The sequence below is a fragment of the Tamandua tetradactyla genome, chromosome 12 (assembly GCF_023851605.1).
Source record: "Tamandua tetradactyla isolate mTamTet1 chromosome 12, mTamTet1.pri, whole genome shotgun sequence".
Lineage (NCBI taxonomy): Eukaryota > Metazoa > Chordata > Mammalia > Pilosa > Myrmecophagidae > Tamandua > Tamandua tetradactyla.
The window spans coordinates 37,151,045-37,439,402 of NC_135338.1; the positions used below are offsets into that span (position 1 = coordinate 37,151,045).

At 41.9% G+C, this 288,358-nt stretch overlaps 1 protein-coding gene and 1 pseudogene across 8 annotated transcripts; one reads left to right on the forward strand and one right to left on the reverse strand.

Annotated features, from left to right (window-relative positions):
- Positions 1-27,385: 27,385 nt before the first annotated feature.
- On the forward strand, positions 27,386-207,016 carry ADCK1 (aarF domain containing kinase 1). Of its 8 annotated transcripts, none has more exons than XM_077123210.1 (11): positions 27,386-27,465; positions 34,032-34,177; positions 36,455-36,538; positions 82,074-82,277; positions 107,974-108,132; positions 120,251-120,409; positions 127,275-127,391; positions 141,040-141,189; positions 142,430-142,627; positions 157,559-157,752; positions 206,366-207,016. In XM_077123210.1, the coding sequence occupies exons 2-11, from the start codon at positions 34,043-34,045 to the stop codon at positions 206,376-206,378; spliced, it is 1,413 nt and encodes a 470-aa protein (XP_076979325.1). In that variant the 5' UTR covers positions 27,386-27,465; positions 34,032-34,042; the 3' UTR covers positions 206,379-207,016. The 8 variants fall into 8 exon arrangements, with proteins under 8 accessions (XP_076979325.1, XP_076979322.1, XP_076979324.1 ...); XM_077123207.1 differs by lacking the exon at positions 206,366-207,016 and adding an exon at positions 159,170-163,392; XM_077123209.1 differs by lacking the exons at positions 141,040-141,189; positions 206,366-207,016 and adding an exon at positions 159,170-163,392.
- Positions 73,416-73,753, reverse strand: LOC143652660 (cyclin-dependent kinase 2-associated protein 1 pseudogene; annotated as a pseudogene).
- Positions 207,017-288,358: the final 81,342 nt, after the last annotated feature.

Sequence of the window (288,358 nt, forward strand, 5' to 3'; positions counted from 1 at the left end):
TGCGTCCCATAGGTTTTGATATGTTGTGTTTTCGCTTTCATTCGCCTCGAGATATTTACTAATTTCTCTTGCAATTTCTTCCTTGACCCACTCGTTGTTTAAGAGTGTGTTGTTGAGCCTCCACGTATTTGTGAATTTTCTGGCACTCCGCCTGTTATTGATTTCCAACTTCATTCCTTTATGATCCGAGAAAGTGTTGTGTATCATTTCAATCTTTTTTAATTTGTTAAGACATGCTTTGTGACCCAGCATATGGTCTATCTTTGAGAATGATCCATGAGCACTTGAGAAAAAGGTGTATCCTGTTGTTGTGGGATGTAATGTCCTATAAATGTCTGTTAAGTCTAGCTCCTTTATAGTAATATTCAGATTCTCTATTTCTTTATTGATCCTCTGTCTAGATGTTCTGTCCATTGATGAGAGTGGGGAATTGAAGTCTCCAACTATTATGGTATACATGTCTATTTCCCTTTTCAGTGTTTGCAGTGTATTCCTCACGTATTTTGGGGCATTCTGGTTTGGTGCATAAATATTTATGACTGTTATGTCTTCTTGTTTAATTGTTCCTTTTATTAGTAGATAGTGTCCTTTTTTGTCTCTTTTAACTGTTTTACATTTGAAGTCTAATTTGTTGGATATTAGTATAGCCACTCCTGCTCTTTTCTGGTTGTTGTTTGCATGAAATATCTTTTCCCAACCTTTCACTTTCAACCTATGTTTATCTTTGGGTCTAAGATGTGTTTCCTGTAGACAGCATATAGAAGGATCCTGTTTTTTAACCCATTTGCCAGTCTATGTCTTTTGATTGGGGAATTCAGTCCATTAACATTTAGTGTTATTACTGTTTGGATACTATTTTCCTCTACCATTTTGCCTTTTGTATTATATATATCATATCTGATTTTCCTTCTTTCTACACTCTTCTCCATACCTCTCTCTTCTGTCTTTTTGTATCTGACTCTAGTGCTCCCTTTAGTATTTCTTGCAGAGCTGGTCTCTTGGTCACAAATTCTCTCAGTGACTTTTTGCCTGAAAATGTTTTAATTTCTCCCTCATTTTTGAAGGACAATTTTGCTGGATATAGAAGTCTTGGTTGGCAGTTTTTCTCTTCTAGTAATTTAAATATATCATCCCACTGTCTTCTAGCTTCCATGGTTTCTGCTGAGAAATCTACACATAGTCTTATTGGGTTTCCCTTGTATGTGATGGATTGTTTTTCTCTTGCTGCTTTCAAGATTCTCTCTTTCTCTTTGACCTCTGACATTCTAACTAGTAAGTGTCTTGGAGAATGCCCATTTGGGTCTATTCTCTTCGGGGTGCGCTGCACTTCTTGAATCTGCAAATTTAGGTCTTTCATAAGAGTTGGGAAATTTTCAGTGATAATTTCTTCCATTAGTTTTTCTCCTCCTTTTCCCTTCTCTTCTCCTTCTGGGACACCCACAACACGTATATTTGTGCGGTTCATATTGTCTTTGAGTTTCCTGATCCCCTGTTCAAATTTTTCCATTCTTTTCCCTATTGTTTCTGTTTCTTTTTGGAATTCAGATGTTCCACCCTCCAGTTCACTAATTCTATCTTCTGTCTCTTTAAATCTACCATTGTAGGTATCCATTGTTTTTTCCATCTTTTCTACTTTGTCCTTCAATCCCATAAGTTCTGTGATTTGTTTTTTCAGACTTTCTATTTCTTCTTTTTGTTCAGCCCATGTCTTCTTCATGTCCTCCCTCAATTTATTGATTTGGTTTTTGAAGAGTTTTTCCATTTCTGTTCGTATATTCAGCATTAGTTGTCTCAGCTCCTGTATCTCATTTGAACTATTGGTTTTTTCCTTTGACTGGGCCATATCTTCAATTTTCCTAGCATGATCCATTATTTTCTGCTGGCGTCTGGGCATTTAATCAGATTTCCCTGGGTGTGGGACACAGCAGGTTGAAAGATTTTCCTGTGAAATCTCTGGGCTCTGTTTTTCATATCCTGCCCTGTATGTGGCACTCATGGCGCTCGTCTGTCCATGGGTCCCACCAGTAAAAGATGCTGTGGCTCCTTTAACTTTGGAAAACTCTCGCTGTGGGGGAGGGTCGCCAGCCGAAGCGGCTTGGGGGAGTTCCGCTTCAAATCTCCCAGCCGGCCTGTGAATCCGCGCATGGGGGGGCGCCGGCCTCCCCAGCTTGGGGGACCTCCTATCCAATTCTCCCAGCCGGCCGAGAGGCCGCGCGTGGGGGGGGGGCGCTGGTCGCCGCGGCTTGAGGGGACCGCCTGTCCAATTCTCCCAGCCGACCTGGGAAGGAGGGAGGGAGGGACTCTGGCCGCCAGCTGCCCAGGCCCGGGGAAGCATGTGTCCCTCGGGTATCTCACCGCAGTGGATTCTCCCTGCCGGTTCAGCTGTTCCAGAATGGGGTACGCTGTCTTTTTGGTCTCTGTCGTGGCTCCGGGAGCTGTTCTGTACCATTTCTATTTCTTTAGTAGCTGTTCTGGAGGAGGAACTAAGACCCGCGCGTCTTACTAAGCCGCCATCTTCTCTGGAAGTTTGCCAATAGCCTTTTTGAAAGGGTCTGGTAATGGTAGGGGGCTGGCGCAGTGATCTCGCCTTTGCTCTTCAAACTTTCTTTAAGAGCAGTCTCTTCCAGTCTTGTGGCTTCAACTAGCCTCCTTAAATCCAATGAATTACAATTTGTATCACGTGTGTCTGACCCTGACTCCTTGCTAGCCTCGTGTGGTGTCTCAGAGTGAGTCAGATATCCCCTTTTTAGTTTATAGTGTACTAGAGTGGTTAGAGGGAAGTACCTGAAATGTAGAGCAGTGTTCCAGTAGCCATGTTTCTTGAAGATGATTGTATAATGATATAGCTTTCTCAATGTGACTGTGATGGTGAAAACCTTGTGTCTGAGGCTCCTTTTATCTACGGTATATACAGATGAGTAAAAAATATGGATAAAAAACAGACAAATAAAAAAATAAACAAATAATAGGGGAACAAAAGTTAAAATAAAATGAGTAGATTGAAATACTAGTGATCAATGAGAGGGAGGGGTATGGGTATGGCACGTATGAGTATTTTTTCTTTTTTCTTTCTTTTGCTGGAGAGATGCAAATGTTCAAAAAAATGGTCATGGTGATTAATAAAGAACTATATGGTGATATTGTGAGTCATTGATTGTAACCATGTCAAGAATGTTTGTATGTTTGTTGTTTACAATAAAATATTTTTAAAAGGCTAACAGGAGAATAGGTTTTTGGAAAATAGGAGCTCTGTTTCATAAGTGGTAGGACCATAAATTGATGTAAACTTTCTGGAGAGTAGTTTAGCAGTATGTATTAAATACCTGAAAATGTTTATATTCTTTGAACTGGTACTTTAAACTTTTAAAGTCAGTGGTGTTCCAAAATAAAGATACTCAAGGATGTTCATATCAGCAAAAATTTTTAGTAGCAAAAATAGAGGAATGTTTAAATAAATGTTAGAAATTAAAATTCCACTGCAACTAATAAGAATGATATATTAGAATTTTTAATGATGAGGGAAAATACAAAACCTTAACAACAAAAAGCAGATTATAAAACAATATTCAAAGGAGGATTTCTTAAATCTATATTATGTGTGGGTGCTGGTTTGAATCTGTTGTGTACCCCATAAAAGCCATGTCCTCATTCAATATTGCTGGGTGGTATCTTTTTTGTTGTTTCCATGGAGATGTGACTCACCCACTCAAGACAGGTGGTAACTTTTTTTTGGTTTTATTTATTTATTTCATTAATTTTTAAATTAAAAAAATATATAACAACAAACAAACTCAAACATCCTTAACATATGATCATTTCATTCTACATATATAATCAGTAATTCACAATATCATCACATAGTTGCATATTCATCATCATGATCATTTCTTAGAACATTTGCATCAATTCAGAAAAAGAAATAAAAAGACAACAGAAAAAAAATTCATACATACCATACCCCTTACCCCTCCCTTTCATTGATCACTAGCATTTCAATCTACTAAATTTATTTTAACACTTGTTCTCCCTATTATTTATTTTTATGCCGTAGGTTTTACTCATCTGTTGATAAGGTAGATAAAAGGAGCATCAGACACAAGGTTTTCACAATCACCCAGTCACAGTGTGACAGCTATATCTTTATACAATCATCTTCAAGAAACATGGCTACTGGAACACAGCTCTACATTTTCAGGCAGTTCCCTCCAGCCTCTCCATTATGTCTTGACTAACAAGGTGATATTTATTTAATGCGTAAGAATAACCTCCAGGATAACCTCTCAACTCTGGAATCTCTCAGCCATTGACACTATTTTGTCTCATTTCGCTCTCCGATGGGGGGTAACTTTTGATTAGGTGGTTTCCATGGAGTTATGTCTCTGAAGCCCTTTAGGAGGGAACCACTTTGGATGAAGCTTTAAAGCCATGAGAGCCACCAGAACCAACAGAGCCCACGCAACCAGAGACCTTTGGAGCAGAAGGAAAATGCCCCTGGGGAGGCTTCATGAAACAAGAAACCAGGAGAGAAAGCTAGCAGACCCTGCTATGTACCCTCTCAGCCGAGAGAGAAACCTGAACCTCATCGACCTTTCTTGAGGCCAGGTAACCTCTTGCTGGTACCTTAACTTGGATATTTTCATGGCCTTAGAACTGTAAACTTGCAACTTAATAAATTCCCCCCTTTTTAAAAATCACTCTGTTTCTGGTATATCGCATTCTGGCAACTTTCAAACCAGAACAGATTTTGGTACCGAGAGTGGGTGTTGCTGCAGTTTGCAAATACCAAATATGTTGGAACGGCTTGTTAAATGGATAAGGGGAAGCGCAGATGGAGTTGTGAGAAGCTTGATAGAGAAGGCCTAGAATGCTTTGAAGAGACCGTTGGTAGAAATGTGGGCTCTAAAGATACCTCTGATGAGGATTTAGACGGAAATGATGAACGTATTGCTCCAAACAGAAAGAAACGCATTCTTTGTAGATGGAAGGCAGAATTTGAGAGTGATGAACTTGGATATTTAGCACAAGAAATTTCCAGACTAAATATGGAAAATGCAGTCTGGCTGCTCCTTGAAGCTTATAGTAAAATGCTAGAGGAAAGAAATGAGTTGAGAACTGAACTCTTGGGTACAAAGAAACCAAAACTTGATGGTCTGGAAAATTCTGGGATCCCAGAAAGGGAAAGCTCCGAGAATAGTGCTCCATGTGAGGATTTAACCAAACATGGAACCAGTCAGCCATTTAAGAAAAAGCTAGGATTGGAGATGCGTTGTCCAGGAGGATTTGTGAAAAGTCCGTTTGTCTGATGGGTATGTATCTGAGCATATTGCATAGACAGCCAACAAGATTGTGTGGGATCTGTATAAATGGAACCACTGTCAGTCTGGACTAAGAAAGGCAGAAAAGGGACACTTTGGAGGAAATTTAACTTCACAGGCAGAACTATGGAAGCTAAGGTCTGAAATCAAGAAACTTCGGGCCAGCAGAGCAGACCCACCCAAGACATGGAGAGGGTGAGTTTGCCCTGAAGGCAGAGAATGGGTCTTCCACCTCATTGCAGTGGGAAAGTTGTGCCACCTCAGGCCTTGGAGAGGGCGGAGCACATTCCTTGGGGATTGGGGAGAGTCTGACTGCCACCACATTTTTCTGGAGGAGTTGAGCATTGTGTCCCAGAGATGGCAGAGAGCCCAGGTGCAGGCCCGATGCTTCGAGGGAGTGGAGCCAATAAAAAGGTGGTCTCCCCATTGTTCCCCAAAGTTACATTTGGAGAGAGCTGGGCCTCTGTGGAGGCCCTTGGAAAGGGTGGGACTGCTGCTTTATAAAGCCCTAAGGATAAATGACTCTCAGACTTTGAAATCTAATGGAGTTTGCCCTGCAGGTTTTCAGAATTGTTTGGGTGCAGTGACCCCTGGTTTCCTTTCAATTTCTCCCTATGGAAATGGAAATATATATCCTATGACTGTCCCTCCTTTGTATATTGGCAGCAGATAACTTGTTCTGAGTTTTATAGGTCCAGAGTCAGAGGAGAGTTTTGCCTTAATACAGATCATGCCTTAAACTGAACTTGATGTGATTTTGTACTGTTTCTGACTTTGTATTGTATTTGTAGTGTTACTGAAATGGTTTAAGCTTTTCTGATATTGTTATGGGATGAACATTTTTTGTATATGGAAAGAATATGTCTTTTGGGGTCCAAAGGGTGGAATGTGCCAGTTTGAATCTGTTATGTACCCCATAAAAGCCACGTCCTTTAATCCTCATTCAATATTGCTGGGTGGTATCTTTTTTATTGTTTTCATGGAGATGTGACCTACACAATTGTGGGAGACAACTTTTGATTAGATGGTTTCCATGGAGATGTGTCTCTGTCCATTCAAGGTGGGGTTGCTTACTGGAGCCCTTTAAGAAGGAACCATTTTGGAAAAAGCTTTAGAGCCATGAGAGCCCCCAGAACCGTCAGAGCTCACACAGCCAGACACTGCTGGAGCAGAAGGAAAACACCCCTGGGGGAGCTTCATGAAACAAGAAGCCAGGAGAGAAAGCTAGCAGACATGGCCCTGTGCCCTCCTAGCTCAGAGAGAAACCCTGAACTTCAGTGGCCTTTCTTCAGTGAAGTTAACCTCTTGTTGGTGACTTAATTTGGACAGTTTCACAGACTTAGAGCAGTAAACTTAAAACATAATAAATTTTAGCACATGGCTGGCATCTGTTGGTCCCTTGTTCTTGGGCTCTGTTGCTTTCAGCCTCTGCTTCTGTGGAGGCTCCTCACTTTACTTCTCCAGGGCTGGCTTTCATCTCTTGGCTTCCCTTGGCTCTCTCCAGGTTGTTTGTTTAACATCTCATGTTAACATCTGCTGGGCTCTAAGCATCTTTAAACATCTGTGTCTCTCTTCTCCATGTGTTCACATCTGTGTCAGCTCTGCTGTGAAGTTTCTGTCGGCTTTGAGGCTTCTGTCATTTTCATCGGCTCTGTCATTTCTGACTCTCTCCAAAATGTTTCCTCTTTTAATATACTCCAATGATCAAGACACACCCATAATGAGGAGAGTCTCATCTCCCTCTAATCAAAGGTCACACCCACAATTAGGCAAGTCACATCTCTATGGAGATAATCTAATCAAAAGCTTCTACTTACAGTTTTGAATTAGAATTAAAAGAAACAATTGCTCCCACAAGATTGGATCAGGATTAAAACATGGCTTTTCTGGGGTACATAATACTTTCAAACTGGCACATTATGTTAAAAGCTAGAAAGAAATAAAATGATAGTAGTGATTATCTCTGCAGGATAGGATTATGGATCATTTAAATTTTCTTTTTTCTTTTTATGAATTTTTCAAGTTTCAACGCTGAACTTGTAGAACATTTTATTTATGAAAATTTTCAAATATATTCAAAAGTAGAGAGAATAAAAATAGATGTACTTAATACAAGCTTCAACAATGTTCACACAGGGTCAGTTTTGTTCATCACATCACCTTCCACTCCCTCCACCAGGTTATGTTGAAGCAAACATCAGTCATCGTATTTGGTTTGTCAATACTTCACTATGGGTCTCTAATGGTAAGATCGCCTTTGAAACAAACAAACAAACAAAATTACCTTGCCATTATCACACCTAAATTTTAAAACATTTATTACTTAATATCACCAAATATCCAGTCAGTATTCACATTTACCTGATTGTTTAAAATTTTTTTATGAGTGGATTTTCTTGTTTTGTTTTTTTTTTATATAGTTTGCTGGCTTGAATGGAGATCCAAATAGTTTATCCGTTGTGATTAGTTGATATGGCTTACATATCTTTTATCTATAGGCTCTCCCTCCATCTCTTATGTGTATGTATGTATGTATGTATGTGTTTATTCATTCATTTTTTCATGTACTATGTTATTGATGAAAGTGGGTCATTTGCCTTGTAGAGTTTCCCAAAGCCTCAGTTTTACTATCATATCTTTGTCTTGTTTGGCATGTTCCTCCCTTTATCCCTTGTGTCTCCTTTAAATTATTCATTAAATGTAGAAACTTGATTAGATTCAGGAATTTGGGGGGGCAGGAGTTGTGGAGGGGCAAAGAGGGTGGTGGTTATTTCTATCAGGAGGACCCAACGTCTTGTCTTATCTTGTGCAGCCATTTAGGATCGTTGCCACACCTATAAATCATTAAACAAAATGAAGATGTTATGATTCTCTCATTTCTTTTTCGCTTATTAGCTGGAATACTTCTGTAAAAGAGAGTTTCCCTCCATCATCTGTTTGATTACACTTTGGAATGGATCATATAGGAAAGGAAGAATGGATGCCTAATTATTTTCCATTAATCACTAGCTTTTAAAATAGTGAGGTGGTTTCCTAGTATTATTCAGAAGTGGCTGATAAAATTTTTTTGAGTACCATTATAAATTCATTATAAAATTTTTTTGAGTTATAGATATCTGAAGTGCTTTACTCCATTGACATTTTTAGCTTTATTGATGCTCAAATTGTCCCACCTTTAGAGAGCGGGGAGGTGTTTCGGTTTGTTAAAGCTGCCAGAATGCAATATACTGGAAATGGATTGGTTTTTTAAATGGGGTCTTAATAGGTTCCAAATTTACAATTCTGGGGCCATGAAAATGTCTGAATTAAGGCATCAAGAGGAAGATACCTTCTCTGAGGAAAGGCTGTGGCATCCGGGGTTCCTCTGTCACATGGGAAGTTAACATGGCGACATCTGCTGGTCCTTCACTCTTGGTTCTGGTTTCAGTGGCTGTCTCCAAATGTCTCTGGGTGTTTCTTGTTCAGATCTTCTGAGCTTTCTGAGTTTCGTCTTTTATCCTCTCTAAAGAAATCCAGCAAGGTGTTTAAGACACACCTTAATTGGGCTGGGTCACACCTCCATGGAAACAACCTAAGCAAAGGTCTCACTCACAATAGATCTGCCCCACAAGAGTGGATTAAAGGAACAGAGTCTTTTCTGGGGTACGTAACAGATTCAAACCAGCATAGGAGATCTTCATGTTGGCTTCTGAGTCCTCAGATACATACTCTGCAGCCTTTGACAGTTCCTTACTTTCTGCCATGACAAGAGATTCCAGGCTCTTCTCATATACTTCCAAGTCCACACCTAGAATGAATCATTTCTCTAAGGAGCCCTGGTTTCTTTTAGTGGGACCTGGTATTTTAGAGACCACAGTCTGCATGTCAGGAGGTGGTGAATAAATGATCTTTTTTTTTTTTATTTATTTATTTTTTTTTTAAAGACAGAGAGAAGGAAGGAAGGATAGAAGGAAGGAAGGAAGGAAGAAAGGGAAACATTTCCAAACATTTTCTTGTATTTTGTTTCTCCGTTTTTTGTTACATGGGCTGGGGCCGGGAATCGAACCGAGGTCCTCCGGCATAGCAGGCAAGCACTTTGCCCGCTGAGCCACCGCGGCCCACCCAATATAAATGATCTTTTAAAAGTGAGAAATAGCAGACTCTGACTGGTGAATAATAATAAAAAATTGATAGAACTATAAAACTGTTGCAGCCCGGGATCCCTTAGTGAGGGGAAAATAATACCACACAATTCAACAGTGACAGCATCTGAATACCATACCCATCTCATAGAAGTGGCCCATTTACCAAGAACATTTTCAACTCTGTTGAGGAAACATATTTTACAGGGATGTGTAAAACACTTTTAAATAGTTTAATATATATATATATATAAAACTGTTCTAGTTTGCTAGCTACCAGAATGCAACATACCAGAAACAAAATGGCTTTTAAAAGGGGGAAATAAGTTGCAAGTTTACAGTTCTAAGGCCATGAAAATGTCCCAATTAAAGCAAGTCTATAAAAATGCCCAAATTAAGTTACCAACAAGAGGTTACCTTCACTCAAGAAAGGCTGATGAAGTTCAGGGTTTCTTTCTCAACTGGAAAGACACACGGCAGACATAATGTTGTCTGCTAGCTTTCTCTCCAGGCTTCCTGTTTCATGAAGCTACCCGGTGGCGTATTCATTCTTCATTTCCAAAGGTCTCTGGCTGCGTGGGCTCTCGTGGCTCTCATGGCTCTGTTGTTCTCTCCACAACGCTTTCTATTTTAAAGGATTCTGGTAAGCTGATCAAGGCCCACCTGGAATGGGTAGTGTCACATCTCCCACTAATCAAAAGTTAATACCCAGTGGGGTGCGAGGGGAGTTCAGTGGTAGAATTCTTGCCTGCCATGTGGGAGACCCACGTTTGATTCCTGGCCCAGGCACTTCCCCCCAAAATAAACAGACGAGCAAACAAACAAACAAACAGCCAACCAAGCAAAAAAAAAAAAATTTAACAAATGGTACTGCAATGATGGCATACTCACATGGAAAAAGAATGAAATGTGACCCCGCCATACAGCATACAAAAAAAAAAAGTTAATACCCGCAAAAATGGGCATGTCACATCTCCCTGGAGATAATCGATCAAGTTTCCAACCTACAGTACTGAATAGGAATTAAACCAAATGGCTGCCTCCACAAGATGGATCAGGATTAAAACATGTGCTTTTCTAGGGTACATAATCCTTTCAAACTAGCACAATAATTTAGTTACCTATACTTCAGATTAGCCTTAGCTGTCTGGAAAACTGCTGTAAATAGAATGCTCCGTTCACTATAGCAGTGGTTCTCAGGCTTAGAGTGCAGAAGAAGCATCCAGGGAGCTTATTAAAATACAGGTGTCTGGACTCTATTCCAGACCTTCTAAATCTGATAGTCCGGCCCAGAGTTTGTGTTTTCATAAGGTTTCAAAGTTATTTTGAAGTAGGTGTCCTAAAAACTAGCCTTTGAGGAATATTACCATATAGGTATGTAGATGGATTGGTAGATAGGGAGGGAGGAAGAAAAAAGAGGATATGCCTTAAATTAGTGTTATGTGGAGAATATTTCTGAGAAATATACCACTTTTTTTTTTTGCATGGGCAGGCACCAAGAATCGAACCCCGTCTCTGGCATGGCAGGCAAGAACTCTGTCTGCTGAGCCGCTGTGGCCAGCCCTATACCACATTTTTTAAATGTAGATTTTTAATTGTGAAAAATAGCAAATATACAAAAAAGCAATACATTTCAAAGCATACACAATTGGTTGTAGAACAAATTTCAGAGTTTGGTATGGGTTACAATTCCACAGTTTCAGGTTTTATATACAAAAAAACAATACATTTCAAAGCACACATAATTGGTTGTACAAGAGATATCAGAGTTTGGTATGGATTACAATTCCACAATTTTAGGCTTTTACATATATGTGCTCCAAGATACTGGAGACTAAAAGAAATATCAATATAATGACTCAGCAGTCATATTCACTTGTTAAATCCTATCTTCTCTGTTATAACTTCTCCTTCCTCTTTGCTCTTTCTCCCAATCTTTAGGGGTTTTTGGGTTATGCCCATTCTAACTTCTTCATGTTGGAAAGGGTGTTGATAATATGGGATAGGGGGATGGAACTAATTAATATTCTGGAGACGCTGGTCCCTCTGGGTCTCAGGACTTATTTGGCCTAGGAACCAACTAGAGGTTGTATGTTTCTGGAAAGTAATCATAGTGCATGGAACTTTTGCAGAATCTCAGATAAAACCCTAAGTGTTCTTTAGGGGTGGCAGGAGTGAATGTGTTTGGGGTTTGGCAAACCATGATAAGTTGCAATGTCTATCTAAAGCTTGAACAAGAGTCACCTCTAAAATAGTCTCAACTCCATTTGAACTCTTTCAGCCACTGATAACTTATTTGTTACAATTCTTTTCCTTCTTTTGGTCAGGAAGGCATTGTCGATCCCACAGTGCGAAGGCCAGGCACATGCTGGGAACCATATCCCACGTTGCCAAGGAGTTAAGTGTAATTTAAAAACGTAATGGTTCTTTTCCCAGGATGAGCCTGGACCTGGAATCAAGGGATTGAGAGAAACTTCTTGGCCAAAAAGGGGAAGAGAGAAATAAAACAAAATAAAGTTTCAGTGACTGAGAGATTTCAAACAGATCTGAGAAATTATCTTAGAGGTTATTCTTATGCATTATATAGATATCCCTTTTTAGTTTATGGTGTATTGGAGTGGCTGGAGGAAAGCACCTGAGACTGTTGAGTTGTGTTCTAGTAGCCTTGATTCTTTAAGATGATTGTATAAAGATATAAATTTTACAATGTGACTGTGTGATTGTGAAAACTTTGTGTCTGATGCTCCTTTTATCCAGGGTATGGACAGATGAGTAAAAAAATATGGATAGAAAATAAATAAATAATAGGAGGGATAAGGGGTAAAATAGATTGGGTAGATTGCAATACTAGTTGTCAATGAAGGAGGAGTAAGGGATATGGTAGGTATGAGATTTTTGTGTTTTGTTTTTATTTCTTTTTCTGGAGCGATGCAAGTGTTCAAAAAATTTTCATGGTGATGAATACACAATATGTGATGATATTGTGAGCCATTGATTGTACACCATTTATGGAATGTATGCGTGTGAAGATTTGTCTACAAAAATATTTTTTAAAATGTAGTGGCTCTCTTTTCCCAATTTCAAAAGGATTTTGTTCTTTGTAGAAATTACAAAATAGAAAAGCAAACAAAGCAAAAATAAACATATGCTATCCTATTACCTAGATATAATGTCCATTAAGTTGGTATACATCCTTCAAGACACTACACTATAAGGCATTTCCATTGCTTCTACTTGCCAGCAGATGCAACCAGTGACTTTCCTGGAATCTCTCAGCTAGCAAGTGGTTGAATCCGCATTGCAACCCAGTTGCTGAATTCTGCATTTTATTCTGCTCCATTCCATTTGAACTATGGAGAGTCCCTCTTCTTCCTCCAGTGTTATGAATGCATATGTCTATCTAGCACTTGTTGATTGTAAAATTTAAAAAATAATAATCTATATCTACCATTGGACCATGGGCTTCTTGGCTGGACAGGAACATCATCTTAATTATACCTGTATTCTTAAAACAAGGGCTGTTCCTTAACAGTCACTCAGTATCTGGAATATAGTAGACACCTAGTCAACGTTCCTTTCCACAGGGGCTCGGGAAGAAAACAGCTCGTCTTCCTTGCCTCGCAAGGTACCAAATTGCAGCTGTCCTTGATTCTCCAGTAATGACTTGGTTCTCTCCTTAAGAAATAGATGGTAGCAACTCAGTTGTCCAAGAAACAGAAATCTTCTCAGTAGCATGATGTGGGAGTGTGCAGGATAAAGCAAATCCTCTTAGCTCCACCCCTGCTCCCCATATCTAAGCGATGGGGTCCCTGACAAATTAGGTTGACCTGTCTCTAGGTATGGAGTAGAAAGCTAGCTTATTCTGCTGCAATAAAACTCACCAGGTTTGGAAACAAAAGTCTGGCTATCTCTTTTCTTCTCCTATCTTCATAAATAGCTCCTTCGTGGATTCTGAATGGTAGAAATAAAAGCATGGGGAACGAACAAAGGTGTATTTAATTGATATTCTTTTGGAATGAAAATACTGATTCAAAATGAAGAAATATGTTTTCCAGCTTCAATGTAATCACTTTGGCTTATAGCAGTAAAAAGTCTGTGAGATACGTACTTGGAAAAAATGAAACCCTCATAAGGGAGTAGATCTGCGCAGACAGAATATTTGAGAAATTCCCAATTCTTACCATTTTCTTGGGTAACATTTTATTGGATGTGTTCATTATATATGCATGCATGCATTTCCTCAGATACTTTCCTGGGAATAACTTCATGTGTGAGTAGCACTGTGCTTGACCCAAATGGAGGACCTACATAATAAAGGAAAGCAAAGGTTGCTGACATTTAGGGCAGTGATTTTTACTCTTGCTCATAGATCCCTTCAAAAATACACTAAATGCTGTGAGTTCTAGGCTTAGAGAGATGCACAAGTCTGTTCAAATACATATAATTTTAAGGGGTTCATGGTCTCTAGGAAGCCCTCCAGGAGTCAATAAACCAGAACCCTTCTTTAAGAATTTACAATCTAGTTAGGTTGACACTGTATCTGTAACAGCTAATAAAGCAGGGATGAAATAATGATTAAATCATAAAATGAAGGATTTTGATTTGAACAAGATCAGCATATGATGGAATAGCTTGAGGAAAGTTTTGGGGAGAAAGACATGGAATTGACCTTAAAGAAACAACGGGCCGGGAGAAATAGCATGAGAACAGGGTTGGGGTTAGGAATAAGCATGAAGTGTTCAGAACAGTGAGAGGAGCATGGGGGTAGGAGGGGCACAAGAGCAGGGAGGTAGGTAATCTTGGACAGATGGTGCGGGCCAGGTAGAAGACAGTCTTGCTCATGCTAAGTGTGGAGTTTGGACTTTACCCTATAGAAAACGGAAGTCAAATAGACCAGGGTTTCTCCGCAGAAGCACTATTGGTATTCTTTGCTCTGGGGGGGCTGTTCTGTGCATTGCAGAATGTTTAGCAGCACCCCTGGCATCTACTCACTAGATGCTAGAGGCTCCATTCAAGTAATGACATCAAAAATGTCTCTAGACATTGCCAAATATCCCCTGGGGGACAAAATTGCATTGATTGAGCACCACTGCCATAAACCATCTGAGTTCAGCAATGTATGTCCAACTTCAATCATTTGAGCACCACCTCCATGATCTTTGCCAGATCCTGTATCTTTTTGCACTTCTATTTTGTATCCACCAAGAAATAACAAACTAAAGTATAAAGCAAAAAAAAAAAAGCACATTTATTTGGGGAGCACAGATTCAGGTAGCAACTGAAATTGTAGTCCGAAGTTGTGGCTGTCAGGCAAGGATCTTAGTAGGTTTTGGGTTTAAAAGGAAAAAGAGGTGGAAAAAATGGAAAAGCTGGCTAGGACAAGGGTCTTAGGAGTAGGTTTTGGGTTTTCAGAAAGGGAATGATTTTATTGGCTGCCTACATTTCCCTTATAATAGCCAGTTTCATGGTGGCAAAAGTGCCTTTCTGTATGCATAACTCCTGACTGTAATGGTTCCCTTTTTTTTTTTTTTTTACATGGGCAGGTACTGCGAATTGAACCCGGGTCCTCTGGCATGGCAGGCAAGCATTCTTGCCTGCTGAGCCACCATGGCCCGCCCTAGGGGTTCCCTTTTAAAATTCTCTAGTAAGAAATCCCACCTTGAATGGTCAGAGACACATCTAATCAAAAGTTACCACCCACAATTGGGTAGATCACATCTCCATGGAAACAATAAAAAAGATCCCACCCAACAATATTGAATGAGGATTAAAGAACATGGCTTTTCTGGGGTACATGACAGTTTCAAACCAGCCATTCCACCCCCTAGACCCCAAAAGACATGTTCTCTCCATATATAAAATAAATTCATTTCATAACAATATCAGAAACCCTTAAACCATTCAGGAACAATACAAAAACAATGCAAAGTCAGAGACAGTACAAAATCACGTCAAGTTCAGTTAAAGGCATGGTCTGCCCTAAGGCAAAACTATCCTCTGGCTCTGGACCTGTAAAACTGAGAAAAAGTTATCTGCTGCCAATATAGAAAGGAGGGCAGTCATAGGATACATATTTTCATTTCTATAGGGAGACATTGAAAGGAACACAGGGGTCACTGGACCCAAACAGTTCTGAAAACTTGCAGGGCAAACTCCATTAGATTTCAAAGTCTGAGAGTCATTTATCCTCAGGGCTTTATAAAACAGCAGTCCCACCCTTTCCAAGGGCTTATGCAACAGTCCAGCTCTCAACAAATGCTGGTGTGAGAACTGCAACTTTGCAGGACACCGGGGAGACCTCCTTTTTCTTGGCTCCACCCTCTCCAAGCATCGGAATAATACCTGAGCTCTCTGTCATCTCTGGGGCACATGCTCAACTCCCTCAGAACAATATGGTGGCAGCAAGGCTCTCTCCATTCTGAAAAGAATGTGCTTCACCCTGTCCAAGGCCTGGGGAAACTCACCCTCTCCATGTGCCTGGGTGGGTCCACTCTCCTGGCCTGAGGTTCTTGGCTTTAGACTTTAGCTTCCATGGTTCTGCCTTTGAAGTTATTTTTCCTTCAATTGTCCCTTTTCTGTCCCTTTTAGGCCAGACTGGCAGTGGTTCCATTTACACAGATCCCACAACACTCTTGTTGGTAGTAGGCAGGGATCATAGCCATCAGACAATAGGACTTTCCACAAATCCTTTCTGGATAACTTCATCTCCAGTTCTAGCTTTTTCTGAAATGGCTGACTAGATCCTTGTTTGAGTAAATCCTCATGTGGGCACTATTCTCTGGAGTCTCCTTTTCTGGAAGGCCAAAATTTACCAGGCTATAAATTTCTGGTTTCTTTGTACTCAAGAGTTCATGTCTTAGCTTATCTCTTTCCTGTCACATTTCACTATAAGCTGCAAAGAGAAACCAGGCAGCACTTTCCACATTTAATTTGGAAATCTCTTCTGCTAAATGTCCCAGCTCGTGACTTTTAAAATCTGCCTTCCATCCAAAACCAGTAGTGAATTTTGCCTGATTCTTTGCCACTTTAAAACAAGTACCACCTTCTTTCCAGTTTGCAATAACACATGCATCCTTTCTGTCTAAGGCCTTATCAGATACATCTTTAGAGTTCACATTTCTACCAAAAGTCTCTTCAAAGCATTCTGAGCATTCTCTATCAAACTCCTCATAAGTCTTCCAGAATCTTTCCTTTATCCATTTAAAAGCTGTTCTAACATGTTTGGTATTTGCAAATCACAGCAGCACCCCACCTCTCTGGCACCAAAACCTCTTTTAGTTTGTTAAAATTGCCTGAATGCAATTCACTAGTAGTAGAATGGCTTTTAGAGAGGGATTTTACCGTGGCAAGTTTATAGTACTAAGGCCATGAAAATGTCCAAATTAAACCACCAAAAGGTTACCTCCACTCAAGAAAGGCTGATGCCATCTGGAACACCTCTGTAAGCTGGGAAGGCACATGGTGACATCTGCTAGCTTTCTCTCCTCATTTCATAAGTCTTCCCTGGGGGTGTTTTCCTTCTGCATCTCCAAAAATCTCTGCTGTTTGGGCTCTGTTGGCACTAAAGCTTTTTCCAAAATGATTTCCCCTTAAAAGATTCCAGTAAATCCACTTCGAATGGGTGGAGACACATCTCCATGAAAACCTATCTAACCAAAAGTTACCACTCACAATTGGGTGGGTCGCATCTCCGTGGAAACAATCAGAAAGGTCCCACTCAGCAATATTGAATGAGGATTAAAGAACATGGCTTTTCTGGGTACACGACAGTTTCAAAGTGGTGCAACCCTCTTATTAAGAATAGGCTGATAATTTAAGAAAACGTTATTATTTTAATAGAGAGAAAACGAAAATTTAGTTTTGCATCAGTATATTATTTGATACTAAGGCTCTTTAAAGTCTTGTAGAAAGACCCATTCACTCTTACTCAATTTGACCCCAAGAAATAAAATTCCTTTTCTACAAATCTTTTACAACTTTCTGCATCTATTTAGGTTTTGTACATTTTGTTTTTCTTATTCTGTAATAATCAGTTATTTTATTTTAGGATAAAACTATTCACTTCTCCTTAATAAAAACATATTCTGTATACCTGACATATTTAAGTTACCAAAATGATTTTGGAAACTGTCTTTTTAGCTGACATTTTACAAAACACAATTACAGTCAAAGTAACATTTGTCAGAATAATGACTTCATTTGCTTATATATAGCCGATCTGATCAGTAAACCTGTGTGTATTAAGGAAGAACATATCTAAAAATGCATGCTTTTTTTAAAAAAAGGATAATTTCTTTTCTTTTTTGGGATGGTGGGGTAGTGTGATGTCTGGGCCAGGAATCAAATTCAGGTCTCCTGCATTGCGGGTGAGCATTCTAGATGATTTCATTTTTAATATCCCTGTTGCTTGAAATATAGAGAGCAATTGTCCTTCAGATTTTTTCCCTTTTGAGGGAAAAACAATCTATTTTTGTATTGATTTTTATTAAAAGTGGCAGTTGGGAACTCTTTTATGATTCTTCATTCCACTGTTTTGGAGTTGCTGTAATTTAAAGCTACTTCATTTTGTTTTATTTCCTATCACACGTGAAGTGCTTTGTTTAAAACCAACTCATTTCTTGCCTTTTTATTAAGGTAAATGTAATTTTACCCTAAGAAATATACCTTTGATATCATGGATAGGATGTGCTAATTATAATTTTTCTAATACTTATTAGAATACCTAACTGCCAAAAAAAAAATCTATTTACACCTGTTTTAGAAGCAGAGACTGAAACAGAGGATTCTTGTTCAAGTGATGTATTGAGCTCTCAGGAGAAAAGCTTATAAGGAAGTGGGGTAACAGGAAGGGAAGGGAAGGGGCCAAGCAAAGACAGGGTTCAGCTGAACCTGATCCCATGGGGAGCTCTGGAGCATGAAGCACACCACAAAGTTACCCCACCTCCAGTCAAGAGGACTTGCCTGCTGTTGTCCTGTGTCTGTCAGTCACTGGCTGTGGGAGGGGCCAGGGAGGGAGGGTGTAAACTCCCTGGCATTTCCTGGTGAGGCAGCTCCCTTCAGCTGGAACACTTCTCTGTGATAGGGTGACAGTTCTCTGGTGCAGTGGTCGCTGGGCAGGATACCACCTAAAATTATCTACTGTACCACCAGGGGGACACAGGTTTAGAAAACCCTGGAGTAGAGAATGACATCCTGAAAGCAGTACTTTAAGAACCGAGTTTGGTTGTGTCTTGGGAATGTCTTTGAGAGAGAGGAGTCTGGAGAAATAGGACCAGATAGAAGTCTAGCCATGGGATGCATGGAGCGCTTGACACATGCTTGTGGTGATGGAAATGGGGAGGAAGGCAACGATGGATGGGTATATAGAAGGAAGTGGGCCATATTAGGGATAAAGGATTGAGGGAGTGAAGAGGAAAGGATGGCCCAGGGTTGGAACCTGGGGGCCTGGAAAGATAAAATGGCAGGGCAGGAAGAGGGATTCTGGGAAAGGAAGGTAGCTTGGTCATGCTGTCAAAATTGAGAAAGCAATTCTCTAGCACTAATATTTGTGGGCATGTCCTCTCCTTTGCTTTTCTCTGGAATATCCATTTGTAAAAATAGGACTTGCTGCTTCTCAGATTTTAGCAAAAGGGGAAAAAAATGCTCAACCCTATCCCCTGCCTCTTCATACATAAAGGCTAACCCACCTACCTCTCCATCAGTTCGTACTGCCTGTGTGTCTGTAAGACCCTTTCCTCTCTCAGGATCAAACTTACACTTGGCATGAATCATATTTCCAATTGCCTTTCTTTTCTGATGAGAGGGTCCTTGCTGCCTCTTCTGCTTTCCATTCTTGGCATCCAAAGGGTGGTGTTCAATTTAATTTCTCAAGAAAACTAAAAAAGACACCAACATCTCCAGTCTCCATTTCACATGAGCTAAGATCTTCCAGGCTGCAGAGGGTCAGTTCAGACAAAGGCGCACTGATCACTTGCGATGGTTTCTTCTCTAATTATAGAGAGTATTTAGCTATTGTTCCCTAATTGCCTACTGCAGTTGGGTTTGAGCACTTTTTTTTTTTTTTTTTAAGGCTTCTTTCTGATGAGTTGTTCTTTTCTTTTCTTTTTTCCCCTGCCTTGGTCCATTGCCATACCAGCCTCTGGTCCTTCTACTGGAGAACTGAAGGTGGTGGTATGGTATTTCTGGAGAAGCCAGGGCTCCTCCCACTGGTCTTCCATCTAATTGTCCTCAAGGCTTCTCAACCCCTCTCTCCCATTGTCCAATAGGATGGGAATTAACATTTACTGAGCAGCTCTGTATGAGCCCATTGTTGTTTGAAGCCTTCACATTGGTTGTCTTAATCCTTAAAGCAAGGCTATGAAGCAGGTATTACCCTCAATTTACAGACGAGGACTCTAAGGTACTGACAATTTCGCATCTAGTAAGGAGCTGAGCTAGGCTACAAACTCAGAGGATTTGAACCAGGATTAAAACCCAGCTCGGCCTAATTTCATGCCTCTCTCAAAAGAGCCTGATAGTTTTTATAGACTTTTGGCTAGTAGAACATTGGTGTTAGAGTGCTCCTGCCACTATGGAAGAAGTGGGGAATCCTGTTGCCCGACCCTGAAAGTGCTTATTTCTAGGTCTCCTGCTAGTGGTAGGGCTTGATGGGGATGCTGGAGGACTCTGAAAGGAGATCTGGAATTCTTGGCTTGGTTCATGACAAGTGGAGAGATTTCCAGTGTCATGACAGCAATGACATGGAAAAAGCCCACCCACCCCAAACTGGAGGCCGTGGGGGCTGCAGCAGTCAGGGTCTTGTGGGAAAAAGATGACACACTTGATGCATTCAAATGCAGAGAATTTAATGGATGGACTGCTTTAGAAGAGGTATGGGCAGTTGAGGGAATCAACAAGGGGTCTAGCAATAGCTGGAAGTCATTGCCCCCTCCAGGTATAAAGGGGCACTGGGAGGGAATGGTGTTCCTGAGTCCAGTGAGAGTTGGGGATGTGGCAAAAGGGTCCCGGAGAGGAGCTGTGGCAGTACGGGAACCCAGACACTGCCAGATTGCAGATAGTAAGGGAGGAAGCAGCTGTTGTGTGTGTGAATAGACATCCAGGCCTTTCTCCTGCCTTCCTATCGCCTATTTGCCATTGGTGGGACCCAACCAGAAGATAGAGGGCAGAGGAGCCCCAGGATGCCCTTGGGGTGGTCAGCCTCCTGGGGCACAAGGCCAGGTGGAGAGAAGATCTTGGGGAGGATGTGGAGAATATTTAGCAGAGGCTTACTCAACACTGCCTTCTGTGTCAGTGGGAGCTTGGAAATTCATATCCATATCCATTTCTTTATTCAAAAATTTTTTTTGTAGGTAGAGACATAATCTATAGAAAGTAGGACATTGTTTACAGACTCAATGAATCATGGAATGTGGGAATATGACAGACCTTAAAGTTTTTTTTTTTTGAAATTTTAAAATATTAAGTACCATCTATTTTCAGCACACTGCAGTAATGACATTCTTTTGTTCTTCCTCATGCAAAAACATTTTTTAAATTTGTACATTTAGTCACTAACTTTATACACTCTAGACATTCCTAGATTACACCCTCTCAATCTTTATCGTCTATCTTTCTTTGTGATTTCATTTATGCCCCAGCCCTCCTCCCTCTATCATTCTCATATGCAGCTTCATTCAGTGTTTTAACATAATTGTATTACAGTTAGGTAATATTGTGCTGTCCATTTCTGAGTTTTTATATTTAGTCCTGTTGCACAATCTGGATCCCTTCAGCTCCAATTACCCAATATCTTACCCTATTTCTCTCCCCTGATGGTCTCTGTTACCAAGGAAATATTCCAAGTTTATTCACTAATGTCAGTTCATATCAGTGAGACCATACAGTATTTGTCCTTTTGTTTCTGGCTAATCACACTCAGCATAATGTCCTTAAGGTTCATTCATGTTGTTACATACTTCATAACTTTATTCTGTCTTATACAGCTGCATAATATTCCATTTTATAGACCTTAAAGTTTTGACTGGAAAATCCTTTTACTTTACAAAAGAGGTTTCTGAGGCTCAGAGAAGTAAAATGACTGGTGCAGGGCCCAGGGTCAGCTGCACAAATTTACTGTTAAAGCAATAGTAGGGGATTGATAAATTATATCACACATATGTATATGTAATATTATTTGTATCTCTATATAAAGTATGTTTTTATTAAAATGTTACATATGATATATGTGTGTATATAAAAATGTGTATGCGTATATGTGTGTGTATATGTCCTGCCCCAAGACATCTGGCTTTTTTCCTTACTGAGATACATCTGTTGTTTTTCACAAAGAATTTTATGGCAGGCAAGAAAACTGAGGGGCCTGGTTGATATGTTTTTTTGGGGAATTCTTCACGTAATCAGAAGCAGATAAGAAATCCTTGTTCTTCATGTCACTCAACAAACCTCCCTTTCCCCACCCAAATCAATTTCCAGTTTGGAAATTAACTCTGGGTTACTCACCTGATTTGCTTCCTCCCAGGTGTTGAAAAAAGTCCCTTTAGCCTTCATCAAGTTCAGGCCAGTCTGAGCAGTCCTGTGGGGGCAGGCCAAACAGGTTTCCATGACAAAGTCACTGTGCCCAGAATCAGCATTTGCTCAGCTCTTCTCCAAACGTTGATGTGCCTGCTGATCCCCAACAAATGCTAAATTGCCCTCTGGGGTAGTGGAATCCTGACCTTCTAGCCCTGGGTCTGGGCTGCCTGCCTTTGTCCCATCTGGGCTTTCCTGCCTTGGGCAGGGCTAATTCAAGCCTCCCTGGGCTCCGGCTCCTGCTTCCCTCTGCTGCTTCTTGCTGCAACCCATGCAGGGATTGCTCATCTTTGGGATGCCACTGGGAACCTAAGCATTCCTGCTTCCTCCACCATGGGCCTGCAGGCTTCTCATCCTACAGTTGAGCACAGTTCCCTCATTACTTCATCTGCTGTGATCTTTCCTCCTCGCCTTAAGGAGGAACCTGGCGCTTTGGTCTTTCTTGCTTTTCCTCTCATTGGCTGCCGTGTGATGCTTTGTTCTAGATGGCCCATTTCCAGAACAAGGTACAGTGGCAGATTCTGGGACAGTCTGCCAGAATCTGACTCTGGCAGATTCTGAAATAAGGGAGTTGTTTCTCTTAATGGCTTTGGCTGCTCAGTTGTATTTTCTATTTAGCTTCTCTGGCCATCTCCCCTCCTGGCTTGTGCTTCAATGGCATCTTGTTCACTTAGACTAAAATCCAAACTGATGAGACCTCCAAGGCCTGGTGTGGTCCCCATCCTGGCTGCCTCTCCCACCTCCTCCCACACTATTCTCTCTGCTTTGACCACACTGAATTCCTTTCTGTTCTTCCACAGGCCAAGCTTGTTCTCACCCCTGGTCCTTTGCACTTGCTGTTCCCTCTATGTGGAATACTCTTCCCCGAATTGTTACGTGACTGACTCCCTCATCTATCAGGTTGCAGCTTAAATGTCCCTTCCTCAGAGAGACCTTTCGCTACCATTCTATCTAAAAACACTATCTTTGGCTTCAGCCCAGTTTCTCTTTATCACATCCCTTTGCTCCTTCCTTTACGGGGAAGGACTACCCTGTTATTTGTTTACTCATTTATTGTACATTCCCTCTCCACCACCTCAGCCAAATGTGGCTCTGAGAGGGCAGGGACTGTGGCTGTTTTGTTCCCCATTATATCCTTGGCACCTGGTCCTATGTGCCAGGCACTCTTCTAGGCACTGTGGGTCCTAAACCACTGCTCTCACGGGGTGTATCCTCTAGTGGAAGAGGAAGACAAAAGCTTGTAAATAAATGAATGATACAATTTCAAGTATAGATAAGAGCTATAAAAAATAGAGCAGCATAAGGGGATAGAGCATGTCTTAGGAGATACAGGAGGCGGGTTAATGGGGTGATCACAATGGCCTTTCAGGAGGGTGACATTGGAGCAGAAAACAGATTGCCAGGAAGGAGCAGATAATTGAAAACCTAGGGGGAGAGCAAGTACAAGGGCCTCAAGGTAGCAGCCAGCTTGGCGGGTTGAGGAATGGAGTAAGCCAGGGGAGAGAGTGTAGCAAAAGAGTACGGAGAGAGAGGGTGGTGGGGGTGGGGCCAGGCCTTGGAATGTGAGTCTGGGGTGGGGAGGGGGGATGGTGTGGACAAACAGCCTTTCCTCCCGAAGCAGGCCTGCTTCCTACCCTCTGAATCAAAACAGTGATAGGTAACGCTGACTCAGCACTTGAGCGGTGGGTACTAAACGATGCCAAAAGTGAATCACCCCATTTCAGTTCCTTACTGAACAAGGAAAACAAAACAAAAACAAATCTGGTGGATCAGGTAAAGAGTTTTGATGCGAACACATCAGTAAGCAATATTCAGTTTCCCAAGTGCTCATGCCATTTCACTTGATCCTCACAAGAACTTTTGAGGGAGGTAGGACAGATAAGAGCATTAATTTCATTTTATAAAGAGGGAAATTAAAGCTCTGCCAAATTAGAAAGCTTGCTGTAAGTCACACAGTTCAAACAAGAGTTCCTTGGACTCTAAATCAGTAGTTTTAACACTGGCTGAGATTTGAAATGCCGTGGGGGAGTTCAACAAAATACCTGTGTCTGGATTCCACCACCAGAGGTTGGATTTAAGAGATCCGGGCTGTGGCCTGGATGATTATTGCAGCTCCCCAGCTGATTCTAACGTGAAGCCCTGCTCTCAGTCCACTGGATTTTTCCCTCCACTGTGCTGCCTTTTGACGGGGCCTTTCCACTAAACTGCCCATTAAAATCATCCAGGGAGCTCTTAAAAATTACAGGTAGACTTAAAAACTGGAATTTCAAGCATGTGGCTCAGGAGCTGGTTTGTTTTCAAAGCTCCTGCTTTGGAGTTTCCAACATTGATTTTTTTGACTTTTCTTATCTGCGATTGTCTCCTCTCTCGTTCTTTTTTTGGTTTTATGCCTTTTCAATTCCTTTCCTGTAATTTGCATGAGGTTTCAGGAAGGAGTGGACTTAATGGTTCTAGTTAATGTACTGTGTTTAACAGAAAGCATTCTAAAATTTTCAAAATTTAAATTAATTTTTAATTATAAGGGTTCTACACATCCATTCTAAAAATTCAAGAACCACAAGAGTGTAAACTGATGGTCCTCTGAACGCTGCTCCCCTCCACTCCTGCTGCAGTTCCCATCCCCCAGGGTTAACTGCTAGTCTGCTTGTAATAATTTAATAGCTAAACTTAATATTCAAGTATTGCGACCATAGTAAGTTTCAAATATATTTACTCTCTCTTCTTTTTCTGCGGTTTTTGATTTTCAATTTTTAATCAAGTGGTTTTATAGCTTTTACTGTATTCTGTGGTATCTTCATGTCGCTGTATGTGGCTTCCTCTGCCTTGGCTGCTCCCCAGCACCTTTCTCCTGGGGTACCCCCTATTCAACCTCTAATTTCTAGCCTACAGGTCCGTTCTTAGCCCAGGCAAAATTAATGTTCCCTTTTTTGTATTCCTATACTCCTTTGTTCAGACCTCTACCCAACAGTCCTCACATCATTCGGAAATTATTCATCTTCTTATCTTAATGCCTATAAATTGCAAGCCTGAGATGGTGGGGTTATATTATTCAATGCTATATCAGTGCTATCTCTGTGCTGCAATTATCTTCTTCCAGTTGTGGCTTGTCTTTTATTTATTTATTTTTTTTGTGATGTCTTCTGGTTAAGAGTTCTTACATTTGATGTAGTCCAAATTTCTTAAGCTTTTCTTTTAGAGTTTGTGCTTATGTTATTTAATAAGCCATTTGTTTTGGTTTACTAATGCTGCTGGAATGCAATATATCAGAAATGGATTGGTTTTTACCCAGGTGTGCTGGTTTGAAATGATGTATGTACCCTAGAAAAGCCATATTTTAATCCTAATCCCATTTTATAAAGGCAGCCGTTTCTTCTAATCCCTATTCAGTATTGTATGTTTAAAACTGTAATTAGATCATCTCCCTGGAGATGTGATTTAATAGAGAGTGGTTGTTAGGCTGGATTAGGTGACATGTCTTCACCCATTTGGGTGGGACTTGATTAGTTTCTGAAGTCCTATATAAGAGGAAACATTTTGGAGAATGAAAGAGATTCAGAGAGAGCAGAGAAGAACGACACGGCCACGAGAAGCAGAGAGCCCACAAGCCAGAGACCTTTGGAGATGAAGAAGGGAAACGCCTCCTGGGGAGCTTCATGAAACAGGAAGCCAGAAGAGAAAGCTAGCAGATGATGTCTTGCTTGCCATGTACCCTTCCAGCTGAGAGAGAAACTGTGACTGTGCTCACCATGTGCCTTCTCACTTGAGAGATTAACCCTGAACTTCATCAGCCCTCTTGAACCAAGGTATCTTTTCCTGGATGCCTTTGATTGGACATTTCTATAGACTTGTTTTATTGGGACATTTTCTTGGCCTTAGAACTGTAAACTAGCAACTTATTAAATCCCCCTTTTTAAAAGCCATTTTGTTTCTGGTATATTGCATTCTAGCAGCTAGCAAACTAGAACACCATGGGATTTATTAGGTAACAAATTTACAATTCTAAGGCCATGGAAATGTCCAAATTAAGGAATCAAGAGGATACCTTGACTCAATCATGAAAGGTTGATCATGTCTGGGCTTCCTCTGTCACATGGCAAGGCACATGGTGATGTCTGCTGGCCCTTTGATCTAGGGTTTTATCGCCTTCAGCTCCTTGTTCCACTGGCCTCCTCTCTAAGTTTCTGTCTGTCTCCAAGTATCTCCAAACGTCTGTCACTTTGTTTCATCTCTCTGCTCTGTGTCAGCCCTGAGTTCTCTCTCATAAAAGGCTCCAGGAAAAGATTAAGACCCACCTTGAACGGGTGGGGTCACAGTTCCACAGAAACAACCTAATCAAGAAGTCCCATCCAGCAATAGGTCTGCTTCCACTAGATCGAATTAAAAGAACATGGTTTTTCTGGGGTATGCAACTGCTTCAAACTAGCACACCTTATCCTGTGATCATGATGTTTTTCTTTAAAAGTTTAATTTTACCTTTCTCATTTAAAGTCTCTAATCCACCTGGAAATAATTTTTGTGTCTGGGGTAAGTTAAGGGATGCAGCAGACAACTTGTCGTCTCAGCCCCATATACTGAATAGTCCATCTTTTCCCATTGATGGATAATGCCAGCCTGCCATTTATTAAGAACCCATTTATGCCCGAATTTGTTTCTGGGCTCTCTAGGCTATTTCATTGATTCCCTTCTGCCTCTACTGTATTAACACCACAGGGTCTTAATTTTTTATAGGTCTACAGTAAAGGTTGATGTATGGAAAGCAAGTCCTGAAAGATGTTATTTGCCAAGTGTGTTTTGGCTATGCTTTGACCTTTTTTTTCTATACCAATTTTAGATTAGCTTGGGAAGGTCCAGAGAAAATCCAGTTGGAAATTTGATTGGATTTGCATTCAATTGCTAGAAGAATCCCCACTTCATAGTGCAACAGATGTTTGCAGAATGAATGAATTTCTGATGAATGTCTCCAAAGTACATCTTATAAACATTTGACAAATAGAGGCCAATGACAAATGAATGAGGACCAAAGATAACTAAGATTAACCAGCATATCTTAACTAATCAACAACTGTTCGGCGAATTTCTTCCTTGCCAACTTCTTCTAATACCATACTCAAAATATGAAAGCCTACAAGTCTATCGTCCATTAAACACCAATGTGTGATCTATTTGGGATGCCTCTGGGGAAAAGTTTTCAGCAGGATTCCGCGTCTGAGGCCCAGGCAAAGAAACAAGGCCACCTGACTGATAAAGCGTAACCTTTGGCTTCCACTTATAGAGCAGTCCAGTTGGACTGCGGTAGTCCTTTGGCCCTTGTCCCCGTGGATTAGGGAACCCGGAAGAACTACAAGTCCCGGCAGGCCGCGCGGCGCCTCGGTTTAACTAAACGCAATCGGGGTGTGGCGTAGAGAGAGACCTTCCTTGCGAAATCCCCGCTACTGGGTTGCGGCGGCCCGGCTTTCGTCCGGGTGAGTAGAAGTACCCCGCTGGAGGTCAGCCCAGAGCCAGGGCAGACCCGGCCGCTAGGGCAGTGCCACGCGAGGAACGTGGGAGGAGCCTGCGTGGCCTCGCTGGGCTCCTACCCTAACTTTGGCCGCTGCCACCGCCCCCGGAGCCGGTAGGAAACCCCGGCTCTGTGACTTTGTCACCTGGGACGCGGCGCGCGGTCACGTGGCCCGGGTGACTGGCGGTGCTCCGCCCCCTCGGCGGAGACTCTCCATCCTGGCGCACGCCAGGGCCAGTGGGGCCACAGTGTGGACTGTTCCTTCGGTGGCACCGTCTTGCGTGCGTCCAAAGTGGTGGGCTGGAGGAGGGCCGCAGGTGGCTCAGCCAGACGCTCTCATCTCCAGGTGGCCTCGTGAGCTCCGGAGCAAGGCAGCAGGCGCGTGGTCTGAATAAGACCTCTTCCTGGGCGTGGGACACACGCCTGGACGCTCCTCATCTCTAACGCGTTGCAGAGCTCTGCGCTTCCAGCGCGCGCTATACCTGCGTGTTTCTTATGGCCGGTGTGTGAATAGCCTTTGGAAGACGCCTAGTACGGCCCATTCCTTGGGTTAAGTGGCCTTACTTTCTATTAACTAGAAAGTCATAAAGTTCAGCCAGTAATTGATTGATCACTTCCATGGTTCCTGTCACTTGGTGGGTGCTCAGGAAATATTTGCCTAGTTGAGAAATTACACTTTGTGCCTTCACACATTTTCCTCAAACACTTTCTTGTTGCAGAGATTCTCAAACTTTAGCTTGCATCAGAATCACCCAGAGGGCTTGTTAACAATAAAGAATACTTGATCTCCTCCCCAAAGTCCTTGATTCACGGACCACGAATTGGCATTTCTAACAAGCTCCCAGAAGATGCTGCTCCTGCCACTGTTTTACAGGAAACATTCCAGTGAAGTGGATGCACCAGCTCTTTACATCTGATTATGGGTCTTTTTTATTTTAGTTTTTGTTTTTTGTTTTTTTTCACATGGGCAGGCACCGGGAAGCAAACCCAGGTCTCCAGCATGGCAGGCGAGAATTCTGCCACTGAGCCCCCATCGCCCTGCCCTGATTATGGGTCTTTTTGATCCTTGTTGGTCAGTTTTGTACTATAACTGCAAAAGTAGTTATAGTAAATGTGCTTATTACTTTGTACTCTGTTTGTTCCTTCCAGGCCTACATTACTTAAAATTAGTTTTTCATGTCGTCTACACTTGTGCCATTTTTCCAGGTGACATCATGATCTATCTATTTATCGTTTGCTTGGCCATTTGTCAACAGCCCTCATGGATTTGACATTTGCCCTCTGCTGGGAAAGCTTGTAGCTTATTCTTCTCTGATATACACTAATTTTCTTGTCAGACAAGGAGCATATAAGGGAAGAATAGGGTCCAGATCTCTGGGTTTAAATTTCTATGTTGGACAGACACCAGTGGCTCACCTCTGGGCCCAACAAGAATGGCCCTGTTGGTTCTCCATCCCTTTGCTCTCTTGGTTGGAACACACATACTGGAACCATGTTCTGGGTACATTACTTATTAGTTTCCTGGCCTTGTTTCTTAACTTTTCTAAAATCCAACTTCCTTCTCTTTAGAATGAGGCTGTTATAGAATGTAGTTCTGCAAGTTAAATGAGATCTTTAAGTATTTAACTCTCTTATTGACCCTTATGCCATTTTCTTCTCTTACCTGCTGCTCACTCTTTGCCCTTGGCTGCCCACTCTTTTCCTTGAGTCTCATTTTTCCCAGGATACACTTAATGAAGAATTTTTATTCCTTGCCTGGGAGAAAAAAAGAAATTTTCTTCTCCCGTCTACTCTGGGACCTTGGCATCAATCGGGCTTCTTTACCTAATCAAATATTTATTTGAGTACCTTGTTGATATTGGACATCAGGAATGAGAGTGTGATTAAAATGTAGTTCCTCCATTGGGGTGCATCACAATCTGATGGCCAGGGCAGGCAGCGTGCCTTTTCAGGCCACCTAGATGGGCCCTGGGCGCTGACAGTCTTTTCAGACTTGAGCTATCTTGTATCTACCTTTTTTTGCTTTTTGTCCATATCAGTGACCAGGTTACCCTGAAGCCCTGATCACTCTCTCTGAGAGTATTTTGGGTATGTTTCTGGTCTTGAGAGGACAGAAAAGAAGGAATCTTCTTCTATCTAGTGGTCTCTCTAGGACCTGGAGGAGGCTATGGCTACCTTTAAGGGATTAGTGCAATTAGAGCCCTAGGTGCCTTTCCTCTGAGGCCATTCTCACCTAAGCACTAAGCAGGGAGAGGTGATTCCAGGCTTCTGTTCTGGAGTGTGGCATGGGGAGGGGGCTGCAGAAAGAGTATACTACTGTGAGGATGTACCTCTGTTGGACCCAGTCCAGCCTTAGATGGGTGATAATTGAAAAAGCCTAGCTGCTTACTGACCTCCTTGAATGTCAAGTAAATGATTGGTTTCCCATTTAGTTCTGACCAGGGGAAGGGCATTATTTTGTTGTTGTTGATATGAACTTCCCTTTTGTAGGACATCCCAGTTTTACCACCCACCAGGGTGTTTCCTGTGGTCCAGTGTGATGGATGCCATTCTGATCATTATTTGGCAGTAGAACAGCTGTGTAAACTTTGCAGTTCTCCTGAATGTTTCCTAGGCTGAAATGAGCTGTTTCTGGAGAGGAGCGCTGGTTGATTTTGTGATGTGCTATTTCCAGTGCTTCAGCCGGCTCCTTCCACCTGCCTGGCACTGCTTGAGGGTAGTAGAGGGTCAGAAATCATAGTCTCTGCCCAAGGTGGCTGATGCAGTAACTCATGAGTGCTGGTGCAAACCTTGGTGAACGGTGTCCAGGTGTCCCTGTCAAGGAGCTCATGTGTCATAAAGAGAAAGGCTGAGTGTTTGGAGTGGGAAGGCCCCATTCAAGCCCTTACTCTACTGATAATTTCCTGACTGAGCCCCCTGGAGCAGATCACTCACCTTCTCTGTTCCTTGGTTTTCTCATTTGTACCTGGGGATGGTAATCATATTTGTCTTGTCTCAGTGGGTTGTGTGGAATATCTAATGAGATAATGAGTGTGAAAGGGCTTTGTAAAGGTTAGTTACTGCTAATATTATTAGCTAATGGTTACATTTAGAATATTGGTGGTCTCAGACGCCTGTAAATTGTGTGTACTGTGAGAGGTAGCTCTGGTGAAAGTCAAAAAGGCAAGTAAACAGAATGGGGCAGGTGATTCATTAGCAAAGCGTTTAATAATGAAAGGTGTTTTCATCGACAGACATATTTCACAGCTGATAAGGTGTTTTAAAGTACCCAGAGGGAAGTAACTCATTTGCATTGTAAAGACTTAACTGACACTTTATGAAGAGTTCCACCTCCAGTCAGTTCAGAGACAGTTCGGCTCCTGTATCTGTTTCATCTATTTCAATTTCTATCTCTTTTATTATTGAGGACATCTGCATGAAAACCAGGTCTTGGAAGTTGGGTCTGCTTTGCTGTGGTTTCCATGCCCAGAGGTACTTTCAAGGCCAGGTGTGGCCTCTGCCCTGGGTATGTGATTCTAACTTGGGCCCATGTACCTGGCTCTGCACAGGCCTCATGTGGTGTGGTTTTGCCATTCATTATCATTCATTCAGTAAGTACATTTGGAGTACCTACTATGTACTAGGCTGAGGTTTGGCACACCACAACCCAAGGATCAAATCTGGTCAGACCCATTATTTTACATAGTTCAGCGGCCTCTTTTGCTCTGCCGCTCAGAGTTGAGTAGTTGTGAGAGAAGTGTCAAGGTCTGCAAAGCTTAAAATATTTACTATATGGCCTTTTATAGAAAAAGTTTGCCAGTCCCCCTGTTCTAGGCAGAAAGAATAGCAAGCACAGGCCAGAATGTACCTGGCATGTTAAGAAATAGCCTGGAGGCCAATGTGGTTGGAATGGACTGAGCAAAAGGGAAAGTAGAAGGGGCTGAAACCTAGAGAAAAAAGGCAAGTCATATCATGTAGGGCCTTGTAGACCATGTGAGGGTATTTGGCTCTTCATCTGAGTGGGGCAGGAACCACTGGAGACTTTAGAGCAGAGGAATACATGATCAGACCTTAGTTTCCGTATTAAGAATAGACTGGGGAAAAATTTACTTGGTCACTTATTCAGGCATTCATTAAATCACTTATTTTTCAGCAGACTTATTTAATTTTTGATTTATTTGTTAACCAATTCTACCCTTTGCATCAGGTGGAGGAGGTAGATATAGGGCCCTTATAAAGGATTTATAGGATTCAAAATATAAATTTTGAGTTGTAGTCTCAGAAGCAGTACATAATGAAACTGGAAAGAGAAGAGTGATTAATTCTGAGAGATCAGCTCACAGAAGGCTTCATGGAGGAATAAGGAAGTATTGAATGTGGAGGGACATTTTAGGAGATGAATCTGGAAAGGTGGGCTGGGATGAGAATGTGGTGGCCCTTGAATGCTAGAGAATTTGGACTTTGGGGTAGGTGGAGGGGAGATAGGAGTGCTGTGAATGGACTATGGATTAGGAGGAGGATGGTAACTTGAGTAGCAGTGTGAAGGTTAGCTGGGAGGCAGTGAACTGGGTTTGGAAAGGGAAATGGTTGAGCAGTTCAGGCTAAATATGATGGCCCCCTTTATAATTGTGCCATATCCTGGTCATTGAGATACTAGGAGTTCTACATAAGAAAGGAGAGGAAAGGGAGCGCAACAGGGAGGACAAATAGAAAGCATAAAATAAGACGGTATATTATAGTCAATGCAAATACCCAAGTCAAAGTGATCAAACCATGCTCCTTTTATCTACCTTATCAACAGACGAGTAAAACATATGGAATAAAAATAAATGATAGGGAGAACAAATGTTAAAGTACATTTAGATTGAAACGTTAGTGATCGATGAAAGGGAGGGGTAAGGGGTATGGTATGTATGAATTTTTTTCTGCTGTCTTTTTATTTCTTTTTCTGCATTAATGCAAATGCTCTAAGAAATGATCATGATGATGAATATGCAACTATGTGATGATATTGTGAATTACTGATTATATGTGTAGAACGGAATGATCATAAGTTAAGAATGTTTGTGTTAGTTTGTTGTTATATTTTTTAAAAAATTTAAGAAATAATAAAGAAAGAAAAAAATTGAAAAAAAAAAAACTGATCAAGGTAAAGCCCAAAGGGCATCCAGGTAAGCCTGGCTAAGCTTATGGGTTTCATAGTCGGTCAGACTTGGTTTCAAATCCTGGCTGTGCCACTATGTATTATCTTAAATGCAAACAGAAAAAAAGCAACTAAATGCTGTTTAGAGAAACAGTATAAAATGTAAAGTCAAAGTAAAAGGATGGAAAAAGATATACCTTAGGAATACTTTAAAAAATATCAGCATGGCTATGCTATGAGACATAGACAAAATAGACTTTAAAGGAAACGAAGACAAGGCTATTTCCAGCAACAGTCTTCATATAAAGGGGAAACAGAGGCACAGAGCAGAAAGGTTATGGCCACAAGACAAAGTGCTAAGCAGAAGCAGACAGAATGATTACTGAACCCTCCTGCTATGTCTGGGCAGGGCTTGCAGGCCTAGTCCAACTCGCGGGTTGCCTGGTGGTGCACTTCTTCTACGTGGAACTGCTTCCCTGGCTGCTGTGGGGTGATGATGGATTTTAATTTGATAGAGAATTCTCAGAAATTGAAGGGGAATCAGCCCATTTGATACAATGGCTTCAAAAAGTGACTTTGCAGCCATCTGGTGGGCTGAGCGGGTGGAAGCAGGTGGGCAGGAGGCATCAGAGGGGCGGGGAGCCACTTGGCGCCACTGGTCAGGAGAGAGACCCTGTGGAAGCATGCGTTTGTTTAAACGGATCAAATCAGTAGGTGGACCCTGAGCCCCTGACCGTCAAGCATTGTGTGGGCCTGTGCGGAACGAAGCAGTGACAGCCATGGTATTTGCCCTCAACTCATTTCTACTGTAACTGAGATAAATATTTTGAAAATCAGCCAATTGTGGAGAGCTTATCTGGCTGCTTTGACCAGTTGCTTTTTTGAGTTTGGCCTGAGCACTTTTGACCTAGGCCTAGGATGCCTGTGTATACAGGGTGGTATATTGATAGTTACACGTAATAATGGTTAATAGCTCTGTGCTTTCCCTAAGACAGCTTCCTTTTGTCATTCTGTATCCCCTTGTCCTCTTTGTTTTTGTTCAGTACCTGATACCTCCTGATATTCTGATATATATCTATTGCTTCTTATTTGTCACATCCTCCAGGTTCTGACTTCCACGGGGCAAGAACTTTGTTTTATTTACTCTCTCCCTGGTGTCTAGAAAAGGGCCTTATACTGACTTTGAGTTGACTCGTACCAGGTTATATATATATATATATATATATCATTTTATTCTAACCACCTTTAGGGTAGGTATTGTCCCTGTGCTACAAATGAGGAAACTGAGGATCAGTAAGGAAATGACCCAAGGTCAGGCACCCTGTTAAGTGGCATAGCTGGGATTTGAACTCAGAGCTGACTATGAAATCCTTAACCATTGCTCTCTCTCTCCTTTCTACCTTCTGCAGGGTCAGATGCTATGGCCAGAAGGGCACTAAAATTTGTCTCATGGACCAGCATGGCTCTTGCTGCCTCTGGCTTCTACCTTTACAGTGACAAGTACTTGGATCCTAATGATTTTGGTGCCGTCCGGGTGGGCAGAGCAGTTGCTACGGTAGGTTTTTCCCATGGAGGGTGGCCGAGGATCTGCAGTGTCACTTACATGTGTTGATACATATAGCGGATGAACATGCTGGGTCCACATCTGTGGCGATGCATGTTTTCCCTTACCTGTGCCGGAGCTCCCTGTACACAAACATATGCATGGATATGCATATTCATGAATTCCTGTGCTCACCACCTCTGCCATCCTGAAGAAGTAGAATTGGGTTGCACAGCATCTCTGTTCTGAAAACTTTCCCTTTTGAATTCTGTGTCTGATTTAGTGACAGGCTCAGAAGGGTTATGCTTCTCAGCAAACATGCGTGGAAAGAGGTCTTTGTGGCTTTGATTAAATTCCATCAGAGAATGTGAACTTTCTCAAATGAGTTGATATGAATGGTTCCTGAGTCAGAACTCACAGAGTGTCTTAGGTCAGAGAGAACTTTGTTCCTCTCTGATCCCTAAACTCACAGAGAATCTGAGTTGAATATTTGACCTTTAGAGTTTTCCCCAGTGGCTCAGTAAGAACATCATCCTGGTGTGATCATGTCCCCTTAACTCTGCTGAAAGTGGCTCTCTCAGACTTTCCTGTATAATTGCTCCATTGGTGAGAGCTTGCCACATGCATCATGCTCTCTTCCCTCCATAATGTGCTGCAGGATGAGTGCATCCTTTTTTCTCCTTGATGTAGGTCCATTCAATTTTGGTTGTTGTCTAAACATTTCCTTAATACTCAGTGTTGTCCAAATGTTCTCCTGAGCCTTGCTGAGAGAGGAGGCCACCTCATGTGGTGCCTACCTTCTAGATAAGCTGTTTTATTTTAGAGTCACAGACTTAAGATGGACAAATAGACTTTGGATAAACAGGGTATGGAGTATGAAATAATTCCCAAGTATTTTCCCCTTTTTAGGCCCAGCCTCATATTATACACTTTGTGGTGTAGAAATGAGCTGTCTCACCCAGTGCCAGCCCTCAAGGGGCTCCTGGGTGAGGAATGTACACATGATTGGGTTAGAAACAATCTAAAGTTCATTGTGCCGAGAGGAGTGACTTAGATGGCCACTGTTCTGGGACCTCCTCTAAAGGAGTGAGCACTGAGGGCTGAGAGTCAGAATGAGTATTCTAGAGGAACCGGGGTTTGAACAAAACCATATGGATTTAAATAGTTGGAAAAGAGGGAAGAAGCTATTAAACAGAACTTTATAAACCAGTTTCTAGGCTTTAAATTCGTTAAAGTCTAGGATTCTTGTCTTTTTTTTCCAATGTGTCTCCCACATATATGTATTTCTATTGCTGTATATACAGACACACAGAGGCAGAATTGTGATATGTATACTATAGGGAATTTTGTTCACAACGTTTTTGTTTGTTTGTTTGTTTATTCTTTTTGGGTTGGGGTGGGGGGTGTAGGGAATCGAACCCTGTTCTCCTGCATGGCAGGCGAGAATTCTACCACTGAACTACTTGTGCACCCCTTAGGACTCTTGTCTTGATTGTCTTTGTGTATTGGTCAGTGACCATATCTTTCTTTCTTGTTTGGTGCATAACAACTATATGTCAAGTGGATTAAAGCATTGGGGTTCCACACAAAGGAAAACACTCCTCTCGATATCGATCCTGTCAACCCCTTAACTTCTAGGGTCCACTGTTGCTTAATTCTAAAAAATGTTTTGAGTTATATAACCCCCAGGGCTCCTCTATGCCTGAGCTTGTAATTTTCTGATTCACCAAGAATAAGGGGACTTCTTGAGTTTTGGGCAGGGTGCCCAGAATCAAAACTTATGCTATTAGAGCAAATCAGTACATACATATGAAATAAGGCTTACTTGTGATGCAGAGAGGTAGTGGGGTAAGTTTATCTAGTAGCATTCATTCAACTTGTATTTGTTGAGCATTTACCTGTGTACCTGGCACTGTAAGAGGCACAGCATGTATACTGGTGAACAGCAAGGACAGGCCCCGGCCTTAATAGATTTACACACTAGTGAGGGGAAAACAGTCCAGAAACAAGGAAGCAAATGAGCCAGCTCCATTTACATGATGCTTTGTATTAAGTAATTGAGAGTTCCTGGTGGGTGGGGGCTTACTTTGTATTGGGCTTCTGTGCAGAGGTGGCATTTGCTCAGAGCCCAGAATGACCGGAAGATGCCAGCCATGCTAAGATCTGGGGGCAGAGCATCTTAGGGGTGAGACATACCAGCCTGTGTCTGGGGCCTGCAGCTGCTGGACTTGGGCAGAGGAATAAGATTTGATGTCTGGGTGCTAAGCCTTCCCCTCCCTTGGTTCACAGACAGTGGTCATCAGTTATGACTACCTTACTTCCCTGAGGAATGTCCCCTATGGCTCGGAGGAGTACTTGCAGCTCCGATCTAAGGTAAGAGATCACGGGGACCCATCTGAGCCAGAGCAGGACTGGGTATGTCCTGAATCAGCTGCCAGGCCAGCAGGCTTCCTGTGAGTGGCTGGAGGTGGGCAGGGCCAGGTGGGATTGAGGCTGGGGTCACTGGCAATTGAAGGTTAGGGAGGAAGGAGGGCAGGACAGACTGTCTCCTCATCCCCTTGGAGGCATTTCAGTGGTGGTGGGCTGGGATGCCAGGCCAACGTCAAGCTGGCTTCCATGGTGCTGAGATGATTAATCTGCAGGAAGGCTGCTGGGGAGGGTGATGTGTGTTTTTGGGGAGTGCAAGTGTCTGGGATGACTCAGGAGGGAAGTAGGCTTTCCCTGAGATAAGGCTTCCAAACTGCTTTGTCAGGCAAAACCCAATTGCAAGAGGTTAATTGCTTTCCTATCTTCTGAAACTGCTGGGGCCTCTCGTGGGTCTGACTAGAGCTGTCCCTATGTGAAGCAGGGTAGTTGATTTTGATGTAGCGTCTAGATATCCCTGGGAGGGGAGTTCTGGGAATTAAGCAAGAGGGCATTTTTGTGGGATGTAGGTTGGGTTTGGGGTCAAGTGTAGATACCATTGGCCCCTCCAGAAGGTAGTTTGTGATGGGTAGTCCTGTTGTGTCTTTGCTTAGGCCATCCCTCGGCCTGGAATGCCCTTTGCCTTTAGAGAATTCGTAGTCATCTTTCCTGACTCAGCTCAAACCCCTCCTTCTGTGAAGCTTTCCTTCCCAACCATCCTGTGTGGAGGATATAATTAATTTTTAAATTTTTATTTAAACTTTTCATTATAGAAATTCGTAACCATCCACAAGAGTTGAGAGAATAGTATAATGAACCCTAATGGAACTGTCATCCAGCTTCAGAAGTTATCAACATTTTGCCAATCTTATTTCATCTACTCCTTTATTTAGTTGTTTGTTTGTTTTTGCTGAAACATGTAAAAGTAACTCTCAGACATCATATTATTTCACCTGTAAATACTTCAGTATGTATCTCTAGCAGATAAGCATCTTTAAAAGAACATAACCACAGTGCCATTATCATACCTAATGATGTTATTCGTTAATGTCTTCTGATAGCTGGTCCATATTCAAATTTCCCTTGTTGTCCTCCTAAGGTCTTTTTTGTTTTATTTTTTTTAACTTTTTTTATTGTGAAATATAACGTATATATAAAAAAGCAGTATGTTTCCAAGCACATTTTAACAAGTAGTTATAGAACAGATTTTTAAAATTAATTTTTAATTAAAAAAACAACAACAAACGCAAACATACTTAACTTTTGATCATTCCGTTCTACATATATAATCAGTAATTCACAGTGTCATCACATAGTTGCGTATTCATCATCATGATCATTTCTTAGAACATTTGCATCTATTCAGAGAAAGAGATAAAAAGAAAACAGAAAACAATTCATACATACCATACCCTTTACCCCTCCCTTTCATCGATCACTAGCATTTCAATCTAAATTTATTTTAACATTTATTCCCTCTATTATTTATTTTTATTCCATGTGTTTTACTCGTCGGTTGACAAGGTAGATAAAAGGAGCATCAGACACAAGGTTTTCACAATCACACAGTCACATTGTGAAAGCTATATCATAATACAATCATCTTCAAGAAACATGGCTACTGGAACACAGCTCTACATTTTCAGGCAGTTCCCTCCAGCCTCTCCATTACATCTTGACTAACAAGGTGTTATCTACTTAATGCGTAAGAATAACCTCCAGGATAACCTCTCGACTGTGTTTGGAATCTCTCAGCCATTGACACTCTACTTTGTCTCATTTCGCTCTTCCCCCTTTTGAAAGGTTTTTATGGAACAGATTTTAAAGTTTGGTGTGGGTTTCAGTTCCACGATTTTTTGTTTTTTCTTGTAGCTGCTCTAAGACACTGGAGACCAGCGGAAATATCAATATAATGATTCAACAGTCATACTCATTTTTTAAATCCTATCTTCTCTGTTACACTCCTTCTCTTTAAATAACATATATACATAAAAGCAATAAATTTCAAAGTACATTGCAACAATTAATTGTAGAACAGATTTCAGAGTTTGGTATGGTTTGGAATTCCACAATTTTAGTTTTTACTTCTAGCTGCTCTAAGGTACTGAAGCTAAAAGAAATATCAGTATAATGATTTACATGCATACTCATTTGTTAAGCTTCACCCATATTTTATACAATTGGATGCTGGAGACTCACAAAAGGGGAGTAATTAGCCCAAGTTTACATAATTAGCAAGGGGCAGAGACCCAAGCCAAGGCCTCCTGTCTTCCAGGTTTGTGGTCTTTGTATAATAGCATGACTTCTTTGTGAGGAATGTATGGTTTTCAGGGCAGAGATTGTGTCCCGTCTTACTGCATCCTCAGCACTTAGTGCAGCTCCTGTCAGGAGCTGGCTCTCAGTAAATAGCCACCCATGGGTGAGTGGACAAGTGAATGGTGGCTAAACGAGCCTTGTTACCCAGTAAACCAAGGCAGAAGCCTGCATTGCAGGGAATCTGAGAGAAGCCTGACTGAGGAGGCATTTGGTAACTGCCTGGCATGTGGTTGGTAAGTGCTGAGCGTTGGACCCTCTTCTCTTCTCTGTGGGTCAGTCCCTTCCCTCAAGGAACTTAGAAATGAATTTGGAAGATAAGACCTATATTATGCAGGTGAAATGGTTAAATAAGGAGGAAAGCATAGGATTAAGGCTCAAATGACCTGAAAAGGGTATGGAGAGAGAGGGAAAGAGGCTGTCGTGGCCTGGAGGCAAAAATTTCATGTAGGATGACTTCCCGATGTCTTTTTGTTTGGGGGGGGGGGGCGGTGGCGTTGGTGCATGGTCCGGGAATCAAACCCAGGTCTCCTGCATGAAAGCTGAGCATTCTACCACCGAACCACCCGTGCACCCTCCCAATGTCATTTGTTTGTTCAAATCTGGATCCAAACAACATTGCATTTGGTTGACATTTCCTAAATCTTTTTTTTTTTTGCATGGACAGGCATTGGGAATTGAACCCAGGTCTCCGGCATGGCAGGCAAGAACTCTGCCTGCTGAGCCACCGGGCCCACCCCTTCCTAAATCTTTTAAAAACTGTAATGATTCACTTCGCTCTTTCCTTTTTTTTGAGCCATTTGAAAAAAAGAAACCAGATCATTTATCCTGTAGAATTTCCTATATTTAGGATTTGGTTGATTACATCCTCAAAGTGTCATTTAATGGGAAAGACATTCACATGGTATGTAATTCAAAATATATAATATTTGAAACCCAAAATCACCCTCCTAATGCTGTTTCTCAGGTACCCAGTTTTCCTGCCTGGAGATAATCATTTCTTGTGTAACCTTCCAGAGTTATCTTCCTATTTGGATTTAATCATATTATCCTCTTTATTCCCACCACAGATGATAGTTGGTTACATTTCTTTCTCTCTCTTTAGATAATGGGTCTCTTGTGCCTTGGTTTTGAGTAGGTCATTTAACCATTTGGAGCTTCCCTTTTCCTTGTCTGTAAACTAGAGATGGTTCTATCACTTACTGAGGATTTTGTAGATAATATGTGAGACACTGCCTTGTGGGATGTGAAGCAGGTCTCGAAAATAATTCAGATGTCTACTGGAAGGTATGCTTCAAGAAGACAGGAACTGGGTCTGTTAAGCATCTCTGTGTCCCTATCCCCTAGAATGGTATGGGGATGTAATAGCACTGAATAAAGTTTGTTGAATGAATACATGAATGATATGTTACTTTTTTATTGGATGATCTCAGAGCACCTGCTTTTGAGACTTAATGGCCTCTGCTTTTCTCCATCTAACCAGTGCTACTGGCCTTGGAACCAAACAGAGTAATGCTCTACAGAGCTATAAGCTAGGGCATAGGACAAGACCTCTGCCTTGGGGAATCTGCAGAACAGGTTATGGGCAAGGGATGTCATGAGGACAACTGCCTTTTTTTGACAACTGCCTTTTATGTGTAAGTCATCTGAAGGGCAGTGGTACCGCAGCTCCCAGAGAAGTTGACAGCTTTGGGTGATGTGATCAGGCAAGTGCAGGCTAGTATATAAAAAGAGGGCAGCATGTGCTGGTTGACACCAGATAAATGGGTGATTTCAAACCCAGGGTGTAGGGAGGGCAGGCTGGCAATAAAGAGCATGAGTAAATACTGCAGGAGTGTTTTCTTCCATTTGAGTGCTTATCCATTCTCATGATCATGGCTGATAAAGAAATGAGTGAAGGGTAAAACATAATTATCTCACCTGTCAAGCCAGCATCTCCAATTCCCGGAGCACATCAGAACTAGGAGACTAGCTCAGCAGGCGATGACTTAGAAAAACACTTCCAAAGTTGAAGCTGGCGGACCAGGAGCTCAGTGACTCAGCTCTGTTGATATGAATAAATGTTATCCTCTTTATTCCCACCACAGATGGGAATAAAGGGGCATAATCTCACTTTGCTAGGCAGCTGAGGGGCTGGGGCAGGGTCCAAATACTTTGGAGAATCAGACTCTTGGTGCCCAAGATGAATGAATGAATGCATGCATACGTGGTAAACTGACCTGTCCATAAAGCTGAAAGAAGTCAGTATTGACCTAAAAACCTCTAGATAATGGGCTTCATGGGAGCAGGATTAAGTTAATTGTGACCAAGGGTTGCTATGTGATAGATATTTGTTAGTTTTGTACCCCAAGAGTCGTTTTGGGTATTAGCTCCCAGTCATTCCTTTGGGGAATCACTGTGTTTTAATTTCCTTGGCTACTCAAGCAAATACCATGCAGTGGTTCAGCTTGCACAATAGGAATTTATTTGCTCATGATTTTGAGGCTAAAAGAAAAGCCAAATCAAGGCTTTATCAAGGCAGTGCTTCCTCCCCAAAGACTGGGTATTTTGGGGTTGGCTGCTGGTGATCATTGGTTCTTTGCTTGGCACATGGCTGCATCTCTTGTTCTCTCCTTTCTCTTCCAGGTTCTGTTGATGTTCAGCTTCTGGATACTTCCTCTATAGCTTTTCCCCTCTCTGTCTGGATTGCATTCTACTTGTAAAAGACTCCCCAGTAATAGGATTAAGACCTATCTTGATGGAGGTGGACCAGACCTTAGCTGAAGTAACCTTATCAAAACGTCCTACTTACAATGGGTTCATACCAATGGGAATGGATTAAATTTAAGGACATATATTTCTGGGGTACATAGAGTTCAAAACCATCACACACCCCTATCTCATGTATACTCAGTGAGGTTTGGGTGGCACTCATCCTATCCTTGATGTCGAAAGTTGGGTATGTAACCTTAGCCAGGTAATCAGTGGAGTCCATTCTTCTAGCCTTAGAGATTGACTCAGGAATGGGCACCTGCATCAGTTCTGGCTAGTAAGCATCAGGTCCAGAATTTTTTGGGAATAGCAATTCTCTCTTTTCTGCTGGTATAGCTAAGAATATAGGATGTTGGCTTAGAGCTTCTGGCAGCCATCATATCATGAGGAAAGAGCCTGTTTGTGAATGAAGCGAGCATTGAGAAGAGATGTGTCAATTGAGCCTCTAGTGCTAGTTGAGCCTGATGCTAGATGACCACTGAACTTTTCATTTATGTATTCTAGGAAATTCTCCTTTAGTTTAAGGTGATTCGAGTTCAGTCTTTTGCTACTTGGAACCAAATGGGTCCTGATATGCTGTGGAATCCTGGGGAAGCATGTTGAGTCTTAAAGCATAACTAGGATAGGCCACAGAGGGACTGGAAATTCAAGGAAAAAACCTGAAATCCAGGAATTCCAGGACCTGAAGAAGGTGAGAAGAAATTTGGAAGGTCCTAGGTAGAACACAAGCCATTTTGGACATGGAGTTTGGGCCTTAGGCTCCCAGTACACCACAGAGCACCTCTGCTTCCCTGTTTGTAAGGTGGTGGCAGTGACCTTGGCTCAAACTGAGTTTGTAAGAATGGAGATGAAAAGCTTTACTTAATTAAACATTGTGGATTATTTAGTCCAGTCAGAAGAGACAGCCAGAAGCACAAGGTTTGCCTTGATGGCTCTTTATAATTTTTAATGAACATTTATAAGTTGAAATTCTTCTATAAGAAAGAGCTGTCCCCTGTTTATTCATTTAATTATTTTTATTAGTATGGGCTCATGGATAATGATTGTTTTACTCTATGGGTGAAAATCCAGCACAGTCATTATTTGGTTTCTCAAGTTCCAGCTTTGGCCATTGGGAACTCCTTCAGGTTTACTCCTGGGTCCTCTCAACATGCCCCTGTCTTTTCTTGAGCTTATTTTCTGGAGTCACGAGATGCTCCAGGCTCAATTTGTATTTTTCTTGCTGTATTCCTTGACTCAATATCTTCTCCAAGGAGCATTGGTTCATTTTTTTTCTTTTTCTAAATTATTTTATTCTCTAGTACAACATATACAAAGCAAAGAAATAAAAAAGCAGTAATTTTCAAAGCACTTTTCAACAAGTAGTTACAGGACAGATCCCAGAGTTTGTCATGGGCTACCATACAATCCCCTCTGATTTTTCCTTCTAGCTACTCCAGAATAGAGGAGATGAGAAGGCTTAAATATTTTTTTATTACTATAGTCGACTTTTTTTCCTTCTTTTTTTTTTGTGAAAAATGACATATATATATAAAAGCTATAAATTTCAAAGCATAGCACCACAATTAGTTGCAGACCATATTTCAGAGTTTGGCATGGGTTGCAGTTCTACAATTTGAGGTTTTTACTTCTAGCTGCTCTAAAATACTGGAGACTAAAAGAGATACCAATTTAATGATTCAGCATTCATATTCATTTGTTAAATCCTATCTTCTCTGTATAACTCCACCATCATCTTTGATCTTTCCATCCCTCTCTTTAGGGGTGTTTGGGCTATGACCATTTTTTCTTATTGGAAAGGTCTGTCATTAATATGGGGTAGGGAGAGGGACTTATCTGATGTTCTGGAGAGGCTGGGCTAGGTTTCAGGATTTATCTGGACCAGGGATCCATTTGGAGGTTGTAGGTTTCCAGAAAGTTATTCTAGTGCATGGAACCCTTGTGGAATCTTATATATTGCCCTAGGTGTTTTTTTAATTGGCTGGAATGGTCTTGGTTGGGGATTGGTAGGTTATGATAGGTAGCAAGGTCTAACTGAAACTTGTGTAACAGCAACCTCCAGAGTAGCCTCTTGACTCTATTTGAACTCTCTCCGCTACTGATACTTTATTAGTTACACTTCTTTTCCCCCTTTTGGTCAGGATGGAATTGTTGATTCCACGGTGCCAGGTCCGGATTCATCCCTGGGAGTCCTCTCCCACATCACCAGGGAGATTTTCACCCCTGGATGACATGTCCCACGTAGGGGGGAGGGCAATGATTTCACTTGCAGAGTTGGGCTTAGAGAGAGAGTAAGGCCGCATCTGAGCAACAAAAGAGGTCGTCCAGAAGTAACTCTTAGGCATGCCTATAGGTAGCCTAAGCTTCTCTGCTACCTACATAAACTTCACAAGAATAAGTCTCATGATTGAGGGCTTGGCCTATTGATTTGGGTGTCCCTAAAGGTTGACACAGTATCAGGGGATTCCCTGATGGTAAGGTTTAATAGTTCTATATTCTTTCTCCCATCCCTCAGGGGACTTTGTCAATACTTTTTGATTATCTGCTGAATATAGTCTAGGATGTATCCAGGCATTACAATATTCTAGACAGGATTAAAGGACCTCTTTCTTATTCTGTGCTCCCTGTGTTTCACTTGTTCGAATGAGCTATACAGATAGGTTGAGTTAGATTATGCCTTACAGAAAATTTTGGTTCCAGACCAAATAAACCCTTCTTCCATTGGTCTCAAAGATTATGTGTGGTTCTAAAATGTAGACACTGTCTTCCTTACCCCTATATTCTGAATTACTTTAACCCCAACCTGTTCGGCGTCATTCTTATCTCTAAATATCAGGTTATATATAAAAAAGAGCCTCTCAATATCTAGAAATAATAATCAGCACTCTGGACTTAATGTGTCTGCTCTAAAAACTTACAGTCTAGGCCCCTGTCTTCCTTTAAGCATTTTCTAAAGGTGACCATACCATTCTTGTTCTTTTGTTTCTGGCTTATTTTGTCTCACCAGATGTCCCACATGTTCATTCACATCGTTGCATGCCTCATGACTTTGTTCCTTTTTGTGGCAGCACAACCTTTGTTTATAAGTATTCACCATCATTTGCCAATCTACTTCTCCATCAGTGCATCCTTCAGCCACCTGCATTCATTGGGCAACATGTGTAGGGCTCAAAGTCCACAGTGCGTCAACATTCTCAATTTTAGATAATTTCATTGTTCCCAGGAGAAAGAAAACCAATAAACACATCCTTGCCAAATAGGAAATTTAAACCTCCTCTTAACTCTTGTCTCTCTCCCCATTATTTACCTCTGCTATTGCTGTGGTAGTACTGATGGTTTCTTTTTGAACATAGCTCATAGCATGCAATAGCAGTTTTCCCCCGTACCCTGGATTAAACACTCTTTCTACAAGTAACATATCTTTGAAGAAATTCTTATGAGAACTAATTCATATTTCTATTGTTAATCAGTGGGACACATAGGTCTATACCACCCCTTTCACTCTTATTCGTCTTCATTATGGTAATTTTACTGATAGACCTGCTAGAGAACCACCTTCCCTCCTATCTACTCCTTACATTGGAGTTCAACCTCATTAGCTAATGGTTCACCCATCTCTAGTTTCTATGTATCTCTAAGTCCCGTATATTCTGTATTATAAGCCTCTGATTATGCCTTAATGCTGGTCATAAAAGTGGAATCATACAGTATCTATCCTTTTATGTCTGGCTAATTTCACTCAGCATTATGTCCTCAAGGCTTATCCATCTTGTCATGTGTTTCAGGATGTCATTTGGTTTTACTGCTGAATAATATTCCAACGTTTGTATATACCATATTTTGTTGATCCACTCATCTGTTGATGGACATTTGTTTTGTTTCTATCTTTTGGTGATAATGAATAATGCTGACATGAACATTGGTGTACAGATGTCTGTTTGTGTCACTGCTTTCAGCTCTTCAGGGTATATACTAAGTAGTGCTATTGCTGGATCATAGGGCACCTCGATATTTAGTTTCCTAAGGGACCCCAAATAGTCTTCCATAGTGGCTACACCATTGTACATTTCCACCAGCAGTGTATAAGTGTCCTAGTTTCTCCACGTCCTCTCCAACATTTATAGTTTCCTGTTTGTTTACAGTAGTTATTCTTATAGGTGTGAGGTGGTATCTCATTGTAGTCTTGATCTGCATTTCCCTTATAGCCAGTGAAAATGAACATCTCTTTATGTGCTTTTGAGTCATCTGTATTTGCTCATCAGAAAAATGCCTATTCATATCTTTAGCCCATTTTATAAGTGGGTTGTTCTTTTGTTGTTGAGTTGCATGATTTCTTTGTATATATAGGAAATCAAACCTTTGTCTGATATGTGATTTCCAAATATTTTTTCCCATTGAGTTGGCTGCCTCTTCACCTTTTTGAAAAAGTTTTTTGAGGTGCAGAAGCATTTGATTTTGAGGAATTCCCATCTATCTATTTTTTCTTTTATTGCTTGTGCTTTGAGTGTAAAGTTTAGGAAGCTACCTTCTATTACTATGTTTTAAAGATGTTTCCCTACATTTTCTTCTAGAAGCTTTATGGTGCTAGTTCTTATACGTGGATGTTTAATCCACTTTGAGTTAATTTTTGTGTAGAGTGTAAGATAGGGGTCCTCTTTCATTTTTTTGTCTATTGATATCCAGTTCTTCCATGCCCAATTATTGAAAAGGCTATTTTGTCACAGTTCAGGTGATTTGGGGGCCTTTTAAAACATCAGTTGACCATAGATTTGGTGGTCTATTTCTGCATTCTTGATTCGATTCCACTGGTCAGTTCTTCTATCTTTGTGCCAATACCATGCTCTTTTGACCACTGTGGCTTTATAATAGGTTTTAAAGTCAAAGAGTGTTAATCCTCCCACTTCGTACTTCATTTTTAGTATACTTTTAGCTATTCAGGGTCTCTTTCCCTTCCAGATGAATTTGCTAGTTACCTTTTCTAAATCTTCAAAGTAGGTTGTTGGAATTTTAATTGGTACTGTGTTGAATCTGTAGATCAGTTTGGGGAGAGTTGACATCTTAACTATATTCTGCCTTCCTATCCATGAGCAGGGAATGTTTTCACCTATTTAGATCTCCTTTGATTTCTTTTACCAATGTTATATAGTTTTCTGTGTACAAGTAATTTACATCCCTAGTTAAGTTCATTCCTAAGTACTTGATTCTTTTGTGCTATTTTGAATGGAATTTTTCCCTTAACTGACTCCTCAGCTAGGTCACTGCTTGTATGTAGAAATGTTACTGATTTTTGTACATTAATTTTATATCCCACCACCTTGCTGCATTTATTAGCTCAAGTAACTTTACTGTAGATTTCTCAGGATCTTCCAAGTATAATATCATATCATCTGCAAATGATGAGAGTTTTATTTCTTCCTTTCCAATTTGGATGCCTTTTGTTTCTTTGTCCTGCCTGATTGCTCTAGCTAGAACTTCTAGCACAATGTTGAATAATAGAGGTCGCAGTGGATTTAGGGGGAAGGCTTTCAGTCTCTCTCCATTGAATACAATGTTGGCTATCAGTTTTTTATATATTCCCTTTATTGTATTGAGGTAGTTACCTTTTATTCCTATCTTTTGGAGTGTTTTTATCAGAAAAGGATGCTGAATTCTGTTGAATGCCTTTTCAGCAGCAATTGAGATGATCATGTGATTTTTCCCTTTGGATTTGTTAATGTGCTATATTACATTAATTGATTTTCTTGTGTTGAACCATCCTTGCATTTCTGGTATAAACCCCACTTGGTCATGGGGTATAATTCTTTTAATGTGTTGTTGAATTTGATTTGCTAATATTTCATTGAGAATTTTTGCATCTATGTTCATTAGGGAGATTGGCCTGTAGTTTTCCTTTCTTATAGCATCTTTACCCGGTTTTGGTATTAAAATGATATTAACTTCATAAAACGTGTTAAGTAGGGTTCCTTTTTCCTTACTTTTTTGGAAAGTTTGAGCAGGATTGGTGTTAGTTCTTTTTGGAATGTTTGATAAAATTCCCCTGTGAAGCCATCTCTGACCCTGGGCTTTTCTTTGTAGGAAGATTTTTGATGACTGATTGAATCTCTTTACTTATGATTGGTTTGTTGAGATCTTCTACTTCTTCCTGAATCAGTGTAGCTTGTTTGTGTGTTTCCAGAAATTTGTCCATTTCAGCTAAGTTGTCTAGTTTGTTGGTGTATAGTTGTTCAAAGTATCCTCTTATGATTTCTTTTATTTCTTCAGGGTCTGTGGTAACACACCCCTTCTCATTTCTGATTTTGTTTATTTGCATCCTCTCTCTCTTTTTCTTTGTCAGTCTTGCTAGTGGACCTTCAATTTTATTGATTTTCTCAAAGAACCAACTTTTGGTTTTATTGATTCTTTCTATTGTTCTTTTGTTCTCCCATTCATTTATCTCTATTTTAATCTATGTTATTTCTCTGGACCCATGGTTCCTTTTATTGGGGAATGATGTTTAGAAATCAAAATGTGGGTGCTAGGTGTGCTCATTGCTACTTGGGTGTCTCTGCTTCTAGGAGCCAGAGCTGGAAATAGATGTGTGTATGCTAATTCACACATACACAGCTTGAATTATGAGGGAGCAGAGAGAGCAAGTGGGAGAGTGGCCTAAGAGGGATGACATTGAATAAACTAAGGTGTATTTGGACTGGGTAGGATTGGGACATGTAGCATTGGGGACAAGGTGATTTGGGCTGAGGTTAATGGATAAAATTTTGGGGATTATTTATAAGGAATAGGATCTAGTTCAATTTGACTGGATAAAATTGGAGCTAGGTCACAGAGGGACTCAAGACCAGATTTGCAGATAACTGGAATCCATGGAAAGTTGAGTAAACTTTTATTAATCCCTCAATGAATGGGAGTGCTTAAAGTTATCAGTTACTGAGTATTTTTTGAGTTTCTATTCTGTGACAGATAATGGGTCAGTGTGTGTGTGTGCATGAAAGGGAGAGATTTTTTTCTTTTTTGACCAGAGTCATAATATTGATTGCTGTTGTGAGTATGCAGCTTTTTAGCTGAGCTCCATTTGTTATTACCAGTATCTGTGTGTCATATTAGTTACTATATTAGTGAATATTTGAACTTGAGGAGGTAATGATTAAAACCTTTCTCTTCCCTGTCTGGGAGCAGGAACCAGGGAGATGCAGGAGTCTTCCAGATAGAGATCAAAATGTCAGTTTTATTATTGAAAAAGGCTGAGCTGAAGCATGTGGCTTGGGTCTGCGAGCACTGGGCTTGCTAAATTTCTTCCCCAAATTTGACAGACTTACCTCACCAGGCACAGACATGGCTGGACACCCTGCAGCCTCTCAGTTGGGGCATTGCCTTTTAGGGCAGGGTGGGGAAGCATGAGAGCTCTTCAGTCCAGTACATCCCTACAGGGGAGGTGAGAGGAAGGGATGAGCTGAGCACATTCTATTTCTTCTCAAAAAGTCATTAATCTAATTGTTCTTTTCTCCTCCCCAAGGTATGAGGGTTAGGGGAAAGAGACAGATCAGGAGCATACCTCTGTAAATGGGCTCCCTCCAAGTGGTTGCCTGAAATTAGGGATAGGAGATCCACCTATGATAGTTACTGTGTGAAGAGGAAGCAGCTATAAATTTGCTATAAGAACTTTTCATTCTCATCGAATTCTGCTAATCTTTACACTTAACCTTGTTTAGATTCTAGGCCCCCAGATGCTTCATGTTTGAATGTGGGATAACAATTTTGGCCTCACTGAAGTCTACATTTAGCAGGAGGGGTCAGATTCTGTTAATCTTTGCAGTTATGAGATATAGCAAGGTATTTTTGCAGATAAAAGGGACTCTATTACTTATCAGTGCATTTCAGAGGAGTGGGGTGAGGGAGTAAGATGGGGTGGAGGGAGATGATTGCAATTATTCCATGGAACTGAGAATATCTTTTTTTATTTAGGCAGCATTTAACTAAGCCTCTTAGTGTACAGACGTGGAGCTGGAGACACAGAAAAGGGATAGGTTTTCTTTTGGCCCCCAATAAATTAGGACCTGATCTTGGCATCTCATACCTTACCCAATCCCATGTTCTTTGCACTTTACACTCTGTGTCTCCCTGTTTATCTGGTTCCAACCTTGGGGAAAGCCTCAACTGGATGGTAAGTGGAAACAGAGGCCTGTGCAATGGCTTTCACCAGCCATCTGCTGCTGCTGGAGGTGCTCTTCTCCTCTCTCCACAGCCTCTGGTCTGAGCCCTAAGGTTGAAGTGCTGCTTAGGGCAGGTTTGGGGAACGGGGGAGGAAGAGAAGGGCAGCAAAGCCTCCCCACCAGAAGTTCCTTAACTCTTATTTAATCAAGCAACCAAACCATTAATTCAATAAATATTTAGAATTTACATCTCCCAGTGCAGGGGAGTTTAGACCGTGCAGTGGAATTGGTAGCTGTTAGCGCTCTGCTTCAGCTGTTGACCAGCCACCAACTCTGAGTCTAGCTGTACTGCTAGCTTAGTTTAGGGATGATAATTCAATAAGCACTTTAAAGACCTTGCTGGTCTGCAAAAGGAATGGTAGCAGAGGCTGGCTTTTGGGGAAATATTCTTTGAAACCTGCCCCAAATAGGGGACTGTGTGGGCAACCCAGGGCGTTTCTTCACCATTCTTCCATTTGTCTATTATTTTAGTCAATGTTGACTGAGCCAGCTATGTGGCAGGTCCTGTGCAAGGCTCAGAGAACAAAAAGGGAAATAAGATACAATCTCTGTCCTCAAGTTGCCCATAGTCTAGTGGGGGAAAGCAGGTGTGAAATCATCAACATAGTAGGATTGATTTTTTAGCTCTTATTTCTGGCCTGGAATTACTGTTCTTGGCCCCTGACAGCAAATAACTCCCAACTCAACAGGAATTGGGATTGGGTAGGTGGGCAGAAGCCCTTCATAGGAGGGGCTCCTAACCCAGCTGAGGTTGTGCGGGGTGCATGTCAGGGAAGACTTCCTCCTGAGTAGAAGTGTCTGCCTGATTTTGCCATGTTTTCTCTGCATGTGCAATATCTGTTGACCTGGCATCGAAGCTTTTCAGTGACTTTTCCATGCACTGTGTCCTTTAGACCCCCTTATCCTGCTTTCATTTGTTATCATGGAACATTTGCCTTTGAGTGTTCCATATAAAGGAAGAGGGAAATTGAATCCTTGCCTGTGTTGGTGACTGGTGTTCTCAGAGTTTATGATAATTCCTGCAGGAGCATGAGCTGCATTTCATTTTCTTTGGTTGGGTCATTTAAGGACCAGGCCTCTGGGATAAGGGAGACAGTCTGCGTCTCAGTCCAGCGCCTTCTTTTTATCTTTCTGTGTACTAAACCTTGAGTACCGCATTGCAAATGTGCTCAATTTTTGCAGTGGCCCTGACCCAGAAGCCTTTCTCATTCTGGGAGAATTCTATAGAAAAGAGTTCTTGGGCCTTGGCATGGTCTAGAGAGAGACTTTGCTTGGGTTCACTTCCATGCATGGGGGTACGAGACTTTGCTTGGGTTCACTTCCATGTGTGGGGGTCCTGGAGGAAAAAATGACTTATGTGGCCCTTGGGAGATTGGGCTCTCTGAATGGTGGCTTCTCAGTGGGTAAATGCAAGATACCTCTTGGTTGGTCTAGACTTGTTAGTGACTATACATGGCCAATAATGGCACTCTGTTTTGCCATATCTGTATACATCTTGTATTTTAAAAAATGTTTGAAATATGTAAGACCCAAGAAAAGATATAAAAAATAAATCAGTGATCGCCCTTGTACCCACTGCTCAATTTCCGAAATTATACCTTAACCAAACTCCTGGATACTTCTTCCCTGACTCTAGCTTTCTTCCTACATAACCAAGGGCAAGCACAGTCTTTCATTCATTGTTTATCATTCTCATGCCCTTTTTATAACCATGTATAAATTGAATTTGTATCATGTTTTTCATTCTATTAAGTCTTTTCCTTTACTTTGTTTTGTTCTACACAGAAATAACTATGAAATTACAGGTTTGAAATAATTGCTACCATTTTTCTGGGGGCTTCTAAAGCACCTGCAAATAGTGTTCTGGGGTACCACCTGAAATTACCTCTCATACCACTTTTCCCACCACCACTGGTACAGGGTCATGCTTTGAGAAACAGAGGCCTGCACCATCTGTAGCAGATACTGGGCCAATTTCTGGCTTGTACCTACTATAGCCTCTGTCTTTTTCTTTGCTGGGGTTGGCCACTGTCATTCTAGCTCTTCTCTTCTTCTAGCTACTCTGTGTGGTGGCTTGGAGTTGTGTACTCCATAAAAACATGTTCTTAAACTCAATCCGTTCCTATGGGTGTGAACCCATTGTAAATAGGTAAATTTTGATGCCGTTACTTCAGTTAAAGTGTGGCCCAGCTGATCAGGATGGGCTTTAATCCTATTACTGGATGCCTTTTAGGGAAGGCCACAGAGAAAGGCCATAGAAAGCAGCCAGGTTCTGGAAGTCAACAGAACCTGGAGGAGAATGCCATATGCATTGCCATGTGATGGAAAAGCCAAGGACCAAGGATCGCTGACAGCCAACCCCAGAATCTTCCAGTCTTTGGAGAGAAAGCATTGCCTTATTGACCCCTAGATTTTGGACTGCTTCTAGCCCAAAAAAAGAAGCCAAAGATTTGGCTTCTTCTAGCCGATGAATTCCCATTGTTTAAGCCAACCTGTTGTATGGTATTTGTTTTAGCAGCTGGGAAATAAAACACCCTGTTTACTTCCTGAGGCTGCTCCAGGCTTGAAGATGTCTGATGGAATGGTATTTTCTGTTGCTGTTCAGAGGCAGTGATCCCTTTCCAGGGGCCATAGTTGTAATAAAACAAAACGCTCTCCTAATGGCTGGCAGAGGCCAATGCCATGTGCTTGGTGCCTCTCCCTTCCCTGACTAATGTGATTATCGTCATTAGCCAGTTCCTCATGAGAGTTTTTCTGTAGCTCCCTCATGCATGTGGGCTGCCTGGTCATGCAGGCCTGATTTCCCTGCTGCTGCAAAGCTGTTGTCTAACTGCCTCTGTTACCTGGTTCTTGGGGTTGAGGGGAGGTGGGCAGAGTGTCCTGCTCCCCCGAGACAGTGCTGTGTTGAGGATTTAGCCTGCACCTTATGCGAGATATTCAGTGGGACATGATTTGGAGAAACCCCAGCCTCAGTCTGTGCTTGCCCATCTCAGACTCATCTAGGGAAGAAGGCTCTCCAGAAACAAGAGTTTCTCTCTGTCTGGAAAGGAGGTGGAAATGGGTAAGGGTACTTGTTTTCAATCTGTCAAATGATCAGACTCACTTCCTAGGGAGCCTGATTAAGAACAGACTCCTGGACTCTACACCCTAAAGATTCAGTTTTAGTGGTTCTGGGGTAAGACTTGGAAATTGTGTTTTAAACAGGTTCTCCAGGTGGGATTCTAATGGTACGAACACGTTTTTCATCTGCTGGACACTACTGAACAGGCACAATGCTAAGGACCCTCTATATTTTCTCATTTAACCCTCATGACAACCTGATACTGTTATCATCTGTTTTACAGATGAAGAAACTGAGGCACAGAGAGGTTAAGTGACTTATCTAAGGGTTCGTAGCTAGTAAGGGGCTTGGTTTCTTAGGGCTGCCATAACAAATAACCATAAACTGGGTGGCTTAAAACAACAGAAATTTATTCTCTCTCAGTTCTGGTGTCCAGAAGCCCAAAATCAAGGTCTTGGCATGGTGGCATCCCCTCTGGAGGCTCCAGTGAGTCCCCTTCCTCGCCTCTTCTGGATTCCAGTGACTGTCGGCATTAATTGAGGCTGTATCATTTCAATCTCTGCCTCCATCTGCTCTTCTAAGGACAGTCGTCATTGGATTTAGGGCCCACGTTGGTAATTCAGGATGATCTCACCTCAAGATTTTTAGCTTTATTACATCTGCAAAGACCTTTTCCCAAATAAGATCACATTTCACAGATCCTGGGGGTTAGGACATGGACATATCTTTTGGGGGCCACTATTCAACCCATTACAGGGGTTTAAATTTAATCCTGAGCCTGTGCCTATACCCACTGTACTTTCCTACTACAGTCTGGACTGGATGAGCTTCTAGAGTTCCAGGCTAGCAGTCCAGGCATGGATTTCTTTTCTGTATTAGGGAGTTTCAGATATTTCTTAAGTCTTGAGAAATCACTGATCTCTAACCCATCTCTTCTATTCCCTCTCTCCCATCTTCTCAGCCCCTCTCTCCCATCTCCCATCTGAAACTTTTTGGGTGGTTCACCTTGGATCCCAGGAATCTCACATTGTGATGTGTTCAAGAGGTTAGGCTGCTGGGACAAACTCACACTCATGTGGGTGAGAGATGCGTCTTCTCTCTCTTGCCTCAGTGACTACATCTCCAAAATGGGACTTGAGGAAGAGCAGGGGTAGATGGAAGGCCATAATATAACTAATAAAGTTGACGGAAGGCACCCTGCAGCTGGAAGGGTGATTGAGATGCTTGTTAACAACAGTAATAATCCAATCGCCTGTTCTTGATTTCCTGCTTCTCACTGTCTTGGCCCCAAGCAGCTATTTTCTGCCAAATTAAAATCCACTCAGCTCCCTTCCTATTCCTGAATAAAACTACCCTCTAAGCTCTTGCCTGTTACAGCAAGACTTTTTAATAGACTTTTCCTTGTAGAACCGTGAGACATATGTCCAATTAGCAGTATAACTTCACTTAAATATACAAATAAACTGTTGACTGATAACAGTGGGACATATGTGAGACTAATTTAAGGCAAGGTGGTTCAGGAACTAGGATACTGCCTTCCCCCACCCCCCCAATCTGTCTCCAGGCCTCTCCTCCCTGTAATTTCTTGCTTAGGGGACAGATATCCCTACCCTGTACTCTATAGGATGAAGAGGGGTGCCGCCACACTGGGCCTGGTCACCAAGGCAGAGTGCCTAAGCTTACTTTCCATACAGACAATTGTACAGCAGCTCTTTATTGAGCACCTACTATGTGCCAGGCACTGTGTAAGATGCAGGGGTTATGATGGTCTGTTCTTAAGAGGACAAGAGCTATTAACAATTGATGGAACTTGAGAGGATGTCAGTTCCATGAGGGTAGGGACTGGGTATGTCTTGTCTGCTGCTGTATCCTTAGCATGTAGAGCAGTACTTGGCACACAGAGAGCTCAGAAAATACTTTTTGGTGCATCAGTAAGGCAAGTAAACAAGACCACTTCAGCTGCTGTCCCAACCCACAGTGGATGTGCAACCCATGGATGCAGCCTTCGGGCTGGGGTGTGCTCAGGGCGTGGATTGGGAGTGTGTGAGAGACCCCTGCCTACTTTCCTGTTGAATGTGCCATGGCACTGCTAGTCTAGGATGGGGGTAGCTGCCACTTTGACCCTTCCCACGACATAGTAGGGTCTTTGTTTGACCCTGCCTGTGCCAGTGCCCAGGCCCCCATTGGGGGCAGAGGGTATAGCAGAATGCAGGCCTCCCCAACAAGTGTGACCCAGTTGCCACCCTGGGTGGAGAGCATTAGTGGTTATGGGGTGGAGGTGAGGAAGGAAAGGCTGGGTGGAGCCAGTGTACCAGGGGATAGGGAGTGGGCAGCTGAGAACCCATCTCTGGGAGGTGGGACTGAGCGGGAACTGAAGTCTCTGGTATATGCTTCCTTGTCCCATCAGACTTCATTTACGAAACACAGAATCCGAGATAAAATTATTAGGAATTTTAAGACAGCGGCTGTGTTAGTTTTCTATTGCTGCTATAGCAAATTACTACGAACTAAGTGGTTTCTAGAGGCCATCTGCATTTTTGGGCTTGTGGCCTCTTCTTCTGTCTTCAAAACCAGCAGTGTCAGGGCAGATCCTTCTCAGGCTGCCATCTCTCTGGTTCTCCTCTCCTGCCTTCCTCTTCAGCATATGAGAAGCTTCATGATTACACTGGGTGCACCTGGATAATCCAGAATAATCTCTCCATCTCATTGTCATCTGATCAGCATCCTTAATTCCATCTGCAACCTTCAGGCCCCTTTGCCATGTCACCTAACATATTAACAGGGTCCAGGGATTAGGACTTGGATATCTTTGGGGGGCTGTGATTCTGCCTACCACGGAGACTGTAGAGCATTAGACTGCCAGAGTGAGATGGGTGCAGCTGCTCTGGTTCAAGATTGGTTCTCCTAGGCTGTGGCAAAAGGTTTGGAACAGCAGGCTGGGACCTGTTCTTTGGTCTGGTTTTTTTTTTTTTTTAATCCATTAATGTGAAAAATGTCAAACATAATTGAAGAGTAGAAAGAATAATATACTGAAGCCTATACCCAGCACCTGAATCTAAAATTTATTGCCATAATTGTTTCATTTATTTATTTTTGCTGAAAAATTTTAAATTTTTAAAATGATGGCATTTCATCTGTAACTTCAGGATGCACCTTTAAAAACTGACATATTTCTAAATAATCACACCATTATTGCAATGAAATTGAGAATAGTTCTTTAATTTCATCTGATCCCCAGTACATATTCAAATGTACTCAGATGTCCCCCAGGTGCCTTGCCTGTTGATCTTCTCGTTGCTCCTGAGCTTTGTACCTTTTTCCTGTCTTTTTCTGAGGTTGGGGTGGGGCCTCCTTCCTTGTATCTCTCAGGGGTTTGTTTTTGGTTGCTTCTCACCAGTCCCGAAGATCTCAAGGCTTTGAGGACATGGAAAAGTTGGAGGACTCCTGCCCCACATCCGGGCCTCTGTGTCCTGAGCAGAGATGAAGAAGAAGAGAAGAGAAGAAGGAAGGCTGGGAACATTATTCTGCTCATGGCCTAAAATTTGTTTTTTGTTGTCCTTAATTGCCGTTCTAGAAATGCCCTCACTCTTCTAGCCACAGTGCAATTGCTGGGAACAAATTAATTATGTATCTTCTCAGTGTGTGTGATTAAAGGGCAGATGGAGGGAAGGATTCTCTTCAGTTTTTCTGGCAAATATGTTCCCAAATGGATGCTTTCCAGACTGCAGTGTGCGTGTCCTGGGCTCCCGTGGGCATCTGGGCTTGTGTGTGTGGTGGCAGGCTCGCTCACTGGCAGGCGGGGTCATCAGCTGCCGATAATAATATTATGAATCCCTTAGATTTGCAGTGCATTTGCTATTTGCTGAGGGCTTGCACACTCACATCAGCTCATTATTGGTATTTCAGGAATTCTAGAACAACTTTCTTTGCTTAATACCTCCCTAAATCATAGCCAGCATGTGTAATTCCACTGTTAAAGAGTAATTCCTGGATGCACGGGTAATTCAGTGGTTAGAATGCCTGCCCTTCATGCAGGAGACCTGGGTTCAATTCCTGGACCATGCACCCTCCCCTAAAAAAAGAGTAATTCCTTTGACTTAACACTTTGTTCTCTATTAAGATGCAAGTATCCATGGCAGCTGTATAGCATGTTTTATTCAGTAAGTTTTCTTAGCCACTGACAGCTGTCTACTCTGAATACCTCCTTTTCTGACCTTTGTTTTAGGATGGCTGTCTCTGAAACAGAACCTGTATTTGGAATCTCACTTGATTTTCTTCCCCATCAAAACTTACATACTTATTCTGTGTACCACTGCACAAAACTATGCCCTTGGTTAGTTGCTGAGGCTAGAAAAGCAGATAGGCAAACTTTTGCCTAGATGTCAGTGACTGGTAGAACTTCCCAAGCTATCATCTCCAGGGGATATTTGTATTTTAACTGCAACCTTCTGGAAACATAGTTATTAATTCAAATGAACCTGTGCCCCTTCATCCTATCATGTCAGTACTTGGGCCTTAGATCTTGCTTAGAAAGGCAGTGAGAAGAGAGGTCTTGGCCCCCTTTTTCTCTCTGCATTTGCACAGAAGGACCACTTTGAGGGTAAATCTCACCTATATAACTCAAACTTGGGGATTGGCTTGGAGAGTGGCTCATTGAGGGTAGGGAAGAAAAATGGAGCTGATCACGTGTAATGTGATAATGTCTGTGGGTAGAAGAAGGACTGAGACCTAAGGAAAACAATCTACTTGGAGTTGGAGCTAGAATTAAAATTCTGTCATTAAAATCCCATTAACAAGAGTTGTAGATTTTTAGAGTGGGAAGGCTCCTTAGAAATAATCTAGCTCCAGAAAAGCAAATAAATTTCTTTGCCAACTCCAATTAGCCTGCATTCAGTGGTTGTCTGAGTGCAGGTTAGAGAACAGTTGAGATTTCATTTGGGGTCAGTGAGCACGTGTGGTAGTTGATTAGTAATGTCTGTTCTGGGTGTGGAACTAGAGAAATGGCATGCATGCCACATGTTTGCTACTCCTTGTCCTGTACTTACTCTTATTTTTAAAATGAGCCAGCTGGAGTCCAGAAAGCTGAGATGATTTGTGCAGAATTACATAAGCAGGGGCAGTAAGTTAGGAGCAAAACTGGCTCAGAATCCAGGTCCCTTGAATCCCAGTTCAAAACCTCATCTTCTGAAATACAGGTATCCTAAGAAGCATTTCAGTGTGGTTCAAGAGCCATTGTGGTCTTGGAGTCAGACTACCTGGCTTTAAATCTCAACTCTGCCACTAATTATCTGTGTGCTCATGGTCAAGTTTCTGAACTGAAGCTTCTTTATCTGCAAAACAGAAGATAATTGTACCTACTTTATAGGGGGATATGGAATTAAATGAATTAATACATGTATGAAGTATTTAGATCAGAGTCTAGCACATGGTAAGTATTCAGCATTATTAACTTAATAAAAATGTTACATTTTTATTGCACTGTCCTTCTAGATTCTTGTTGACCATGAATACAAAACCTTCCTGTGGTCACCCCCTCTGCAGTGTCTCTCAGAGTTATCCCCATAGAATTCTGCTTCTCTTCCTTATCTATTGAGTGCTCTGGGATCTTCCAGGTCTGAAGTACTCCTGGAATTTGTAATTTGGTGAAGAAAGTACCAGTCCTAGCAGCCAAGCATGGGTTTGTGCTGGATCTGTAAATAGCAGCTTTTTTGCTGTTATGCTTCACAATCCACAGAAGTTAGTTTTGGTTTGGGGGTGTGACACAGCCTTGGATGCATGATGGTTCCTCAAGAACCAGCTGCCAAGTTGGGCCTCTGGTGGCCAATTTGCCTGGTCTCTCCTTCGACCAGAACATCTCCCAGATACCATCCTTGCTCCCTAAGCCAGTGTGTTTTCTACCCTCACTCAACTAGTTTGCCAACTGGGCTTCAGTGCCTGGCTGGTCCGGCTCTTTCCTCTCTCCACTACCTCTCTTGTTGTCTTAGAAAGCAGGACCCAAGTAGAACCCAGACCCCAAAACTGTGCTGAGGTTCACTCCACATGCTAGTCCATCCATGCAGGGCCCGGGGAATGGTCCCTTTGGGTGACTAGGGAACCCTTGAGAAGCAGGAGGGTGAGCAGATCACGATAGTCCCGGAAGAGGAGTGCCATGGCTTTGAGCTGAATTCTGCAGAGTGAATCTTCTACCCCCTGGGTAGTTTGATGTTGTGTCCTGGTAGAGGCCTGATTTTTTGACAGAGGCAGTAACCAGTAGCAGCTTAGAGAGGAGAGGGGAATGGTGAGGCCGTGGGTGGGGAGGGGGCTCTAGGTGGAGTGTGGTGATGAGCATGTGGGTCTTGTTGAGCAAATCATCCTGTGGCCTTTGCTCCAGATCCTCAAATAGAGACCTTATTGGAGTCTTCCCATCTGTTCTCTGCCAAGAGAGGGGAAAGAGGGGCCTGTGGGAAAGCGGCCTACCTGTTGGAGGATGTTCATTCCATTGTCGCTACTGTTGGGCAGCTTCATTATCCTGGGCCTCTCGACTTGGGTCGCAGCCTAGTTTGGTTGCAACCATGGCCATGCCTGGGGTTGCTTTCTTGCTTATGCTTCTCTGAGCCTGAGAAGAGCTGGTGATCGTGCTCAGAGTGTGGCCTGTTCAGAAGCCTAATCTTCTGAGTGGGAGGCTCAGACAGAAGGCAGTGTGAGAGCCGTGCTGGGGTTGGAACTTCTGCCTCTGACATTAGTTCTGGGATCGTGGGCTGCAGTAATTTCATCTGTTAGAACAGAGAAAGGCAGGAGGAAAGGGAAACAGGTCAAACCAGGACCAGGAGGAGAGTAGGGGAGGGAGGCCTGGGTTTGTGGCTGAAGAGGATTTGAAAGGTGAGCAGAGAGGAGTGGTGATGTTGTGGGGACACCTGAGCAAAGGCCTGGAGGGAGGAGGTGGTGCAGGAGGGGCCTGGTCACTGTGGATGGAGGAGTGACTTGGAGAGATTATGAGATGAGCTGGAGGGCAGCCATCTGTGTCAGTGCTTTGTGGGCCTTAGCTAGGAGTTAAACTTCATACCAAGGGCAGTGGGGACCTTTGAAGGGTTATCGTTTGAGGTTGTTGTTTTCCCCATTTTCCCACTCTGGCAGTGTCCTCCAATTCCTGGACCTATCCCCTTTGGCTGCACAGTTTTCTGCCTTTGTCCCGTTATTCAACGAGCGACCTTAGGCTTCCTGGGCTTCCCTTGCTTCCTTCTTCTGCAGTTCCCAGTCTCAATTCCCAGGCCCCTGTGTGTCCATGAATTTGTTCCTGATCCCGGTGTCATTAGCTGGCTTACTGGAACAGTTCCTGGGAGCCCAGTCATGGCTGGGCATTATGGCAGCCATGCAGTCCAACCGGGTCAGCTGTAGAAAGTAGCTGAGGCTCAGTGGGAGTCTCAGGGTCGGGGGGTAGGGGTGGTTGTGAACATATGGGAGGGAAACACTGAGGACTCATAGCAGGCACTGGCCTCCAGGATGCTTTTCTTCCAGGTCATGAGGAGAATTTAGCAATGTGTTTGGAGGGGTGACAGAGTCTAGTAGAAAGATACAGGTTTTGAGTTAGAAGACTTGGATCTACCCAGTGGGTCTACTCAAACCTAGGATTTACCACTTGCTACACCTTGCAGCCTTGGTACACTAACTTTTTTGAGTGTCAGTTCTTCCATCTGTACAATGGAGAGAATAACAGTACCCATTCGTAGGGCTCTTTTCTGGATCAGGTGAGATAACATGTTTCAAAGGTTTAATGCATTGGAAAGGATTATGCATTTGCTTATTATTACAGAGCTTGTGATGAAATGAGGCTTTGTTTCTTAAGAGCTTATATCCTATGCTGGAATAATGAATCAACAATTCAAATGTAATCTAATGACTATGAAGAAGAGTGTGAAAATGATGAATCAGGGTCATATTTGATACTTGCACTGTGTGGACACTTCATTCAGAAACTTATGTCTGATATGAATATATCAACTGATCCTAATCTTAGTGAAATATGGCAAGAGGAAAGTCACACATTCTTGGGCACTCATATCTATAAGGAGTACTTATAAATTTGAATGAAGATGAGAAACTTATTTCGAGGACTTAAGGTAGATATATAAAGCATGACTAAAATAATATAATTGATTTAAAAACATAATTTATATGTTCTGGAATTAGATAGTGGTGATGTTTGTACAGCTTAGTGAACATACTAAAACCCACTGAATTGTACACTTTAAAACTGAATTTTATGGTATGTGACTTATGTCCCATTTTTAAAAATGAAGAAAAACTCCATAATTTATAAGGCAGTAACTATATTGTAAAAATTTATAGAATTGGGAAAAGATTATCTATAATTTCATCAACCCAAACTCTATACTTTTGATATACTCACTTGTAACCTTTTCTTTTTATCTCTGTAGTTTTCATTCAGTATCATGAACCGTTTCCTATTTAACATGTTATCTTTAACATATTCTCTGTTACATAGTCTTCATTGTCCTCACTTAAAATCACTGCTTAATACTCCATTGTGTGACTATGCCATAATTTGTGTGATCGCTCATTTTTCTACTTTTAGGTTGCATCTACATGTATGTTTTTCTCTTTACAATAAACATTGTTAAGAACATTGTTATACATAGGTTTTTCTCCATATCTTGTGTTATTTCTGTAGCAGAGATTTCTGAAGTGATATCATTGCTGAGAGAAATTAAAGAAGACCTAATAAATGGAGAGCTATATTGTGTTCACAGGTTGAAAGACTCAATAATGTTAAGATGTTTAAGCTCCCCAAATAAATCTACAGATACAAAGCACTCCCAGTCAAAACCCAGAGGCTGTTTTATATAAAATAACAAGCTGATTCTAAAATTCATGGGGAATGCAGAGGGCCTAGAGAGAGAGCGAAGTTGGAAGACACACTCCCTGATGTCGAGACTTATTATAAAGCTAGAATAATCAAGACAATGCAGTATTGGTGTAAAGATAGACAAACTGATCAGTGAACAGAGTGTCAGAAATGGACCCACATGTATATGGACAGTTGAATTTTTGCAGAGTACATGGTGGAGAAAGGATTGCCTTTTCAACAAATAGTGCTGGAACGATTAGATACTCATATGCAAAATTAAACTTGTATCCATACCTCAAAGCATAGACAAAAATTGGCTCAGTGGATCAACTCAAATGTAAAACTTAAAACTATAAAATTTCTAGAAGAAAGCACAGGACAAAATGGTTGAGATATTGGTTTAGGCAAAGATTTCTAAGATAAAACACCAAAAGCATGATCCATAAAAGAAAAAAAAACAAATAAATTATACTTCATTAAAATTAGAAACTTCTTAAAATAAACCAGAGGCATAAGGACAAATTTGTCTGATTCCAGTTATGAGAAATATCTAGAATAAGCAAATGTGATTAATACCACTGAAATACATATGTAAAAATGATTAAAATGGCAAATTTTATGTCACATATATGTTGTCATAATAAAAAATTTTAGGCTCTATTCTTTGAAATACATTGTTAAGTGAATACAAAAACAAACCACAGACTGGGAGAAAATATTGCAAATCACATATCTAATACAATAATTATATATAAACTTTATAAGCAACACTATAACTCAATAAAAAGAAAACAGATAAAATAGGCATACAATTTTAACAAAATATGTACAATTTTTTGCCAAAATATATGGATGGCAAATGAGTATATGAAAAGATGCTCCACACCATTAATCATTGGAAATGCAAATTTAAACTACAGTGACATATTACAGCACACCTATTAGAATGACTAATATTAAAAAAACAGACTGTACTAAGTATTTGGAGGCTATGAAGAACTGGAATGTTCATACACTGTTGGTAGGAGTGTAAAGTTTACAACCACTTTGGAAAACAGTATGGACTTTGCTGAAAAAGTTGAACATATATCTTCCATACCATGAGATTATTCCATTCCTAAGTATTTACCCACGAGAAAGGAAAGCATATGTCCATACAAAGACTTGTACATGAATATTCTTTGCAGCTTTATTTGTACTCCCACAACAGAAACAACCCGAATGCCCATGAATAGATGAATGAATAAACAAATTGTGTCTACACAATGGGATCTACTCAGCAGGAAAAAGGAATGAACCAGTGATACACACAAAAACATAGATGGATCTCAGAGTAATCTGTAAAGTGAAAGACGCCACAGCAAAAAAGGATGGGTACTGTGTGATTCCATTTATATAAAACTCTTAAAAATTCTTGTCTGCAGAAAGCAGATCAGTGGTTATTTAGAGATAAGAGGTATATGGATGAATGGAAGTGGAATTGCATGGGGAGATGGGAGCCTTTGGGTGGGATGAATATATATCTATCTTGATTGTGGTGATAGTTTCATAAGTGTATACATATGTCAAAGCCTTATCAAGTTGTACAGTTTAAATATGTGTATTTTATTGTATGTCAAAATACCTCAGTGAAGCTGTTAAAATAAACAATGATAGTAACAGATTATGATCCATCGAAAAATCTATGAGTCTAAACTGATATGAATAAAGACTTAAGTGAATAAACTGAAAGTTTGATGAAGAATGACATATTTACAAAATCTCAAAGTATTTCCTCACAAAATACTTAGTTATAAAGGGGACTCTTTTAACTTTAAGTGAGGAAGTCAGACAAATAACTACCTTAACGAAGTATTCCAAATGAACCTCTCCTGTAGGGGGACAAATCAAAAGTGTGTAACAGCTGACAGGATGCAACGAGAACACAGCTTTTTAGTGTATTACTGAATTTGGTTTGCTACTTTTTTTTCCTTTGGATTTTTTGCGTCCGTGTTCATGATGGGTACTGTTTGGGCTGTAGCTTTTTTTCCCCCTTTGCATTTGACACCAGTGTAATGCTGGCATCATAGAATGACTTGGGAAGTATTCCCTTTTCAATTTTCTGGAAGAATTTGTGTGAAATTGGTATTGTTTCTTCCTATAATGCTTGGTAGAATACACCAGTGATGCCATCTGGGCCTGGAGTTTTCTTTATGGGGAGGTTTTTAACCATACCTTCAATTTCTTTAATACATAGAGGGCTCTTCACGGTATCCACTTCCTGTGTGAACTGTGGTGGTTTGAGTCTTTCAAAGAATTATCATTTTCATCTAAAGTACCAAATCCACTGGCATAGAGGTGCTGTTAATATTCCCTTATTATCCTTTAATAGTTGTAGAATGTGTATTGATGCCACCTCTCTTATTCCTGAAATTGGCAATTTATGTTTTCTCTTTTTTTTCCTTGTCAGCCAGACTAGAGATTTACCAATTTTGCTGATCATCTCAAAGAATCAGATACTTGTTTCATTAATTTTTTTCTCTCTTTCTGGCTGGGATTAATGACATAGATGCAAAAATTCCATGTAGTTGCATGCTTTAGGACTTCGTTCTTTCTTACCACTGAATAATATTCCATCATACGTGTATACCACATTTTGTTTATCCATTCATCTGTTAATGGTCACTTGGGTTATTTACATCTTTTGGCAATTGTGAATACTGCTGTAAACAATGGCGTGCAAATGTCTGTTTGCATCCCTGGATATATACCAAGTAGTGGGATTGCTGGGTTGTTAGGCAACTCTATATTTATGGATATTTTCATATTTGTATAAATATTCTTGAACTGTGTTCTGGGACCCAGTTAATTTACTTGGAAGCAGTTGATACTTTCAGGTCTTGCTTTTAAGATTTTTTAGATGGAACTGGAACAGTGTTTTGGGTTAGGACAAATTATTCACCACTACTGAGGGGAGACCCTTCTGGGCATTATAACAAATAATTATGAGTTTTGTCTTGTCTGACTGGTGGAAATAGGCCCTATGTGAGTGCCAGGTACTGATACCCCTAATTTTTCAGGTTGTTCTTACCCTGGACTCAGGTAGTTTTCTCATATGAGCTAATTGGTTCTTGGCTGAATACTAGCAGGAGACCTTCTCTAGAGATCTCTAGTGTTTCTTCTCTGAATAGCTCTCTCTTCTTACCACTCTGTCCTGTGAATTCTAGCTGACTTGGTTTTCCTGGACTCTCAGTTCTGTCTCCTCAACTCAGGGAGTCCCGTGGGCACTTACTGCATTCCCTTTCCCTGCATTCAGGCTTGGAAACACTCATTGTAGCAAGCTGGAATAATCATAGGGTTTACCTTCTTTGTTTCCCATCTCTCAGGCATCACTGTTCTTTGTTGTCTGGTGTCCAGTGCCTTGAAAACTGTTGTTTGTATATCTTGTCCAGTTCTTTTGTTGTTTCACCTGGGAAGGTAATTTTGGTCTCTATCTGGGGAGAGGTGTGAAGGAAGGCATTAAGATTTATGACTTGAGCAACTCCAAGTTGCCACTTACTGAGGGACTGTGGGAAGACGACAGAATGGAAGGTTTCAGGAATCAGTCCTTCCCCCAGAACAACCATTAAATGGTAGGATCTGTCTGATCAAGTGTTTTAAAACTCCAGAGTCTAGTAGAAAACTGCACATCATCCACAGAAAAGCAGGAGAAAGGAGCTGATAAATTATGGTAAATATCAGTAAATTGTTCTCTCCATGTGGCAAGAGCCTCTTGAGGCAAGCTGCAGTGGAGTCTGGCCCCTGGCATAGCTTGCTGGTGCCAGAAAGGGACATAAAAGTCCACTTCCTCAAGATCTGGGATGTGCACGGGCTGATCGCTGATCATGGCTTTTGATTAGCTACTTCGTATGGCTGGGGCCCGGCACTGAGGGTGGCCGTTATTCCAACCCATCCCAGACAAAGGCAGCGGAGGAGACTTAAGACTGTGCACTTCCTCAGAGCTGTGAAGGACAGCTGAAAGGTTGCATTGTTTTGGCAGGTGGAGAAAGTACAACTTTGGGGAACCATGGAAGGTGCTCCTGGTGCCCTCCAGGGCAGTTTGGAGCTAGCCTGTGCTCCCTTTTTGGGACCCTGGCCTCATTCTGGCTGTGAAAGACTGACTTGGGAGTCTCTTCTCCGGCTTGCCTTCCCTCCCAATATTTGCCCTCCAGGCAAGAAGCAGCTTGAGACAAGGAAAGTGGTGTAAGAAACAATTGAGGTGGATGATCTGCTGTAAATCTGGCAGTGGCACGCATGAGAGAGGAAGAAGATCTGTTTCCTGGCAAATAGAAGGGACAGGCACACAGGAAAATTCCCGAACAACTCGCGAACATAAACCCAGAACACAGACAGCCCGGAAAGTCAGGGAAACCCCGCACACTGCATTTGCCTTGGGCAGACCTTCCTGGAAAGGAGGGCTGAAGCTCAAGAAAACTTCTTTTATCACCAGCTGGTTACAAAACCATGAAACAGATATTTCAGAGAGCAAATCCCGCAGTTAACATTTAAAATATTAAAATGTGCAGTGTGCAAAAAGGCTACAAGACAAAGAAACAGGAAGTGATGGCCCATCCATAGAAAGAGAATAAAGATACAGAAAACACCAGGAAAGAAGACTAGGATGTGGACATATTGAACAACGCCTTTAAAAAAATGATCTTAAAAATGCATAAAGAGATGAAGTAAAGTACAGAGAAAGAACTAAAGGATGTCAGAGAAACAATGAACAATGTGAGAGTCTAAGTAAAGAGATAGAATTTTAAAAAGGAACCAAACAGACCTACTGGAGTTGAAGACCACAATAACTGAAAGGAAAAATTCCTAGGAGGATTTTTTGGGGATGTATATATATATTTATTTATTTATTGACAAATCACATATAGTCCCTACATGGTGTACGTTTAGTGGCTCACAGTATCATCATATAGTTGTGTATTCATCACTATTATAATTTTGCATCACTTCTCAGTAGGATTTTATGATTGAACTTAAAATATCTTTTAAAAATATTTTTATTGATAAATCTTCATACACATACATTCCATACATGGTGTACAATCGGTGGCTCATAATATCATCACCTAATTGTGTATTCATCACCATGATAATTTTTTAGAACATTTACATCACTCCAGAAAAAAATAAAGAGAAAAAAATTCATACATATCATGCCCCTTACCCCTCCCTCTCACTGACCACTAGTATTTCCATCTACCCAATTTATTTTTCCCTTTGTCTCCCCTATTATTTTTTATTCTTTATCCATATTTTTTTTACTCATCTGTCTAAACCCTGGATAAAAGGAGCAACAGACACAAGGTTTTCACAGTCCCACAGTCACATTGTAAAAGTTATATCTTTATACAGTCGTCTTTCAAGAATCAAGACTACTGGAACACAGCTCAACAGTTTCAGCTACTTTCCCTCCAGTCACCCCAGGAGGATTTTAAGAGCAGATTGGAGCTGGCAGAAGAAAGCATCACTGAACTTGAAGACAAGATGCTCAAAATGAGTCAGGCTGAGGAGCAGAAGGAAAAAAGAATTATAGAAAGTGAAAGTAGTCTAAGAGACTTCTGGGACATAGTGATATATACATTATGGGAGCCCCAGAGGGAGGAGAAAGGAAAGGGCAGAGAGAATATTCAAGGAAATAATGACAGAGAACTTCCCGAATTTAGAGTTACCACTTTCTGAAATGAGGCGGACCAAGGTAATGATGAAAGTGGTGGGAAAGTCGTGCTAATTGGAGGTGCTCATTGGACATTGGCATGTGTCAGAGAGGCAGTTGGGCATGTCAGTCTAGTGTCAGGTGAGCAGTCTGGAGGCAGGGGCTACGAGTTTGGGGTTGTCAGTGTGTAGATGGTATTTATAACCATAATACTGGGTGAGATCTCCAGTGAGAGCACCACGATTCAATATGGGTGTACTTCGGAGATGTTGTGGGTTTGGTTCCAGACCACCACAATACGGCAAATATCACAGTAAAGCAAGCTGTACAAATGTTTTGGTTTTCCAGTGCTTATAAAAGTTATACATACACCGTGCCATAGTCTGTTAAGTGTGCAATAGCATTGTCTAGGAAAACTATATATATATCTTAATTAAAATGTGACACAGAGCCACAAAGTGAGCACATGCTATTGGAAAAATAGTACCAATAGACTTGCTGGATGCAGGGGTGCCACCAACCTTCAATTTGTAAAAAACACAGTATCTGTGAAGCACAATAAAGTGAAGCACAATCAAACAAGGTATGTCTGTATAGAAATGCCAGCTCTGGCTAAGTGTAATATGTGCTTTACCTCACCTCGTTTAATTCTCACGGCATCCTTACAAGGTAAGTACCATCACCATCTTCCTTTTATAGGTGAGAAGAATGAAATAGAGAGGTTAAGTAACTTACTCAAGGTCACTAGCTTCTAAATTGTGAAACTGGAATATAAACAGAAAGTTGAATGCTGGTCCTGTGTTCTTAACCGCAGTCCTATCCCACATATGTTTGAAGTAGAGACAGAGCATATTCTTAACGGGTGGAATTCAAATTAGGCTTAAATTCCTTAAAACATTTTATAAACTGCATCTGTTCTCCATCCCCACCCAAGATATGATGAGTTTTACTCTATTGCCTAAATGTTAACTTTAAGCAAAGGGTGATATTTAGAAAAGAGACCTTGGAGGCAATTTGTAGTAATGGGATGAATGAAGAGTTATGATTCTGTTTTCATGATGGGAAACATACATGCGGATCATAACAGTACCGAATTAGAGAAGAGAAACTGGATTCCTCTCTCTATACAAAATCTGGTCAAGTCTTGATGGCAGAGTCTTGTACATTTAAAGCTGAAAAAAAAAATCAATTGGAATTTTCCATTTCCAGAAGGTTTGAAGAAAGGATAATTTAAAAATAAAGTCTTCTTTATGATTGACATAACATATATTAGTTATAAGAAATTTGGAAAATACTGATCTTATAAAGAATAAAAAATATTCTTGCAGTCCTACAAGACAGAGATGCCACTGTTAACATTTCAGTGTGTTTCCTTTGAGATTTGAGTTTTTGACTACAAGAATCAAAGGTCTGTAAGGCTTTCTCTGCTTCTGTCTGTTGCCTTTATCTTTTACTGTTTCCTTTTTCTGTCTGTGTGTGTGTATGTGGGATATGTATCTGACTATCTTTTCCTCTCTCTGTCACACACCCCATGACCCTTTTGGAAATATTGCCCAGTTCTGATGGGGAGCCCCATTGATTCAGTCTGACTTTGGTGCTTCTTGGCCAAGTCTGGGGGACTGGGGCACCTTGCTCTTGGGGATTTAAACATGGGTCAAGAATTGTCCTCCTTGGGTTTTTGTTTTCATCTAGCCAAATCAATAACTAATCAGCACTGAGTTGATCCTATTAGCTTAGCTATTCACCACTCCTCCTGCTCCAAAACCCAAGCCATGCTGGCTTATAATAACAATACTTTTAATTAATATGAGGCAGATTAAAATTCATTGCTGCAAGGTTATCAGTAACTAGATCATCATAAGGCAAGTTACTGAGCTTGGAGTGAAAACAAATTTAGAGCAGGGGACTTTGCTGCAGTAATGTTTTAACAGGGAGGGAAGAGAAAGTTTGGGGCTCTGCAATGAAGATGTGCTAAAGTAACACACCCAGCCAGCCAGTGAATGCAGCTGCTGACATAGACACGGTTTGGGTTTAACAGGCAAAGCATGTGGTTGGTGTTAAGGTAGTAGTGGAAGTAGGGAGATCTTTTGGGGAAGAGACCCTAGAGTCGATGCGTGTTAGAGTAACATTCTGTAGCTCTTTCTTTTCTTTTTTAGTGTCATCTATTTGTTTTAATTCATGAAAGAACATTCTAATATTTCTATTATTAACCACAGTAATCTTCTACAACAGGGCTCACTGTGTTTTACAGACCCATGTTTTTATCTTCTGACTTTCCTTCTAATAGCATACATAACCGGAAACTTCCCCTTTCAATCACGTTCACTCACATAATTCAGTACTGTTCACTGCACTCATAGTAATGAGCTACCATCACCACTATCCATTTACAAACATCTAAAATCAACCTAAATAAAAATTCTTCACAAATTATGTATCAGCTCTCCATTCTCTACCCCCATTCTATCCCCTGGTAACTTATATTCTAGATTGTAACTCTGTGAGTTTGTTTATTGTATTTAACTCACATCAGTGAAGTCATACAGTATTTGTTCTTTTGTGTCTGGTTTATTTCATGTAATGTAATGTCTTCAGATTCATCCCTGTTGTTTCATGCATCAGGACTTTATTTCTTTTTGCAGCTGAATAATCTTCCACCATATGTATATACCACATTTGTTTATCCATTCATCTGTTGATAGACACTTGGGTTGTTTCCATCTTTTGGCAATTGTGAATTATGCTGCTATGTACATTGGTGTGCAAATGTTTGTTTGCATGTCTGTTTTCTTTCTTATGAGTATATACCTAGTAATGGGATTGTTGGATCATGGGGGAGTTCGAGACTTAGTTTCCTGAGGAAATTCTGCACTGTCTTCCACAGCAGCTGTAACATTTTACATTCGCACCATCAGTGAATGAGTGTTTCTATTTCTCCACATCCTCTCCAACACTTGTAATTTTGTTTGTTTGATATTGGCCATTCTAGTAGGTGTGAAATGATATCTCATTGTGGTTTTGATTTGCATTTGCATTTCCCTAATAGCTAATATTGTTGAGCATTTGTTCATGTGCTTTTTAGCCATTTGTATTTCCTCTTTGGAAAAATGTCTGTTCATATTTTTTGCCAATTTTTTAAGTGGGTTGTTTGTCTCTTTATTGCTGAGTTATAGTGTTTCTTTATTCTGGATATTAACCCTTATCTGAAATGTACTTTTCAAATATTGTCTCCCACTAACTAGGCTGCTTTTTACATTTTTGACAAAATTCTTTGAAACACAAAACATTTAATTTTGAGGAGGTCTCATTTATGTAATTTTTCTTTCATTGCTTGTGCAGTATGTATAAAGTTTAAGTAACGGTGCATACCACAAGATCTTGAAGGTGCTTCCCTACATTTTTTTTTCTAAGAGTTTTATCATCCTGGTTCTTATATTTAGGTCTTTGATCCATTTTGAGTTAATTTTTGTATAAGGTGTGAGATAAAAGTCTTCTTTCATTCCTTTGGATATGGATATCCAACTCTCCCATCACAACTTGTTGAAGGGATTATTCTGTCCCAGTTGAGTGGACTTGGCATCCTTGTCAAATATCAATTGACCATACATGTGAAGGTCTATTTTGAACTCTCAGTTCAAGCCCAATGGTCAATATATCTATCTTTATGCCAGAACCATGCTGTTTTGACCACGGTAGCTTTGCAATATGCTTTAAAGACAGGAAGCATGAGCCCTCCAACTTCATCTTTTTCAATAAATTTTTGGCTATTTGGGTCCTCATGCCCTTCCAAATAAATTTCATAATTGTTTTTTCCATTTCTGTGAAGTAGGTTGCTGAAATTTTGATTGGGATTGGGTTGAATCTGTAAATCAATTTAGGTAGAATTGACAGCTTAACGATATTTAGTCTTCTAATCTATGAACATGAATGTCATTCCATTTTTTTTTTTGTATCTTCTGTGATTTCTTTTAGCAATATTTTGTAGTTTTCTGTATACTGGTTCTTTACATCCTTGGTTAAATTCATTCCTAGATATTTGATTCTTTTAGTTGTTATTGTAAGTGGAATTTTTCTTGTTTTCCTTGTCAGATTGTTCATTAGTGGTGTATAGAAACACCACTGATTTTTAAGTGTTGACTTGTACTCTGCCACTTTACTGAATTTGTTTGCTAGCTCTTTAGTAGCTTTGTTGTTGAGTTTTTTATACTTTCTATTTATAGGAATATGTCATTTGCAAATAGTGAAAGTTCTACTTCTTCCTTTCCAATTTGGATGCCTTTTATTTCTTTTTCTTGCCTAACTGCTCTGGCTAGAACTTTTAGCACAATGTTGAGCAACAGTGATGACAGTGGGCCTCTTTGTCTTGTTCCAGATCTTAGAGGGAAAGCTTTCAGTCTTTCATCATTGAACATGATTTTGCTGTGGGTTTTGCATATATTTCTCTTATCATGCTGAGGTAGTTTGTTTCTATCCCTACCTTTTGAATTTTTTTTTTTTAATCAAGAAAGGATGCTGGATTTTGTTGAATACCTTTTCTGTGTTAATAGAGATGATTGTGATTTTTTCCCCTTTCGATTTGTTAACGTTGTGTATAACATTAATTGGTTTTCTTGTGTTGAACCACCCTTGCATACTTGGAATAAAACTCACTTGGTCATGGTATATAGTTCGTTTAATCTGCTGTTGGTTTCAATTTGCAAGTATCTTTTTTTGAGGATTTTTGCATCTGTAGTCATTAAAGAGATTGGTCTGTAGTTTTCTTTTCTTGTAGTATCTTTATCTGGCTTTAGTGCTAGGGTGATTTGGTGTCATAGAATGAGTTAGGGAGTGTTTCCTCTTAACTTTTTTTTGAAGAGTTTGAGCACGATTGGTATAAATTCTTTGAATTATTGTTACAATTCACTGTGAAACCAACTGCACTGAGATTTTCTTTGTTGGGAGGTTTTTGATGACTGATTCAATCACTTTACTTATAATTGGTCTTTTGAGGTCTTCTATTTCTTCTAGAGTCAGTGTAGGTTGTTCATGTGTTTCTAGGACTTTGCCTGTTTCATCTGAGTTGTCTAATTTGCTGGCAAACAGTCATCCTCTTATTATCTCTTTTATTTCTGTAAGGTCAGTAGTAATACCCTCCCCCTGTTCTGATTTTATTTATTTGCATCCTCTCTTGTTTTTCTTTGTCATTCTAGCCAACAGTTTGTTGATTTTATTGATCTTTTCAATGAACCAACTTTTGATTTTGTTAATTCTATCATTTTTTTTCTTGATTTAATTTATTTCTGCTCTAATCTTTGTTTTATTTCTTTCCTTTCACTTGCTTTGGGATTAGTATGCTGTACTTTTTCTAGTTCCTTTTTCATTCGCACAGAGTCTGTATGAAAATTTTCAGGGGTCTTTGTTAGGTATGATAGGTTGCTCTTTATTCTGTGTTTATAACTTGTGTACTTTTTAATTGACTTCACAGCACAAATAGTCATGCAAATGTTTAAGCAAAAAAGACATTGTATTAAGCAGAATCTACACTGTATTGTCAAATTTTGGACTGGTTGCTAAATAAAGTGTGCTGTCAGTATTTACTAAAAACAGAACCCTTCAAGTTATATTAATTTATGAAAAAGAAAAAAGAACAATTAGGTAACATAAGTTTATTCAAAAAAGAAGTGGAAAGTGAGATACTGGTATCTTGAAGTCACACTACAGTAGTTTGATGGTAGGTAAATTTTCCATGTATTAGTATCATTATTATTTTAAAATGAATGCCTAAGGGGAAAAAAGAAACCTGGGTACTTCCTAACTATTTAAAACTCAAATCCTAATAAATTGCAAAATCTCGTCTCAAAATTAAAGTCTAAGTTCAGAGCCTAGTGAACCATTGTAGGGAAACAGGGAGTAATAAAAACAAACAGCATTTTCAAAAAGAGTTTCATCTGAACAGGGAAGATGAATTGTAACTTCTCATCTTGTTAGAAGATGGAAAGCCTTCAAAGCTATTGAGGCAGCAAGGATCTGGCATTCTGTTTTGTTTCAGCTAAGCATTCCCAAACCAGTCCTCTAACATGAATGATACTTCATTTTAGCATCTCCATGGCACATAATGCCTTTTCCCAACTCTTTTATTGTAGCTGATAGCACAGCGTATTTTCTTTAGGGGGTACCTAGCTGTTCTCAGTTCCCTGGGTTTAGCCAAAGGATGAGGGCCCATTGTTACTCAGCAGCTGGTGGTACTGGGAGGACGTTGCCATGCTGGTGAAAGGAGATTGGACGCTTTTAGCTGTGTTGAGGGAGGTGGTGGGATGTGCATGTTCAGGTTTGGTTTGTAAGCCATCCCTGTGGGTGGTAGGGCATGTGGTGGCAGTGAGGTGGCAAGGAGACCTGGCATCCACATGCATCTGTCTGTGCACCTGCTGGGCTACACCGTCCCATATGTTTTGATATGTTGTTTTTTCATTTTCATTTGTCTCGAGATATTTACTGATTTCTCTTGCAGTTTCTTGTTTGAGCCACTGATTGTTTGAGAATGTATTGTTTAACCTTCATATATTTGTAAATTTTCCAGTTTTCTACCTGTTAATTGTTCTCAGTTTAATTCCATTGTGGTCAGAGAAAGTACTTTATGTAAATTCAATTAATTTCTATTCATTGAAACTTGCTTTGTGACCCAATATGTGGTCCATGAGCACCCAAGAATATATATCCTGATGTCTTGGGGTGCAGTGTTCTGAATATGTCTGGTAAATCTAGTTTATTTATCATGTTATTCAAATTATCTGTTTCTTTATTGATACCGTGTCTAGATGTTCTACCCATTGCTGAGAGTGGTATAATGAAGTCCCCAGATATTGTTAAGAGACATCTATTTCTTCTTAATGTACTTTGGGGCACCCTGGTTAGGTGCATAAATATTTATGTTTGTTATTTCTTCTTGGTGGATTGCTCTTTCTTATATATTGTCCTTCTTTTAATAGCTTTTGACTTAAGATCTATTTTGTCCAATATAGTGTAGCTACCTCAGCTCTTTTTTTGGGTACTGTTTGTGTTGAATATCTTTTTCCAGCCTTTTGCATCTGTGTTCCTGGGTCTAAGGTGAGTCTCTTGTAGACAGAATATAGATGAGCCATACTTAAAAAAAAATCCATTCTGCCAATCTGTGTCTTTTGATTGAAGAGTTTAGTCCATTAGCATTCAATATTATTTGTGTAAAGGCAATACTTCAACCATTTTATCCTTTGATTTTTATATGTTGTATTTTATTTTTTCTCTCTTTTTACCCTTTTCCTTACCCTTACTGAAGATCACTTCTACATTTTCCTCCATGCCTCTCTCTCCTATCTTTTCTTTTCAGCTTGCAGAACTTTCTTAAATATTTCTTGTAGGAGAGTTCTCTTGTTGATGAGTTATCTCAGTTTCTGTTTATGTGTGAATGTTTTAAGCTGTTCCTCATTTTTTTGGGAACAGTTTTGCCAGATTAAGAATTCTTGGCTGGCAGTTTTTCTCTTTCAGCACCTTAAATATATCATACCATTGCCTTCTCTCTTCCATAGTTTCTGATGAGAAATCAGTATTTAGTCCTACTGCGGTTACCTTGTATGTGGACAAATCAGTTTTCTCTTGCTGCTTTTGGAATTTTCTCTTTATCTTTCACATTTGATATTCTGATTAATATGTGTTTTAGAGTAGTTCTATTAGGATTTATTTTGTTTGGAGTATGAGCGCTTCTTGGATATGGACATTTATGTCTTTCATAAGAATTGGATAATTTTTGGCTATTATTTCCTTGAATATTCTTTATGCCCCTTTTCCCTTATCTTCTCCTTCTGGGACACCCATGCCATGTATGTGTGCATGCTTTGTGAGATCCTGCTCAATTTTTTCCCCCATTCTTTTCTCTGTTTGTTCTTCTATCTGTAAGGTTTTGATTGTCCTGTCTTCTGGTTCACTGATTTTATCTGCTACCTGTTCAAATCTGCTGTTGTATGCCTCCAGTGTATTTTTAATCTCTTCTATTGTGCCTTTCATTCCCATAATTTCTGTTATGTTTCTTTTTATACTTTCAAATTCATATATTGTCTTCTTAATATACTTTATCTATTTAACTATATTTTACTTCCTCTTCTTGAATTGATTTAGTTTGTTTGAACATCATTGATTAGTTGTTTCAAATTCTATGTATCCTTCAAAGTTTTAAGTTGTTCCTTTGACTGGGCCATGTCTTCCTGTTTCTTGGTATGGCTTGTAATTTTTTGCTGCTACTGTGTATCTGACTGTCTTAATAGTTTACTCTCAAGGTCAGTTTCTCTGTTGCCTGAGGTTTTATTGTTGATGAGCTTTGTGTTAAGGCTCTTCTTTGATACTTTGGTCAACTTATTCTAGATGTCTAGAATGGCTGTGTGTAACTGATTAGATTTTCCCACAACTCTTCTTCATCTGATTCTTGCCTAGAACTTGTGATACAATTTTAAGATTGTACTATTCGTGCAATTGTTTCACCCCAGGAGAAAGTTTCCTTTCCTCTGTTCCCTCTCCAAAAATCTTGATCTGTTCTGTTTATTTTTGTTTTGCCTCTATAGTTTATTTTTATTTATTTAATTTTTAAACTCTCCTTTCATTACCTTTAGCTGCCTTTGTCTAGAGGGCAAATTCTGGAGGAGGGTCACTCTGAAGAGCACTTTCCCAAGTGAGTATTTCCCAGCCATAACAGGGTCAGGAATCCACAAAGGGGGCTCAGATCAGCTCGACAGAGCCCTGGGGAGAGGGTCAGAAAAGACACCAAAAGCCTTTTTGATGACTCCCCTAAGCTGTGCTATCCTGGCCTGGTCAGCAGGTGGCACTCTTCAGGAAATTGTTCCTCACAGCCCTAAGGACGAACCATGTCTATAAACTTCCACCACCTCTCTCTCATCAGGGACAGGTTGAAACAGTGGCTGAAATAGCAGCTCAGAGTTGGAACCTAGTGATCCAAATTTGCTGATCAAATGCCATGATCAGTGCTCAGCTGTGTTCTTCCTCCCCCCTCATTCTTGGGGAAGAGAGATTCCATATCCCTCTCTATCCACAGTAGCCAGCCAGGGACCAGACCCTGAGGTGGCCCACTTTGAGAATGGGGGATGAGTTCTGGCAGCCACTGTGGAAAGAACTACTCTCAGTTCCTTACCACAGTTTACAGCCTCTTCCTCACACACTTCCCTGGATGCTACACAGCACTCCCCTGGCCTCTGGAGCCCCAAAGCAGTCATTCCAGACAATTCCTGGTCTATCTACTTGCTGTTTTGGAGAAGTGTGAGTCCTGGAGCTCCCTTCTTGCCATCCTTCCCCAAAATTCCTCTGTTTCCATTTCCCATGTGCAATTACATTGCAGTTTCTATGACAGGGCATAAAATTAGCTATTGTTTTTATTGATCAGATTGTGGTCCAGACTTGTTTTGGGTACGGCAAAATATAGGGAGTGGTTGGACCTGGATTTTTTTTAATTTCATTTTTCTGGGGTGATTTTTTTTTTCTTTCCCCTTCTGGATCTCCATTTATTGAGCAATTACTATATGCTGGGTCCTGTGCTAAGCTCTTTTTCAAACATTACTTCATTTAATTTTCATAATGGCAGGTATAATTAATTTCCTTCTTTTACTGATGAGGAATTGAGGTTTTAAAGTTAGTTAACTTGCCCAATGTTATATGACCAGTAAGTAGCAAAGCAGGATTTGAACCTAGGTCTTTCTGATTCCGAAAGTTATGCTACTATCCAGAACATTTCCATCATGGTAGAAAGTTCTGTTGGACAGCACTGTTACAAACTCTCTGAGGCCTGGTACTGTGTGTTATTTATCTTCATGTCCTTCATGATGTGTATGCCTGCATAGGTGCTCAATGATATGTGTGGCATGAAGGGCTAGATTCAAAGGAATGTAGAGGTCAGATGAATCTGGAAGCTTGGCCCCTCATTGAGCATACTCTTATGGCTGAGGGAAGGATGATGGGTAAGAGAGAATCCTGAGATTCCTGTATATAGTCCTTGCTGCTAGCAAGCTTAGCTCCAAATTAAGTAGATGAACGTGGAGAGGCATTTGCACTGTCGGTAGATTCTTGAAAACCTGAACGATCCCAAATGTAGGAGCTGGAGATGGAAAGGGACTCAGGAATCAGTTTGCTCTATTAATGAGAATTTGTGTCTTCCAGCCTTGAAAGAACATCGTATTTTTTTGATGAGTGGTAATATCCTCACCTCCACGTGAGTATGTGAGTGTGTATGTCTGTGCATGTGTATGTGTGAGTTTATTTAGAAGCTGATTGAAGGTGACTTTGGGGCTTCTTTAGTTGAAATGTGGGTGCCATTTGCAGTAGATGCTGACTCAGTTTCATCATCTGTGAGTTGTCACATTTTTTTGTGAGTTGTCATCATTCTACATTTGTGGTGCATACATGGCTTGCCTTGAGGTATGCAGAGTGTACCGGGGACACACACAGTCTCTGCCCCTGAGAGCTGATGTGCCAAGTAACTCGTGAGTTGGATATAGACTGGCCTTCCTGAGCTTGTGTGACCAGAAAAGGCTCCCTGCATTGCGCATTGTTTCGCAAAGTGACCATCACATTATACCAAGATACCCCTGCCCTGGGACTGAGTTAAGTTACAGGTCGGGGGAGCAGTGCCCAGCTCTCCTCCTTGGTGCAAAGGCCTGAAGGGTGAGGCTGATGCTTTCTGAGGGCTGCCAGTGCCAGAGACAAGTGCAGAGTGAGTCCAATCTAAAGAAAATGGTGGAATAGGTCTGTCTGGGGAGTTAGTATCCTTCTCACCAAAACACACACACACACACACACACACACACACACACACACACACACCTTTGCTCATGTTCTTTTGCCTTAAAATACCCTCTTTTTTTTTTTTAATCTTAATCTGTTCACATTCCACTTCACAGGCTAGCTGTGTGTCTTAGCCAGGGTTCATTCAAACCAGTAATTTGAACAGGGAAAATTTAATGTAAAGAATTATTAAGGTAATTGTGTCCTGAAAGGGGTAAAAGAAGATTCTAAGGGTACAGAAGTAGCAAATGTATCAAGCAGCTATTCCTCTTAGGGCTGAAGGAGATTGAACAAGGAAGGGACCAAGAACTCTGCAGTGGGCCCCATGTCTGCCTGCAAGGCTGAGCTTCAGACCTGCCCCAGGGCCATGCAGCTGCCAGCATGGCCTGGCAACATGGCCCATGGGAGCAGCCTGCCAGGCGGCAGAGATATCTGTGGGAGGGTGCCAGCTGGACCCTCTGGTGTGTAGGAGTAGCCGGATAGGTGGTGGAGAAACTTAATGGAAGGTGCTGGTTATGCTGGTCTGTAAGGAAAATCCTTCAGTTGGCAAAGAGATTCACTGGCAGATATGGGCCAGCACTAATTTGTAGGTGTGGACTGCTGGGTCATCATGAAACTCATTGTAGGATGTGCTGGTGTACCCCAGAAAAGCCATGCTTTAATCCAGTCTAATGGGTGTAGACCCATTGATGGATGGAACCTTTTGATTAGGTTGTTTCTATGGTGATATGACCCACCCAACTGAGGGTGGGACATCTTGGATAAATTATTTCCATGGAGATATGACCCCCCACTCATACAAAGTAGAAGTTAATTAGTTTACTGGAGTCCTTGAAAGAGTTCACGGAGTGAGAGAGAGAGCTCAGAGCCAACAGAGAGAGCAGAGAGATGAAACCTAGGCATAGATGTTTGGAGATGCAGAATGAAATGCCCCAGGAGATGCCAGAAGCTGAGAGAGCCATTTAAAACCAGAAGCCGGGAGAGTAGAGCAGATGTTGCTGTGTGCCTTCCCACGTGACAGAGAAACCCTAGACATAATTGGCCTTTCTTGAGTGAAAGTATCCTCTTGTTGATGCCTTAGTTGGACATGTTCATGGCCTCAGAACTATAGCTTGTAATTTAATAAATCCCCTTTATGAAAGCTAATCCATTTCTGGTATATTGCATTCCTGGCATCTTTGACAAACCAAAACAGAGGGTATGAGCCAGAAATGGTCTATAAGACGAGCCCACCAGGAAGTGGGGACTGTTGGCGGGTCACTGAAATGGGCCCAAATGAGCTTCTCACAGGTTCATCCGCTGGCTGCTGTGCTGAAAACAGCTTACTGGAATCAGTGAGGGAAACCCCTTCCTCCTGCTGGAGCCTTGGAGTATACCTCAGCGCCCACTATTGACAAAGCCTAATCTCCAGCCGTTTGTCAAAGGAGAAATGACTCCATGTCACAAAGCAGAGCTAAGAAGGGTGGGCTTGCAGCTGAGAAGCCATAAATTCATAACTGGCCATTCCACTTTCCCTGCAAATCAAGTCCTTCTTTTAATTGCAGGTGTCTTGGCACACATCACCTGCCCTTTCATGTATCTGTTATTCTGCTGTTCTCTGCTGTCTGGTGTCTCTGTCGTGTCTCTCCAGATGGTGGCGGGCAAGCACTGTTTCTTCTATATCCCCCATCGTACTAAGGTGCTGGGCACATACCAGGTACTTGGTCAATACCTGGTGGTTGATGTCCTTACTGGGAGGGGAGTTAAAACTGGGACTTACCCTCATCCCTTCTTCCAACTCTCTGCCTCTTTTTGGATTCAATGTGACAACCCCCCAGCTGGACCCCAGAGTAGCTTTGCGGTGGGTTTGAGTGTGCATCCCTCACCCCTCTGATACTGGGAATCGTCCAGCTGAATCCAGGCCCTGGTTGCACTGGAGTTTCAGGACTAATGGACATGTGGATGCCTGTTTGGCTTTCTCTTATTCTGCTGGTGATGACACATTTTCTCCTCTGCTGGGTTGGAGTTGGGGGCAGTTGCTTGAGCTGAAAAAGCTGTGTCCATAATAGTCTGAACTTTTGTATGGTGAAGGGAGATGCCCACCTCCATGTTTGACCAGTCTCTGCTGTGCCCTCTTTCTTACTTCCTTGGAACTGTGGTTGGAATGTGACTTCAGCCAGCTGTGGTGCTGACTGTACCCAATGCCACGTGGCTTTCCACTATCTGACACTGACTAGCTTGGTTCCTGATTTCAGATTGTCAGGAAAGAAAATCTCCCCTCCTCTCCTTGACTCATCTAGTGGTGTACTCTCTCTCTCTCCTCTCTTGCTTTTTCTCCCTCCTTTCTACCCTCTTCATCTCTCCTCTCCCTAGCTGTCATTTCCCATCCTCTCCCCTCCCTTCCTGTCCCTTCCCTTCCCTTTCTCTCTTACACTTAATTCTTATAATTAATCTCCTTCCCTCTGCACCCTCTTGCCAGGGAAAAGAGACTTTTATTGGCCCAGTTTGGACCTGGTATCCACCTCTAGCCTTGAGGATTCTGCTCAGGGGCTTGGCTCACATGTCCATAGGGTTCTCCAAGAATGGGTTAGTGTGGGAGGTAATGGCAGAGATTCCCAGCAGATGCAGATGTGGGTGGGCATCTGAGGGCCTGAGGACAGCCTTCTGTCCCTGGATTCTGGAGTGTCCGCTCTGCTGTTGCAGGAGCCAGGCAGATGGTTTCCTTGGCTGCTGGGTTGAGGATGTTCAGGGCTGCCTTGTTCTCTTCTTTATTTCTAAGGTAACTGTTTCCCATGTGGTTCACTTGGCAACTAATTATGTAGGATTGTTGAACATTTCTTCCATCTTTGTTGCTGTTATGTAACTCTTTGCATTCTTTTATGGCCCCAAGGATGTGCCTAATTATGTCAGCATCCTCCATAGCACTTACCAGACAGTAAGTCCATCATAGAAGTCCAATTTCTCCGCGTTGACTTCGATGGTAGAAAGGGGTATCGGGGCCCCAAGGGCGCTGGGATCTTTTTTCTCCTGTGTGTGCCACTGCTTCGTCGTGCCTCAGAGGCTGTAGCTCCTGGAAGGCAGGACCTGAGTCTGAAGACATTCTCCTGGGCAGGGGTGGTAAGTGGGGATGCATAGCCTGGGTGCTGATGGGAATGACCTCTCAGCTCTGGAAGGACAGACGGATATCAGGGTATATGTTAAGGTTGCTCTGTCTTGGACAGCCTGCCCAGCTGCCTGCCCCATGTGTCAGATGGCTGCTGGTAAAACAGTTCCTGTGATTCCTAGGAGACCCCTGTTAAAGTTTGCTATACTGGGGTGAGTTTGGAGAGCCCTGAGTTTGGAGTGTCTCCTTTACCTTCCTTTGACATTTCTTTTTAAGCGCAACAACTGAGTTTTCATCTTGCCTGCTCCCCAGGGCTGCTGTGAGGATCAAATGAAATAAAATATGTGGCCATATTTTATAAATCACAGAGCTTCAAACAAACAGAAAGTTTTATTGTACATCTGAAGGGTGGGTGGCAAACACATTAGTTCAGTGTACCCTTCAGTGAATCATTTAGTGGATTAGACTTGGTTAAAAGCCTGGAGGGGGTGGGGCCCAGACCAGGTAAGTTTTGATGGAGAGGTGGAGATTGAAAGCATGGGGCCAGCCTCAGTATGAGCTTGCACTTGGTTGCTCAAGGTACCAGGATACTGAAGGAGGACAGTGAGTGAGAAGGTGAGTGTGTGTGTGTGTGTGTGTGTGTGTGTTCGTGTTCCTGCCCTGAACACTGGGGAATAAGTAAGGGTTTAGAGCAGAGGGGGCAGGGAAAGGCAGCATGTCCAGAGCAGAGTCTGCACTCACACCTCCCTGGTCCCCTTGTCCCCCACAGGTGCACCTTCGCTCTGCCAGGCGTCTCTGTGAGCTCTGCTGTGCCAACCGGGGCACCTTCATCAAGGTGGGCCAGCACCTGGGGGCTCTGGACTACCTGCTGCCGGAGGAGTACACCAGCACACTGAAGGTGCTCCACAGCCAGGCCCCACAGAGTAGCATGCAGGAGATCCGCCAGGTCATCCGCGAGGACCTGGGCAAAGAGGTACCTGCCTCTGCCAAGAGGGATGGGTCCCTGCACGGTCTCGTTCTGGAAACGCCCCGGTAGACTTCCTGCTGCCTGGCTGCAGGGGTGCTGGGGTGCCACCATTGATGTTGAGCCAAATATCACAGCAGCTTTCATGCTGAAATCCAGGAGGTTAGATGGAGCCTCAATGGCCCTCAGTAAAATATATGAGTTGGACCATATGAAGTTGTTGGTATTAGACTCTTTTTGACTTGCAACCTAATGTGATTCATATGGTTCAATCTAATGGCTTGCAGTTGTTGAGTTTTTACTTCATATTGGAGGACTGTTTTGTGCTCCATGCATTATCTCCTTTACTCTTCATGGCGAGCATATGACGTAGGTGCTGCTATTAACCCCATTTTGTGGATGAGGGATGGAGGCCTAGGGTGGTAAAGTAAACCGTCCCAGGGCACTTTAAGTAAGCGATTGCAGTACACCACTTTACGATGCTGCCAATAAACTGTCCAAATTGTTCAACGCATTGTCTTGTTCAAAATGCATTGGTAGGCAGTCATCTAGCCTCTGCTTGTTAATGTGACAGAAAGCTTACTCTCTCACCTGCTGCCCAGAGTAGATTGTTCGGTCTTTCATCTCTAGTTGTAAGCAAGTGTTTCCTTACACATTCTAAATATACCCCGGAAAACTGAATTTTTCTAATCCTCATTCTACACCTACCCCCCCCTCACCCCCCCAGGAGCTACAGAGAAGGGGCAAAGGGCCCTTCTGTACTACCAGCCCTGTCCTGGTCACACTCCTTTGGACTCAGGCATGTTTGCTAGTGACATGCAGAAAGTTTAGCATCTGAGACTGGGCACAGTGGCATGAACCCTTGCTGCCTGTTCTCACCACTGTGCTTCTGGGAACGGGGAATAATTTGAACCATGTCTGCAGGTCGAGCCCAGCCTTACATATTTTATGGTACAATTTGAGGGTAGTTTAGAGATCCCTCTCTAAGGAACAAACCACAGTACACTGCAGTGTACTGAACAAACCGCTGCATTTGAGCTATTAGAGAGAGAAGGCTTTGGGCCTTCCTGAGTTTCTTGAGCAAGTAATCATAAAGTCAAGCCTCACCTGAGGGTAGTTCACAACCGTTAATGGCTCCCAATTGCTCTTAGAATAAAATCCTCAGCAGGACTTTCCAGGCCCATCCCAACTTGGTGTCCAGCTGCCAGTGAGCTTCATGAATGTGACTTAGTGGGACAGAGTGGCATGTGGCTTGAGCTTGGTTCTAGAGCCAGATGGCGGGGCTTGAATTCCCTCTGCCCCTCTGGACTGTGTGACCTTGAGCAAATTATTTATCCTCTGGTCACCTTGCCTTTCAAGGTGTAAAATGGGGATTAACTGTAGTTTCTGCCTCCTAGGGTTGTTGTGAATATTAGAAGAGATAATGAATGGCACATGCTTGGTCCAGGGCCTGAAGAGCTACTGTTACTGTTGTTGTTTCCCTGTGCTCTGGTCACATTGCACTCCTTGTCTCAGACACTTTGTGTCCCTTCAGCCCTCTGTGCCTATGTCCATGGTCTACCATCTGCCTGGAATGTCTTTATTCCATGCTCTACTTATCGAACAGTTCTTTGTTTTTCAGGGCCATTTGTCCCATCTATCTGTCCATCTATGAAGGCATCATGCTAGGTGCTGGGTGTCCTAGCCAAATCCCACCTCCACTGTGAAATCATCTCTGACCCTCCTTAGGACAAAGCTGTCCTTCCTTCAAGTTCTACAAGGTTTTTCTGCCACTTGTGCAGCTTGTGCTGTGGTTAGTTGTCCCGCTGCAAGTCATTACCTCTCGCAGAATGAAGACCATGGCTGTCCTTTTACCCCAATCCGCAGTGCTCACAACAGGGTCTGGCCTTTAGTAGGTGTCCTGTGTATGCTTAGGGAACCATTGGAGGAACCGTGACGCTGAGAGTGTGGGGGAAGGTTTGATGAAGATCAGTTGTTCCATTTTTATTGATCCGCATGGAGTGGCCCTAGCTATCAGTCTCTTGTTGTAGAGCTGGTGCCAGGTGCCCAGCTTCAAACCAAAGATCTCTCATGTCTCCTGCCCTGACCTGGCGGAGGGGACCTCATGAACTGAATGTTTTGCAGGCCCATATCACACAGGAGGTGAGTATAGACACCTCTGTGGATTCCCTTGCCAGTAAGGAACATTTACTCCAGATGGAGAGAGATTGAGTCAAGGGTAGACCTGATTTAAGGTGGAAGCCAGGTTAGGTGGGGGATGCCCTGCAGTGAGGATGTGGTTGGCCAGTGCCTGGCTTTGCCTTTTACCAAGACTGTTGGCCTCCTGCTTCCAACAGCACAGTACTCACCCCCAAATTAAAACTAAATAAATCACTGTAATAACAGTGCAAAGTGCATCATTGCTGGTATGTGGCAGCTCAGTGGGGGTGGATGTGAAGTGGGGGAGGCAGCGGGAAATTAACCCTTGGAGGCCGATTTGTCTGTGGAGAGGTGTGGAGGGTGGTGGCGTGGGGGCGAGCACAGGCGGGGCTCCCATCCACCCAGATGGAGCGAGATGGGAAGTTCCACAGCCAGCAGTCAGGGTGGGCCCCCCACCTGGCTGAGGACCAAGGATGTTGGGGGTTGGGAGCTGTCACCTGCACCTTCAGGGCCTCTTCTCCAGATCTGTCTGGCCACGTGGTCCTGAGCATGGCCGAGTGGCTCCTGCCCTTGAACGTCTCTAGTGCTCTGAGAATGGCAGGCTGGGGTCATAGTCAGGGTTCTGAGGGGGCCTCTTACAGCTGGGAGGCTCAGAAGCCTCGGGTTTCTTACCCGGGCCCACATAGGCACATGATCAGTCTTCCCTCCCCCCTTCCTCTTCTTCCTCCCTCCTGGGAAGATGGCATTTGTTCCCGGTGACACACTTTTTCAGCCTGTGGGTGGAGGGAGGGGAAAGGGGCTATGTGGGAAGCGGGTTAGGTGAGTGTGGGGGTGTAAGGGCGGAGGGAAGTCACTCACTTTGCATTTTCCTCCTCCTTCAGCCCCTCCTGTGACACTTTTCCTGGAGGGGAGCCACTCTCACCCTGGGAACATGTTTTGAGTGGGGCCCACTCATCTCGGGCTCTGCACCAGCCCTGGGAACTACCCTGGATAGCTCCCCTTTGTCCCTGGTTTCAGGAATGTGGCTAAAAGATGCTGAGTCCATCCATCCTCTGCCACCGCCTTCTTTCTAGGTCCTAGTCCTAGGTATGTTCTGAGATTACCCAGAGCTCAAATATTGGGTGACTGACATCTCAACTTCAGGCTGAAGAGAGGGGAGAGCTGGTTAGGTAGCCTTGTGCTGGGGAGTTCCAGCCTGAGCTGGGTGATTCCATTGGTGCCTATTGGGGGCCCCGCCCATCAGCTGAGGCCTCAGAGCAATCCTGTCCTGAGCAGATGGGGCTGGCCCCAAGGGGTGCCCCCTGCATGGGGTGGGGGCTGGGATGGAGGAAGTTGCAACACTTCTGAACTCCATCATTTACATTTGGTTCTGGTTTATACCCACTCCAGGGACAGCAGCCCATGACATCAGGGTAGAGGTAAGAATGGGGAGTGAGGGCAGGCACTCTCTTTGCAGAGGGAATGTGTCTGGGGGGTTTACACAGCTAAGGGAGGGGCAGTGATAGGAGACTTCATATCTGATTACCAGACCAGTGCTTTGTCCCCTACATAACAGAGCTTCTGTTTGGCAGAAATCTTTCTGGAAAGCAGTCTTTAGTGAGTGTGCGTGCGTGTGAGTGTGTGTGTGTGTGTGTGTGTGTATGTGTGTGTTAGAAGTTTTTCAGCTAGTATTACCAGAAAGTAGCTTACTTTTTCCCTTTCTCTTAAGTTTTGAGGGATAGTTCTGGGACACAGTTAGGAGCTCAGACTCCAGGAGGTGGGGCCATTTCTCTTGACCCCAGAGTGACCTGTGTGTGGGGTGGGTTCGAGAGGGTCTCAGCCTTCATCTCTGGGCTGCCCTTGGGACTGTGGGTTCAGGTGAAGTGCTGACCTCGACCAGCAGATGGCGCCTGAGCTTGAGAGTCAGGGAGGGGTGTTGAGGACCTGGCCCATCCCTGCAGAGGGGAGCCCTGGCCAGCTAGATGAGACTGGATTCTTTCTACTCTGGTATGGTCTGTGGTTTGGAAGGAGCCTGGGCTGACATCTCTCCACACCGACTGGAACACATACAGGCCTAAGCTATGAGGCTGTCAATCACCTTGGCCTCCATGAGATTTTCTGGAGGACCTGGCCGGGTTCTTCACGTGGCCCACCAGTCTCATGCGTACACCTTCCTCATTGGCGTTAGGGGCCTTCTGAGGGTCTGGCCTATCCCTCGCTAGCTGCAGTTCTGTGGTTTAGCACCTTTTCCTTCATTCTTACTCTTGCTTGTTTAAGCAGTTGATGTTTAGTGAAGAAGGGTCAGAGCTGGACACTGGGTAAAACCAAGGACGGTAAGACCTCATACCAGCTCCTGTTGTCTGCAGCTGTAAGAGAGGTTCACTCATTGCTTTAATACCTGGGCATGTAAAGTGCCCAAGGAGTTTGCAGGACAGGGAGGTTATACTCCTTGGACGGAGGCTTCCTGAAAAAGGTGGCATGTGACCTAGGCCCTCAAAGATGGGTGGGGGTCGGAAGAGATGGAGGTTAGAGGAGGGGATTTCTGATGGGTGGGATGGGCTAAGCCAAGGGGCAGGGACAGGTAAGCTTGAAGTACGGAAGGTGAATAGTGACTAGACTTGTTGACTAGAATGTGGCCTTTGGGTTGGTGACTAGTACAACTGAGGCTACAAAGTTGGGGCAGCAGTTATATCACAGAGGGCCTTGAATGTCCTTTACATTTCCCTGTCCTGGATCGTGTGTCACCTGGGAAAGAATGTGTGAGGGGGAGCAGTGCAGGCCACCCCTAAAACAGAGCCCAGCTCAGTACCTGACACTTGGTAGGGGCTCAGCAGACACATCTGGTTGAATGGATGAGTTGCAGGGGCCCAGGAGCAGGTGGGGTAGAAGTGCAGGTGGTGGGAGGTGACTCTCTTTCCAGAAGGTAGTCTCTGAAAGGGAGAAGGAGACAGGAGACAGAAGGGTGAGCATTGAGTCTGATGAGGGGGTGTTTTAAAAAGAATCTCCTCTGACGCCTGAGCAAAGAAAGGATGCATGAAGAGACTGAAGTATATGAGGAGATGGGGTGAGGTTGAAAGAACTACACCTGATTTTCTTAGTAATGTGGGAGATGAGGTCAACTTTTATAGGTGGGAGAAGGTGTAGGAGGAAAGGTTTGAGGTGGGTGAGCACTTGGAGATAGGAGTTATAGTGGGACTTAAGAAGAAATGATTGATAGAATTGTCAACTGCCCTGCGTATGGTTATCTTTGGTTATGGACACCACACACACACACACACACACACACACACACACACACATCTACCCCTCTTCCCCCAGTATATTCCAAGAAATGATATACTTTTCTTTGTCATTCTGGCATATAGTTGTATTAGATATGCTTCTTTCCAGATCTGAAATTCTATGTAAAACTGAAAGCACTGAGGTTAGCTGCTGGGGTGGAGCACAAATACCTTTCTGGGGCAGCGCTTACAGTGGTGTTTAGGATAGACAGAACTGACTTCTGTTCTTTTAATCATGTTTTTATCACTTTTTTAGCCCCTGAGCTCCCATGGGGGTGGAGATTTAGACTTGGCCTTATTTTATACCTTCTCGTAGTACCCAGGAAGAACTATATGCTGTAGGGTTTGATGGACCATCTAATCCGAATTTCTATGAGAGTTTAGAAGAGATAACAAGAGGTATTTTTGTGCATCAGGTGGAAGAATACACACCCTGTTGTTTTGTATGAATCCACAGGGGCAGGAGGAAGGTGATTTTAAAATTTAAAAGTCTTCTTTAAAGAAGACAGTCTTCTTTAAAAGACTGTTTAAAATCTTGTTTCACTCAAGGTTTAAACAAAAGTTCAGAAAAGAGATACAGAAGCTCCTCCCCAAGAACGTCAACCATTTATCAACTTTGGTGGGGGAGGCAGAGAGAAAGCATCCTAGGCTGGAGGACTAGCAGGGGAGCAAGGTGAGGTGGGAGAGTGCCTGGCCTGAGTAAGAAGCCCCAGGTAGAGAGAACTGTAGAGATGGAATGGAGGCCTCCATGCTGAGGGGAGGAGGCCGCAGGCATGGGTAGTGAACAGTCTGCTTTGTGATGATTCTAGTCATTTCTGCATGTCTGCACGCATTTCTGCATGGGACCTCTGCTTGCACATGGAGAACTTTGTGAGAAGTAGATAAAGGCATCCTTTCTAGGCAGGCCATGTACAAAAAAGCACCCTTTCTTCCAAGCTTTTGCGGCTCTGCTCTGCTGGATTTCATTCTGCACTCACCCCTTGGCCTGGCATTTCTCAGCCTGCACAGTTGAACCCTCAGCCCTCTGTTCACATGACACTTGAACTGTATTTTGAGCCTTTGAGTGGTAAAAATCCAAGCTGTCTGTTGGTTTTGAACTTTGTGACTTTGAGTGGGTTACTTATCACTTATGTCCTCATCTGTAAGTTGGGTTAAGTCACAGCACTGGCCACAGAGGTGAGGTTTGCTGTGAGAATTAAATGAGGTAATGAATGTGGAGCATTAGAACATGCCTGGATGGTAAATTGTTAGCACTCATTTCTGTGTTGCATTGGATGCTTTATATATGTGAGGGACTTGTAAATTTGGGTTTTAGCCAGGTTTTCTGATACGCTGTACAGTTCTCTGACCCATATCCTCTTTTGCTAGACGAAACCTTTTTCTTCCTTTCTCTGATCATACCCAGCATCCAGCTACTGGCCGGCCCCTTCCCACCCTCTGTGAGAAAGCTTTCGCTGGCTGCCTTGGAATCCAGTCCCCTGGGTGTCTGGTGTACTGCCCCTTACCTTGAGGGGCTGCTGGAAGCTCAGCGGATCACTGTTTGCCACAGTTTCCCCAGATCCTTCAGCAGCATCTCCTCTGGGACAGGGATGCCAACTTTAGTGCTCTTGGTTCCCAGGGCAGACCCCATGGCTGGGGGTGGGGGGCCCAAAGAGGAGGCATAGGTGCCCAGGGCTGCAGAGATGGTGGTTGTGCAGTATTGAGGCCCTCATCCTGCCCTCCTCACGTGTAAGCTTCCCTTACAGTGTCCTGGTGGAGCTGGATGTGGGCGCACACAGGCACCAGCACCTCCTCCTGCTCGGAGGGCATGACTTTGTAGGGGGGTGGGCATTGGCTGGCAGAACTCTCCTACCCCTGGGCACAGAGGCCCCCAAACCCTCTTCTATGCTGCCTTCAACTCCTCCCAGTCCTTTTATTTACTCACAGATATGCACTGAGCGCCTCTGTGCCAGGTCCCGTGCCTGCCCGGGGGGCTCCCACCTCTGCTCTCCTACACTGGCAGGGCCTGGCTGGGGGCTCCTCTCCTGCAGGCTGCTTCCTGGACCTCACCATGAGAACCACCCTGAAGGCTTGAGCTGCCCTTGGATACGTTTCTTCTGGTTCTAAGCACAAACTTTTCTTCGTTCCGGGGTCTGGTATCCTTTGTCTCCGGATACTGTCCTCGCAAAGGCTGCCGAGTGCGTGTTCTGGGAATGGAACAGAAGGATTCGGTGGCCGTGAAGCTGCACGCGGCAGGAGTGGGAGGCCAGAAACACAGACTTCCCTGATGGTCGCTGCCTCATCCTGCCTTCCCAGCAGCTCTTAATAAAAAATACATTTATATTGAAAACATAATGAAGAATAAAAAAAATGTTTCCCCCCCCAATAATGCCGAACATCAAAAGGAGATTTTTATCAATTATAAGAGAGGTCTTGGGCATAAAATGATAATTTAACGAGTGGGAGATGGATGGCAGGAAGCATTCATGTCAGCCAGGACGGATGGCCTCCCATTAGTCACCGGGCAGAGAGGCTGCAGCGTGCCCAGCCCTTCTCCCTGACTCCCTGCGATGCCGCCCTACAACCGCCCACGTGACCCGGCCTGCGTCCATGCCCACTGCCCTCTGTCAGGCCTGGTGTCCTCTCCTGGCCTCCTCCCTCTGGGGCTCCTGCCTACAGTGACTTGAAGCACCGTCAGGCCGATTGTCCTATAGCTTCCAGATGAACTGGACACAGCTCAGGGACCATCCCTCTCCTCTCTATGGAATAAAGACCTGTGCCGAGTCCTCAGGTGCTGCTGCCAGCTTTATTTCTAGCCTCACGCCTTCTCCTCTCTTCTGACAGCTTCTGCCCTGGCTGCACAGGGGGCTTACTCTGCTGCTCTTTCATTTCCCTGTTTTAACTCGTTGGACTTTCTTACCCTCCAAAAATGACAACAACGTACACTTTGAGTGCTTTAATTCAGGCGTTGCTTTAAAGGTTCTCATGGATCAACTCACAATTATCACTCCATTCTTATAGGTAGATGTTATTATTAATCTTATTTTACTTACGGGGAACTGAATGTACAGCTTCTGGAGAAATTTTCTCCCTCAATCTCCTCGTGTACCCCAGTTAAGATGAATGGACCCTTTTTGAATTTCCCCAGGATATTTCCTATTGCTTATTGCAGCTCCAGTGCAGTTATTTATTTCTTAATGGTTGATTGCTTACCTTACTGGTTGTTGTTCATCTTGAGACCCCCTGCCTCGCACAGGGCCTGGGTGGGCTTTGTGCATAGTAGGTATTATTAATACTGTCGAATTGAATTGCAGAGCTGCTTTTGAATTAAAGGCTTCGCTGACCTTCCCAGACAGGTTGAAGTGACTCCCTCTTGTGAATCCAGAGCCCTTGGTTTTGAACACTGGCTGTTCTTCTCGCTGCAGCCAAGCTGCCTGGGCAAATTAGTGCCTGGCTTCTCTTCTCGTGGTTGCGGGTCTCCTCCCCTTCCCCCTGAGCTGCCCTCAGTGCCTGCTCAGTACTGGGTCGTGGCATGAACTGAGACCCTCCATCAGACCCAGGCCATCGTGGCTGAGGCCCTAGAGTCACGGGGCCTGCAGTCCTTAGGGTGGCCGACTCTGTTCCTGTTTGGGCTCTGTTGTTCCTTGGGGCAGTCCTATGGGAGCCTCTGGGGCTGGCCGAGTGAGGGGATGCCTGGTGCTATCTGAATTACAGGCTAAGCATGAGGGGCAGGGCCTGGTTTCTAGGAAGAACAATGGATCATTTCTGAGGCAGCCTGCCATACGGGCTATTAAAATAGGCTTTGGAATCAGAGTGCCTTGCGTGAATCCCAAATGGTACCACATTCCCACTGCACCACCTTGGGTGAGTTACAGGTTCCTTCTCAGCCTTGGCTTCCCTATCTGTGGAAGAGTACAGCCTTCGCATCAATATGACTGTGGCGAGGATTGAAAGAATATGATCCATGTAAAGTACAGTGCTGGGCATATGGTAAACCCTCAGTAAATGTTAGCCGTGGCTAATATGTGTAGAGGTGCTATGAGTATGAAATGAGTCAGAAAGAACCAGAACCTTCTTACAACGTCCAGCGCATTACAACCTGGATCTTTATGGGATTCAACAGACTCTGGTTCCTTTTGTTCACCTTCCATTGTTCCATGGCAGGTAATCTAGGAGAATCAATAATTCATGGGTTGTGAGGGTTTAGAAATGATCTAATCCAACCCCTTTATTTCACAGACAACTTACTTTCCTTCTCTCAAGGCTCAGAGAGAGAAAGTAACTTGCCCAGAGTGGCACAGCATTGGTGGTAGAAGCAGGACTAGCAACCAAGTTCTCCTGACTGCTGATCCAGTGCCCTTCCTCCTGCACGCTTCTGTTCAGAAGTTGACAGAACGAGAGGGCCGGTGCTCAGGATGAGGCTGGACTTGCTCTCAAAGACATCCAGATGACTTCAAGTAGCAGTCACCCTTTTGGGACCTCGTGGTTTTCTATGGACTTTGAAGAAGACATATTTTCATAATGTCATACCTCAAGGTGATAGTATTCTGGGGTTTGCTTTATGCCCTTCCTTCAGCCTCCGAAGGACCAGCGGTTTGGGGGAGTTGTATCAGTGTGCTCACCAATTCATCTTCAGTGCAGAGACTCTGCTCAGGCACTTTCCCCTCTCAGGGGTCCAGTGGGCAGAGTGGTGCCCAAGCTCTGTCATTGGCGGGTGTGTTTGGGCTGTTGTATGCACACTTCTGGCAGATAAAGGGCCTCGGTTCACAGTGGCTCCTTTCACTGATTGGGACTCACTGCTTGCTGCTTTCCTCACACAGAAAATACCGATCTGTAGAGGAACTGATATGCTCTTAACTCTGTGCCTGTACTGTGGGGGATACAGAAAATGTGAAAGCAGTAGTCCCTCCCTCCCAAAGCCAAGCAGACTGAACAACACACCAAGGAAACAATCAGAGAACAATTAAGCCCTCAGCTGTGGGGCTGATGGATTGAAAGTTCAGGGGAAGTTCAGCTGAGGCTTCTTGGAGGAGGTGGGCCTTGAGCTGACCCTTGAAGGATGAGTATGATTTATAGAGAGGAGGCAGGAGGGCATGAGAGGTCGGACAGTGTACGTGGGAGAAGACGTGGTGGTGACTGCTGAACACAGCTGGCACAGTTGCCCAGCCAGACTGGCATGGCAGGAGACTGCCATTGGATGGGTGCATTAGGCCTTTTGTGATTGCAAAAAATGGAACTTCAGTTTGAATGAGCTGAGGCAAAAAGGCAAATGCAGAGTCTCATGTAATCATGTTTTAGGAAGAGTTGGGCCTCTGGGGTATCTGCTAGAATATTATTCTCTCTCTCTCTCTCCTGTCAGCTTCTCTTTACAGGTCAGCTTCATTCACAGTTGAGTCCCTCCAAGGCCCAGACATGTGGCCACTGGCAGCTCCTAGCCTTACCTCTTCCCAGCTGCACTCCCAGAAGGGCCTGCTCTCCACCTCCCCAGTTCTGGTTTATAAAATTCCCGATCACGACTCTGATTGGCTTAGCTTGGCCTTCTTAGATCACTCACTGTGGCTAGAGCAGGGGTGTGAAAGCCTGTGAGTAGTATGGCTTGGTCAGATGCCTGCCCTACACCAATTGCTGTTGCCAGGGAATTGGGGTCTGGAAGATGATGTCACTACTCTTAAGGTTTCAACCTTAAGGTTAGAGTTGGGATGAGGTGGGAAGACGCACAGCCAGAAAAGGCATGAAGGCAGGTTGGGCAGCCCAACCTTAGATATTCATTTCAGTGAGTAATAATGCCATCATTTCTATTTATTTGGTACATGCTGTGTAGTACACATTGGCTGGATGTTTTACAGATATTGTTTCTAGTGCTTATAATAGTTCTGCAAGGTTGGTAAGTTTTACTGTTCCATAAGAGAAAGCCGAGACCCTGAGATATTAGATAGTTTGCTACAATCACAAAGCTAATAAGAGGCAAAACCAGGTTTGTGCACAGGTCTATGTGGTGCCTAATCCCCCAGTCTTCTCCTGTGTGGTTGCTAGCCGTGAGGATGGGCTGGTTTCTGGAGAGCATCACAGTGGGCCACAGGCGTTAGACCTTGGTAGGACAGGCCCAAGGGAGTCGTTCCACGCCCCAGATCCCAGAAGTAAAGTTGAGTCAAATCAGCTAATATTATGTGTGTGTGTTTCTGTATCTATGTACAAGACCTGATGACTGATAAAAAGAGACGTTTTAAGTGGAGTAGGCCAACAGTGCAGGATGAAGAGAAGGAGCCCAAGGCAGGAACCCTGCGGGGAGTTTTTTCCATCATACACATTTGTCAAAGGTGAACTCTCCTTTATGGAGCCTTTTAAAAGCTGTCTCCCTGTGCTGGGCCAGGGCCAGTTTTTCTCCCTCATGCTGTCCTCCTGGACCTCAAAGCACAAGTGTCTTAGGCTGGGCAGTAAGTCAGGAGACCAATGCCGTGAACACTGACCTTGTTGGAGCTGTCCCTCCAGCTGGTTCCTCTCCTGGAGCTTCCAGAGTTCTTGTCTTTTCTTTGACCACAACGCATAGACTTCCTTTCCCTGCTTAGGAAGAAATAAGTGGATCTTCTCTTGCAGGCTGCTCAGGGTTGGGGCATTGACAGGGTGGATGTGATTACAGTGGTTTCTATCATCTTCTCCACATCTCCTGCTGAGACAGAGGACTGTCCTTTACTGGTGATGTCCAGGAGTAGACGTGATCTCAAGGAGTCATCTCAGGCCTTGCCCAGTCTTAAAATAAATGCAACTGCAAGCACTGACTGAATGCTTTCCACATGATAGGTGCTTGTCTTAGTTTGGGCTCTTCTGGAAGCAGATTCTGAAAGTAGTTTTGGGCAGGTTCAGGGGCTGTCAGTGGGGAAGTGGGTATGTGGTTCAGGGAAGAGAAGGCGGCAGTTAGTGGTGAGTCTGCTCTGTTTAGCCAACTATCACAGTGGGCAAATTGAGCTTAATCCTGTGGGCAAATCTGGGAAATGGTGTGAAACACTAGCCTTAGAATTATCCCCCCCAAGGGCCAGGGGGGAAGGTAGGGTATTTATCTAGCCAGCCCCCTAAGGGTTGTCCTCCTCAGTTGAGGGCTTTTCCTGGCAGATATTATTTCCTGCAATTGTGGAGATCCAAAAAGCCCTCAGGCCTGAATGCAAATAAATGCAAGTCAGGCTGGAGCACTGGAAAAGGTCTGACACACAGCAGCCCTATGAGAGGAGGTACTGTTGTTATTCCCTTTTGCAGAGGAGCAAACCAAGGCTACAGAGGTCAAGTCACGGGCCTGAAGTCCCACAGGGAATATGAGGCAGAGGCAGGAGCGAAACCCAGGGCTCACTCTAGAACCCAAGCTCCTAGTCCTTGCCTTTCACCCTCTCGGTAAGGAGCCTGTCCTTTTCACAAAGTTTTCCCATCCTTGCACCTTACAGCGTTCTCCCAGCATCCCAGAGTGGGTGGCAGGGCAGGCTGATGAGGAGACTTAGGAGGGCAATAAATTGAATATTTACGTGTTTCCTCTGCCCAAAATATGTATCAGATGTTTTCTAGCACGTGGTCTCATTTAGTCCTTATAGCAACTCACTGGGATAGGTAGTCCTTTTTTCATTTTCTTACAGATGTAGAAACTAAGATTCAGAGTTGTTTAGTACCTTTACTCAGGATCACACAACAGGACAGTGGCCCAGCTGGGAAGGAAGCCTGAGTCTCTTCTAACTCCAGGGACATGCAGTCTTCACTCAGGCCGCTTCAGTTTGGTGAGCAGCCCAGACCAGGAGAACAGGGTCCATGGTCAAGGCCATGCTGCTGAGCTTGGGAGGTGGGGCTGGGCCAGCACCCAGTGTGCCTCTGAGGGCCACACTCTTTCCTTTGACGTTGCACTATCCCACCATTTTGCCTTCAGGCCTGCACTGGCTGCTGGTGCAAGTTGCCCCAAGAGCCAGTAGTTGAGGTGGTGCTTTAAGAAGCTTGAGGTGAGGTTGTTAGGCTGTTCTCCATCTCACTGAGGGGAAGGTGCTACCCCTCTGCTCACTGGCTGTGGCTGGTGATGGAGAAGAGGAGCTGTCTGCTCTCTTGCTCTGCCCCTCCTGTGTCCCTTCTCATAGCTGGGACCTTCCTCTCCTGCTGCCCCAGGTCACCTCTCCCCATCTGCTTTCTGCCTGATGCTACTCCCTGCAGCGGAGGGAGTTGAGCCCCCACTGTCTAGCTGATTTGTGTTCACTGTTTAAACAATAATGTTTAATCTGGAAAAGGCTAATCAATTTTTTATGCTGATTATGAATGGGCCAGCTGTGCCTGCTTCTTTATTCACGGAGCTACAGGAACAAGCCCATTTCCCAGGCCGGGCTGCCCTGGTGATTTATGCCGTGGGAGGCTCTGCTTTAAGGGGAGTCCATCAGGTGCCTTGCCTGTGCCATTTGGAAATGAAGCCTTAGTTACTGCTGGTGTGTGTGTGTGTGTGTGTGTGTGTGTGTTGGTAACCAGGGAAGGGTAACCTGACTCCAGGTAGAGATGCAGGCTTGAGTGTGTATGTGTGCTGTGTAGAGGTCGACGAGTATTTGACTGGGGCACAGGTGGGAAAGAGTAGGATGGAAAGTAAGAGTTATAGAATCAAAGAATTAGAAAGGCTATCAAGGATCAAGTACTCCAACACTGCATTTTATAGGTGAGGGCTTAAGATACAGGATGGGTGAAATAATTTCCCTCTGGTCCCATGGCTCATTGATGACCCAGGTGGGCCTAGGACTCTAGTACCCCCTCCTGAGGGCAGAACTCTCTCCAGAGTTGCATACATGAAGCAAGGAGTCAGAGAGGGTACCGTGTGGGCTGCTTCTCCTGATTCACCTGGTTGATTCATTACAGCAGTGCTGAGGTCTGTGAGGAGCTTGTATTTCAGGTACATGATGAGCCATAGACACAAGAGGTCAGGACAAGATGAGAGAGAGATATCTGCATGCTGGCCTGCAGCCCTCAGGTGTTTTGGAATCCACAAATAGGGTTGTAGAGGTGGGTGTATTGGGCCTCTCTGGAAGAGGCAAAACCGGAACAGAACTTGAATGCAGAAAGGCACGGAGAAGGCATTTTGGGCCCGTGGCGTTACCTGCACCGAGGGGTAGGTCGTCTCTGAAGGGTGTTACCCCAGGGAGGTGCCTGAACCTTGAGCTAGACTAGGGAGGGCTGTGCTCCCTGGGCTTTGGGATTGCACAGTGTGTGGGGCTGGAAGCACCGAGCCCCGGGCTTGGGCTGGGCTGGCCCTGGTCCTGGTCAGCGTTCTTGTTCCATAGGCAGAGGCTACTGTGAGTCTGGACCCCCTGCAGCCTTCCTCTCTTCTGGGAACTTAAGCAATCATTTGCTTATTTGTTTACTGATTCAGCAGATGTTTGTGGAACTTCTGTTGTGCTGGCCCCAGGGGTTAGATGGGTGAACAAGTTGCCATCATGGCCCTTATGATCTAGTTGTGGGCGAATGGCAGATGTTAAATGATCACAAGGATAAAAATTTAATGACAATTGTGATAAGTACAATGAAGGCAAGCTATAGAGTGCTTAAAGTGAGTTTTAAAGGGGGACCTAATTTAGATAGGAAGGTCAAAGGATGGCCTATCTGAAGAAGTGATATTTCAGCTGAGATTAAAAGATAGTTAGGGCAAGAGAGGATGGAACAGAGTACAGAGACCTCTAGGTGGGAAAGAACTTCGATCTATCCAGAGACAGAAAGAAGTGGGGGGCATAGGTGGCAGGGCAGAGCAAGACTCTGAAAGATGAGGCTGCAGAGGTGTATGGGGGCATGTGGAGGAGCTCTGACATTGGCAGTCATGGATGGTTCTATATGGAGAGTGACCCAGTCCAGTCTGCAGTGGTTTGGATGGGAAATAGGAGCAGAACTGGGAAGACTCCTATAGTTGTCCAGGTCAGAGATGATGGTGGCTTGGACCAGGTTAGGACAGGTGGAGAGGAGTAGACAGACACATTTTGGAGTCTGAATAGACAGGAATCAATGATAGATTAAAGGGGGGTGGGGGTGGTCCCACAATGAGCTCTCAGTGTTCTTGCACCAACAGTGGTTGGCCACCTCAGAACCGAACACAGCACTGAAGGGGGACAGTGAAGGGATGTGTGTCAGCAGGAATTTTCCTTGGGCTGGGATTTGCACACTCACCCCTTCTCTCCTCAGAGTAGAAGGGTGAGTTTGTGGTGACAGAAGGCCAGCAAGTCTATGCAGAACTGAGAATCGAGGGGTCAGCATTGAGGAGCTGAATGGCACAATGTCCCTGGTTGTTTCCAGATCCAAAGATAGATAGATAGATAGATAGATAGATAGATAGATAGATAGATAAGATAGATAAGATAGAAAGATAGATAGATAGATAGATAGATAGATAGATAGATAAATAAATTTACCAACAGAAATACACACACGCAGGGTGGCACCATTACCTAATGTGGGGTAGTGTGTGTCTGTATTTCTCTGTAACTTGGTTTCTGGAAGGAGAAGCTGTTCTTTCGACAGCTAGAGCTGCTCTGGCAAAGCAAATTGATCACCATCACTGGAATGAGAAGTCCCTCATGGGCTCCCTGCTCCTCTCCTTTTTGGTGTGTGAGCCTTTGACTAGTGGTTCTATGCAGGGTTTAGAAGAGGAAACTGGATGCGTTGAAAAGAGGTGAGCAAGTTATTTCAGCCAGGCTGACTTTAGGATTTGGTCTGGGGGCTAGGAAGGAATAACATTATTAGGTGGCCAGGGGAGTTCAGGAGGGGAGAACAAGGGCTGGTTTTAGGTGGCATTAGCTGGATATAGCAGAACCAGGTACCTGTGATGCACCCCTTCCTAGTACCACTTCTTGGGGCCCATTGTGATTACATTGGGCCCTTTTGGATAACCTGGGAAAATCTCCCAATCTTGAGTTCCTTAATCCAGTGTTGTATGTAAAGTCTCTTTTGCCATGTGAGGTGACACATTCACAGATTTTGGGCATTAGTACGTGGATGTCTTTGGTGGCTGTTATTCTGCCTACCACAGGGCCAGATAGTAAGTATTTTAGGCTTTCGGGCCATTTGGTCTGTTGCAACCACTTACCTCTGCTGTGGTGGTGGAAAGGCAGCTGTAGGCAATATGCAAATGAAGGGCATGGCTGTGTTCCAATAAAACTTTATTCACGGACACTGAAGTTTGAATTTTATATAATTTTCACATAAAGAAAAACATTTTATTCTTTTTTTAAAAAATCCCCCCCCCCCCACCATTTACAAATATTCAAAACCATTCTTAGCTTCAGGGCTATATGAAAACAGATGGTGGGCCAGATCTGGCCCAAGGGCCATAGTTTGCCAACCCCTGCTCTAGATTCATAATTTACTAATGTTTAGAACCGACCTATGAAGTAGTTCCTGTGATCATCACTCTGGTTTTACAGAGGCCTGGAGAGGCTAAGGCCATGCAGCTACAAATTGACAGATAACAATTGCTGCATCTAGAGCTGGTGTTCTTAACCTCTACTCTGCTTGGCTGGGGTCAGCGGGTGGTATGTGTTGTTCCCCCCAAGGGTGGCTTTGTCTTCCCAGTTGACTCAGGGAGTCTGCGTTCACCTCCCTTTAAAATTTCTGGGCACTGCTGCTGTCACATGCAAAGTGAATCAGGAAAACTTCCTAGTGGGTGAAACATGCTCAGGTGTACTAGAAAGATTGCAGGTGCTTTTTATACTGGAAGATCCCTAGAGAAGTACCTGAACTCTTGGTTTTGGTTCCAAAGCCTGTGAACAGTTCTTAGGTTCCTTTGCTGTGTAGCATTTTTGCAATTTCCTGGAGGCTAAGCTTGTCTATCTTGGTAGCAAGGGGCTACCGAAGGATGCTTCTGCTTTATTTTTCCTTTCTATATTTTTTGGTGGAGGAGCATCCTCAGATAATTGGAAAAAGGTCTTTGGGAACTTTGTGGTGTGTGAGGGTGAGCCCATCAGGTTTTAGCATTCATTTAGAAATGAATGTGAGCCACTGAGGCCAGGCTTTCTCCCAGTGGGTGTGAGATGTGGGTGGGTACCCCCAGTTTCCTACTGTCCTCTTTCCAGGATCTCTGTTGCAGGCACTCACACAGACATGTCACCCTGTGAGGCTGCTGGAGTTATTAAGATGGGAAAAGTTCAAAGATTAGATTTATGACCGCCAGTGGTGGATTATGAAGAATAATTCATCAAATGTCAGTGCCTGCAGCCTATAGTTTACAGAAGATTTGCTTAAGCTGAGGAGATCTGATTGGACTGCCCCAGCCCCCTCCTCAAATGAATGACAGATCTAATGGATGGCTTCCCAGCTGGCCAACCACACTGGGTCTTTATCTGCTTTTTTATTAATCATTATTGTTGTAGCATTTCCATAGAGTTCCTCCATCCATACCTCCTGAGGTGCCAGCACCAAAGAAGTTCCTTCAGCCCCCTTGAAGGAATTGTAGCCACTTATGGACGATGTTTTAGCTGTCCTAATTCAGCAGGACACCTGAAAGTCCCCTTGCCAGGGAAAGGAGAGAGAAAATCTAACTTCAACTCCATTTACTCATTTGACAAATATTTATTGAGCACCAGTTAAGGGTCGAAGGCACCTCTGATACAATGCTGAGCAAAAACGGGTCTGTAGTATGGAAGGGAAGAGGAAGATTATGTAATAAAAGTCAAAGAAGGGCACATGAACTCTGAAAAGATACAGAAAGGAGACTTCCTTGAGGAGGTGACAATTCAGAACCTTCTGGTTCTGAATTAGAACCAGAAGGATGAATGGGAATTAAGCCAATGAAAAGGGAAAAGGGGAGCCTTCCAGTCAGAGGGGACAGCATGTGCAAAGGGCCTGCAGGGCAGGGAGTGTGCTGGTGGCTGAAGCGGCTGCCTCCCCAGGGCAGAAAGAGTTGGGGGGACAGGGAGAGGAGATGGGCAGGAAAGGCAGGCAGCGTAGACTTTGTGGGTTGTATTAAACATTTTGGTTATGGGAAGCCAGTGAAGCGATTTAAGCAGACATTAGTGACAAGATCAGCTTACATTGGAAAACTGACCCTGGCTACATATACAGTATAGATTGGAGGAGAAAGGAATGAAAGTGGGTGGTCCAGTTAGAAAGCCATTACAGGCTTCTGGTTATGCAAGGATGGTGGTTTACATGCCCTGACCGAACAGGATTGAGGGCCTAGTACTGCTGACTCTTTGTCCAGTGTTCCTTGTATTAATCCACTCCACCTCTCTTCACTGGAGGCATCGGGTGGTGCTGCCACTGCTCTTGCTCCAGTCAATGGGGGCCTACTATGGGCTCTAATCTGTGTGTGGTTTCAGCATCAATACTGTGAGGTTGGTACAAAAATCCTCATTTTACAGATGAGGAAACTGAGGCACAGAGGGGTTATGTAACATGCTCAAGCTGGTGTACAGCAGAGCTGGGATTTGAGTCTGGGCAGGCTGACCTAGAGTTTGCCTCCACATCTCTATGCCTCCCTGCCAATCAGGTCCTCCTGTCCTGACCAGCTAGCCCTTGCGCATATCCCTCAGAGCAGGCGTGCAGCCATCCTAGAGTGTGGCTGCCCCGGGCATCTTGTTTTGTTATCTGTTTGCCGGCTTGTCACCATTCTGTGGGAGGAAAGAAGCTTGGGCTGACCTGTGATGACCTTGGCAGAGCCAGGTGAACAGTTTGCTCTGTGCCTGGAGGCTCTGCAGCAAATCGGTGATAGTTGAGCATTGTGCCCACCTCCTCGCAGGACTTGAGATAAAAATTCTGTTCCGCAGTTTCTTTGGCTGACCCTCTTCAAGAAGGGCCTCAGGTTCTGCCGTTGACCTTTTGTTCTGTCTCCCAGCTTGGCTATGGTAATAGGTAATGGCTCTGCAGAACTGGCAGTTTGATCCTTCAGGACCCCAGAAAGAATACAGACTTCATGCAAGACAAGGTCTGTGTGTCCTCGAGCTGTTACTGTCGTCATTATTTTTATTATAATAAATTGCTCTGAGTGGGAAGCTGGGGGTGGGATACTCCCACCCTGAGGCAGGGCAGCAGCCGAGTGGGGCTGAAGCCCAGACTTGGAGTGGAGCGGGAGAGAGACAACATGGATGTCTTATCCTCTCTGCTGATGGTCCAGGTGATGTTCAGAAGTCTCTTTTTTCCTTGCTGGAAATCCCCTTTGGGATGGGGTGAGGCAGCAAGATGCAGGACACTGTATCCATCAGGCCCTGCTACACTGCACATGTGCTCTTCAGAGAGGCTGCTGCCCTCTTCCATTAGAACATTCTGCTGGACCCAGGTGTCCAGTGATAGTTAAGCACTGCGCTCGCCTCCTGGCAGGAACCGAGACAGGAATCTCTGTGTCTGCAAGTCAGATTACTCCAGAACAATTCAAACAACCAGCATTTACTATCTTGTAGATCCTGGAGGTCAGGAATTTGGGAGTGGCTTAGCAGGGTGGTCTGGTTCGGGGTCTCTCCTGAGGTTGTCGTCCTGAAGGTTTGACTGGGGCTGCAGGATCTCCTTCCAAGCTGGCTGATTCCCACAGCTATGGGCAGGAGGCCTCAGCTCCTACCAAACAGCCTCTCCCCAGGCTGCCTGAGCATCCTCATGACATGGCAGCTGGTTTCCCCCAAAGCGAGTGATTCAAGAGAGAACAAGCAGGACATTGCAGTGCCTTTTCTGACTTAGTCTTCAAAGTCATTCATTGATACCTCCGCCGTATGGTGTTTGTTAGGAATGTGTCACCGAGTCCAGCCCACATGCAAGGGGAGGGGAATGGGCTCCCTGTCTTAAAGGCAAGAGTACCAAAAACTTTGTGAACATATTTTAAAACCACCACAGGGGGATAAAGGTGCATGTACTGATATTTGCTGCCACTGTCAGGTCCTGCTTTTAGAAGGTGTGCTGGTTTGAAAGGATGTATGTTCCTTAGAAAAGCCATGTTTTAATCTAAATCCCATTTCATAAAGGCTGAAAAATCCCTATTCAGTACTGTATGTTTGAAACCATAATCAGATCATCTCCTTGGAGATGTGATTTAATCAAGAGTGATTGTTAAGCTGGATTAGGTGATGACATGTCTCCACCCATTTGGGTGGGTCTTGATAAATTTCTGGAGTCCTATAAAAGAGGAAACATTTTGAAGAATGAGAGATTCAGAGAGAGCAGAGAATGCTGCAGCACCATGAAGCAGAGAGTCCATCAGCCAGCGCTTTGGAGATGAAGGAGGAAAACGCCTCCCGGGGAGCTTCATGAAACAGGAAGCCAGGAGAAGAAGCTAGCGGATGATGCCGTGTCTGCCATGTGCCCTTCCAGCTGAGAGAGAAATCCTTACCGTGTTCACCAGATGAGAACCGTGCCTTTCCAGATGAGAGAGAGACTCTGCGTTCGCAATGTGCCTTTCCACTTGAGAGAGAAACCCTGAACTTCATCAGCCTTCTTGAACGAAGGTGTCTTTCCTTGGATGCTTTAGTTTGGACATTTCTATAGACTTGTTTTAAGTGGGACATTTTCTTGGCCTTAGAACTGTAAACTAGCAATTTATTAAATTCCCCCTTTTAAAAGCCATTCCGTTTCTGCTGTATTGCATTCCTGTAGCTTGCAGACTGGAACAGAAGGTATAGAGCTGATCATGACGAAGTGGGACAATAACCAGGCATGTTTCACGGGGAGGAGCAGGAATTGTAGCAAAATGGGGTATTAGCAGATAGGGTGGCTGTAAGATATAGGGTTCCTGGGGCAGGTCCCTGGGGAATGGTTCCTAGAGGAGGGAATGGGGGAACAGAAGAGGTGGAGTGATGGGTTTTCTGCTCAGGACAGACGTCAAGGGTTTTCAGAGTCCTAGCTAGAGAGAACCATCTTGGCTCCTTCAGGTGGGGGTAGGAGTGGGGAGCAGGAGTGACGTGGGTGGGTAAGTGCATCCTAGCCACTTCCATTAGCAGCAGGCAGGGTCGTGTCTCCTCTCCCGGTCAGTCTCCAGTGGATGGCAGCAGGTGCCCAGCCCGGTGGCAGGGGTGGGGTGGGGGATGGCAGTGGGGGGTGGTTGCTAGACTGCAAGAGCCAAATGTTGTTTGTTGCTGATGCCATGGCAACATGTCCTGAGCTGGTTCTGCCTCAGATGCCCTGGGCAGTCTCCCCAGCTCCTCAGTGGGCACTGGATGGCTTGATGAGGGGCAGGCTCCTGCCTTCATTTGGAGCTGGGCAATTTGGAGTCTGTCAGATGCATTATAGATGTGGTGATGTAATTTTTAAGCCACAGAAATTGGTCTGACGTGTATCAGTAGGGGACAACAGGATGGAATATTTGAAACGGACTGTCTGGGAAAATCCAGGATACCTCTGGTCTTGTGACTCTTGAGGGGCCTTAGGTTGGCAGATGTAGATTCTGGTGAATCCTGCTAGGAGGAACTGCCTCTGGGAGCCAAAATGTGACTTCTCTAGAAGATCCTGATGTCTTATTGCCTTATTGTGACTGAATGAGGAACCTCGCCAGTGCTTGGCAGCTCAATATGGCATTTTAGAAGCATTGCCCAGTAATAACCTGGCTTCGTGGGAATCTGCAAAGCACTTTCTGGAGAGTCTCTCACTCTGCCCATGACTTGACTGTGAGGTTCTGTGGTCCCAGACTCCCACTGCAGCCAGCCTGCTGAAGTTTGAACCCTGCCCATCTCTGCTAAACCCCTAAGACATATTTCTTCCTGCCCCTCTGATATTTTTCTGCCCATAAAAAGCAAATATCCCTATATACACACACACACACACGCATATGCACGTGCACACACCCATCCTTAAACAACCAAATAGTACAAAGCTAGAGAAACTTTTCTCCTGATTATTTTTCCTTCTCCAGGCAGGAACATCGATATATTTGAATCATTGGCCGACAGTAATTAAAAAGCACATAGCTAGTCATTAAAAAATGCAGTTGTTTTACTTAATTGATTTTGCCGTCAACCCAGAGAAAAAAAGGACGGGGTATGGGGGGCGGGGCGCAGGGGAAGAAAGGCTTAGAGAAGGAGACAAGTTTTTGTGAGTGAGTGGCAGCAGCTGAGGGCCCCGCTGGAATCTAATTGCTGCAAATGCTGCAGTTTGTTTCGGCTAATGGTTTTCTGTTGAAAAGGCTGGGGGACGAAACTTGATTGGAGGGGGTGGTGTTTGTTTCAGCTGCTTGGGGGGTATAATTCTGCATTTGGGACAGGGTCTATTTTTCCTTACTATCTATCAGCATAAAGAACTTCCACTGAACACTTTGAATCAAGGTTCCATTTAGAGATGCTTTATTCATATTTAATTATAGGCTGCAGCACCAATCTTTAATTACCTTTTTTATAAGCCAGCTAGGAACATCCACTAGCAATCAATTATCATGTGTGTGTGTAAGCACAGGAGGGTATGGACATGTGACTTGCTTCCCGATAGAGAGGGGCTGCAGGGGGTTTGGGGAGGTGGTGTGTGGGCATGGGGGAGGGGTGGGGAGGGGGAATATCTGCTGGACAGTTTCCCTGGGCCAGGCAAGGGGTAGCTCCTCATTTCCCGTGTCTCTTTTTGCTTCCACTGGTAACTTTGCGAATTTGAGCACTTGTGCTAAGTCCTCACAGCTGGGCCTTGTTTGTTCAGGGTGCTGAGTTGGCAGCTTGACTTGGGTGATATCTTGGGAGCTCCCCCTCCCATCCCCTGGTGGGAGCAGGGGAATAATGGGATGTCCCTTCGGATCTAGAGCTGCCCAGGCTAGGCTTCCTCTCACCTGGGGGGATTGGGGTGCACTTGCCTGGGACCCTTTCATCTTCCAACTCCCTGTGGGGTGTTCTTAGCAGCTGTTCTTATCACACAGCCTTAGCTATGTCAGTTCACTCTCCAGTTGCAGTGGCTCTGGTTTGCAGACCGGGTGTTGTTCTTGAAGAACTAGCAGATGTCCCTGGGGAGCCAGGATGAACTTTTGGGTGGGAAGTGGGGCCAGATGAAGCTTTAAGTCTCTTTGCATTGGGAAGATCAGTCATTCTAGGTGCCTGGGAGATGTGGGCCTGAATTCGTAGCTTCTTTCCAGAAAATGTCCCCCTGGGCAGTTGTCGCTCCTCTAGGAACGACCCGCACGTTTCCAAAGAACCTTGGTGTTAATCCCATTGTGTAATGTCCTGGAGCATCGCTGAGGTTCTGCCTTCCCTTCTGTTCTTGGATCCTGTCCCAGCAAGAGAGGGGGGATGGTATGGGAGGGCAGACTGACCCCTTGTGGACGTCAGATACCGTGCTTGTGTTTCTTTTATTTATCCCAAATCAGGGCCTGAGAACATATCATTTCAGTCAGAGCCCGAAACAATGTGACAGAAAACCTGACTCACACTGAGATGAGCAGAAAGGGGAATTATAGGATGGGTACTCAGGTGTGGCTAGGTCAGGGGGGCCCAACGTTGTCACCAGAATTCACCCTCTGCCTCTTGGCCCCACCTTTGTCTCTTCTTTTCTGGCTACTTGTGTGACTCCAGGAAGCCCCAGGCTTGTATTTTAGCTGTAAGTTCAGCACAAAGAGAGAACTTCTTCTTCCACCATTCAAACAAAAGTGAAACAACTGATTCTGATGGGGCTGGTTGGGTCATGTATCCATTTCAGAACCAAACAGTGTGGCCAGGGGTATTCAGGTTCTGATCAGCCAGGCTGGGGTCTCACACCTACCCTGCACTACCAGGTGGAGTCCACCCAGGTAAACCCACACATGACATGGGTTTTGCTATTTTAGAAAGTTAAACATTTTGAGGTCTTTGGATTGTAGGAGTGTGGGAACAGAAACGGCCTGGGGTCCAAGCTGGTCCAGGCATTTCACAGGGAAGAGTCGATTTCAGTTCTTCTCAAATGGGGAGAATAGTGGATTCGTTCATTCAACAAATATTGGCACCTACTGATTCCAGGCCTTGTTCTAAGCACCAGAAATTGCTTTGGGATGGGAAGAATCTTACCCTTAGAGAGCCTAGAATTCATGAAGGAGGTAAAATGGCAGATGCGTGGGTGGAGGAGGATGGGAGACTTGGCACAAATGAAAAACCTCATGAGGAAGAAGGGACAGAAAAGTGAATCCAACCCATCTCCTGTGGCAGAGAACTATAGGCCCCTCCCCGTGTTGCCTGGGCCTTTGGCCTTGGCAAGATGTTGATAAATGAAATGGAGTTTAGTGAAACTACAAAAATGATGACAGGGCTGGAGGGAGTGATTTATGAGAAAAGATTAGTAAAGTGATGGTGCAGCCTGGCAAACAGGGGGATGGGGTAGTGGCCATGTGTCATGTGACTCAGAAGTCCAAGTAGAGGAGAAGGGCTCGGGGCAGAACAGAGTGGCTGCTGCAGTGAGGGGGAGGGAGAGTGGGGTGCAGACAAAGGGAGAAAAGGGGGTCCAGACTGAATAGGCCTCAAAGCATGAGAGTGTGGGAGGGAAGGAAGGCATGTGACTAAATATATTTATATACACATTTTTGCATGGCTAAGTGTGAATGTCTGGACTTTCCAGAATTGTAAGGTTATGCTTAAATGGGAGGAAATGGAGGGGATGTGAATTTCAGCCTTGGAAAAGGCTTCTGGAGGTCTCCTTCAGAGGTTAGAATATTCACATCTGGCCCATGTAGCTGTGATCAAATCACAGCTAAAATCAGAACGGAGTTTTCCTTCAGAAAAGTTGGCATGGCCTTGCTAAGAGGGAAGGAAGGGAGGCAGAATGGAGGAGAAGATGGGGAATGATGAAAATACCTCTATTTCATAGAGAGGGAAAGTGAGGCACGGCAAGGGCAGGGGATCTGCCAAGGCCACCTTCGGGTGGCTTTGCAGGTGAGGACCCAAGGCAAGGCTCTGGCTTACAGCCCTGGAGTCTCTGGAAGAGTGGCTGGGCCAGGAGTGAACTTGGTTTCCATCTTGAGGCTGCTGCTCAGGCAGGAGCAAGAGGTGGTTTTTAGGTTTGGAGCTTCGGCCAGGGTTTTCTGAGTTCTCTAGATTGGTGGAATTGAAACATCTTCCATCTGATGCCTTTCCTGGGCTGCCCTGTGCCCAAGTTCTATTAACTTTTGCTTACCCATATTTTGAGAGCCCAGGAGATACAATGGTAGATATGAATGGGTGTGTGATGCACAGTTCTGAACATTCTAGACAGCGCTCTTTGACCCCATGAATGGGATGCCCTCTCCCCATATATCTTCTGTCCTGCTCCTCTCATGTGCCTGACGTGAATCTCCATGGCAGCAAAGGGTCCAGGCAAGACTCTGGATTGACACATAGAACTGATATGGCCACACACTGAGGGTCTGTGGCCGGTGAATCAGGATGTGGTGATTCTGGCCCGTTTTCCTTGATCCCTCTCACTGAATTTTGCTGTCCTGTCTCCATTCTTAACAGATCCAGGATTTGTTTGTAAGCTTTGATGACACCCCACTGGGGGCTGCCTCCCTGGCCCAGGTCCATAAGGCAGTGCTGCACGACGGGCGGACGGTGGCGGTTAAGGTCCAGCATCCAAAGGTGCGGGCTCAGAGCTCAAAGGACATTCTCCTTATGGAGGTGAGAGCCTTCCCCTTGCCCTCAGGCTACATTTCGGGGATCCAGGTGGCCTCAGTCAGACTGGTTCAAGGCTGGAGGGTTGAGTGTGGCCCTTGCAGCAGAGTTGGGAGAAGGGAGCTTGAGATCATGACAAAAGAGGTGCCGTCGCAACTCTGTGACCTCGGTCCCATAGTTGCGTGGTCAGTTCTTCCTGACTTGTCCTTGAGAACTCTCTATAGATGGTCTCAGAACATGCTGAGCAACAGCTGCGGTCAGGGGCCCCCATGCGGAGAGTTGTAGAAATGAGATGAGCCAAAGGTGGTTTCTTTGGGGATAGAAAAAATGACATCTTAATTTGTTAAAATATAGCAATATTGGAGCATGTGGTCAACCATGGGATATATAAATGGCATGTAGATCACACAGGAATATTGATGCATGATGCATGTTGCATGTTTGCTTGTTTGTATTTGATTTGAATGAACAAGCTCATCTGCCTGAAAATAGCACTGGAAAAAGCCCTAGCGGACACTGTACCTCCAGGCTGTTCTAGCTCTATCCTTGGAGCAAGGAAAAAAGATGGTGAGTAGCTACTGTTTAGGGCTGTAGTTGGCACTCCCTGGGGGAGGTCAGCAAGCTATTTAACCTGCTGGCATGTCCCTTTCCCTCCTTCTCCTATATCTCTTGTTCCCGTCCCTCTTAATCTATTTAATTTATTTATTACTCTGCATTCTTAATTTATTCTTTCAGCTCACTTTACTTAAACTTATATCGAGGGTCTCTCCTGCATCTTGCACTTGGAGGGTACTGGGAACCCAAGGATAATCTCCATCTCTCCTCAGGGAGCTCCCAGATTAGTGGAAGAGATGCTATGATCAAATAGTCACAACATGGGGACTTGAGCTCTGCTGAAAAGCTGGATGCAAAGTGCGCTAGAGCACTGGGCCTGGACTCATGGGGCTGTTAAGGGAGGTACATCTAGGTGGGGGTACTTGTGTAGACTCTTGAGGAGCCTTTGAGACAGTTGGGCAGAGGAGGGACAAGTATGTGAAGGCACCAAGTCTTGGACAAACAGGTGTGTTTGGAGAATTTCAGTTAATTCAGACAGCATGATCTGGGGAAAGGGCTTAGATGAGACGGCGAAGGTAGGAAGGACCAGAACACGGAGACTGAAGGCATAGAATGGTGTGCATAGTAAACATTCAGTATTTATTTGTGGAACTAAGCAGATCTGGCTTTCTCTTGTAGTCAATGGGGACCCATTTAAGAATTTTAATCAGAGGAGTGTCACAATCGGATGTGCATTAGAAATAAAAATCTATTGGCAGCCTGGGGGATGTATCGGAAGTTGGAAAGACTGTAGCCAGGAAGTTGGATTGAGGGGTGGCTGCACTGGCCTGGAAGAGAAGTAGTGATGTGATTCAAGGCAGTGTAATGGGGATGGAGTGGAGGGAGGGGCTCAGTGACTACAATTATCAGGGCTTCATGACCAGTTTTATATGAAGTGGATGGAAGGACTGATATGAATGAGAAAGACACGAAAACAAATCTTAGGTTTCTGGCTTGAATGGTTAAATTTGGGTGCCTTTAATCATGCATTTCAGTCAGGGTCCAGTTAGGAAAAAAGAAATTGTTCCAGGTATTACAAACAGAGGTATTTAAAATAGAGAATTGGGTTTATAGAGGATGGAATCGCTGAGAAGCCAAATGAGATAGTGAGACAATTAAGACATGACCACAGCAGGAAGCTACTGCCAGCTTCAAGACTGGAAAAGCAAAGGGAGAAGGTGGTTCTTTGGAGCCAGGAGCTGGGGACACCAAGTGCAACTTGGGGCCATGGTGACCTTGCCCAGTGGGAGCTGGAACATATACATAGCTCTGTCAACTGGTAGTTGGGGTTAGAGGAGATGCAGCTGCTGCCAGGAATGCTATTTGAGGCAGAGGTAGAAAGGGAGAAATATTTTGGTTTTTCGCTTCCTCCTGACTCCCAATATTCTACCAGTTCCATTCAATGGCTGAACTTGGCTGGAAGCAAATTGGCAAGCGAGGGAAGTTTCTTAGAAGAGTAAGGGAGTTGGGATGGATCTCAGAGCAAACCGAAAAGGGTGATGGTGCAACTATGTGGGGTAAAATATTTCCATCAGTAGTTTGGATAGAGACATTCCTGTTGATCTGAAATTCAGGTTTGGAATACAGATTCAGGATTTATCAGCCAAGATACTCTTGACAACTGAAGCTGGGAAAGTAGTTGAGATCCCTTAGAGAAGGTAGGTAGAGTCAAAAAAAAGAAAAAAAAAAAAGGAGGCGGGGTCAAGGAAAGAACTGTGAGGAACGTAGTCATTTAGGGCATGAGCTAAGGAAAATACATTAGTAAAGGGGACCAAAAGGGCATGGTCAGAGAATTTGGAGGAGAACCAAGATTGAGCAGTGTTGCTATAGCCAATGAAAAAAATGTTCAGGAGAGCACTATGTCAGGTACTTATTGCTGCATAATGAACCACCTCAAAATTTAGTGGCTTAAAACAGCAGTCATGTATTTTCTGTTGAACCTGCAATTTGGGCAGGGCTGGGTAAAGATAACTCATCTGTGTTTTATGTGGTGCCAGCTAGAGTAACTTGACCGGGAGTCAGCTGATCCACTTGCAAGGTGAAATATTCAGATGGCTGGCAAATTGGTGCTGCCTGTTTGATGGAGTTCAGCGAGGGTTGTGGGCCAGCGCCTGAGTTTCTCTCTGTGTGGGCTCCTTCGTGATTGTTAGGACTTCCTTGCAGCATAGTGGCTGGGTTCTAAGAGTGAGTATCCCAAGAGAATAAGCCTGAAAGTACGTGACATTTTTTATGACCTAGCCTTGGAAGTCACTTAGCAGTACTTCTTCCTCACTCCATTGGTTGAAGTAGTCACAAAGGCCCCCATGGTTCAAGGGGAAGTAAAATAAACTCTACATCTTGATGGGGGACTGGGAAGACCCTAGAAGTGTATGTAGGATGGGAGATACTGCTGCAGCCATCTTTGGAAAATGTAATCTTCCAGAAATACTAGATAAGAAAGGCATGTTTGGCATTTAGAGTTGTTGGGAACAGCAGCTACAGTGGAATGAGTGGGGTGAAAGAGAATTGAGACCTGAGGAAATGGAGACAGTTAATGCAGAATGCTCTTTGCAAATGTTCAGCCATGGAAGATAGGGGAGAGTTAGGGTAGGGGTTAGAGCAGGGCAGAGGTAATAGGACAGGGGATACTTGAGCAGGCTTGTAGTTGAGTGGGGAGGAGACAGTGGAGAGTGGAGAATTGAAGATCCAGAAAAGGGAAATAGTTGATAGATCAGGTCCAGGAGGAGACTTAAAGAGATTGGGTATCAAGGACACAGGTGGAAACATGAGCCTCTGAAGGGCTTCTTGTTTTGAGACCAGAGGAGGAGGTGAGGCTGGGTATAGCTGAGTGTGTGTGTATGTGTAGGGGGAGGAAAGGGGTGGGAAAGTGGGCAGCTGAGTGTGCACCAGCCTGATGGCCTCTATTTTCTCTCTAAAGTAGGAGGCAGGACCATCTGCTGAGTATGAGGGGGTAGGAGGTGGCACTGGAGGCTCGAGGAGGGGGTGAAGGTTTGGAATAGCTGCTGTGTGGAATGGAGAAGAGAGCTGCAGGGTTGCCTAGTTCCCTGGGTGTCCAACTAGAAATGTGATTTTTCTAGAGCACCTGTAAGTGGCAGGGGGCGACACCTAGAGTTTGGAATGGCCATGGCTGGGAGTCTCCAAGGATCCTCTCCTTGATGCTGTGGTCGTGGGTTTCCTGAGCACCAGCAGCCACTGCTGAGTCAGACTTGACTCTGCCCCTGCCCATCTGTGCCATCGGAGCCCTTGTGGACTGAGAAGACAGCTGTCACCTTTTCTTTGCTCAAGGCCTCACTCTGGCTCCCTAAGTACTGATGGCAGTGAGGCCAGTAGCAGTAATAGAGATTTGGCATCTTCCTTCCTGAGATAAGCATCAGATGCCTTTCTTCAGAAAGTACAGCCTGGGTGGGCTGTGTGCAGAGTACAGAGTGGCTTCTTTGTGGAGGCTGAAGCAGTGCTGGGGCTGGCGATAGCAAGGAGATCAAAGACCCACATTTTCAGCCTTCAGGAGAGGACCTGGGAAAGAAGCCCAAGGCGGCCACCCTGGTAGACCACCTCATTGGTGGCAGCACAGGATGGCACTGCCTTCTCACTGGGCTTGGTCTTTGGTGGAAAAAAAAATCATACCTGGGTCACCTTTCTCAGCTGTAAAACCCAAACTGAAAAGCTCATTTTGCTTTATATTTGGAATCAGTACTTTTTTTTTTTTTTGGTCTAGGTCCAAATGGTTTTAGGAATGACAATCTCAGGTATGCTTGGCAGGAGGAGAATGATTCCTAAGGGGAATTATGGTACCTTAGCTACTGCAGACTTAGAGACAGAAGAGAGGTAAAGCTACTTTTATACACAGCCTCCTTGCACTGCCTTTCGCTTCAATTGCTGCTATTTCTCTCCTTTTTATCTGGTGGCTGATCAGAAATCTCAGCTATTGTTCATCTGTCCATCTCCTCTCTCTTCTCCCTGCCCTGTGATTGGTCACAGCCTTGTCTTAAGAGGACAGCGATTTGGTGAAGGTAACTCACACTAAAGAGGGAGTGACCTATGGCCTAGCCTGTGGATATTTGCAGTTTAAGAGGTGAACTTGTAAATCCAAACACATGTATGTTTTAAGGATAGAGGCCTATAGGCATGAGACCTGAAGGCAAGGAGGTAGGTGCTACTGGTTGTATCAGGTAGGATGCTTTTGGCATTTTTATCAGTAAATTCAACTAAAAGTCTGTCAATAATGATAGCTTATATCATCTCACATGTCAAGACTCCTAGAAGTAAGGTTGGCTGTTCCAAGGTTGACTAATTCAACAACTCATTGAGGTTTTTAAGACCCAGGTTCTTTTCATCTTCCATTCTGCCATCTCAGCCTCCTGGCTTGTCCTCCTACACTAGAGCCCCTTATGGTGCCAAAATAGCTGCAGCAGTTCCCGGTGTTATAAGGAAGTAACATCCAGATATCCAAGAGGGCCTGTTTCTTTCTTTACATCTCTTATTTAAAAGGAGGAAAAATCTTATACAGGAGCTAGGCAGTCGAAGTCCTCTCATTTCTTGTTGCCCAGAACTAGGCCACTGTCCATGCTTAAATCATTGTTGGCAGGAGAAATAAGACCACCTTGATTGGCTTAGACCAGTCATGATTCACCCCTCAGGCTAAGGCTTGCCTGTCTTGAAGGGCCTGAAGGATGCACACAACTGGGGTTCTGTTAGCATGGAAGGAGGGGCCTTAGTGTTTTGTGTCACCTGTGAACCTGGTGCTCTTCTTGGGGAAGGGGACCCGTCTCTGGGATAGACTGTTTAGTGATGACGGAGAGATGGAGGCAGACTCTCAGTAGATGGTGTTTGATGAATCTGATGGTGTCGGTGACTTTGCACAAAAGGGAAAAGTACAGCCACGGGTGTTTTTAAGCTTTGTCATTATCACCTGATATTGTCCCTTTAATAGTTGGGGCAACTCTACTTCTAGATGCACAGCCAGTGACTCTTATTGATTTGAGTGGCTGTCCAGAGCCAGACTAATTGGGCCCAGAGATTGGAACAGTGATTCAGCAGGAAGGGGTGAACTGACGAGGCACAGTCCATCCGTCTGCTGGCGGGCTGGCTTTGCAGCAGTGCTTTCCTGCCTACAGTAGCTGGGAGTTTAGCGGGCTGGATCTCACAGCCATTCCACTGTTTGAGAGCAGAGCAGGGCTCAAATGATCCCTAGGTCCCAGGTCCCACTAGCACTAGCTTCTGTGACTCCCATTATCTGTCAGACTTCTAAAATTGAATATGAACATCCCTTTGCTCTATCCCTAAGGAATCTAACTCATGGTGAATATCATGCCTCCAGGGACCACCCCTTCCCCAGGCGCTTTGGGGTGGGACACTCTGCCTGAATGTCAGAATCTGATCCTCTACTTGATGTCCTCAGGCCCATCCCAAGGGACTCTAAAAATAAAGACCAGTGACAGTGATGGTTTTGACTTTTTTTGAATAGCATTTGCAGTGCATGCTGTCTGTCATCTTGTTTCTTTTCTAAATGTGTTGATTGAACAGTGGGTGGCTAGGTAATGTTTGTGTTGGCACAGAATCCAACAGCTGATTTTTATTTTTTAAAACATATTTAAAAAATTTCAGCGATGTAGACCATCCCATGGAAACTTCTCTTCACCCTGTAATTCTATTTTCTGAAATGTGTGCACTTCTATAACTTATCAGAACAAAGATAAACCTCATGAATGCATGCTGTTTACATTACTCTGAATTCTTGTTTAATCCTTGTCACACATCCATCTTAACCAGTTCGGATTGGTACAGGTGTTTCATTTAGTGTGCTGTTTTTCCATAGAACATTATTTCTTTTATAATATATAACAACTTGATAACAGCAACTACATTTCAGTTGCATTTTGCAGTTTACAAAGCTCTTTCTATGTCCTATCTCAAGCTTCCTATAATATCATCCTGTATTGTAGGAGGCAGGGCTCCATAAAGAAATAAGCAAGAAAAACCTAGGTCCAAATCTTGCATTTAACAATTACAAGTTGTGTGGCTTTCAGAAGCACTTTAACTTCTTGAAACACCAGTATCTCTCTCTGTAAAAAGGGCACGATGAGGGTAATATGAAAATATGAATATAAAGTACCTGGCAGCACAGTCCTTGTCATGTGGTAGGTACTAAATGATGTTAATTTCCAACTTTTTCTTTGCTATCATAAAGAACAATTACTTGTTTTCAAACTTATATGTGACTCTAAATTTTTGCATTACTCTTCTGTAGGGCTCATAATTGACTTTTCCTCCGTGAACTAATGACCCTGATAGGAAAATCATTTTGTTATTTTACCATGGAGGAAGTATTAATTGTTGAATATACCTTGATTGATTCATAACGTTACAGATTAAGTAGAGAATTTTTAGGCATTTTAAGACGGTGGTTCCCCCCAAATCAGAGGTAATCCCTTTCCCCACTGAAACCTCAGAAATAAAAAAACTCAATCCATTTGGATACATAAATGTGAACATATAATTATCTCAGGAGTGAGGACAAACCTTTTTAAGTATTCATTTATTCATTCATTTATGTATTCACTCATTCATTCACATGAGTATTCAATAAACATCTGTTGGGTGTTGCATATGTGCTAAGCACGGGCAAAAACATTGGCTGTTGAAAGAATTTTACGGAGAAAATGCATTTTGGTTGAAAAATCAAAAAGTCAAATTGATAACAACACCTGTTTTGTTTAAGTTAATTGCATCTGGTGTCAGAAAGAAAAGCCTAAATGAATCTACTTAGGGCAACCTCTTAAGAAGGGAACCGGATGAAAACTGTGTAGCTTTAATGTGCTCTTCTCCAAGAAAAGTTTGACACCGCAGCAGCCCAAAGCACTTGGGCTAGATGACTCTTGACCTGACCATCTGTCCTCCCAGGGAATTTCAAGGCTTTGATAAACTCCTTGAATATGTGCAAAGTTATGTGAGTGTGCACATTTTCCAGGCTACGTATTTGGCATCAAGTTTCCAAATGGGGATAAGATCACCTCATTTTAGTTTCCTTGTTGTTAAAGCAAACGCCCTGCAATGGGTTGGCTTAAACAATGGAAATTTACTGGCTCACGGTTTTGAGGCTAGGAGAAGCCCCAAATCAAGGTTTCATAAAGATGATGCTTTCTTCCAGAAGACTGTGGCATTCTGGGGCTGGCTGCTGCTGATCTTTAGTCCTCAGCTTTTCTGTCATGTGGTTATGTACATGGTGGGCTTCTCCTGGTTCCTTGGTTTTATTGACTTCTAGCTTCTGGCTTTTCTCTGTGGCTTTCTCTCTCTGTGACTTTCCCTGTAAGGCCTTCAGTAATAAGATTAAGACTCATCCTGATGCAGTTGAGTCATACCATAAGTGAAGTAACTTTATTAAAAGATCGTATTTACAATGGGTTCACACCTACAGGAATGGATTAAGTTTAAGTACATGTTTTTCTGGGGTATGTAGCTCCAAACCATCGTAGTCCACCCTCTAGACCCCAAAAAGCCATGTTCTTTCCACATGAAAAATATATTCATTCCATCACAACAGTCCCAAAGCCTTAAGTTATTTCAGTAACAATGCAAAGTACAAAGTCTCATCAAAATCGGTTATGAGTGTGGTCTGTCCTGGAGCACAATTCCCCCTCTGTGGACCTGTGAAATGTAGAAAACAAGTTCTCTGCTTCCAATATGCAATGGAGGGACATTCCATTCCAGATGGGAGAAATTGAAGAAGGTCATGGGTCCCAAACAATTCCAAAACCCCTAGGTTAAACCCCATTAGATTTCAAAGTTTGAAATCCATATACTGATCTACTATAGATAAATATTTTATCTTCCTGATGGAGTAGCAGCCCCACTCCTTCCAAGACCCTTGTGCAGTGGCCATGCTCTCCTCAAACACTGGGGTGTGGGCCCCACTTTCTTCAAGCCCTGGGTTGGCAGCCAGGTTCTTTGCCAACCCTGGGACATAGGTCCCACCCTTTCTGAGCACTAAGGTGGCAGCCAGACTCTCAGCGAGTGCTGGAGTACAGGCCCCACCATCTCCAAGCATTGGGGTGGCAGCACTTTCCTTGAATGATAAGTTGCAAGGCCTGCCCCTTCAAGTGCCATGCAGATGGCCTGCCCCTCCAAGTACAGGGGCAGACTCACCCTTTCCACATACGTTGCTGGGCACACTTTATTGACCTGAGGAGGTATCTTCTGTCTAGTCCTTGACTTCTATAATTCTTCCCTTGGAGTCAGTGTTCCTTCACTTCATCTCTTCTCTTTCCCTTTCAGCCTGGGCGGGTAGCTGCTCTGCTCATACAGATTTTGCAAGGATTTTGTCAGCTTTGCATGCAATTCACAGGGATCCAAACCATTAGACACTAGAATTTTCCATAGACCCTTTCTGTATAACTACATTTCCAATCCTGACTTCCACTAAAATGGCTGACTTTGGCTCCATGTTCAGTTCAACCTTTAAACGGAACCCTATTATCCAGGGACTTGCTTTTTGAAAGCTCAGGGAGGTCCCTGATAGAACTATTTCTGGTCCTACTCTCAGAGTGTACTATCTGCTCAGCATTTTCCAAACCATCAGTTTCTGACTTCTTTGTACTTGAGAATTCAGTTCTGATCTTATCCCTTTTCTCTCACGTTTTATTAAATGCTGCAAGAAGATACCAGGTTGCGCTTTCCATACTTAGCTTGGAAATCTCCTCAGCTGAATATCCCGTTCATCACTTTCAAATTCTGCCTTCTATCTGACAGCAGAACTCAATTTCATCAAGTTCTCTGCTACTTTAAAATAATGATTGCCTTTTGCTTTTCTTGCGGTTTCCAATAATGTGTTCATCATTTCCTTCTAAGGTCTCATTGAAGATACCTTTAGCATCCATATTTCTTTTTATTTATTTATTTATATTTATTAATTTAAAAAAGTGAACAACAAACAAAAATATTAACAAATCATTCCATTCTACATATACAATCAGCAATTCTCAATATTTCTAACAGCAGTCTCTTCAAAGAAATCCAGGCTTTTTCTGCCAACAAGTACCTCACAGTTCTTCTAGTTACCCAATTTCAAAGCTGTTTCCACATTTTTTGGTATTTGTAATGGCAATACCCCACTCATGGTACCAAAAGCTGTTTGTTTCCTTACTGCTAAAGCAAATACCATTGCAATGGATTGGCTTAAACAATGAAAATTTATTGACTTGCAGTTTTGAGGCTAGGAGAGGTCCAAAATCAAGGTGTCATCAAGGTGTTGCTTTTTCCCAGAAGTCTGTGGCTGCTGGTGATCCGTGGTCCTTCACTTTTCTATCATGTGGTAATGCACATGGTAGCTTCTCCTGGCTCTTCAATTCTGTTGACTTCCAGCTTCTGGCTATTTCCTGTGGCTTTCTCTCTCTGTAACCTTCTCTATAAGGCTTTCAGTAATAGGATTAAGACCCATTCTGAGTCAGCTGGGCCACACCCAACTATAGTAGCCTTATAAAAAGGTCATATTTACAGTGGGTTCATACCCACAAGAATAGATTAAGTTTAAAAGCATGTTTTTCTGGGGTACATAGCTCCAAGCTACCACATTCCTATAAAGCTCAGAACCACTGTCTTCCATTCAAACAGGCACTCATTTAAAAATAACCAAGGACCTGACTCATTGCCTGCAGAATGCTTTAAAAACCAGTTTTATGAGGACTGTAAAGTGTTTTGGGTTATGAATTAGTTTGCTCATTAGTTATTAGCAATCAATATTAACCAATAAATTCTCTGACTACTTTTGTGATTAATGATGTTAGGTATTAATAATAACTAATGGCAATAGTAATAACCAATTATGTAATTGATGAGTAGGAAAAAAATCTTTAAAGTGCCTTTCAGTACTGTTTGGATATTAATGAAGATTGAAAATCCCACAAATAACAATGACCATACCATCAACGAGGGGGATTATTGTTTGGTCAGAAGCTTCATGCTCAGGGTGTAGATCCCGCTAGGCTAAAGTTCTGTGGAGTTCTGGAGTTGACCCACGTCTGCTCCAGGGTGATTACCTAGGAGATAATCAACAAATATTGATTGAACAAATGAGGGAACCTCATTGTTCCATCTCCTGTGGAATTTGGACTGGAAAAAAAATGCTGAAGAGCTTTGCTTGCCTGAACCCAGAGCCCAGAGAGTGGAATTCAGTTGCCTGAGATGACATGCTTGCCCTTTGCCTGAGCCTTGGTGAGTTGCTTTTTTCCCAGTGTACCTGCTCCACCTCCCTTTTGTGGCAGCCAGGGGCCATCTGAGGGTACCGTGGGGGATGTGGCCACCTGGGGGCTGCTGTGGTCAGGTGCTTTGGGTCTGACAGATGCTGTCCAGGCCTCTCTGTTGCCGCCTTTCTTTTCGGTTTTTCGTGACACAAACAGAAACAAAATATAAACTAAATCGATTATCATAAGGTCACAGGTCTAGCCCATGAAAGACTAGACATGATTTAAAGGAAATTAAACTGCAGCCCAATGTAATTAAACAAGGTTTTGATACAAATTGAGAATAATAACCCTGCATGGTGATTCTTTTAGAATGGTTTCTGGTACATCACCTAGGACATAGGATTTAAAAACAAATTCAAAGTACAAGTGCCATGTAGTTGGTGGCCTTGCTTTAGATTGATTTCTTTTGTTTCTTGTAATGTGTAACGAAGTGTTAGGTAAAACATCATAATGCAGAACAAAAAGAAGCATCAGGCCAGACTCATAGCTGGGTCTCAGTAAGTCCTTCTAGATAGATTGAATGAGAAGGTCTTTTGGTACTAGAGAGCCCATGGTTCTTTCATTTTTGTTCATTGCCACCTGCTGTAGCCAGGGGTGGGGAGATTGGGTGTTTTGGGAGAACTTGGACTTTAGTTGCTACAAAGAGTTGCCAGGAGGGTCTGGTCAGTTCCTTCTAGTCCTGACTTTGAACACTGACAGCATACTCAGGGGGGCTTATAGGAGAGCAGGGGAGTTATATTCCTTATTTCCTCCCTGGAATGCTGGCACTCCTCCCATGTCCCTAACATCACCATGTTCACAGTGGTGCCATTGTCCGTGAATTTGTGAAAGTGTTTCAAATTCGTGTGGACTTCTTGCAAAGGCCCATTATTCCAGTGGTGGGATATGCTCAGAACTGATAATGTGCATATGGAGGGGGCTGCAGTATGTTCTGCAGATGTCACTGGACCCTTGTTTTCTGCCATTTGTGTTTAATTTCAGATCATTAAACTGATATCCAAATGCCAGACAGTTCTTCTAAAATCCCTCTTTTCACCATATCATTGCTCAAGAGTCCATAGTGGGGCCAAATTGCCCCAAATCTGAGCTTTTCATCTGAGTTGTCAAATTCCTTATCTCTTGCTCCTCTTGACCTATCCAGCCTTATTTTCCTATTCTAGTTTAATTTTTAAATGAAATATTTCAGACATAAAAAAAAGTTACAGAATAATATGATAAACACTTAGGTACCAACCACTCAGCTTAAGAAATTAAAAAATGGGCCTACTGATGAAGGGCTTGGTGGATTTCAGGTGCTTGTTCTGGCTGTGAAGTGGCTGTTTCCAGAGTTTGAATTTATGTGGCTGGTGGATGAAGCCAAGAAGAACCTGCCTTTGGAGCTGGATTTTCTCAACGAAGGGAGGAATGCTGAAAGAGTGTCACAAATGCTCAAGCACTTTTACTTCCTAAAGGTAGGAGGGGCATGGCAATGGGGAGCTGCACTCCTGGGGGAGGAGTGCTGGGGGAGCGTTGGTCCTTGCCCTGAGCGTCCCCCCTTTCATAACATGAGTGGAGATGTCTCTTTCCTGGGATGAATGATTTGTCACTGGTGATACACGTTAAAGCCCTTAAGAGTTATAAAGAAATACCAAATATGATCGTTGATCTGTCAGCTAATCAGATGTTTACTGAAAAGTCTACAATTGTGTGACAAGGGTCTGTAAGCCATGATCTCTGCCTCAATGAAGCATAGGACAATGCTGCTGCTGGTAGAGATGATGATAATAGCTAACACTTCCTATACCCCACACACTGTCCTAAGAACTTAATGTGTATGATATTAACTCATTTAGTCACAGTCAGTTCTACTCTAATGTGATATATGTGCTCCTATAAATCACCACGTGATGCAAAATTGCACAAGGGGAACCACAGAGCTTATGGCGGAAATGGGGTTCAGGTCCCAACACTCCCAACCACATACCCATACAAAGGATAGGAACCTAATAAAAACAGTAGCCCAGTTGTATACATGTCAAACGGCTAAGACATGTATGTTTTAGTTTCCTGGCTGCTAAAACAAATACAATACAATGGATGGGTTTAAACAATGAAAATTTTATTGGCTCATGGTTCTGAGGTTAGGAAAAGTCTAAAATTGAGGCATCAGAAAGGTTATGCTTTCTCTCCTAAGTCTGTGGCATTTTGGGATTGGCTGCCAGTGATCCTGGGGCTCTTCGCTTTTTTTGTCACTTGACACTGCACATGGTGGTATCTTCTTTCTCTTCTGGGTTCTCTTGATTTATAGCTTTTTTCTCTGTGGTCTTCTCTATAAAGACCTCTACTAATAGGATTAAGACTCATCTTGATTCAGTTGGCCACACCTTAATTAAAAATAACATTTCAAAAGGTCCTATTTACAGTGGGTTCACTGCCACAGGAATGTATTAAGAACATTTTTTTTTTTTCCTGAGATACACAACTCAGTCTACTGCAACATAATTCTACAATACATATGGGACTTTACCTTGAAGTTTGCTTGTGGAATTGGGCATCAGAAGTGTTGCAGCTTGTAAGTTACTGTGAAGTGGTGGAAGGATGATCATCTGAAATTGAATGGAAAGTGACACCAGATGTGGGTGGGTGTGGCTTATAATACATGGTGGCATTTGAGGTTTGTGTTTTGTGTCTTTCTATGTGGCTTGGCTTAGCTGGATGCAGTTCTGTGTTCATTTAGTGTTTCTGATGAAATTGTACATAAGCAAATGCAAGATTTGCATTATGATGCAACTTATCAAACCTATTAGAAAAATTTGTGTTTCCAAAACAAGTATCCTAGCGGAACTGACTGTATAATAGAAAATACTTAAGTAGAAAGTAATATCAAGCAATACAGGGGCATGGCTGTAAGTGCCCTACAAGTGGCATTGCATGTAGATGCTCTTAGGATTCAAAAGAAGGGACTCCTTTGGGGCAGGCAGGTCAGGGGAGGCTTTGCTGAAGAGATGGCTCCAGAGCTGTTCTTTGAGGACTGTCCCTATGTTCCCCATAGAGGGGTTGGAATGAGAGAGATGCATGCCAGTCACTGTTCTCCTAACATATTTAGTTCTTAATGGGATTAGTACCCATTTACGCAGGAGTACCCCTTCATGGGGATGGTACTGGGAGTTGGAGGCCCCTCTGGTATCTACATGAAGAGCTTGGCTTTGAACTGTCAAGAGAGATGAGCCCATCTCTCTACACCCAGGAGATCCAGAGAGGGAGTCCCAAAGTCCCTAGGGAGTTCCATATGCAAGTTCCAGTTCAAACCCTCAAGTAAGAGTCTTCTTGGGGAAGGTGGCTCTAGCATTGAATGGGGAGGTTTCTGTTGCTGTGGACTAAATTTGCATTTGAAGCAAATGCCAAGGCTTTTGAAGACATCATGAGGAATGGAGGTAACATTTTTATTTCTCATGCTGACTGGATTGATTAACAAAGATGGGGTGACTTAGACCTCCTCTAATCTGCCCCAGTTTACTTGGCTGGCTTTTCCTTGGCTGCCATTATAGATGAGGATATACATACTCTCTTGTGCATGTAAATCCAGACATGCAGACTAGATCTGGTAACACCATCCCATCCTTGAAGTGCAAACCATTAGTTTAATGAAAACTTGGCTCCCTCAAATGTAATAAGATTGGCCAATTAGCATAGTGCTATAGAGTCTAAAATTTTCCTCCACTTGCATGTTCCATTTCTTTCATTCATTTATCCGACATCTGTTGAGCATTTCTTATGAGACTGTTGCTGTGCTAGGAGCTTGGGGTACCCAGACAAGTGAGAGATGAGTGGCCCCTGCCCTGGAGAAACTTCCTGCACAAATGTGTTATTATTGTACAGGTCGATCAGTGCTATGACAGAGGCTTATCTATGTTTCTATGGATGCCCAAAAGGAAGTACTTAATTGCACACAGGAGAAAGAGCTCAGAGAGGGCTTCCAGAAACTGTTGTCTCTGTGAAAAGAAATAGGCAATATCTACTGAACATCTCCTTTGCATCAGACACTGCTGCATTGAATGTCATGCAAGTACTCTGACATTGAATCTTTAACCATCATCCCACTTTACAGATGACAGTTATAATCATAAAGTGGAGGAGCTAGGGCTAGAGTCCAGATTTTCTGACTCCAACCTTGGTATTCTTCTCAGGATATTTTGCTGCCTCTTGCCCCTCAGGTGTTCTCCTCAGGGCCAGAACTCTGAGCCAGACAAACAACCATCTCTACCGTAGCCATAGAAACAGCAAAATCATCTCCTGTCTGGGGCCAACTAGCAACTGCCAGACCAAGAATGTAATAATAATAATAATAGTAATAATAATAATAACAATAACAACACAAGTTTTTGAAAAGAGGCTGCCAAATGGGTAAATAATGTACCAATTTGACCTACTGCTTCCCAAATCCACACACCAGTTTTAAGACAATGATGGAATTAGGCTTCTGAGTAATTAAGTTTGCCTAAACACATAAAAGTGGGAAGTGAATTTTGTGCCATGAACCCAGTTCAGCTCTTAAAACTGGAGATAAATTGTCTTTGCTCACTGGCACCCCATCACAACATCTGTGCGTAATTAAGCCTCACCAAAGAGTTTACCTCTCAGTGTGTGAGGCATCTTCCAGTGCTTCTGTGGGATTTAATAATCTCAGCTCTGTGCCATAAATCTCTTGGCCTCAGACAAGCACTGAGGCAGAGGGGGCAGCCAGGATAAATGGTCAAGACCAAGGTATTTGTGGATTTGGCCTCAGAGAGAGAGAGAGAGTGTGTAGGGAGGGAGCAAGACAAGAGATGAAGTTTGTGATTAACCTAGGGGATATCTGAGGTCAAGGTAGGAGGGTAGGAACCTTATAATCACCAAATCAAACCCAGGAGAAGAAGAGATGAGATGTGTCTAAATGTATGGAGGTGGACATGTAGGTGGGTCATCTCATAAATAGGGCTATTCCAGGGTTTCTAAGTCAGAGGTGAAGAGGCTGGGACTCTCCAGAAATTGTGTACAAAATCTGAGGGGGTGTACATGCTTTTGAAGAAATATCATAGCTAAGTCTAAGATCTTAAAGTTTAAGAACCACTGATTTGTAATGATTAATAGTAGCTAATATTATTGCATGTGTTAGACATGTTTTAAGTGCTTTACATTTATTTACTCCTGAATCCTAACAGCCCCATATCACCATTGGGGAATCTGAGGTGCAAGGGGATCAACCATTTTACCCAAGGTTACACAACTGGTAGATAGCAGAGGCTGGCTTTGAATGGAGGCAGCCTGGCTCCAGAGCCTGCATGTTAAACCACTTTGCTATTTTGCCTTTGTAGTAGTTCGTTGGAAAGATGTGAATTACAGTGGACTGTCCATACCAGTGACTCATCTCTGGCTGCGTATTTGACCCACCTCTAAGTGGCTGTCATATGGCAGTTGACATTTGTGAAGAAGTTGCTAAATTTCTGGTACTGTGGTAGGCGCCATTACTCTATGTGTGCTAGTAGGAAGTGGGGACTGTTGTTTCCATTGTACATGTCATCACCATTTTACAGATGAGGAAATTGGTGCTTAGAAATATACACAGCTCACCCACTATCACACAGCTATAGGTGGGAGAGCCAGGGTCCAGCCTGACTCTCTGACTCTAGGGCCCAACCTTTTTCTACTGGGCTTGGGTTTGGGAACACTACAGCCCTGGTGATGGGTGCTGGCCCAGATGAGCCAAAATATAGGCATAAAGCCAGGTGCATGGGGTCAGGGCCAGGCAAACAGCACAGTGAATGGAGGCAAAGGCCCAGAGACCTGGCCTAGAACTTTCTAAAATTTGTGCCTTCCTTCTTGGGGTCAGGATTGGTCTTGGTACAGGAGGGCAGGTGGAGCGCACAGGAATGGGGAGGAGGCAAACCCTAGACACAGGGGGCCTGATGGTCAGAGTATGTCCTTCTCTCTGGGGGCAGAAGGCACCCTAAGCAAGAGCCTCCCAGGGTTTTTCTTCTGTTTGTTTTTTTCTTGGGTTTGGGTTGTGTGTTCTTGTTGCCTCTTAAATTTTTCTCTTTCAGCACCATGTTGAAGCATGGATGTTGGGGTGGAGTGGATTTTGTCCCAAACTCTCCTGCCTTCATGGTGATTTAGGAAAAAGTCACTTGACCTTCTGTCCCTTTGTTAAGCTGCTTTTCTCCTAACTAAGCAGTTTGGCATTTATCAGGCATTTCAATGTTGCAGCCACTGAGGGGCAAGCACCCATGACAAAACCCCTTTATTTCCCAGGTTTGATGTTTCTGTCATTTCAGATCTAGACATCTGAAGTGAGAAATTCTGATTGTTAGGCTGGAATGGTTACATCTGGAGGAGACTTGGGGGTGGGTAGATGGAGATGGATAGGGAGAGAAACACAGCACACCAATTGCTCTAATTAATGAGCCCGAGAATCTCTGGCCATTGGGTTTTCTCTTTCAATCCATGGCTCTTTTGTGACTATATTCCAGGTCTCCCCAGCCAGGCCTGGCCTTGGGTCTGACCTTGTCTCTCCAGAGCCCCAGGTACCCACTGCCAAGCTTAGGTTACCAGCTAAACATGAGGGAAGAACTTAACCCTAAATATGTCCCTTTTATTTGGAAGACAGGAACAACAACAAAACATCAACAACAAAGAAACTCACAATCATAGTCTTAAAAATACTTTTTGAAAAATGCCAAGCAAGCCTGAATTTGAAGTTCAATGTGACAGAGAGTCACAGTTTTCTATTAGCCCAGATTTTGAAAGGGTGAAAAACCATAGGCAAGTGGCAGACCAAAATAGCCTTGATTTTGGTTGGTACCTTTATTCCAAGGAACCCAGAGAGCTTCATTGCTATGTGCAGCCCTGTTAATCCTGAGTCCCTTACTAAGAATGGGGCAAGAGCAATTTTCCTTTCTAAGGAGAGAAACCGAGGCATAGAGGTGTTAAGTGGCTAGTCAAAGATACAGGAATTATTAGCTGAACTAGGAGCATAAGCAGGTCTCTTGACTTGAGGGCCACTGTTTTACTGCCTGGAGAGTTTTTGGGGTTTGGGGTAGAGAAGGCCTTATTTCCTGAAACACTTGAATTCACTGCCCTAGCTTCTTTATTTGTAGGAAGAAATAAAACATCAAATTGTTAGGGGAGCGGGGCATGGTGAAACCAGTAATTCTCTTTCTTGGGTGTTGTTCACTCACATGACAGCCCAACAGCTCTTGGTGCAGTCCAACCTCTTCCCTATTCTTGGGGAAATCCATTTTCTTCTTGCTTGTTGGGTGTTTCTCAGAGTCAGAGGGGCTTGGGCGATTTATCAATTGGAAATGTATTTGTCTGCAGGTAACTGGAAGCCCAATTTAAGGGTGTCCTCAGCAGAAAAAAATTCCTTTCCTCATGTAACAAGAAGGTTTGCAGTACCTGCTTGCATTGTGTTTGTGGTTTGACATTATCAGGGCTGGCTTCTCTGTGATTTTCTTGGACTTTTCCTCAGCTGGCTGCTATAGCTCCAGGTGTCACATTCATTTTCAAGGCAGGAAGAGAAGGAGAAGAGGAGTAGCACCATCTATAAACATCCTTTTTAATTAAGAAAATAAAAGATGTCCCAGAATCCCTTGGCAGACCTCTACCTATTTCAAGTCAGAACTGTGTCATATTGCCTTACTTAGTTGCAAGACAGGCAGGAATGATAGTTTTTCCTGTCGCCACCTAAAGTGGAGGTAGGCAAGGGGGAAGGGGAGGATTGGTAGTAGGTGTTGGGTTAGTATACAGGATTGTCAGCCATAGAGGACTTTTTTTCTCATGAATTTGAGAAAATTCATGACTCCCTGGCTGAAGTCATCATCTGGTAAAAAAAATCATTCATTCAATCATTTAGTACATACGATATGCCCATTGCAGAGGAGTAGAAACTGAGATGGTGGAATAAGATTCCCATGAGCAGCCTGAAGTGAGCCTGGTGGTAGAGTGGGGAGAGGGAACTAGCTTTTAACTCCAATTCCAGCCCAGGTATGAGGTATTTCGTACATTTCCCCCTAACCCAATTTTAGTTATGGCTCTTAACTGTTTCTGGAAGGTGCTGATGAGGGATGGGGATGCTGTTCCTTGTCTGCAAACCAGAGGTTACTCCAAAGGTCTGGACTGGGGACCTCTCTGCTCTTAGCTTGGCCACTCCCTGTCCCCACCCCAGCTGCTGCTGAAGTCCCCCTTGGACCTCTTCTTCCTGTCGTGGGAAGGAACATCTGCTCTTGTCTGGCTTACTATACATAGTGGTGGTCCTGCCTGCAGCTCCCCAGACCATTCTGACCTTGCCCTTTCCTACTCTAGGTCCCTCAGATCTACTGGGAGCTGTCCACCAAGCGAGTTCTTCTGATGGAGTTTGTGGAGGGCGGGCAGGTCAATGACAGACACTACATGGAGAAGAACAAGATCGATGTCAACGAGGTGAGGACGGGAGCTCGGGGGCTGCCTGAGAGGACATGGGCTCTGTCTGCCTTCCCAGAGTTGACAGGCATGTCCAGGACGAGGGCCTCTGAATCTGGCCTCTTGTCCTGAGATGCCGCCGTTGACTGAAGAATTAGAGAAATCTCTTAGTAAGATGGATCTTAACTGTGTCTGGAAGGCACTGAGGAGGGTTGGGGATGTTGTTCTTTGTCCCCAAACCAGAGGATCTTTGGTCATCTTGTCCATTCCTCTGACCCTTTTCCTCAAGCTGGGGTTTATAGCATACAGCAGGGTGTAGGATGAATTTTAGGTATGTTTCTGGAGCCTTTTTTAAACATGAAGATTGGGGGTGATCAACAATTTTTATTTAAAATGAACATGGTTGTGTTTTGGAGCTGAATGAAACAATGAAATGTATTTTAAGATAAATGAGAGTTCAAATAAATTAGGTGTCCTCTTCCTGTCCTTAGGGGTCCTGTTCCCTCTTTCCTGTGTTAGGAAAAGAAGAGGGAAAGGTTGAGCCCATTCACTTTAATTGACATTTCTTGAGCATCTATTAGAGTGTTTTAGGTACTGGGAACAGCGACATGGCCCTGTCCCTAAGGACAATCTAGAGTTGGTGACTATAGAAACATATAAAAAGCAACTTTAATGTAAGCACAGTGATAGAGCTATGTACAAAGTATTCTGGTAACTCAGCCAGGAAAGAATGAATGAGAGAGAGGAAGGGCTTGGTAGGTGGGGGTGGAAGGGTGAGAAGGTGACCTTTGAGTTGGGTCTTGAAAGAGGGGGAAGTCTCCAGGGGACTAGGGGGCAGAAGACACATCAATCTATGGAGAGGACAAAGGCAGGGGTACATAATCCCCCTCTCCAACATTACTAATGACTGATCAGCAACTTCCACTGGTTCTACTGGAATGCCTCCAGTGACAGAGAACTCATTACCTCTCCAAATAGTTTTCCCAGTGTCTAGCACAGTGCAGAGCACATAATATTTTGTAAATACTTACCAAACAATGAGTGAACCAACCAGCCAGCCAAACAGGCAGTTCTTTCTGTTGCTGACATTTCTGTCTGTCGGCCAGAATGGGGTGTGGGTGCAGGGAAGCCTTCCACCCTGGGCTTCAAAGAGCAGAATAGAGCATGTGGGTATACTGCTGTGCACACTGGGTTCTGTCCTAGCTGTTTGGATCTGGGTGACTGATGTTGTCCCAGGAAGCCCAGCATACCTCAGGTGCAGGCTCAGGACTGCCCTGTCATCAGCCCCTCCTCTCCCTGCAGCTCCTGCTTGGAGGATTCTTCCTCATTCTTCTTGTGCAATTGGAGTCCCACAGAGCTGAGCAGCCACAGAGAAGAATGGGGAGGAATCAATGGGACTTCATCCTTCTCACCTTCCCCTTTTCCTGCCTCTTTCCAGATCACAAGGGCCTCTTCCCAGATCACAAAAAAGGAGTCAGAGGCCCTTCTGGGAACAGCAATAGCTACCTGTATCAGCAACATAGAGGTAGAGAAAAAAGACAGGCTCATGTCTCCCATTTTCCACCACTTTGGTCAAAGGGAAACTTGGCCAATGGGGGCTGTAGCCTGTATCCCATTTTCTTCCTCGTGGTCCCCACAGGGCTCTCCGGAGTAAGAGTAATTTTTCAACAGCAGTCATGTTTAAAATACCTACTGTGTGCTAGCAGTGGGGAGTCAGAGGGGAATCAAATCCAGCCCTCCCTTCCCCCCCTTTTAAGGAGTTCACAAATAAATCCTTATGGCCACATCTAGGGCAGCAAATGGGGTTTAAGACTCCAGGGGCCCACGAGGAAGCAGCACTCGCCTCCACCCTGCAGGTCAGCTTCTCCAGAAAGATGAATAGGAATTTGCCAGTAGAGGGAAAGGGAGGAGCATTGCAAGGAAGGGGAAAGGGATGGGTGTGATTTGACGGAGCTGGAGGCAGCGAGTTAAGTTCGCTGGGGAATAGATGCTGAAGGCTTTGGGTCTGAGTTTGGAGGCACCAGGGAGCCACTGAAATTTTAAGGAGTTCAGTGACATGATCTGCCACTATGGGTGGGGAAGAAGGAATGGAAGACAAGAGACAGCAGGAAAGTAAATGTGCTAGGCAACACAAGAAGAAGATGAGCATGTGGTCCCATCCCACTGGTGGGATGGGACCAGAGGAAAAAGCTACACTGAAAAGATGAGGCCCGTGGAATTGCAGAAGGTGGTGGTTGTGAGCACAGGGTTGCTGGGGCCTGGGGACCTCTGTAATCACAGGACTGTCTCTCAGAGGGGTGAGGATAACGTGAGCTAATGCATAGACAGCATTAAGTGGTAGCTAGATGGTTGTTGCTGTTCTCTTTATTATTGTTGGGCCCTGTCCTCTCCTCCTTCCTCCTTTACCTGGACATGGAAGTGAGCACTAACATTATGGAATACTTCAGTCCTTGTTCCAGGGCCCTTTCGCTGTATGCTTATGAGGTAGATTCTATTGTCTCTATTTTACAGAAGAATCAGAGACTCTGAAAGGGACGGCAACTTGCCTGAGGTCATAAATTGTCATTGTACATGTCAAGTACATTTTCATATGGATATACCATATCATCCAACAAAGAATCAAGGTCTCTCCAGCTCCCACCACAGGCTTCCTCTTCCCCTCCCACCCCCCCCACCAGGGCTAACCACTGTTTTGACTCTGTCACCACAGGTCACTTTTGAACTTCATGTAAATGGAATTGTAGCCTTTAGAGCCTCGCTTCTGCATCATAAGTCAGGTGTAGTCTGTGTCTGGCATCTCTTGATCTATTCTGTTCCTTGATCTATTATCATTGTAATCGTACTACACTGTCTTTGGTACTTACCCCCTGCCCCTAACCCGTAGGGGCATGCTGTCTTTGGGAAGCTCTTTAGGTTCTAAGATGATGTCATTAAATGCTTAGTTTCACAGAAACCCCAGGCTGGATGGGGTTGAGCAGGGTGCTTTGTGGTGCTGTTGCTGACCATCCATGATGTTGGCTGTGGGTTAGGGACAGGCCCTGCTCTGCAGATATTAACCTATTATGTGTCTTACCAACCAAGCAAAGCCATAGCCCTCATGGAAGACCAGTTTGTGTGTGTGTGTGTGTGTGTGTGTTTGTGTTATATATGAAAGATTTCACATCCCTGAAAGTTTCAGATAGAATTCTGAGGTTCTAAATGTCTCCCTGGGACTGCGAGACTCACTAAGCCAGTTCCAGGAGTGACCTTCCCTTCTGAGGACAGCTTGGGAATGAGCATTGCTTGGGCGTTAAGTACAAGGACAGATAGGAGTGATAAGAGGCAAAGATCTCACCCCAGATACCGGGGCTAGGATAGTGAGCTGCAACTTGACTGCCACGGGCTGGTAACTCAGCTGGAAGGTACCTCTGGGAGGAATCCCTGTTGAGGCAGGTGGAAACGATTCCAGACCCTTCCACCCACTTGCTGCATCATCCCCACTCCCCTTTGAGGAGGCCATTCACCCACTGTTTCCCAGGCCAACCCAGCCTGGCTTTGGGAACCTGAGCACCAGTCCAAACAGCCAGCTGCTGATAGACCCAGGTAGTGAAATACAGGTTAAGAGGCAAGACTACCTGGGTGTAAGCTCCAGCCCTGCGAGTGGCTTGCTACTGAAAAGCACTACCCATCTCTGGGCCACGATTTTCTTATTGAAGACATTGGACTAGCTGGATTCTAAGGGTCCTTTCTATTTGGACAGTTTATAAATCAGAGATTCTTTGGCTTACTGGGAAGTAAGACTTGTTCATGAACAATCTAGTGCATATTCACCAGGGGAGCTTATTTTAAAATGCAGATTTCTGGACTCCACCCCATACTTGCTGTTCAGAATCTGAGGTGGGGTGAGGTGGGGTGGTGGCAAGAATCTATTAAAAAAAAAAAAGCTCTCCAGGTGGTTCAGACACTCACTGAAGTTTGGGAATCACAGGTCAGGGGGCAAGGGCTGTGTAGGGGAGCCCTCCAGGGCTCATCTCTGCTATGTTGTACCTCCAGGCATGAGGCAGTCCTGCACAGGTATACTCACTTACCAGGAGCACAGGGCCTGAGGAAGCAGGCAGCCTGCAGGGCCCTCGTTGGTTTGCGTCTCTGAGCCCAGAAGCAAATAGCACTGCGGGGCCAGACCCTGTTATCATATTTACCATTCACTTTAAGAGCTGGCAACAGTGACTGTCATTGATCTCATTAAACATAAAGGTCGCGCAGGGGCCTTCTTTCCCGGACTGGATATAGCTTCTTCAAGTCACAGAATGATTATTGATTGCAGAACCTTTATCGAAGGTTAATTGGATTTCAGTGAGTGTGTGTTTAAGACCCTGCCTGGGCTGAGGCCCAATTTAATTTGCGTGAAATTAGCCAGGAGGAAGGTGACAGTGTTGGGAGGCGGAACCGTGACCGGAGGCCTGGTGGGGAGAAGGTCTCTGAAGACATTGGCTGGGCAGTCACAGCTGGGGAAGATGGTCAGGAGCCCCACTGCAGCTGTTATGTCCCCTGTCCTCAGGAGGGCGCTCCTAGGTGGTCTGGCTTCCACAGCTGGCCTGCTACCTCCAGGGAGAATAAACCTTCTTCTGCTAGGGTTTGGGAGGAAGTCTGGGGGTCTCATTGATACTTTGGGGGTCTTTCATCTCATCCTTCTTTTCTCAGGGTCCCCAAATCCCACTTTTAGAGGTGCCAAGGGCCCTCAGTTCCGGAGCCCCTCTGGTGCTCAGAGGGAAAAATGTAAAATTCCTCCACTGCTGGCTTCCATGCTTTCTAGTTTGCTACATCATTTCCCTGCAGCCGTCTGCTCCCTGCAACAAACAGAATTCTCTTTATGTGTGCTGCTTTTGGTCCTTCTACTCTTTTGTTGTGGTGGGGTCCTCGCTGCCTGTGTTCTCTTAGAGGCACTAGTTTTAGTGGGTATCTTAGCTGGTTATGGCTACCTTAACAACATACCACAGACTTGGCGGCTTACAACAACAGAAGTTTATTGTCTCAGTTCTAGAGGCTAGGAGTCCAAAATCAAGTTGTCAGCAGGGCCTGACTTCCTTTTAAACCTGCAGGGGAGAATCTGTCCCATGCGTCTGTTGGTTTCAGGCAGTAGCTTGCCAGCAATCCATGGTGTTTTCTTCCTCACTTGTCCCTTGGTGTTCACACCTCTGTCTCTTTGCCTGTGTCCAATTTCTTCTTCTTCTTAAGGACACCAGTCCATATTGGATTAGGACCCACCTGAATCCAGTTTGGCCTTACCATAACTAATAACATCTTCAAAGATCTTGTTTCCAAATACGATCACATTCACATGACCAGGGTTAAGACTTGGAGATACCATTTTGGTGTACACAATTCAGTTCATAAAAGTGGACTTCCTGTGGGAGTGGAGTTAATGGCACATGTTCACTCTGCCATATTTAGCCAGAGCCCTCGCAGTGTTTCCTCTTTCTAGTAGTTTTTAAATCCATGCCATGTTATTTTAAGAGTAGAGGTTTATTATGCACTACTGTGTGCCGACCCAGCATACAAGTCAGAGGGGGTGCCCTGGTAGGCTTCACAAGGGCTGGGTGGGGTGGTGGCATGAAGAGAAGCCTTCAAAGTCTGGACACATGGGGTTCTGTTCTAGCTCTGCCTTTATTTGCCATGTGACCTTGGATAAGGCCCGTAAGCTCTGAGTCTGAGTTTCGTCATCTATATAGTAAGTAGCAATACTTACCTCACAGGGTCATCATATGGACTTTGCAAGCTGGGAAATTCTCCTAAAATTTTTTATTTATAATTCATGAACTTATTATTGGCAGAGGCATGTCTTTGAGAATCTTCCTTGAGCCCTTTCCTGCCCACCTACCTGTGTTGTCTGTTAGTACCTAGGCTTGGAGGTTGAGTAATGGTCATTGATGCAGCAGATGGTGTCCCCTTCCCCCACATGCTCTATAGTCCGTGCTGTAGTCAGTTTCTTATGGTTTTGTCACCACCACCTCCATATGAAATAGGAGATGTACATTTTTTTTCTGAGCATCATCTCCCACTTGCTGGGGCTCTGTGGCTGTGTAGTAGAAGACACTCAGACGACCAGGGAAGAGTAGCTGAAAAGGCATGAAGATTATTTACTGAACTCACTTGAAACAAGCATCCCTTTGCATTGTCCACCCTGCCATAACTTCTTGGACCAAATCTTTAGAAGCTTGGGGATGTGAGATGGGTTCCAGGGTACCCTGACTATTTATTTCCTCAACAGCAGGCTTGCAGGAATATGTAAGCGTGTGAGATTTCGGGTCAGCCCTCCTGGATTCTAACACTGGTTCTGATTCTTATCAGCTATGATGCCTCAGTGAAAGTGTTCACCCTTTTGAAGCCCCAATTTCCTTCCATAAAGTGGGGCAACAAGAGAGTAACCATAGGATTATTCAAGGATTGAGATGTAAAGGGCCTGATGCAGTGCCAAGGCAACTGTTCACGCTCACCAAATGTTACAATGCTGGAATTCCAACCTCAGCCTAGTCCACGGTGCTAGCAGGAGGATATTTGCCAAAAGAAGGGGAAAATGTACAGGGTATGAAGGTCTTCCCCTTTTTTTATGTTGATCCAGGTAAGGAGGAATGACTTGGTGTGAGTTGTTACCTGAGACAAGGGACATCAGGTGTCCACAGCTTTTCCTCCCCTTCACTCCATCTTCTAATGGCTCTGGAGCCTAGTATGCCCCCCCCCTGACCTCCACCCCCACCCCTTCAGTAGCCATGGCCTTTTTGGGTCCCAGGGGTAAATTTAATGAGTCTGTCTGCCAAGAGGACCTGAGGGACCTCGTGTCCCAGTTCAAGCCTGAAGCTTTCACCAAATGCTTAGAAGCTCCAAAATTAGTTGCTTCGTTAGTCTCCTCATAACTAACCCACTCCTCTTTCTTCCTCTTCCAACAGCGTATAAGGTCACGAGGTTCCCAACACCATCTCATCCAGGGTGAGGACTTCGTCAGCATTGACTAGTCCAAGATTCACCCTGTGAAAAACTTTGGCCTTTGCTGGGCAGGAGCAAGTAGTCGGAGACTTATATATCCCAGGGGTGGTTTCTGGGGTCAGGTGGGGGTAGGCTCATTGACTGATTTGGTCTTTGAAGCTGTTCTGCTCTAAGGAGCCTGGGCAGAAAGTGGGAGAAGGCCACTGAGTTTGGATTATTCACCTCCTTGTACTTCATATTGGGCTACTTCTGTGCTTATTAATAATATCCTGTAACACACAACCTCCTGTTTCTTTCAGAGATCTTGGCCTTGCTTCAAAGACGCCCCCCCAAGAACATAAATAGAATTTCCCTGGGGGGTGAGAATAAATTAATCTGTGCAATTATAAAATAATTAAAGCACTTTCAGCCAATTCAGATTTTGAGAAAAATACAAAAATAACTCCTTGATTTAAGTATTATTTACTAAATTAATTCTTTACTCACTCTTTTTATATTCCTGCTTTTTTTTTCCCTCTCCCTATGTTAGAGAATAAAGGCAATTACTGTATAATTACTGAAATCACTTACATGAGTGGCACATTCTTTTTACATGGAATAATTAAAAGGCTTGTCAGTGATTTTTTTTCCCCTTAAATAGAGTTGTACCATGGCTTCAGTTAGCCAGTCTGGATTTCCCACTGAGATTCATGTGTCTGGTCCTAAAGGGAACGCTTATTCTTTGCATCTGTGGTAGGCTCATGGGACCCGAGGCCCTTAGGAGTCTTTGGTGCAGCCTCTGCCTCTGGGCAGGAGTCTCACGGTGAGTGGAGAGGCAGGTGGCATTGAGATTGAGAACGTGTTTTCTGGAGCCAGGACACCTGGGTTGGGATCCCAGCTTTACCAACTGGGGGCTGATGGTCAAGCTTCTTACTCTCTTTGTGTCTCCTTTGCCTGACCATTGCAGAGGATGCCTACGAGTGTTGTTTGTCACTCTGTGTAGGGAGCCCTGAATGGGGCCTGGCACAGAGTGTGCAAGTACCTTATCTTTATATAGATGCCTGTCTTAACAGGGCCTGGGCAGGGGGCAGCATTGGGGATGCAATTGTCTTTTCTTATTCAGGAAACGTATCTTCAGAATTAGGGAAGGAGAGGGCTGTGTGCCCAGTAATGGCCTTAGGTTTTTCCTGGAACTTTTGGTGCCTCTGTGAGTCTGGGGAGCCTGGCTGCCCATCTCTGGACAACTCTATTTTCAGAGTGAGAATTTTGTACAACTCTGGGGGGTGTTAAGAAATATTAACCAAAACTTAGAAATAAGGCTAAGAGAGTTCAGTGTGTCCTTTCAAAGTCATTCTTGGACATTTTTAACAAGCCCTCTGAAAATTTTGTAATACCTGGGGGATGTAGCTTTGTTTGACTTTGCTATTTATGATTAATTAAGGGATCAGGCCCCGAGGTCACTTGTCAACTTGTAGATCTTACCACGTAGAGATATAAGTAATTTCTGTCCGGTAGAAAAGATAACTCCACAGGTTATGATTGTTTTTAGGGGAGCTACCTATTTTATATCTAATTTAGGAATCTTGGTCTCTTATTCCTGCTTAAATGCCCATAAATACCAGTTCCTCAAAATTCTCTTTGAATGAGCTCTGTGATCTTAGTTGCCTTCTCAGTGGCGAATTAATAAATCTCTGACACATACCCATTCTATGTTTGTAGGAGAGATTGGGATTACACATGACAGTGATAATGGGTATATAGTTTTCTGAGTTTAAAGTAAGCTACAGCATTAAAAACAAAACATAATAGGAGACCACGTCTGTGTGTCTTACAGCTTTCTCTTACATGATGGCATTTTGACCTTGAGACCTTGATTCTTGAGATTGTTCTATGAGGAGGGAATGGGTTAGTCCAATTCCACAGCTAAGGGCACTCAGACCCATACTGAGAAGGGAGGGCACTTGTCCTAAGTTTATATATGTCCTAAGTGGCAGAACCACGATGGCTGCAGAGTCCTTGTGGCATAAGGTTGGACTCCCCTCCTGTCCTTCTCTTCCACACCTATTTACCTGATGAAACCTGCTTAAAAAGAACCTCAAGAGAAGCTCCCAAATGGAAAAGAACCCAAGTGGGAATGGCAGGGGGGAGGGAGGGGGTGTTAAAATGGGGGAGGGCCTCCCTTGTGTCCCTGGCTGCGTGTTGGTGAGCTACAATTGGCAGCATCTTCCCTGCCTCCCCTGGCAGCAGCAGCCCACTCCTCATGGGCTTCAAAGTCTCTAGGCCCCAAGGTTCATCTTTCAGTGCAGCAATGGGGGGCCCAAAGCGATCAGCAATATTTCAGAAAGCTTAAGGGAGATCATACATCTCCCTGTGACAGGCCTGCCCAGACTAAATGAAATGTCATTTCTCTGCTTTTGGCTGCAATTCCATCAGCTCAGTCTGGCTGCGCTGCTTATCTTGGGCTGATCAGGAGCCCTGATTGGACCTTCTATCGTTCTTGACAAATAAAAATGAATTATTACTTAATAACTGCAATTAGTTTGGCAAGTAGAGGCTTTTAGAGCATGGCTTCATGGAGAAAAGAGCCAAACAAAAGAGGTTCTTGGTGGCCCAGATGTGGGGAATTGCTGGCTCACCCAGGACCAGCTCTGGCTGGAGCTCCCTCTCTAAGGAAACAGAAAATGGTGGCCCTGGGGTACCCGACATCTCAGCTGAGTGTGAGGACTTGATGTAGGATAAAGTCCTGCTCCTAATATGAGAAGACCCTAAAGGAATTGACAGGAGCTGGGAGTCTGGCATGGTAGCAGGGCTCAGTGAGGCATAGGAATAGGTGTGAGGACTTTAGACAACTTCTTTAACCTTGGTTTCTTCATCTCTTACAAAGGTACAATGAGACCTAGTCTGCTGACCTCCCAGGAGTGTTATGAGCAGGTAGAACCAAGCACAGGGGACCTGCGAAGAGGTCACTATTTCCAATCACTGTGATAGTCTGTTTACACTGACGGTAACCCTTGAGAGGGGCATGTTACAGAAAAAGAAACTGAAGCTGAGAGTATAAATGACTCACTCAGGGTCACAAAGCTAAACTGGGAAGTACAGAAGTAGATGTGAGCCAGTGTAGAATAGTGAGTGAATACTGGGAGGCTGTGGAGTCAGGGCTAGTTTGAATCCTGACTCTGACTCTTATTGGCCAGGTAGCCCTGGGTGAGTTATACCTCATTGAGTCTCGGTTCCACATCTAAAAATGGGATCATAAGTAGACCTACCTGCAGGACTATTCATGAACATGTCAGCTGTTGTATCTAGGTGGGGGTGGGTCATGGTGATTTTATTTGGGGCCAGTTATACTTGATTGGGATTTAGAGGGGATTAATGAGGTAAAGGTAAGCATCAGGGCAACCCATGACATCTCAGAAAACCATGAAAGGACAAGGGTTTCACTGTGTTGCCTGCAGAGTCCCATATTGCCAGATTTGGTTCTGTGACAGGCAGTGAATTCATGCTTGGACAGATGCTCACATGTCTTCACCTTTTCCTGCCTCTGCTTTCCCCAGAGTGTTTCTGCTGCTTCCCTTTTGTCCTGGAGTCTTGCTAGGAAGGGGTGGTGAGGGGTGGTGGGTCCGTCAGGCCAGCAGGACCAGGGCCACCCTCTCCTTGATGTCCCAGGGAAGTCCTTTTTTGGCTTCAGCAAATATTCGTCACATGAGCATTCGTTGTCCCCCCACCTCCCCTCAGCTCATAAAGACCTGTCTGAGCTGTACTTTGCAAAGGCCTAGCTTGTCTGGCCACTGTGAAGTTGCAAATCTCGGGCTCGGGTGCCCTCTGGAAACATTCAGATTGCAGCCCCTTATCCCCAGAGATCCTTTCCCTTCCTTCCCTCCCAAAGCTCTAAACACCATTGGTCTCATTTTTCGCGGTTTCAGTCAGTCTTTTTTTCCTTTCCATATCTGTATTTACCTTGTACTATTAATTATTTAATGCTTTTCTAATCAACTGTGCCCCCTTTTAAATGACTGAAATGCATTTATTTTTAAAGGAAACTTGACATTTCCACTAGAAAACTAGTCTCATTGGCCACAAAATGGAAGGTGAAGATAAAGTCAGTGAAAACAAAACCAAACCATTAAGTTATAGCTTGACACCCTGGCTTGCCAAAGTCTCTGTACCTGAGGCCCACAACCTCTCTCCAGGTTCCAAAAGGGGTTTGGCAAGCATTAAAGAGGAGCTATTGACATTTTAGTACCAAAACCAGACTCTTGCCTCATAGTCAAAAGGAGGAGGAAGAAATTGCAAATCTCATCATGTAGTTTGGTGTGATGCTGAGACCATCCTGCCTGGGATCCCTGGCAAATGCCACATCAATCCAAATCTCTGCTACTTACTGAGCTCTCATCGTGTGCCCGGCCTGGTGCCCCAGTACATGGGAGAGGAGTGGTCTTTGTTTTCCTAAAGGAGACTTTTCTTATCTCAAAACACACTTAAAAAATAAATGTGACTGTGTAGTAGGCAAGTACTGAATTACCTGGGAGATTGAACAGATGGCACAGCAATTCCAAGATGGGAGAGCCCTGCATGGGCGGGAATGACAGCGAGCGCTTCCTGAAGGCAGTGAGCTGGGAGTTGCACCTTGAAGGATAAGGAAAAACTTGACATGTATGACTGTGACCCGAGTCCCCGCTCCTAAGTATCACTCATCACCAATCCTTTCTCTGGTGGCAGAATCTGTATCTTAGGAAAGAGAATGGTGGGTTAAGGGATAGGCTCTGGAATTGGATAGGTTTAAGGTTGGAACTAGCTTCGCCTCTTGACCTTGGCAAAGTCATTGAAGTTCTCTGAGCATCAGTTTTCCTTTCTGTGAAATGGGGATGGTGATTGCCCTTAACTCATAAGGGCTATTTATTATAAGGATTAAATGAAGCTGTGCTTTTTGTTATGTGGTGGGTAGATAAGGATGATATCCCCACTGGAGTTTGTGTCGTGTGTTAAGAGGGAAAGAGGGAAATGGAAAGCAGGAAGAGACCCCGAGATCCTTTTCTGATTCCTCAAACAACATGCAGGCAGTCCCACAGTGCCTCATCGTTTGCTCTACTGCCAGCCTGTGAAACAGTAAGACCCAGACAAAGGATTTGCAGATTTGGGAGATGCAACTTTAGGATCTTGAAGACATCTGTTCACATTTACTCATCTATCTATCTCTTTCTCACCTAAGTATTAGTTGCTTTCTAAGTCCTGGCCACTATATTGGCTGCTGGGAATCAGAGGTCAGCAAAATAGAGCTTGTCTATGGTGTGTAAAATTCAATAAAACTGTTTTTTTTTTTTTAAATAGAGCCAGTCCCTGCCATCTTGTATGGCTCTATTTGTGTGAATCAGATAATCATACAAATAGTGTGTGCACACTGTGAATGCAGAGTACAGCATCCTATGACTGTGTTGTGTGGCAGGAGCACCTCATCTAGCCTGGGGGATCAGGGAAAGCTCCCTGAGGAGGTGATGCTGAGGTGGGATTGTAAAGAAGAGTGAGAATAAACATGGTGAACAAGAGATAGCGGGTATGCTCCTGGAAGAGGTAATGGCATGTGCAAAGGCCCTGAGGAAGGAAGTTGCATGGAATGTTGGAGAGGCAGAAAGAGAGCAAATGTGACTGGAGTCAGTGTGGTATGACATGGGACTGGGGTGGATGCATAGAACCTTGCAGGCTGAGGAAAGGAGTTGGGTCTTTATCTTAAGACTCTGATCCTTTGTTCCCCCCCTCCATGGGTCCTAGCTGCTCTCCTTTCCTGGCTGACCCTGGAGGCCAGCTGAGATTGAGAGGAATGTGTGCCGTGACAATAGCTTTCTGAGTTGAGCATCTCTGTCCTGTAGAGACCCATTGACAGACCATCTCTGGGCCCAGGTCTGGCTCTATTCAGCAGCTGTTCCCTATCTGGGAAGAGGCTTTTAGCTTTAATAAAAAGGGAGTAGAGATAAGAAGTCTGTCTTGGTGGGGACAGCAGCAGTGACAGGATGATTTAAATGGCCTCTCTATTGTCGTTTCTTCTGTGCAGACATCATAAATCAGATTAGCATTGGGCTCTGGTGGGGTGGGTAGGAGGGAGAGGGGCTCAGAGGGAGAGGAGAGAAGGGCCTGGGACCCTGGGTTCACCTGGAACTGGCCTGGAGCAGGTGGGGCAGCCCCAGGGGTCAGGGAGATAACCAATTCCTGATCTGCAGTCCCTTGTCTTGCTCTTTGGAGAATAGGTAGATAGAAAGACTCTCCTAACCCAGCTTTTCAGCCCATTTTCAGCTTTGGGGAAGAAATGAAGAGGGACTGATAAGAGAGTAGAGAAGAGAGAAAATGAGGGGAAAGTGGTGGGGCAGTTGTGAGAGGCAAAAAGTTACAGCCATTAGGAAAACTAGAAGTGCTGTTTCTCCTGCCTCAATGTGCATTAAAATCACCTTGGAAACTTTTAAAATACATTGATGCTTGAGTACCCCACCCCCCAAACATTTCTGAATTCCAGGTGATTCTCCCGGGCAGCTCAAGTTAGGAAGTGCTAGATTAGAGCTTAGCTTCTATCTTAAGCTAGAACTACATGATCCCAAGCCACCCTGTCCCCCAGGACTGCACAGACGAACCCGACCCCTCTGGTCTTACTGAAAGTGATGGGGATTGAAGGAACAGAGACAGTATCCACTTCTGAGACAAGTGCCAATCATAGAACCTAACCTTCCTCCCTGCCCCCTTTCAGATCTCACGCCACCTGGGCAAGATGTACAGTGAGATGATTTTTATCAATGGCTTCGTGCACTGCGATCCTCACCCGGGCAACGTGCTGGTGCGGAAGCATCCAGGCACGGGAAAAGCAGAGATTATCCTGCTAGACCATGGGCTCTACCAGGTAGGAGAGGCCTTTCCTACCCAGCCAGCCTCCTGGGTCTGGTCCTGCCTGTAACCGCTGAACTCCTGCATTGGCAGCAGAAGCAAAGGCAGATTGCTAGATAGATGGAAAGGGCCCAGCCCTAGCCTTCCAAGTTGTGGAACTTGGTGCAAGTCATATTGTGCGAGCTCTCTGAGCCTCAGCTACCTCCTCAATCAAGTGAGGTGGATAGCATCCTTTATGGGCTGTTAGGAGGACTAGATGGGAATGTACTTGCATATGCGAAAGTACATTCTAAGCTGTAAAACACCATGCCTTCCCAGGGAATTCCAGGCCAGCCTTGGTCCTAGGAGATGAACTGCCCATCATGTGAGCTGGGATTTCAGAGGGAGATGGCACCTGTGGGTCTGGCCCCAGTGGGAGAAGGGGAGAGTAGCTGGTGGGTGGATGGTCCCAGACTCTGTCCTCTGGAACTTGGGATCTGAACCCTTCTCTAGAAGTTGTGATGCTCATTGTCTATCCTGAAGGCCCAGGGCCCGATTCCAGAGGCAGATGGTCCTGGGGAGATTTCCCCAATGGTCTCCTGCTCCTCTCCTCTAGGCCCTGATCCCTCAGCCTAAAATCTTGGCCTTCTTTGAAAGGCTTAGCATAGTAGGTGTATTAGTTTAGTGTAAGCTAGCTGCTGTAACAGAGCCCTGGAATGAATAATGGCCCTAATACAACAGACATTTAATTTATTGCTCACATACCAGCTCTCAGCGGTGAAGATGTCTGTAGGCAGCCCCATCCTGGGCTCTGTCTCCCAGGTCTCCCTGTAGGTTTTTGCATCATCAGCCAATAGCAAAGAGGGGGGCACAGAGGAGCATACATGGGAAAGATTTTGTGGACCAGATCTGAAAGTGGAGCTTCTTCCACATTCTGCTGGCTGGAGCTCAGTTACCTGGCCACATCTGACTTCAAGGGATGCTAGCAAATATAGCCTATGCTTAGCAATAAAAGGAGATTATGGATCCTGCTGGGCAGTTAGCAGTCTCTGAATTCAGAACCAAAGCTTACCAATGGAGCTTGGAACTTGGACCATAACACACTTTGGGGATGTACGACATCACCCTTCAGGGTTGGCTGAATTTGGGGAAGAAGCAGTTATCTTGCAGGAGCCATGGTCCTTATCTGGCCCCCTTTGCATGGTCAGTTCCAGCTGGAGACTTAGTGAGGTTTTCCTGGGGAGAGGTGGGTCAGGTCCTGCCCGTGCTGCCCACAGGTGCTCACAGAAGAGTTCCGCTTGGATTACTGCCACCTCTGGCAGTCCCTGATCTGGACTGACATGAAGAGGGTGAAGAAGTACAGCCAGCGCCTGGGAGCCGGTGATCTCTACCCGCTGTTTGCTTGCATGCTGACGGCCCGGTCGTGGAACTCTGTCAACAGGGGCATCGACCGAGTTCCAGTCACTGCCACTGAGGTAGGTGGCCCCTCTTGCCCTGTCCTCTCCAGCAACAAAGGGCAGGACCAGGGATGGCCTCTGGCCTCTCCAACTCAGGGTCTGGTGTTCTAGATTGATGAGTGTGTTGTGGGTGCCCAAATTGGGGGGATGTTTGATAGAAAGGTGGGAAGGGGAGTGAAACAGTACCCCTGATAGAGGAGCAAAAGGAAACAATTCCTCACTCTTTCTGCTCCACGTCTCACCAGCCTGGGAGTGTAAACAGGGTTATAGCAACTGTATAATCCAGACTTTTGGGACTTAGCCACCACCTGCTCATGCAAGATTTCAGGTTCCTGCCAAGCACTCCCCCAGGGCTTGTGGGAACCCTCAGGGACTCTGATAAACCAGTGTGGCACCACTTCTGCTGTCTCCTTCTGAACATGGTCATCCAGGCACCATACTGGGGAGAGTGCTTTACTACTTCTTTTAAGAAATTTCAGAGTACTGCTTTGTCATGTGATCCTGCAGAGTTTTTTAGTAAAATGGCTCTTTTCATCTTTATTTGTAGCTCATTTGGCCAATGGACCTAGACAAAAGACTGTGCCGGGAGACAGATCCTTGGAACCCCCTGTTTCAGTTTGCTAAAGCTACTGAAATGCAGTATACCAGAAATGGGTTGGCTTTTTCATATGGGGTTTTAAAAGGTTACAAATTTATAGTTCTAAGGCAAAAATGTACCAATTAAGAAATAATAGGATGATACCTTCGCTGAAGGAAGGCTGATAGCATCTGGGGTTCTTCAGTCACATGGGAAGGTGCATGGTGAAGTTTGCTGATCATTCTGTCCCACCTTGAATGGCTGGGTTGCATCTCTATGGAAACACATGACCACCTCTGCTGCCATGACAGAGCCTCCAGGGGTGAGCTTCTGGTTCCTGGTTCAGGGTGTCCTTCTCCCAGGAGGCTTCTTCTCAGTCTCTTGTGGAATTGACTACATTGTTCCCATGGCATCGATTTGCCAGACCCATCCCGACTTGCTTGAATCCATGTGGTGGACAGTCTTGGGCTCCAGCTGAGACCCTGTTCACCATAGAGAGTTCTGGTCACAGCAGCTCCCCCTCTTGGTGGTGTGAACTTGGGCAGCTCTTATCACCTCTTTGAGACTCAGGGTTCTCACATGTAAGCTGCTTTGTCGTAGGTGGCCTTAGGAATGGTTGGATTTGTATACCCACAATAGCTGAAAGCAGTGACACAAATAGACATTTGTATACCAGTGTTCAAAAAGGCACTGTGCTGGTTTGAATCTGTTATGTACCCCAGAAAAGCCATTGTTTAATCCTGACCTGATCTTGTAGGGACAGCCATTTCTTCTAATCCTAATTTAATATTATAGGTTGGAATCTTTTGATTAGATTATCGTCATGGAGATGTGACACACCCAATTGTGTATATTAGCTTTTGATTAGATGGAGATATGACTCCACCCATTCCAGATGGGTCTTGATTAGCTTACTAGAATAGTTTAAAAGAGGAAAAAGTTTGGAGAGCCTACAGAAATGACAGAGATTAGAGAAATGACAGAAGCCTCAGAGCTGCAGAAACTTCACAGAAGAGCTGACACAGATGCTGATGTGGAGAACAGAGACATGGATGTTTGGAGATGCTTGGAGCCCAGTAGACATTGCCATGAGATGTTAAGCAAGCCAGGACCTGGAGAGAGTCAAGGGAAACCAAGAGATGAAAGCCAGCCCCAGAGGAATAAAGTGAGGAACCCCTACGCGGACAGAGACTGAAAGCAATGGAACCCAGGAGCAAGGGACCAGCAGATGCCAGCCACATGACTACTGAGCTGACAGAGGTATTCTAGACCAATGGGCCTTTCTTGAGTGAAGGTTACCTCTTGTTGGTGTCTTAATTTGGGCACTTTTACTTCCTCAGAATTGTAAATTTGTAACTTATTAAATTCCCCTTTTTAAAAGCCATTCCAGTTCTGGTATATTGCATTCCAGCAGCTTGCAAACTAACACAGGCACTATTCACAGTGGCCAAAAGATGGAGACAATCCAAGTGCCCATCAACTGATGAGTGGATAAACAAAATGTGGAGTATTCACATGATGGAATATCATGCAGCAGTAAGATGAAATGAGGTCCCAAAGCATGTGACAACATGGATGAACTTAGAGGATATAATGCTTAATGAAATAAGCCAGACACAAAAGAATAGATACAGTATGATTTCACTATTATGACTCTGATAAAGAGAGCAAACTAAATCATCTGGTCCAGGAAGAAAATCTATATTCATATAGAGCAATGAACTAGATCTTGCATGTCTGGAGCTAGAGTATTCAAAGGACTTCGTAAGCAATGGCTTCCATATGTTTCATATTTTTAACATTGACCATGCATAATAGATTCTATTAAAAGAAAGATGTAAGGCTTCACTTATGAAACACCTTGCAAATATATGTACCCAGAAACATAGTTCACACTTCTACACTGACACAAATACAGGCCACCAACCTATTAACACATATAGGCATACACACACAACCCCCCTCCCCCAAAATCATCTGAAGAGAGGGAAAAATAAAGAAATGGCTAGATCCAGAGTCTCAAACAATGTCATCAAGAAGCTGCCTCTGTCTATTTCTTGGCTTTGCTTTCCTCCAAGTTGGTATCAGTCTTCAGCAAGTGTGGTGATAAAGATGTCCACCAGCAGCTCCAGACGTCACACCCTTAAAGTTCATCTCAGATTAGGAGAGATAGTCCCTCTACTTTGAAAAATAGGGAAATAGGGATGATAATTTCTATTTTATTGATGATATTTGTGACGTGCCCACAGTTCCTGAAGTTCATGTCATTCAACAGACATTTGTTTTGCCAGGCCCTGTGCTGTGTGCTAAAGATCCAATGATGAACAGACAGACAGGCTTTCATGTAATTTACACTTTGGTTGAGGGAACAAACAGGTGAACAGAATACTTACAGGATATAGGTACTGTGAAGGAAACAGGCAAGGTGCCGTGGTATGGGGGACCGGGAGGTTGCCATAGGTAGGGTACTCAGGGAAGATCTTGCAGGGTTGTTGACATTTAAGATGAGGCCTGAAGGACAGGAAAGGAACCAGCCACCAGAGGAGCTTGGAGAAAGCATTTTAGCAGAGGACACAAGCCATGCTTGTATAAGAAAGAGCTTGGTATAGTCTGCAGTGTGGTGAGAGCATCAGTGGCATGAGAGGAATTTGGAGTGCTGGGCAGAGAGAGCATCATATGAACCTCATAAGCTATGAAAAGAATTTCAGGTTAATTTTCAGTACAAGGCAAAGCCTTGAAAGGGTTGAAACATGAGAATGACATGCTCGGAATTACTGTTTTTTGAAAATTTTTTCCTTCCCTTTAAAGTGTACAATTCACTGGTTTTTGGTATATTCACAAAGTTGTGCAGTCATCTGTTTTAGGCATTTTTATCACCCCAGAAGAAGCCCTATGCTGTTTCTGTTATTACCCCTCAACACCCCCTACTCCCACCCCTTACCCACAGCATAGGTAGTGATTTTAAGGAAATCAGTAAAATCAACTTTTTGTCTCTATTTTTTAGCCTATTCTGGACATTTTATGTAAGTGGAATCATATTACATTTATCCTTTAGTGTCTGGCTTCTTTCATTTAGCATCGTGTTTCAAGGTCCATCCATGTAGCCTACATTGGAACTTCATTCTTTTTTATGGCACCGTTATATTCCACTGTATGGATAGACCATTTTCTTTATCCCTTCATCTCTTGATGGGCACATGAGTTGTTTCTACCTTGGCAGCTATTATGAATTAAGCTGCTATGAATAGCAGTGTAAAAGTCCTTTCTCTGTGTTTCTGGTAAGTTGTTTTACCATTTGGATAATAGTTCACCTTTATTGATCTGTAAAATGGGGATAATGCAGGTACTTTCCAAGGGTTGTTGTGGGCATTACAGGAGTTAGTGGTGATAAAGCAGGGTTACTCTGCCTCAGCACTATTGACATCTGGGGGCTGTTCTGTGAACTGTAGGATGTATTTTTTTTTTTAAGTAGTTTTATTGAGATATAGTCACATACCATACAGTCTATCCAAAGTGTCACAATCAGTGGCTTTCAGTATAATCACAGAGTTGTGCATTTGTTACCACAATCTATTTTTTAGAACATTTTCATTACTCCAAAAAGAAAAACCTCATATCCTTCAGCAGTTACCTCTCAATTCCTCCATCCTTCCCCAGCCGTACACTATAGATTTATTTATCTTTACATTTTATATAAATGGAATCATACAGTATGTAATACTTTGTGCCTGATTTCTTTCAGTTAGCATGATGTTTTTAATTATTGTTTTTTGTTATTGTTGTAGGTTTACATAAAAGTCATGTTAAAAAATACAACCTTCCCATATATCCCCAATTGGTGACACTTTGCATTGGTGTGGTACCTTTGTTTCAACTGGAGAAAGAATATTAAAATATTACTACCCTTAGTCCATAGTTTACATGTGGTGTATTTTGTTCCATATATTGTTGGTTAGCTGATGGCTGGGGGTAAGCGGCCGTACTGAGTCAGGCACAGCACACAGCACACAGTCACGAAGAAACGACTCAGGAGACAACCCTCAGAAGTGAGTGGAAGGCATCTGCTTTATTGAGGAAGTGCCCAAGATTATATAGGCTGGGAGCATGCAGGGACACGTGTCGGACGGGGATTGGTGGCCGTTGTTGCTAGGGTGGAGGGCAGATTTAAGGTTAGCGCTTTTGGTGCGAACCACTGCCCGTTCCGGGAAGAAAGCCAGTTGTGAGTTAGGCCTTTTTGTGTTGCCTTGCATCAGCCATGGCAGCCATGTTGGCAATATTTTATCACTTCTCCATCAATATATTACCCTAATATTAGTGCCGCATAATAGTAACATACATTTGTTATAATTAATGAAAGGACATTCTTAGACACGTACTATTAACCACAGTCATCATCCACAATAGATTTCATGTGTTATATGGCCCCATGTTTTATCTTCTGATTTTCCTTGTAGTAACATACATGATCTAAAACTTCCCCTTTCAACCACATTCACACACATAATTCAATGCTGCTAATTAAACTCACAAAAAATGTGCTACCATCATCACCACCCATTTCCAAACACTTATAATCAACCTAAATAGATATTCTGCACAAATTAAGCATCAGAGCCCCATTTTCTACCCCAATCTGTCCCCTGGTAACCTATATTCTAGATTCTTACTTTATGAGTTTGATTATTATAATTAGTTCATATCCGTGAGATCATACAATATTTGTCCATTTGTGTCTGGCTTATTTCACTCAATGTAATGCCCTCAAGGGTCATTCAGATTGTTGCATGCATCAGGACTTCATTCCTTATAGCTGAATAATATTCCATAGTATGCATATACCACATTTTGTTTATCCATTTATTGGTTGATGGATACTTGGACTGCTTCCATTTTTTGGCAATTGTGAATAATGCTGCTGTGAACATCGGCCTGCAAATGTCTGTTGGAATTCCTGCTTTCAGCTTTTCTGGTTATATACCTAGTAGTGGGATTGCTGGATCATATAACACTGCTATACTTAGCTTCCTGAGGAACTGCCAAACTACCTTCCATAGTAGCTGCACCATTTTATAATCCCTCCAGCCGTGAACTAGCGTTCTTATTTCTCTGTATCCTCTCCAACACATTAATTTTTTTTTCTAAAATTTTAGCCATTTTAGTTGAGTGTGAAGTTGTATTTCTTTGTAGTTTTGATTTGCATTTCCCTAATAGCTAGTGATGTTGGGCATCTTTTCATGCATTTTAGCCATTTGTGTAACTTCTTTGGAGAAATGTCTATTCAAGTCTTTTAATTGGGTTGTTTGCCTTTTTATTGTTGAGTTGTTGGATTTCTTTATGTATTCTTTAAGTTAAACCCTATTGGATATCTGGTTTATCTCTTTATTTGAGTAGTTTGTCTCTTTATTTTCTAGACAAAATTCTTTGATGCACAAAAGTTTTTAATTTTGAGGAGGTCCCATCGATCTATTTTTTCCTTTGTTGTTAGTCTTGTCAAATATCAATTGGCCATAGATGTAAGAATTTATTTCTGCACTCTCAAGTTGATTCCATTGGTCAGTATATGTGTCTTTATGCCAGAAACATGCTGGTTTGACCAGTGTAGCTTTGTAATATGCTTTAATGTCAGGAAATGTTCTAGTTTGTCAGCTGCTAGAACGTGGTATACCGGAAATGGAACAGCTTTTTAAAAAGGGAATTTAATAAGTCACAAGTTTACAGTTCTAAGGCTGCTAAAATGTCCCAATTAATGCAAGGATATAAAATATCCAGTCTAAGGCATCCAGGGAAAGATACCTTGATGCAAGAAGGCCAGTGAAGTTCAGGGTTTTTTTTCTTGATTGGAAAGGCACATGGCAAACATGGTGATGTCTGCTAGCTTTTCTCCAGGCTTCTTGTTTCATAAAGCTCTCCCGGAGGCGTTTTCTTTCTTCATTTCTAAAGTCTCTGGTTGTGTGGGCTCTCAGCCTTGTGGCTCTCATCATTCTGAAGCTTTCTCCAAAATGTTTCCTCTTTTAAATAATTCCTATAAATTAATTAAGACCCATGTGGAATGGGTAGAGTCACATTTCCCTCTATTGAAAAGTTAATACCCACAATTGGGTGAGTCACATCTCCATGGAGATAATGTAATCGAATTTCCAATGAGTCACATCTCCATGGAGATAACGTAATCAAATTTCCAATATACCATGCTGAATAGGATTTAGAAGAAATGGCCACTCCCACAAGATTTGATTAGGATTAAGGCATGGCTTTTCTGGCTTACATAAAACCCTTCCAAACCAGCACAGGAAGCATGAGTCCTCCAACTTCATTTTTCTTTTTCAAGATGTTTTTGACTATTTGGGACACCTTATCCTTTCAAATAAATTTGATAATTGACTTTTCCATTTATGAAAAGGAGGTTGTTGGAATTTTGATTGGGATTGCATTTAATCTGTAAATCATTTTGGGTAGAATTGACATCATAATGATGTTTTAGTCTTCCAATCCATGAACATGGAATGCTCTTCCATTAGGTCTTCTTTGATTTCTATTAGCAATGTTTTGTATTTTTGTGTATAAGTCCTTTACATCCTTGGTTAAATTTATTCCTAGATATTTAATTCTTTTAGTTGCTATTGTAAATGGAATTTAAAAAATTGATTTCCTCCTCAGATTGCTCATTACTAGTGTATAGAAATACTACTGATTTTTAAATAATGTATCCTGCCACTTTGCTGAACTCATTTATTAGCTCTAGTAGTTTTGTTGTAAGTTTTTCAGGACTTTCTGTATTTAGAATCATGTCATCTGCAAATAGTGAAAGTCTTAACTCTTCTTTTCCAATTTGGCTGTCTTTTATTTCTTTTTCTTGCCTAACTGTTGTGGCCAGAACCTCCAGTGCAGTGTTGAATAGCAGTGGTGACAGTGGGCATCCTTGTCTTGTTCCAGATCTAGGAGGGAAAGCTTTCAGTCTTTCACCATGAGTATGCTGTTAACTGTGGGGTTTTCATATATTCTCTTTATCATGTTGATGAAATTTCCTTCTATTCCTATTTTTATAAGTTTTTATCAAGGAAGCATGCTGATTTTGTCAAATTTCATTTCTGTGTCAATAGAGATGAGCATGTGGTTTTGCCATGCACTTGGTTTTGTTGCTGTATTACATTAATTGATTTTCTTATGTGGAATCACCCTTGCATACCTGGGATAAATCCCACTTGATCATGGTGTATAATTCTTTTGATGTATTTGTTGGATTCAATTTGTAAGTATTTTGTTGAGGATTTTTGCATCTATATTCCTAAGAGAAATTGGTCTGTAATTTTCTTTTCTTGTAGTATCTTTATCTGGTTTAAGGTACTGTTGGCCTCATAGAATAAGTTAGGTGGTGTCCCTTCCTCCTCAATTGTTTAGAAGAGTTTGAGCAGGAATTAGTATTATTCACCCATGATGCTATCTGATCCTGGGCTTTTCTTTGTTGGGAGGTGTTCTAGTTTGTTAGCTGCCAGAATGCAATATACCAGAAATGGAATGGCTTTTAAAAAGGGGAATTTAACAAGCTGCTAGTTTACAGTTCTAAGGCCGAGAAAATGTCCCAATTAAAACAAGTCTATAGAATATCCAATCTAAGGCATCCAGGGAGAGATACCTTGATTCAAGAAAGCTGATGATATTCAGTGTTTCTCTCTCAAGTGAGAAGGCACATGGCAAACATGGTCAGGGTTTCTCTCTTGGCTGGAAGGGCACATGGTGAAGATGGTTAGGGTTCCTCTCTCATCCTGAAGGGCACATGGCACACACGGCATCTTCTGCTAGCTTCCTCTCCTGGCTTCCAGTTTCATGAAGCTCCCCGGGAGGAGGTTTTCCTTCTTCGTCTCCAAAGCACTGACTGGTGGACTCCCTGCTTTGTGGTGCTGCAGATTCTCTGCTCTCTCTGAATCTCCAGCTTTCTCAAAATATCTCCTCTTTTATAGGATTCCAGTAAACTAATCAAGACCCACCTGAATGGGTGGAAACATGTGTCCACCTAATCCAGTTTAACAACTGCTCTTGATTGAGTCACATCACCAAGGAGATGATCTAATTGCAGATTCAAACATACAGTACTGAATATGGATTAGAAGAAACGGCTGCCTTTACAAAATGGAATTAGAATTAACACATGCTTTTCTAGGGGTACATACTTCCTTTCAAACCAGCACAGGAGGTTTTCAATAACTGATTCAGTCTGGTAGTAATTGGTTTGTTGAGGTCTTCTGTTTCATGTAGTGGCAGTGTAAGTTATTCATGTTTCTAGGAAGTTTTCCATTTCATCTAAGTTGTCTAGTTTGTTGGCATACAGTTGTCCATAGTGTCTTCTTCTTATCCTTTTTAATTCTGTAGGGCCAGTGATAATGCCCCACCTCTCGTTTCTGATTTTATTTATTTGAGTCTTTTTTCTTTTTTTTCCATGTCAGTCCAGTGAAGGATTTGTTGATTTTATTGATCTTTTCAGAGACCAACTTTTGATTTTTTAATACTCTATTTTTTCATATTCTCATATTCATTTATTTCAGCTCTAATCTTTGTTATTTCTTTCCATCTGCCTATTTTGGGGTTAATTTACTATTCTTTTCTAATTCCTTGAGGTGTGCAGTTAGATCTTTGACTTTGGCTCTCTCTTCTTTTTTAATGTAAGAATTTAGGACTACACATTTCCCTCTCAGCATTGCCTTTGCTGCATACCATAAGTTTTGATAAATTCTCATTTTCATTTGTCTCAAGATATTTACTAATTTCTCTTACAATTTCTTCTTTGACCCACTGATTGTTTAAGGGAGTTTTATTTGATTCCATTTATTTTTGGGTTTTCAAGTCTCTACCTGCTATTAATCTCTAGCTCCATTCCATTATGGTCAGAGAAGTTGTTTTGTGTGATTTCAGTCTTCTAAATGGATAAAGACTTGTTTTGTGACCCAACAAGTGGACTATCATAGAGAATGATCTGTGTACACTTGAGAAGAATCTGTGTCCTCCTGTTTTGGGATTGCAATGTTCTGTATACATCTATCAAGTCTAGTTCATTTATCGTTATTACTCAAGCTCTCTGTTTCCTTATCACTCTTCCATCTAAATGCTGTATCTACTGATAAGAGTGTTGTATTGAAATTTCCAAATAATGTTGTAGAGGTATCTATTTCCCCCTTCAGTTTTGCCAGTCTTTGCCTTATGTATTTTGGGGCACTGTGATTAGGTACATAAGTACTTATGATGGTTATTTCTCCTTGGTGGATTGCCCCTTTTTAATATGTAATGCCCTTCTTTGTCACTTGTAAAAGCTTTTCATATAAAGTTGATTTTGTCCTATCTTAGTATAACTACCCCAGCTCTTTTTTTGGTTACTGTTTGCATGGAATATCTTTTTCCATCCTTTTACTTTCATTTTACTGATGTCTTTGGGTCTAAGGTGAGCCTCTTGTAAATAACATATAATTGGATCATACTTGTTCTATCTATTCTGACAACCTGTGTCTTTTGATGGAGTTTAATCCATTAACATCAATATTATTACTATAAAGGCAGTACTTCTTTAGCCATTTTTTCCTTTGTTGTTGTTTTGTTATCTTGGGCAGGCTCTCGGTCTCTGGCATGGCAGTGAGAATTCTGTCACTGAGCCACCATTGAACTGCCCTGTCCTTTGGTTTTTATATGTCTTTTTTTTTTTTTTGTCTCTCTCTTCCTATATTGCATCCTCCTTTTCTGTATAGCTGATTATTTGTAGTGTATCACAAATAGTCATTTGTGATGATTTGTGATGTATCACAAAAGGTCAGTTGTGAGAAATGGATGATTGACTCATTTCTCATTTTATTTTTGTATATTTTTAAAATACTTTCTTTGTGGCTAGCTTTGGGCTTATATCCACAGCCTATATCTATAATCTACCAATATGAAAAGATACCAACTTATCTCCAATAGCACATACATTCTGGCTCCCATATCCCTCTCTTTGCCTTTTTTATGTTTTCTTTTTTGTCCCACTTTACCACTCTATATTCTGCATGTCCATTAACAGAAAATATGCCGTTTTCTTGTTCAGTTGTTTTCTGGTTCTTATATGAATTAAAGAGTAGGGTTGTATATTGAGAATACAGTACGATTTAGTTTTGCATTTATTTGTTTAGTTACCCTTGCTGATGGTCTCTTTTCTTCACACTACTCCAAGCCACTCTCTCCTCTCTTTTCCTTTCAACCTGAAGAACTTCCTTTAGTATTTCTTGTAGGCCACTCTTGTTGACAAACTCTCTCAGTTTCTGTTTATCTGTGAATACTTAAAATGCTCCATCATTTTTCAAGGACAGTTTTGCTGGATAAAGAATTTGGGCTGGCAGTTTTTCTCTATCAGTAACTTAAATATATTGTGCCATTGCCTTCTCTCCTCTGTCGTTTCTGACGAGAAATAGGTACTTAGTCTTATTGTAGTTCTCTTGTATGTAATGGATTGTTTTTCTCCTGCTTCTCTCAGAATTCTTTCTTTATCTTTGGCATTTGACATTCTGATTAGTATGTATCTCAGAGTAGGTCTGTTAGGATTTATTCTGTTCGGAGTACATTGTGCTTATTGGACATGTATATTTATGTCTTTAAATATACATTAAAAGTTTTCAGCCATTAGTTCTTCAAATATTCTTTCTGTCCCTTTTCCCTTCTTGTCTCCTGAGACACCGCGACATGTATATTTGTTGTGTTTGTGCTGCTACTCAAATCCTGGAGGGACCGCTCAGTTTTCCTATTTTTATCTGTTTTTTCTCACTGTACAATTACAATTGTCCTGTCTTTTAGCTTGCTGATTCTTCTGCTTTTTCAAATCTGTTGTTTTGTGTGTCTAGTGTATTTTTTAACTCTACTCTCATGCCTTCCATCCCCATAATTTCTGTTATGTTTCTTTTATACTTTCAAATTCTTCTTATGTTCACACGTTGTCTTCTTAAAATGTTCACACATTTTCTATCCTTTATCTCTTTAGCCATATTTTCCTTCATCTCCTTGAATTGATTTAGGAGATTTGTTTCAACATCTTTGGTTAATTGTTCCGACTTCTGAGTTTCCTCTGGAGTTTTAATTTGTCCCCTTAACTGAGCCATATCTTCCTGTTTCTTAGTAGGCCCTGTGTGCATTTGTGTGTGTGTTTAATGATATCTGATTCTCCTGATGGGTTAACTTGGAAGGTCTGTTTCTCTCACTTGTCTGGTATTTGATTGGCTTTGGATCTTCTTTGGTGCTTATTCTAGACTTCTAGAACCAAAGGTATTCTAAATACCTTTAGTATATGAAATATTGACTTACTCTAGACCTTTAGAATAGCCCATGTTTAACTCTTCCTCATCTGATTCTTGCCCTGAATGTACAGTGAAATTTTTAAGATTGTACCTTTTGTGCAATTGTTTGATCTCCAGGAGAGAGCTTCCTTTTCTCTTTTCCCTGGGAATCTGTTTTGTTTCTTTTTGTGTGGACTTTTCTCCCCAGCTCCTATGATTTGTTTAAATTATCTCCCTCATTAAGTACCCCATTTTCCTTACACTTTTCAGTTCTGTTTAACCACCCCTCCCCGACTTTTTTCTCTGTGAAGCTTTCCTGTCTCTAGTTTCTTCCCCATTAGGGTATCTCACCTAGGGAGCCAAATGGAGTCAATCTGGAAATGTGGGTCACTTCAGAAAAGTCCGTTTTGCTTTTAGGTGGCTCAGCCGGCTGAACCTGGATTGGTCACAAAGTTCTTAGCCCCTTTCTATGCCCCCTGCCCCTAATAAGGGCCCTTTTGTAGGTGGACATAGGTCCCTGAGCCTGGAGAGTGGCAGCTGTGCTGCCTCTGCGTGGCTCCCGGCCATCATGGGATCGAGTGAAGGGAAGGGGAAACAGAAACTGACCAGGGTCCAAGACGGACTTCTACCTGACATTTTTCTGTTTCAATTCAGCATTTGTAGACCTATTCTCCAGTCTCTACCATCCTTCCGATTGTAAGCAAGTGAAAATTGTCCTTTTATTTGCTGAATCTCTAGGAAGGCTTTTTCTAGGGATGTTTACATTGCCATGTTGATGACATCATTAGCATGAGTCATTTCTTAAGTGCAAGAAAACCTTTCCCAGAAGTCCCCCAGCAGACTTCTCTCATGCCAAGGATCCTGTCACATGGTCATGCCTGAACTAATCATGTGGCAGGGGAATGACACCTCAGTGTGACATTGGCTGAGAGCAGTCAAATTCCACCTCCGGCCTCTGGCTGGGGAGGTGTGCTGACTCCCGGAAGAACATGGCCCAAAGGGTCAAGTGAACAAAATAAAGAGAAGGGGAAGATGACTGTTGGGTGTCATCCAAGAGGGTTTACCACAGATACCCAACATCGGGATATGCCTAAGTCCAAGGTGATGCTGCTCTGAGAAGTAGCCTTGGTAGGTGAAGGATCTTTCTATTTGGGCTGGAAAGGACTATTGCCAGGCCAGTCCTGACATTGCTGAGAGGTTCCTTCTGTGTCCTGGGCCTCGGTTTGGCCTTGTCCCTCAGAGCAGAGTGACCCATAACTGTGACAGGAGGTGGTGGGGAGGCAGGCATACCTCCCCAGATGTACTAGTCTGATAGTCTCTGCCTAAGTGACATTTCAGTTTTCACAGTAGCTCAGTTACCAGAAATACACCTGTATTCCTGAAAGGGCAGAGTTCTGCTTCTGCTGCAGAAAGCTGGCTGAGGTGGCAATGCCTGTGGCAGCACCGCTGGGCCTCTTGTAATGATTGATTGATCCGGAGCACTTCCCCTATCTCTTAGGACTCCATCAGTACTGACGGGAGGGGGGTACTGAGGGCTTTATCATTGCCAGTGCTTAGGTGAGGACACTGTGTAGAAAGAGAAGAAAGGGCTTGCTTAGGGCCACCCAGACCTGCTATCAAGTGGAGAGGCAGTAGCAGGGTGGTGAGGGTATGGGCTTGGGAGCCAGACCACCTGGGCTTAAATCCCACTCACCATTTACGTTCTGTGGGCCTAGTTTCACAGTGCCTCTGTTCCAGTTTGCTAGCTGCCGGAATGCAACATACCAGAGAAGGATTGGCTTTCAATAAAAGGGGATTTATTTAGTTAAAAATGTATAGTTCTTCAGAGGAAAGGCAGCTAACTTTCAACTGAGGCACGCCTCATTTCATTCATTGCAGCAGGCACGCCTCCTAGCCGACTGCAGATGTAATCAGCAGCAGATGAGGTTCACATTCCATTGGTTCATGTCCACAGCAGTAGAACTAGGTATCTTCACCTGGTCAAGTTGACACCTGAATCTAACTACCACAGCCTCGATTTCCTTATTTTAATGGGGCTACTATAATCACCTCATAAGATTGTTGTGAAAATTAAATGAATTAATACATGCAAGCATGTTCAAGGTGCTGGCTTACGTAGTAAATGTGCAACACATGTTGGCTGTCGTCATTGTCATCATCATCATCATCATCATTATTTTTCTGGAGCCTAAGAAGGCATCAGAGCTGCACGGTTATGCTTAGGTATCTGGCTGGAGGCAGTTATCTTTCCAGAGCCATACAGAATTCAGAGCAGGGAAGAGGCAAACCTAAGCAATAGGATGGGGCAAGGGCCATGGGAACAAACAGGTTCAGGGCTTATAGCTTTGGACTGTGCACTGGGAGTGTCAGGAGCTCAGGTGTTGGGCAGAATGGAAGACAGCAAGGAACAATGGCAGTGTGGGCAGCAGGGGTTCCATGGAGGTCTGTTGGGGCACAGAGTCAGAGTATGGCAGGACTTTGCAATTCGGTTGGAGACAGAAGCTCAGAACCAGGGACTGAACCAGCTTGGACTTGGCACAAGAGTTGGGGACATGATTCAGCCAGTAACACCTTCCAGGGCCCCTTCCAGGCCTGGCCTGAAATCAGTGGCCAGCAAAGTAGCATTGGAGAGTAACATGAGCATGAACCCCTGGGCTGAGAGGCTGGTGGATGCTGACATCATCCACAGGTGTCTTGGAGTGGAGGGGCTGTTAGGAGAGAAGACTTCCAGCCCTAGTAGTTCTAGTTAGGGAGTTTGGGTAATGGGTGTTGGTGACCATGACTATGAAAAGCCAGGGATGGCAGAAGTAGTAGAAATGCCATCTGGCCTTTCCTCATATGCTTCTGTGCTATTTCTGGTACTTGGCCAGAAGTTGGGGTGAGACATTCTGTCCAGGTGTGTCGGGCAATAAGCCGCTTGTGCAGTACTTCCTTTTGGGGAATTTTCTAGTGATGCTGAGACAGCTGTGCTAGCTGCTTCCTCCTAGAGCTTCCTTGTAGCCCCTTGGGGCACAGGCTGCCAGGACCCACCACCCTGGGCCCACATCCCTACATCAATTGTCTGTTTCTATCTCCCTGTCGCTACTTTAGAACTTAGAGATCCGTGAAAATGCGGCCAACTACCTCCCCCAGATCAGCCAGCTGCTCAGCCACGTGCCACGCCAGATGCTGCTGATCTTCAAGACCAACGACTTGCTGCGTGGCATCGAGGCTGCCCTGGGCACCCGCGCCAGCGCCAGCTCCTTCCTCAACATGTCACGTTGCTGCATCCGCGCACTGGCTGCGTGAGTTTGGGCTCCTGCCTCTCCCTTCTCACCCAGATCCCTCTTCTGCCCTGGGGGTCCTGCCTGCCTCCACTTTATCCCACCAGTCCACAGGGCCCTGCCTGAGCTTCCCAATCTCCAAATCTCCCTGCAGGAAAAGTGGAGGTGGGGAGAAGAGGACAATTCCAGTGAACTCACTGATGTCCCTAGTCAGTGTTTTTGGGTGGTCCAGAATACAACCTGTACTTGTTGAAAATGCTGGTTTCCCGGACCTAACCCTCCCAGCCCATCTATCTAGCTTTCCAGGTGGTTCTTCCCCTCTGTAAAGTTTTAAATGCTTTCTGAGTCTCAGCTCTTCCAGGTGTTCTCTGGGCTGGGGTCAGGAAGCCCTGATGCATATCCCATTCTCTAACTGATCCAGAAACTTATACCTGTCTTTCCAGGAATTGGCCAGGCAGTCAGCCAGTATTCTTTTACCTGCAGGTATACCTGTGACTTGGGAGAGATAAGTGTTAACAGCAAGGAGGGCCTGGCACCAGTTGAGCTTGAACTGAGCAGGCTCTCTCAGGATTTCAGAACTTTTTAGATGATCTTTTTGATGCCTCAGTACCATTGGAGTGTTGGTTGAGGAAGGGAAGGTGCTTTGTCAAGAAGATGATGGCAGAGGAACAAGGATTCTAGGCCCTTCCATCTCAGTGTGGCAGATAACACAGAAGGGGCCATGCTCTGGCTGAAAGTTCTCACCCAAGAGCTGAGGCCTAGACTGTAGTCAACTCCTAGCCCATCCATACTAGGCAGGGAATGGGTCAAACCCTCTGGTGCAGGGAGAGTTGATCATATATATTATATATCCACTATCAAATATCAGATTAGATTCTAGCAAAATGCACTGTCTACTGAATGGGCCAAACATGATTCATTCTTCTTTTGAGGGCTTAGGAAATGAAGTCTTAATAGTTTGTCATCATAAACACATCATATACAAACACAATATTTGTTAGTATTGAAGAGTTTGAACTGACCTGAACCCATAATGACCTCAGCCTCCCAAGACCATCTGACTAGGTTTCTGGATGACTCCTACCCTCAGAAACTTTGGAAAGGCTTTGATTTTATTTGAGTTTGGGGGATTCTGGATTGGCATATATTTAATCTACTTTTGGAAAAAGAAAAACATTGGGATCTTCTACACAATGGGTCCCTTAGGCCATTGATTCCCTGTTAAACAACTGTTTTTGCTTACTCCACTTATTTGAAAAGCTTCTTTGGAATATTTTTGTTTCTCTGGGCACCCTTTGGGCAATGGGATGATCACATAGCCAAGGGTAGTCCACAGGGGCAGGGAGCTGGTGTGTTGGCCAAAATCACCATCTTCCAGTTTTTCTAAATGCTACTGAGCTAGTGTTCCTTTCTTTTCTCTCTCACTGTCTTCCTCCAGGCACAAGAAGAAGAATACCTGCTCATTCTTCAGAAGGACCCGGATCTCTTTTAGTGAGGCCTTCAACTTATGGCAGATCAACATTCATGAACTCGTTCTGCATGTGAAGGGGTTGAGACTGTCCACTTGGGTCTTGGCCCTGCTTTGCTGGCTGTTTTCTGCTCCACATTGAGTAGACTTGCTGACCCTGCCCCTGTCTGCCCTATGGTGGACTGGAAATCTTTTCATTCCCCACTTTCATCATGTCTCCACATCGTGGTCTGCAGTCCCAGGGTCACTGTCCATGGCATCATTGTACTCCACCTTAGGAATCCTCTCATCACACTTCCCTGTCTCAGAGCCCACACACTGTATCCTGGAATGGACTCCTCCATTCCAGGATAAGGAGAAAGCATAGCGGTCTGTGTTACTACTCCCAGTATGTGCCATTGGGCTGTCTCCCCACCTCCATTAGCCCTTAATATTGTCAGGGTGGACCACATATCCCATTGAGGACACGTTTAACTTGTAAAAGGAAGTTCGATTTTGTTGGTGATGAGCACGGTCTCTGCCCTTGCTAGAGAATGGGTTCCTTGCTCTTCCCATATCACACCCCAGAGGTGTTATACCTTAGTGAAGTGTTTTGGCATCTTAGGGCAGACTGTGTTGCAGCCATGAGTTCACTCTGCCCTTTGGTGTTTTATGTCATGTATTGTGTTTCAATAAAAATCCCCTTCAGAGTTGCAGGAATTTTCCATCCTAACTTGCTGCCCCCCAACCCCCCACTAAGTCCAAACACAAGTTGCATCCAGTGTCTGTTTATAGTCCTTGCCAAGGGCTTCTAGTTACATTTCCTTGGCTGCTGCTTCTTCAGGTTTCCCAAGGAGGCTTACGGAAAACAAGGGTGAACCTGGGCTTGGTTTGTGAGGATTTTTATTCTAGGTTGGGAGTGAATCCACAGTGACCATTAACTGAGAATGGACTAGGAAGCTGAGAGTTGATGTGATATTCTGCTTGGCTTCTTTTCCCTATAATCCTTCAACCTTCCATTCAGGGGGCCACTTCCTGTTTCTCATAGTTTCCTTTTACCTTTCAAGACTGAAATCTTGGTCAGAGTAGCTAAGAAGCCCAAGGCCAGGAACTCAGAGTCTCAGCTAAATCCTTGGACTTTGGATCCCCCGAGTTCTCACCTCATTCCCTGTGACCAGGGCACCTTGCCTTGTTTTACTAATTGCTTCCTGACATCCCTTTAGTTCCTCTTTTGATAAACCCTAGTTTGAGGCCTGGAATTCTGCCTCGCCCTCAACTCCCGTGGCAACTGTAGTTTTGCTGCTGAAACCCTGTCACCTTGGACTAGGTTTCCACTCTGAAATCTCTGTGTTACTAGTCTGGACTCCATGCGTCTGCCTTATTGCCTGCTGCCAGCACTGCCCTCCTGCTGCTCTATCGCCTGCTCCTGGTTCTGAGCCATCTCCAAACACCTGCCGTACCTCCTGTGTCTGTGGTCATCAGGCCCCCAAGACCCCAGAATTGGCAGATCTTGCCTCTCTCTGAGCAGCAGTGTTTGTGGATGGAGATTGTATTTGAGTCTCTGATCTTACTTCACCCCATTCACAGGGGCAGAAACCCCTCAAATGTGAGCCTCATTTTATATTCTTTTATTGGTACTACAACAAGCAGATTTTACAGTGACCAGAGACGATTCATAATCCTTTTATTTCCTGAAAGAATAAATTGTTCTTAGTGACCAGTTGGATCCAGCCTGGGATGTGAGAGAATAATTTGCAAGATCTGTTATTAATTGTGAGCATGCATGCTGCATATTATATTTTATGGTGTCTTTTACAGCCACTGAAGTAAATATAAATGTCCTTTCTGTTCAAGGTAATGGTTACTTGCTTTTCACTTTTGGTCTAATGGTTGACTTCCTGCTGCTCTGGGATCTAAAAACCACCAATATGTTGCCAGTGAACCCAGCACCCATAATATTTTTCCAGAGACAGCAGAGAAACAGGGCAGTTGGGGGTATATGGCAGCTCAAAAAGGCAAGAGAAGCCTGACATTTATTGCATGCCTTTCGTGTGTGAGAGGCCATGTAAATGCGGTACATCATTTCATTGTCCCACCTGCTCCATGCCTTATATTGGAAAGGTGGAAAGCAGGGCTCAGATTTTGTAATTTTCACAAGGTCCCATAGCTGGTGAATGGTGTCCCATGCTTTGTTTTCTGTTCTGCAGTGCTATAGATATGGATAACTCTAGCTCCTTGGGTTGTCTTATGTGCCTGAATTGGGTCTCAAAGGTCTGGATTTTTCTGGATTTCAAAGAAAATTAAATTTTCTTGGAGGGGTGGTAATGGTGTTGGATGGGTAAAGGAGACAGAAAGTCTTGGAAAATGCAGACTGAGCCCAGCAGTTATTCCCAGGGCCCTAAGACAGCTAGAACTGCACCACTCTGGTTCTCATCCTGCGTGACTTGGGCTGAAGTGGGTTTATCTTAGCGGACCACTGTCCTGTGGCCCCTGTGTGGTCTGGGTGGACTCATCTCTCTGGAGCCCAGATGCCGTAGGAGACTCTCCTGGTTTCTTGTTTCAGTAGACAGGATGAACAGAAGGTTCAGAAATAGCTCAGGTGAGCTTCTGTGTGGAACGTTCTGTCTTGTAAAACTTGCCATGAGGATTGGCCGTTGATTTGGATTCAGCATTTTCGTATTTCCTATAAAATCCAGCAATTGTTCTTTCAGGAGAGTGACAATGTCTGTCAGGAAGGCACCACCAGCTGACTTTGAGGGGGTATTTTCTCTTGTTAACACTTGGAAACTCCTTATTTAATTTAGCCTGCTTTGATTTGGGCAACATGGCTATTTTTCCCCCTTAATGCATCTCAGGTGAAGGAGAGAGGCATTCTGACTCTGTGACCCATTTGGCCCAGAGCCTCTTGGATATGTGCCCAGGACATAGGAAATATAGATGTATTGGCGTATAGTAAGTGCTCAATAAACACACACTCAGACTTTCAAAATACTTTCTTATTTTCAGGGATGTTGATATCTGTCTATTTCAAAAGCTACACATGCATGTGACTTCTCCTCCATAGGACGCTGCCTTGCTGATTGTCAGGCTCATTTTTGCACAGTGCCTAGTCTGCCCCCAGGGGCTGAGATGGTCAGGAGCAGCATTACAGGCTGCCTACAGCCCTCTTGCCACACCTGCGGGGTCCACAAATGTGAACATTGAATGACAACTCAGAAATGTAAAGTGGCTCCAAGAGGTGCCAAGTGGATCCTCAGGGGCGGGAGTCTGAGGGGCTTTAGAATTGTCTCAGTGTGAGCAAGTGTGAGGAGAATGTTAAAAGGATCTACACTTGGGGCTTGTGTAGTCGTGAGGCGCTAGGAACTACGTTGGTGGCTGGTGACTGGGCAAGTTGCTAAAAGTTGGTTGAACAAAGCCACAGAGGGTGGTGGGATCTGGGAGCTGGGCAGTGGGAGCAGTGGTGTTTATTGGGTCCGATCAGGGGTCCCATATTTAATGAGAGCCCTTGAATGCCAGGTACTGTGTCCCTGTTGCTGCTTACTGTGAGAGACAGTCCCTAGGCCCAAAGTCTGCACCATTTTTTTAATAAAAAACTGGATGTTCAAAAGGCTCTTCTTTTTACCATCTTCCCTCTTTCCCTCCTTTTTTTTCCCCCTCCCTCCTTCCCTTCCTTCCTCCTGTCCTTTCTTTCCTTTCTCTGTCCCTTCTTTCCTTCCTCTTTTCCTCCTCTACCCCTCCCTCTTTCCTTCCTATGAAGCAAAACCTGTTAGGAAGCTGCACAGCCTGGCTTGGTTCTCTCTCATTTTCTACAGGGAAGGACGGGGTCCACTCAGAATTTGAGTAAATGTTAAATGCTGGGCTGTAGCTGCAATGCCCGTTTTCCTGTCATGGATGCCTCCTGGCTGGCTGACCTGGCTTCTCAGCCCCTGCCATCCTCCTGTTCCCCGCTCAGCCAGGTCATCGTGCCTCTAGCCAGCACTGCTGGGGACAGAGAAGGCTCTTTCTGTCCAGCTTTTCCTCTGGCTGAGTAGTTGTAGAGTTCCTCTGATTTTTCTTCCTATTCTTCTTTTTCCCATATGTGAGAGGGAACACCAGGCTCTTAAGATTGCTGAAGTGATAGATATTTCACCTCCCCAAATCCTAGCATTTCAGCCTCTCTTTCTTTATCCTCTCCTCCTGTGCTTTCATTCTAGAGCTGTGCTTCTCAAACTTTCATGTATAAACAAATAGCCTGCAATCTTGTTAAAATGCAGATTCTGACTCAGTGGGTCTGGAGTGGGGCCTGAGATTTTGCATTTCTAAAGAGCTCCCAGGTGCTTCATGGACCACACTTTGGGTAGCAAGGATCGGTGATTCTCAACCACCTGGGAACTTGTTAGGAACTTGCAAATTCTCAGTTCCCAATGCAAACCTACTGAACTACAAACTCAGGGGGTGAGGCCCAGTAATCTGTTTTAACAAGTTCTCCAGGGGATTCTGATGCCTGCTTAAGTTTGAAAGCTACTGGTGTATGGGTCTCAGCTCTAGCTGCACATCAGAATCACCTGGAGAGCTTCAGCTAATTCAGTGCCTGAGCCTCACTCCAGGACTTCATTCAACTCAATTTAAGGTTTGAATGGGGATCAGGCATTTAAAAATTGTTTGGTTATTTATTTATTTGGGAAAATTTTAGATTTACAGTAGAGTTGCAAAGTATATCCTTTATCCAGCTTTCTGTAATGCTGACATCTTATTAAACATCATGGCACATTTATTAATACTGAGAAATTAATATTGGTATAATACGATTAATCAAACCACAGACATTTTTCAGATGTCACCAATTTTCCCATCGAGGATCCCGTGTTGGACTTGGTCATCACTTCTCCTTAGTCTAGTCTGCTCTGTGACCATGTCTCACTCTTAACTTGTCTTTTGTGACTGTGACACTTCTGAAGAATACTGATCGTGTACTTTGTAGAATGTCAGCTTAGGTTTGTCATGATTAGACTTGGATTATAGATTTGGGGGAGAATACTGCAGAAGTGATATGCCCTTTTCATTACATCATACCCAGGAGAAAGTGATGTCAGCATGACTTACAGTTTTTCTTCTTTAAAACTCCCCAGGTCATGCTACTGTCCAGCCAGGGTTGGGACCACTGCTTTAGCCTCACACCCCTTCCCAGATGTCTTCCAGAGATGGAAGAAATGCAGCCTAGAGATTAAAAGAGGCTTCACTATTCCCAAATGCAAACGCTCCCAGGAAATTAAAAAAAAAAAGTGGCTATCTCAAAACAAGGTAGTAAAAACCAGTGGTATATTCTTAGTGTTTACATATACTGCAAATTAACTCTTTGAACATGCACACAAATGTAATGACAAATGAATGTAACATCAGAAGCAGAATTTGAGCCCCTCCCCCCAAAAGATAGGCCTGTCACTAACGATTTAATTTTCCAGGTGTATTAGCAATTCTAGAAGTGGATCTCACCACGAGTGGTGGGTCAGCTGCACCAGCTGATGGGGCAGCTACCCTTGGGGACCTCTGAATTCTGGCCACACCCCCTTCGGGGGAAATCCTTGTGAGGGGAATTAATATTGGCAGAGGTTCATTTTTTCCCCAAGGTAAGTAGGAATGTAAACAAGATTCTGCCTTTCTCACTTCACCCTCCCAAGTGTGCGTGGAGAAATGATTCGACCATAAGGGGTTTTAGGGAGAGAAAAGCCATAAAAACTCAGGATGTTTTAGTGATCTGGTTAACAGTGAGTTTTTGACTTGTAACAGCTTAGGTCCATAACAATTGGATGGCAGGATGTACTAAGAGTAGTCTCTGGTTCTTTCTCTACCTTTGGCCTGTAGCACCTACACTGTACCGGGCAGCGGAGGTCAGGCCTAGCATTTTAGTTCCTTGGCAACTGGGTAGATTGCTTTGGTCTTTGAGCCTCGGCAACCCCTGCTGTGAAATGGCTGTGGTCATTTATCAGGTGCCCTTCTCTAAGGGATGTGGTCGAATGTGAACAGAGAGTGCCAGGAAAAGCAACACTAAAAATGAACAGGTACACGGCATGGAAGTGGACATCTTGTCTGCCTAGCACCTCTTGTAGCTTCAACAGAACCCCCTTTTCTTCAGAGAGAGTCATTCCTACAGGTGTGCTGAACCCTGCATTTCCCACAAGCCGGGGAAGATGAAGGTGGACAAATGGCTTTGACTACAGAGATTGGTTTTAGTATGACACGTGACTTTTAGTTATGGTGTATGATTGTCTTTCTACTGGTTGCTAAGCTCTAGTGGCTATTTTGCCTGCCTTATCATTTGAGTTCCTGGATCTAGCTATTCCTGAATGCCAGATCCGCCCCTGATTTTTCAGTTAGATGAGTCAGTAAACCCTGCCCCCCCCCCCCGGTTTTTAATGTAAACTACTCGGAATTAAGTATCTGGTTTTTAACGGAAAGAGTCCTGATCATTGCGGTTTTTATCTTTAAGAGCATGGGGTCCGTGTTTGAGGAGCAGGGGGAGCCTTGAGGAGAAAAATAGAGATGTCTGTAGGGATAGAAAATAGAGAGATGTCTACAGGCTGGGCATCTTCCCAGAGAGCTGAACAATAGCAAACAATTAAGTTGCAATAAGTTCATATTGTTATTGCTGCTGTTGAGATAATGAGGGCAAGGGCTTAATGATTGGTAGCTTCACATGCTACTTTCTGATCAAAAACAACCCAAAGGCCCGTGTCATTCTGGATGGAGTCCAGTTGTGTGGATATATTTTTTACACTAGATGCCTGTTTTCTAATGACCCATGGACTTCTTGGAAACTGGCTATTTGGCTGAATTAGGCTTAATTTCTCTTATTGATTCTGTTAGCTGCTGTCCACATGGGCCACCCCCAGGGAGCTAGCAGGAGCTGCTTCCTTAATCACAATACTGGTTTGATACAGACATCCCTGGGAGCATTTAAGATGAGGACAGCCCCACACAGGGAATTCCCTTCCTGCCTGAGAGCTAGGCTGCCAGTTCACAGGAACCATGTTTAATCAGGGACAAGTTTGGAGATTGGCTCTGTGTGTGTGTAAGCTTCTCTCTTGGGAAGAGTGAAGTGAGAGCTCATGTGGGGGTTGTGCCACCTTTCTCTGGGTTGTGTACGAGTTTTGAAATTCCTAAGCAACTTTTTCTTGATTTCTAAACAACTTTAAAAATTGTGGTTTTATGTATATACGTATTTCATTTTGACAACTTTTAAGTGTATAATGCAGTGGCAATAATTCCAATTAATTACTACCACCATCCATTACCAAAACTTTTACATCACCGAAAACAGAAACTTTTAAGCAATAATTTAGCATTCCCTGTTCCCCCAATCCCTGGTAATCTCTAATTTACTGTCTCTCTGAATGTGGTTATTCTAGGCATTTCATATAAAGGGACTCATACAATATTTGCCTTTTGTAATGCTTATTTTACTTAGCGTAATGTTTCCAAGGCTTATCCATATTGTAGCATGTATCAGAACTTCATTCCTTTTTATAACTGAATAATATTCCGTAGTCAGGATAACCCACATTTTATTTATCCATTCATCTGCCAGTGGATACTTGGGTGGTCCCGCCTTTTGGCTATGTTGCTGTGAACAATTGGTATACAAGTTTTGTTTGAACACCCGTTTAGTTTTGGTGGGCATATACCTAGGGTTAGAACTGCTGGGTCATGTGGTGATTCTATTTTCAGCTTTTTGAGGAACTGCCAAATTGATTTCCACAGTGGCTGCATCATTTAACATTCCCAGTAGCAATTCATGAGGGTTCCAGTTTCTCCACAGCCTCACCAACACTTGTTATTTTCTGATTTTTTTCATAATAGTCATCCTAATGGGTGTGAAGTGGTATCTGTGATTTTTATTTTCATTTCCCTGATGACTAATGATGTTGAGCATATTTCCTTGTGTTTAATGGACATTTGATATCTTCTTTGAAGAAATGTCTATTCAAGTCCTTTGCCCATTTAAAAATTTTGTTGTTGGTCCCTTTTTTTGTTGAGTTTTAAGAATTCTTTGTATATCTTGAATCTTAAACCCTTCTCACATATGAATTCCTAAGATTTTCACCTATTCTGGAGGCTATCTTTTCATTTTCTTGATAACGTCTTTGATGTATAAAGTTTTAAGTTTTCCCTTCCCCCCAGCAACCTCCTTTTATTATTTACTTATTTTAATTCTTAAATTAATTTTATTTACACACACTCCATATCCACCAAACATACACTTCCCTTCCTTAGTACCCTAGTGCTCTCTAATCTATTTTCTGCCTCTTCTGCTTTGCTATTTCTAGACATCTCTTAGAGGTGACATCATATAATATGTGTCCTTATGTATCTTGCTTAAATTTCACTAAGTATGTTTTCAAGGTGCTTCTACGTTGCAGTATATCTCATAACTTCATTTTTTCTTATGGCTGGATAATATTCCATTGTGTATATTTACCACATTTTGTTTATCCACTGATTTGTGGATGGACACTTGGGTTGCTTCCACCTTTTCCCTACTATGAATGATGCTCCTGTAAGCACTGGTATGTAACTATCTATTTGAGTCTCTGTTTTCACTTTTTTGGGGGGGTCTATACTTAGACGCAGAATTGCTGGATCGTACGGTAATTTTATTTTTAACTTTTTGCAGAACCAGAAGTTTTTTATTTTGATGAGGTCCAGTTCATTTTTCCTTTGATTGGTTCGTGTTTTGGGTGTCAAATCTAAGAACCCATTGCCAAACACAAGGTTCTTCCTGAAGATTTTTTCCCTATGTTTTATTCTAAGGGTTTTCTGGTTTTAGCTCTTATATTTAGCTCATTAATTCACTTTGGGGTCCAATTACATTTCTTTGGGTGTGAATATCCATTTTTCCCAGCACCATTTGTTGGGACACTATTCTTTCTCCATTGAGTGTACTTGGTGCCTTTGTCAAAAAAAAAAATTAGCCATAGATATATGGGTTTATTTCTAGACTCCCAATTCTGTCCCATTGGTCAATATGTCTTTCCTTATTCTAGTACTGTACTGTAGCTATGTAATAAGTTTTGAAGTTGGTATGTGAGAGATTCAATTTTGTTTTCTTTTTTTTTAAGATTGTTTTGGCTGTTTGGGGTCCCTTGCAATTATATGTGGATTTGAGGATAGGAATTTCTGTTTTTGCCAAAAAAAAAGTGCTATTTGATAGGGATTACATTAAGTCTGTGGATTGCTTTGGACAGTATTGGCATCTTAATAGTATTTAGTCATCCAGTCTATGAACACAAGATGTCTTGCCATTTATATTGGTCTTCTTTAATTTCTTTCAGCAATGTTTTGCATATTTCTATGTACAAGTCTTCCTTGGTTAAAAATATGTTTAGATAGTTTATTCTTTAAGATGCTATTGTAAATGAAATTTTCTTGATTTCCTTTTCAGATTGTTCATTGCTAGTGTGTAGAGACACAAGTGATTTTTATGTGTTGATCTTGTACTCTAGACTTTTGCTGAATTAGTTCATTAGTTCTAGTAGCTTTCTTGTGGATTCTTTGGGATTTTCTCTATATGGGATCATGACATCTGCAAATACTTCTTCCTTTAAAATTTGGATGCCTTTTATTTCTTTTTCTTGCCTAATTGTTTTAGAACTTCCATTCTAGAATTGGCTAGAACTTCCTGCACAATGTTGAATGGCACTGGTGAAAATGGGCATGCTTGTCTTGTTCCTGACCTTACGGGGAAAGTTTTTAGTCTTTCACGAGTAAGTATAACATTAGCTGTGGGTTTTTCATATATGCCGTTTATCAGTTGAAGAAGTTTTCTAAGTGTTTTTGTCAAGAAAGGATGCTGGATTTTGTCAAAGACCTTTTCTGCATTGAGATGATTATGTCCCCCCCCCTTCATTCTATTAATGTGGCGTATTACATGGGTTGATTTTCTTATGTTGAGTCATCTTTGCATTCCTGGGCTACTTGGTCGTGGTATATAATCCTTTTACTGTGCTGTTGGAATTGGTTTGCTAGTATTTCATTAAGGATTTTTGCATCTATATTCATAAAGTATACTGGTCTATAATATTCTTTTCTTTGATGTCTTAATCTGGCTTTGGTGTCAGGGTAATGCTGATCTCATAGAATGACTTAGGAAGTTTTCTCTTAATTTTTTTGGAAGAATTTGAGAAGTACTGGTGTTAATTATTTGAATGTTCGGAAGAATAAACCAGTGAAGCCATCTGGTCCTGAACTTTCCTTTGTTAGGAGATTTTTGATTACTGATTCAGTCTCAAGATCCATTGAGATTTTCTATTTCTTCTTGAGTCATTTAGGCAGTTTGTATGTCTCTGGGACTGTCCATTTCATATAGAGTATCTGACTTGTTGATGTACAATTGTTCTTAGTATTCTCTACAGTCTTTTTTTTTTCTTAACATGGGCAGGTACTGAGAAATGAACCCAGGTCTCCAGCATAGCAGGCGAGAATTCTCTTACAGTCTTTTTTATTTCTCTTAAGGTTGTTAATAATGTACCTTCTTTTGTTTTTTAATTGTCTTCTCTTTTTTTCTTTATTAGATTAGCTAACAGTTTGCCAGTTATATTGATCTTTTCAAAGAACCAGCTTTTTGTTTCATTGATTCTCTATTGTTTTTTCATTATCTATTTAATTTATCTCCACGCTCATATTTATTATTTCCTTTTCTCCTAATGTTCAGTTTAGTTTGCTCTTCTTTTTCTAGTTTCTCAAGGTATGAAGTTAGGTTTTTTATTTGAGATCTTATTTAAAAAAAAATTTTGGTAGGCATTTACAACTATAATTTTCCCTCTGAGCTCTCACTCCCCTTGCCTCATCCCATAAGTTTTGGAATGTTGTGTTTTCATTTCATTCATCTTGATGTATTTTCTAATTTCCCTTACCACTTTCTTCTTGAGTCATTGCTATTGTCTTCATGTTCTACATCCCCATTCCTGTTCCTTTGATCTTGCCCCTCACCTTGCCTCTATCTGCTTTTCCATTTATCCAAACCATCTTCTTTCTATATTGATGAGAGGTCTCAAGTCCTGCCTTTTGTAGGGAGCATCCGAAGACCACTCAGGCCCTTGTTTACTGCCTTCTCCTCTCAGTTCTTTCGATACTTCTTTCCATTCCCATAACCACACTCTGTTGTCTATCTGCCTGTGCAGTTCTTTAAGGGTAAGGAACATTTCTTTTACATCCCTTTTGACACCAGCACAGTGGAGGCCATAGTAGGTCTTTCACTGGTCAAATGATCATTTATGTATGCCTTAATTCAAACACGCAGATGTGCGTGCCTTCAATGCCAGGTTATTGGGGAAGTAAGAGGAAAGACACAAGTGAATCACATATGAATCCTGCTATTTGCTTAAACAAATATCATGCAATGGATTGGTTTAAACTATGGGAATTTATTAGCTTAACGGTTTTGAGGCTAAGAGAATTAAGGCATCATCAAGGTGATGTTTTCTCCCCAAACACTGGCATTCTGGTGCTGTGCTGCTGGTAATCCTTGGACCTTAGCTTCTCTGTTGCATAGCAATGCACATGGCAGCCTCTCCTATCTCTTCTTGCTTCCTGTAGCTTTCTTTCTGTCTGTCTGAATTTCATTCTGCTTATAAAGGACTCATCCTGAGGTGGAACACACCTTCATTGAAGTAACCTCATCAACGTTTCCTCCTTATTATGGATTCTCACCCAAAGAAATGGGTGAAATTTAAGAACATATTTTTCTGGGGGCATGTACAGCTCCAAACCACCATATATCTGTCTTTAAGGAGCTTTAGTTTTTGACAAAAAACTGACTTTGAGGACAGGGGCTGTTAATCGTGGAAGCAGTGGTGAGCTTGGCATCAGTGATCTAGGAGGAGAGAAAGGCATTGAGACAACTTTTGGGAAACAGTGGCACCTGTTGGCAGCTCCATCTGGAAGCAATATTTGATGAGACCATCTCTATATTTACTTTTGTGCCCAGTATTTCCCAGAGTTTCATTTTGGTCAAGGGGCCTTCAGCAGTTGGTGCCACCAGTAGTCATCCTGGAAGCTAGGAACATCATTTACTCCTTGTTTTCCTTCATATTATCCCCGTAGATGCTACCTCCTTGTATCTCTTAGATCCACCAACTCTCCTCTGCTTCTCTGTCATCACCCGAGTTCAAATCTGGTCTCCTCATTGGTCTTCTCCCCTCCCATTTCCCCCTCTCTACTGGCTCTTGTTCATTTCACCTAAAACCACTTTGTCTATAATCACATTGCCAAAAAAACTTTTTGCCTATGGATCAATTCTTCCAAATAGCAGTTTACCTAAAATTAAGTATTGAATGTTTTTAGATCTAGTTCACCTTCCTATTATTTTTTTGCCGCTTTTTTTGCATTTCAAGGATTTTCAAAACAATTCATGCAAGAGCATTTGTAACTTAATTTTGTATTTTTAATAAGTATTTATTAAACCTGTAGCTTTTTTTTAAATGCCATTTTATATTCAGATGAATATCTTTTTCTAGGTTACTTACTTTCATTAACTTTAAAGATAACCAATATTTAGTCACTTTTATCTAAAGCTCTTTCCTCAAAACTGTTCCAGTAATAAATATTCAAAATGTTAATTACAATCAATTGTTATGCACTGTGTCATCTTGATCCTTTAACTAAAGGTATATCAATTTCAGATGGAAGATAGTGGGTATTTGAATTTTGTGTGGTGCATATTATTTTATGAATTAGGGTCCTTGAAAATGATGATTCCTAAATGCAAAAAGTGGGGGTTAGGTCATTCTCCACTGCCCATGTTTGCAGTATAGTTTATGTTCAACTCATGTACCCTGAGTGGATGAGTGGTTGAGATTCTGAGATGAGACCTAGTACTGCCATTTGTAGCAAAACAATTTACTCCATAGTTGAGAAGGAGGGAGACATTTACCTTAAATTTCACACAAGGCCAGAAACGGATGGAATGAAATAGACTGGCATGGGCAAGCCTAGTGAGCTTTTGACCCAGAGAAAGTAGATTGGATTTGTCTGTTCCAAAAGATTTGTGGCAAATATCTGGCATGGTGCTGCTACCCTGAACCATAGCCAATGCAGACTCCACAAACTGATCACAATCCCAATTCGAGTTGAATTGAGATATAGCCCTAGAATCTTCTCATTCTGTACACCAGGTCAACTGCTACTGATTGCCCAATTGCTGTATTTGCTCATAAATTAGGATCCTTTCTTTATCTGGATGGTTTGGAGGCCCTCATAAATGAAGGTAGGAGGATGGACTGATTAATCTCTCCACAATGCCAAAATAGTCTTAGCTTTCTGGTGACAGGGAAGAGACATCTTGAGCTCTTGGGTGTAGGTTAATTTAAAGGCATTGAGAATTCCTAGCTTAGAGGAATTCTCTGTCAACTCTGAATAGCTGTTGTTTTCTTTTGCAGGGAGTTTAATCTTCTGGGTTCTGGAAAGCCTAAAGGAGTTATGAGCAAGAGCTCAATCTCCACCCATTGTATTTAGCTTGGAAAACTGCAGTGTGGAGCTGGGGAAGTATCCAGAGACCTGTGGCACTGACCAGCTGGATCACCTAGTACCAGTCTCTCCTTGCCCCACACCCTTTGATTTCCCATTGCAAATTAAGACGTTGGGTTAAATCAGTGGTTCTCAGCGGGAATGGAACGATCCCTCCCTTCTCTCCCTGGGGACTTACAAAAAATATAGAGACATTTTTGGTTATCACAATGATAGGGGGATTACTATAGGCATAGAGTGGGTGGAGGCCAGGGATACCATGATTTCTGATAAGACATTCATGCAGTGAAGATCCCCAAGGCTTCTTTTTAGTTTTAACACTCTATGAGTCTGTGAGTAGAGAGAGGATTCAGATAACATGAATAATGGAAAACATGCAGCAGTAGAAATCACATTCCCAAATTGAGCAGTATCAACCGCTGAGAATGACCACTGACACACAACTGAGGCATTGTCACCAAGTGTTTGATTTTGGACTCCTTGTCCAAATGGAATTCAGGATATGGCTATGTGGCCCTGATAATTGTTTTTTATCATTGGCAAGTGTGAGTTAAGATGATCTAACTCAAATGTGAGCCTTCCTTACATGAAAACTTTACTATAGTTCCTTTCCTTTTATCTATAATCCTTCCTCATGTCCCATTTTCGTGATGTAATTTTAGTGGAATTAAACTTGAGCAGCCCCAAATTATATAATTAGTTACATTCAGCTTCAATTACACTTACTAATTGATCCAAGCCTGCTAGCACAACACTTTCATTACTTGGCACACAATTATTGAGCGCTTACTTTGTACTGGGAATAAAGTAGGAAACAGTCAATTTCTCCTGAACAGGGAAGGGGGGCTGGTGTCAAGAAAGTCCTCTCAGTGACACCTGCTAGTGGTCAGGATTTGTTGGGAGAGGTTAGTAGGTGGGTACGTTCCGCTGGTCTTCCAGGTCACCTGTGTGCATTTGTATGCTGCAAATCTGGGGGATCAGGCAGGCCTGTTTTGGCACCAAATACCACAGGTTGTACTCTAGGTCTCTGGTTTTCTCTGTCAGTGATTCTCAAATAATAATTAGTTTTTTTTTTTAAATTAGTACAATGAACATCTGCCACCCAAGGTACTCTTATCTCTTCACTGGTCTTCTCACTTCTACCTTTCTCTTTCTCAGGGCTCATCCGTCCACCACCTGCAATCTAAGGCCTTTTTACTCCAATCTGTATATACCTGGCATCTTGTTAAATGCAGATTCAGTAGGTCTGGAGTGGGGTTGAATGAATGCATTTTTAACAAGCTCCCAGGTGGTGCTGATGCTGTTGGACTGTGGCCCACCTGTAAGTAGCAAGGTTTTAGGACTCTGAGATTCCCTTTCTTTCAGGTGCTGTCATTCCTTGAGGGAGAAGCCAAAGTGAGGCTATGAAATACCGAGGTTTAGGAGCTTGTACTGTGATGGTTCTCCCAGAATGGGACAGTTACTGTCAAATTGCATTGGCAGTGGCTTCCCTATCCCTCTGGGTTTTTTTTCAGGGGACAGTGCATATTTTCTTAGTTTTCCTAGTTGTAATTGTAGTAGGCAGGTTTTCAAGTGAGTTCAGGTGTGGTAATAAACGTTCCATGTCCCAGAGGTTGGTTAGGCATGTATTCATGTACCGCTTCTTGTCCTCTTAGGGGGAATTGGGAACTACATAAAAAAGGAGAGACAAAGGTGGAGAGGAAATCCCCTAGGGTAGCTAAGGCAGTTGTGTAGACCAACACATATTTATTCACATGTGATCAGCACCATGAATGGAGCACCTGCCTTCGTTGCTCTGTTGTAAGGAACCCTGTGGACCAGAAGTGCCCTGGCATCAGGAAGATCAGCAGGTTTCTTTCCAGGGATATGAGCAGCCCAGTCCAGCAGGGGCTTGAGAGCCCAAGGGCACTCTGGGAACCAGAGCTGGACAAACAGGAAGGGTCATATTCCCAGAGTTCTTAAACCTCAGTCTCCTACCTTCCTTGCCGTTCACCTCTCCTCATCTCCCAGTGAAACCAGGAAATCTAGCTGCCAGGCAGTCAAAAAGAGGAAGGGGGTCTGGCAATTGATTGGGCTGTTTCTCAGAGGAAGGAGGAAGAGCTGTTGTCAGGTCTGTTTTCCTCACAGCCTTAGTCTGATAACAGCTCATCAGACTGAGAATCCAGGGATCCTCGGGACCTCCTTCCCCCCCATGGCCTCCCCCTTCCTGCTCAGACGCTGCAGCACAGATAGAAGTCCTGCTCTTCAGGGGAAGTTCCTTCGGCCTCCGTCTACGCCTCCCTGCCTGGGCTCCCTCAGCTGTACTGCAGAAGATCGCGTTCTGCATCTCCCTCAACTGGCCTGAGGTCAAGAAGGAGGTGGGCTTCCGGGTGGCCGTGGGATCTCTGCCCTTCAGACTCACACCCATTCGAATAGTTGAGGGAGGAGAGGACTCATCACAGTCATTTCTCCCACCTCTTCTCTTGGATGAGGGTCTAAGTTCTGAGAGTTTCTGTAATATCAAGGGATGCAGAGGGGCCACCTTGTCCGAGACGCTGGCCAGCCATACCGGCACCCACTGAGACTCACCAGCCCCTTCAGGTGCCAGGTCAGTTGGAGGCATTGTTTACACTGTAAATCTTTTAACATGTTTGCCTGGATGATGCCCCACAAGGCTTTCAGGGCAGGCAGCGGTGTTAGGACTTCTGTGTGCACGATTCATAGGAACCGCTGTTCCTGAGGCACACGGAGCTCTGAGACCATACACCTCCGCTTCGTGCACATGCCGTGCGACCATTTCTATCCTGCGGTCTTGCCTTTAGTCCAGGGGCGGCTCCACGTCGGAAATGGTCAAGATCTCCTATGACATCACAGCCTTGTGGATGCCTGAGACTTAAAAAAGGAGCAGGGAAGAGGGCATAGGATCTTCTCTGGGATTGAGTGATGTCTTAGCTTTCATTATTTTCACACTGACTATCTCTTCTCCTCCCAGCCAGGAAAATACATGTGAAGCCTTGCTACTCAAACCTGAATAGATATATGTTTGTTGGGGTTGGCTTGGAGGAGGTGGTATCAGGGGAGGAGAAATTCTTGCTGTTATGGTGCTTTCTCCTAAATCTTTATGTAGGGAGCCTATTCCATTTCCTTAAGGAAGATCCAAATAGCTAGCTTTTTGAAAGCGAAAGGCTGTAAGAGACTGTCTCCCCCTTCCCCTCTCCTGTAGTCTCTTCTCTTCCCTGAGGTGATAAACAGAGAAAAGCTGAACGTTGGGGTTGGGTAGATGGAGGTGAAACTGGAAATACTGACAGCAAAATGTCATCCCTTCATAGTGCAGAAATCTTAACCTACCGTAAATATGTAGAGTTTTCCATTTGCTAAGGAATCTACAATGAGATAACTTCTGACTTTTTGGTTCTCTTTTTGTCTTGAGGGATCACCCAACTGCCAAAGGATGCCTCTCCCTGCCTTTTTGCCCTTTTTCTCCCATAGAAGATGCACATTTTGAAAGCTGCAACTTCAAGTCAGGTTTACTTTTCAATCCTTTCCCTCGAACTCTGCTCTGATCTAATGGATTGCTATGCTATGCTGTATGGATTTGTTTGTTTATTAGTATTTTCATACTTAAGATTGCTTACTCTTTTAGCAGTGGCTTTAGTTCAGCCTTAGGTCTGTTGCTGGCTCTGCCTTTCTAGCCCCATCCCTGCCCAGGCTTTTTGCCTGCCCTTGCTCACAGCAAAGCCTTATGGTGGAGGAGAAACAAAATCGTGCACTAGAATTTGGTGGTGTTTTGTTTTGAAGTTTGGGCATTCATTTTCTGTTTTTTCAGGTTTTAACAGAGGTGCGTTTTATTGTATAGCTTTATTTTTTTCGTGTTCTCTGGAAATGTTGGAAGATAGGGACATGGGCAGCAGCCATATCAGTAAAAAAGAGAGGTGCTTTCTGGCTATTGGGTGGAAACAGAGATAAGAAACGAAACGGGAACATTTTAGGCCTTGCAAGACAAAAAGAACAATTACAAAAAACATCAGGGCATATGTCTCCCCCCCTCCCCTCCAATCAGAAAGAATCCACTAAAAATCTGGTCTTTGCTATATTGGCAGAAGAAAGTTCTGCTGAATTAGGAATCTGATAAACCACCAAGGCCACAAAAGTGAACAAAAATAAAGAGTTCTTGCAAAAATCAGAAAACTAGATCTGACATGCCACAACTGATGAAAATTCCCCTTTGAAAACAATCATGGGCAGAAGAAAACTGTTAAGACAACACTCCAGACTGAAGTAAGCAAACTCAAACAAGCGTTTGGAGATGTGAGAAACCACCACAAATCAGAAATTCAAAACTTAGAGCAGAAATGGACAAAAATGAGTGATTCCAGGGTTGGACAGAAAAAGTTAAGATAAGCCTGGAACATTTTATGATGCCAGGAAGTAAGCAAGTGCTCCAAAAACGAATGCAGGGATATTGAAACTCTACAGAAGCCAACTCGAAGGAGCTCCCAATGACCAAATCTGGTCAATTTGAGCAACCAAATAAATAATAGTAGTATTGGATTGTGACTTACAGAATAAAATACATATCCATGGGTCCATACTGATAAAATTAAGTGAGGGAAAAAGGACATTAATCAACATATTATGGTTGAATTCAAATGAATAAATGTAGAGGGAATGATGGAAACAGAAAATCACAATTTGGTAAACACCACAGTAATTGTTGCCAGAATCATCAATGGATATTAATACTAGGGGGCAAATGAAAAGAAACAGGGTATCTACTTGTTCTCAAAGTATCTTCCTAAAATATACTTACTAAAGACAAAGGAAAAGCAACTTCATAATGAAAGAAACTTGACAGATGCTGCCTTAACCTAGTTATCTAAGATGCACCAAGAAAGGCACAACCCCACGTCTGTGGTCTTGTCCAAAACATGTAACATTAATTCAATCAAAGTAAACATCATGTGAGCCCAAATGGAAGCACATTCTACAAAATAATTAGCCACTATTCAAAAGAGAGAAGGTCAGCAAGGACAGAGAGACTATGAAACTTTTGCCGCCACCAGCGCAGCTCAATGCCAGGACTGAAGGGAGGCGACGGGGAATTGAGAAAGAAACACAAGAGACAAAGATATAGTTAAAGCTGGGATCAAGGTGGGACTCTGAGCTCAGACCCTGTTCAGAACGGTTTATTTTATAGGGCTGCTGCGAGGTAAAGAAAGTAAAAAATGTAACTAAAGAAAGGGGGAGGAGGAAGCACGACCTGACCTATCTGCATCCTTGTGACCTGGATGAGTAAAAAAGTTACACATTTCCCAAGGCCTCCTTCCACCCCAGACTCAAGCAGCTTCACAACACTTTAGTCTTCTCAGGACATCAGGTGCCTTTTACCACAGAGACAGCTTTGCTATATCTCTGCAGCGAGCATGTGACCTCTGTCTCATCTGCGCCCAACAGAAAGTCATAGGTTGGGAAAGACATGTCATCTAAATGCGACTTGGCATCCTGGATTGAATCCTAGACTAAGAAAGGACACTGGCAATATTGTTCTATGGTTATATAAGATGTCAACATTTGGGGAAGCTGGATGAAGATATACAGGCATTCATTTTACTATTTTTGTCTCTTTAGATTTGAAATTTTTTAAAAAATAAACTACTTAAAAATTTTAAAAATATAGAGAAAAGTATGATGAAGAAAACAACCTATAATTTTACTGCTCAGAGAAAACCCACTGTTACCATTTTGGTATATTTTAGTCCAGCCTTGATTTTTTTTCCCTTTAAAATATCTACATGCAATTTGATTTTTCTCCCTCCTCCCCATTGTAGCATAAGGATTCCCTGCCCCAAATCTTAGAAACCTTTTATATCCATATTTAATTTCTATAATACTTACCAAATAAATGTACTACATGATATAAACCTTTTTAAAAGGGGTTTTTATCTACCCCAGAAATGTAAAAACGTGAGCAAAAATCTTTAATTTGCTGCATGGTTGTGTATGATTTTTCTCTGTTCTGCATCCAAGCCATACTGAAACCATATTTCCATTTAAAAAGAACCAGTATCTTAAAAAAAATAATAATCTAAATCAAATCTCCTCACTTCTGTCCCTATTACCTCATCAAGCTGACACGTCTGATTTCAAGGTTTTTCAAAAGGGCCACTCCTATTAGTTTAGTGAAACCCATCTCTGTGCTGCCTCCCCTATCCAGCATGGACCATGCTGTCTCTGGCTTTTGGACGTGTGGCTCTCCCGGGGTTCAGTCTTCTCACCTCTCAATGGTTCACACCCCAACTCTATGAAGTCTCACACTTTTCCCACACCACTGCCAGCCGTCTCCAGTTTCTGTTGTACATCCAGTCTGCCCGCAGTGTTAAACACAATCGCAGGACTGTGTTGGGTCGTCTACTAATTGTAGTGTATATCAGTCTTGTCTTCACAACTACTGTTAGAACTTAATAAGCACCTTATGGGAAAGAAGGAAGAAGAGGGGAATTGTACTTTTTTAAGCTTCTACTCCACCTGCCAAATATGCAGCAGGGGTGACACCACTGCCCACCCCTTGTTCTGAGCAGATAGTGCTAATAAATCATGGCACACAAAGCCTCAGAATCCCTTTCAACCCAGAGCTTCATGTAGTCAGTACCTATTAGCCCCAGTTGGCTCATGAGCTGAAAACCTACTTTTTTGCTTTCTGCCTTCTGTTTTGTCCCAGGTATTTTGCAATAATTTATTTGATACTCCCAGGAACACTGCACTGTCATTTTACATAATGGTAGGTCAGTTTTAGGGATGGTTATTATCATCCAAGGATGTATGGCTTGCAACTAAATGGTGGACCCAGGACATTAAGACCCAAGAGATCAGGTCATTTGAGATAACCCTTGTTCTCCCCCATATACCACGTTGCCTCCTCTATAGGCAGGGCCAAAGTTTTACACCTTTCCTGAACTGCTTCCTCTCCCCCTACACGGAGTCTTACCCAGTGTTGGCTGCTTAGTAGGTACCTGGAAGTCCTGTTTTGGAGTTGGTTTGGAGTTGTGCATTGTTCTATGAATATGTTCTGCCTGGTCTTTCTTCCATGCATTGCATATTGCAGCTCCCCCCTGCCAGGAATGCCTTTCTGTCCCCCATCACTGTCTGTTTATGTCCTATTCACCATTCAAGGTTCATCAGACCCTATCTGCTTCATGAAATCATTTCTGGTCGCCCCTTAACACTCCTTAATAATGACACCCCATCGTGTTACAGGCTTTGCTTGCATTTAAGAGGAAAGGGATATATAAGATGTGTACAGGAGGGGTGAGGGGGCGGGAAGCTGGGTGGCATCTTAGAATTTTGTCTCCCACAGAATGTACTTACTGTCTATTTCAGCCCAGTAGATATTGCTACAAATAGAAAGTCCAAAATGCTGATTTTTTTTTCCCAAGTTGGTGTAAACTCAAAGAAGGTGGGGACGAAGGGGACCAGAATTCCTGACTGCAGCCCCATACAATCAATAACAATAATAATTAACTACATGCCCGGCACTGTTAAGTACTTTCATATCCATTATTTTATCTAATTCTCACAACTGCCTCATTTTACAGAGGAGGAAACCGAGACACAGATAGATGAGTAAATTGCCCAAGGAATTTGCAGAGAACCAGGGCTATCTGTGCAATCTGACTCCCAGCCTGCGCTCTTAATTCGTGTGTCCTAAATAGAATTTAGAAAAATAGCATGTACTTTACAGATGCATGGTTAATTCTTTAATATGATGATCATGGTGGCCAATTTCGTGCAAGTGCTTGATTTCTCTCTCTCTCCCACGGCTCCCTTCCAGCTCTCCCACGGCTCCCTTCCAGCTCTCCCAGCTTCTGATATTAAATGCTTGGTTACTCAAGGCCACGGTTCCAAGATATTAAGTACACAGCCTCTCTCTGCCCCCCCCCCCCCCTTTTTTTTCACGACGAGAAAAGAAAACAGTATTAGGGAAGGAGGCTTCGCGTTGTCTCCGGAGCAGCGAGCCGGTCTCTGCCGGGATCTCAATGGGCTCCGTGCGGCCCCTGGCCAGGCCCCTCCCTCAGGGTCGCAGCCGGCGCTCTTTTCTGGGCGCCCGCATGTTCCCGCCGGGTTTCCTGTCCTCTGTGAGAAGCGCTCTGATACCCGGCATCATCCCTGGCGCCAGGCACAGAGGACCAGAATGTCAGCAAACCGGGCTCGTCACTTCCCTCCCATCCCTTTTCATACCATTGTTTTCCGTCAAACCAAGGCCACTTCTGCTCAGTTCTGACCTCCCACCAAGTCTCCTGTGACGCACTCAGTGGACTTTCTCACTTTCTGCTTTGCGAAAAATAACTACCACGGCGTCTGCTCACCAGGAGACGCAAAGTCCTGGCTTGCTTACCCGGGCCAGGCGGGTATTTTTTCTGAGCCCAGCTACCTAGGGAATTTACACACAGACATACTGTATTTGCATATTAAGCCCATAGAAATAGTTTTTGCTTCCATAAAGAAATACAAACGCTCCCGTTTTTTTCTAGAAACATGCTGCTCTCTCAGTCTTTGATTTAAGGCCTCTGAATATACAGAAGAAATAGGTAGACTTTTTCCATTCAGAAATTTATTCTGTAGCTTTGTGTGTGTCGGGGGTGGGGGTGGGGGTGGGGGTGGCTTGACCCCTAGACCCATCGGCACAGGAGTGGGAACACAATTTAGGCCTTGCCAATAAAATCCTTTATTCCTCTGGCCTCAGTGATTGGTAGAGTGATGAATACATGAGCTGAGTTGGATCTAACCAGAGTCCTCCCTGAGATTTTCCTCTTCTTGAGTTCTTGGGAAGAGGTGCCCTTCTTTCTAGACCTCAGCTGGATGCAGGAGGCTGCTGGCAGCTTTTCTTATCTCTAGTAAAGAAAGCTTGTAGGAGAAATAGAAATAGAGATAGAATGTTGGCGACATCATTTGTGCCCCTGGATCACACTATACCTGAAGCCTACTATTGGTGCACATTGTGGTTATACAGACCAATAAATTCCCTTTTCTGCTTAAGTTGGGCTCAGTTGGGGTTCTATCATTCTGTGGCTAAAAGAGCACTTATACAGGAGCCAACGTTCTAGAAACTTCTTTGATGTGCAAGATACTTTTTTGCACTCTAAATACATTATCTATCATCTATTTTAATCCTCTGTTTAAGGACTCTGCAAGATAGGCATGACCATGCCTTACAAACTGAGAGATGGATGCTTTCTGCCCTGAACTCTTTAATGTGTATTGTCTTTGTTATTCATTGGTATTTGATCTCATACCACTTGATAATGTTACTTTGCTTTTTCGCAAATATATGTTTAACTAAACCATCTAAATTGTAAGATTCTTGATGGTAGGGATTATGACCTATGCCTTTGTTTGCTGATTGGTTGCAATCCCCACCATCTAGGCCCACAGCTTCTAGAATCATATGAGATACATTATATGTACAAACTCCTGCTGAACTCATGACATGCCCATGGTCCTTCAGAAAAGCCTTGTCATAATCCTAGAGTCATTGGAAAGGAAACATGGGATAAAGTGTGCAGTTATACTGCTGAGCCAGACATGCTGTTTGTAACCAGTACAATCCAGTTCTGCCCAGGAGCTGGACCTGGTGACTCTCCATCATTCATTCTTGCAATATCCACCCATCCTTTCAATTAATAAATGTTTTCTGAACATTTATCATATACCAGACATATTATAAGACTCTGGGAATGCTAAGTAAGATAGAGCTCCAGTCCTCAAGGATATTATTTATAATTGCTTTTTAATTCCCCAGAAGCAAATTTCCTAAAGCATTAGCAATTGATGTCAGAATTACTGACCACTTCTCTGGATGGTCCGTCATCAGGGCTCAAGCATAGTCCAGAAGAACATCATCCCCCATCCTGGTCTTCATCAGTCAACTGGACCCATTTCAATCAAAAGGGCTGCTACAATACACAACTCCAGGGGGCGCCACTCACATAGACTAATAGCTTTCTCAGAAATTGAGCAATGCCCTGCCTGTGTAGTTGTACATGGTGGGCCTGTGAATCCAAACAGGACGCATTAATGATACCCCCTCTCATTCCCTGTCACATTTCTGGAGTACTTTACAGTTTACAAGGAATTTCAAATGCATTATCTCAGTTGACCTGAGAAATTCTATTTTGGTTCCCATAATGCAATCTCTCCTCTGCCCTTTACCCATGAACTCCCTGGAGACCCCTTTCAGATGGTGACAGACCAACTGAACTGGTGACAGTTACTGAGCACTAAGTCACATTACCAGTCCCAGGCTTTCTTCCACCCTGCAGTACTTACCTGGAATTAGCAACTTGGCAGAGGTGACTGGGCTGGTGATTACGAACGCATTCCTTGTTTGTCTTTTCAGCCCCGAAATCCTGTCAGTGAGGAGAAGTGATAATAACATGTTATTAAGTTCTTTCTGGGTAATGTAATTCAGGAGTCAGGAGGCAGTTTGGTCATTTATGTCTTTGAAAAGCTTAGAATAATTTTCAGTGTCATTATCTCCCATTTTAAAGAGCCAGATTCCAATATAAAAATGTATATCTGGCCACCCTGCAGGTATATATAGATGCACATGTACTCTTGAAAACACACGTGTGAATGTGTGTAAAGGCATACACACATAAGGACAGGAATGTGGGTAGGTGTGTATATAAATAAACACATGCTTCAACTTATTTATAGATCTATGTATATGCATAAAAAACTCCTCTTTTTTAGGTTTATGGCTTTTACAATCTAAGTTTTCGGGAATTAAATGTTATTTTTGGCATCTCCGCTGACATTTTGTGGACTATCCATTGCTGCTCACCATTATAATAAGTATAATTCCAAAAGGAAAAGAACCCTGGTTACAAACTCACTTCCGAGGTGTGCAGTACCAACCTATACAGATAACATTTCAGTCACTCAGTCCTCTCCATAATGCCCCTTTTCCAAATCCCTAGTTCCTAGTAACCTTCTTAGATCTTCTGATTCTGCAGAAAAAGCCTGTCTATCCGGCATAAATTATTTATCTATTTTCCCTTAGCCCCTTGTACCTGGTACATGGATACTTCAGTCAAGGTAGGTATGTTTATTGTACGAACGGGTTAATCACATTGATTATAGAATGTGGAACTTCCAAGCTGTAAGGAAATTGTGAGACAATGTGAGCCAGCTACCTCTCTGTACAGTGGAAAGGAGATTTTCAAAGTTGTCAGTAACTACTTCAAAGTTCCCAGGGGGTTTGTGCAAAACCACAACCAGAACCTGAGCTTTCTGGTCCGGCCACTTTTGCCTCATTCTAAGTAAGTGCTTCCTGTAATTCTTTATGAGCTTGGAGATGGAGCCTGGAGCTTGGACCCCGTGCCCCCATATCCTTGTGTTCTAGTTTGCCAGCTGCCGGAATGCAACACACCAGAGAAGGATTGGCTTTTAATAAAAGGGGATTTATTTTGTTAGTTCTTCAGAGGAAAGGCAGCTTTCAACTGAGGTTCTTTCTTACGTAGAAAGGCACAGGGTGATCTCTGCTGGCCTTCTCTCCAGACCTCTGGGTTCCAACAACTTTCCCCGGGGTGATTTCTTTCTGCATCTCCAAAGGCCTGGGCTGAGCTGTGAGTGCTGAGATGAGGTATGCTGGGCTGCTTGGGCTGTGCTACGTTGCACTCTCATTTAAGCATCAGCCAATTAAGTCAAACATCATTCGTTGCAGCAGGCACACCTCCTAGCTGACTGCAGATATAATCAGCAACAGATGAGGTTCACGTACCATTGGCTCATGTCCACAGCAACAGAACTAGGTGCCTTCACCTGGCCAAGTTGACAACTGAATCTAACTACCACATGTCCACTCCATGTCAACTTGACAACTACACACATCACCTTAAACAATATTAAGGTGCAAAAAATTCCCTTCTGGCTGTGGACCTGTGAATCTCAAAACAAGTTGTCTGGTGCCAACATGCAAAGGAGAGACAGTCACAGGACCCACAGGGAGAAATTGGAAAGGAAAACCTACAGGGCACACACCATTGGATTTCAAAGTCTGAAAGTCATTTATCTTTCAGCTTTAGAAAGTGGCAGCCCCACCCTTTCCAAGGGCCTATGCAGTGGCCCACCTCTTTCCAAATCAACCTCAGGGAACATTGAGGAGACCACAGTTTTCTCAGCTCCACTCTCTCCAGGCATCGGGGCCACCCCTAGGCTCTCTGCCATTTTCAGGGCACACACTCAAACCCCTCCATGTGGTGGCAGCCAGGCTTTCCCCAGTCCCCAAGGAGCGTGCTATACCTTTTCCAAGGTCTGAGGCCATACAACTCTTCCACAGCAACGAGATGGGAAACTCATCCTCTGCCCTCAGGTCAAACTCACCCTCTCCATGTATATGGGTAGATCCACTCTCCTGGCCGAGATTTCTTGGCTTCAGACCCGAGCTTCCATGGTTCTCACTCTGCAAACTCCAATTTGTCTCTTTGTGTTCCCCTTTGTCCAGATTGGCAGTGGTTCCATTTACACCACTGTCTCTTCAAGTACTCCAGGATTTCTCCATCATTCTCTTCACAGTTCCTCCAAAATCTTCCCTTTAGCCATCCAAAAAACCATTCCAGCAATCCAGACAGGACTACCAATGGGTCTGAAACTTCAGGAATGAAGGTTTGGGTCACCCCACCAGGCAAAGAACCACGGCCAGCTGAAGTGCTTGCTGAGGGTAAAGGGAACATGGAATGGGTAGTGGAAGAAGGTAGTGATAAATATGAACTACAACCATGTGATCAGTTATAGAATTGAAGACTGTAATGCTGTTTTGTTCTTGTTATATTATATAAGTTGTAAGATATCAAGTTTAAGAATGAATGAATATTACCCAAGGACTTGCACCCTATTCTGGAGAGAGTTACTGTGTTTCCACTTATATGCAGGACAGTTGAGTATTGTTAGGTGAAAGAAAAAAATGTGTTTTAATGTTTTTTATTTGGAAATTAGGTATGGTTTAAGGTGATATGTATAGCTGTCAAGTTGACAAGGGGTGGACTGTCATGGTCAGCTTCATGCGTCAACTAGACCAAGTTGTGGTACCTATTTGTCTGGTTGGGCAAGTGCTGGCCTGTCTGTTGCAATGAGGACGTTTCATAGAATTAGATCATGATCACCTCAGCTGCATCCACAGCTGATTCCATTTGTAATCAGCCAAGGGGAGTGTCTTCTGCAATGAGTGATGCTCAATCACTGCAAGCCTTTTAAAGAAGATTCAGAAGAGACAGGCCCTTCCTGTTTTGGCTGGTGAGCCTCTCCTGTGGAGTTTGTCCAAACCCTCCATCAGAATCATCAACTTCACAGCCTGCCCTGCAGATTTTGGACTCTGTGTTCCCACGGTCATGTGAGACACTTTTATAAATTTTGTATTTGTGAGTGTTCCCTGTTGATTTTGTTTCTCTAGAGAACCCTAATTAATACAAGGAGTCACATTCCTTGCATTGTAACAGATTTGAGGAGAGTTATTGATCAATAATAGAACTGTATTATCTATTACTGAATGACAGATCACCCCAAAACCTAGCAACTTGGTGCTAAAAACATTTATAAGCTCACAATGCTGTTGTGAAACTCATATTTGGAAGTAGCTGAGTTGGGCAGTTTTGGCTCAGGGTCTCTTGTGAGGCTGTAGACAAGATGTGGCTGGAGCTGCATCATCTGTAAACTTGACTAGGGCTGGAGAATCTACTTCTGAGTTGACCCATGTTGATTTGGAAAGAGGCAGGCCACTGCATAGGCCCTTGGAAAGTTGGGACTGCCACTTTCTAAAGCTGAAAGACTTTGGTGTAGTCCTAATCATCTCTTATCAAAGTATAGAGGATTGTGGGAAGATGGCAGTACAGAAAACTCCAGTAATCAGTCCCTTTACTGAAACAACTATTGAAATAGCGGGAACTATCTGAATCAACTGTTGTAGAGTCTGAGGTCTAGTAGAACATCACATCTTCCAGGAAAGAGCTAGATGAAGAGGTTAGTAATTTTCAATAACTTTTGGTGTATTCTGCCTTTCAACATCATGGCTACCATCCTCCATCCACCAACTTCATGGCAGCTGGTTATGGAGACTGCAGCCCACATTCCTGGTGTGGCTTATTGGTGCCAGGTTTGGAAATAAGGACTGTGTCCCCCCAAGATCAGAGTTGTGTGTTTTGATTATTGATTGGTGCTTTTGATTACTGAGGTGAGGTTGGGGGTGAGGAGGACAATGTGGAGGGTGGTCATTGAAGTAGCAGACTATGGAGATATAAAGAGATAAAACCCCTTAAGTCCTTTGAGTAGATACCTAGCAATGGTATTGCTGGGTCGTATGGCAATTCTATATTCAGTTTTTTGAGGAACCACCAAACTGCCTTCCACAGTGGTTGCACCATTTGACATTCCCACCAACAGTGGATAAGTGTGCCTCTTTCTCCGCATCCTCTCCAGCACTTGTCATTTTCTGTTTTGTTGATAATGGCCATTCTGGTGGGTGTGAGATGATATCTCATTGTGGTTTTGATTTGCATTTCTCTAATGGCCAGGGACATTGAGCATCTCTTCATGTGCCTTTTGGCCATTTGTATTTCCTCTTCTGACATGTGTCTGTTCAAGTCTTTTTCCCATTTTGTAATTGGGTTGGCTGTCTTTTTGTTGTTGAGATGAACAATCTCTTTATAAATTCTGGATACTAGACCTTTATCTGATATGTCGTTTCCAAATATTGTCTCCCATTGTGTAGGCTGTCTTTCTACTTTCTTGATGAAGTTCTTTGATGCACAAAAGTGTTTAATTTTGAGGAGTTCCCATTTATTTATTTCCTTCTTCAGTGCTCTTGCTTTAGGTTTAAGGTTCATAAAACCGCCTCCAATTGTAAGTTTCGTAAGATATCTCCCTACATTTTCCTCTAACTGTTTTATGGCCTTAGACCTAATGTTTAGATCTTTGATCCATTTTGAGTTAACTTTTGTATAGGGTGTGAGATATGGGTCTTCTTTCATTCTTTTGCATATGGATATCCAGTTCTCTAGGCACCATTTATTGAAGAGACTGTTCTGTCCCAGGTGAGTTGGCTCGAGAATAAACTTGGAATATGTCATTGGTAACAGAGACCAGCAGGAGTTAGAAACAGGGTAAGATAATGGGTAATTGGAGCTGAAGGGATACAGACTGTGCAACAGGACTAGATACAAAAACTCAAAAATGGACAGCACAATAATACCTAATTGTAATCTAATTATGTTAAAACACTGAATGAAGCTGCATCTGAGCTATAGTTTTTTTTGTTTGTCTGTTTGTTTGTTTGTTTGTTTGTGTCTTTTGTTTTTTTCTTTCTTTTTCCTTTTCTTTTATTATTATTATTATTTTTTCTCTATATTAACATTCTATATCTTTTTCTGTTGTTTTGCTAGTTCTTTTCCTAAATTGATGCAAATGTACTAAGAAATGATGATCATGCATCTATGTGATGATGTTAAGAATTACTGATTGCATATGTAGAATGGAATGATTTCTAAATGTTGTGTTAATTTCTTTTTTTTCTTTAATTAATAAAAAAAAGCAAAAAAAAAAAAAAAGAGATAAAACCCTTTTTTCTCCCTTTCCAATTTGGGAGCAAAAATATTTGGGAAAAAAAACAAACTGATGGTTCCAGCTCTCAACAAGAAAAATCAACAATCTGTGAGGAATAGGAGAATTGGATTTCAAGAGTTACAACAACTTACTGCTCAAAATGTCAAGTACTCAATAAAAAGTAAAAACATACAGAGAAAAAGGAAAGTATGGTTCATTCACAGGAAAAAAAAAAGAATTTAACAAAAACCATCCCTGAGGAAATGAACACATTAGAGCTATTAGTCAAAGATGTTAAATAAGCTATCTTAAATATGCTCAATGAGCAAAAGGAAAGAACTCAAGTAAACCACAAAAATTATGTCTGAATAGAAGAAAGAGATAGATATTATAAAAAGGAACCATAAAGAAATTCTGGAGCAGAATAGAACATGATTGAAATGGAAAACTCACTAGAGGGATTCAACAGCTGATTTGACAGGCAGAGGAAAAGATCAGTGAAATTGCAGGTAAGACAATTGAAATTAATCAGTTTGAGGAACATAAAGAAAAATAATGAAGAAAAATGAATGAAGTGTAAGGAACCAGTAAGACATATTAAGCATACAATATATGTGCTATAGGAATTCCAGTAGGAGAAGAGAGAAAGGGACAGAAAAAATTATTTGAATAAACAATAGCAGAAAACTTTCCAAATCCAATAGAAGACATGAATATACAAAGCCAAGAAGCTCAATAAACTCCAAATGGGATAAATTCAAAGAGATCCACAGTGAGACATATTATAGTCAAATTTTCAAAACCCAAAGATAAAGAGAATATTTTGAAAGTAACAAGAAACTATTCATCACATAACAAAGATGCTTCAATGAGGAAAAAAGCTGATTTCTCCTCAGAAAACCTGGAGGTCAGAAGGCAATGGAATGACATATTTGCAGTGTTGGAAGGAAAAAAAAAAAGATTGTCAACCAAGGATTCTATATCTGGCAAAACTATTCTTTAGAAGAATGAAGTGGAAATTAAGGCATTTCCTGATAAAGAAAAGCTTAGGAAGTTCATTACCAGCACAGCTGCCTTGCAAGAAAGGCTAAAGAGTCCTTTGGGCTGAAACAAAAGGACACTAGACAGTACCTTGAAGTCATAAGAAGAAATAAAGAACGCTGGTAGAGGTAACTTCATAGGCGAATATAAAAGCCAGTGTTGTTATACTTTTAGTTTGGTTTGTAATTTTTGACTTTAAGTCTATGTTAATGGGCATAATATATATAAGGATGTAATCTGGGACAACAACAATATAAAGGAAATAGGGTTAGAGGTGTATCAGAGCACAAGGTTTGTATGCTATGGAAAATAAGTTGTTTTTACTCAAATTAGAGTATTAGAAGTTTATGATGTTATTCGCAATATCCAGGGTAATCACTAAGGAAATAAAATTTTATTTATAGAAAGCAAAGAAGAAGAGAATCAAAAGGTACACTACCAAAAAATAACTAAATAAAAAAGGGTACTAATGGAGGAGTTGAGGAAAAATGAACAAAAGACACCCATAAAACACAGATAAATGGCAGCTGTAAATGCGCCTTTATCAGTATTCACATTATTTACAAATGAATTAAACTCTCCTGTTAAGAGACAGAGATTAACAGATTGAATTTAAAAAAACAGGATCTATCAATATATTGCCTACAAGAGGCTTATTTTAGATATAAGTAGACAAAGAAGTTGAAAGTAAAAGGACTGAAAAAGATATTCCATACAAGTAGTAATCAAAAGAGAGTAGAGGTGGCTATTTTAATATAAGACAAAATAGACTTTAAAGTAAAAAAGATTGTAATCTTTTTTACAATAAGTAAAAAATAAGTAAGTGACAAAGAAGATCATTATATATTAACAAAATATTATATATTAAAAAAGGTAGAATAAAGTTCTACCTTTATTATATTATATTACATAATTATATATTAACATATAACAATTATAAACATATATGCAACTAAAAATAGAATCCCGAGGTATAGGAAGCAAACATTGATAATTTTGAATGGAGAAATAGATAGTTCTACAATATTCGTTGGAGACTTCAATATCCAACTTTCAATAATGGAGAGAATATCTACACAGAAGATCCATACGGAACTGGAGGACTTGAACAACACCAAAAACTAATTAGACCTAATAAACATATATAGAATTCTCCACTCATCAACAGTAAAAATACATGTTCTTCTTAAGTGTACAAGTATCATTCTCCAGGATATGTTAGGCCACATCAAGCTGTAATAAATCTTAAAAGACTTTTTATGATTTCAAACAGAGTATCTGACCATAATAGAATAAAGCTGGAAATCAATAACAGAATGACAACTGGAATTGTCACAAATATGTGGAAATTAAAGAATAAACTGAAAACAAAAACCAATGTGTAAAAGAAAAAATGAGAAGGGAAATCATAAAATATTTAGTAATGAATGAAAAATTAAAACATGACATGTTAAAACTTATGAAATACAGCAAAGGCAGTGCTTAGAGGGAAATGTATAGTTGTAAATACCTACATTAGAAAAAAAGAAGGACTTCAAATTAATAATTGAACTTCATGCCTTGAGGAATTATAAAAAGAAGAGCAACTAAGTCCATTGTTATCAGAAGGAAGGATATAATAAAGAATAGAGCTGAGACAAATGAAGTGGAGAACAGATACATAATAAAATCAACAAAGCCAAAAGTTGGCTCTTTGAAAAGAGCTATAAAATGTATAAGCCATTAGCTAGGCTGACAAAAATAGAGAGAAAATGCAAACGATTAAAATGAGGAAAAAAGGGGGGCCATTACTATCAACCCTATAGAAACAAAAAATATTATTACAAAATACTATGAACAATTTTACAACAGAGGAAATAATTTTAAGAAATTGATAAATTTCTGAAAACAAATTACCTAAACTGACTCAAGAAGAAATTGGAGAAAATCAGTTCAAAGATGGAATAGGATAGGCCAAGTTCACCCCTGCTCCAAGAAACAGCTAGAGAAGTGACAGAAGAACAACCAAGACAGTGATTCCAGGGTGCAAATGACCTGAGAAGGTCTTCTAATCTACATAGGAAGATCCTTGTTGAAAAAGCTAAGGAACTGAGACCCAGAGAACTGGAGACCATCCAACTAGTGCAAAGAGCCTAACACACTTGTTCTAGTTTGCTAGCTGCTGAAATGCAATATACCAGAAATGGAATGGCTTTTAAAAGGGGGAATTTATCAAGTTGCAAGTTTGCAGTTCTAAGGCTGTGAAACTGTCCCAATTATATCAAGTCTATAAAAGTGTCCAAATTAAGATACCAACAAAAGGTTACCTTCACTCAAGAAAGGCCGATGATGTTCAGGGTATCTCTCTCAACTGGAAAGGCTCATGGGGAACATGGTGACGTCTGCTAGCTTTCTCTACAGGCTTCTTGTTTCAGAAAGCTCCCCCGGGGTCATAATTCCTTCTTTATCTCCAAAGGTCTCTGGCTGCATGGGCTCCGTGGTTCTTGTGGATCTTCTGTGGCTCTATAGTGGTTCTCATAGATCTTGTCATACTGAAGATTTCTCCAAAATGCTTTCTCTTTTAAGGATTCCAGTAAACTAATCAAGCCCCGTGTGGAATGGGTGAACTCACATCTCACTCTAATTGATGTTAATATCCACAATTGGGTGCATTATATGTCCACAGAGAGAATCTAATCAAAAGATCCCAACCACATGATTGGATGGGGATTAAATGAAATGGCTGCTCCCACAAGATTGGACCAGGATTAAAACACAGCTTTCCTAGGATACATAATCCTTTCAAGCCAGCACAGTGCCCCTTTCCAAACAGAGGCTTGGAGCCCTCAGGAATGCACAGACAGGGAGACAGGACTAGAAATTAAGCCAAGCCACTTTCTTTGAACACACCACATCCACACACACACGACCCTCCAGCCCCATACCCACCCACCTGTGCCCTGCTCCCTTGACTCCTGCACCCTGCGCCCTCTCCCACATATGCATAACCAGTGCCCTGCCCACCCCTGCACCCATGCACACATGCCCTGCCCCCTTGATCCCTGCACACTACACCCCTTGCCTCACACATGCACACAACCTTGCCCTGGCCCCAGCCCCCTGCCCTGTGCATGTGCACCTCCCCACCTCAGACCTGTGCACCCTGCGCATGTGCATGTGCATGTGCATACCCACGACCCACCACTCCTGTGCTACACCCCCCGCTGCAGGCCTTCATGTGCGCATTTGTGCCATACTCCCGGTGCCTGTTTGAAGTATTATGTACACCAGAAAAGCCATGTTTTAATCCTGATTCAATCTGGATAAAATTCAATTAATGAATTTTAACCCTGATTCAATACTGTAGGGCAGAAACTTTTGATTAGATTATCTCCACAGATACGTGGCAGACCCAATTATGGTTGTAGCCTTTTGATGAGAGGGAGAGGTGATTTCACCCATTCCAAGTAGGTCTTGATTAGTTTACTAGAGTCCTTAAAAGGGGAAACATTTTGGAGAAACAGAAATGACAGGAGACTCGGCTGAGAGAGAGAGAGTAGATATAAACAGAGAACAGAGACACAGATGTTTGGAGATGCTTAGAGCCCAGCAGACATCACCATGAGATGTTAAGCAAGCCAGAACCTGGAGAAAGCCAAGGGAACCCAAGAGATACAAGCCAGCCCCAGAGAAGCAAAGTGAGGAACCCCCATAGGAACAGAGGCTGAATGCAAAGGAGCCCAGGAGCAAAGACCAGCAGAAGCCAGCCACGTGACTTCCAAGCTGTCATAGACTTTTCCAGATTCATCAGCCTTTCTTGAATTAAGGTATCTTTGTCTGGATGCCTTGGACATTTTTATAGGCTTAGAACTGTAAACTTGCAACTCATTAAATTCCCTTTTTAAAAGCTGTTCTATTTTTGGCATATTGCATTCAGCATCTTAACAAACCAAAATGATCCCCACTTCCCTGTGCATGTATGCCACCCCACCCTGTGCCCTGCATATATGCATAGTCATGTCCTGCACCCCTGTCCCATGTACACAGGCTCCCCGCCCCCCACCCCACACATCTTGCACATACACGTGCCAACCTCCAACCCATGTCATATCCTTTCACGACCTGTGCATCTGCGCCCCGACCCCTGCACCTCATCCCTTGTGCCCTGTGCACAGGTGCAACTGTACCCTGCCCCCTGTAGCCAACCTGTGTCCCAAACCCCATACCTGGACCTCTGTGACTCCTGTGCTCCATTCATACACCTGTGCCCTCCCCATGCACCCACCCCAAACCCCTGCACCCTACCTTTCATGCACCCCCCCCCAGCACCTGCAGACTTGCATAGCCCCCTCAAACTCCCCCCTGCTGTGCCCTGCCTCTGTATCTTCCACATTGTACCCTGTCCCTGCTCTTCAAGGCCTGCCCGAGCAGCACTCTGCCCCTATGATCCCCACACCACTGCCCCACAACCATGCATGCTATACCCTAAGCTCCCAGGCACCAGCATAGCATTCCCACCCCAAACCTATCCTTGTGCCTCACCTCATCCCCCATCCCACATCCTGCCCTACACCACCCTGCAAATACAAAACCTTAGACTACTGAGGGAAATCAACCTCCAAAGTAACCCTATCAAGATAATTACTTGCCTTGAATGCAACAGAAAATCACAAAGCATATGAAGATGCAGACAGATATAGCCTAGCCTAATAGACTGGAGGAGATACAGACTTTGGAACAACCAATCAAAGATGTTCATATAACTCTACTAAATAAAATCAATGGATTGGCTAATGACATAAAGGAGATCAAGAAGACACTAGAAGAGGGTGGTGCAATGGTGGCTCAGTGGCAGAATTCTCGCCTGCCATGCTGGAGACCTGGGTTCAATTCCTGGTGAATACCTATGCAAAAAAAAAAAAGACACTAGAAGAGGATAAAGAAGATTTGAAAGAATAAATAGAAAAATAGCAGATATCACTGAGATGAAAAATACTGCAGACCAAATAAAAAATATACTAGAGACACACAATAGCAGATTTGAAGAGGCAGAAGAAAGAATAAGTAAACTAGAGAACAGGACAATTACTTTCAAATTCACAAAAGAACAAATGGCAAAATGATGGAAAATTTTGAATTGGATTCAGAGAAATGATGGGCAACATGAAGCACACAAATATAAAAATCATTGATGTCTCAAAAGTAGAAGAGAGGAGTAAAGAGCTAGGAAGATTAGTTGAAGACATGAAAATGTCCGAACCCTTATAAAAGACATAAATATGCAAAACAAAGAAGCCCAATGAACCCCAAATAGAATAAATCCAAATAGGCCTACTCCAAGACACACACTAATCAGCCTGTCAAATGCTGAAGAGAAGCAGAAAATCCTGAATGTGACAAGAGAAAAGCGATCTACTACATACAAAGGAAAACACATAAGGCTGAGTTTGGACTACTCAACAGGCACCATGGAGGTGAGAAGGAAGTAGTATGATATTTTTAAGATTCTGAAAGAGAAAGACTTCCAGCCAAGAATTCTGTACCCAGCCAAATTGTCCTTCAAAAGTGAGGGAGAGATTAAACTTTCACAGACAAATAAATCCTGAAAGAATTTGTCAACAAGAGACTGGCCCTACAAGAAATACTAAAGGGAGTTCTGTCAGCTGAAAAAATAGACAGGAGAGGGAGGTCCAGAGGAGGGCACAGAACTGAAGAATACCAGTAATGGTAACTTAAAAGATAAAAAGAGAAAAAGTGAAAAGAATATATAAATCTGACAAAATCCAAAGGATAAGATTGCAGATTCAAGAAATGCCTTTACAGTAATAACTTTGAAGGTTAATGGACTAAATCCACCAATTAAAAGATATACATTGGCAGAGTGAATTAAGAAATATGATGCATCTATAAGTTGTTCACAAGAGACTTATCTTGGATTCAAGAATACAAATAGATTGGAAGTGAAAGGGTGGAAAAAGATATTCCATGTAAATTGTAACCAAATGAAAGCAGAAGTAGCTATACTAATGTCAGACAAAATAGATTCTAAATGTGAAGATGTCAATAGAGACAAAGAGGGACTCTACACGTTAATAAAAGGGGCAATGTACCGAGAAGAAATAACAATCATAATCGTTATGCTCCTAATCAAGGTGCTCCAAAGTACATGAGGCAAACATTGGCAAAACTGAAGGGAATGATGGATGATTCAACAATAATAGTGGAAAACTTCAATATAGCACTATCCTCTATAGATAGAACAACCAGACAGAGGATCAACAAGGAAATAGAGAACTTAAACAATATGATAAATAAATTAGACCTAACAGACATACGTAAATCGTTATATCCCAAAACACCAGGATGTACATTCTTATCCAGTGCTCATGGAACATTCTCCAGGATAGATTATTTGCTGGGGCACAGAATAGGTCTTTATAAAGTTAAAAAGATTGGAATTATTCAAAGGACTTTCTTTGATCACAGTGGAATGAAGCTAGAAGTCAACAACCACCAAAGAACCAGAATTTTCACAAATATATGAAGATTAAATAATGCACTCTTAAACAAGCAGTGGGGCAAAGAAGAAATTGCTAGAGGAATCAATAACTATCTGGAGATGAATGAAAATGAGAATACAACATATCAGAACTTATGGGATGTGGCAAAGGCAGTGCTGAGAGGGAAATTTATTGCCCTAAACTCCTGTATTGAAAAAGAAGAAAGGGCAAAAATCAAGGACTTAACTGCTCACCTGGAGGAACTACAGAAAGAACAGCAAACTAACCCCAAAGCAAATAGAAGAACAGAAATAACAAAGATTAAATCAGAATTAAATTAATTGGAGAATAAAAGAAGTATGGAAAGACTCAACAAAACCAAAAGTTAGTTCTTTGAGAAAAATCAATAAAATTGATGAGTCCCTAGCTAGGGAGATAAAGAAAAAAAAAGAGAGAGAGAGAGAGAGAGAGAGAGAGGATGCAAATAAAATCAGAAATGAAGGGAGGGGTTCATTACCATGGACCCTGAAGAAATTTTAAAAATCATAAGAATGGATACTGTGAACAACTATAAACCAACAAACAAGACAACTTAGAAGAAATGGACAAATTCCTAGAAACACATGAACAAGGTACACTGACTCAAGAAGTAGAAGATCTCAACAAACCAATCACAAGTAAAGAAATTCGATTTGTCATAAAAAAATCTTCTTACAAAGAAAAAGCCAGGGCCAAATGGCTTCACTGGAGACTTTTATCAAACATTCCAAAAAGAACTAACACCAAACCCGCTCAAATTCTTCCAAAAAATTCAGGAAAAAGAGACACTACCTATCTCATTTTATGAAGCTAATATCACTCTAATACCAAATCCAGGTGAAGATGTTATAAGAAAGGAAAACTACAGGTCAACCTCCCTAATGAATATAGATGCAAAAATTCTCAACAAAGTTCTAGCAAATTGAATCCAATGGTACATTAAAGGAATTATATACCACCGCCTGGATTATACCAGGAATGAAAGGGTGGCTCAATACAGGAAAATCAATCAATGTAATACAGCACATTAACAAATTGACAGAGAAAAGTCACATGAGCATCTCAATTGATGCTGAAAAAGTATTCAACAAAATTCAACATCCTTTTCTGATAAAAATACTTCAAAAAGTAGGAATCAAAGGAAACTTCCTCAAAATGATAAAGGCATATATGAAAAAGCCATAGCCAGCATCACTTTCCCCTCAAGATCGGGAATGAGACAAGGATGCCCTCTGTCACCACTGTTATTCAACAGTGCACTTGAAATTCTTGCTAAAGCAATCAGACAGGAAAAAGAAATAAAACACACCCAAATCAGAAGTAAGAAGTAAAACTTTCATTATTTGTAGATGACATGATATTATACTTGGGAAATCCTGAGAAATCTGTGACAGAGCTTCTTGAGCTAATATACAAATTCAGCAAAGTGACAGGATATAAGATTAACGTGCAAAAATCAGTAATGATTCTATACACAAACAACGACCTACATGAAGAGACAATTAAGGAAAAAAATCCATTCACAATAGTAATTAAAGGATTAAATATTTTGGAATAAACTTAACTAGGGATGTAAAGGAGCTGTATACATAAAACTACAAAACATTGCTAAAAGAAATCAAAGAAGATTTAAATAGGTGGAAAGACTTTCCCTGCTTATGGATAGGAAGGCTAAATATTGTTAATATGTAAATTCTATCCAAATTGATCTACAGATTCAATGCAATACCAGTAAAAATTCCAATAACCTACTTTAAAGAGTTGAAAAGTTAGTTATCAAATTCATTTGGAAGGGAAAGAGACCTCAGATAGCTAAATAAGAATCCTAAGAAAGAAGAATGAAGTGGAAGGATTAACACTTTCTGATTTTAAAGCTTATTATAAAGCCACAGTGGCCAAAACAGCATGGTACTGGCACAAAAACAGAAGTATTGACCAATGGAGTCAAATTGAGAGTGCAGAAATAGACCACCAAATCTATGGTCAAGTGATCTTTAGCAAGGCCCCCAAATCCACTCAACTGGGACAAAATAATCTTCAATAAATGGGCATGGGAGAACTGAATATCAATAGCCAAAAGAATGAAAGAGGTCCCTTACTGTATACCCAATACAAAAATTAACTTAAAGTAGATTAAAGACCTAAATATAGGAACCAGTATCATAAAACTCCTAGAAGAAAATACAGGAAAACATTTTTAAGACCTAGTAATAGGAGTTTTGCTTCCTAAACTTTACATGCAAAGCACCAGCAACAAAAGAAAAAATAAATAAATGGGAACTCCTCAAAATCAAATGCTTTTGTGCTTCAAAAGACTTTGTCACAAAGGTGAAGAGGCAGTCAAATCAATGGGAGAAAATATTTGGAAATCATGTATCAGATAAAGGTTTGATATTCTGTATACATAAAGAAATCATACAACTCAACAACAAAAGAACAAACAGACTTCCGGAGAAGATGGCGGCTTAGTAAGACGCGCGGGTCTTAGTTCCTCCTCCAGAACAGCAACTAAAGAAACAGAAACAATACGAAACAGCTCCCAGAGCCACGACAGAGACCAAAAAGACAGCGTACCCCATTCTGGAATGGCTGAACGGGCAGGGAGAATCCGCTGTGGTGAGATACCCGAGGGGTGCACGTTTTCCCGGCCGGGGCGGCTGGCGACTGGGGTCCCCTCCACGCACGTGGCTCCCTGGTCTGACTGGGAATGTTGGATAGCGGGGCCCTCCCGCCACGCTTGGTGTCTCGGCCCAGCTGGGCAATTTGGACCGGCACTCCCCCAAGCCGCGGCGGCCGGCGACACGCCCCTCCACGCGCGGTTTCCCGGGCCGACTGCGAGATTCGGATTGGCAAGTTAAAGGAGCCACAGCATCTTTTACTGGTGGGACCCGCAGACAGATGAGCGCCACGAGTACCACCTACTGGGAAGGAAAAGAAAAACAGAGCCCAGAGATTTCACAGAAAAACCTTTCAACCAGCCGGGTCCCACACCCAGGGAAATCTGATCAAATGCCCAGACACCAGCAGAAAATAATGGATCATGCTCGGAAAATTGAAGATATGGCCCAGTCAAAGGAACAAACCAATAGTTCAAATGAGATACAGGAGCTGAGACAACTAATGCTGAATATACGAACAGAAATGGAAAAACTCTTCAAAAACCAAATCAATAAATTGAGGGAGGACATGAAGAAGACACGGGCTAAACAAAAAGAAGAAATAGAAAATCTGAAAAAACAAATCACAGAACTTATGGGAGTGAAGGACAAAGAAGAAAAAATGGAAAAAAAAATGGATACCTACAATGGTAGATCTAAAGAGACAGAAGCTACAATTAGTGAACTGGAGGATGGAACATCTGAATTCCAAAAAGAAACAGAAACTATAGGGAAAAGAATGGAAAAACTTGAGCAGGGGATCAGGGAACTGAATGACAATATGAAGCGCACAAATATACGTGTTGTGGGTGTCCCAGAAGGAGAAGAGAAGGGAAAAGGAGGAGAAAAACTAATGGAAGAAATTATCACTGAAAATTTCCCAACTCTTATGAAAGACCTAAATTTACAGATCCAAGAAGTACAGCACACCCCAAAGAGAATAGACCCAAATAGGCGTTCTCCAAGACACTTACTAGTTAGAATGTCAGAGGTCAAAGAGAAAGAGAGGATCTTGAAAGCAGCAAGAGAAAAACAATCCATCACATACAAGGGAAACCCAATAAGACTATGTGTAGATTTCTCAGCAGAAACCATGGAAGCTAGAAGACAGTGGGATGATATATTTAAATTACTAAAAGAGAAAAACTGCCAACCAAGACTCCTATATCCAGCAAAACTGTCCTTCAAAAATGAAGGAGAAATTAAAACATTTATAGACAAAAAGTCACTGAGAGAATTTGTGACCAAGAGACCAGCTCTGCAAGAAATACTAAAGGGAGCACTAGAGTCAGATACGAAAAGACAGAAGAGAGAGGTATGGAGTGAAGTGTAGAAAGAAGGAAAATCAGATATGATATATATAATACAAAAGCCAAAATGGTAGAGGAAAATATTATCCAAACAGTAATAACACTAAAAGTTAATGGACTGAATTCCCCAATCAAAAGACATAGACTGGCAGAATGGATTACGACCCAGCAATACCACTGCTAGGTATCTACTCAAAAGACTTAAGGGCAAAGACACAGATGGACATTTGCACACCAGTGTTTATAGCAGCATTATCTACAATTGCAAAGAGATGAAAACAGCCAAAATGTCCATCAACAGACGAGTGGCTAAACAAACTGTGGCATATACCTACGATGGAATATTATGCAGCTTTAAGACAGACTAAACTTATGAAGCATGTAATAACATGGATGGACCTAGAGAACATTATGCTGAGTGAGTCTAGCCAAAAACTAAAGGACAAATACTGTATGGTCCCACTGATGTGAACCGACATTCGAGAATCAGCTTGGAATATATCATTGGTAACAGAGACCAGCAGGAGTAAGAAACAGGGTAAGATAATGGGTAATTGGAGCTGAAGGGATACAGACTGTGCAACAGGACTAGATACAAAAACTCAAAAATGGACAGCATAATAATACCTAAGTGTAATGTAACTATGTTGAAACACTGAATGAAGCTGCACCTGAAATATAGTTTTTTGTTTGTTTGTTTGTTTGTTTGTATCTTTTGTTTTTGTTTTTTTCTTTTTCCTTTTTTTATATATATATTTTTATTAGTATTATTATTTTAATTCTCTTCTCTATATTAACATTCTATATCTTTTTCTGCTGTTTTGCTAGTTCTTTTCCTAAATCGATGCAAATGTACTAAGAAATGATGATCATACATCTATGTGATGATACTAAGAATTACTGAGTGCATGTGTAGAATGGAATGATTTCTAAATGTTGTGTTAATTTCTTTTCTTTTTTTTGATTAATAAAAAAAATTAAAAAAAAAATTAAAAAATAAAGAACAAACAACCCAACTATAACATGGGCTAAAGATATGAATGGCCATTTTTTCTGAAGAGCAAATACAGATGAGTAAAAAGTATGTGATGAGATGCTCATTTTCATTAGCTTTAATGGAAATGCAGATCAAGACTACAACAAGATACCACCTCACATCTACAAGAATGGCTGTTACTAAACAGACAGGAAACTACCAATGTTGGAGAGGATGTGGAGAAATTGGGACACTTATGCACTGCTGGGGAGAATGTATAATGGTACAGCCACTATGGAACACAGTTTGGTGGCTCCTTAGAACCCTAAATATTGAGTTGCCCCATGACCCAGCAATACCACTACTTGGTATATACCCAGACACAGACATTTGCACACTGATGTTCATAGAAGCATTATTCACAATTGCCAAAAGAGGGAAACAATCCAAGTGCCCATCAACAGATGAGTGAATAAACATATATACACACATGGTGGAATATTATGCAGCAGTAAGACAAAAATGACATCGTGAAGCATATGACAAGATGGATGAGCCTTGAGGACATAATGCTGAGTGAAATAAGCCAGACACAAAAGGATAGCTACTGTATGATTTTGCTTTTATGGCCTTAGTAAAGGCAAACTCAACTGCTTATAATATAGTATATAGGATACATAGAGATACACGGAAGCTAGAGATGGAGGAATGGTTAGCTAATGAGGTTGAGCTTGAATGTAAGGGAATGGATAGAAGTGAAGGCAGTTCATTAGTGGGTCTATAAGTAATACTGCCATATTGAAGATGAACATGATTTATAGGGATTGTATAGAGCCATGTATCCCACCAATTAACACTACAAATACAAATAAGTTCTTGTGTGAACTACTTTGAAGGTTTGAATCTTGTACAAAGAGTATATAATATCAGGGTGTAGGGGGGAAACTACTATTACATATTATGGGCTATGTTTAACAGGAAGATATCAACATTATTACAGCAATACCAGCGGTAAATAATGGGGAGGGGGGAAGGACAAGAGTTAAAGGGAGGTTTGGCTTTTCTATTTGGTGAGGGTGGGTTTATAGGTTGTTTTTTCTCTTGGGAGCCATGAAAATTGTCTAAAATTGAGAGCATTGATGATTAAACCACTATGTGAGGATAATGTGAGATATGGATTGTTAACTTCGGACATTATACATGATGCTCAATGGATGGAGGTGGCTGAAGGATACACTGACTGAGAAGTAGAATTCTAGAATTGTGGGGTACACATATAATTGAATATTGCGCTGCTATGGAAAGGAACAAAGTCATGAGGCATGCAATGTTGCGAATGAACCTGTGGGACATGATGTGATGTAAAATAAGCCAGAAACGAAAGAGCAAATATTGTATGGTCTCATTTAGAAAATACTTTTAAGGAAATTGGGGCCTAGATTGTAAGCTCTTATACCAGTCACATTACAGTCTGGAACTGTAATTGTTATTTCTAGATTTTGCGAGGCTGTGCTAAATATGTGTGTGTGTGTGTGTGTGTGTGTGTGTGTGTGTGTGTGTGTGTGTGTATAACTGGGTATTTCCATGGAACTTTGGGTACCTGTGTGTCACCTAAGACTCAGTAGAAATTCTGAAGTTCTGAAGGTCAGCATTGCCACATACAACAACTGTTAAAGAAATTGAAAAAGAGATCAGGCTTCAATTAGAGATAAGAATGAAACCAGTAGGGTCAGGACTAAAGTAAATCAGAATACAGGGGTAAGAAGTCTGTATTTTAGAATTTCACCTACTCTATGAGACCAAAGAAATAGAGGTTTATTTTGTTCAAAACCTAATTTTTCTGTAGCTTATAATCTAACTCAACCCGTCTGGTTAGATCATTTAAACAACCCAAACAAGGGGAGTCCAGAATGGGACTGAGGGCTTGTAATTTTGTATAGCTTAATGTAATGCATGGATACATCTCACAGTATGTTGAGCAGATGATTAGAAAGTATTGGCAAATTCCCTTGAGGGATGGGAGAAAAAATACAGAACTATTAAACTTTGCCACTGGGGAAACCCCTGATACTGTCTCAAATACTAGAGACTCCTAAGTCAATAGGCCAAGCCCTTAATCTTGAGGCTTGCTCTTGTGAAGTTTATTTATGAAGCAGAGAAGCTAAGCCTACCTATAGTTATGCCTAGGAGTTACTTCCAGAGAATATCTTTTGTTGCTCAGATGTGACCCTCTCTCTCTAAGCCCAACTCTTCAAGTAAAATCATCATCCTCCCCACTCCATGGGACATGACATCCAGGGGTAAAAGCCTCCCTGGCATCATGGGATATGACTCTCAGGGAACTCTCTGGAACCATGGGATTGACAATGCCTTCCTGACGAAGCGGGGAAAAATAATTGGAGCAAATAAGGTTTCAGTGTCTGAGAGCATTAAAATAGAGTTGAGAGGCTACTCTGGAAACTACTGCTCTGCAAGCTTCAGCTAGATATTGCTACTTATCATGGTTTGCCAAACCCCAATCAAAACCATACCTGCCACCCTTAAAGAACACCTATGGCTGAATCTGAGATTCTACAAAGTTTCCATGCACTATGTTTACTTTCCAGAAACCTACAACCTCTAGATAGGTTCCTAGGCCAAATAAGTCCTGAAACCCAGAAGGGCTAACCTCTCCAAAACATCAGCTATCATTAGGATAGGAAAAAGCTATCATTATCGAAAGCTTTTTCCAACATGAAAAAATTAGGATGAGCATAGCCCAAATATCTCTAAAGACTCGGAGAAAGATCAAAGGAGAAGGTGGAATTATAAAAAAGAAGGTAGGATTTAATAAATGAGTATGATAGCTGAATCATTATACTGATAGTTCTTTTAGTTTCCAGTGTCTTGGAGGAGCCAGAAAGAAAAACCTAAAATTGTGGAACTGTAACCTATACCAAACTCTGAAATCTGCTCTATAACTAACTTTTGCAGTGTGTTTTGAAATTTATTGCTTTTTTGTATGTATGTTAGTTTTCACTATATACATAAATGGGTTGGCAATTGAATGATGACAACATAGAAAAAAAAGAAATGGGAAATCTCATACCAATAACAAGTAAAGAGAGTGAATCAGTAATAAAAAAATCTTCCAACAAAGAAACATCCAGGACCAGATAGTCTCACTGCTGAATTCTACCAAACACTTAAAGAAGATTTAATACATCCTAGTCAAACTCTTTAAAAAAAAAGAAGTAGAAGGGACACTTTATGAGTCATTCTATGAGGCCAGAATTACATAATACTAAAGGCAGATAAAAACACAAGAAAAGAAAATTACAGACCAATATTGCTTATGAATGCATATGTGAAAATCCTCAACAAGAAAGCTTTCTTGACTAAAAGGGGGAAAAGAGAAATGAGACAAAATAAAGTTTCAGTGGCTGAGAGATTTCAAACAGAGCCAAGAGGTTCTTCTGGAGGTTATTTTTGTGCATTATATAATATACCCTTTTTAGCTTATGGTGTATTGGAGTGGCTGGAGGGAAGTACATGGAACTATTGAGCTGTGTTCCAGTAGCCTTGATTCTTGAAGATGATTGTAGAAAGACATGACTTATAGTGTGACTGTGGGATTATGAAAACCTTGTGTCTGTTGCTCCTTTTATCCAGGGTGTGGACAGATGAGTAAAAAAATATGGATAAAAAAATGAATAAAGAATAAGGGGGACAAAGTGTAAAATAAATTGAGTAGATTGAAATACTAGTGGTCAAGGACAGGGAGGGGTAAGGGGCATGGCATGGTATGTTTAGTTTTTTTCCTTTTTATTTCTTTTTCTGGAGTGATGCAAATGTTCTAAAAATTGATCATGGTGAAGAATACACAACTGTGGGATGATATTGTAAGCCATTAACTGTATACCATGTATGGCATATATATGTGTGAAGATTTATCAATAAAAATGTTTTTTTTAAAATCCTCAACAAAATATTGGAAAACTAAATCCAACTATATGGTAAAAGGATTATAAACCATGACCAGTGGGATTTATTGCAAGAATACAAGGACAGTTCAACCTAGCAAAATCAATGTAATACACCACATTAATAAGAATGAAGGGAGAAAAAAACTACATAATTGTCTTAATTAATGCAGAAAACTACCAATAAAAGTGAATTTCCTCAACATGATCAAGGACACATATATAACCACCCCAGAGCTTACATCACACCCAATTGTGAAAATTGAAATGTTTCCCTCTAAGATCAGGAACAAGACAAGCATGCCCACTTTCACTTCTGCTATTCAACATTGCACTTAAGTTCCAGCAAGAGCAGTGAGGCAAGAAGGAAAAATAAAAGGTGTCTAAATTGGAAAGGAAGAAGTAAAACAATCTCTATTTGCAGCTGGCATGATCCTATATAGAGAAAATCCAAAGGAATCCATAAGAAAACTAATATAGCTAATAAATGAATTCAGCAGAATTGCAGGGTATCAGATCATCATGCAAAAATCAGTTGCATTTGTACATATTAGCAATGAACCATCCAATGGGGAAACTAAGAAAACAATTCCATTTATGATGGAATTTAAAAGTATAAAATATATAGGAATAAATTTAACCATGGATATGAAAGACTTGGACACTGAAAACTATAAAACACTGCTGAAATGTTAAAAAAAATGATCATGGTGATGAATACACAATTATGTGATGATATTGTGAACCACTGATTATACACCATGTATGGAATATTTGTATGCTAATTTTTATCAATAAAATGTATTTTTGTGAATAAATAATAAGATTTTTAAAAAACTATAAACAACAAACATACATATATTCTTGACATGGTTACAATCAATGGCTCATAATATCATCACATACTTGTGTATTCATCACCATGATCATTTTTAGAACATTTGCATCTCTCCAGAAAAAGAAAGGAAAAACTCATACATGCCGTACACCTTACCCCTCCCTCTCATTGACCACTAGTATTTCAATCTACTCAATTTATTTTAACCTGTGTTCCCCCTATTATTTGCTTATTTCTTATCCATATTTTCAATAAAAATACTTTTTAAAAATAATAAAATAAAACACTGCTGAAAGAAATTAGAGACCTAACTAAATGGCAACACTTCCCCTGTTCAAGGATTGGAGGTCTTAAGATGTCAGTACCACTCAAAGCAATCAGCACTTGCAATATGATCCCTATCAAAATTACAACAGACTTTTTTGTGGAAAAATAAATACCAATCCTCGAAGTCATATATAATTGCAAATAGCTGAAACAATTTTGAAAAGAAGAACGAAGTTGGAGGACTCATGTTTCCCAATTTTGAGACGTAGTACAAAGGTACAAAGTACAGACTTTTGGATCTGTGAATAGAATTGAAACTCCAGAAATAGATCTATATATTTATGGCCGGTTGATATATATATGTTTTTGCTTTTTTCAGACTTTGTTCATGTTTATTCACATAACACAATACTGGAGTTAGTGAAATCACACAATGGGGCGCTCTGCTAACTCTGGGCTGTGACTCCTGTGGCTTGGCTATTAACAGTTGGAGTAGGGGACATGTCTGACTTCTGTCTCTTACCAGTTTTATCTGTTCTTGTTTCCAGAGGACTGGGGTGATCAATTGGTTGACAAGGCTGTGAAGTACATGAAACAGTGGAAGTATCTCTTCAACAAATTATACTGAGAGAACTGGATATCCATATGCGAAAGAATGAAGATGAACCCAAGTCTCACCCTATTCAAAAAAGGAACTCAAAATGTATCAAGGACTTAAAAATTAGAGTTAAAATGATAAAGCTTTTAGAAAATAACATAAGGATAAATCTTCACCTTATAGAGTACTTAGGCTCAGGTGTCAACTTGGCCAGGTGATGGTGCCCAGTTATTCTGTTGCTTGGACTTAAATCCTCAGCATGGGAAATTCATCTATGGCTGATTACATCTGCGGTGGGCTAAAGAGAGTGCCTTCTGCAATGAGAGAGGCTTAAAAGGAGTCAGAAAAGAGGAGCTCAGAGCTGGCTCAGACCCAGATGTTTGGAGATCCAGAAAGGAATCACCCCAGAAAAAGTTGTTTGAACCCAGAAGCTAGAAGGGAGGGCCAATGAACATCACCTTGTGCCTTTCCATGTGACAGAGAAACCCAGCTACCTTTCCTCCAAGGAACTGTAATTTTGCAATGAAATAAATCCTGTTTATAAGAGCAAGTCAAGTTCTGGTGTATTGCATTCAAGCAACATTAGCAAACACCCTGGATTTGGCAATGGGTTCTTAGATGACTGTGAAAGCACAAGTGACAAAAGGAACAGTACATAAGTTAGTCACCATCAACATTAAAAACTTTTTGCATCAAAGGACATTGTCAAGAAAGTGAAAAGACAATTTATAAAATGGGAGAAAATAGTACAAATAGTATATGTGAAAAGGACTTTATCTATCATCTATCAATCCGCACACACACAATACAAAAACAAAAAGACAACCCAGTTAAAACAAGATCAAGGGACTTGAATAGAGAATTTTTCAAAGAGGATATATGAATGGCTAATAAGCACATGAAAAGATGCTTAACATTATTAGCTGTTAGAGACATGCAAATCAAAACCACAATAAGAACTATTTCACATTTACTGTAATGGCTATGATAAAAAAAAAGGAAAATAACAAGTGTTGACAAGGATACGGAGAAATAGGAGTCCTAGTACATTGTGGGTAGGAATGTAAAATGGTGCAGCATGAAGAGTGGAGTGGGATACTCAATTTACAGTTCACAGATCTCTTGTGTTCCTTGATAGAAACATTTCTCCCTTGAGAACTAGGACCTTTAAGCCAGCAGAGCTGGAAGTGGTAGGAATGTTAACTAAAAGTTTGTGAGTGGGTTATTAGCTACAATAGTAAGAAAAGCTGTTCTTCCCTCTTGGTTCCTGCACCTGTGGATTCTGTCTTTGGAGGAAAGAGCACCCTATGGTTCAGAATGTCAACTACATTGTGTAGGACAACTCTCCTAACTCGCAAGGTCTGTTCTTCCAAGTGGAACAATATTTGAGTCAGGCCACCTCCTTCCGTGTAATAAGATAAGATGTGTGAATAACTGGAGCTTGAGCCCATTGCCTCACTTGATTTGCTGTAAAATAAATTCCTTGATCAGAAGCAATGTTGTGAGGTTGTCATGATGATGAAAAAGCTTTCACTGAGTCTGTGAATGGCGATGCTGGCATTATGAGCAGGGAAGGTAAATCCTTATGTGGGATAGGTGTCAATTCCAGAGAAGAAAAATTGCAGTTTCCTCTAAGATGGAAGAATTGTAGTTTAATCATTCTGCTACCACCTGGCTGTCTAGACCCCCAGGGAATGTACCACATTGGGGTTTCAGCTATTGTCTTGGCCACATCAGCATTGGTGAGGGGAAATCCATGTTATCAAGCCCATGAATACACTTCCTCCCCCCCCATGGCCATTTTTGGCCTAAGAAAGGCTAACAGGCATTCACTAAATGGGTTATCTTACTCACCCAATCATTGTTTCCTCTGCAATTGGTGTTCTTTGGTGACCGATCATTATATTTGGTACACCAGTATCCTAACAATCTGCCTGTTCTGAGACATCTGTCCTCTTCTGCATATGTTGTTGCCAATCCTTCAATCTCCTTTCTTCTAAAACATTAGCCAATGCTCAGTGTAAGTAAATCTATACCTCTAGCCATATCTTCTTCTAGAAAGTGAACAACTCTATATGTTGCTTGAAATTCTGTCCATGGGAGGATTTCTTTACCTCCCTGTTTTTCAGAGCTGTCTCTGAGAGGCTGTCATTTTGCAGTAGTCCCTTCCAGCTATTGCTTGCATATCACATAGAACCAGCTGTGAGTCAGATTTTTTTTGTTGATATGTCAACTAAGCTAGGCTACAGTCCCCAGTTATTCAGTCAAACACTAATCTAGGTGATTTCTTTGAAGGGATTTTTCAGATATTGTTAAAGCCCCGAATAGTTGACTTTAGGTAGGGGAGATATCCTGAATAATCTGAGTAGGCCTGACTGAATCAGTTGGAAACCTGAAAAGCAGGGCTGAAGTTTCCCTGAGAGAAAGAGAGAAGAAATTCCATTTGTGGATGAGAGCTTTGTCCTCTTTCTGGGGGTTCCTGCTAGCCTGTGCTTTTCCCTTTCTGACTTCCTGTCCTATGGATTGTGGACTTGCATCACGATATGCAAGTCAATTCCTTGCAATAAATCTCTTAATGCATGCATCTCCTAGTGGTCCTGCTTTTCTGGTTGAACCACAACTGACATACTAGGCTTGAATTTAGAGGAGTGAAAGTCGGGATCTTGCCATTAGGTTTATTTTGTTTGTAGTTTTTTTGTTCAAGCCACTGCAAGCTTCCACCCTGTGGTAGGCAAAATTCTAAGCAGTACCCCAAGATTCCCATCCCCAGGTATACACACTATATAATCCCTGGCACTGTCAATTGGATGGATTTCACTTCCATGATTAGGTCATGTTACATAACACAGTTGACTTTCTTTTTTTTACATGGACAGGTACTGGGAATCGTATCCCAGTCTCTGGCACAGCAGGAAAGAACCCTGCCACTGTGCCACCATCACACCACCACACAACTGACTTTTAAAAAGGGTGATTATCCTAGGTGAGCCTGACTTAATCAGGGAAGCCCTTAATAAGGGGCTGGCTCTTCCTGTCAAAAGAGATTCAGAGTGTGAAAGGGATTCAGTGTGAGGGAAATTCTCCATTCCTGGTTTGAAGAAGGAGGGGGCCACATGGCAAAGAAGGTAGATGGCTAAAAGGAACTGAGAGTAGTTCCTGGGTCACATCCAGAAAAGATATAGGGATCTCAGTCCAATAATTTCAAGGAATTGAATTCTACTAACAACCTTAATTAAGCTTTGGAAGAGGACCTGGAGTTCTAGATGAGAATGTGGCTGGATTTACTTTGATTTCAGCTTGATGATACCTTGAGCACAGAACCTATCAATGTTGCGCCTGGACTTCTGACCTATTGCACTGTGAGCTAATAATTGGGTATTGTTTTAAGCTGCTATGTTTGTTACCATTTGTTACACAGCAGTAGAAAACTAATACACGTGCAGAAACCAGAAAGCTACAGGAACTCAGTGTTCAACCCTAGCCTCATTAATAGTGGGACAACTAGCCACCATGTGCTAGCTGATGCTCTATGACATCCAATGGGAAGTTCACAAAATTACCTTGGAGTATTTTGATCAGTCATGTTTAATCTGAATCGAATCTAGCTTTTAGATTACTGACTGCATGTAATTTGCCAAAACTCATAGAACTGTGAACTAAAAAAGGATGAACTTTACTGTATGTAAATTATACCTCAGCATATGTGGCTTAAAACAAACTTGTAGATCTAACTCAGCTTAGAGGAAATAGTAGGGATAATTAAATGACTGCATGAGAAAAGGAACAGACATGCTTAGAATGTAGGCCATTCTTCATGACGGTTGGCCTGATCTCATAAAAGGTCGATGTCACACACACACACACACACACACACACACACACACACACACACAATTGAAAGGGGATTGTCTTAGATTAGGCAAAATTTAAGAAACATGTTAGTTTGGAAACTGCCAGAATGTGATAACCAGAAATAGAATGGCTTTTATAAAGGGAATTTAATAAGTTACAAATTTACAGTTCTAAGCCTATAAAAAAATCAAAACTAAGGTATTCTGGGAAAGATACCTTAATTCAAGTAAGGCTGGTGGGTCAGGAACACCTTGGTCAGTTGGGAAGTCACGTGGCTGGCATCTGCTGGTCCCTTGCTTCTGGGCTCTGTTGCTTTCAACCTCTGTTCCTGGGGGGTTCCTCACTTTACTTCTCTGGGGCTGGCTTTCATCTCTTGACTTCTGTTCTAGTTTGCTAGCTGCCAGAATGCAATAGTCCAGAAATGGAATAGCATTTTAAAAAGGGAATTTAATAAGTTACAAGTTGACAGTTCTAATACCATGAAAATGTTCCAATTAAAGCAAATTTATAGAAATGTCCAATCTAAGGCATCCAGGGAAAGATACTTTGATTCAAGAAGTCCATTGAAGTTCAGGGTTTCTCTCTTATCTGGAAAGGCACATGGTAAACATGGTGTCATCTGCTAGCTTCCCCATCCAGGCGTCTTACTTCATGAAGCTTCCCAGGGGCATTCTCCTTCATCTCCAAAAGTGGCTGGCTGGTGGACCCTGCTTCGTAGCTCTCATCATTCTATCATCCTTCTCTGCTCTCTCAGAATTTACAAAGGTCGCTGGCTGGTAGACTCTGTTGTTCTCTCAGCCTCATGGCTCTGCTCGGCTCTGCTGTGGCTTTCTCGTCATTCTCAAAAGGCATTCTCTCCAAAAAAGACTCCTCTTTTATAGGATCCCAGTAAACTAATCAAGACTCATAGAATGGGTGGAGACACATCTCCATCTAATCAAGTTTAATATCCACAATTGAGTCACATCTCCATGGAAATTCAAATTTCCAATTTATAGTACTGAATAGGGATTAGAAGAAACCGTTTTGCTCCCACAAGATTAAGATGAAAACATGGCTTTTTTAGGGTATTTAAATCCTTTCAAACCAGCACAACTTCCCTTAGCTCTCTCTAGATTCTGACTTGCTTAATACCTCATGGCGATATCTGCTGGGCTGCAAGCATCTTCAAACATCTGTCTTTCTGTTCTCCAAGTGTTGGCCTCTGTGTCACCTCTCTGTTGGCTCTGTCATTTCTGAGGTTTCTCCAAAATGTTCCCCTTTTAAAGACTCTAGTAAAGTTAATCAAAACCCACCTGGAATGTGTGGAGTCACATCTCCATCTAATTAAAAGATCATACCCATAATTGAGTGTGCCACAGCTCTGTGGAGATAATCTAATCAAAAGTTTCTACCTACAAGATTGAATCAGGATGAAAAGAAATGACTCCTCAGACAAAATTGGATCAGGATTAAAACATGGCTTTTCTGGAGTACATAATATTTACAAACCAGCACAAGACATAATAAAAAAGTTAATTGCATGAAATTTATTTGATCCTGGTTTCAAAGAAACAGCTATAAAAGACATTTTTAGGACAATTATAGAAATTTGAATACAAAGCAGGTTTTAGATGATATAAGGGAATTATTGCCATTTTTTAGGTGTGTTATTCGCATTGCTATTAATTGGAGAAATGTCCCTATTCTTTGGAGATACATGATGAAAGTATTTAGGGGTGAAGTATCATGATGTTTTAAATTTACTATGGAATGATTCAGTTAAGAAGCAAACAAGGGACAGTGAGGTGTGGAATTTAGTTTATCCTCCAGAGAAGTTAGTAAATAGCCAAGAACTGTATGGAACCACTGCTGGGGGGGCAGCAGTGACTGGACACCCATCATACACTAATCTGGAACAGGTGGAACAGCTGAGATTCCACACAGAGCTGTAAGTCTCCCAAGCCTTGGAGGCTGGCACCTCACTCCATGGGCACTGTAGGCTGGTTCCCTGAGAGGAAAAGAAGCAGGTTCTACTAGTAACAAAGAAGTTAGCTCAACCAAGCTTCAATTGCAGAATTAACTAACAAATTCTGACTGCTGAAAACAGGCCCTGAGCACAGGTAAACCTGGAGTAAGCTCTAAAGGAACCAGAAGGTGGGGGGGGGGGGGGGGGGGGGGGGTTGTGTTAGGCTGATGGAAAAAAATGCAGCAAAAACAGAAGCTTTTTGAGTTGGACAGCACAAAATACTGGAGAAGGGCTGGATCCCAAAAAAAGGGGGCACATAGAGGCAGGGAACACATAGAGCCATGTACTGTCTCCAGTTCTTGATGGGCAAACCTGGCGAGCTGGGGTCAGCTCTGAAAAGGCTTTTTTTTTCTTTAAAAAAATTCTTAATAGCTCATTAGATAGAACTGTGAGCACTCTTAAGCTTTAGCACTGCAGCAGGCAATTAAAGTATGTCAAAGACAAAGTAAGTAGTGAATGGGGACAATTCCCTAAAGGATGCATCTTCCCCAAGAAAAGGGGGTGTGGCACAGCTCAAGTGGTGGACCTCTTTCAGGTTATTCAGGCTCCAGGGGTTGGAAAGCAGAAGCAACTTAAGCCCCCCTCTACCTTAGCCTCTGTCTCAACCACACCACTGGCAGGGAGAGGCTGCTTGAATTAAAGGCACCACATCACTTTTTGCTGGTGGAAAGCTGTGAGCATATAAGTGTCACATGCTGGGCAGGATAGGAAAATCACAGAGTTTAAAGGCTTCATAGGAAAGCCTGACAACCTGCTGGGTCTCACGCTCAGGGAAATTTGATACTAGCTATTCTCTCCTCCTGATATGTGGGCCTGTCTGGTCTGGAAAAATTTTACTGGGGTTGATCATATCTGAGGAGACCTCCTCAAAAACAGGTTCCATATAGGCAGGGCAAGAAACAGAAAAACAAGATCTGAAAAATTCTAATCAGTTAAACAGAATCTATGCTAGACGTCTAGAATAGGTTGAACTGAATGCCAAAGAACAGATCGAGAACAAAGCCATCTAACAGGAAAATCATAGGTAAAAGAGTGAAAATGACCTCCTGAATAAAATTAATTAAGGAAATCAAATTTGATTTCATCAAAAAATAATGAGTGATACTAAGAAAATTGAGGATATGGCCCAGTCAAGGAACAAACCAACATTTAAAATGAGGTACAGGAGTTGAGGCAACTAATTCAGGATGTTCAAACAGACATGCAAAATCTCATAAAAAATCAAATCAACATGTTGAGAGACAATATGGCATAAGAGATGAAGGATATAAAGAAGACATTGGGTGAACATAAGAAGAACTTGAAAGTTTGAGAAAACAAACCGCAGAACTGATGGGAATGACACTTATATGCTCACAGCTTTCCACCAGCAAAAAGTGATGTGGTGCCTTTAATTCAAGCAGCCTCTCCCTGCCAGTGGTGTGGTTGAGACAGAGGCTAAGGTAGAGGGGGGCTTAAGTTGCTTCTGCTTTCCAACCCCTGGAGCCTGAATAACCTGAAAGAGGTCCACCACTTGAGCTGTGCCACACCCCCTTTTCTTGGGGAAGATGCATCCTTTAGGGAATTGTCCCCATTCACTACTTACTTTGTCTTTGACATACTTTAATTGCCTGCTGCAGTGCTAAAGCTTAAGAGTGCTCACAGTTCTATCTAATGAGCTATTAAGAATTTTTTTAAAGAAAAAAAAGTAGAAGATAGGGAAAAGAATGGAAAAATATGAGAAGGGTCTCAAGGAATTGAATGACAACATGAAGCACATGAATATACATGTTATGGGTGTCCCAGAAGGAGAAGAGAAGGGAAAAGGAACAGAAAGGTGAATGGAGGAAATAATCACTGAAAATTTCCCATATCTTATGAAAGACATAACATTATCCTTTTTCCCCCCATGGGCAAGAACCAGGAATCAAACCCGGGTCTCTGGCATGGCAGGTGAGAACTTTGCCACTGAGCCACCATCGCCCGCCCAAGACTTAACATTTTAGATCCAAGAAGTGCAGCATACTCCAAACAGAATAGATCCAAATAGACATCCTCCAAGACACTTACTAATCAGGATTCTGAAATGTCAAAGACTAAGACAGAGTTTTTAAAGCAGCAAGAGAAAAGCAATCCATCACATAAAGGGAAGCTTGATAAGAATTTGTGTGGATTTCTCAGTGGAAACCATGGAGAAGGCAGTGAGAAGGCAGTGGTATGATATATAAAAGATTCTGAAAGAGAAGAAGTGCCAGCCAAGAGTTCTATACCTAGTAAAACTGGCCTTCAAAGATAAGGGGGAGATTAAAATATTTTGAGACAAATGGTCATTGAGAGAATTTGTGACTAAGAGAATGGCTGTATAAGAAATGTTGAAGGGAGCACTACAGGCAGATAGGAAAAGACAGGAGAGAGAAGTCTAGAGAAGAGCGTAGGAATGAAGACTATGAGTAAAGGTAAAAGAGAGAAAAAGATATGACATATAAAATCCAAAAGATAAAATGGCAGAAGAAAGTACTGCCTTTACAGTAATAACATTAAATGTTAGTGGATTAACCCTCCCCCTCATCAAAAGAAAGGCATAGACTGGCAGAATGGATTTAAAAACAGGACCCATTGATATGCTGTCTACAGAAGACTCACTTTAGAACCAAGGACAAAAACAGATTGAAGTGAAAGGTTGGGAAAAGATATATCATGCAAACAAAAACCAGAAAAGAGCAAGAGGAGCCATACTAATATCCAACAAATTAGACTTCAAATGTAGAACAATAAGAGATGATGTATTAATAAAAGAAACAGTTCAATAAAAAACCATAGCAATCATAAATATTTATCACTGAGCCAGAGTCCTCCAAAATATATGAGGCAAACTGACAACACTGAAGGGAGAAGCAGACACCTCTACAATAATATCTGGAGACTTCAATTCCCCACTCTCATCAATGGATAGAATATCTAGACAGAGGATCAATAAGAAAACAGAGATTTTGAATAATATGATAAATGAACTAGACTTAACAGACATTTACAGAACATTACACCCCACAGCAGCATGATGTGTATTTTTCTCAAATGCTCATGAATCATTCTCAAGGATAGACCATATCACAAAGCAAGCCTAATAAATTTAAAAAGATCAAAATTTAAAAAGATTGAAATTATACAGAACATTTTCTTGGTTCATAATGGAAGTTAGAAATCAATAACAGGCAGAAGGCCAGAAAATTCACAAATATATGGAGGCTAAACAGTGCATTCTTAAACAACCAGTGGGTCAAGGAAGAAATTACAAGAGAAATCAGGCAAGTGAAAATGAAAACACAACGTATAAAAACTTATGGGATGCAGCAAAGGTGGAGCTGAGAGGGAGATTTATTGCCCTAAATGCCTATATTAATAAAGAAGAAAGAACAAAAACGGAGGAATTACCTGTTCACCTGGAAGAACTAGAGAAAGAACAGCAAACTATCCCCAAAACGAACAAAAGAAAAGAAGTAACAAAGATTAGAGCAGAAATAAATGTAATTGAGAATATGAAAACAAGAGAGAAAAATCAAAGAAAGCAGAAGTTGGTTCTTTGAGAAAATCAGTAACAGCACTCTGTTGATTAGAGTAAATCTAGTCCCTACCTTCTTTAGTAGATTATAGTCTCAAAGTTGATGTCATCCATGACAACCAGATTTTGTGGAGAAGAGAGCACCAGATACCAGCCTACCTCTCCACGGTGTTCCTTCATTCATTCAACAAACACTTAGTGAGTTTGACTGTGCTGAGACACACGGAGAAATCAGACACGGTTGCTGCCCTCAAACAGCTCACAGAAAGTGGAGGCAGATCACAGATGTGGCATGGTAAATTCTGCCAAGTTGAGTCATAAGATATGTGCATGAAAATGTTTGTGCATGTAATTATACAGAAATGAATGAGAGAATAAATGAATGAATGAATAAAAGTAAAAATAATCGGACAAATTTACCCACCATTCTTCCCAAATGCAATGTCCCAGCCATGGCATGAGATGGGAAAATGGAAATGAGTGTCCCTTCAGTTTGTTTCAGTTACCATGTGTCTCTCTTGGTGTGATCATTAGCTATCTCATTCAAGTTCATTTATTATTAAAAACACACACTTCTCTTTAGGCAAGTTTTCTAAACTCAAGCTAACGACTTCATCTGGTAATTAGCCAAAAAAGCAGGGAATTGTCTCATCACTGGCTAGACTTGACTCCTTACAGACTAATGTACTTTATGGGTCGGGTGACTGAATACTTTATCATCCAAACCAGGACAGCATTGAGAGTGAAATGAAGTGGTATTGATAATTGCACCAGAACGAGAGGCATAAATTGAGACTGTCCTGAGAAAGCTGGAACATATGGCATTCCTATTTATGGGTGACTTAAGGGATTTTTCTTTATTTATTCTTTAATCTGAAAAGGGATTTTTTAAATATATGCTTAAATATAGAGATGTTTTCTAGTTTTAATTTTAATTCTGTCTATTTTTACATAGATTAAAAGTTCGCATGATTATTCAAAAGGAATACATTAAAAATTCTCCCTCCCTTCCCTCAGGCACTCAATTGTCCCCAGAGGCAAACAATGCTACTAAATTATGGTGGGTCCCTCCAGAGCTCTGCTATGCACCCTCAGATGCATAAGTAATAACACAGATTTCACACTGCCCTGCACTCACTTGTTTTCTTTACAAGATACCTTAGAGCTCATTCTGTATCAATAAAATAATCTCCCTCCCTATATACAATACATATTATTTTACTATGTGGATTTACATCATTGATTTTACTAGCCCCATTAATGGACATGTAGTGTGCTTCCCATCTTTTGCTGCAATGAATGACCTTGACCATACATCATTTTTCACACATGCCAGTATATCTGTAGGACAAATTCCTGAAAGTGGAATTGCTGAGTCAAAGGGCATAATATATATATCAGTTAATATTCCATTTGCTTGCCCATCATAGAAAAGCCCAAGTAATAGTTACTTAAACATGGTAGCGATTTATTACTCCCTCAAATAAAGAGTCTGGAGGTAGACTGCCTAGAACTGTCAGAGGCTCCCCAGCATCCTGAAGAACTAGGCCTTTTGCTCTGCCTTCTGCCATACAAAGCTCATACATTGTAGAGACCATCTTTAAGTAAAAAAAAAAAAAAAAAAATTAAAAGTTTAGAATGAGAAACATCACAATATATTACAAATTTCAAAAACTCAAAAATAACACAAACTCCAGGAAAAAAATAATATAATTATTCAACTGTCAACACACCTCTATTTATAGGGTTTGATCTGCATTTTTTTTTTTTTGTCTGTGTGATCTTTGATTACTTTTTCATAGGACAAGATTTTATAATATCATGTCCTGGCAAATAATTAGAAAGACAATTGACTATTTCCTTTAGCACAACAGATTAAAATGTATTTTTACTATTGATAGTTTATTGATTAAAACGTCACCCTACACATGCAGAAACTCACTTTTTGTAATCCTGCCATAGGTTTGCGATCTCTGCTGGCCCTCTCCGGGCCTCTGTGTTCCAACAACTTTCCCCAGGGTGATTTCTTTCTGCATCTCCAAAGGCCTGGGCTGAGCTGTGAGTGCTGAGATGAGGTATGCGGAGCTGCTTTGGCTGTGCTACCTTAAGCTCTCTCATTTAAGCACCAGCCAATAAAATCAAACATCATTCACTGCAACAGGCATGCCTCCTAGCCGACTGCAGAAGTAATGAGCAACAGGTGAGGTTCACGTAACATTGGCTCATGTCCACAGCAAAAGAACTAGGCACCTTCACCTGGCCAAGCTGACACCTGAACCTAACTACCACATGCAGTAGCTTTGTCTGGCTTAGTATTAGGGTGATGTTGGCTTCATTGAATGAATTAAGTAGGTTTCCATACTTTTCCTTTTTTTATTTTTTCTTTAAGACTTTGAGGAGGATTGGTAATACTTTCTTAGAATTCACATGTGAAGTCATTTGATCCTAAACTTTTCTTTTTTGGGAGCTTCTTGATGACTGATTCAATCTCTTTACCTGTGATTGGTTTGTTGGGGTCATCTATTTCTTCTGGAGTCAATGTTGATTGTTCATTTCATCTACATTGTATTTTATTGCCATATAGTTGCTTATAGAGTGCTGTGTCTGGTACATAGTAAGTGTTCAATGAATGGATGAATGAATAATTAGGTTTTTGCATCAGCCACTTGAGGAACAATTTTGATACTGATCATTCTCATCTCTAGTCTACTTGGCCCTGGCCTATAGTGGGAAAATTCTTTCACGCTGGTGGAGGAAGCGTTTATGGGAAAAGCAGTGTGGTGGTTTCGAGAATCCATTCCAGAAAATGGATTCTCAAAGCTAATCCATTCCTGTGGGTGTAAACCTATTGTAAGGAGGAACTATTTCTTTGCATGTAAAAAATAACATATATACAAAAAAACACTATAAATATCAAACACAGTACCACAATTAGTTGTAGAACATATTTCAGAGTTTGGCATGTGTTACAATTCCACAATTTTAGGTTTTAACTTCTGGATACTCTAAGATAGTGGAGACTAAAAGAGGTGTCAATTTAATGATACAACAATCATGTTTATTTGTAAGTAAAATAGAAAAAATTATTTAAATTGTAAGTAGGAATTTTTGATGAAGTTATTTCAGTTAAAGTGTGGCCCAGGTTGGGTCTTCCTGAAGTACTTTATAAATGGAATGAATACAGAGAGAGAGAGAGAGAGAGAGAGAGAGAGAGAGAGAGAGAGAGAGAGAGAGAGAGAGAGACAGAGAGAGAGAGAAAGCTTCAGAAGCAAGAAGCTGAAGGCAACAAAACCCAGAAGAGAAGGCAGAGACCACCACACTCTGCTGTGTGCCTTGCCATGTGGCTGAGGAGTCCAAGATTCTCAGCAGTTGGTCTTCAGGAAGAAAGCATTGCCTTGATAAAGCTTTGATTTGGACAGTTTCCCAGACTCTCAACTGTAAGCCTGTAGGCCAATAAATTCCCCTTGTTAAAAGTCAACCCATTTTACGTATCTGCTTTTGGCAGCCTAGCAAACTAAAACAGGCAGTGTCTGGATACTTTTTGGAATGAGGGTAGGGAGTGCCTTTCAAGTTGTCAAGGTCTCCTGTGTGTCTCGGAAAAGTGCCCTCTTGTGCTTGCAGTCTCGTTAGAGCATCTCTTCCCAGCTGCTGCACTCATGACGGTCCATGTTCCCATCAGAAGACTACCGTGGGGATAGTCAGGTTTTGGTAAAAGTCTAAAAAACTATCAGAAGAAATGAAAATGCTTTAATAATTCCTAAATGTCACAACTATTAATAACATACAAGTCATAATTACTCACTTGGGCTGTGCCATATTCAAAATAGGTTGTGAATTATGCACAGTTACCGGTGAACTAGCTGTCATGCCACTGCTCTCTTCCACTCAAGAATGCATACCAAATTCAAGTGACTGTGATGTTGTCATGGGGAGGATTTTGAATTTCCTCTACTTTTCAGAAAAGTAACTAATTCACAAATTTTAGTGTTTTTACTGTTAATAGTGACAAACTATCTTCCAATTGATTGAGACACGCTGAGATGGAGAACCAATTATTCCCTTGGGTTTAGTAATACTTTATTCTGTATTCACTTTAAAAATGTAAATGCTCCTGAAGGGATAATGCATCACTAACCCCCTATCTATTCCTCCACCTTCAGCATGGAATGGTGTCAGGTGTGGATGTGAATGTACATGTGTGGCTGAGAAAGGTGGAGGGTGCTGGGTAGGGCTGCTAAAAAAGGGGAAAGGAAACGGCAGAGAAGGGGGGTCTGCGTATATTTCCAGACATCACAGTTTTGCTTTGTGTCTCAGAATAAGGCTTAGAGACAGGCATGGGATAAACTGAGGGTTGGATGAGGAGACATCCTGGAATGGCAATTATGTGTCATATGTGGCAACAGTTACCATTTCTCCCAACCTTCATATCCGGCCTTGCCATCCTTTGATAACTGATTGTCTCTGGGGTGCCATCATGAGGAGTCATTGATACCTGGCCCACACTTGGCCTCCCTTTTGGTATCTGGATCCTGGTTGATCTCTGGGAGAGAATGAATGACTTGGTGCTGGGGAGAAGTTGGGAACTCTGGGGTTAGATAGACCCTGGATTGAATTCTAGTTCTATCTCTTATTAGCTATATGGCCTTGGACAAGTCATTTGACCTCAATAAACTTCAGTTTCTTCCTAAGTAAATGGAATTGATAATAAAAGAATCTGCCTTATAAATTTGCTGTATTGAAATGAGTACAGTGTATGGGGGTGCACAGGTGGTTCAGTGGCAGAATGCTCGCCTGCAATATGGGAGACTAGGGTTCAATTCCCGCATCATGCACCCCCCCCCCCAATGAGTACAGTATATTGCTTCACCCAGGTATTGGCACATTATAAACCTTCAATAATAGGAGCTATTATTATTTCTGTATGTTTGTTGATACTTCTGATATACTGAAGACCAGGTATACAAAGACTTTAATTGGGATGCTTCTTGGTTGTCATCAGCTGATATCAACAGTCCTGCCAATCAGCTGGGGATAAAGGATATTGCTGGAACCAAACCAAAATAAGTGGGGAAAGCTGAGGTCCAGCGTCAGCCAGAGAGGCTCCACTTTACTGTTCTCATTACATCCAGGATACACAAGCAACTTGGGGGTGCTGAAATTCTTTGAGGAGCCCTGATCATGTGTGAATGAGGCCAGATTTCAACCCTGAGAAAATCTGTTGGAATTTAAATGATGAATTCTAGAAAGCAGGAGTCAGGGTGACCTCCCCAGAGCAATTCTTTGGTAGGAAAAAGGAAAGTCAGGTATCAGGCTACCAGGAAATGGGTATAACTATCCTACAAATCACTTATCATAGTAAATAGGCTGGAAGAGCTCTCTCTATAAGAACAATGAGCTGAGTGGTGGAGGGCAGTGGGGTTTGCCACTGGGAAGGCAGGCATGAGAAGCTATGCGTACAGCCTGAGACAGGCCAGCCTGAGGTTCAGATTTGAATGAGCAATGAGCTCAGAGTTTGGAGGTCTGTTACTAGCCAGGGCACCTCTCTGGACAATGGTTTTCTCACTTGAGAAATGAGAAAAAAGATGGTCTCCGAAGTTCCTTCCATCACTGATGACCTGAGGCTTGGAGATTGTGACTGAGGGAGAAGTGGGTTTTTTCTTGTGAACTTCCCATTCTGCATTTCATTACTTCTCCCCATTGCCAGTTTCTTCAGGCCCCAGGGGCACTCTTGCTGCTCCTGTATGGTCTTGGACCCTAAATTTCTGGTCAACATGTTACCAGTAATGGTTGCTATGAATTTTTTTCTTCTCTTTTGCCTCCCCCCATCCATCCATGATGATGAGTTTCTCATTTCTTCTCTTACCTTTTACTTATGACAGTGATGCCAGGAGGCCCTTCCTTCATTGATCCATTTGGTAACTTTACTGAGCCCTGACTAAGTGTCAAGCACTCTGCTGAGGGCCGAGGATACAGTGGGAGCGAAACAAGCACAGTCTCGTGCTTGTGGACTGAGCAGTATCGTAGAGGAGATAAATCTGGTGACAGGTGCAATGAGGCTCACTGAGGGCACTTACTGGGGGGAGGTAAAAGGGGAAGGGTGTGGGGCAGGTAAGATCTCTCTGGGGATGCAACATTTAAGCTGAGACCTAAGTGATAAGTAGGAGTGAGGCAGAGAAGCAAATATATTTGTCAGAGGGAGAGGAAGGGGTGAGAGATTTCGGCTCCACAAGGACAAGGATTTTTAAATTGTTCTTTGCTGTACACCGCAGCCTCAAACCAGAGGCACCCAACCAAGAGTGGGTGAATGAAAGAATAAATGGAGCCATGCCGGTAAAGCCCCAGTGGCATGAAAGAAGCTGGAAAAAGAGCAGTGTGCCTGCAGGATCAAAGCAGTAAGTGTACGGAGAGGCTGGTTAAGAGGCTGTCTTAGTTTGGAGTCCCCCAAAAGCAGAGCCTGAGGTCAGGATATTTATTTGGGAAGTACAGGTGAGGACCTGAGGAAAATGAGAAGAGATAAAAGCCAGTAAAGAGTGGATTGATGAGTGGGTTACCACTGTGGAAAGGTGGGACCTCTGGGAAACTTGTGGCGTATGCCTCAGAGGGATGGGGAAATTGGGGTGCTTATCTATTGACTCCTGCTGTTATTGGTTGAGGAATGACTTTCCAACTGCCCTGCTCAGGGGCTGACCTGGGTACTGCGGTGCCAGAGAGAGCCCTCTAACAGAGGTGCCACTGGAGGTGGGAAGTTGTCAGCATTCTCAGCAACCCTCCACCACAGCTGCAGGTGAATTCAGAGGAAGGCCAAAAGGATTTGGAGTTGGCATCGACAGTGTCTGTGGCAGAGGCAACACAGGCTCCAGACAAGAGAGGAGGATGGCTCTGACGATGTTGGTGGCATTGGATGTAGAGGGAAGTAGACAGATTTGAGATGCTTTTCAGATTTGGGAGGAAAGCAACAGAAGGGCGAAAGCTTTTTCTTCTTCTTCTTTTTTCTCTCTCCCTCTCTTTCATTCTACAAATGTTTGTTGTTGCAGTCAGGCTCCTGGGAAGCTGAGTGTGAGGCAGTTTATCATGCAGGATGTTTAAGGAGTGTCCTTGGACTGACACCTGTGGAAAAGAGGGGACAGATGTGGGAGTCAGTGAAGAGAGAAGCCCAGGTAGCCTCAGCGGACCCCGCAGGGCACTCAGGAGCTTGACCTGCCCTTCAAAGAAACTTGTTCCAAGCTAGAGGAAGTTGCTGGATCTCCATCAGTCCAAGGGTGCATGCCAATCTGGGAAGGGAGTGACCTTGGCCCAGGCAGTCTTCTCCAGCTGAGGGAGAGGGTCATCACAGTGTCCCCCACATTTACTAAGTCTTCTGCATGTCAAGTCTTGTGCTGTTGCAGGTGCTGGGAGGATAGAAGTAAATAATAAGGGGAAAGATGAGGGAAAGACAAGAAGGAAACAAATACATATATATATACATACTGATATATGTATATATCATCAGTCAGGGAGAAGTGGAGATTGAGTGCTGGCTGGATCTGGGTGAAGGTGAAGGTGGAGGTAGAGGTCATGGGGACTTGGTAGACCCTGAGCAACCTGAACAGGCTTGCCCGGGATAACCCGTGTGCGCTCCCCTATCTTTTGGCCACAGTTCCTGGCCTCTGCAGGAGGTGGGGGCAGCTACCTTCTCCTATGAGAAAATTGTTTTGGGGCACCTGGCTTTCATGTTGGCCTGAGGCCTGGGGTTTCGGGAGTTGGAAAATGGTGCGCGGGGCAGTAGCTGGAGTTGGCACATTTCCCCGCTGGCGCTGCTGCCTTCCACCCGGGACAGCTGGCACAGCCTTGGGCCTGAGCATTAACCCCGGGAGGGGGTTGGATTGGCAGAGCCGGCGGCTGGGCCGGAGCCAGAACTGAGACCTGTGTGCGCGTGCTCCTGCGGGTAGAGGAGCTGCCGCCGGCTTCCTCTGCTGGCCCTCGCCTGGGCAGGTGCCTGCAGGAAGCCAACTGCGCCTCTCCTGGTTGAGGGCCAGCGATGGGTAAGGCCTCCGCAGCCAGGCCTGGGCGCCACCCGTTGCTCTCCCCCATCCCAGGCCTTGTATTTGCAAATGAAGGTCCAGCGTCCCATCAACCGGGGAGTCCAGCCGCGGGGTGCCTAAGTGGTCACAGATTATTACCGCGGGGATATCCCTCCGGGCGGCTGGAAGACTGGCCAGCAAGGAAGGAAGGAGGTCATACCCTCTCCGGTCAGGGAAGGGAGCTGTCCAGGAAGCGTGCAGCCGGGAACCCTGAGAGGAAGGGATCTAGACCCCTTCACTTTCTTACTAGCTGTGCAGTGGTGTGTCCTGGTAGAGGTCTAAATACCGGCTCTTCAAAGGGTTTGACCATTTGCATGGTGTAAATACTTCTACTGTGGCCAATTTCAAGCAACCAGGGTGCCGTCCCTGAATGTGGAATTAGGAACAGGTGTGCAAAATGGACTCTAGTGAGGTAGTACACGACTTCTGCTATGTGACCTTAGACAAGCTGATCAATTTTTACAGTCTCCTTGTCTATTAAATGGAAATAGCAATGTCTACCTCTCAATGTGAATATTAAAAGGGATGGTGTGTTTGAAGTGCCTGGACTAAATTTAGTTCTCAGTAAGCAATAAGCCACTATTGTCTTATTGTGATTGTGATTGTTACCTGACTGGAAAATCATGATGGTATCCTCTTTCCTGTCTCCTAGGCAGGCCATAAGTGATCACTGAAATAGGAAAGTGTTTTGAAAGTCAGTTCATCACACAAATGCAGTACTAATTCCTCGAACCTTTCTGTGCTTTACTTTTGTCCTCTGTAAATGAGTATAATAACATGCCACTTTGAAAGTGTTATGTACCCCAGAAAAGTTGTGTTTTTATTCCTGATTCAATCTTGTCCAGGCAGCCATTTCTTTTAATCCTGATTCAACATTGTAGGTTGGAAACTTTGATTAGATTATCTGCACAGATATGTGGCACATCCAATTGTGGGTGGGACCTTTTGATTAGATGGAGATGTGACTCTACCCATTCAAGGTGGGGCTTAATTAGTTTACTAGGGACCATTAAAAGATAAGAAACATTTTGAAGAGGGTTCAGAAATGACAGAGCCAACAGAGCCAACAGAGAGAGCTGACATAGATGCCGGTGCTTGGAGAACAGAGACACAAATGTTTGAAGGTGCTTGGAGCCCAGCAGACATTACCATGAGATAGTAAGCAAGCCAGAATCTGGAGAGAGCCAAGGAGAGCCAAAAGATGAAAGCCAGCCCTGGAGAAGCAAAGTGAGGAACTCCTACAGGACTAGAGGCTGAAAGCAAAAGAGCCCAGGGGCAAGGAATTAACAGATGCCAGCCACGTGACTACCCCACTGACGGCGGTGATCTGGACCCATCAGCCTTCCTTGCATTATGGAATCTATCCCTGGATGCCTTAGTTTGGACATTTTTATAGGCTTAGAACTGTAAATTTGTAACTTATTAAATTCCCTTTATAAAAGCCATTCCATTTCTGATATATTGCAATACAACAACTTATAAACTAAAACAAATAATCACTCCTATCTCATAGGGTTTTTGTGCAGATTAAATTTATGTAACATACTTAGAACATGTCTATCATATATTATTACATATGTTACTATTATTGTCATAAATGATGCTGAGGGGGTTAAAACTATCAGCTTGAAAGTCACTTTCAGGAGTTTAGGGGTTCTTTTATGTGGGTTTCTATTGGTGTGTCTTCCTTGCTGGATTCTCAGAACCCCATTATGCACACAGATGCTCACCTCACCTGCTTTGACTCCTGAAAAGTCAGAAGTAGGAGTGTATTGGATGTCCCATCTCTGACTGGTCTAGGAAGCACAGAGATAACTCCATTCAGGTACATCTTTCTTTAATCCACAAATAGGTTTTAAGCACAAAGGAGGCTCAGGGCTTATCTGAACTGGTTCTGATCTCAGAGAAGGAAATATCATGACAAAATGATAGATTTGGATCAGAAAACCCAAGTTTAGGGTCTGGCTCTGCCAGTTTTGCCTATGGACCTTTGGACAAATTTCTTAGCTACTCTGAGCCTCAGCAATCCCATCTGTAATGAAGAGTTTCAACCACATGGGTTCTGAAGGTTTTTTCCCATCTTTTTGTTTCTTGGTCCTCTTCCTTTCCTGGCCGTGGAGGTCAGGACAAATAGAGGACATTGGAGTTTTAATAGGACCTGCTTGGCTTTTGCCCGCCCCTGGAGATTAACATCTGGCCAGAGAGGATCTATAAGGGACAGATTGCTAAACCATAGGTAGGGCCTTAACCCAGTATGTGAGGAATAAAGAAGGGCAGTGGTAGGTGAGAGTTTATGGCTAGGGAAAGGGAAGTGGTGGAGAAAGCCTGGTGAAGGTTTGATGCACAGAGGATAGAGATGCTGGCATGTAAATGGATTGCTCATGAGGACCTTGGCTCCTTTGTGGTTTGCCCTGCATCCTTTCCTTTGGGAGAGGGTCATTCCCTAATGCCTGTGTTTCAGGTGAGGCTGTCAGTTAATCATGGAGCTCTTCCTGTCTCTGTCCCACAATGGGGCTATGACCAAAGCTGGGAAAAATGACTCATTTTCAGGGATCAGTATGGATTTTGGGAGAGAGAAAGTCAGGTTCCTTCCTCTGGCTTCATTGACTGTGAGAATGATATAAGCCTGGAACTGCTCAGAGCCATCTTTGTTGCCATGTGGAGTCTGCCTAAAAATGAAGTAAACTCAAGGGAAAAATAGAAAGAGAGTGTCCTGCTGACATCATTTGAACTCCTGGGTCCAGCTATAAGTAAAGCCAGCCCATCCTTGGACTTCCCATTTATTCACACCAATAAATTCCTTCCATTGTTTATACCAATTCCAGTTGGATTTCTGTTGCTTGCAGCTGACAGAGTCCTGGCAAATATGGTGTCCAATAAATGTAGTGGCACTTCAGGATGCGCCTGATCCTTTCTATTTGGAGTGGTTCTGGGACCAGCAGCAATGGTGTCATCTGGGAACTTGTTAGAAATGCAGAACCTTAGGCTTATCCATGACCCATTGAATCAGAACTTGTATTTTAACAAGATCCCTGGTGATTCATATGCACATTAAAGTTTGAGAAGCATTGCTCTAGACCAATGGTTCTCAGCCCTCACTACACATTTAAAAATCCCAATACCCAAGCCACACCCTAGACCGTTTAAGTAAGACTCTGTAAGGGTAGAACACTGGCATCAGTACTTTTTAAAGCTCCCCAATGTACAGCCAAGACTGAGAACTATTGCTCCAGTGAAATTTGCTTGGTGGGAACTAATACGCCTAACATTTTGAGATTTAGCCTACAGTGGAAGCTTTTATGGAGAGTGCACAGGTGGGACTCTCTGATAGTGGTGGGGGCCCTTGGAAACATGTGGGAGCCACCCCTCCCACATAGAGGGGCTGAGACTGAACCCACCGGCACCCCAAGCAGAGTTTTAACAAAGGATTTTACCTTCTTTTTCTACCCACAGAACCTCTCCTCTTTCCCTGAATTAATAACCCAGACTACAAGAAAATCTTTGAAGTTTTCAAAAATTCAAGTCCCTCTTTCATAGGGACTTGAACACAGGCATGACCTGAATGCCTAAGTGAACCCAAATATTGTTTCTTATTGAACCGTGAACGAGCCCCCACGTATGTTATGAGTTTTTATTTTCCTTGTCAAAATCATCATTGTGGTAAATCAATTCACTCTGGAATTAATCCAGATGGTTTCTAAACCCAGTCAACTGGAAGAAAATGGAGGTATCAGAATAGTCTCTGAAGTGAACCTGAGCAAAATTTTCTGCACTTGAGACTTTGCTCTGACTGGTCTCTGTGGGAATTTGCCCTGTTTCCAGTGGCCGGTCAGATTCTGTAATCTCCTGTTTTTCTATCTCTCTCTGAGTGAGGACCTCACCAGGACCCAGGGTGCGTCCTGTGACCAGGTTCAGCTGGCATCAATAGGATGTTAGCAGGTGGCAGCGGTTGTTGAGGTATGTGGAAAATGAACAATATAGAGGCATCCTGCTCAGGAGAGGGAGAAGAGGATGGGCAGGGAGGAACTGGAGCTGCTCTATGTTTGTTTTTATGTTTGTTTCTAACTGGAGGCATAGAACCCTTTCCTGCCTGGAGCTTTGCAGGAGAGCAGAAAGAGGTGTGGGAGGGGGTGGGAGGGAGCTGGAAGCTGGCCTTCCCCTGCTCACCGTAGCCAGCAGCTCATTAGGGATTCTAACCAGGCAGAAATATTTTCCCGTCAGCTCATTACAAACTCTAACAAGGTCCCAGCTCCAGGTCGTGGCTGCTTTTCTCCTGCTGGGGATAACGATGAGCAGCTTGTTGGAGCCTTTGGTAACTCATTTGTTACAACATGCAATTCATAGCAGCGGGAAGGCTCTGGGGTGGAGGAGGCGGAGGAAGGAGCTGGGAAGAGATGGAGGGAGGGACCCCCTTGTTGAGCACCAAGAAAGTCAAAATGTCCAAAGCTCTGGAATGCCAAGCCCAGAGACTCTAATGGCACCTTAGGGTCTGGGCCCAGAAGTGCTGATTTCCACTTTGTGCCTAGAAGCGTGTAAATCATCACCACTTGTTGGCTGACGAATAAAGGGAAAGTTTTAAATTCTGGAGCTCCCCTTCCTGAACTCTGGATAACATGGAAAGTCCTTAGGACTCCCCCTGTTTTTGCATTCAGGCCCTTAGCTCTTAGCACTGAAGTTCAGTGGGGAAAGAACCTTTAGGTTGCAGTGTCTGATGGAGCTCCTCGTTGGTCTTCCTGAAACTGCCGCAAGGTGCATTCCAGCTTCTGGAAGTTCTGTGCAAGGGGGCAGGGATGGGGGGTACGGTTTCCTGAAGAAAAGCATTCTGCTGCATGCAGGTTATTTGATCCCGCCCTTGGACTGGTAGCCAGATCCTGTTTCCTTAGCAGTGAGACTACCATGTCAGGGAGGGAAGGACATGCCCTGCAACGTGGTGGATGAATTATGAGATGCTCTGTTCCTGGCTTGTTTCCATCCTTTCTCCTTCTCCAACATGTACTCATTTTATGGAATTCCAGGTATAGATCTATTGATGCCATGGAGAAATCCAAGAAAAAGTAAAGCCTCCTGTCTCTTAATCCTTGTTGTATAAAAATATAATGATACTGTGATAGGCAGAAGAATGACCACCTCCCCCCACCCCCTGAAGATGCCCACATCCTAATCTCTGGAATCTGAATATGTTACCTTACATGGTAAAAGGAACTTTGCAAATGTGATTAAGACTAGGGATCCTAAAATGGGGAGATTATCATGGATGGTCTAATGAATCTTCAAAGGCAGAAGAAGGAGGCGAATGAGAAGGTCAGAGAGATGTGACATGAGAAGGACTTGACATGCTGTTGCTGGGTTTGAAGGTGGAGGAAGGGGTTGTCAACCAAGGAATTTGGGAAAGGAATCAACTGACCTTGTGTGTGTTTCTTGTTGTTCCTGCTGCTACATGTGCATAAATTCAGAGTTTTATCTTCTACCAACTGGTAGAACTCTGGTTCTCAGAGAATCAGGAACCCTGAAGTTCAGGGCTTGGTGTGAATCCCTTGGGCATTGTTCTGGTTACTCCAACAATGTGACACAGGCTGTATTAGTTTTCTGTTGCCACATTAATGCTGACTTAATGACCATTTATCATCACTCACCGGTGTGTGGATTGGCCAGGTGGTTCTGTTGATGTGGGCAGGTGCTAGTTGGTCTCACCTGAACTTGCTCAGCCCTCCCCAGTCTGATGGCAGATTGGCTGGATGCTGAGAGTCTGGGGTGACCACAGCTGGAGTGATTATTCTGTTTTTCCACACGCTCTTTCCTCCTTCGGGAGGCTAGATGATCTTGAACTTGGAATGGAGGCGGGCTCAGAGAGAGAAAGGGTGTGGGGAGTCGGTGAGGCATCTTGAGGGCTCAGCTTGGAGTTGCCATGTGGTCACTTCCACTGCTGCATTCTAATGGCCAGGGTAAGTGATAAGACCAGCCCAGATTCAAAGAAGGGAGAATGAGTCTCGATCCATTATAGGCGACCCTGCAAAGTCACATTGCAACTGTTGTGGGAGAGATGGAGAATTGGGACCCTTTTTTCAGTCAATTTGCTACAAACTCTCTCTGGAAGGAAAAAATGCCCTTAGCTCCAAAGAGCTCCTGAAGGCCAAAGTGGACTGGGCCACTGCCCACATCAGTTGCCTCTCAGCAAGCTAGGAGAACATTTCATGGTGGTTCTGTGGGGACCATCAGAGCCTCCAAATCCTTTCTTCTCTTCTTTGCCCACCCTTACTTGTCCAAGAAAGCTATACTTCTCTCCCTTTGAATCACCAGTCGCCAGTCCCTCCCTTCTCTATCTCTCTGTTGGGAGCCCGAGGGCTGTCGTGGGTGACTAGCCAGCTTGATGAATGCGGCTTCTGTAAACCTCCCCTGGCCTCTGTCGCAGCATCAGCGTGAAATGAACTTGCTAATACTCTGAGAGGCACAAACCTTTTCCCCAGCACGATGCATCGAATCGATCTGGCTGGGTGAGCCACGACAAACCCGGCAGAAAAAAAGCATCAGCAAATTTAAAGCCTCATCTGAGGTCTTGATTCACCATAAACTAAGTTGCCGGCAGCAGGCATTGACACTTTCACTGCAGTTGATACTGGGATTTATCGACTCGCCGTAAGATGTTGATATTGACCAAGACTGAGTTCCGAATGAAAAGGTCCATGGCAGTATATCTTTATTGCTCAAGTAATCCAAGGATTTGATAATTCTTCCTTGTCTGCCAAAAGGGTGCCACTCAATAATGTTGCAGAGATTCCTTGGGAACAGAGAAATAGTCACTTAGGCACAACCAAATGCTATTTATTCATAGGGCCTTTCAAAAGAGGGATGGAGATACAGTGGCATGTTGAGTAAGATGACCAAAAGACACCCAAACCATGATATTTCACCCCTGACCATAATACTTTTCCTTTTCAGAGACCCAGCTCCATCCTTTTGGGAAACATCCCAACGAGAACGCAACAGAACTTCATGTAGAACTTACTCTTGAGCAGTGTCTGCTTCCCTTTCCCCACCTGATCAAGGTAAGACTTTAGCCTGGCCTACCTTGCACCCAGGCTAATGAATCCCAGCTGATGTCATCCTTAGCGCTGGACCCTGATGGTGACATTAATGTGCTATTTGGTTCTTGTCCACTAGAATCACAGGGGGAAAGGGGACATTTTTTATTTCCTGTTAAAGTATTTTTTTCCTTGAAATAAAGTCTGCAGACTTGACTTTAGGGTGGGATATGTTAGTGGCACACTTGTATATGGTGACTTTTGAGTTATTTTGGGTATCAGGGTCCTGGGACAAACCATCAAAGAACAGACATAGAGTCAAGGAAGCTGCCCAGAGTGGCTGAGTCAGGGAGGGAGCCGACAGGCCAGCAGTTCCCAGCCCACCTTCCTTACCCAGCTAAGCTCTGTCCCACTTGCCTGTTAAGGTGGAAAACTGAGGCCAAAGAAGGCAGAAACAGAGGAAGACAGAGCTTTCACATACATGCTCTCCTCTCAGTTCAGAGGCAGGTGCAGGATGACAGATGGTGATTCACAGTGGGGGCTCTTTCTCTATTTTCTCTTTTAAAACCTGGGTTGTCGTTAACAGTGCAAGCTCTGCTACGCCTCCTGGTTTGCTGCCCTGGGGTGGTGAAGGAAATAACCACGGCATTATCTCAATCCCCAGAAGACACTGTAACATTGAGATACAGAGCACGGGCATGGCAGAGAGTTTAGGGTTTGAGACTTGGCTTCAGCACTTTCCAGTTTGGTAATCTAGGGCAAGTCACTAATTGTTTCTAGGCTGGTTTTCTCATCTGTAAAAAGAAGCAAATAATAGCAGTATCATGGCAGACACTGTTGGCTGGCTCCATTTTTTCTTTGCCAAAAGAATATCCACTTTTCTTGGGTATCACTTCCCAGGGCCTCTAGGAAGGTGGGACCAGTTCCTGAACCAGGAAGTAAACATGCGATCAGTTCGGGCCATTGAAATGAAAGGAGACATTTTCTGGGGGTGGTTCTAGGAAAGCTTTTCCCTCCTTAAAAAGAGGAGGACAAGGGGCACCTCTGTCCGATCTGCCACTTGCTTCCTTTTCGATAAAAAGTAGGCAAGTGAGAAGAATGTCCCTGCTAATGCTTCCCACTGTAGAACTGGTTTGGGTAATGCTACGGCTTAGACAGTCATTTCCTGACCTCATGATGGGAAGACTGTGAGAATATGAAGATCCCTAGCCAGGATGCTGCCGCCCCAGAGCAACTAATAAAGTCATGAAGTTCCTATCTTTTATGTGGGAAAAATGAAACCTTATTTGTTAAAGCCACGGTGAATTGATTATTCTGTTTCTTGTAGCCAAAATCACTCCTAAATAATACAAGTATCTACTTCGTGGGTTTGATATAGGCCTTATCATTTTTCTAGTCTGTCAGGAAAATCTGAGAGGCTGGGGGAGAGGAATGGAGGAGTGGGGTCAGTCCACTTTCCTCTTTCTCTTTTGGGGAGAAGGTGATTCAGGCCTCAGCTGGGTGGCTGACCCAGTATTCTCTGCTGGGTCAAGCACCTACTGAGTATATCTTATAGACAATGGCTGCATTTAAAAATTTGTGTGTACCTCAAATACTGGTAAATTATGCCCAGTTTTCTCACTGACTTACCTACTAAATTGGAACTGTGTGGAGTATTTTAGTTTGAGCTCAGTGAACAGTGGCTCCTGTTACTTTGCCTTTAAATCTGCGATCTATACCCTCTAGGGTCCTTATGAAAAGGAACCTTTCATTACACAAAGAATCATTTTCTAATGCTAAGAATCAGCTTCAATTAATTGGTTTGCTAAAATTCTTCCTCTTGGTGGGTCCTAAACCCATGGCGTGGTAGCGTTCAACCTCAGAGGACCCTATACATTTGCGAGAATATATTATTGCCTTTCGGTTAATATAGCTTCTCTGTCTCATAGGCTAATATTCTTTTTTAAATTTTAGCATTTAAATTATTATGCAGTAAAATTGACTCATGTGTGTCCATTTGAATTAATTTTAACATGCTTGTGTAGATTCATGTAACTACCACCACAATCAGGTTGCAGAACAGTTGTCTCCCATGCTATCCCTGATGTCACATTCTTCCCTCACCCCTAATATCTGGTAATCACTGGACTGTTCTTATCACTATACTTTTGTCTTCTTGAGGGTGTCATATTAACGGAATCATACAGCATGTAATCTTTTGAGACTGGCTTCTTTCACTCGGCATTATGCCTTTGAGAGTCATCCACGTTGCTTGTACATCAATAATTTGCTCATTTTTATTGCTGAGTAGTAATGCATTGTATGACGTACACAGTTTGTCAGTTCACCCGTTGAAGGACATTTAGGTTGTTTCCAGTTGGGAGCAATTATGAACAAAGCTGCTGTAAACATTTGCATCAGGTTTTGTGTATATGAACATAAGTTTTCATTTCTTCTAGGGTGAATAACCAGGAGGAACATTGGTAGACCATATGGCAGGTATAGGTTTACTTTCATAAGAAACTGCAGAGCTGTTTTCCAGAGTGGCCACACAATTTTGTATTTCCACCAGCAAGAGATAAGAGTCCCAGTTATTCTGCATTCTAGTCAGCACTGATACTTTCAGTATTAAATATTCTTTAGTTATTCTAATAGGTGTGTAGTGGCATGTCATTGTGGCTTTGAATTGCATCTCCGTAATGGTTAATGATGTCGAACATCTTTTCATGTGCTTACCTGACAACTACATACCCTCTTAAGTGTCTATTCTTTTGCCTATTTTAAAATTGGGTTGTTCGTTTTTGTTACCTTAGTGTTGAGTTTTGAGAATTTTTTATTTATTCTGGATACAAGTCCTATTTCTCCACATCCTCACTAATGTTTGTTATTTTTCCATTTTATTTTATCTTTAAATATGTGTGATATTTTCAATATTTAAAAATATTTTTCGTATGTGTAAAGTGATATCACATTTGGTTTTGATTTGTATTTCCTTAATTACCTGATGAAATTGAATATCTTTTCATGTGCTTGTTGAACATTTGCATATAATCTTTGGAGAAGTATCTATTCAAATCCATTACCCCATTTTAAAAACTTGGGTTGTTTTGTCTTTTTATTGTTGAATTTTAAGAATTCTTTATATATTCAGAATATTAACCCTTACCAGATAGATGATTTGCAACTATTTTCTCCCATTCTGGGGGGTTGGCTTTTTACTTTCTTGATGATGTCCTTTGATGCACAAAAACTTTTTAATTTCAATAAAGTCTGATTTGTATATTTTTCCTTTTGTTTCTCATGCTTTTGGTGTCATATCTAAAAATCCATTGCCAAATCTGAGGTCATGAAGATTTATGTGCATGTTTTCTTAGCTTTTATATTTAGGCTGTGGACCCATTTTGAGTTAAGTTCTTAATATAGAGTGAGGTATGGGTCCAATTTCATTCTTTTGTATGTGGATATCTAGTTACCCAATCACTATTTGTTGAAAGAACTGTTCTTTACCTTCCTTATGCTTGGCAACCTTGTCAGAAATCATTTGGCCAGCATTTCCCGTGTCCTGAGATAACTGCAGCCATGAAGGTCTCTGGCATGTTAGGAGGGTTCCTTGTGCTTTTTGTGCTGGTTCATATTTATGAGGATGTGCTTGTAAACTACAGTCAGCATGTCTGAGGTCAAAATTAAATGAAGGTCTTATTTGATATACCTCTAACCTTGGCTTTATGAACTATACCTGGGAATCAGTTGTCCTGTAACTGGAGAGCTATTGGATTTCTTTGAATTCTTTTATCTTGCAACTTTTTGTGGCATCAAAATTAATGAACAACTATGTGGTATTATTATTGAAAGCTCAGTCACTTTGGAATCTGTGAATTTAAATATCAGAGGATACATCCCAATATCATGCTATGTTCAAAGAAAGTTTTCATTCATTTTTGTAAACAAAGTGAAAGCAGGTAATAGTCATTCATCCCAAATAACTAGTGAGAAAGAAAATGCAGCATCATCTCAGGTGAAGAACATGAGTATCTATACAGGAATAACATTTGGGAATAAATGTTCCTCTCTTGAATCACATATATTTTACCCCTGCCTCTTAAATTTTGAAATTATGCTATAAATTCTGTACAATGAAGCAAAGTTACTAAACTGTATGTGGTAACAGCCTGAGAATTGCACTGCCTCAGAAGTTGGGCTAATGCCTGTGGATATCATATTTTGCAGTTTAAAAATGTTCTTTTTAAATGAAGAACTAGTTCCAGTGCCCCTATTTATGAATTCTTTGTGTGTGTGTATATGTGGGGGATGAGCCTCCTCAGATTTTAACTTTGTAGTGAATGCATTTTTAAAAGTAAAATTTTGCATATTAAAAAAATCAATTGGCCATAGATGTGTGGGTTTATTTCTGGACTCCCGATTCAATTACACTGGTTTATTTGTCTATCTTTATGTTAGCACCATACTGTTTTGATTACTGTAACTTTGTAATAAGTGAGAATCCTCCAACTTTTTCTTTTTCAATATTGTTGAATATGGATCCCTTGCAATTCCATTTGATTTGAGGATTGGTTATTCTATTTCCACACAAAAAGAAGCCATTGGAATTTTGGTAGGGATTGTTGGATTCATAGAGTTTGTTAAGAGATATTCCCTCCTCCTCTACTTTTTGGAAGAGTTTGAGCAGGATTGGCATCAATAATTTATTTAAATTATTGGCAAAGATCACCACTGAAATGATTTATTTATTTATTGATCTTTGGTCTAGATGTTTTATCTATTATTGAAAGTATGGTATTAAAGTCTCCAACTATTATTCTAGAAATTTCTGTTTCTCAAGTCAAACCTATCAATATTTGCTTCATATATTTTGGGTATCTGCTATTCGGTGTGTGTGCCAGTTTGAAAATATTATGTACCCCAGTAAAGCCGTGTTTTAATCCTACTCCAATCTTTTGGGAGCAGCCTTTTCTTTTAATCCTGATTCAATATTGTAGGTTGGAATCTTTTGATTAGATTGTCTCTATGGGGATGTGATATGCCCAATTGTGGGTGTGACCTCTTGATTAGACGGAGATGTGACTCCACCCATTCCAGGTGGGTCTTGATTAGTTTACTGGAATCCTTTAAAAGAGGAAGCATTTTGGAGAGAGCCAGAAATGACAGAAACCTCAGAGCCAACAAAGAGAGAGCCTACAGAAATGACAGAGCCGACAGAGAGCGAGAGTAACACAGATGCTTGGAGCTCAGCAGACATTGCCATGAGATGTTAAGCAAGCCAGAACCTGAAGAGAGCCAAGGGAGGCCAAGAGATGAAACCCAGCTCCAGGCTGAAAGCAACTGAGCCCAGGAGCAAGGGACCAGTAGACGTCAGCCATGTGATTACCCAGCTGACAGAGGTGTTCCTGACCCATTGGCCTTTCTTGATTGAAGCTAACTGCTTGTTAGTACCTGAGTTTGGATATTTTTATAGACTTAGAACTGTAAACTTGTGACTTATTAAATTCCCCCTTTTAAAAGCTGTTCCAGTTCTGGTATATCACATTCTGGCAGTTTGCAAACTAACACAGTGTGTATATGGTTAAAATTATTATATATTCCTATGAATTGACTCTTTAATCAATATATAAAGTACCTCTTCTCTTGTAACAATTTTTCTTAAGTTGTATTTTGTCTGATATTAGTATAGCCACCCCAACTCTCTTTTGGTCACTATTTACATGAAGTACTTTTTTTCCCATCCTTTTACTTTGAATATATTTGTGTCTTTGGGTATAAAGAGAGTCTCTTTAAGCAGCATATAGTTGGCTCATAGTTTTTTTAAATGCGAATCGATTGCATTTATTGTATTCAAAGAATACAATCACTGGCTACCAGTATCATCACATGGTTGCATAATTATCCCCACATTCAATTTTAGAACAATTTCATTACTCTAAAAAAAGAAATAATAATAGCACCAAAATAAAATAAAATATAAAAGAAAACCCCAAACACCTCATACTCCTTGTCCTCTCTGCTATTGTTGAGCCCTAGTATTGATGTAGTACATTTGTTACTGTTGATGAAGGAATATTAAGATATTACTGTTAATTGTAGTCCATAGTTTGCAATAGATATACTTTCTCACATGTCACTCTATTAATAGTGATAATAATTACTTGTAATAGTCATCCATTTGTTCTAGTTCATGAAAGAAGTTTTTTAGATTCGTATTGTTAATCTCAGTTATCATCCACCAGCAGATTCGCTGTGTTATACATTCCCATGTCTTCACCTCTAGCTTTCCTTCTAGTGACATAAGGCTAGACAAATAAACCAGTGTAATTCAATTAGGAGTTCAGAAATAAACTACCCTTTCAACCACATTCACTCACAATTCAGCACTATTAATTTTACTCACAAGAATGTGCTATCATCACCTCTCTCTGCTTCCAAACGTTTAAGTTTAACCTAGTTAAACTTTCTGCACATATTAAGCAATTGCTCCCCATACTCTAGTCACATTCTATCCCCTGTTAACCTATATTCTAGAGTTTGTGTCTTTGGGTTTATATATTATAATTAGTTCATATCAGGGAGCTCATACAATATTTGTACTTTTGTGTCTGACATTTCATTCAACATCATGGCCTCAAAGTTTGTATTTCAGAATTTCATTTCCTCTTCCTGCTGAATAATACCCCACTGGATATATATATACCACATTTTGTTTACCCATTCATCAGTTGATGGACGCTTGAGTTGTTTCCCTCTTTTGGTAATTGTGAATAGCGCTGCTATGAACATAGGTGTGCATGTGTCTGTTAGCATCCCTGCTTTCAGATCTTCTGGGTATATACTGAGTAGCAGGATTACCAGGTTTTAAGGTAACTCTATACTTAGATCTCTGAGGAACCACCAAACCATCTTTGACAGTGGCTGTACCATTTTATATTCCCTCCAGCAGTAAGTGTTCCTGTTTATCCATATTCTCTCCAATATTTGTGGTTTCCTGTTTTTTTTTAATAGTGGCCCTTCTTGTAGGTGTGAAATGATATCTCTTTTTGGTTTTGATTTGCATTTCCCTAGTGAAAATGAACATCTCTTCATGTGCTTTTATAGCCATTTGTGTTTTTTCTTTGGAAAAACATGTATTTACTTCATTTGCCCATTTTTCAGTTGGGTTGTTTGTCTTTTTATTGTTGAGTTATAGGATTTCTTTATATGTTCTGGATGTTAAACCCTTACCAGAGATGTGATTTTCAAATATTTTATCCCATTGTATCAGCTGTGTTTTTACCCTTTTGACAAAGTCCTTTGAAGAACAGAAGTATTCAGTTTTGAGGTGGTTCCATTTATCTAGTTTTTCTTTTGTTGCTTGTGCTTAGAGTGTAAGGTCTAAGAAACTACCTCTTATTGCTAGATCTTGAAGATTTCCCCCTATCTTATCTTCCAAGACTTTTACGGTACTGGTTCTTATATTTAGGTCTTTGGACCATTTTGAATGAATTTTTTCTAGGTTCTTTTCATTGTGGATATCCAGTTCTCCCAACTCCATTTATTGAAGAGACTGTTCTGTCCGTGTTGAGTGGAACTGGGAGCCTTATCAAAAAATCAATTGCTCATAGATCTGAGGGTCTATTTCTGAGCTCTCATCTCATTCCATTGATCAATATGTCTATCTTTACATCAGTACTGTGCTGTTTTGACCACTGTGGCTTTATAATATGCTTTAAAGTGAGGAAGCATACTCCTCCCACTTCATTCTTTTTTTTCAAGACTTTTTTGGGTATTGAGAGTCCTTATCCTTCCAACTAAATCTTATGGTTAGTTTTTCCATTTCTGCAAAGTAGGCTGTGGAATTTTTTTTTTTTAATTTTTTTTTTATTAACGGAAAGAAAAAAAAAGAAATTAACACAACATTTAGAAATCATACCATTCTACATATGCACTCAGTAATTCTTAACATCATCACATAGATGCATGATCATTGTTTCTTAGTACATTTGCATCGGTTTAGAGGAACTAGCAACACAACAGAAAAAGATATAAAATGTTAATATAAAGAAAAGAAATAAAAGTATTAGTAATAGTAAAAAACAACAACAACAAACAAACCAACAAGCAAACAAAAACAAAAAAAACCCTATAGCTCAGATGCAGCTTCATTCAGTATTTTAACATGATTACTTTACAATTAGGTATTATTGTGCTGTCCATTTTTGAGTTTTTGTATCTAGTCCTGTTGCACAGTCTGTATCCCTTCAGCTTCAATTACCCATTGTCTTACCCTGTTTCTAACTCCTGCTGAACTCTGTTACCAATGACATATTTCAAGTTTATTCTCGAATGTCCGTTCACATCAGTGGGACCATACAGTATTTGTCCTTCAGTTTTTGGCTGGATTCACTCAGCATAATACTCTCTAGGTCCATCCATGTTATCACATGGTTCATAAGTCTATCTTGTCCCAAAGCTGCACAACATTCCATCGTATGTATATACCACAGTTTGCCCAGCCACTCTTCTGTTGATGGAGACCTTGGCTGTTTCCATCTCCCTGCAACTGCAAACAACGCTGCTATAAACATTGGTGTGCAAATGTCCGTCTGCGTCCCCGCCCTTAAGTCCTTTGAGTAGATACCCAGCAATGGTATTGCTGGGTCGTATGGCAATTCTATATTCAGCTTTTTGAGGAACCGCCAAACTGCCTTCCACAGTGGTTGCACCCTTTGACATTCCCACCAACAGTGGATAAGTGTGCCTCCCTCTCCGCATCCTCTCCAGCACTTGTCATTTTCTGTTTTGTTGATAATGGCCATTCTGGTGGGTGTGAGATGATATCTCATTGTGGTTTTGATTTGCATCTCTCCAATGGCCAGGGACATTGAGCATCTCTTCATGTGCCTCTTGGCCATCCGTACCTCCCCTTCTGGTAGGTGTCTGTTTAAGTCTTTTTCCCATTTTGTAATTGGGTTGGCTGTCTTTTTGTTGTTGAGTTGAATAATCTCTTTATAAATTCTGGATACTAGACCTTTATCTGATATGTCGCCTCCAAATATTGTCTCCCATTGTGTAGGCTGTCCTTCCACTTTCTTGATGAAGTTCTCTGATGCACAAAAGTGTTTAATTTTGAGGAGCTCCCATTTATTTATTTCCTTCTTCAGTGTTCTTGCTTTAGGTTTAAGGTCCATAAAACCACCTCCAGTTGTAAGATCCATAAGATATCTCCCAACATTTTCCTCTATCTGTTTTATGGTCTTAGACCTAATGTTTAGATCTTTGATCCATTTTGAGTTAACTTTTGTATAGGGTGTGAGAGATGGGTCTTTTTTCATTCTTTTGCATATGGATATCCAGTTCTCTAGGCACCATTTATTGAAGAGACTGCTCTGTCCCAGGTGAGTTGGCTTGACTGCCCCATCAAAGATCAAATGTCCATAGATGAGAGGGTCTATATCTGAGCACTCTATTCGATTCCATTGGTCGATATATCTATCTTTATGCCAATACCATGCTGTTTTGACCACTGTGGCTTCACAACATGCCCCAAAGTCAGGCAGCGCGAGACCTCCAGCTTCGTTTTTTTTTTTCCTCAAGATGTTTTTAGCAATTCGAGGCTGTGGAATTTTGATTGGTATTGCACTGAATCTGTAGATTTTACCAAATTTAGGTAAAATTGACATTTTAATGACATTTAGCCTTCCAATCTATGAACATGGTATGTCTTTGCATTTATTTAGGTCTTATTTGATTTCTTTTAGCAATGTTTGGTAGTTTTCTATGCACAGGTCCTTTATATCCTTGGTTAAGTTTATTTCTAGATATTTATTACTTTTAGCTGCTATTGTAAACAGATTTTTTTTTATTACCTCCTCAGATAGCTTATTACTAGAGTATAGAAAGAGTACTTATTTTTAAGAGTTGATCTTGTATCCTGCCACTTTGCTAAACTCACTTATTAGCTCAAGTAGCTTTGTCATAGCTTTTTTTCCAGAGTTTTCTAAATATAGGATCATGTTGCCTGCAAATAGTAAAACTTTTCCTTTTTCCTTTCTGTCTTGGATGCCTTTTATCTCTTTTTCTTGCCTAATTGCTTGTATTAGTTCGAGCTCTCAGGGAAACAGAACCAACAGAAGATATCTGTAAATATGAGATTTATAAAAGTGATTCACACGGGCAGGCCATGGTGGCTCAGCAGGTAAGAGTGCTTGCCTGCTATGCCCGAGGACCCGGGTTTGATTCCCGGTGCCTGCCCATGTAGAAAAAAAAAAAAAAAACCAAGGATATTTTGATGTTAAGAATTACTGATTGCATATGTAGAATGGTATGATTTCTAAATGTTGGGTTAATTTCTTTTTTTCCGTTAATTAATAAAAAAAAAAAGTTAATAGCAAAAAAAAAAAAAAAAAAAAAAAAAAACTCCAGCAGCCACCTTTGTAGGAATAGAAAGGCCACTTGCCAATATGGGTGGGTAGGGGGCCCTGAATGGACAAAAACATCTTGCAAAAGAAAACCAAAGTTGGAGGACTCACATTTCCTGATTTTAAAACTTATGACAATGCCTCAGGAATCAAAACAGTGTGGTACTGGTATGAGGACAGACATACAGTCCAATGGGATAGAGAATTCAGAATAAACCTACTCATCTGTAGTCAATTGATTTTGAAGGTTTTGTTTTGAAATGACTTCAAATTTACAGAGAAGTTATAAGGATATTATGAAGAACTCTTGTATATCCATTACCCAAACTCACCAAAGTGTAACATGCACACATTATTTTTTTTCCCCTGAACCTTTTAAGAATAGTTTACATACCTCATGTCCCTTTATCTCTTTTTATATAGCAAGGTTACCAATTACTCAATTAAAACAAGGTAATAACTACAATGACAATAGATCTGCTATAGTCAGTGGTTATAATATCCTCTTATTTTTTGCTGATTCCTCAGCCGTGAGGGATTTGGGTTGATGGCTGCTCAGCTACTCCAGGCTGGGGAGGGAAGTAGGTGTGAGGGGCAGAGGAATGAAATTTTTTTGCTTGGAGTTGCAGATACCCCTTGCTCTGGAGTATTGTAAGTTGCCCATGGCAGGCCTGGAGAAATGGAGAGTGGAGTTGACCCATACCTGCTGGTTACAGGGCTCAGCCCCTACAGGAACAATTCAGAGGCTTTGAGAAATAAGCTTCACAAGTAGATTGAAAATTATAGGTTCAAATAAAAGAAGTAGCAGAATCATGATTAGGGGATTTGTAATTTTATATAATTATGTTATAGTGGTGAAATAGCACTTCAGAGATTCCCAGCTAGACTCACCAAGGGGGTGTTGAGTTCATATAGCCACGTGGCTTGCCTAGGGTAGCTGGATGCCCTGGGTTCCTAGGAGAACTTTGCTTTGAGGCTTTGCATACTGTGGCAGTTTGGAAATCTGGCAGAGACCTGGATAACAGTAATCTCCAGAATGATCTCCTGAGTTTGAAATCTCTTAAAAATTCTGTTATTTATTATTACCCCCCCCCCTTTGATCAAGGTCTTTCTTCAAATGCATTGCTGATTAACACTAGGTAATAGTCCCTCAGCACCAGGGGGGAATCATCCCTAGGAGTCATGCCCTGGGTGGGAGTGGGGGGTGGGGAAGGTAGTGAGTTTGTTTGCAGAGTTTTGCTTAGACAGAGGTCACACTTGAGCAACAAGGAGGTTTTCAGGAGGTGACTATTAGGCAAAAATATAAGCCTTAGTTTCATTATTCAAGAAATAAAGTTCATTGGTGCAAGCTTTAAGATCAAGGGCTTGGTTTATTAGCATAGGTTTATTAGCACATTTTCTTTTATTAGGGAAGGCTTATATATTCCAGAGCTCTGAGCCATATTACTTGGTGAAAGTAGCAGGAATTCCCCAGTTGGGGAAGTTTAATTGATTTTTAGCTACAATGAGGGCAGTAGCCTTGTCACAAGGAAAAGCCTTTATCCAGAAAGCAGACTTATGACAACAAGGACACATTGTATCTCATAGAAATATGTAGCTGTACAAAGTTATACAAGAGGTCCGAGAGTGCCATGTCCATTCAGTGGGAAGGAACAGTGCTAGGAGAACTGGACAGCCATATGCAAGAATGATGGTGAACTCCTATCCCATACCCTATTCAAAGATTAATGCAAAACGAATCAAAGACATAATATGAGAACCCAAACTATACAACTCCCAGAAGAAAAGAGGGAAACATCTTGAGGACCTAGTATTAGGCAATAGTTTCTTAAACTTTATACTAGATGCACTAGCAACTAAAGTAAAAGTAGATAAATGGGACTTTAAATTTAAATATTTGTGAAGCAAAGGAGTTTATCAAGAAAGTAAAAAAGAAATCTACAGAATGGGAGAAAATATTTGAAAACCACATATTAGATAGGGGTTTACTATCCTGACAATGTAAAGAAATCCTTCAACTCAACAACAAAAAAGACAACCAATTTAAAAGTGGGAAAACGACTTGGATAGATATTTCTCCAAAAATATACAAATGGTCAACAGGCACATGAAAAGGTATTTAGCACCATTAGCCATTAGGGAAATGCAAATCAAAACCTTAGTGAGATACCATTTCACACACTATTGAAAAATGGAAAACAAGTACTGGAGAGGATATGGGGAAATAGAAACCTTTGTACCTTATTGGTGGGAATATACGTTGGTGCACCCATTATGGAAAACAGTTTGGTGTTTCCTCAGAAAGTCAGAATTACCATATGACCCAGCAATCCCATTCTAGGTATATATACTCAAAAGCAGGGACTGGAACAGATATTTGCACGCTGATGCTCATAACAGCTGTAGTCACAATTGCCAAAAGGTGGAAGCAACCTGGGTGTCCAACAGCAGGTGACTGGATAAACATGCATCATATAATCTGTCCTGTAACTACTTGTTGAAGAGTGCTTTGAAAACGATTGCTTTTTTCTTTTTTTGCTTTGTATATATGTTATACGATAAAAAAATTAAAACAAACAAACAAACAAACAAAAAAAAGTGATTCACACAACTGTGGGGTTGGAAGAATCCAAAATCTGTAGGGCAGGCTGCAAGCTGGTAGCTTCGATGAAGGTGCTCTACAGACTTCCCAGGAGAGGCTGGCTGGCTGAAGCAGAGAGAGCAATTCTCTTCTGAACTCTCTTTAAAAGCCTTCAGGGGATTAGATCAAGTGTTCCTCATTGCAGATGATGCTCCCCTTAGCTGAATGCAGATGTAATCAGCCATAGATGCAACCAATGTGCTCATGATTTAAGTCCATGAAATGTCCTCACAGCAACAGATAGGCCAGTACTTGCTTGATCAAGCAACTGGGCACTGTCACCTGGTCAAGTTGACACATGAACCATCACAATGCTCTTGCTAGAACTTCTAGCACAATGTTGAATAACAGTGGTGGCAGTGGTTATCATTGTCTTGTTTCTGATCTAAGACAGAAAGCTTTCAATCTCTCACTGTTGAATACTATGTTAGCTGTGGGTTTTTCATATATGCCCCTTATCATGTGGTGGAAGTTTTTTCCTATTCTCGCTTTTTGAAGTGTTCTTATCAAGAAAGGATGCTGGATTTAGTCAAAGGCATTTTCTACATCAATTGAGATAGTCATGTGGTTTTCTCCTTTTGATTTGTTGATGTGGTTTTTACATTAATTGATTTTCTTGTGTTGAACCACCCTTACATACCTGGAATAAAACCCACTTGGTCGTGGTGTATAATTCTTTTAATGTCCTGTTGGATTCAATTTGTAAGTATTTTATGGAGGATTACTGTATCCATATTCATTAGATAGATTGGTCTGTTGTTTTCTTTTCTTGTAGTATCCTTAGCAGCCTTTGGTATTAGGGTGATGTTGGCTTCATAGAAGGAAATAGGTAGTGTTCCTTCTTCTTCAATGTTTTGGAAGAATTTCAGTGGGAATGGTGTTAATTCTTCTTGGAATGCTGGTAAAATTCACCTGTGAAGCCATCTGGACTTTTTTTCTTTGGGAATTTTTAAATGACTGAATCAATCTCTTAACTTGTGATTGACTTGTTGAAGTATTCTATTTCTTCTTGAGTCAGTGTAGGATGTTTGTGTGTTTCTAGGAAAATGTTTATTTCATCTAAGTTGTCTAGTTTGTTGGCATATAGTTGTTCATAATATCCCTTTGTAATCTTTTTTATTTCCTCAGGGTCCATGGTAAGGACCCTCCTCTCATTTCTGATTTTGTTTATTTGCATCTTTTTGTCTTTGTCAGACTAGCTAAGGGCTTGTCAAATTCATTCATCTTCTCAAATAACCAACTTTTCATTTTGATTCTTGCTATTTTTTTTCTCTATTCCATTTATTTCCACTCTAATCTTCATTATTTCTTTCTTTCTGCTTGCTTTGGGATTAGTTTGCTGTTCTTTCTCTAGTTTCTCTAATTGTTCAGTTAGACCTTTGGTTTTAGCTCTTTCTTCTATTTTAATGTAGGCATGTATGACATAAATTTCTCTCTCAGCACTGCCTTTGCTGCATCCCATGTTTTGAGATGCTGTGTTCTCATTTTCATTCATCTTGAGATAAGCCTGATTTCTCTTGAAATTTCTTCTTTGACTCACTTATTGTTTAAGATCATGTTTAACCTCCATATATTTGTGAAATTTCTAATTTTTCAGTTGTTATCGATTTATAGCTTCATTCCATAATGGTCACAGAAAGTACTTTGTATAATTTCAAACTTTTTACATTTATTAAGACCTGTTTTGTGCCCCAGTATGTGATCTATCCTGGAGAATGTTCCATGAGTACTTGAAAAGAATATATATCCTACTGTCTGTGGTGCAATGTTCCATACATGTCTGTTAAATCTAGCTCATTGTTCATATTATTTAGGGTCTCTGTGTCCCTATTGGTCTTCTGTTTAGATGTTCTATCTATTGGAGAGAGTGGTATGTTAAAGTTTCCCACTGTTATTCTAGAGATGTCTATTATTATCATCAGTTTTGTCAGTGGTTGCCTCATGTACTTTGGGGCACCTTGATTAGGTGCATAAATATTTATGATTGTTATTTCTTTTTGGTGAATTTCCCCTTTTATTAATATATATAGTGTCCTTCTTTGTCTCTTATAACAGCTTTTAATAGAAAGCCTATGTTGTCTGATTTATTATAGTTACCCCAGCTCTTTTTTCAGTTACTGTTTGCATGGAACATCTTTTTTCATCCATTCACTTTCAATCTGTTTATATTTTGGGGTCTAAAATGAGTCTCTTGTAAATAGCATATAGTTGGAACATATTTTTTTATCCATTCTGCAATCTGTGTGTTTTGATTGGGGAGTTTAATCCATTAACATTCAATGTTATTATGGTAAGGGCTGTCCTTGTTTCTACCATCTAATCCTTTGGCTTTTATTTGTTAGATGATTATCTTTATCTCTTTGTATCACTTTGGTTACCCTTACTAATACTCTTCAATTCTGTACCCACCTCCATGCCTCTTTCTTCTATTTTTTTCTAGTCCCCAGAAATACTTTTAGTATTTCTTGCAAGGCAAGTCTCTTGTTAACAAATTTTCTCAGCTTTCATTTATCTGTGAATATTTTAAGCTCTCCCTTACTTTTGAAGGACAGCTTTGCTGGATAAAGAATTCTTGGCTGGCAATTTTTCTATTTCAGTATCTTAAATATATCATAACACTGTCTCCATGGTGTCTGATGAGAAGTCAGCACTTAGCCTTATGTGGCTACCCTTGTATGTAGTGAATCACTTTTCTCTTTTAGCTTTCAGGATTCTCTCTCTTCTTTGACATTTGACAATCTGATTAATATGTGTTTGGGAGTGGGTCTGTTCAGATTTATTCTATTTGGAGTACACTGGGCTTCTTTGATTTGTATATTTATGTCTTTTATAATGGTTGGGAAAATTTTAGCCATTATATCCTCAAATATTTTTCTGACCCTTTACCCTTCTCTTCTTCTGGGACACCTGTAATGCATATATTTATGTGCTTTGTGTTGTCAATCATTTCCTTGAGACCCAGCTCTTTTTTTTTTTCATTTTTTCTCCATTTGTTCTTCTGTGTGTTCAAACTCAGGGCTGTGCTCTCTACTTCACTGATCCTTTCTTCTGCCTATTCAAATCTGCTGTTGTGTGTCTCTAGTATATTTTTTATTTCATCAACAGTATCTTTCATTTCTGTAAGATCTGCTATTTTTCTATGTATTCTTTCAAATTCTTTGTGTTCTACTAGTGGCTGCTTAATATCATTTATCTCCTTTACCATCTCATTGAAATTATTTTGGAGATATGTTGAACATCTTTGATTAGTTGTCCAAAATTCTGTATTTTAAAAACAATCTATTTTGCCAGTCTCTTTTAATCAGTGAGTTTAATCCATTTACATTTAAAGTGATTGCAGAGAATGCAGGACTAACTTCTAAAATTTTGTTCTGATTTCCTATGTGTCTTTCATCTTTTTATTCCTCCATTCCTGCAATATGGCCTTCTTGTGTGTTTGAATGATTTTTCCTAAAGAATCTCATTGGTTACCTTTTCATTTCCTTTTTTTGTATATTTTTTAGTTATTTCCCTAATGGTTACTATGGGGGTTATAGTTTCCATTCTAAATTTATGCCAATTTTCTTTGTGTTGATACCAAATCAGCTTCAATGGCTTACATTAATTCTGATCCTATCCACTGCTGTGACCTCCCTTTATCTTGTTATTGTCATAAGTTAAATCTCTATACATTGTGTGCTTATTAACATAGATTTATAATTACTATTTTATACACTTCTTTTTAAAACTCATATAGGAAAGAAAAAAATTTTTCAAACAAAAAATACAATAATAATAACTTTTATATTTACTATGTAGTTACCTTTACCAGAGATCTTTGTTTCTTCATATGGTTTCAAGCTATTGTCTAGTGTCCTTTTGTTTCAGTGTTGAAGGACTCCCTTTAGCATTTCTCATAGGGCATTTCCGCAGTGCCAAACTCCCTTATATTTTGTATATCTGTGAATGTGTTAATTTCGCCTTCATTTCTGAAGGAAAGTTCTGCTGGATATAGACTTCCTGGTTGACAGATTTTTTTTCTTTCAACACTTTAAGATATCCCACTGCCTTTTGGCCTCCATGGTTTCTGATGAGAAATTGGCTGTTAATCTTATTGAAGATACTTTGTATGTGGCAAGTTACTTCTCTCTTGCTGTTTTCCAGATATTCCCTTTCTGTCATTTGAAATAATGTCTTGGTGTGGATCTCTTTGAGTTTATCTTTCTTGAAGTTCATTGTGATTCTTGGCTGTGTATATTCATGCTTTTCATCAGATTTAAGATGCTTTTAGCCATTAGTTCTTTAAATATTCTTTCTGGCCCCCCTCCCCCCATCTCTCTTTCTTCCTGGGATTCCCATTTTGTGTATATTGGTACTCTTGATGGTGCTCCAAAGGTCCCTTTAGCTCTATTCATTCATTCTTCTTCTTTTTTTTTTTTTTGCTTTCTGCTCCTCTGTTTTGGTTTACTAATGCTACTGGTATGCAATATACCAGAAATTGATTGGATTTAACAAAGAGGATTTATAAGATTACAAATGTATAGCTCTAAGTCCATGAAAATGTTCCAATTAAGGCATCAGTAAAAAGATAACTTCATGTAAGAAAGGTTGATCACGTCTGGGGTTTCTCTGTCACATAGGAAGATGCATGGCAATATCTATTGGAACATCTTTCCTGACTTTGGTTTCAAATGTCTTTCTCAGCTTCTGGTGTCTCCTGGGGTATATTCCTTTGGCATCTCCCAATGTCTGTATTCTCTCCGAAATGTCCCTCTCTAAATGAGCTCCAATGAGCAAATTAAGACCCACCTTGAATGGGTGGGGTCACATCTCCATGGAAACAACCTAATCATGAGATCCCACCCAATAATAGGTCTGCCTCCAACAAGATTGAATTAAAATAACGTGGCTTTTCTAGGGATGAATAACAGCTTCAAACCAGCATATCCTCACTGGATATTTCCAATTGTCCTATCTTCAAGTTCAATGATTCTTTCTTCTTCCTGTTTGCCTGCTGTTGAACCCTTGTTGTGAATATTTCATTTCAGCTATTCTATTTTTCAACTCAACAATTTTTATTTGGTTCTTTTTTTATAATTTCTGTCTCTTTATTGATACTCTCTACTTATTCATGCATCATCTCCCCGATTTCCCTTTGTTTTTGTCAATGACTTCCTTCAGCTCTTTGAGCATATTTAAGACAATTTAAAGTATTTGTATAAGTCTAATATCTGGACTACTTCAGGGTTGGTTTCTGTTCTTTTTCTTTTACATGGCTCATACTTTCCTGCTTCTTTGTATGCTTTGTAACTTTTGGTTGAGAATTGGACATTTGGAATATTGTAATATGGTACCTTTGAAAATCAGATTCTGCCTCCTCCCCAGGGATTACTATTGTTTCTTTTGAAGGACTGAAGTTGTCTATTTTTTTTAGTGATTTTTCTGAACTCTTTTTTACATAGACTGTGTTCAATGTTATGTATGGTACTTAAGTCTTGGTTTTATTATCCTAGTAGTTAGCCAGTGACTTGGCAGAGGTTTCTTTAACTGAAAGCTTTCCTTCTAAGATCAGTAACAAGGAAAGGATGCCAACCTGTGTCCTTATCAAGCATTCTCCTAAGTGTTCAGTAAGACTTCAGAGTTGCTAATTGTTGATTCTAATAGTTCTCACAGCTGAATAGGTGTTTTAATGGATGAACTAATTCCTGAAGCTTCCAACTCCACAATCTTCCATGACATTCAATGGTATGTATTTTTAAAATTTTTGTTTCCAATTTTACATTGTTAGTATCTAGAAATATGATTGATTTTTGTGTGTTGACCTTGTAGCCTGTATCTTTGCTAAACTCACATATTATTTCTAGAAGTTTTTTCTCTATCTCTTGATATTTTCTTCCTTGACAAATATGTGGTTTATGAATACGGACATTTTCATTTCTTTCTCTCTAGTCTGTTTGCCATTAATCTATTAATTCTTTTTTTTTCTTGCTTTGTTATACTAACTAGGATTTCTAAAATGATGTTGTCTACTCTCATCAGGCCTAGTCATCTTTGATTTTATCCCAATCTTGCGGGAAGGAATTTGGTATTTCGTCATTAAATATGATTATAGCTGTAGGTTTTTGTAGATTCCCCTTATCAGTTTGAGGACATTCCCTTCTATTCCTAGTTTTCTAAAATTGAAAAAAAAAAAGATTGGGTATTGAATTTTGTCAAATGTTTTTCTGTTTCAATTGATACAATTATGTGGTTTTTCTTTTGTAGCTCTTGATATGTTGATTTATATGGATTAGTTTGAATATCATACCAGTCTTGCATTTCCAGGATAAATCTCACTTGGATGTGACATATTATTCTTTCCATATCTTTCTGGATTCAATCTGCTAAATTTTGGGGGGGGATTTTTGTGCCTGTATTCATGAGGGATATTTGTCTCTAATTTTCTTGCTTTCTTTTTTCTTTTTCTTGCACTCTCTTTAGTTTTTAGTATCAGGGCAATGCTGGCCTCATAAAATGAATCAAAACACTCCTTCCTTTTCTATTTCCTGGAATTGATGTTATTTCATCTTTAAATATGTGGTAGAATTTCCCAACAAAACACCCTAGTCCTGTGGATTGCTTTTTGAAAAGGTTTTAGACTATAAATTCAATCTCTTCAATAGTTATAGGACTCTTTGGGCTATCTATTTCAATTTAGGTGAGTTTGGGCAATTGGTAGTTTTTGAAGAATTGGTCCATCTTATCTAAGTTGTTGAATTTATGTGTGTAGAATTGTTTGTAGTATTCACTGACTACTTTTCTAATTTTTGTGGAATCTGTAGTGATAACCCCTCTTTTATCCCTGATATTCATAATTTGTATCACTTCTCTATTTTTCTTTGTTACTCTTTCCAGAGATTTTTCTTAATTTTATGATATTTTCATATAACATGCTTTCGGTTTTTTAAATTTTCTCCATTTCATTCTGTTTTCTATTTCAATGGAAAATTCCTTCCTTTTGCCTGCCTTCAATTTATTATTCTAGTTTCTTAAGATGGAATCTTATATTATTGATTTGAGGCCATTTTTTTTTCCTAATATAAGCATTTAATGCTATACATTTCCCTAGAGGCACTGTCTTAGCTACATCTCACAAATTTTGATATGTTGTATTTTAACTTTTGTTTAGTTCCTAATTTCTCTTGAAATTTCTTCCTTGACCCATGGATTGTTTGGAAGTTTGTTGTTTAATTTCTGAGTGTGCTGGGATTTTCATGTTATTTTTGTGTTACTGATCGAGTTCAATTCTATTATGTTCAGAGAACATACTTCGAATGTCTTCAATGGTTACTAACTTATTAAGGTCTATTTTATTACTCACAATCTAGTCCATTTTGATGATTGTTCCAAGAATATGTTTTCTGCTATTGTTGGGTAGAATGCTCTATTGGGAAGAATGTGTATTCTTTAGTTATTGGGTGAAGTGTTTGATAAATGTCAATGTGATAGTGTTTTTCAGTTCTCCTATATTCTTGTTGATTTTCCATCTACCTATTGTATTTATCGCTGAGAAAGGCATATTGAAGTCTCAAGCTATAATTATAGATTTATCAATGCTTCTTTTAGTTCTTATCAGTATTTTAAAGCTCTTGTTAGGTACGGATTAGGATTGATGTGTCTTCTTGGCAAATTAACCCTTTTATAATTATGCATTGTCTCATTTTTACCCCTGGTGGTTTTATTTTCTCTGAAATATTGTTTTTGCCTGATATTAACATATCTACTCTGGCTTTCTTTTGTTTACTGTTTACAAGATATTTATTTTTTCCTTCCTTTTATTTTTAAACTACATATATCGGTGTAGTTGAAGTGAGTTTCTCGTAGAAGGCATATAGTTGGGTTATAGGTTTTAAAAAATCTATTCTGGCCATATCTATCTTTTTTTTACTAGGGGGAGAGGGAGATGTCCTGAGATTCATAAACAGCCAATCAGTATTAAAACACAACACATGCAGACACACACATACACACACACACACACATACACACACAAGCCTCTAACATTATCAAAATTCTTCCACCTGGAACTCTTTTTAAACTAACTTTTAAAATTTAACTATATGTAAAGAAGAGTGAACAAATTAGAAGTTTATGGCTTGAATTTTCAGAAGGTGAAAATATCCATGTAACCTACATCCAGATCAATAAGCAGAATATTTAAAAATTCCTATATATTCTTAAACTCATTACAGTCCATCTAAGCACACAAGGCAGAAAATCTTACCCTCTCTATATCTGTATGCAATTAATGCCAAGTTATGTCAATGGCACTTCCAGATCTCTATTACCATCACATCCTCTGAAGCTTTATTGTCCCAGACTACATATAGGCTTGCATTTCTCCTTACTAGAGATAATTACTATTTCCTTGGCCAGCTTTCCTAGTGTCCATTCTTGCTCTTCTCATATATTATGTGCACTTCAAAGCCATCTCCTTAAAGGTTTCTTTAAACCTTCAGCCTGGACTCCTCTGTGTTCCTAACCACGATGCCCTTATGCCTATTGTTTAGTAGGTATTTGTGTTTCTTCCAATACATTTCATTCTTAGTTGGACTCAAAAAGTTTAGTAAAATGGCTGACATCCATTAGATGCTCATAATGTGTCTAATGGACTAAAAAAGCAAAGGTGTTTTAATTGTCCTTCCTCTTTTTAACAGGCAGTTCTCAAACTATTCATATATATATATTAAATTAACATTCTGCTGTGGGATTGTTTTCGTCTTTCAAGCCCTTTGGTGTTTATTTTTATTTATTAGAGAGATTGCAGGTTTACAGAACAATCATGCATAAAATATAGGATTCCCATGTCCCACCATATTATTAACAGCTTGCATTGGTGTGGAACACTTGTTACAATGGATGAAAGCACATCTTAATACTTGTACTATTAATAAGTGCCCATGGTTTAACTTAGGATTCACTGTATAGTGTAGTTCCATGAATTAAAAAAAAACATTCTGTTATCATATATACAACCTAACATTTCCCCTTTTGGCTACATTTAGATCTATATTTCTGTGCTATTAATTATGTTCACAGTGTTGTGCTACCATCACCACCATCCATTACCAAAACATTTCCATTCTTCCAAATAGGAACCCTGTACATTTTAAGCCTTAACTTCCCATTCTCTATCCTCCTGCCATCACCTGGTAACCTAAATATCTATCTTTTAATTATTCTGTTTAGGCCATTTCCATTTAATATAATAATTGATAATTTTCAGTTTAGGTCTACCGTTTCATTATTTATTTTCTGATTTTACCCTCTGCATCTGTTCTGTTTCCACTTTTTATTTTTACTCAGGCCATTTAAATACTTGTTAGTATTTCATTGCAATTTTTATTTTTTGACTATATTTCTTTATATAGTTTTTTAAGTGGCTAGTCTAGGTATTGCAGTAAACATACTTAACTTTTCATAGTCTACTTAGAGGCAATATTTACCACTTTAGGTGAAATGTAGAACTCTCAATTACATCAGCCTACCAACTATCTTTACTTTAGGTTATTTTACATATTAACATCTACACCTTGAAAATCCCACCACAAGTTATAATTTTACTTTCAATCATGAAACATATTTGAAAGACTCAGGAGATGAAAAATAGTCTCTTATACTTACCCAGATGTTTATCCTTATGTTCCTATTCCTTCAATCCTGATGTTTCCCATTTTCTTTTGGTATTATTTTTTCTTTTGTCTGAAGAACTTCCTTTTGCAATTCTTCAGAGAAGTTTTGCTTGCAATAGATCCTCTTAGTTTTTCTTCACCTGAAAAGATCTTAATTTTACCTTAATTCCTGAAGGCTATTTCTGAGGGCCATGCAATCCTGGGTTGATAGTTCTTTATTTTCAGCACTTTAAAAATTCAGCCCCTTCCTCCTCTCCTCCATGGTTTCTGAAGTCAAATCCACAGTCATCCAAATTGTTGACAATGTGTTTTTTCCCTTTTTGGTTGCTTTAAACCTTTTACTTTATATTTTGTTTTCAACAATTTGGTTATTATGATGTGTCTGGGCATGGGTTTCTTTAGGTTTATTCTATTTTAGGTTTTCCTGGTTCCTTGAGTCCATAGCTTCATGTCTTTTGTTAGATTTGGGAAGTTTTCAGCCATTATTTCTTCAAGTAGTTTTCAGCACTATGCTATCTTTGTGGTGACCCAAAATTTTTTAGTGTCTCAGAGGTACCTGAGATTCTGTTTACTTAAAAAAAATGTTTATTTCACTTTGTGGTTCATTTTGGATAATTTTTATTCATCTATCTTCCAGTTTGTTGACTTTTTCCTCTGTCATCTCTATTTTGCTATGAAGCTCATACTATATTTTTCATTTCTAAACTTTCCGGTTTGTTCTTATTAATCCTTCTATTTGTTTGCTGATATTTTCTCTTCTTATATTAGTTTCCTGAGTGTTAGTATTAGCTTATCAGAGCACTTTAAAAATACGTGCTTTAGAGCATTACTCAGGTAATTCCAACGTTTGCGTCATTTTGGCATTGGCATCTGTTGATTGTTTTTTCCTATGTGAGTTGAAAATTTTAGGATTCTTCAATATCAAGTCATTTTGGATTACATTATGAACATTTTATTATGAGATTCAGGTCTTGTTTAGGTCCTGTGGAAAATGTTGGTATTTTTGTTTTAGTGGGCAGTTGACCCGGTCAGTTTCAGACTGAAAATTCCAACGTACTTTCTGTGGACCGTGGTTCCCATGTCAGTTCAGTCAATTCAGCTAGTTCATGTTAATTTAAATCCTTTGCATGCTAGTTGAATCTGTCCCATGTGTGTACTTCTCAGTGGCTAGCCTGGGAGCCGGATATGGTCTGTTAATTCACTGCTCAAAGTCTTTATTATGCTGATTAGGATCAGATCTATGTGTGTACAACATGAGAGGTAGGCTCAGGACTTTATAATCAATTTTATAGTGTTGCTTTCCTAAACTGTATCCTCTCTGAGATCTCTGTTACTTTCTGGGTTCATGGGACTCCCTTTTCTGTCCTCTAGGAGATATCTAAGGTTTTATATCTAAGGTTTTATTTACTCTGTTCTACTGCCTACTTTTACAACTGTTCCCATATCTAGGGTCAAGCAATGGAAAGGTTCCCATATCTAGGATCAAGGAAAGGGAGAGAAAAAAAAAAAACAATGGGGGTTCACCCCATTCTTTTGGGGCCATACCTCTACCAGTCATCTTAGAGGAGAGCTCCCCTCACATTGAATTTAGTTCTTGTGGCATTCTGTTGCCACTCCTGCCACCACATGATTATTTGGGGGCTGGAGTGCAGAAGAATGAAGAAAAAGGGAAGAAAACAATCTGGGAGTTTTCTGTACTTTCTCTGAGAATAAGAAGTTCCTTTTCTTGCTTCTCAAATCAGAACTAGAGTCTAGAAGAATTTCCTGGAACTCACTGTCTGTGTCCTGGTGCTCTTTCTGGGTTCTGGGTTGTATTGAGTTCAGTCTAAGGGATATCAGAGAGAGAAAATGATATTTATTTATTTTTTTGTATGCTGTATGGGGGGGGGGTCACATTTCACTCTTTTTCCATGTGGGTATCCTGTTATTGCAGTACCATCTGTTGAATTTTTGCTGTTTGTCTTTTTCTTTGTTTGTTTTGCTTGCTTGTTTGTTTTTGGGAAGTGCATGGGCCGGGAATCAAATCTGGGTCTCCCACAAGGTAGGCGAGAATTTCAGTATTTACTTTTGAGCATTTTTTTATGTTATCCCAAACCCTAGTGACATAAAACAATATTTATCATATCCAAGCTTTTATAGGCCTGGCATCCAGATGCAGCTTAGCTGAGTCTTCTCACAGGCTGCAATTAAAATGGCAGCTGGACTGGAGCTACCACAAGGCTCAACCGGAGAAGGATCAGCTTTGAAACCTGCCACATGGTTGTTGGCAGGATTCAGTTCCTGGACATACAACTGTTGGATTGAGGGCCATAGTTCCTTGATAGCTGTTGCTGCAAGTCCTCTTTAGGTCCTAGCCACATGGCCCTCTTTATAGGCAGCTCACAATATGGCAATTTCCTTCATCAGACAAAACCAGTAGGAAGAATCAGAAAGAAAGGGAGCCAGATAGAAACCACAGCTTTTTAAAACTAATCTTGGAAATCACACCACTTTTGCCATATTCTGCTTGCTAGAAGCAGGTCACTAGGTCCAGCCTCCCTCAATGGGTTAGGATTACAGAAGAGTGTGAATTCCATGAGGTGTAGATCATTTGGAGCTGTTTTAGAAGGAGCTGACCAAAGACCAGAGCACAGGATGGAAACATGGCTGTCCCTTACCAAACAAAGAAATATATTTTTAAACAGTTTTTTAATACAGCATATAATCCATTCTACATGTACAATCAGTGGCTCCTGGTGTAATCACTATAATCTATACAAGAACACGCCCCCTTTTTCCAGGAGGAAAACATAAAGAATCCCATACCCCTCCTTTATATTCACCTATTATTGACATTTAACTTCATATAGTGCCTTTGTTATAATTAATGAAAGAATTTTGCACTGTTATTATTAACTACAGACCTTAGTTTGCATTAATTGTATTTTTCCCATATGCTATCCCATTATTAACACCTTGTAATAGTGACATACATTTGTGCTAGTTCATGTAAAAACTTTCTTATACTTACACAGTTAACCACTGTCACCATCCATACTAGGTTATGCTAATTTATACAGTCACAGTTTTAATCCTCTAGCTTTCCTTTTGGTGACATATACAACTCTAATCTTCCTCTTTTGGTCGTAATCACACTCAGCTTTGTTCATTAAACTTATAAAATTGTATTACCATCACACAGTATTTTGTTATTCATTTCCAAACCTTACAATCAAACTTATCAAACATTCTGTGTTCCTTAAGCATCAATTGCCCAATCTCTACCCTCTTTGTATGTCCTGACAATCTATGCTCTCGAATTTAACTGTGAGTTTACTCATTATAGCTAGTTCATATTAGTGAGACCATAAAGTATTTATCCTTTTGTTTCTGGCTTATTTCACTTAACTTAATGTCCTCAAGGTTCATCCATGATGTTGCATACATCATGACTTCATTCTGTCTTACAGCTACACAATATTCCATCATACATATATACCATAGTTTGTTTATCCACTCATCAGTTGATGGACATTTTGGCTGTTTCCATCTATTGGCAATAGTGACTAATGCCACTATAAACATCAATGTACAAATGTCTGTTCATGTCCTTGCCTTCAGTTCTTACTAGTATATACCTAATAATGGGGTTGCTGGATCATATGGCAATTCTATACTTAGCTTCCTGAGGAAGCGCCAAACTGCCTTCCAGAATGGCTGCACCATTCTACATTCCCACCAAGAGTGAATAAGTGTACCTATTTCTGCATTTTCTCCAGCACTTTTAGTTTTCTGGGATTTTTTTGGTAATGGCCATTCTACTAGGTGTGAAATGGTATCTCTTTGTGGTTTTGATCGGCATTTCCGTGATAGCTAGTGAAGTTGAGCATATTTTCATATGCTTTTTTAGCCATTTCTGTTTCTGTTTTAGCCTTGAAAAAGTGTCTATCCATGTCTTTTGCCCATATTTAAATTTGGTTGTTTGTTCTTTGTTGTTGTGTTGCAGGAGCTCTTTATATATTCTGGATATTAAACCCTTATCAGGTATGTGGTTTCTGAATATTGTCTCCCATTGAATAGACAGTTTTTCCAAACTTTCTTGACAAAGTCCTTTAATGCACAAAAGTATTCAGCTTTTAGGAGATCATATTTATCCATTTCTTCTTTCATTGCTTGCACTTTGGGTATAAGGGCTAGGATACCACCTCCTACCACAAGATCTTTAAGAAAGTTCCCTACATTTTCTTCTAAGATTTTTTTTTTTTTTAACACGGGCAGGCACTGGGAATCGAACCCGGGTCCTTGGGCATGGAAGGCAAGCACTGTTACCTGCTGAGCCACTGTGGCCCGCCCTCTTCTAAGATTTTTATGTTCTTACCTCTAATGTTTAGAGTTTTGATTCATTTTGAGTTAATTTTTGTGTAAGGTGTGAGATAGTGGGTCCTCTTTCATTCTTTTGGTTATGGATGTCCAGTTCTCCCAGCACCATTTGTTGAAGGGGCTACTGTGTACCAATTGACTTGGCTCCCTTGTCAAAAATGAGTTGTCCATAGATGAGAGGGTGTATTTCTGAACTCTCAATTGGATTCCATTGGTCAGTATATCTATCCTTATGTCAGTACTATGCTGTTTTAACCACTGCACCTTTGTAATATGCATTAAAGTCAGGAAGTGTGAGACCTCCAATTTCATATTTCTTCTTTAAGATGTTTTTTAACTCTCAGCAATAATATTTACGTACACATGCAACTTAATGGAGAAATCCACTTCTACCTGATGGCCCCAATTCTAAATTCTCAGGGAGAGGTCTCTAATTGGCTAGTGAGTCATGTGCTCACTTTTGGTCAAATCAGCTGTGGCCAAGGTAGCTGAGTTAAGTTGAACAAAGATGTCAACATGGTATCCACAGCTGCCATATGGACTGGGAGTAGCAGAGAAAAGGGAGTTTGGTAGTTTGTCAGCTTGCACAACCCAGCAGGTTTCCACTGTTGATGTACTGGCCCCTGGATTGATACTTCCAACTCCCTAACTTAAACAATACCTATGTAGAAGGAGTCATTGCCTTATACTGGGTTCCTAAGTACATAAGAGATAATTCTGGAAGATTCCCAGCAGGAAAAATGAACCTGTATAGTCTTGAAGATGCAATATAAGCCCCTGGCATATATATCAGTATATGTTGACATCTCCTCATTGGGCTGGGGTCGCTCAGAACACAAGAGTGGGGAGGAAAGGAGGGGCAGGTTTGGGGAAATGCATCCTTTTGAAGCATCTTGACAAGTGTCCCTTGTACCTTCTGTTGTGCCAGGCACACAGGAGTGCTCCTCATCCCAGCACCATGATCCTTCACAAGCTAAGTGATGGCTCATTGATTTTAAGATTGTTAAGCAAGGTCTGTGTTAAGATTGCCACTTCAGAGTGCTTTGTCCCTGGCCCTCTTTGTTTTTTCCTGACTGGTATTTCCATTCAGCTTTAGTGAGCACATCCCAGAATGAAGTCCTTGTGAATGCTCTTCCAAGGGTCCCTGAGCCTATTTCTTGTAGTTAAATTGAGAGCTAGCAAACTGCTGGCTTTGCCCTGTCTCTCAATTGTTTCATTTCATTTGATTTAGCAGATGTCATGTTGTCTGACCCCAGGTACTGGCCAGGGTTCTAAGAGCTGTGTTGAGCCACAGGGGAATGCCCTAGAAATCAACAAAATCCCAATATCATGGGCAAGCTCCTCAGGGTGGGTCTGGGGATTCTTTCTTATTCCTTTTAAAATGAGGTATCTATACTCATATTTTACCACATACCATACCTCTCCCACATTTTTCCTCCTTTTCCTTTGATCTTTACCTCTTATTGAAGAGAGTTAGGGAGTTGGAAGTATCAAGAGACTTGATCTTTACCTCTTATTGAAGGGGGTGGAGAGAGACTTTTTTCAACCTGGAGAGGATCATAGAAAGATGTTCTTGTTAATCTTGGTCAAGATCTTTTTCTAAAATATTGGACCAGATGATGCAGCAAGATTTCTGTCCACACAGTGTTTCTAAAGCCCCTTTAGTAGGGACTGTGGAGGGTTGTCTGTTGACCATGTAACAACAACATTTATTGAGCACTTATTATGTACTAGTGTATTCTACTAGAAGTAGGAGACCTTGCTGATTGGATCACTGAATGAAATAAGACATTCACTATGCCCTCATGGAGTATGTCAGTATGTCCTCAGCAGGGCAACAGAGGTGTCACCCAACCATTACAGGGCAATGCAATAAGTGCTTCTGATGGACATTTGTTTGTTCAGAATGCTGTGAGACAGGGCATTTAATTGGGGAAAGCTTCTAGAGGGAACTGATGTTTAAGTTGAGTCCTGAAGCCAAGAAAGACTTTCTAAAAGGAACAGGCCATAATGAAACAGCTTATGTGAAGGCCCAGAACATCATGATGAGTCTGTAGGCCTGTGAAGGCACCTAATGGAAAACAATAATAAGCAATAAAAAAGTGTCAAACCCAGTCCTGATTTGTCTATAGCAAGACAACACAAGGAGGTCCCTTCATGGGCTGGTGAGCTTATTCCCACTCTGTGGACCAATGAGATAGGAGTGTTCATTTGTTTGATGGGCTGTATATCAACATTACTCAGGAGACACAAGTTGCTGGTGATATGGTACAAGCTGAAGTGGAGTGTGGGGCATTAGAGCTGGACTTGAGTCAGTCTGCCTGAGCTGGAATCCTGATTCTGTCACTTATTAGCTATGTGACCTTGAGCAAATTATTTCACATCGCAGTACCTTGGTTTGTCATCTATAAGGTGGAAATAATAATAATACTTAGCTCCTAAGGTTTTTGTAAGGGCTATGTGTGTTAACTTGGTACATGTTAAGCACTTGGAACTAACACAGAGTCAGCACTCTCATTAAAGCTGGTGCTAGCGAAGTATTAGCTTTTATTTATTTATTTGACTGATCACAAAAAACACTCTTGGGGTAAGATTAATAATTGTTACTGTGTGTGAGGCACCAGGTGACTTAGCTGTCCCCTCACTTAGCTGTCCTGACAACCCTGAGAGGTAAGTTAAAAAGTCTTAGTGGATGTATAATCAGGTTTGGAGAAATTATCAGCTAAGCCCCACAGCTAAAAAGGGACAGAGACAGTATTTGGACTCGGGTTTGCTTGATTCCTGAAACATGTTCTTAACCTCTCCCCTATGCTGTTCCCCTTAGGTGAGGGTTCCTGCAGGAAGCCAAGGAGGCACACACCTCAGGGGTGGGAGATGTATGCTGAGATGCAGGTTGACTTTTGAGCTCACCCTGTATTTCAATATGTTTGGGACATTTTTGGATTTATCCCCTTTCCTTACAGCTCAAGTAAAGATCCTCTGGTTTGAGCACCCTGCCTCCCTTCAGTACCACACTCTGTGCATCTGGTAGAGAAGTTGTTGCAATTCAAATTAATTTCATAAACCCAAATGCAAGGAGTCTCTTTCTTGAGACCAAATCTAAGTGGGCATAGGGTCCAAGTTTAGATTCTAGGGAAGATGGTGGGCACATCAAGCAAATTTAAATTTATGATTGGGACCAAATCACAGTTTAAATAGAAACTGAACCTCAATCGGTGACCATGGACTCGGCATGCAGAGGAGTGGCTTTAGACAGGATGCCAGAAGCTGTCACTTAGCTGAAGGACCCATAGCTCTCCTTTGGGAGTTGTAGGAACATCCTCTGGGGGTAGGGCATTGGTGCTTTTTGGGACCCAGGGGTTTTCCAACACTGAATCAGGGCCCGTGGACTTCCAAGTGTTAACTGTGCAGGTCACGTGCTGCAGAAGTTGGCACTCATTTTTGACTGCAGTTTCTGTCTTCCTTATAATGGAGGGATAATTTTTGCTAAGAGCTATTAGAGTGCTGAAGCCAGTAATTGGCTGGAGAGAGTGGCTATAATCACATTTCCTGCTACTGGGGCCATGCATCCTGAGGACCCCAAAGCTCCATGCTGGAAGCCTTCCTGAGTGGGGGTTCTCAGTAAAGATACAGAAACACAGCGACTGGGGCTTTGCCAGCCCTCTGTTGTGATCCTCAGGGTCTGTGCTGTAAAAGCAAAGCTTTTTAGTAACTTGAAAGTTAAATTCTATCCATTTTGTTATTGTTGATTTGGGGATTGGAGGAGGGAGAGAAATGGGGCATCGATGCAGGAAGCTTGTGTCTACTTAAAGATTGTCCATCCTGGCAGATGGTAAGCTGGGTGGGCAGTGGATTCCTTGAGATGCTTGATGTGAGCAGTGAGGGACGAAATGTTTCTGTGCCCTCCGAAGACACAGCCATTATCTTAGGAGTTTCCTCTCTGCGATTAGAAGGAGGGAGGAGAATCCTTCCTCACCACCCCCTTCTTCCCTAATTTTTACCCCAAGGATTTATTGAGCATTTATCATGTGCCAGGGGTTCATGACATATGTACAAAAGATACACACCAAGGAATTCTCCATTTAGCTAGGGAGGGAGCCAACAATTACAATAACTCCTATGTAAGGAGAGGAGGGAGCAACTGCTTAGAATGGGATGGGGCCAAGAATTTCAAAAAACACAAAAATAGAGAGGCTAGTATAAGGAATCCCCAGGGAGGGTCAGGGAAAGGTTCACAAAGGAACTGGCATTTAAGATGAACATTGGAAGAATTTGCCAGGTGATGAAGTGGGTAAGGGGATCCAGAAAGAGGAAACAATACAAGGAAAGGTTTGGAGGAATGAAAGAGAATTGGTCAGGTGTTCAGGAAGTGGGGAAGATAATGCTCCAAATGAAATAGACACCTTAACCATGAAATAAATGTTGTACTGTTGTCAACTATTGTCAGCCACATGGTGGTGTTGGTAGTGGGTATTTTGAACATTTATGACTTTAAGGAAACTAAAATAGATATTAGTTAACATCTTGTTAAAAAGCATGCTAAAAAACATGAATATATTTTATTTGGTAACACTGGGTTTGTTTTATCTGGCACATAGGACATCTTGTGGATGAGAGAAATGAATGAAATGAAGTTAGGACCAACTTAACGTTTGTTTGCCTTGCTGCATGTGTTAAGGATTTTTTTTTTCTTTTTATAATAGAAAATTTTCAAACACACAAAAATAGAGAGGCTAGAATAAGGAAGCCCCAGATACCTAAAACCCAGCTTTAATAACTACCAACATTTGTCCATTTTGTTTTATTTATTTCCTGTTTTAATCAAGGTTCCCTAGAGAAACAGAAACACCAGGAGATATCTGTGAATATGAGATTTATAAAGGTGGGAATGGAAGAGTCCAAAATCCATAGGGCAGGTTGTGAAGCTGGGAGCTTGATGAAGGGTCTCAAACTCCACAGGAGAGGCTTCCTGGCTGAAGAAGTAATGAAAGTTTCTCTTCTTCTCTAATAGTCTTTAACTGATTGGATTATCTCATTTGTGGGGTAAGCTCCCTTAGTTGATGATGGATGTAAAGAGCCACACCTGCAATCAACTGACTGATAATTTAATAAACCAGCTTTCTGATTTATCAACTAGCCACAAAATATCCTTGCAGCAATGGTCCAGCCAGTGCTTACCCAACCAGACAAGTGGACACATTACGTGGCCAGGTTGACACCAGAACCTAATCATGACAGTCCACCCTTTGTCAATTTGGCAGCTATACACATCACCTTGAAACATGCATAATTTCTGAAGAGAACATAATAACAGACATATATTTTACCTAACAATATTCAACTGTCCTGTGTACAACTGAAAATGTACTTTATCTCTCTCCGGAATAGGCTGCAAGTCTTTAGGTAACATTCACTCTTAAGCTTCATATCCTATGACTTAAATACCATAACATGAACAATACAGTTTATGTCATATGATAAGAGGAAAACAAGATATTTGCTTTTGTACAAATACAAATATACTCAAAACAGGGAAGAAACATTCATACCATCACAGTCCTCATTTCTGTAACTGGTTGTGTGGTCATAGTTCATATTTATCACTACCTTCTTCTACTGCCCATTCCATCCTTTCTTTACCCTCAGCAAGCACTTCAGCTGGTCATGGTTCTTTGCCAGCTGGGGTAACCCAAACTGTCATTCCTGAAGTTTCTGGGCCATTGGAAGTCCTGCCTGGATTAGGTTGTTGCAGTTTTCCATTGACTTTTATCACAGGGCGTGGTAGTATTAAGACACTACCATGGGATTACGCACTGGGGGATCTCCTGTATTCCAGAAAAACTCTTCTTTACCTCCATTGTATAGTTGGAGTCCTATTTCCCCCTGATAATCAGGATCAGTCACCACAGACAGAACAGTAATCCCCTATTGTGTCTATTGATTCAGTGGCATGAGAAACCCAAAGTGGCAGTCTTAATTTCCAATTCAATGGAAGCATTGTTGTGTCCTGGTAGGAGCTCTCCTCCTTTTGGAACTAAGACCTATAGACCAGCAGAGGTTAAGGTTTCAGGGACAGGAAGCAGAAATTTTCCTAGTGGGTCACCAGGTGTGATAGTGAGTGGTACTGTTTCCATTTCCACCCCTTGATTCCTGGACCCGTGAATCCTGGATGTGGAAGAAATAGCATCATAGAGTGGACGGCTGATTCAGAGCATATACAGCCTTCTGGAGAACACTGCCTCAGTCCTGCAAGGTATTACCACCTAGTTGGCATCATAATTGTGTCTTCAAAAGGCCATTCCACTGTTCCATCAACACAGCTGCCTCTGGATGATGGGGAACATGGTAAGACCAGAGAATTCCATGAGCATGTGCCTATTCCCACACTTCATTTGCTATGAAGTGGGTTTCTTGATCACAAGCAATGCTGTGTGGGATACCATAATGGTGGATAAGCATTTTTGTGGAATCATTGTGTTCAGGGAAGGCAAACCTGCCACCAGGTAACAGACTGATGACCTTGGGGAATGGTGTCATATTGGGGACTGAGTGTAAATCTCTGCTGCTGGCAGATTGGTCACTCAGCAGTGACCACAAACAGGTTGGCCTTGGTGAGTGGAAGCCGGTGTTGCTGAGCCCATGAATAATCTCCATCCTTATCACCATGTTCACTTTGTTCATAACCCATTGGGCAATGGCAGGAGTGACTGGGGAAACTGGATGATTTGTATCCAGAGGACAGGTCATCTTATCCACTTGATTTTAGTAAAACCTTCCTCTGCTGAAGTCACACTCTGGTGAGCATTCATATGGGACGCAAATACCTTCATGTTTTTTGCCCACTCAGAAGGGTCTATCCATAGACCTCTTCCCAGACCTCTTTGTTACCAGTTTTTCAATCATGCTCCTTCCAAGTCCCTGACCATCCAGCCAAATCATTAGCAACAGCCCATGAGTCAGTATACAAATGCACCTCTGGCTAGTTCTCCTTCTGAGCCAAATGAACAACCAGGTGCAATGCTTGAAGTTCCACTCACTGGGAGGATTTCCTTTCACACTGTCCTGTAACATTCCAGAAAGGGGTTGTAGTGCTGCAGCTGTCCACTGCTGGGTGGTACCTGCATATTGTGCAGAACCACCTGTAAACCAGGCCTGAGTTTTTTCTTCTTCCATCAACTGACTGGAAGGAACTCCCCAAAAGGCCATAGCCCTGGTCTGGGAAAGAGAAGATAATGCAGCAAGAGTGGGTACATGGACATTTGGGCCACTTCCTCATGTAACTTACTTGTGCCTCTAGGACCTGCTTGAGCCCAATCTCTTATTTACCATTTCCATTTTATGATGGAGTGCTGCTGTGCACATGCAACTTAATGGCTTCGTGGTTCAGACAACACCCAGCTTATGATAGGCAATTCAGGTCTCATGGCAACTTGGTGCCCATGGTTAAGTGTTCACTCTCTACTAAGGCCCAGTAGTAGGCAAAAAGCTGTTTCTCAAAAGGAGAGTAGCTATCTGCAGCACATGGTAAGGTTTTGCTCCAGAATCCTAAGGATCTGTGTTGTGGCTCTCTATAGGGGCCTGCCAAAGGCTCCAGACAGCATCCCTATTTCTCACTGACACTTCCAGCACCATTGGATCTGCTGGATCATATGGCCCAAGTGGCAGAGCAGCTTCACAGCAGCCTAGACTTGTTGCAGAGCCTCCTCTTGTTCTGGTCTCTGGTCACTTGATAAATGGGCCGGAGAGGCACACCCAAATGGGGAATATGTTGTCTTCAAAATCCAAAGAGGCCAAATAGGCATTGTGCCACTTTTTTGGTCATAGGAGGGGCCAGATACAACCCCTTATCCTTCACCTCAGAAGGAATATCTCAACATGCCCAACACTGCTGGACACCTAGAACTTTCACTAAGGAGGCAGCCCCTGTATTTTTGTTGGATTTATCTTGCATCCCCTGACATGCAAATGCCTTACCAATAAGTCTAGAGTAGTTATGTCTTGCTCACTAGGTCCAATCAACATGATATCATCAATATAATGGGCCAATTGATGTGTTGTGGGAGAGAGAAATGATCAAGGTCCCTGTGGACAGGATTGTGACATAGGGCTGGAGAGTTGATGTATCACTGAGGCAGGACAGTGAGGGTATATTGCTGGCCTTGCCAACTGAATGAAAACTGTGATGGTCCTTACTGATATCTATTGAGAAAAAAGCATGTGCCAGATCAATAGCTGCATATCAGGTACCAGGTGATGTGTTGATTTGCTCAAGTAATGATACCACATCTGGAACAGAAGCTGCAACTGGAGTCACCAGCTGGTTAAGTTTACACATATCCACTGTCATCCTCCAAGACCCATCTGTTTTCTGCACAGGCCAAATAGAAGAGTTGAATGGGAATGTGGTGGAAATCACCACCCCTGCATCCTTCAAGTCCTTAGGAGTGGCACTAATCTCTGTAATCCTTCCAGGAATCTAGTGTTGTTTCTAATTCAGTATTTTGCTAGGTAAGGGCAGTTTTAGTGGTTTCCGCTTGACCTTTTCTTCTGTAATAGCTCTCACTCCATGAGTCAGAGAACCAATGTGGGAATTCTGCCAGTTGCTGAGTATGTTGATTCCAATTATGCATTCTAGAACTTGAGAAATGATCACAGAATGGGTCTGGGGAGATGAACCTGAGATAAAACCCCATCAATCACCTGCCCTCCATAAGCCCCTACTCTGACTGGTGGACCAGAGTGACATTTTGGGTCTCTTGAAATTAGTGTCACTTCTGAACCAATGTCCAGTAATCCCCCCAATATATGGTCATTTCCTTTTCCCCAGTGCATAGTCATTCAAGGGGCTCTGGGTATGTAGACTGCCTCAAGTGTGAGAATTAAGTGGTTGTGACTCTGTTTTTGTAATTCAAGCTATACTTCTGCTCACTTGGTCTAGAATTCTTCTGCTGATACAGCTCAAACAAGAATTTAGTAGACAGCCTGTTCTAGTTAATAAGCTGCTAGAATGCAATGTACCAGAACTGGAATGGCTTTTAATGAGGGGAATTTATTAAGTTGTAAGTTTATAGTTCTAAGGCTGTGAAAATGTCCAAATTAAGGCAGCCAGGGAAAGATACCTTGACTCAAGAAAGCCTATGGGTCCAGAACACCTCTGTCAGCTGGAAAGGCACATGGTAACATCTGCTAGCTTTCTATCCTGGCTTCTTGTTTCATGAAGCTCCCCTGGAGGTGTTTTCCTTCTTCATCTCCATAGTTGTCTGGCTATGTGGACTCTGGTGGCTCTAAAGCTTTTCCCAAAATGGATACCTCTTAAAGAATTCCAGTAACCAACCCCATTTTGAATGGGTGGAGACACATCTCCATGGAAACCATCTCATCAAAAGTTACCACCTACAATTGGGTGGTTCACATCTCATGGAAATAATCAGAAAGATCCCACCCAACAATACTGGATGAGGACTAAAGAACATGACTTTTCTGGGGTACATAATAGTCTCAAACTGGCATACTGCCCATCTATTTTACTTCTAGGTACCCCATGATCTACTAGCCAATGCCAGAAGTCTCTGTGGGTCGGATTATTTTGACTGCTACTTTACATCTGCTAACCTTTATGGTGCCATGTCCACCTTGTCCATGGTGAATAACTGTCACCACATGACTTCTGCCAACTCTGAATCTGAACATCTGAACAACACAAAAAGCTTTAAGGATCCAGATCAGTCACAGCAGAAATATCTGACCTACAGAGAAGAGTGACTACAGGGCTCTTCAAGGATCATAGAACTAGTCTCATGAACTTATTTCTGAAGGTTCTAGTGAAAGATGTGTCCTCTGGACTTCCTGGGGTGTGTGAGCAGGTCTTCCATGATAAATCTATTCTAACATTCCAATTTCTCTAAGCTTTTGGATCCCTTCATCTATATTATACCAGGGAAGTTCTGGCACTTTTACCTCAGATAATGTTGGCCATCTTTTGATCCATGTTTCAGCCAACCATTCAAACAAACTGTTAATGCTCTTTCTGACCCCTCAAGCTACAACAGTGAATGCAGAATCTCTGCTTAGTGGGCCCATATCAATAAATTGAGCTTGATCCCAACTTTATATTCCTTCCACCATTACCCCACACCCTTAATATCCATTCTCACACATATTCCCCTGAATTCTGTCTATATAGATTAGAAAAGTCATGCAGTTCTTTTGGAGTATAGCATACCTCCTTATGGGTCACACTTTGTACTCATCTACTGGGACCTGTTGGGACTTGAGTATAGTTATGGGACTTGAAGAAAAGAGGGGTGGTGGGGTAGGTCACAAAAAGAAATAGAAATGTCTTTCAAGCCAATTTTCTCAGGGCATTCCATTGCAGTTTCATCTGGTGAAACAGAACGAGTCATTCCAGATATAGGAGTGAGGGCTATTTTCCAAAGGGAGGTGGTTACAGGTTTAGCAGACACTGAAGGTTTAATCTCTTTAGGTAGAGGCTGGATTACCTGGGCAGGCTAGAAGCCAGGAAGCTGTTTCCTCAAGGCAGTCTGGAGGTTTGGAAACTGTTTCCTCAGAACAGTCCATTGCAGGTCTACCTAGCAAAGGTTCAGCAGATTCCAGGGATTCCATTTTTCTGTTTCTGTCATTATCAAGCCATATGTCACCACCCCAAGTTTCAGGATCCCAATTGTTTCCAATCAAAGCATTTACTTTAACAGCAGATACTCTGCAAGGTTGAGATTTTAGTTTATGTTGTAAATCTGCTTCTCACAGACTGAGGCTCTGTGTCTGGTTTTCAGAGATCTCAATAAATAAAGAAATTTCCTTGAAAAGGAAATGGAAACTTTTACATATTTTATGCATCACTTACATTGCAAATTTGGAGGCTTCAGCTCATCCTTTTCCCTCATAACTGTATCCAGCATATCTAACAACAACCAGCCGACATCATTTGTACTTCTTAATTCCACAAAACTCTGTAAAAGCATAAAGAACACTCTCACTCAGACCCTTGCCTTGTATAAGCATACAATTAGCAAAATCAAATGGTAATATTTTGCATATCTCTTTTGACAAATCACCCCATGGACTGTCAATGCCATCTTGATGATTGGAAACAGAATCATTTGTGCCTTTGAGTCTAAACAGAGTAGAAAACCAATTGTAAAAACCCATTTTTTAGATTCTCTTTCTTAAGAACCATTCCCAATACCAAGCTGTATTACTCAGAGTTCTCTGGAGAAACAGAACCAACAGGAGATATCTGTAAATAGACATTTATAAAGGTCTCTCTCACAGCTGTGGGAATGGAAGTATCAAAAATCCATAGGATGGGCTGTGAAGCTGGCAGTTCTGATAAAGTGTCTTGATAAAATTCACAGAAGAGGCTTACTGACTGAAGAAGTAAAGAAAAAAATCTCTCTTCTTCTTTAATAATCTCCACTTGATTGGATTATCTCATTTGAGGGGGAAGCTCCCTTAGTAGATCACTGATGTAATCAGCCACACCTGCAATCAACTGATTGATGATTTAATAAACAAGCCTTCTGATTCATCACCAGACACAAAATATCCTTGCAGCAGTGGTCAGGCCAGTGCTTGCCTGACCAGACAACTTGGCACATTACCTGGCCAAGCTGACACTAGAACCTAACCATTACATTCCCTCAACTTTTTTTTTTTTTTTTTTTTAATTCTGGGAGTATCGTAAAGCAAATCCAGCATCCGTAGATACTTCAGTATAATTTCATTAAAAAAAATCACTACAAACCTATCCCAGATAATTTCTTAAAAAAAAAAACATAACCACAGTATCATTTTCACAACCAATAAACAAAAATTCCTTAATATGATGTATAATCTGGCCCATGCTCAGTTTTCCCTGATTGTCTCAATAGTGTCTATTTCCAGTGGGTTTGTTCAAATCAGCCTCCAAATACAGCATATGGATGATTTGTCTCTTAAGTCTCCTGTAATCTATATTAGTTCTTTCCTCCACCCCCACACTTTAAAAAATGTTAGGAAGCTGGATTGTTTGTCTTGTAGAGCTCCTACATTCTGGGTTTGGCTGATTGTACCCTCATAGTGCTCTTTAACAAGCTTCTCTAACCCCCATATTTCCTATAAACTGAAGTTGGGACTGGAGGCTTTATCAGATTCAGGTTCTCTTTCTTTGGACTGGAAGAATTCATGGGTGATGTGGCATGCTTCTTATTGAATCACCATTTGTTCCATGGTTAGTGATGTAATTAACATTGGCCACTGGGTTGAGATGGTTCCATCCATTATAGAGTTTGTATTAAAATTTTTAAGCAGCAATGATAAGAACGAGTTTGTGTTACAAAGATCTCCTGGTGACTATATGGAGAAAAGAGCTAATGAAGTGATCTTGGAGGTGGTGAGACTGGTTGGAAGTAATCGCAGTGAGCTAGGTAAAAGATGAAGGTTTTGACTCAGGTAGTGATGGTGGGGATTCATAAGAAGGTCCACGTTTGGGAGTTAATAAGTAGGTATTAGGTGTCTCTGAATGTGGAGGTAAAGGAGGAGAATACAGCCAATCAATCAGTCAGCCTGTCATCTTTTTTTTCTATATATGTATATCATACACTAGGTGATCTCATATATTCCCATGATTTTCAATACCTTTGTATGCTGATAACTCCCAAAGCTTTATCTCTGGCCTTAGCCTTTCTCCTGAACTTCACACTCTTTTGTCCAATATTCTGCCTTACATTTCCAATGGGATCTCAAATTTCCATGTCCAAAACTATGCTCTTGTTTCATCTCCATAAACTTGCTTTCCCCACCATCTTCCCACCCCAGTAAAGGTACCCCCAGTTCAGGAAAAAAAACCTAGGATTCTTCTTTTTTCCCACCTGTCTCTCATACTCCTATCAAATTCTATCAGCTTTATCTACAAAATAAATATGAATCTGATCACTTCATAGCAACTCTATCATTGCCAGCCTAGGCCAAACTGTAGTGATCTTTCAGCTCATCCTAACATCTCACTGCTTCCACTCTAGCAGAAGTTCAGTTGGGAGATGTAGACCAGCAAGGTTAAGGCCCAGGGAAGATGCCTGTATTAGTTTGCTAATGCTGCTGGAAAGCGAATATACCAGAAATGGAATGGCTTTGAAAAAAGGAATTTAATAAGTGACAAGTTTACATGCAATTCTAAGGCCAAAAATATGTCCTTAAGGCATCCAGAGAAAAACACTGTGTGAGTATGTTAGCTGCCAGAATGCAATATACCAGAACTGGAACAAATTTTACAAAAGAGGAATTTAATAAGTTATAAGTTTATGGTTCTAAGCCTCTAAAATCGCTCAAATTAATGCATACCGGGAAAGGTGCCTTAATTCAAGGAAGGCTGATGGGTCAGGAATACCTCTGTCATTTGGGTAGTCATGTGTCTGACATCTGCTGGTCCCTTGCTCCTGGGCTCTGTTGCTTTTAGCCTCTGTTTATGTGGGGCTTCTTCACTTTTCTTATCCTGGACTGGCTTTCATCTCTTAGCTTCCTTTGGCTCCCTCCAGGTTCTGGATTTCTTAACATCTGATAGTGACATCTGCTGAGCTCCAAGCATCTCCAAGTATACATGTCTCTGTTCTCTGAAGCAACTGTTTTCCAAGCATCTACATCTTCTCTGTCAGCTCTGAAACTTTTGTCATTTCTGACTCTCTTCAAAATGTTTCCTCTTTTAAAGGACTTCAATAAACTAATCAGGATCCACCTGGAATGGGTGGAGTCATGTCTCCATCTAAACCAAGGGTCGAACCCACAACTGGGTGTGTCACATCTTCATGGGGATAACCTAATCAAAAGTTTCCAACCTACAGTATTGAATCAGGATTAAAAGAAACGGTTGCTCCCACAAGATTGGATCAGGATTAAAACATGGCTTTTCAAGGGTACATAATACTTTCAAACCAGCAAAGATACCTTGGCTCAAGGAAGGCTGATCTGGGAAGGCACATGGCTGGTGTCTGCTGGTCCTTGTTTCCAGTTCCATTGCTTCCAGCTTCTAATGCCAGTGGTTTCCTCTCTAAGCACCTCTGGGACATCATTCTGGGTTCTGGCTTGCTTAGCATCTCATGAGAAGGCACATGGGGATGTCTGCTGGGCTCTGCCTGTGTCTAGGCATCTGCTCTCTCTGCCAGCACTCCAAGGATTTCCAAACATCTATGTCTCTTTCAGCTCTGAGGCAACTGTTCTCTAAGAATCTGCATATGAGATTTCTTCAAAATGTTTCCCCTTGTAAAGGACTCCAGTAAACTAATAGACATCCACCTTGAATAGATGGAGTCACATCTCCATCTAACCAAAAGACCATGCCCACAACTAGGTGTGCCACATCTCAGTGGATATAATTTCAATAAAAGTTCACACCCACAGCTGGGAGTGATACATTTCCATGGAGATAATTAATCAATGGGTTTCATCCTCCAATATTGAATCAGGATTAAAGGACATGGCTTCTCTGGGGTACACAACACTTTCAAACTGGCACAGTGCCTTTCATTATTCCTCTTCAATTCTTGGCAGTCCTCATCCTTCTTTGCTTCATTTATTCTCTCTTTCTGGTACCAAGAGATTAAATACAATCTACATAATTGTTATTTGGCAGACTGCAAAAAATGATACCAAATCTTCATCTCTCCCTGGATCTATGACCTTTGCTATATAACCATGCAGTGCCTCCCTGCTCTGACTCTGGGCTCAACCATTTGATTTGCTTTGATCATTGGAATGTCCATAAACTGAAACAAGCAGAGGTTTGTAAAACACTTGGGCAATTGGGTTTGCTCTTTCTTTCTTACCCCTCTGCCATTATGATGAGAACATCTGTGGCCTAGTCTGCTGGAGGATGGGAGATAGGTGAGGTAGTCCAGAGGCTGGCCTAGATGAGCTGACAGCAAGCTGACTCCAAGACATGAGTTAATCCAGCCAAGATCAGGCAGTCACCCTAGCTGTGTAAGCCACTGGTGTTTCATGGTTCTTTATTTTGTAGCATTATTATTGCAGCAGAGAACTGGGGAATTTCAAATTTATATCTACCATGCAGGCCTTTCTTTTTAACTCCAGATTTGTATATTCAACTGCCATCATTTACTCTACTTGGTATAGTGTAAGTGTAACTTGTATATATGCTAGAAATCAAAATATTGATGTAACTTGCTTTATTGCAATATTCATTTTCTGGTGGTGGCTAAAACTGAACCCACAATATCTCTGAAGTATAGCTCTACTTATCTATAATCTCTCATCTCTCTTGTTCACCACAAAACCTTCAGCTCTTAGAAGACTGCTACCTATATTGATGATGATCAATAAATTTTAAAAATTAAACTTTGGTTTTATAAACACACACTCTCCCTTCCCCCTCCTCCTATTTCTCAACCCCCCTCCCTCCAATAACCTCTAATCTTCTTCCTAGCTCAGTGAATTTCTAAATTCTAGTCATCTCTAGATGGGACTTTTGCTTCTTTCAGCGCTTTAAATATGTCTTCCCACTGCCTTCTGGCTTCCATAGTTTCTATTGAGAGTTAAGATTTAATCATATTAAGGATCTCTTATATGTGACATCTCAATTCTCTCTTTCTGTTTTTGAGATTCTGTCTTTGTCCTTGGCACAGGACAAGTTTGATCATAATGTGTCTTGGTGTAAATCTGTTTGGTTCCATCCTGCTTGATGTTCATTGTGCATCTTTGATTTGCATATTCATTTCTTTCTTCAGAATTGGGAAGTTTTCTGCCATTTACATTTTTCAGATATGTTTTTCTGGACATTTATTTCTCCCCTGAGACACTCATAGTGTGTATTTGGTATGTTTGATGGTGTCACACAGGTTTTTTAGGCTCTGTTGACTTTTTTCATTCTTTTGTTTTTTTACTTTTCAGCCTGAATAGTTTTAATAGCCTTGTCTTTGAGTTCACTCATTATTTCTTCTGCCAGCTCCAATCTGCTTTTGAAACCCTTTAGAGAATTTTTCATTTGCGTTACTGTGAACTTTAGCTCCAGCATTTCTTTGTGTTTCCTTTCGAAAATTTGTAACTCTTTGTTGAAATTCTCATACTGTTCATTCATTTTTCCCATGATATCCTTTACTTCTTTCTCCAACCTTTCTTTTCTCTCCTTGAGCATATTGAGGCTCATTTTTAAAAAATCTTTGTCCAAAATGTCCAAAGTCTGGTCTTTTTTGTTGATGGCTTCTGGATTTTTACCTTGTTCTATTGGATGGACCATCACTTCCTGTTTGTTTGTTTGTTTTGTAATTTTTTATAGCACACTCTACATTTTAATATTTTAAAGTATTAGCTCTGAAACTTAGTCCCTGAGTTTTCCATTCTTTAAGTCTGTATCCAGCTAGTAATGTGGCAGACTTTTCCTTCACTGCTAGGATCTCACAAAAACAAACCAATGCAGTAAACTTCTTTGACAGTCTTAGAAAATAGGCTCTGCATTGACTTTTGCTCTCCTTCAGAGTTTAGCCCGCTTATCAAGAAGTTCAGCCAATGTGAATGTGAAGTTCAGGGTCCCCTTCATCTTTTCTGAACCTGTAACCTAACCTGGGCTTGAGCTTGCTCTTGGCCTTAGCAATTCTCCCATTTATAGGAATTTGAATTCTCTACTCCCTATGAAATAGACTTTCTCCTTAACCCAGGTATTCTGTTGCATGATTTAAAGCTGCTAATCTTTTGCCCCAGGCTGCTTTGACTTAATTGTTTATTACATTGCTTTAGCTGTACACAGTACTTCTGCTTGCAAGACAAGTCCTAGGAGGGCAAGCCAGAGATGAGTTTCCTGGTTCAGTCTTTCATATTTCTACCTGACAAAGGCACCCTTTATATGCATAGAAGTTACTCTGTTCCCCCAGAACAGGGTCCAGGAACCACATGGGAGCACAGTCCAGCTGTACACTGTGCCTTGGAGGGGATAGGTTAGGAACCAGCAAGGGCACCACAAACTTCTACCATTTTTTTTATGTGTTTTTTTTTTTTTTAACATGGGCAGGCACCGGGAATCGATCCCAAGTCTCTGGCATGGCAGGTAAGAACTCTGCTTGCTAAGCCACGGTGGCCCACCCAACTTCTACCATTTTTAAATTTGTGCTTTCTAGATTTGGTATTCAAAAAAGTATTCACTCAGTTATTGAATACTTTAACTGCTTTCTGGAGTTTCAAAGAATATGACTGCCAGTCTTAACTAGTTGTTCACAGTTCTGTAGGGGAATAGTACCCTGAAGCATTTTACTCTTCTATCATGGCTGATCAGCATTCTATTAATTTCTTTTTCATTCTTTTTTTCTTTCTGCTCCTCAATCTGGACAATTTCAATTGTTTTGTCTTTGACTTCACTGATCCTTTCTTCTGGCTCCTCTAATCTGCTGTTGAACCCCTTCATTGGATTTTTCACTTTAGTTTATGTACTTTTAAGTTCCAGGATTTCCATTTGGATCTATTTTATAATTTCCGAGTTATTATTGAAATTCTTCTTTTATCCACGTATTATTTTCTTGGTTTCTTTTAGTTCTTTGTCCATGTCTCCCTTTAGTTAATTACATAAGTATGAGAGCTCATTTAAGATTTTTGATTAGTAATTCTGGTGATTGTGCTTTATCCAGAACATTTTTCTATAGAATTCTTTTTTTCCCCCTGTGTCTGGGCCATACTTTCCTACCTTCTTGTATGTTTTGTAATTTTTTGTTGAGACCTGGTCATTATGAGTATTATCTTGTGGTAACTCTGGAAATCTAGTTCTCCCACTCTTCAGCCTACCAGACTAAGAAGAAGAAAAGGAAGGGTAGAGAGAGAGTAAAAAACAGGAAAAGAAAAAAATAAGAACAAACAGACAAAACACCCATCAAAGAAACAAGAAAAAAACAGGCAGGGGAGGGGGTCATAATGAAGTGTACCGACTCCCCTGTCTATTGTTATATGCTGGTGGGAAGCCAGAAACAACTCTGGAGTTTCAAAGAATATGAAATATATTCATATTGGCAGTCATATTCTTTGAAACTCTAGGCCAGCATCCCTGCTCATCACTGAGGGGTCCCCCAGACTCAAACATAAAAGAAAAAGAATAAAAAAAAAGAGAAAGGATGTATTGGTTCTTTATTTTGTGTAATGCTGACGTAAGGCCAGAAGGTGCTGCTTCTGAGAGAAACTGAGGCTAACATCAGAGCTGGCCCTCAGGGATCCACTAGACTGAACAACACAAGAAAGAGAAAGAAGAAACCCAACTAGTGAAAGAAGGCATTAGGTCTTTAAGTCCTGGTAGATGGTGATGTGAAGCCAGAAGATGCTGCTGCAGGGGGCTGAAACCAAGGCCAGAGTCTATGCTGTGCCTTCAGAGATCTGCAAGACCAGAAAATGCCCATACAAAAAAGGAAGAAAAAACACCAGCTCTTTATGTCCAGGTGGTTGCTGGTGGGAGGCTGGAAGACCTGTTGCCCAGAGGGCTCAAATTGGTCCCTCACAGATACACCAGATGGGTATTGACCCGCAACCCCAACTTTTATTGGAGGAGGTTTACTCTGTCTACCCTGGCCCCTGCTGGTCGCGCCTGGAATCTGGGCTGTGTTGCCCCAGCTGCAGCCGTTTCTATAGCTGCTGCGGGAGGGCTGAACACTGGGGTTTAGTCACAGTTCATGCTTTCACTTATAAAAGCTGGTCTCTCAGTAGCCTTTCCCTTCCTCTGGTACTCCTATGGTGGTCCTAAATGTCCATTCTGGTTCCATGGTTACTACTCAATTAAGTCCAGTCTCTTTTTCCAGTTCTTTCATTTTTCTAGTTTAGGGAGCAATTTAGTCTTGATTTGGCCACAAACTTTTGTTCAATGAATTTTACTTAAATGAATGCACTAAAAAATGTTACTGAGCCCCTACCATATCCCAGATACTAGGGATTTTGCTTTGGCATCTGTGTGGAAAATTATACTATTTATTGAGAAAGGCTTTCCAGAAATAGGAAGGTTGTTTCCCCAACCTTGGAAACAGTCAGGTTCTCTAAAGAAACAGAGCCAGTAGGGGACAGACACACACACACACACACACACACACACACACACGCACAAAATCTGTTACAATTTAGTTTGGGTTGATTCCAACTTGACTTCAATAGCCTACACATACACAGTACCTGTATCCCTCCATCCCTCCCTTTTATCTTGTTTATTTCACAAATTATATCTTTATACATTGTGTGCCTAGTAACCAAAGATTTATACTTTTTTAGATATCTCAATTTTGGCCTTATAAGAAGTAAAAGACAGCATTACAAATGAAAAATGAAATAATGCTGGCCTCTGTATTTACCCATATTGTTTACTTTTATTGGAAATCTTTATTTCTTCATTCAGCATCAAGATACTGTCTTAGTGTCCTTTCCTTTCAACCTGGAGGATTCTGTTTAGCATTTCCCATAAGGCAGGTCTAGTGGTAATGAATTCCTCAGTTTTTGTTTGTTTGCAAATATTTTAATTTCTCCCTCATTTTTGAAAGACAGCTTTGCTGAGTATATTATTCTTGGGTAATAGCTTTTTTTTTTCCTTTCAGCACTTTAAATATGTCCTCCCACCGCTTTCTGGCCTCTATGGTTTCTCTTGAGAAATCAGACGTTAATCTTATTAAGGAACCATAATATGTGACATGTTGCATCTCTCTTGCTGTTTTTAAGATTTTGAATTTACCCTTGGCATTGGACTGTTTGATCATAGTGTGTCTTGATATAGACCTGTTTGGGTTCATTCTACTTGGTGTTCATTGAGCATTTTGGATTTATATTTTCATATCTTTCATTAGATGTGGGAAGTTTTCTATCAAGAGATTTATTTTAAGGAATTGACTGATGTGATTATGGGAGCTGGCAAGTCTGTAAGGCAGGCCGAAAGGCTGGAATCCCAGACAGAAGTTGATGTTGTAGTCTTGCTGTAAAATTTCTTCTCTGGAAACCTCAGATTTTTTTGTTTGTAAGGCCTTTAACTGATTGGGTAAGGCCCACCCTTATATCAAGAGCAATCTCCTTTACCTAAGTCAGTTGATTGTAGATGTTAATCACAGTGACACCAGAGTAGTCACCTAGTCTGAATCATCTTCAGAGCAACATCCAGACTAGTATTTGACCAAACTACTGGGCACCATCGTGTAGCCAAATTGAGAAGGAAATGGGCAGTGAGAACCCTGGCCTGGAATTAGAGGGCCTGAGGGCTTGACTGGAGTGCATGATAAGACATATAACATTTCTTACCAGAACTGACCATGATGGGGGTGTTATGGGAAGAATGATCATGCCAGTCCATAATATCAGTAAGCTGCATGCTAAACAGGGCTTGTAAGTGATGTGGCTTCAGGACCCATGAAGAGATCTCTGCCTTCCTAACCATAGGCTTTCCCACCAGTTCCCTTAGTTAGAAATTTCCTTAGAGGGTGTTTCAGTTTCCTGGCTTCTTAAAAAAAAATACCATACAGTGGGTTGGCTTAAATAATGGGAATTTATTAGCTTACGTTTTTGAGGCTAGAAGTCCAAAATTGAGGTATCAACAAGGTAATGCTTTCTACCTTGAGACTGTGGCATTTTGGGGTTGGCTGCCAGTGATCCTTGGTCCTTGGCTTTTCTGTCATGTGACAAAGCACATGTGGTGTCTTCTCCTTTCTTTTCTGGGTTCCACTGACTTCCAGTTTCTTCTCCACATGGCTTTCTTTCTCCATATCTGAATATTGTTCTGCTTATAAAGCTTATAAAGCCTGAACTGATTTAATTGGTCACACTTTAACTAAAAATAACAAGAGAACTTATTTATAATGGGTTCATACCCACAGGAATGGATTAAGATTAAGAACATGTTTTCCTAGGGTACATAATTCAGTCCCCAACAGAGGAGAATGTTGTTCACTTGACCATTAGCGAACAGACATTCCCATGAGAAGGCCTCTACACTTCAAGTTATAGTTACATACAGACGACACACATTGGAACTTTTCAGGAACCAGGTTTTGGGGGTTGGATGGCATATTAGTTTCCTAGGGCTGTTTTAATAAATTATCACAAACTGATTGGCTAAAATAACATAAATTTATTCTCTTATGGTTACAGAGGCTAAAAGTCAGCAATCAAGGTGTTGGGAGGACCGTGCTCCCTGAGAAAGCTTTAGGGAAGAACCTTCCTTCCTTTTCCAGCTTCTTACAGACCCTGGCATGTTTTGGCTTGTGATTGCACAGCTCCAATCTCTGCCTCTATCTTCATATGGTGTTTTTTCCTCTGTGTCTGTGCTTTCTCCTCTTTTGTCTCTTATCAGAATGCTTGTCACTGGATACAGGTGCTCACTCAGATAAGCCGTAATCCAGGATGATAACATCTTGAGATCCTGAACTTAATTACATATGCAAAGACATTTTTTCCAAATAAGGTCATACTCACAGATTCTAAGCATTGGGACATTAACATATGCTTTTAGGGGGGACACTATTCAACCAACTACAAGTGAAGTGGTCTTGGGCAAAGTTAAAAGAAGTAAGAAAATGGGCCTAGAAATTTTACTTACTGAATATTCCTTAGCTTCTCTCTTATAAATCATTATCTTTCCATAAATTCCCTATACTAAAAAGTCCTTACATTTGTGAAATACTTCATAGTTTACAAAGTATTGCATTTAAAAGTTAAGTGCAGGGGGATGCGAGGGTAGTTCAGTGGTGGAATTCTCGTCTACATGTGGGAGACCCGGGTTCGATTCCTGGCCCTTGCACTTCCCAAACAAACAAACAAGCAGTCAAACAAATGACCAAACCAAACAAAAATTCAACAACTGGTACTGCAATAAAGGGATACTCACGTGGGAAAAGAATGAAATGTGACCCTCGCCATACAGCATAGAAAGAAAAAAAAGGTTAAGTGCATATGTATGTTACAAGATTATAATATTAAAACCTTAGTCCTGTACAACACAAAGAGTGAACCCTAATGTAAACTATGGACTATAGCTAATAGTACAATTATAATAATACAGTTTCACCAGTTGATGAAACTATACCACACTAATGCCACACTAATGCAAAATGTTAATAGTAGGGAATGTGGTGTATATGAAGGGAGGTATATGGGAACTCTATTTTCTGCATGATTTTTATGTAAATCTGCAACTTCTTTAATAAAATAAAAGGTAGGTGCTCCTCAATTTGAATTCCACGTACCACTTATTACCTGTGGGATCTTTGGGAATTTACTTAACCTGTATAAATGCCCTCATTTGTGAACTGCAGGTAATCCTCATAAGATTAAATGGATGATGTAAGAAAAGTGCTTAGCCTGTTGCCTGCCTGTCGCCCAGCATATACAAGTTTGATAAATATTAGTTTCCTTCCCCCATTTTCTTTCCTTTGCCTCATTTGAGCCTTGCACCAACTCTGGAAGGTAGGTTTATCAGGTATTGTCATCATCCTCATTTTACAAATGAAAACATTAGACCTGAGTGATTTATTCTGTCTCTTAAAGTCGCAGAACTTTCAAACAGGAGGGCTAGGATTTGAATTCAGGTCTCCAGTCTCCATGTTGTCTCCTCACACCATGTTACCTCTGGCTCCTTTCCGATCACACTGTATTCGTGGGGTCAGATGATGCCACCACTGGGTAAACAGAGTCTGAACACTAACCACTTGTCTGTACCATGGGCCAACAAAATCACTGCCTTTGCTGTCGTTATAATACACTTTTGAAGACATTGAGAAGCAGAATGTCTGTAAGACAAACACGAGACTTACCTACATGTTATCAAGGGTAATTTGATCCCAAAGACCTAAAAATTGTATCATCCCTAATTACACCTTGCCTCTTAGAGGCAACCTTTGTTGTTCTATTTCTAGCAACTCAGAATGTCTTTAATTTCTCTTTTTTCTTCTTAGTTGCACAGAGTTGGCTGGCTGGAGGATGCCAGGTGGTCAGTTGAGGCTAATAATTTACCACTTTGGGTAAGCTCAACTGGATGTTCTATGCTTATGAGACTTTACACCTTCTCTGTAGTATCAACACTTCCCCCTTCCCTCTTCCAGTTGTTTAAAAAGAAACGGCAAATTCAAAACAATAGTCAGCTGGACATGATCATATAGACACAGAGAGTGATGGTGAAAGCCCAGTGTTGGATGGAGGCAAGGTCCTCTTTGCCACGGCTCAATAAAATCTGCTAATTTCCAAAACTTGGAAGGGATCATCAGTTACTGTAGTATAAGGTGGTGAAGATTGAGCTGAGGATGTTCCTAAGATTGTATGACTTGTTTCTGGAACAGTCTATATTGGTTCAAATGTGTGTCTAACCTGGAGGTGGCGCCCTTTCTCTGTCCAGTTGGTCGCTGCTGTGGGGAAGGAAAAAGATGAGCTTCCAGTAGCTTTGCTTGTTGTTTTGGTGGCTCTGAGACACAGTGGGCCTGGTTCCCTCTTCTCAGCAGAAGGATGAAGGACACTGCCTGGGGATCACTTCTTCAGCTGCCAGGACTACTTCTCTGTCCATGTGTGTGGGCAACCCCCTGCCCTGACCAGGGTTTGGGTGCTTCTCTCTACATTCAGAGGTGCCACCACCATCTCCATTTCTTTGGGTTTCAGCTTATTTTAGGATAGGGCGGGGAGTGGGAGAATGATCAGGACAGGGGATCCATCGTAATGGGGCAGAAAGGAAATAGGGTAGGGAACAATATGGCCAAAGTCCGCCTCCCGCAGGGGGTCTTCTCTCTCTCCCTGTTGTGAGGAGCCTTCCTACCCTTATTCCTGGAACGGCAAAGTGGCCGAGTTTTTCCTTACAGAATGTCTCTGAGTTACCAGATGGGGGAGGTGGGAAATAACAGCTGGGACACTGAAATGTCCGGGGCTGCTCTCTGCCCTCAGCCCCTTTTTATTGTTCCGATGGTTTGTGGGGAATCTGAAGTCTGAGCTGGGAGGAAAGAGGAAAGGGACAGGAGGAATAAAAGATAAAACAAGAAAAAAGGAGGAGAAAGACAACCAGACATCAGAGCAAAACACACCAAGACACAGAAGAGACACAGAAACACAGGGAGAATCAAACGGAGAAAGAGACAGAGGTACGAGAGTGACAAAGAAAGACAGATACAAATGGGGGAGAGGGATTGATTGGGAAGCTGAAGAATGGATTTGCACCCCAGCTTGTCATCTTCAAGCTCCATGAGGTTGGGAAATTCATTTACCTACTCTGAGCCTCACTCTTCCCATCTGCAAAATGGCAATAATTAGACTTCATCTGCACCTCTGTGATGAGGCTCAGAGGAGACCACATAGGGGAGATCCTTTCCTAAGAGATGAAGCTCTGATTAAAGCAGATGTCACTTGATGTTTCCTTTAAGTCATCCAGACCTTAAGAGACAGCTCCAGCCCATGCTGATGCTTTCAGTGGCCCAGGTAGGGAGCTCCAGTCTCCTGCACCTTAATTCTATTTCTCAGAGGATTTTTCAAGAGGGGAAGTTTGCTTGTGTCCAGCCCCTGGGCAGAGAAGCCTCCCTTGATCAGAGTGACACTGGGGGACAAGGGAGATACTTCTAGATTACTCTCTCCCAGAATACTCATAACCAATATTTTATCAAGTGTTTACTATGTGCCAGATGCTTTTCCAAGTATACTACATGGATTAATGTTTAATGCTCACATTGGCTTTATGAAGTAGGTACCATTATTAGCCTCCATACATTTTACAGATGTGGAAACTGAGGCACAGTCAGATAAAGGAACTTGCCTAAAGTCACACAGGAAGTGGCAGAAGGGATTAAAACACAAATCACCTGGTGCTAAATCCCTAAACTTAACCACTATGCAATACTGCCTGTCCAGTTAGGCCTTTGTCCATCACTTTTCCATCTGCCTCAAAAGGGCAATGTGCATCTCATCCCAGGGTATACTCCGGGAGTGTTCCTGCATTCAGGATTAGATGGAGATGTGACTCCACCGATTCAAGGTGGGTCTCAATTAGTTTACTAGAGTCCTTTAAAAGGGAAAACATTTTGAAGAAACCTCAGATGCAAATGCTTCGAGAACAGTTGCTTCAGAGCTGATAGAGACATGGATGCTGGGAGATGCTTGGGATGCCAAAAGAGAGAGTAGATACCTAGACACGGGCAGAGCCCAGCAAATGTTGCCATGTGCCTTCCAGAGATGCTAAGCAAGCCAGAACCCTGAGTTGTGTCCTGGAGGAGCTAAGTGAAGGCCCACAGACGCTTAGAGAAGAAACCACAAGAAGCAAGAGGTTAAAAACAGTGGAGCACAGGAACAAGGGACCAGCCGAAGCCAGCCACATGTCTTCCCAGCTGACAGAGGTGTTCTGGATAGCATCAGCCCGTCTTGAGTGAAGGTAACCTTTTGTTGGTGCCTTAATCTGGACATTTTCAAGGCCTTAGAATTATAAACTTGTAATGTAATAAATTCCCTTTATAAAAGCCATTCCATGTCTGCTATATCGCATTCTGGCAGCATTTAGCATACCAATACAGCTACCATTTGGGAATTGTACAGCATGTTGTTTTACCCCTCTCCCTCTTCGGTTGGTTTGCTTTACTTTTTTTCTCTTTATTTTATTGAGTACTTGGAGAGGGAGAGTCTGTGTTCTTGCTCTACTTAGCTGATTCTACCAAGAAGTTTGCATTTTATTTATAATGAGAAAAGGCTATTAAAATAAAACAAAAAGATCTGTGTTATCTCTAGTTTCTCAACCACCTGTTCAAGGATGCTGTTTGCATACATTAAAATCTGCCTTTATGGAGGCAGAAAGAATGAAGTCCTGATACATATGACATATGGATTAACCTTGAAGACATTATGTTGAGTGAACTAAACCAGAAACAAAAGGACAGATATTATATAATCTCACTGATATGAACTAATTATAATAGGCAAACTCAGAGAGTTAGAATCTAGAATATAACTTACCAGGAGATAGAAATAGGAAAGAGAATGGGGAGCTGATGCTTAATTTGTGTGGAACTTCTGTTTAGGTTGATTGTGAAAGGTTTGGAAATGGATATAGTGGTAATAGTAGTACATTATTGTGAGTATCACTAACAGTGCTGAATTATGTTACTATGGTTGAAAGGAGGAGTTTTGAGTTTCCTTCCTTTACAAGAAGGGAAGTTAGAAGACAAAACATGGGATTATATAACAGTGAAACCTATTGTGAATGATGGAATGTAGTTAATAGTACAATAAAAGGATGTTCTTTCATGAATTATAACAGATGTATGACATTATTACAAGGTGTTAATAATAGGGTGATAGATGGGGGGAAATACACCTAATGTAAACTATGAACTATAGTTAACAGTAATATTTTAGTATTCTTTCATCAATTGTAACAAAGGCTCACATTAATGCAAAGTGTCAACAATTATGGGGTATATGGGAACACTGTATTTTTTTACATGACTTTTCTGTTAACCTACAACTTCTCTAATTCTCTAATAAAAATTACAATAATTTAAAAAAAACAGACATTATGCTAAGTGAAAGAAACAAGACAGAAAGTACTACATATTGTGTGATTCTATTTGTATGAAGTGTAGATATAAATAAATTTGTAGATATGGAATTACAGTAGTGGTTATGTAAGGCTGAAGAAGAATAGAGGTATTGAAAGGTGACTACTAAGGCATATAAGGTTTTTCTTTTTGGAGTGATGAAAATGTTCTAAAACTGATTGTGGTGATGAATGAAAAACTTTGATTATCCTAAAAGCCATTGATTGTACAGTTTGGATGGATTGTACAGTGTGTGACTATATCTTGATAAAACAGCTTTAAAAAAATTTGCCTGTAAGAGTAAGTTTAATAGTGGCACCCTTTTTAGCTCAGCTGTTTACTCAGAAACAGATCAAGGCACACATAAGAAGAGAGAGCAATGCACCATGTTTTCTTTCATCCCAGACAATTCTAAAACTGACCTCACAGAAGGCTTCAAGCAATGTTTAGATTTGTTTATTAGATTTTGCTTTTCATTATATTGATCCTAGCTGAGAATTTCTCCTTTTTTGTGAAATTTTGGAGTTTTCTTTCAAAGTTTTCTTTCTCTTAAATGTTGCTGCATGAGCGAGGGTTATAACAGGGTCTTCTGATGCAAGAAGCATCACAGTTTAGTCTCATTTGTATTTTCACAGCAATAAAACTCGTGTTTTTAAATAAGAACTTTATATTTTTACACATTTGAGATTGTTTACTGGTTAAGACTCACTATTAATGTCTGCCAAAAGGACAATATCAAGTCTATCACCTTAGATGATTTTTGGAATTTTCTGAATATTTGGTTTTCAAGTTAATGTTTCAAATGCTCTGATTTTATCTATCTATCCAAGTTTTGAGTTTCAAATAAAATTTTGTAATATTGCACTTTTAAAAGGCAAAAATCCAGAAGTGTTGGAACTTAATATTATTGAGGAATTTACTCCAGCAAGATATAGAGTCTAGCTTTGTCTTATTTGGGTAAATGAAAATATGTGCTATAGTTCGATAGAGAGAGGAAGTTGAAATGATTTGGAAAAGCTGAACTTTTTATGTGTGATTAGAAATGAAAACAACAAAAAACAACTAGGTCATAAGATGATAAACTTGTCATTGTAAATATGAACCACATCTCTATATTCCCTTGAAGACAATTTCTGATTTGATCCCTATCCCACTGGGCTTATAGGAAACCTAACCTCAATCTTTTTAGGATTTTCCTGTTTCCCTGGATTATGTCAAAGTCTTCAAGAAATCCGTGTACATGCCTCCTTCAGGGCTGGTGGGGCCCATGGGTCTGGGCCATAGTTGGTAGGTGAGGATCTCTGCTTGACTGTCTTTGGTCTCATTGATCAGATGAAGCATCTAGCCATGTCCTTCCCTCAGTCTTTCCACTTCCTCTTGGTCCTGGGAAACAGGGCATGGGTGCCCTTTTCTCTAAGTTTCCACAGACACCTCTAATCATTGAATTTCTCTTTCCTTCCCCCAAACCCAAAGAATCTCTTTTTGATCTGTGGAAAATCCTCTCCCCTACTTGTTTTTGGGCAAGACCCTTTGTGTCTGCCCAAAGATCCCCTTCCACTTACCCTCTCCACAATGCTGAATATGCCAATGCTTATTCTTTGGGAAATAATTTTCCAGGAATGCCCATGGGCTACTTTACTTTTCTGCTCTGTTGGCATGGGGAGGTGGAAGCAGGAATGGGAAAGAGCAAAATATCCAGTGAGGGGGGATGGCAAACTAGGCCCCAGAATTTAGTAGGTTAAAAATCATATTACAGCCATACCACTTTTAAAATCTCACATTCCAGCTCTTCTGCTTTGGCAGACATGACTGACCAAACATGCCAACCGCCCCTTTATAAAGTCTGCTATGAAACTAACCAGAAGGTGTTCTGGGGGAAAATGTGTTGGGAAAACTCTGCATCCTATGTCTCCCTGTTGGAGATTCATAGTGCACACATATTAAATAAGCCCTGGGAAATCCCACAGCAAAGAAACTTGTTTGTCTATCCAACTTTTCCCAAACTCATTTCTTGCTTTTCTTGCTTTTCTGTGTGTAACTTTCATTAACGGAGCATATTTAGGGAAAGTTTGGCTTAATTTCATCTCCCAGAAGTAATGGACCTAGTATACTTGGCTACCACTGAGGTTTCCCTGATAATATGAAAAGAAGAACTTATCCAATCACTTGTGACAATAAACATTTCCTACTTTCCTGGCATTCATGAAAAACACAAGATTGGCTGACACTGGAGAGTGAATTCCGTTGCTTGTGCCTTGTGCATATTACAAAACGTTTTAAGAGATAAAGAATTCAAAACACTTTTCATCCAATATTTGAGCAAAATGGTCTCTAGGAAAGTGCTGCTTTGTGTATCACTTAGCACGCTGCCAGCTACCTTCAGGGGCATTTGAAACTTCTGACCTTACACACTTGTGATCTGGTAGGGCTACCAGTAGAAAGGTAGGGCTTGCAGTAGAAAGCAGTGATGTCAGTAACTGTGCAATTGATCTCATTTAACCAAGATTTCTCAATTATTTCTTGATTTTAGACTGGGGCCTAAACTACAGCGTGTGTGTGTATGTGTGTGTGTTTGTGTGTGTTCGCATGCATGTACATAGATAAAGGATAAAGGTCTAATAGCTTCTATTCAAGCCAATTTTTGTTAAAACTTGATTTATCTGTGGGTAGCAGAGAATCTCCAACCCCCAAATAATAGTATTTTAGATAAGACTGAGGTTTATTTCTCTCTTATGTAAGGTTATTACTAGACAGACCAGGGCTGGAAAGGGATTCCAGGATGCAAGGGATCCAATTTCTACCATACCTAAGGTTTCCTCCTCATCTGTATCATCCCAAAAGTCTGACTATCATGTCCTCATTCCAGAAAAGTAGTAGGAAGAAATGGCGCCTAGTAGGGAAAACTCCCTCCCTTTAAGGATATACCCCAGAAGTTTCATGTCACTTTCTGCACACCCATTTGCTAGAACTTGACTACAGGGCCACACATAGTTTCAAGGAAGGGGAGGCTGAGAAACCCAATCTCTGTTCCAGGTGTCCAAGAAACCCAACAGAAAATCAAGGGTTCTGTTAGCCTGGAGATTGGAACAGTAGAATTCCTGGGGCCAACTGTAGTTTCTTCCATAGGATTATTTAAGATATGAGAAGACATTTATTTCTTGTTTCTAAGAAAGGTGCACACAGACCTATTATCCCAAGAATTAGGTGAGGGATTTAGATTCCAAGAGCTGAGAAATCATGAGATGGGTAACATTATACCTTCGGTAGATAGGAACCATTCCAGGATACTAAACATCTAAGGTTGACACTGCTAGCTCTATCCAAAGTACTCCAAAAGTACTTTTATTTTTAATAGCAATTTAACTTATTGCATTATAATTACTTCTGAGTGTGGATGTGTCTGTCTCTCTAATTATACTGTGCTCCTTTTGGGCGGGGACTCTGTTCTGCCTCTGACTCATGGTAGATACTCAGTAAACATTGGCTGAATCCAGTGTGGGGAGTTGTGATCTGGAATAGTTGATTTGTAGGATGTTTCTGACACCCACTTCCACTCCAACTTCTATCTCCAAACTGTCCTGACCTCTGACATTCTCGTGTGACTCAATTCGAAGTGCTGGGTCAACCCAAATAGTAGCTGGGAACCTTGAATCATGACAACAGTTCTCTATTCTTGGGATCCCTGGTTGTTGATTGATGAACCTGACCTAAGTTCATAGGGAACATATCTGCTCCAACTTCTGGATACCATCTGTTCTGGCTATCTATTGCCATGTAACATATTACCTTGAGACTTAGGGGCATTGAACAACTATTTATTATGCTTACGGATCTGTCAGTTAGGAATTTGAACTGGGCACAGTGGGGGATGGTTTATTCCTGTTCCACAATTTTTGGGACCTCAGCTGAAGGACTCAAAGGCTAAGGGTGACTCAG

What these genes read in the sequence shown, in the direction of transcription:
- ADCK1 (XM_077123207.1), top strand. Translation starts at nt 34,043, where the DNA reads ATGGCCAGAAGGGCACTAAAATTTGTCTCATGGACCAGCATGGCTCTT. An exon ending in TGGGCAGAGCAGTTGCTACG is followed by an intron (nt 34,178 to 36,454) that starts GTAGGTTTTTCC and finishes CTTGGTTCACAG; the next exon opens with ACAGTGGTCATCAGTTATGA. An exon ending in TGCATCCGCGCACTGGCTGC is followed by an intron (nt 157,753 to 159,169) that starts GTGAGTTTGGGC and finishes GTCTTCCTCCAG; the next exon opens with GCACAAGAAGAAGAATACCT.